The sequence below is a fragment of the Apteryx mantelli genome, chromosome 4, assembly GCF_036417845.1.
Source record: "Apteryx mantelli isolate bAptMan1 chromosome 4, bAptMan1.hap1, whole genome shotgun sequence".
Classification (NCBI taxonomy): domain Eukaryota; kingdom Metazoa; phylum Chordata; class Aves; order Apterygiformes; family Apterygidae; genus Apteryx; species Apteryx mantelli.
In genome coordinates, this window is record NC_089981.1 from 31,032,016 (window position 1) to 31,320,373 (window position 288,358).

General features: G+C 40.4%; 2 protein-coding genes across 9 annotated transcripts; both read left to right on the forward strand.

Annotated features, from left to right (window-relative positions):
- Positions 1-35,250: 35,250 nt before the first annotated feature.
- Positions 35,251-196,849, forward strand: TEAD1 (TEA domain transcription factor 1). 8 transcript variants are annotated; one of them, XR_010884084.1, is made up of 13 exons: positions 35,599-36,077; positions 148,075-148,139; positions 151,068-151,130; positions 161,261-161,395; positions 161,589-161,635; positions 162,539-162,600; positions 164,623-164,747; positions 177,481-177,654; positions 188,057-188,197; positions 189,755-189,907; positions 190,956-191,057; positions 195,036-195,094; positions 195,374-196,849. XR_010884084.1 is itself a non-coding variant. In XM_067296147.1 (12 exons), exons 5-12 carry the CDS (start codon positions 161,294-161,296, stop codon positions 191,067-191,069), a joined length of 918 nt encoding a protein of 305 aa, XP_067152248.1. In that variant the 5' UTR covers positions 35,251-35,334; positions 35,946-36,077; positions 148,075-148,139; positions 151,068-151,130; positions 161,261-161,293. The 8 variants fall into 8 exon arrangements, 7 of the variants coding, with proteins under 7 accessions (XP_067152248.1, XP_067152245.1, XP_067152244.1 ...); XM_067296147.1 differs by lacking the exons at positions 195,036-195,094; positions 195,374-196,849 and adding an exon at positions 35,251-35,334 and having other exon boundaries at positions 35,946-36,077; positions 190,956-191,069; XM_067296144.1 differs by having other exon boundaries at positions 195,036-196,849.
- A 40,089-nt stretch (positions 196,850-236,938) lies between these two features.
- Positions 236,939-238,273, forward strand: RASSF10 (Ras association domain family member 10). The gene has a single exon (XM_067295527.1). The coding sequence runs from the start codon at positions 236,939-236,941 to the stop codon at positions 238,271-238,273; it is 1,335 nt and encodes a 444-aa protein (XP_067151628.1).
- The last annotated feature ends 50,085 nt before the right edge of the window (positions 238,274-288,358 follow it).

Sequence of the window (288,358 nt, forward strand, 5' to 3'; positions counted from 1 at the left end):
ATATAAAGGAAAGAGGTTAGGAACAGTGAGACTGGGTTTTTGCTTGAACCTGAAAATACATATTCCTGTACTGTATGGGTATGACATTACCTGGAGATCCTGAAGTCTGTCAGACTCCATTTTCCATCTTTAAAAAACATAAAGCTGAGACAAAATGGTGAAATTCTTGTGCTGAAGTGCAATTTTGCAGAACCATACAACATTTCAACAAAATGCAAACCTTTACACAAATATCTGTCCTGTGGTAGGAATTCATGTAAACTAAAATCTGCTATAAAAACAAGAGTATCATATCTAAATATAAACCCGTGTGATAGTTTTAACACATGCACACTAAATGTAGTACATGCTGCCATGTAGGAGTGGGTCACTGCTTATATTTTTGACAGTACAGTTTTAACTAGCTATCAGATAAATACAAAAACTAACATACAGATTATATCTAATATTTATTGCTTTGGTATAGTATATTATAGAAATACAGAATAATACTATAGACAGTTTGCTCTTCAACACTCAGTGTAGGCCAGCAGTTTCCTTCAGGGAAGTGAAATGTTATCCTAGCTGGACCAAATTCTGCTGACACCTAGGATGCTTTTATTCTTGATACACAGCAGTGTGTATGAATGTACGTTTGAATGCAGAATTTGCCTCACTCTTTCTGTTAGGATAGAAGTTGTTTAAGTTTCAGGTCAATCTTGGTCTTATTTATAATTACTATAAATGTTATCAAAATCAATGGATTTAGCCCACATAAGATCTGAACAGTCACCTGGAGAGGCCTGTTTCTCCTCTGGCCACAGAGGCAGCCTCTGATCTTGAGGCTGCTCTCTTCGTGCTTTGGCTTGGTTCTTAAAGCCAGATGGCTTGAGTCCAGGCCACTGCCTTAAGATCCCATGATGATCTCTGGGTCTGACCCACCTAACCAATGTGCTTCTTTGTGGTGTTCTGTCTCATGGAGGCCCACAGGTTGTTGAGCCCACAGAAGACTGGCGGAATATTAGCCTGTCATGAAGGTCAAAAAGACAATAAACATTTCTGCCATCAGGGCATTATAAAACTGCCAGATGAACAGGGTTCTCTCTGCTTCTGTGATTTCTAATCCATCCATTTGCTATAGCAGCTGTGTGGTGACAACCTCTGGAGACAGGCATCCTCTGCCTGTTGACGGATCCCAGGAGATTGTCAACCACATGCAATTGTTTTTTTCAGAGGAGCTACAGATTTTTGTAGTACATCAAAAAAGAGATTGTCAAAATAGTTATCTAAAATCCTAGTATCTTAAGGTCAGCTCCTTTCAAATTTCTTTCCCAGCTCACTGGCGTTTAGTCACCATAAAGAACAGGCCCCAGGAAAAGGTGTCAAAGGAATCCTTGCATAATTTTACCTGAGACACACATATTGAGCCCATAACTGGTTTGCTCTATAGTTGAGAGGGAGTTATGGACTCACTAAGTCTGTTATTGAAAAGGATGACTGCAGAATACCTGGTTTTAGCCATTTCATGGTCTGTAGATATCTCCCTGTTTTAGGGGAAACAGCAGCCCTTGCAGCCACAAAGTTCAGACACTTGAGTGGACCAGCAAATGCTGGATAAGGTCCTAATCTACTTCTGTTGACTCTGGACCAAGTTGCTTGTTGGCATATCTCCATGTAAATCAATGGCATGACATCAACAGAGCGTTTGGTCCCTTCTGTTTTACAGAGCGTTACAGTATTTGGGTATAGTTTACATTCAGGCAAACTACGTTGACTGAGATAAATGCTACTTGGTTGACCTTTGTTCGTACGTGTTTTTGTGAACTATGTTTTTAAAGTCGTATTTCAGGCTAATTTAGCAAACACCTTATGCCAAGACAATGTTGTAAACCAGAATGGCTTCTAAAACTGATAGGTTTTATTTCATTAGAGAGAAAGATATATATTATATTTAATATACTATATATTAGCTTTAGGTCTACTTTTTATTATTCTTGTCCTATCAAAACAGTCTTCATGCATTGCCTGTGTGTTTGACAAGCACTCAAAAAAAGAACAGTGCCTTGGAGATCTCTTGCAAGATTTTCTTCACTGTTACCTAACGGACTTTTGTCATTTTACTATGAGAATTAGTGTGGGTTTCCTCTTTACAGTTAATGTACAGTTAAAGGCAGAAGAAATTCTTTGTAGAAACTTAAAAAAAAATACATTATTTTAAACTAATTTTAAGTGTCACACGAAAAAGTCTGTTACAAGCAGATAGTGACACTAAAATTATGCATACTTCAGCATCCACAGATTTTCCAAAGAGATTTGAGTCATTAAACATTTACTAGGGCTAATCTTTTGTATTTTGATGATATATTCTGTGTGCCTATTTCTATTTAAAATAGTAAGAGATTTTTTTCTGTTTAATATTACACACTGCAACACTTTAGTGTCATTTAAATATTTGATTCTAAATCTCAAGATCAAACTCATTAAAAACCAATGCACAATAAAGACTTGCAAAATTTGCTTAAAGTGTGTATCTGAAAATACTGGTTAATCAAAATTAAGCTGCCTTGCCTTCAGCTGCAGAGTTAATAGCTTTCACAAAATATATTTTATGTACTGTGTAAATAAGAGACACTCCATCACTGATTTTTTTCCTATGCTTTTTCCTGAAACCTTTGTTATGATCCACAATAAAACATGCACCTGAAAATCAACACTGTATGTTGTTGTTGGGCCAAATTATGACATGTTTGGCAAAAATTAGGAAGGCTGTATGGTTTTATGTTCTTGGAACTTCCAGACCTCTCTATGCATCTAACCCACTCTCAGTTACCTCCTTGTGGGTGTACTCAGTGTTTATTATTATTTTCTGTGGAGGCTGGTGACAGCTGAAAGTGGGTTGGCAAAAACAGCCATGTAAACATACACTTGAAATGATTAACAGCAGCGGGTCAGGAAAATGCTGTACCTAACTCAAAATGGCAAAGTGTACCTTCACTTTAATATTGTTGTGCTGAACATTTTCATGATGATTTTGCAGCTGGGTGTAGTACAATTTTCAACAGAATATTTTTGTTAAAATCTAACAAAAAGCTAGTGAAATGTTAAAATGGTTGAAATTAAACTCTTAATTACAAAAAACAACTGCATTTGGGAAGCTTTTGAGATCTAGTGTTATAAACTTATTTTTGTTATAATCCTTTAATGCAGGAGTTTCAATGCAGGACTTTGAACCAGTCAAAAGTATAGGCATCTAAAGTGCCACTGATCAACATTTTTAGCCACTGCATTACTGGAATGAATTGAGAAGCAAGCGTTTGATCTTTAGTTTCCTTGTACAGCTGAAACTACCAAGCAGAGCTGCCTAATCAACAGGGAACACTAAGGACAGGGGTGAGTTTTAGTGCCATTCTTCATTCCCAGTCCTGTGTATTACTCAGAGCTGGAAAAAAGTATCTCCATCTGCTTAGGATCCACAACCTTAAGCCCCACCGTGTGCGCTTACAGCTTTTGTCCCAAATAAGTAGACTTACTTTTCTTCAAACATTGCGGGAAGACAAAAAGGTGATGATCTGTCTGACTCAATTTCTCCGTCATTATTCACCCAGAAAGTGAAAGGTCTAGGTTTGATGCACTTCTGTGCCTGTGGGGATTGTTTTTTCTCCTTCTTAGAAGAGTCTCTTCACCTGCAATATGAATTTAAGGTGATAAGCTTTTTTAGTGTTGTTGGAGGGGCACTCTCTGCTTTCAAGCTGAAGTTGCACTTCTGTGCATAAAGTATTTCTACATTAACTGAAAGAGGGAGAACAAGAGCAGAAGAGGGAGCATAACTGATGGTTAGGTTGTTCTGAAGGTGGAAAAGGGTTGTCTGGAAGAATGTATGTTCTAGGCCTCCTCTAAGGCCAGTTTCTGTATTTTAATCTAATAAGGTGGTAAAATACAGAAGACTCTGAAAGAGGGACCAGAACCCACATCACTCTTGTTCAAGTGCAAGGTACCTGCTCAGCTTTGGTCACTCTTTCACTCCTATCTTCCAGGACTCAGCAGTTCCCTTCTGTGCAAAACAGCCTCAGGAGAAGGCATTCCTACCCTGCACAGCCTCTGTTAGGTTCTCATTTCCTCAGGCAAAGCACTGAGCCACTAGGGGCTGAGTGAGCTCACATGAGAAGGTGAGCACCACCTCAGCTGTGGGCTGTGTTCAAAGAAAATGGCAGCTGTCACTGCATTTTGTCTGTGAGATTAGCTGAGGTTTCTTGGGCTTTCTCTGAGCACAAGTATTGGACTGAATGCTAGTACACCTCATTTTTGGATCCCAATCAGATTAAAACTAGAACGACTAAGTCCTATTGAGACTGGATCAGTTCTGAACACATGCAGGCATAAAACGCTGGGGAATTTTCATATAAAAAGCAAGGGTGAAATCTAGGGTCCTTCAGGAGGGAGGTGGTGTTCCAACAGAGGTTTTCCAGGCTCACAACGTCGGTGCCTATATTCTGCATGAAGAGCTGAAGTCTGCCTTGGGCGCTGCTTTTCACGTGAGCTGGGGAGGGAAGACAGGAAGAGCATCTACTGCTTCCTGTCTGAGATCTCCACCTTTTGGCAGACTACGCAGTCTGTTTTCTACTTGGCTAAGTTTAATTTTATGAGGAATAAGCCTGGCAAAGTTCTTTAACTATTCCTCCCTCTCCTGGATATTTGCACTGTTCCAATTAGGTGAAAATTAATACTCAGCTAGCATGTTGGAGCTCTAAACTCTTCAGCTGTGACTAATCAGCACCATTCACTGCTTAGGACTTTTGATGCTGGAAGGAATGAGCAGTGCTGACTGTAGTCATGTCTCTGAAAGATTAGTCAATTGGATCACGTGCCAAATTTATAAGTGTTGTATTAGATGAACACATGAGGGCTATTAATTTATGTATGGGGCAAAAAAACCCTGTGACCAGAACTTTTTTTTTCTTACATAATCTTCCCTTATTTTTTTTGTTGGATACCAATACAGTGCTCTTAGGCAAGGAGGGGAGTATATATATTCCTACGCACAGTCTGAAACCTGCAAGGTGCTGAGGACTGTAGCCCCTATCCAGCAAAACACTGTATTAACTTTAAATATGTGAGAATAGTCCATGTGGTTTCTTTGAATCTGTTCTACCTAGAAATGGGTAAACATCCATATGGCCATGGGAAGCCTCAGTCACATTTACACTGGGGCCTGCATTGTGTTGTCTTCACATCCTAGCATGTCCCTGTATAATTACACCCACAAAACCATTACTTTTAGGGCCTACTTTCCTCAAAAGATCTCTTATAGTCGCTTTGTAAATTAGCTCATAAAAGATATATGCTTCTTGTCCACTCTTGTATTCATTAAGATTTTCACCTGCATGAGGGTTGAAAAGCAGGGATAATTTATGTCTTTTCTTGTGAGGCCCTTGGAGATCAGATAACTGAATCAACTGCAGAGTAGCAGAATGCTGCTGTCTGCTTTCAACCTTGGCACTAGCTTTTAGGCAGATATAACTCAGGTGTGCTTATTATTGCTGTTTGTTTCATATCCATGCCTACAGGGTCTGTTGCACTAGCAGCTCCTTGAATGCATGCTATGATAGAGCCCTTGTCTTGCAAGGCTCACAGTCTTACAGGAACGTGGGAGGGGGAAAGCTGCGAGTGAGCTTCTTTAACTTTACACAGATGATGGTAGGTATGAATTAGGACCCAGGTTCCCCTTTCTGTACCCTATCTGTGCCTTTCTTAATGTTGTGGTGCAAAATGGGGAGCTAGGAAGGTACTGATGAGGCTTGCGTGGAATGCCAGTCCCCAGGGGAAAAGGGCCCGGAGGAATTGCAAAGGCTGTTGGCCTAAAAGTTTACCACACTGCCTGTGGTAAAGATATCTGGGTGCTCAGCACCAAGCCACTGAAGCAAGTAAGCGTGTGGGTTTGTTAGGGTGCCTGGGGAGGAACTTTGCCCATTGAAGCCTGAAGAGGTGCAAGGTCACTGGCTGGGAGGATGTTGCCAGCTTTACAAGGTGGATGCATGTAATTTAGGCATTCATCTACATGGTAGTAGCTCAAACAATTTAGTGTGTGTATTGTTTTAATGAAGAGTGTTAAAGGTGTCAGTCCTGGATTTCCAAGCCTTCTGAACCTCCAGATCTTTCTGAACTGTTTGCAATGGCACTTGCCTAGACAGAAAGGACATAATTAGAGCAGACCTGGATTCTTAATTGCATAAAACCCTTCTATTTCTACTGTCTGAAACCAGCACTCAGTTCAAATAGTGTCATAACCTCTAGCTTCATTTTTTTCTGTGTTATCAGGACAAATTAACCCATTAGCTGCACAGACTCTATTGTGAGTCAGAGGTATATGACTCATAAGAATAGAACACATTTCTATTCTGGTTTTAATTAACTTGGCCTCTACCCAAATCCTCCTTACAAATGAAATATACTAGATTAGCTGAAGTCTACAATACATTTTTATGGATTGTACTAAACTTACATGTGTGTTTTTATGAGATAATGCTACCAAAAAAAAAAAAAAGATTCTGAAGAATACACTAACTTAAAAAATAAGAAACAAAAATTTGCCTTATTTGACAGACAGCTAAAATTTTAATAAGTCTATTAGTTTGTTTGCATTGTAAGCTAGAAAATAAACTATGAAAAAAAGAAGAAACACAGTTTTAACACACTGGGAAATCCCAGTCTTGATTCAAATGTGTGAAAAAATAAATTTGTAGTGGCTACATTTTCAGTAGAGGAGCCAAGAAGTGCAGTAGTAGATGGCATTTCTCTTTGTGCTTTTCATAATTTGGTGCCTGGGAACTTTTTTCTTTTTTTTTCCTTTTAGGACAAAATGAAAAATTGAATTGGTCAGGATCCCTATCACTGTTTTTAGGTGAGTTACAGTGGCTTTTCTTAATGAAGCAATACCAAACCCAAGTAAACTCCTCAAATATAAATTGCAGAGAGGATAATCTGAGCTACTACTGAGTTTAGCTTGTCAAAACAGAAGCAATACTAATTGTATTTAAGCAGGTAGTTAAAAAGAAGTGTTAAAAGGAAAAAATAACACACCTCTCTGACCCTCAAAGAAATCAAGGCCTGAATCTTATTTAACACTAAACTTCCTTTGTGTCATCATAGGGACCCTCAATGCAAATGAGAAGCAGGCATAGAGATACTTGGTGGAGCCTTCCCACAACAACACTATCTCTAAAGATTTAAACAAGCTCAGAATAAAAACAGAGTGTGGGGGGAAGAAAGAGAAATGTATCTTTGTGTGAATGCTTTATAATTTGCAACACGCTCATATAACAACATGAGGGTGGGCCAGCTGGCCGTAAAATAACCTAGAGAGATAAATTCATCAGGAGTATGCTCTGTGTGCCACTAACTGTCCTGTGACTAATAAGTTAGTTTTCTACTTTGGCGGATTATGTGGGCTCGTAGCATGAAGAGAAAAGCTGGAGGGAAAAGGTCAGGTTTTAAGAGGGACTTAGTTTGAGGAGCTCTGAAATGAAAACTTGCATGCGGACCACTACTTCCTAGACTCCACAGTCCTATGGCTTAATTCCAGTTGCTTAGAGCGCTTAATCAAGACCTGCCTTCAACTCTGCCTGCTGCCAGTTAGTCCCAATAGAGCCCTAACTGTCCTTTGCATTGCCTAAGTGGTGACATTAGACGCTTCCATCAAAGCAAAGAAATTAGAGGCACGTATCAGACTCAGCTTCATTTAGCCAGAGCTCTGTGTCCAGATTCAGCAATCTTCTGTCTTGGAGAGAGATTGTCCTCCTGTGCAAGCAAGATAGTTTGGCGGTGAATTTGCTGCAATTTGCGCTTCACAATCACTGTGGAAAGTTACTAAGTTGGTAGTAAGCAGATTTAGGGCACAGGCTACTGATATTTTGAAAAGTTATGCTGCTTTTTGGTTACATACATATTCCTCAGTTGAAAGTTTTGGGTGTTAATTCCTGAAATTCCACTGCTGATAACTAGACCTTGCCCTTCATTCTTCATTATCCACAGCAGATTTTCAGTGCCCATGTTACTTGAGGTTGGGTGATCAAAATTGCCCTGGATTCCTATTTTATGCTTGTAATAATGTCCACCCCTTGAACCAGAGGTCCTTTATATAGTCTGGAAAGTATTGTATGATCCACCAGGATGCAGAGCATAATGTGAATATAGGATAATTTGGGGCAAGTTTCTCTGAGTCAGCTCTGCCTCCTTTTGGAATTGTACCAGGAAACCTTCATCACGCCTCAGGATGTCCCTGTCACTGTGTGCTCTTAGCAACAGAGAAAAGATCCAGGGCTCTCCTTTGCTTTGTGGTTAAGGAAGTTATGTGAAGTTGTACTAGCAGAAGGGGGAAGGAGTTGAGTTGGTTGTACCCCGGTATGAGAAAGCAGATAGATCTTGCTGGGGCAGCACAATCCCAGCACCTTTAGTAATCTTTTTCCTAGTGCACGCATAACTAGTCTTCTGTGCACCTTCAGGAAAAAAGCTAAACTATCTTGTATTGCTGGGTCCTTTGAATGTACCTGGATTTTAAGAAAGTCTTGTGATCCTCCATTCTGTCCTCTAGTGTGACATGACCTCACCCAGTAATTTAGATATCAAGCCTGTAACTTCTGCTTCTGAGCCCTCTTCCCCGATGGTCCAGTTACCCAGACAGACAGGATAAAGAGTTAAACCATACTGAGTAACACCAGCAGAAAAATTCTTTATCAGGTCAGGCAAAATTTTCCATTAGGTGAATTCCCCTGATTAAAAAATCTTAGTATTTGTTCCAGGGAATCAAGACACACCTGTTATTTAAATGCAATTTCTCTTTTATTGCTGGCTTATTAAAATTTACCTTTTTCTATTTATCAGCATTTCTTAATTAACATAAAATTCCCAGGGTCTGGTACAATTCCACCACCCGCATATCCAGTGCTATCCTGTTCCTTTCTATTTAGACAACATATTGCTGGAGTATGCAGGATTATATTGCATGCCGCAATTCTTTTCAGAGAGGGTTGTGACACTTGGCCTTGATCTTGGCTTTCTCTAGCACAGAGCCCTGTAAGTATCCTATATTTATTTTTAACTTGTTGTGGGGAACAACAGAGGCTGTCTGACACTGTGCTCCCTTTTTCTTTACGCTGTAATTCTCAGGATGAAGCTCTTAGGAATTAGAGGGAGGAGCTCTTTGCCATTTGGAAAAAAAAAGTCTTACAATTTAATCAGAATACAGCTTTAGCAAACCAGCAAGTTCAATCAGCTAGTCCAATTATGGTGTGGGTTGAGCAAGTATCTGTTCAGGATTCCCTTGAGTTGCTTTTAGTTATGAAATAAAAATAAGAAATTAGGTCAGTTATACTCTGTTGACTTCTTCTAATCATAGAGCTTCTAAGAGCATATAGCAGTGTAGCTTTGCCTAAGTTAATATTTGGCATCTTACACTATGACTTGGATTTACCACCGCTTGAAAGCTGAATTGGGAATGCTGATTCCAAATGGCAAATTACATATGTGCTTGTCTCTGGACTGGTTTTAATGCTTGCAACACTGCAGACAAGTATGCTCAATCCAGTGCTAAAAGAGCCTCCCACCATTATCTAAGGACAAGAGAAACTCCTAGGTGCCTTGTCCCCTCCATTGGTTATCTCGTCCTTGACTGACTTTCCTGAAATCTCATGAGCCTTTCCAAAGGCTCACATTTTTCCTACCTACTTTAATCCTCCAGCAATGCCCAGCTCCCAAACCCTCCTCCATCTGATCAAACCTTATGACCTACCTTACCTTTTAGATGCCCCATCTCCTTGGTTAAGACAGTTGATCGACCCAACATCCAAGTTATCGAAATCATGCAGCTGAACTATCCCACCAAAAACCTATTTCCCAGCTGATCTTAAGGTCTTTGTCATTCCTGTTACTTTTCTCCAAGGAACATTAAAGACTTTGAATGATATCTTCATCTTGCTGCACACAACAGTTGATAGATCTTCTTATTTCTATCATCCACCTCTCATGCTCTGTGGACACACGCTTAAGACTGCCCCAGTCTTCCCTCGCTATAATTTTGAAAGGTAGGATTGAATGAGTGTGTATCCGTTTTTTTTGCCCCAATCCGGCACATCCTGCAATATAATCTGCAAAACCTTTTTCTTCTCCCCTAAGGATCATCCTAAGGAAAAACAGCCAAATTCTGACCCAGCAAATAGCCTGTGGCTGTTGCGTCATTCATGACTGGTCAAATATGTGTCTCTTCATCAAGAGTGCAATTTAGTGACTGTACAATATGGAGACTGTGACTGTGTTTCTCTGCCCAATTACACTGCAGAACAATATTAAGCCAAAGTGCTGGGAAAAGCTCAAAAGTGCCTGAGTTTGGATGCATCCCAAAGGGTTTGGTTTCTTGTGTGCACTTACAGAAGTCAGAAGAGAAAACAGCAAGACCTCTAAATGTGCTATTGTTCTTTCCCCTCCTTTTAATTTTCTGCTCCTGTCCTTTTAAATTGCTACAGTCTTTATTCACTCCTTAGTCCTCATTTCAGCCCTGAATTGCAGAAGCATACCGCTTTGCATACAGTGCCATGGAAGCAAATTGTTGAAAGCAGTCACATAATTGCAATTTGAAAATGGGATTTTGAGGAATTAACTTCTCATAGATTAGAGGCAAAAACCATGAAGTTGATGCATATTAAGGTACTAACCTTAATTTGCATGTACTGCAAAGTTAGAAAATGAAGAAGTTGCACTTCTCACAGGAAGCAGAGTTTCATCTCTGTGTCTCTCCATATGACCTACTGTTTTTTAAGCCCAGCTGAAATCAAGTGATAAAATCTGCTTCCTTATTATTAATGTTATGTGTTCCTGAGGGCAGCTTTATCCACTGATACCTCTCTGAAGCTTCCCCTCTTATGAAATCAAAGTGTATCTGTATTTCTGGCATTAAGTCCTCCCCACGCTGTGGAGTTGCTTTTCTGTAAATCATTGTTTTCATCCTCTCTAGCAAGTCATGTTCCCTTTCAAAGCTTTACACGCTGACTGACTCTTCATAATTAATTACAAGGTCAGTGATAGTCTTTTCTCGTCATCACTGGACTTGGGTCAGGCCCAGCTTCTAGAAAACAGGAATACTTGGTATTTTCTAATAAGCTGTTCTCTGAAGCAGGTAAATGATATGGTTTAGGTTACTAAAGAAGTCAGAAATCATAGTGTAATATACTAAATTTTATCTAAAGATGTAGTTTGCTAAATGTAAGTTAGATCTTAACATTGGAGAATGATTTGGATATTTAGGATACCATGAAAATAAATTCCAGAAACAAGATATAATCAGTTTACCTTTCTTGGCACTGTGTCTTGCTAAATGTAAAAATCCCATTTCATTTACTATATAATTATCTTCATGTTTTCTTGAATGAAAGCATAGCAAAGATCACATTTCTGGCACATTTGGAAGCAAAACAGTTAAATTGCTAACAAATAATGTTTTGTAGTTTGTATGAGAGCCAAGAAGATTAATGAAATGTTCATGAGAGAGTCTGGCAAGTGGCCACATTCCTATGGGAACATTGCTGCAGTGAGGTTTAACGGAGCATGAGGGACATTAAGAAACAAATGTGTGGGAGTTTTAGGGTGAACTGTAAATGATCAAGAATCTAGTAAAACTAGATATAGTGTGTTTTGTCTTTGAGCCTTTCCAGGGGATCTCTGTAATATTTCTTATCCTTATCTAAAGTCTGTGAGGAAGATGAGATAGTGCATCCTCCATGAATTCTTTTTTAAGAACAGCTGTCAAACACTTGAGCTCTACTGGCTTCTTTGAAAGTTACAGCAGATGTAAACTCATTAAACAAATGGCTACAAGAAATAAGTCTTTCAGTCTGACCAGTTTTTGTGTAGAAGTTCCTCAGTTTAATGCTTAGTCTGCCAGCCTGCCCAACTCTTGCATATGCCTTTAATTGCAAAAACCTGTGTTAATTTTATTCTTTTAGACAAGCCAAGGAAAAACTGCATTACTACAGCATGATTTCTTTTTCTGCTGTACAGCCACCTCCCCTTTCACAGCAATTGTCTTTGAATACATCCTTATGACCATAAGAATCCACTAACATGCTATATTTCAATTTAGATCAGTGAATTAGTGAATATTAAATTTAATTAAAGATAAGGACACAAACTAAGTTTCTCCTGTTTCAGAAGAAAAACTCCATATAGTAAGATTGCTAACAGCAGTCAAACACTTCTTTTTAGGGGCATACCGAAAGATAAATGGGACACGAAGCTATCAATTTCTGTAAGAGCAGGGCAGGCATTGAGAGATGTATGGATTTTTCAGTAAGCCTTCTAAAGGTTTTCCAAATTTTCTGAGAGTCATCAGTGATCATCATGAATGGCAAGTCTTGGCTATTAAATTGAAGGAAACCTATGTTCTTACTTACCTTTCCACTAGATGGCAATGGTACATGGTAGTTACGTGTATTTTAGTATAGGAAATCTTTTAAAAGGAGAATTTTATTAGAGGTTTGAATATCTCTTTAAATGAGAACAGCCGTACTATTAACATATGCTGTAACTCAGCTGTCTTAGCAGTCACTATCTCAAGTAGTAAAACTAATTTTCTTTCTTTGCATAACAAATACAATATCCAGATTTAGAAGGAATACAGATATGGATAATAAGCCTGTTCAAAGCAAATACAGCACTGTGATGACTAGGCTATTTAACACGCCAGAGTGTGTACTAAGCTTCTGCTTTCATGCTGGATGAGAGACTTTGCTGATATTAAAACCAAGAGACAAACCAATCCTTGGAGTCATTCATTGACTTCAGCAGAGTTACATTAGGAATGAATTTGGCTCAGAGCTTTTGGATTACAAAATAAAAAGAGTGCACATTACTGTGTGAGGAGGGGAGAGAAATACTCTTTCTGTAGTGAGTCAGAGCAACATCCAAAATGGGGCTCCTTTGTCAAAGCTGCAGCAAAATCAACTGGGGCATTACATACTAAAGAAGACAATGTCAGAGGATTGGGGGCAGGAGTGGAGGGGAAGCCAGCAATAAAGATTTTTTTTTAATTTATCTTAACAGTCTGAAGAGGGGCAGGGGCGGGGGGGAAGCCAGCAAAAAAGAATTTTTTAAATGTATCTCTTAACAGTCTGAAGAAATGTTTGTAGACATTCAGACAGTTGGGATATCAGAATCAGGCTATTTGTGACTTGGCATCCTGTGGAGTTTATTTGAGGCCTGTCTTTACTTTAGGATACACCATGGTAGAGCTGCTTTTTCCTAAACTGTGGCAGAGTATTGTGATGCAGATTAAACTGTTCTACTATAAGGTAACTCAGAGTGGTCCACCTGATACCACAGGACTTGCTTCTCAGTGGCTATGTAGAGAATGTGTGGACATTAAAACGTACAATGTCTTGATAAAACATTTGTCTTACGCTGATAGTGTACTTCTGGAAGTATACAGACTGGAAGTATTTTTGATAGATACTACCTACAGAACTTTCACATTTATTCTAGGACAAGCCAAGACCAAATTCAAAATACAAAAGTTTAACTTCCTCCTACCTTAAATGTTAAACCAGCAAGATTAATAACCAAACCTGCACTGCTAAATAGTGTTCTGTTCAGTAATTAAATAGTGTTTAATTACTGTTGTAACTTTATTTTGTACTATCAGCTCACCATATTATTATTCCTATTTAGATCTGTTTCTGGTTACAGCAGTGAACCAGCCGCTAACATTTTTATCAGTGAAATACTTTGAGAAGAGTTTGATTGGTTTAGTCCATCTGTTGGGATTGCTTGTGACCTCTGAAATGAAGTACGATACATTGTTTGAGGCATGGAACCAGGTGTCTGGAGATAAGATGATTTCTTTTCCTCACTCTGCCACTCTCCTTCCAGCATAAGAGTGGTTTACTTGGACTTGCAGTCAGATAACCAAAAGTCCACCTCATTGCCAACATTGAGCATTTCTTATTGTCTGGCTCCAGAGCTTAGCCAACAGGGAACTTGAAGCACTACAACTGTGATCAGCACTGGACTAAATGAATCTAAACTGCTGTCCCACATCCTCATGGGCTCTGTTGCCCACTGATATAGATAGGATTCAGGTGCCCAACTACTGTGAGGGATGAGGCCTTCATTCCTTCCTAGTCCTCTAGATTGTCCCTTTAGCATTTTTGTGGTTCAAACACTCCAAATGTCCACACTGTCTAACATTTACAAGATGTTCAGCAAAAATCTTGCCCTTTCAACACCTTCCCAAATGTGCCCACGTTAGTCTGGCTAGCACACACAGAGAACCCGGGTCTGCCAGCAGCATACACAGCAGTGCAGCCTAGCCTATGCCACAGCAGCCTCGCAACAGCAGAATACCTGTTAAGAGAGAGGGCAACTCTCACCCTCAGCACGGAGAAATTTGTCAGTGTGCGTTAAAGCAGCCTGTCATGCTCTTTGCAGCAGTGAGCTAAGAACTGTTCATGCGGTCCATGGTGAGTGTGCAACAACACAGAGCACAGCGTGTCACATTTCCATGGGTGCAGGCTCTTCCAGGGATGGCCCTGTGGGATGGTGTAAGTAACACAGGGCCTGAGGTATGCTCTTCTGCTCTCTGCAGGGGTGTCAGCAAAGGCCTTCCATAGCAGCCTCTTCGGGCCAGCTCTGATATTTTGGGGGAAAGTGAAACGCTGCCTTTGGATCTTCTAGACTTGGAATTAGCACAGATGGTGTACTGCACACATGCCCGTATCTCTTCAACTTGTGCAGTCTGTGAGGTCCTGGTTCCTCCCCAGCGTGCGCAAAGTTAGCTTGCTGGGCCAGGCATCTGGTGGGTACAGTGGCTACCAAAGCAGAAGAGTCACTCCATGACTGACATTAGCTTTGCAGGCAGCTAGTCCAGGGCTGGTCTTACTCCCTTTCCTCCTGCCCTGCACAGAGAAGCAGACAGGCCACTCCTAGAATCATAGCTACTGACTCCAACCCCAGACTGACTTACTCTTGATCTCTTTGGGCTTATCGTGAGATGGAGAGCGAGAGAGAGGCCCTCAGTGTCATGTGTTTCCCTAACACATGCTGCCAGGGTGTGAGGAATGAAACAACTGTGAGATATTGTTGGCTCTGAGAAGAATCTGGGACCTACTCCCTTCTCCATGGGATCAGTTGAATTGACCCTGGGAAGAACTAAGATGACTAACTAGTCACTGTAGTCTTTGCAGACCCCCATGGAAACATGGCTAAGAAATGGCCTTTGAGGCCTGCCTAGGAATATCTCTAAAGCCAGCTCTCCCATATGCTCAGCCTTTCTCTCCTCACTGCTCTTACAAAGCTCCAGTAAAACATGAGGAAAGTGAAGTGACTCTTCTGTAGGGCTTGTGGGATAAGTGTAGCATTGATGTCTGGCACCCCGCACTGTGATCACCCTGCAGATGTGGTCGCTGTTGTGCACTGCTGAAGAAAGGGAATAACTTCCTGTCCCTTCCTCTCTGTGGTCCCTGCTCTCACCTTCTCAGAGCCAGCACTTTGGTTCAGGAACAGGATCACTCTGAAGCTGTCACACTCTCTTTTGGCTAGTATGGTGGTTTCGGTTCTAAGAAAGAAAGCTGGACATAGAGTGCCTCTTTTGAAGGGTCAGGGAGGCTTACAGCATCCCAAAGGTCCCATCATTCTTTGCAGAAGCTTCATAGTTACAGCTGTATTAAATCAATCCCCACAACTGGTGAAAATTTGTGTTCACAGTTGGTGGACACAGCAACACCTCATACTCTGCTACATTTTTGAAGAATGAGGAGTTTTGCACAGCTCAGCTCTAGTCCAGGGGTCTTTGCAAAGGTCCTGGAATATTATCAAGCAGAATATTAGCTCAGAGAACATTCATGAGGATGGAGTTAAGGAAAGAGAAGCAAACAATAAAAACATATGATTAGGACCCAGTTTGCCCTAGAGGAGTGGACTTCATTAGCTGCTGGAATAGGCCCAAATGCTCTTGTCCGAGTGGAAGCTCTGGCTCTCGTCTAAGAATGATGTTGTTTTTATTTTATTTTATTTTATTTCATTTTTGCATCTATTGACTTGTGACAGCAAGTGAAAGATGTTGGCTGAGCACAAGGAAATGACAATGCCCATCATGTTATTCTGGCATTACTTAGATTGGTGCATATGATTCTATGTAGAGAAGACCGTTTTTCAGTATGTTGCTAATGAGTGGACAGTTAGGCAAAGAATCCATCTTTCTTCAGTAACTGAAGAGTGGAAGTTGTGCACCAAAACATGGTTTTCTTTCTTTTCTCTGTCAGCAAAAAACATTAATACCTTTTGCAGTATCTGTGTTCCCTTCTTAACTCTGCACATTACTCTAACATCCAGTTAGCACGGAGAGAATAATCCTTCAAGGCACTTAGATGGTGAGTCCTCCAGATGCCACTTCTGTCAGCTGCCAAAGGGTGAGTAGGGATAGCTCCTCAGTGCATTTAGAGTTGCAGCCTTCAGAATAAGTTGGCGGCAGTTTGGTGGCCTCGTGGCTCAGCCAGCCGTCTGGCTGTGTGTGTCCACAGTCCAGCACCTTCCAGCAGAGTGCAGCTGGTGGCAGCAGTCCTGAGCAACCGCAACACCCCTTTCTCCGTTTGCTCAAGAAATTCTTTTCAATTTGATCTTGTGCTCTTATGTAAAGCCTGTTTTTCTGAATCATGCCCTGACAGTTTTAAGTAGCAGACTACAAATGCACTCAAGAAGTCGACCATAGGAAATGCAATGGCCAGGCCATATTCTTGAGTGCATACAAAGAACACTAAATACAGTCTCCTGTATAAAAAAATCACTAATGCAAGTCAACATCATGTATTTTTAGGGCCTGAGTCATTATTTTGTATACATGTCAACAGCAACCCTGCTTTTGATTTAGTGAGGATTGTAGATTCATATCCTTGGTTTTGATTTTATCTTGTCTCAGTCTTACTGGAAATGGTTTCAAGGGTCAATACCTTAGTGTATTTATGATGTAACACACAGTGAAAATGTAGTACCACACACAGTGATAGTTCTTGGGTCTTGTTTTTTTTAACTTCATAGCTGAACAAACTATGGAAGTAAGCTTTCAGTGTTTGCCATGATTCAGGCACTTACTTTCTCTCTATTTACTTATGTGCATCTCTACAAATTCAGTAAGCTTAAGGAGGAAACTTAAAATAAAAGCTTTTAGAGGAATATTTATCTAAGTAATACTCCTCAGGAACCTGCTATATCTGGCCATAGTGTGGAGAAGGACAGGCACGAAACTTGTTCCATCTCCGTATCATCTGTTCCAGATCGTCTTCCTGTCATGTTACTCCCAGAAGTCGGAGCACAGGTATATTCCCCCACCCTCAACTGGTGCATAAGCAGAGCTTTTATTCAGTTCCCCCTAAATACTAGTCGGAGAAATCGTTCCAGGACAGGGTTACCCCCGAAGACTCCCACTTCACAGCAGGCCTTAGATAGTATAGTAATGAAGAGAGCAAAAGTTTGCCAGTGAGAGCGAATAGCAGGCTTGCTCCTGGTATGCATGAGGTCCACATCACTGCGGGAGGACTCATCGCAGCACCTCGCCAAGCTGGGCTCCAGTGCTGGTGTCTGCAGACCTGCTGCCATCTGCATTCAAACATCCAGCAGCACTACAGTCTGGTATTAATCACCGCTGTGAAGAAGAGGTGAGTGATACTTCTAAGCTAAGGTTTCCCGAAGTCATCTTTACTAATTAGCCATAAAAATGAATAAGAAATATGTTCTTTCCCTCAGAAGTTTCTAATCCCACTTGACTGAGCAGTCTTAAGCAATCCTATCAAAGAGAATGTATTTTTGAAACAGTCCTTGGGGCAGAATTAGAGCTTCAAGAATAAGAAATAATGAGGGATGCAGGGGGGAGAGGCTTTTTTATTTTTGGAACAAGTATTAAAGAAGAGCCTTTGCTCCTGAGTCAAGTTCCCATGCTTTTTCATTATGTTCTTTGGCTGAAGTGGTCTTTAGATAACAAATGTGTCAAGCTGTTCTGTCTCACTAAGTTAGAATTAGGTTATGTCTGCAGAAGAAAGTTTTGGAATAGCTGCAAAAACAATTACAATGCTGCTTGATTCACTGATGATGTTAATTGTAAATCCATATTAATCTGGGGCTGGGCAGGAGTTGCCAGAAGGATTCATTTTCTATGTACCATGACAGATGCTTGTCTCTCTCTGCTTTTTTCTGGTGCCTAAGACCGTAGATATCTCCAGTATTTTCTGAAATGATAAACAGTAGCCTTAAGCAAAGTTACAGTTGATAGGAAGGTTACAACGGCCTATATAAATCTCCTTACATGACTTCAGCTCTCATAAAAGTAGCTCATAATATTTTAATCATATTTTGGAAGCCCTTGAATATTAACGCATAGGAAATATTGTGCCAATAGCCAGTTTCTACTTAGGAAACCTTAAGAAGAGTAGTTGTTTGTTTCTCTTTTTGATATGATTCATAACAAGGAACAGCTATAAGATGCAATCTGGGAGAGAGGATCAAAATGAAAGATAAAACTCCATTTTAAATCAAAGGTGGAAATCTGTTCCTTCCAGTCTGATTCTGCTTCTCCTTTTATCTGTAAGAATTATCAAACCCTAAGTCTGTTGCTGATCTATGGATGGCTATTTGTGGGGGAAGAATTTCTTTGTCTGGGGCAGTGCATTTTTGAAAGTTTTCCAGATCTATATGCTGTAGTGTGCAACTGTCTAAAGCTGTTCAGGTGTTTACAAGTTGTCCTAGTGACGAGGAGCACATGAAAAAATGCAGCATGCAGCTCAATTTTGCCTCTTACAAATGATTTGGTGATTTGTCACATGATAATACCAACATATAAACAAGATTAAAGATGCAGAGGCATGGTGTGGGTTCCAGGTGAGGCATCTTCAGTGTGGATCACAGGTCACTGCTGTAAGTTGAATATGGCCACATTACCCAGGGGCTGATCCCCAGGTGAGTTATGCAGCTGCCCAACTGAATGGGGAGAGTGGGAATGATATACCATAATCCCACAGATTTCCTGCTCATAGGGAGTGGTGCTGAGATAGAAACAGCTGCTGAGAGAGTTCAGCAGAGTATAGAAACAAAGTGAAATGTCCCATGTCTGTAGCAAAGCCCACATGAAAAATCCAATGAATTTTAGTATCTCTTTACAAAATTACCAGTTCCACGGCTGTGGGACTGTGAGATCCATGGAGTCACTGATTTGTATGAATAAGTCAGTTCATATTCACAAATGTGTCCTTAGGCTCTCCACACACTCAGGAAGACCTTGCTATTTCAAAATTTGTTTAAATCACATTTTCTCCACAGCCATAAGGGCTAAAAAGTTGGAGGAGGGGAGTGGTTACTGAACAGCAAAGATGGGTGCAAATTCTTGTTGGAGAAGATGAATAGAGATCACAGATTTTCCAGGGTTTTCTCTAGATGGCACAAACAGAGGAATCCCTAAATTGTTTCTGTGACAGAGACTGCACAGCCCATGAAAGAGTCTTATTAAGTGTGCTCTCACCCAGCACATCTATGACTGCAATCACTGATACTAGTTACTTGGCACAGCAGCTGACAGTTCATTCATTACTTGGAGGTTTCTGTATTAATAAGTTACCCCCTAATTAGCTCCTGTGAAGGTGTTTCATGAAATCATAAAGTCATATTTTTATAACTTCTCCAGTATGAGATCTGCCCCACACTAGCCACAAAGGATCAAAATTTACCAGTTTGCTGAGCTATAGTTAGAAGATGACTGGAGATGGGAGAGGAAGATGTGAAGTGGTCTCTGTGCTTCTCAGTCCTAAAATTAAGGGCTGAACCAGCAGCAGCAGCAGCTAGGGCACTTAAGACTCTCAAGCATCCAGCTGGTTGATGGGGGACTGGAATGCATCCCTGCAGTGGAAAATGGCGTAAAGACCATTAATTGTGGTGACACTGTGTCCTCTGTGGTTTCCCCTGCTCAGATAAGAACCTCGTCTATGGAGTTCAAAGGATCTGACCCATGATTTCATTCAGTGGCTTATGTTTCCCTCTAGTTCTTCTTAAGGAAACCTAATGTGTTTTCTGTAACTAATCCAGGGAAAAACTGACCTTCCTCTTTTTTGCTGTGCTTCCTCATCCCTCTTTTGAATATCCAAGGGTAATAATGGACTATCTCTGCCATTCACTTGCTTTTGTTTTGGGTTGTTTAAATGAATTTCCAAGTCAGTGACCTTCTGCATCAGCAGTACCATCTGCTTGAGAGTGACATTTTCATCATCTTGGCAACCAAAGAACTAGAGTTACAGCCCTTTACACTGCCTGTAACTGTGCAGCAAAAAGAGCCTTCTGGAGCAGCAAAAAAAGGATAAAAAATCAGACTTTTACTTATTTTGTAAGTTGTCTCACTTCATGCCTACAGATGCAAGTACAGGGCACTATTGCTCAGTAGAAGCTGACCTTTCAGGTGAAATTCAGTTATCTGCGACCAGACCACTTAAATCAGACACTGCCTGACAGGGACTGCACGACTAACTTAATAGTGGTGTTAACTCAGGCATTTTGCATGAGCCATTTTCTTTAGAGTTAGTGGCCTGAATTTCAAGTTCAGGTAGGTCTGAAGTTGTCTAAAGGATCAATTCTGACATACCAGCTGGTTGTCCATATGAGAAATACGTGAAGCTTGGGCAGGTTCATTGTTAGGAAGGAACTCTTACCTCTGTAAAATGTATCCAAGTGTCAGCTTAAAGGTGCAAACCTTCTGGCTAGGTCTTTTCCTAGTCTCAGTCCCAACTTTCCAGGAAGTGCAGCTTTCTAATGCTTTTTGGTGAAAGGTCCTATATAAGCCAAGTACTTTGTATCTGAGTATTTCTGTAATGACTGACTTACACAGATGTAGTACTACTACAGCTAGGTCTCCATTGGTTAACACAGGTTTCCTGCTGTTACCTTATTTATTAAGATGGCTATTTCTTGAATTGAAATTTGAGATATCTATTAACATGTGATGAGCTGAACAGATGGCTATATATTTCCAACTTTGAAAATGTATTTTGTGCAGTCCATTCAGCTGTCCTGCCATCCAGAGAAGTCACGTAAAAAATGAAGATAAACTAAACTGTACCTACGACATTTATATTCTTTATTAAGTATTTATTTATAAGCATCTGAAGTGCAAATTTATATTGCCCTGGAAATTTGCTAACTTTCAAAATACTTCACACAATATTAATGATCATCCCAAGGCAAGAGAAAGCTGCAGATCAAATCTAATGACCAGCCTGTGGAGCAGCATTTAAAAAATTGGGATCTCTGTTTACAAAATGGCTTACACAAAATGATCAGATACAACCATTACATGGACAGTGGGTGGGAACAGTCATGTAACCACTAGTTCTTCATGTGGCCGGAGTATAAAGTCATGACAGGGAGTAAAGAGTCTGTACCTGCATCAAGTGCAACTTCTGACCTGGAGTTCAGCAGCACAGCCCAGAGCCACTTTTAAAGCCCCTGCTGTAGTTTCAACTGGAGGGAAAGAAGGGTCTGCTGGGGATTTGTGCTGGAAGGTGTGTGGTTAGGGGATGCAGAGACCCAGGAGGCTGGCCAGCATGACCTGAGCCTCTTGATGAGTGGAAGGAGTGTTGGTAGCTTTGCTGTGTGTGACGCCACGCTTGTAGTCATGCCAACTTGGTGCTTAGTATCACAGTCAATTTTTGTAACATTACTATGTTTTTATTATTTTTTATAACATCAAGTTTTATGGGGTTTCTGTTGACCAACTGCAATAATAACAACAACATAATAAAAAGACATGTTTGGTTAGTGAACAGAGCGCTGGTAAAGGTCCTGCGTTGGCAGCTGCAGGAACTGAAGCGCTCTGGTTACCTGGGAGCAGGTGTCTAAAGTCAGCAACTGGACAAGCTTCCCGAGCCTTGCCCACAGAGTGCACCTCAACCCATACCTCTACGCAGCATTGTTGAAAAGGAGGAGAGTACCCCTGTCCTACATGTGAGGGAAACTGAAACAAAAAGGGGTTAAACTATTTGTCTGAAGTCAGCCCTCTGTCTGGTCACAAAGCCAGGAATAAACCCCAGGTTTCTGCAGGTTCCACCACCATAGTTCACAGTGAGATTATCCGAGTTTTACCTGCTATCGACCACTAAGAAATGGACTAAGACATTTTTGTGTGCGATTTCAATAAGCTAGCCATGGTCACTCCTTGGGGAAAATGCACAGTGCAAAATTATGGACTGTAGAACTTTGTTAAAGCAGTCACTTACACTGCAGCTGTAACCAGGGGCTGCTTCATCGACTCAGGGGAAGGGAAACGCTCGCTCTAGTCCAATTCCTTTGGGGCTGTTGTCCACATCATGACTGTGACACTGCAAAAGGCTGACACTAACGCATGTGCAAACTGAAGTTTCTGCATCATTATTGAAACTTGGGAATAGGTCAGCACTTGCCCCATGGAAGTATCCGAGCTAGCAGGGGGTGGCTAGGCTTGTGTGAGTACCACGGGTGGCCCACCCACAGTAGCCAGACCACCCCATGGGCTAGCTAACCTGTGAAGCAACAGCTTTGTGCTACAGCAGCACAGCTGCTCTTGTTACCCCAGCCACACCGTTCAGCTCTTCTGCGTTTTAAGTTACAGCAAGGGCATTTCCATGCCTCTTCTATAGGGTACCATGAGGAAATGTGAACAACTTTTGTCTGAAACTGGCCACTTCTGTGAAGAGGGACAGGGGGGCAGTGGGTTAGCACTTTACCTGAACATTGGTTTTGGTTATAGATATTATGGCTGTGAAATCTGGACTTTCAATGGGAGGCTTCATGAAGGTCCTTTTTCAACAGTTGTTGCTGTGAAACAGATGGGGTCTACTCTGCTCAGAAACAAAGGTGACAGCCTCATTATAAAAGCAATGTCTTGAGAAAAAGCCAGCCTTCCATCTAGACAGAGTAGGACATGAGGCTGTTTTGGGGAACTTAGAGATGAGAGAGGGTAAGTTTTAGATGTGTTTTTAAAAAGCCCAGTAGTTGGGTGTCCTTAGAATCACAGTTCACAATTCAGCTGGACTGGACAGTTCAGGAGCAAGGAGGGGGTATGTCTTTACACTGTAGCAAATATAAAAGAAGTGAGCTTAACCAAATTACCAGTGATACCTTTTCTGTTTGCTTTTCTTTAATATGTCATTGGGAAACAGGCCAATTTCAGGAATGCAAGTTTTTTTAATTTTCACTACTACGGTGGGTAAACTGATAGCCTTTGCAAAAATATGGAGCAATGTTTTGGGGATAAAATTAGACCACACTGACTGGCACACAAAGAAATTGTCTCTTTAGAAAACATAGCCTTTAGAACTACAGAACTGCAAGGGATTTCAGATTGCTCAGTCTAACTTTGCACTTAGGCAGGGTCAAATACTCACAGATCACCCTGGCACATGCTCATCTTAACTTATTAAAAACTCCCAGTGAAGGAAGCTCCACCAGTCTCCCCAAGTGGTCTGTTCTGATGTCTCACCATTATATGTAACATAACATAATGTCTATGTAACATAACATAGCCTAACAGAGATTCAGAACATGCCTGTGTTATGCTTATAGTAGGGACAAGTTTATACTGCCATGACAATGTGAAGGACTGTTAAAGTGAGTTATAAATTAGGTTTACCTTAAACTTTAAGACCTTTTTATATTGCCAGAGCATTATAAAGAGCCCATTAATGTAAGTGAAAGTGAGGCTTCCAGTGTTGCTGACTATATTTCTAGAGCTGTAGATGAGGAAAACCCTGAAAGGCAATGATGATATTGGTTGCATAAAGAAAAGTAGATCATATACTCTATCTCTTCTCTGATAGCATTGCACAGTGCCAAAATTTGAATTGTCTGGAAGCAATAAAAAGAGTTGTACACTGATAACAAGAGAGGGTGCAAGATTTTGAAACCATCTATTGCATATTTTAACACCTATGCCATAGACTTTTGAGGTAATTTGATCATTTTTCTCCATAATTTCTGTATTCCATCTTCCTCAACATCTACAGAGAGCTTTCAGATACATCTATGTCACTGCCTTGTGTGGTGCATCCTGTACCCAGATGAAGCTGTACATGATACCCTGTCCCACAAGGTAAGCCTGCAACTCTGAACACCTGCATTTCTGCCTGCCCTCTCTTTTGTGGAAGACAGTACAGCTCTTTTCCATTTCTTTCCCTAGTTGAAATCACCTGTTGATCTCTAGACAGCTCCAGGCCTGCATCTTGCGCAGTTGCAGAGCAGCCCAGCAGCTTCTCCCCTCCTCCATGACCCCATAGGCTAGAAGCAGCTGGTCGGTCTGATCTGTGATCTATTAACCAGCTGCACTTGGCACACAGAGCTGTTGAGGAGTGGAGAGAGGCTGCAGGTGAGGGTGTGCTTCTGAGCGTAGCCCCCGGCTAAAAGAAAGGTATACTCTTCAGCTGCGGCACGCTGGTGGGTGGCCTCTGCTCTTGTGTGACCTCCATGCACTGTCTCACTCAGTGCAGCAGCAAAAGCACAGGGGTCTGAAAATCTGTTTTGTTGCATGATGTGCCATAATTGACAGGAAGTGTCTGGTCTTCTTCTAGAATGCCTATTTTTAAGGATGTTTTGTTGCTCTGTGAATTGAATAAACCAGTTATGCAATCTGCTTCAGGCCCCACCCTGCCTAACCCTGGCTAGTTAACCTGTAACAGATTGCAAAACTGGTTTGAGTCACACAGTGAAGAAAGAGCCTTAAATGTGTGTTTTTTTTGTAGTTTAACTCTTCTCCTTACCAATAACTTAAGCCATCAGTTGTTAATTGTGGTGCAACTGAAAAAAGCACAACGCATGTCACCCGGTCATTCCTTTCCTACATTTTAATGGCTCCTGTCAAAGTTTTGGAGATGAAAAGCTAGGTAGCAGGAGAAAAACTCTCTTCCCAGTACTGCAGTTTGGATGCCTAATTCATATTCTGCATGTAGGATTCACATGTATGCCATGAATAGCTCACACGTAACTGAGCTGCTATGACCATAGCTCAGCTGATATGTATTAACTTGCTAAGCTGCTGTAACTGGCTTGTGTGTCTGAGCCAATGCTGGATTGAAATGTAGGTAAATAGCTTACCCTCTGTTAACCTGGGAAGCAGAACATACCTATGTCTCAAATAAATATTTTTTACTTACTCTTTTCCACTGGTCTGAATTCACATGACACCTACAGGTTAGACAATAGTGCCCCTGGAGAAGAGAAAACAGACCAAAAAGGTATGGACAATGTTTTATACATGTAAGATGTTAATATATATATTGATAAAACATCTTGATCCCAAGCAAGCTTATATTCCCCATGACTCTGCTATAATGCATAGTCAGAGAGTGTATGTGAGCCTAGCGTACTGATTTAAAATGTAAAGTCAATGAATGCTCCTTTTAAGGAGATGCTCCTTCTTTGTCCCTACCAACCAGCATTAGAGCCATTCCCATTCCCTCTGGCCTGTTTTCAACCTTTAATTCTGTATTGAAAAGGGAGCAGAGTGAGCAGAATGTGTAAGGTGGAGCTACCTTAATGCCTAATTCCAGTCCAGACGCAGACAGCAAGTAAATTTTGCCTGGGCTACACAGAGGCCACACAATTGATGAATCCCACTTATCCGTTTGAGAACTTGTATTGCTGGCCATGCCCCTGGTCTCTTGGGAAGGAGCAATTGTGTGTCATTTCAGTTCCCACTTTGGAAGGTTGCATCCACTGATAGCTTGCCTGGAAGAGCTAGACCTGACCCACAGCTTTCTTGTGCAAGGAGCTCAGTAAAATGTAATGGATAGCTCTGGTGGAGAACCCACCACTCTGCAAGAGAGCCACCTCTGGCAGCCCTTCTCCCCAAGGCTTGCAGCGATGCATTCCTCTCAAGCAGAGAAGAATATTAATCCCAAGTTCCTTCTGTCCTGAGTGGATGCACCAAAGCTTATTTACTTTGCTACTACGGAAGGACAATGAATGGCAATGCCACTTTCTTCCCCTCATTGCTGTACCCATGCTCAGTAGAGGCAGCCACGGTCTGAACTGCAGGAGGAAGACACCTCCTGTTATGCCAGGTAAGGTGCCTTCATGCTGACAGAGGGGCAGATTTCAAGTTACCCTGCTTTCCTAAGAATGTCTTTTTTAGCTAGTTCTAAGCACCTCTAGCTGACCTGTGGTGAATTTTACTTCAGGTACCTAACTTTTCCTATGCGTTGTCCATTGCTTCTAACACCATGGCAAACCCGTAAGTCAGGAGCTGCAACACTGAATGTTGTTTTTTTTTAACCCTAAAAGTATCGGTGCTGGAGTCAGCTATGGGAAAAATATTTTTAAAAAGAAGGAAAGAAAAGAAAATATGATAAATAAAAGTTCTTGTGTTGCGTTTTTGTTAGGGTAATTTTTTGCACCAGCAGTACAACTCAAATGAATGGAGGGCTCATAGAGCCTTTGTCTGCTGAGGGGCTAACAGGTGATGTTGCATTAGCAGAGATCAGCCATGTACCACTGTTCTTTGCTAGTACAGACAAGATTAGATGAAGAACGCTGCCCAAGGAAGGGGTTACAGTCTTCTAATTTTGTCTAACTACTATCCAGTGTTTCTTCTTTACTTGCTTTCGGCAGTTAAAAGTGACTCAAAAGACTTCACTCGTCTGTAACTATATATGTAAGGCCATTATTATTAGTAAATCAAACTCCCTTTGTATGTGCTTGGAAGGAGTTTAACATTGCAGAATGCTCTACTGCAGCTAAGAATGCAGCCGCTCTAAGTTTCCGTTCTTTCCAGCAGTTGCTGGTATCAGTTCTGCAGTACCTCTATTTTACAAGCCATTTAATTACACTTACATTAAAAATTCACCCAAAACTTAGCTGGGGCCTGATATTCAGTGAACCTCAGTTCTTTACTCACAATGAATTTAGATGACTCTGTGACCTGAAAGCAAGTGAATAATTTAAGAAGCTGACTTTTAAAACTATTTATTCACAAATATTGGGGATGTAATATTTTAGGGTACAAATTTGTACCCATTTGTTTTTAGAGTATTTTGGAAGCTGACTTGTGGACAAACTAGAAACTTGACTCTTACACTGTATTGGAGACCAAAAAGTAAGAAGAACTAACGGAGCTGGGGAGAGGATTTTTACAGGTAAATAAGAAAGAAAAAAGAACTACTGGAGGGAAGTGTGGTAGATGGGTTTGCATTAGGAAAGTGTGATGTGCTAGAGTCATAAGGAGCAGTTAAAAAATTGGGTGGTACTGAGTTCTGGTGTTACCTTAGCTATTGCGATGATTGCTTTGACTTCCTTAACAATTTCCAGTTGATAAAGAGGAAGTACTAATGCTTAGGGCACAGGGGTGGTGTGAGGATCAACTGCCTAATGTTTATGAAGCGCTTTGAAGATGATAAATGTTAGGTAAATCAGGAAATGCTGACAGACATCATCCATCTGGGACTGATTATGAAAAATAACAAATTAACTAATTTCTTTGGGATTTAGAGGGTAAAAGAAACACATAAAACATACAAAGCTGTGCAGGTGATGGAGTAATTGCATTTGTGAGGTCACCTAAGACAAAATCACATGTGAAATGAGGTTAGGATACTCTGAGTTCATGATAAACATTTGTCCATTACGTCATCTCATTGTTTAACACACTTCTACCCAACTATTTAATGGCCATTTAGAGGACCTTGCCTGTCCCGCTTACCTGTGATTGTTTAATGGCCGTTTAGAGGACCTGTGATTCACATTTCCTTGCATGTCCCGCTTACCTGTGACAAGCACAGCGGGTACAATGCTTTGCCCTGCCTGTCCTGCTGTGCACAACCATCAGCAGTGCACCTTCCTGACCAGGTGACTCACAGTTGTCACCACCTTCCTTCTGCAAATACCTGCTAATTAAGACTATGCAGTTATTAAACTAGTGCATTTTCTTTTCCCCACCTGTGGGAGGTATTGCTCTTCCTGAGGGGTACCTATTTGAGGTGGTCCTCCATTCCCATGGACCCTTTCATGCACTGGCAATGCATCTTGCTGGCTCTCTGTGGGATGTAAAGCAGCATAGACCTATGAGCATAAAAAAACAGAACAAAAGGAGCATTTGCAGTCAGGATTAAGCTTCATAGCAGTCAGTCCATCCACTGGAGCTTGCAATGCTGCAAAATTCTGAATTTTAAGAGTGTTAAACTGTTGTTTTAATGTAAGTAACACTGTCAGTTCAACTACTGTTTGTCATTACTGGGACATGACAGAGAAAAAGCAGTGAGAGAAGAGACCATCTAATATTAAAATTAACAGTGAGAGTCAGATTCTGATCAGACTAGAAGAAAAACTAGCCCCTACATCTTCAGCTGAGTTTTCCTTTTCCTGTTTCCCAAACTGCCTTCCTAAATACAGGCTAGATGAAAAGTATTTGTGGTTTCCCTTGGGAAGGGGGAGGAAAGGTCGGGATTTACATGGTGATATTTACTACTAAAGATTCTCTAATGGCCATTCCAGAAACTTGATTCCGTAGTTCTCATCCTCATGAACTGAGTGCATCTAACTACTTACCCATGCAATATTATGATTTCCCAGCAGCTTCAGGTAATTTTTCCTTCTTTCATTACCCAGCGAACTGCAAATTATTCTTCATAATTTTCCTACTGAAAAGCTGCATAGGCCTGGCCTTCAAGCATTAGTTGCAATAAGGAATGCATTACCTCTCTTCAGATTTCCTGTTATACTAATTTGAGCATTCAAATAGTCAAGTTTAACAGGAAAGAGCAATATATGCTTCCAAGAGTCCTTTCCCACTGCCTCTCCTCTCCTCTCCCCTCCAAAAAAACTAGAAAGACTAAATCCTGCCAGGTTTGAAGCACCTTGCGTGCAGTGCCAAGCTCTTGCAGCTCCCCAGTTCTGCCCTCAGCAAACCCTGAGTTTTGAGGGGGCTGAACAAGTTTCTATATTATACCAGCAGAACGTGCACTGCAAAAATAATGAGGCAAGAGGAACTCAGGTACTTTTTGCAGGTCTCATTATGCCGACGACACAGAAGAAAGCGTGGCAAGAGGACATATCTCTTCTGACTCTTTCCTTTCTTGTCAACATCACCCTTAACACCTCTGCAGAGCTCAGGCTTTCTCACTTCAGGTTTCTCCCAATTTTCTTTACCATGTGTAATTCCACCTCCATTATCAATGAAGAAATGTAGAAATTAGTATAAAATATATTCTAGCTAGACCTTTGGTGTTCATTCTGTCCTACCTGCCTCAGTCGTATAGTGGATATCATTTCTACTGTGGATCAAGTTTGGTTTTGTATTTAGCAGGATGCCCACTGATACTTTGAACTCTGCATGGAGGAGGAGGATTAAACAATTCTTTGTCAGGGCCGCTTTGCTTTCCCCTCAGGTGCTGCCGCTCGTGGTTCTGTAGCTGTGGTAGCTGTTCCCGGTGTCTGGCCAGCAGTGTCCGCAGCACACGGCTGGCGGGGAGGCGGCACCACAGGAGCCCCAGCACAGCCCGGCCCGCAGCAGCGCCTCGCCCCCAGCCTGCACCCGTGGAAACTTGATTATGAACAGGCAGGTCCAAACGCCGTGCGAATTTGTGGCTTCTGCCATCTCAGGTAAGTCGATGGTGAAAGTGCAATTTGTCTTTCAGAGAAGGAGCTGCTAGCTCTGGTGAGGTTGCCTGGCACTTTCTGTGGTAAAAACTCTTCCATTTCTTTTGTCAAGATGGTATAAAGCCTGCTGTGTTTGCTGCTGCTCTCTGAAATCTGGCTGTTGAGTTATTTAAAGTCTTACCCGCTCAACAATGTGTTCCTTTCCACAGAAACAGTAACAGACAGGCACCCTTATGTTTCCTTCTCAATAACTGGAAAAGGCGTACTTGGAAATAATTCATTTTGGAAAGAAGAAAGCCTGGTCCCTCTTGCTGGAGAACTCACCTGTGGCATCCTTTCCGTGAGGTAAGTGAACACTTGTTAATGGCCTTGAACAGCAGGTCTCACTGACAATGTTGCTTTGAAGAGCTTGAAATATTCTTTGGATGCAGATTTTGAACATCATCCAAAGGAAGTGTAAAGGTATTTAGGTGTTCAAGATAAACACGAAGATGACTATTTTATTATTATTATTATTGTTATCATTCAGGTGTCTAGATAAAGTACTGAGATTTCTCAGAATATCTACTCCCTAAAAAAACATGGAAATCAAAGGAAATTAGGCACTTAGGTACTGAAGAAGATTAAAAACACCTCTGCCTATCTTCTAGCATCTAAATACCATTAGAAATTTTGGCCGAAGTGGAGAGGGGAATAAAATATGCTATTTACATATTAAGCAGTTTGAGAAGTGCTCAGAAATCAGAAATTTTGACAAATCCAGGAAAAGAGATTCTGCGGAATTTGAATAGGAATTTTTCCCCCTTTTTTCCCCACCAGACAATCACTGTAATGCTGCAAAATTTGTAGTGCAAAATATTTTAAAAAGCAACCACCCAAGTGGTTTTCACAGTAATTTGTTTCAGTCAGTGGTGCTAAGAATTATTGCTGTTGGTAGAAAGAATAGGCTGCTGTGCTTATATTGTTTGCTCTAAAGCAGGACAAGAGCCACACCATTTTGATGTTAGTGATTTCATCAATGGGAGAAATACACAGCCCTGGATTCTGGTCATGTAATTTTAGAAAGCTCTCAGTTCACCTTTAGAAATAAGCAACCAGAATTGTCTGAAATTATATATTTCCACACTCTGCCCTATTTTAACTCAGTTGGGCTCTGAGGCCATGGTTCATGTCCTGGCTTCCTCTTGACTCAATTATTGTAATTCATTATTAAACTGTTATTTGTTTTCATTCTTTACACTGTCTGCTGCTTTACAAAGCTCAGCAGCTAGATTTATAATATGGAGAGCTCTGTTCCATTACATTACAGCTTCCCTGTAGTATTTTTGTTGGCATGTTCAACAACATGTTGGTTTAGATATTTAATTCTTTGCTCAATATAGATTAACCCTAATCTACATACTGCTTTTAAGCATTTTCCAAAATTAGTGGTTTTCCTAGTCTGAACTGCAGTCCAAGTACAAAGTTTTAAAATAATTTCAGTGTTTGCAACCAAAATGCTGTATCCAAGCATTGTTGAAATTCGAGGTTCATTCCAAGTCCAGAATGGGCTCTGGATCTAAAGTTTGGAAAGTCCATCTTGTTTTCATCTGCCAGTAAACTACTCTAGGAATAAATAAACGATTCTGGTAACTCTGTATCTCTTGGAGACTTAAAAGCATCATCTATGTTTGGCTGGATGGAATGAGGCATGTAAGTAATTTGCCATATTGGCATAGCTAATGGCAATGGGGAAGGGGACTACAACTCTCTTAGACTTCCTGATGCCATGAGATCACTACTAAAAGTGATCGCATTAATGAAAATAAGAGTGGTTCTGTTATGTAAGCCACAATCCAGCCTCCATTTAAGCATACTCACACTTGCCTCCTTGCAAGTTGCAATAGGACTTGCACCCAAGAAACATTTTGCTGAAAAATACAAAAACTGATAGTACTAAAGACCTTTATTATCTAATTGTATATTCTTTTGTGTGTTCTTTCTATCCTTCCTTACCTTTTCCTTTCACTGTTAAGCTGATTCCATTTCCTTACTTCCATCTGCTATTTCTACTACTACTTATTTTTCTTCTTGTAAGCTACAGACTCTCTTGCACTCCTGACCGGTTTCTCCTCAGCTGTTCTTTCCTCCCCATTGGTTCCTTTCCTTCTGCAGGTTTCCCTTTCTCCATTTTTATCCTGTTTTTTCCTTTCCTTTTATTCCCCCCGCCTTCCTTCTATAGCCACAAACTCTCCCTTCTCTCCTCTTTTCTGTGTCGCGCCTCTTTCCCCAGTCTCCCTCCCTGAAGTACTTTTATTGGTATCCTTCTCTTGAATCTCATTCTTTCTCTGTCATAATATTCTTCCCCATATTCCACACTTGTATATCTCCTTTCTGGCTGAGATAAGCATTTGTCGCAAGGAAATGCCCCTGTCCAGGCTTGTCCCAATGTCCCTTTGTTTTCTTGAGCTTTTGTAATTCTCAGCGCACCTGTGTGCCTGAAGAAGCCATTCATCAATAAACACAGAGTAAGCAGTTCATTAGAGTAAGCTCTCTTTATACAAATGTGCCTCAAATATTCCTTCCTTCTGCAGCCATAGAACCTCCAAAGAAGTCACCCTTGAAGGAAGGAAGTGGCTGGGTTAACACACTGGATGATACTGCTGCTGCCCTTCCTCAGTCCTCACCTTGCTGCCAAAGCACGTAGACCTCTCTCTCCCCAGTACACATTCTTTTTTTCTGTTGGAAATTTCCTGGGGTTCCAGGTATGTATTTTTTGAAGTGGCTGCTGATGTGATATGATATATGATATGATATGATATGACTGCTACAGGGTATATCAGCCTCTAACAAGAAAGATCAGTACTTGTCAAGATTTCCCTCAGTTTTTAGAGGCTATTGCTTTTATCTAGAGCTCTCCGGGCTACAGGCCCGTGCTCAGCAAGTATCATGATATAGTCACCATATTAGTCTGCTGTCAATCTTGTCCTCAGTTCTTGTGCCTTAATTGGAATAGTTTCCTGGGACCAAAATATTGTCAGAACAGCATGGAGAAATGCACAGGCATCAGGTAAATTTAATTCTTCTTCTGGAAAGAGTTCTGGATGGCAAGGAACCTACTGAGCTGTGTCGGCAGATACAGGCAAACAGCTACCACCTGGCTTACGTTTGATTCAAGTTCATCCACAATCACAGGTATAGAAATGAAACCTTTTTTTTTTCTTTTCCATGAGGAGAGTATAATGCTGCAAATTTTCATTGCTTTCATTTGTGAGAGCTGCTGGAGGTAAAGAGTTTTCAAACTCTTTTTAGCCGTTGTCCAAAATTTTGCCATTCTCCTTCCATGTGTACATAGTTGTGATACCTTCTTGGACCTGCAGAGGCAAAAAAGCTGACAAAAAAGTCAGCATTCTTAGCACTTTCTCTGCAAGCCTCATGGGAAAAAAGATCTCATTCATTTAAACTGATTCCACATTTCTGTGCATGGAGTGCGCACAGTGGAATGAGTTTCATCTCCAGTGTAAGTCCAGCAACATATCATTGAAAACGTATGGTATGGGGATAGGGAGCAAAATTTTTTCCTATTTTTTCTGTTGCAGCCTTGGAAAAGTGTCAGTAAACTTTGGGTATACTCAAAAGTCTATGGCTTAGTACAGACATTTGCATACTGGTTGAATTTTACAAATTGTGCAGGCTCTTAGACACTTATTAGACAATATTATTAGAGCTGTTTGAGAAAAGGAGGAGGGGAAGAGAAAGCAAATTCTGTGTGCACGTGTGTGTGTGTGTGTAAGGGGGTTCCCTGTAGCCTGCTTTGGGAAAGAAATTTTTCACCCAGTGTGGAATGATGTTGGAAATTTTTTTTGAAATATGTTTGTTTTCCCATTCTCCCAACTTTTTGACCAACACATTCTCAAACTTCGGCTCTGCTTGATATTGTTCAATGCATGTGGTTTCTTTAGGGTTGGGTTTTAGTAGACTTTAGTAGACTTTAGTAGACTTTAGTAGACTTTAGTATCAGTAGTGCGATCTCCTGATTGGTGGGAACTTTGCATCTTCCTATCGCGCTGTCCAACATACACACTCTGTGCCTGGAGCACAAAGTTTAAAGCCAGTTGCAGCCTCTCTGTGAACTGCAGCATGAGCCTTAAGCGACTCACGTTTTCAGGAGGCTCCTGGGTCAGCCATGAGCTACAATGGTGGCTGTTATCAGCATGGCTGTCTTACGAGGTTGCTTGCTGGGAAAGCACCAAGAAGGGCACGTTTCCAGCATTTACTGAGAGAGATGCTTGGCATCTTTTCTGAATGTCGTACGCTAGTAATATACAGGCTATTTATTGTGAATTCCAGCAGCCCCCATCGAGGCATGTCGTGAGGTTACACATGATGTGAGCATGTTAATGCTGTCTGATGACACCAACATGTGGTGTTTCTGAGGTTGTAATGCAATTTTCCTTATGCTGCCTGACAGCTCCAAAAGTGGTAGCCCTGCTGGGTAAACTTTCAAAGGTGGATAGAAATGTATGTTTGCACATCAAAATAGGCAATTTATTTCACAAACAGGCACTGAGGTGTCCAGTTATCCATTTTGCTTATGCAAATACAAGTTTTCACGAGCACAACAGCTGTGCCTGCACTGCAATTACTTCCATAAGGTAGCTCAGATGATTGTTAACCAAAGGAGATGTGCACTGTAATGACACTCAGCGAGCATTTCTGGGGTAGGGGCTGCGCCCATTCGAGAAGGCTAAGGATACGCTCACAGCACTCGGGCTCACAGCTGGAGCGGTGCAAAACTTGTAGCATGAGATCTGAAGCTGGGGCTGGCCTTGTGGGAAAGGTGAAGGCTTGGATTTGGGGTGAAGCATGCAGGCTCCTCTGCTGCTCCTGGGCCAGTTGTGAGTTCAGGCCTGATGTGGGGTTTGATGAGAACAAACCCTCCTGCAAACACCCCACTTGCTCAGGGCCTCGGGGACTTGGGCTCTGGCAGGCCCTGGGGCAGCGTGGGAGGCGCAGTGGCCTCCTGGGCACAGGCTCGCCCTTCCTAGGGCCACCGGGGCAAGCGCAGGGCTCTGTGGAGCACCAGGGAGCCAGGGGGTGTTTGGAAGTGGTCGTTGCCCGGGGGCAGCAGCCTGCCTCCCCAGTCCCCTCTGTGCGGGGGCCAGCACCTGCAGCCCCATGGCAAACCACTGCAGCCCTACTGCAGCCCCAGACTGGTTGCAAACTCTTGCAGCGCGGTCGCAAACGGCGGCGGCCCGCTGCAAGCCCCGCCCCCGCGGGCGCCGCTCAGGTGTCCCCGGCCCCCCCGGCCGCCCCGGGCTCCCCTATGAGGTCAGCGCGGCGCGAGGCCCCGCCCGCCGCCCGCCCCGCCCCGCCCCGCCCGCCGCCCGCCGCGGCCGCAGGAGGCGCGGGCCGCGCTCCGCTCCGCCCCGCGGCGCCCGCTCCCGCCCGCTCCCGCGTTCATCTCATTCCTCCCCTCATTCCGCGCATTCCTCGCATCGCTGGCGCCGCGCAGCCCGGCCGGACCCGGCCCGCCCCGCGCCCCGCCGCGCCGCGCCGGCCGGGCAGCAGCGCGTCCCTGCGAGGGCTCGGGCCGCCGCGCGCCCCGCGATATAAATAGCGAAGCCGCAGATTAAAAATAAGCGCGGGGCTATAAATAGCCGCGCGGCCGGGGGGCGCCGGGCGAAGTTTGCCATTGGGCTGCGGCGCGCTGGCGGCGCCGGCGGAGGTGGGCAGCGCGGCGCGGAGGTGAGTGGGGCGCGGGCGGAGCGCGGCGCGGAGCGCGGGGGAGCGGGGCCGCCCGCGCCGCTCCGCGCCCCGCGGGGGGACGGGGTGGGGGGCGGCCCCGCGCCTCCCCGCGCGCCCCGCAGGTGCCCCGGGGGCGGCGGGGAGGGCGCGGGGCAGCGGCGGCGCCCTGGGAGCTTCGGCCGCGCCGGGTCTCGGCGGAGCCGCAACAGGCGGCGGCGGCCCCGCTCGGCGGTGCCCTGAGTCAGCGCGCGGCGCCCGGCGCGCTCACGGGCGCGCTCGCTCGCTCGCGCACACACACACACACACACACACACACACACACAGCTCGCACACACGCGCACTCGCACCGCTCTCTGACATTCTTCACATATTTTTTTTTTTTTCACGAAGACGGAAGAAGTTAGGAGCAGCCCCGAGCTCGCAAAATAAAATCACAGCAATAATAAATTAAAAAAAAAAATCCCCCGGCGCTGCGGGCTGCACAGCCGCTCGGTCCGCCTCGGGAGAGCTGTGCGGTGTAGCGCCCTGAGTTTCGTTTGCCTCTTCCCCTCCTATTTTACTCTAAAAGATGAAAGAAGGAATGTCCTTTTTTGCTGCTTCTTCTTCTCCAGAGCTGCTGCTGCTGGTTAATTGCACATTCAAGTGGAAAATTTTCGGGAGTCAGCAGAAACATTGTATCCAAAAAAGACAAAGTCGCAGTTACAACAACACCGAGGAGATTGTCCCTGGAAAACTTCCTTTCGGTAGGAACCATAGGGTTATTTATTTATCCGTAACGTTTTACAGAGATCTATTCCACAGATGTCCACAGCGCTGATGTCGAGGGCCGGTCGCAGCCTTTGTTCACAGAAGGAGCGTTTTTAAAGGAAGTACACTTCTAAGGGGGAGGGAAAAAGTTATACAGTACAGCTTTTGTAATGCAATTTAAACACCACTGTCCCCTCCAAACAACTAAACAAAAGTAATGAAGAGAAATAAAACGGGGAGGGGGAACCCACTCTCTTTTCACCACATATAAAAGTCCATGCTCCTACCTCTGTTGAATGTAATTGTGTGCATGATTTTGCTCCTCTTGAAATCTGTTTTAAGTTGAATGGTGTTACAGTATAAAAATATTTATGAAACAATGAAATACCAGCCACCCATGTTTCTCAGGAGAGTTGTTAACTTATTAGAAATAAGTGCCTGCCTTTGATACAAAGAAATGAAAAGTGACCTCCAGAAGTGCTGGAAAGTTAGGGAGCAGTTATGCTCTACGTCTTCTGAATGTAAATGGCTCCCAATATCTTTTCTTTTCTTTTCTTTTCTTTTCTTTTCTTTTCTTTTCTTTTCTTTTCTTTTCTTTTCTTTTCTTTTCTTTTCTTTTCTTTTCTTTTCTTTTCTTTTTAACCGTTCATTATTGAACGCCATCTGGGAAAGAAGGGCCAAGAAACATCAGATTGTACTGGCTTTTTCTGATGTAAAATCTTATATATAAGAAAAGTAAGCTGAAGGGGCAGAGCCTCAGGGAAAAAAGTACCCATACAGCTGTATTGCTGTCTAACAGAAGTGTATTTGCTTTCTCTTAATGCTGATAATGTTTGGAAACACAATATTGCTAGTTATCAATTTTATAGAGATATCTAACTAGATAATGGCAAAGTTTGGAGAAGATGAAATATTGTATTTAGTAGCTGAATGTTCAGTTATTATGCAGTGCATCTAGTATGGAAATCTCTGTGGGATTGCCCCTTATGGGAAAATTCATATAAATAACAAAGTACTGACTGCAATTGAATATGAAAACAAAAATGATTACAAAATGATTATAATTACATTAGGACTTAATTTAAAATTATGTACACACTTCATATATCCCTAGGTTGGGAATGTGTCTGTAATATATGAGGTATTCTATCTCTATAAATAGTTGGGGAATACCATTAAAGGGATATTGGATTGTATTAGTGGTAAGATGGTGCTATCAAAAACAGCACAGAAGTGGATATTAAATTACTTATTTGGGGGAGGAGGAGGGAAAGCTTGCATGTTTGTAAGTTTGTGTATATATACGTATACACACTTTATTTGGAATAGAAATACAGGAATTAATACAGGGAGTGCTCTTGGATCATGAGCTGAAGATTTTACACGTGGGTCACATTTTTAACTTGCATCTATTTAAAATCAGCTTTTTAAAATAATTTTGATTTAAAGGTAAACTTTTTTGAGATGCATCTATTTTTCACCTCTGTGGTAAAATGTGCCTTTTAACACTGCACTGATTTTGAATTAGGTCATAATATATTTTCTATACCAGTAGGGATAATTCTGCATTTTGTTTGATTCAGGTTTATATCAGCTGATCAAGCAGAAATTCTGGATGCAAATGATTTATCTCTGTTTTTCATCGTAGTAATCTAGAAATGCCTTTGAACAGTGCTTCACTGATAAACACATATTAGGAGTATTTTGAGCATCAATTTTAAATATGCTGTTTTGGTGAAGTAAATACTATTAGTTTTTACACCCTGAAGAGTGTAACAACAGCTCTTAAGATTCAAATTACTATTTTATATTCTGTATAGTTTCTCCGTCATAGTGCTGAGTGGGACGTACATGAGTAGTGAAGCAGAAAAAGATCTTGATTTGATATGAACCTTAGTAAAGACAGCCTCTGCTTAAAGGAGTTTAATTAAACAGCTAAAAAAGAACTATGTGAACTTAATTGTGAACTAGACCCGCTGTGAATTTCCAGCCGAGAAATGATAGTGTTGTAATGTGTGTGTATGTGTGAGTATGCATGTAGCACGTTTGATATAATTTGTAACTAGCATTTTTTTTGTTGTTGTTGTTGCTGGACAGTGTAGTGGTTTTGGATATTGTTAAAGTGGTTTTTAGGCTTTGTTCATGACTGAAAAAGTTAAGCTTAGTAAAGTCATATGCAGAGGAAGAAAGAACTCTTCCTTCTTTCTTTTTAAACTACCTCTGGATAAAATTGCTTACAATCTTTCAAGATATAGTATAGGGAGAAGTATAATACAGACTTCTGAAGCTACAGAGAAATTCAGGAGTAAGTAAAGCATCTTTTACTTAATAAAAAGTGATAGATAAAAATAGCTGTGTATTGCGATATAACTGTCAGCTTCCAATCTGTGAAGTAGGATGGTTACACGGTTGGAACAATTTCAGTAGAAATAATCTGATTTTATTGGAAGGTGCCTAAGGTTGTTTCCAAAACATGATCTTGCGTACAGTTTTGAACGTGTGTGTTTGTGAAAAAATTACCTTCAAACGTTACATTCTGAATGCATGACTTCTGACTATATATATATACACACACACGTGCGCGCATCACTTTTTAATATGTTATTTCTTCTTGGCATTAATATTAATGTTATATCTTTCCAGAGATAGTAAAAACTAGCACTGTCTTTCTGAAATGATTCCATTTATTTGGGGGGGAGGGGAAAGGTTTGTTAGATCAAATCCTTACTCAGGTTAAAGTGACGGGGATGACTCATGTGAATAAACATTTGCTGGATCAAATACTAAGATATTTACAGCATATGCTTTATATACACATTTAGTATGATATTTGATGTCTAAAAGAAGGAAATGGGCACTGTTCTGCATGCATCTTTTCTTAATAAAAGAATATCAAATTTGACACACTTAGGCTTTTTCGAATTTTTGTGAGGGGCTTATGTTCAGCTTTGCTCATAATCTGTGTCTGAAACTTGCAGGCAAATTTCTGTTAAAAGTTGACCGCTCATTCCATTTGTGCTCTTATCCACAGCATGTGCAGATTCAAGGTGAGGACTGACATGTGGGTGTTTTTTTGTTTGGTTGTTTTTTTTCCCCTCCTGGTATAAATTCAGCTTAATTCCATCAACTTCATACCGACCTATTCTGTAATTACATTGCTGTAATGAGGGTATAAATTGACCCTTTAAACATTATTTTAAAATGCCCAGTTCTTCAGAGGACCTATGTTCAGCGTGAGAGAAATAATAGTTACTTAGTTCTGGGATTTGAGATTTAATTACTATTTTGTCACTTTACAGCACCAATGCCATTAATGCCTGCCTCAGGTAGGAATGTTTTATATTCCTAAACTATGGTCATTTACTATTTAAAAAATGTAAGTGAGTCTCAACCAAATTTTAGAACCTAGAAGAGGTAAATTGTCTCCCTAATAGAAACTGCTGTTAGAGATTTCGTGGCAATGCATACAAGTACTGTATAACTTAAATTATGTCCTGTGATATATGAACAGATTAATGGCATTATTTATTGTGAAGCCAGCTGACTCTAGGCCACACTGAAGACACGTTTTTAGAAGAAAAATCTCTATAATAAATTCATACTTTATGGCCATATCTTGCCCTCTGTTCTTTCACAAAACTCCTTTTGACTTTAGCAAGTGGAACAAGGATGGAATAATATTTCCTGGAATAATTTTGTGTTTGGTTTTAATGATTGCTCATTTCCAAAACATAAGAGAGTGAAAAGTTGCAGACTTCAATCCTTTGAGGCACCAGCTTCAAATCTGTTCCTCAGATTTGTCATATTAAAATTCAACTAGAACTTTTCTGATTCAATACTCCGAACCTCTCTTGTTTTCTGTGTGAAATCCTGATCCCATTGAAATCGCCATGAGTTTTGCATTGTTATTAGTACACCCAAGATTTCACTCTCTGTGCTGATGCAGATTCAGCAACTTTGGTACTGTATCAGGTTATTAAAGTTCCCCCAGAATTATATTAATTTTAAAATACAGGGAGTGGAGGAGTGTATGGGGAGAGAAAGGAGAGGTTGCTAACAAGCCTATGTCAAAATCTGGTTCCTAACAACTAATTTGAGGTATCTTGCACAGGAAGCCTATGAATGTCTCGCAGAGCAACTCATCATGTGCTATATGCACTTATTTGTTAGATGAATTTTTGTCTGTGTGTGAAGAACGCTGTGAAAACCCGTTCTGCGTGTAAAGCATTTACAGAAGCTTGCCCAGTTGGTGCAGGACTAAAACCCCTTTAGCAGTCTTTCCAGCTTGTGTCCGGGTTCCTCAGAGGCAGCACATTTTATTTTGGCACCAGTCCAGTAAAAGGTATCACCTACAACTTTTCGTTCTTTGTCTTCTAGTCATTGTTTACTGGAACAATGCGATTACTACTTCCACATCCTGTTGTACGTTTCCACATGGCCTTCTTAGATTTCTAGTTCTTACTAGCTCTTCATTAAATATTTGAATCTGAGATAGTCTGTGTGGTAGCAGAAGCGTATGACTGCAAAATGCAAGTTTGTTTGCCAGTGGGTCAGAAGGTAGAATTTGGAATCTCAGTGTGCTGGGGGGGAAGGGAGGAAAGTTTAGGATTATGTGTAAAACTATTAAAATGCTATTGACTGGGAATCTAAAACAATGACGAGTGCTGTTGTTTTTACAGATACATAAACTGAAAACTGCTGCTAATGATGGGAAATGTTAATTATGTGAGAACATATTGAACTTATATTCTCTGGCATGAACTTTTTTAAATGCATCAACTGTGCTGCCTTTTATGCGCACAGCTTTCTAATTATCATAATTCAGTACAGCTCTGGCTTTTGGAAAGAGTTCAAGTGCAATCTCAACTTAACATGAAAGGAGTTTTTTTTTTTTTTTTTTTTTAAACGAGAATGTTCAAGAACAATTTGAAAAGATAATCTAAAAATGCTACATACTTAACTGGGTAAAAGTCAGAAAATAAATATGTTCCCATAACTGCCTATCAAAGCAGAACAGATTATTAGAACAGAAAGTTATCTATTTTTCTCATTATGTCTTTCACACTCCCACAAAACACAACTAAAAACACATTTTCATAATTGGATGCCGTAGACACATCTACTATATATCTATAGACAGTTGTTTTTATTTTGTCAGTTTTTGAAATGATAAATCAAGTGAGTGGATTACTATATTGCCATTAAAAGACTTTTTCTTGAACAGTACATAAGTAACAAAGATTTGTGTATTTAAAACAAAGTAAGCAAAACACTTTCATGGGGTTTTTTTGGTATTAACCAATTATGTCTCTGTCACATATTAAAGCTCCATTGTCAATCTTCCTTATCTATCAGTATTCACACCTTGCCTTCATAGTTTGAGGGACTGTAAATACCAATTCTTTTGAAAGTGTTCAAAAGTTGTTTTTTTTTTCTTTGTTTTTAATGAGGGGGAAAATAACTTTAATTTAACATATGCTTGAAATATCCTTTGACAGATTTTTGTTTGTTTTTGTATGTGATCGAATCATTAGTTTTCCCTTCTCCTACCACCCAAGGTCTAGCCGAAAAAGGATCAGAGATACGATTTTTTTTTTTATACTTGTCTTTTCCTTTACTGCAGTACATGCTACATTGCTAAAATGCAAAGAAAGCCCCAGTGAAACAAAATGACTTCATTTGAGCTGGCACTTAAGAGCAGAATTCACTTCCATAGTGCTGAAATAAAAGAAGCCAAGTGTTTTAAATAGCCACTCCCCTAGGCCAGAGTGTTTTTAGAAAAGCTCATTGTCTAGATTTGAGCTGTAGCAGTATGCCTGCCTCTGTTAAATCTCCCAAACCAGACAGCTCGATTTCTAAAGTTGACATCTGGTTTACTCTTTGTTCACCTGTTTAAAAAAAAATGCAAATAGATGAGTGCACTGTTGCCCTAGAGCTCTGCAAAAAAATAAAAATGCTGTTGACAGTTTGTCAAATAGTGCTTCCAGTCTAAGACTGCAGTAGCCTATTGTTATGCCAGCAACAGGCAACAGAAGTTGTGGCACCATATGGCTAGTATATGCTTCAGATAAGCTATCTGTTAATTTAGCTTATCAGTAGCGTTTTGATATGCTTCATGTTTGAATCACCAACCAGTATGGCCTTGAGTATTTTTGGTGCCAGATTATTCCTTAACATTATAGACATCACAGTTATTCCCTTGGTGGAATCTCTCTTCATTCATCCACCTCATGGTGCCCTGGAACAATGGTGCTTATTTTTGGAATTAGTTGGTAGATTTTTTACAGGGTTGTCTTTCTGTGAGGAGATTATAATTCAGGAATGACATTTTGGTTTTAAGGGGAGAAAATGTCAGAACAGACTTTGGAAGAAAAGGTAAATTCATAGAGGTTTAGAGGCTAAAAGCTTTTGTTGTGTGCATCTCAATCAAAAAATATTTATTGCTTGGAGATAAACATTTATTAATGGTAGAAAGGAAGGTTTTTTTTTTTCATATTTAACTTACAACTGCTGTGCCCATGCATACTTTTTTCCTAGGACTGTTTTGTGTCTTAAAATAAGAGGCAAAGCTCTGAAAACAATTTCATTTTCCACATCCCCTATTTTATCTTTACTATTTCAACAAAGCAGCCTCTAAAAAATTATGCATCCCTTCATCTCTGTCAGCTGATTTTTGAAGAATTTGTCATTCAAGATCAACTGAAAGCCTCTGAGAAGACTCAGTGGAAGTTCCTTCATCTTTTCTTTCTTTTTTTCTTTTCTTTTCTACTTCCTCTTCCCTTGGTCATAATCTGTTGTGTGGCAGGAAAAATCTCAAACATAAATAAAGTCTTGCATTCAGAGCTGCGCTGATGTCCTTAGGGTTGGATCTCGCATTGCTCCCTGACCCCCCTGTGCATTCCTCTCTGCCTTCTGCCCTTCGGGCGCTGGCTTGGCGCTGGCTTGCAGGGCACTGCATCTCCCTCTCCTGCTTTCCGGACCCTCGCTGTCCTCGCCTGTGCGTGTACTTGCTCCTGGGCAGCCCTTGACTAGGCACGCCTCCCTCCCGGTCAGGGAGGGGAGGTTGTTTCCCTCCATTCGCTGCCCACCTTGCCACTTCTTCCGCGCCCCTCTCTTCCCCTTGCTGACGCGTCCCTGCTGTCAGATCTTGTCGCCCATGCTCGCTGTGCTGTTCCCACTTCTTTCTGGCGGTGATTATTTGAAAGAATGCATTGATTGTTCTTATACAATGCCTTTGGGGTCCCTGGTGCCTAATGACCAAGTAGAGGGCCAGATTCTCTCTCAGAGAAGTTTGCAGTTGACTTCTAAATCTGTGCACTGATACCATTTTCCTAGTAATGAAAGGAGGTCAAAGAGAAGAAATTTTTTCCCATCCCTCTTGAATGTAGCAATGTGGCAGTTCAGAACAGTGTCCGTTCTGTAGCGCTCCACTGCAGTCCCTCCTGCTGCGGACAGAGTGGACTGAGAAGCATAGGCAGGGGCACAGTGTCAGCATGGCAGTGGGGCTGGTAGGGAATGAAGCATCAGGCTCCCACCCTGCCCACGTGTCCACATGGGTACCAGTGCCTGTCAAAAGTGGAAGTGCTCCCCTGTTGTGGCGTGACATCGAAGGCTGCTCACAGGGGTTTTCGTGTCTCTAATGGGACATGGTGTATTGGCATTATCAACTTAAAGCTGGTCTGGGGATCACTGGTTTGTTTTAAATTAAGATATAGAACACTGGTCCGTGGCGTGTCTTGCAGTTAGGTACAATTGGGTGAAAATATCCTCTGTCCTCTGTCTTAGTGCAGATTAGACCAGTGATCTCACTCTAGTTCATGTGTTGGGGAGGAAAGTAAGTGAAAAGGTGGGGAAGGGTAGGTATTTAGACTTCTGATTTTCTGTAAGGCGTTTGCACATCTTCCCTACAAGTTATTTCTATGTGCTTAAAGGTGAGAGGCAATTTTCAGTCCACTGACCTATCTAGTTATCACCCTTAATGTGTGTGTGGACATTTTGGACTGATGGGGCCATCAAAACATAGCAAATCTGTATTTTATTTAGTACAATAAGATGTCTTTCATATATTTGATTTTTGTGGTTAAACTTTAGAGCCTCTGAAGTTTTAGCTGATCTGGTATCTACTTGACTGGCCTTTCTCAGCATTTCACTGGTTCTGATTATTGTTTTGTGACAGTAAATCTGTGGCTCTGAATGATGTCTGTTTTGCTCATTAAATATACTATTATTTAGTTGTAGTAATTTGTTTCCTTGCTTCTTGGCATGTTTACTATGTGCTTATTGACCAGTTATAGTTAAGCATTTGAAGGGGCATATTTGAAAAATGTTTTTAAAATATACAGTGTCCTTTACCAATTCACTTTAGGTTTTAGTGTTAGTAGTATATTTTTGTTGGTGGAACAATGACCCATAAATAACTTGATCTCTCAGATCTCCAAAAACAATACAAAAAAGTCTGAAGGGTAATAAAATTGTCATAGTTCTGGGTTGCTTGGAAAATTAACTAATATTCTGGCCTCCGAGATGTTGGAAACAAATTAAAGAACCCTTTTTTAGGTAGCAGGCTGCTTTTAATGGTTCTTCTGTATTAAGGAAAGTACAGTATTGTAGGTTATTTATTTCTGGGCATGCAGTACAGGGTGAAGAGCTTGCAATTCAGCTAGCAATGCCTCTGTGCCCTGAGGTAAACTCTATTTCACAAAGGGAATTTTGATTATGGTCTACTGCTCTGTAGCATAGTGGAGGCTTCAAGAGGCAAGTGGTAAATGCTACCAAAGAAAAGCTGGATAGGAGCCACTGACGTCATCTAAGTAAATCTGCTGTAGGACTATAGCCATAAAATGACTGCCAGCCACTGAGCGCACTTTGGCCTTTTCTTGTCAACTGTTTTAACTGCTGTTTTTTTTTTTTTTTTCCAAGCAACATGCACTTTGTTTTCTTTTTTTGTGCTAGTTGTGCACATGGGGAAATATAGAAATGCTAACTTCATCCCCCCAACACTGTACATCATATGGGAGTGTCTGCAGATCGCAGTTCAAAAATTAAAAAGTAAACCAGTACTTTTCCGTACATGAGCCTAGCAGAATTAAGTTTCCATCTCAAGCTATTTTTTAGGTGCAAGAGCTTGGCAGTTCAAGTTACAGCATACTGATGAGATTTGTGTTGTGGGCAAAAAGCATTTTGATGCACTGGAGGGCATGCTTTCCTCTGGAAGAACTAAATGCATAAAAATGGCTGGTTGTGTATTCTGAATTAGCACAAAAATGCATGCATTTCTGAGTGCTTAAGATCCAGGGTGTTAGTCGTTGCTTTCAGATTGACCAGTGAAGCCCCAGTGACCCCTGAAACAGAACTTTTTTGTTGTTTCAAACATCCAAATGTATTGTTACCAGCTGATCTTTGATTATACATATTATACATAGTTAAATTGTGTGCATCAACAACAACAACTCTGGAATTTGTCCATTAAAATATAGCCGTAGATATTTGTGTACCTAAGGCTATACCTAAAAGTATGTTTGATATCCCACCTGTCCTCCACTTGAAGTTTAGATGTGTCAGGATTGTAACAAAGGTAACTGTTTTTTTTGCCAGTGGATTTTCAATTCATTGTTAACATTCACTTGAATTGAATTTCAGGAATTTTAACATACTTTTTTTTTTTTTTAAGCAGAGTGCATAGTAAAACATATTTATAATTATTAGCCAGTGTGTCCCTTGACAATATTTGTTTACTTGATTTATGTACTTTTTTACTTTAAAATAAAAATTAAGCATCACTCTGACTGTTTTTGAAGTTTGAGTCTTATGATCAGAAATATATTAAAACCAGTATCTATCCATGAATCATTAGATGAGTCAGTTCCTGAAACCACTACAAGCCTCACAGTTCTTGGCTACAACTAAAAGCAGGAAATCCAGGCTTCAATAACTTCCTTTCCCAGTACTGGCTATGGCAGTGTTAGTGGTTAGTATATGCTGCTTTTGTAAGCAATAGGAAGATGTATGTCTGAGGAACAAAGGCACTCAAGTCAATTTGCTGAAACTGTTTATAATTTGTGGTCTTGATTTGAATGTCAGGATATATTGGCATATACTACATTCTGTGCTGCAATACTTTTTCCAGCAGTGATATTCAGAATATGAAATAGAGGGAACACACTATGGCACAGTTCTTGGACAAACCCATCTCATCAGTTTACCAGAAAAGGGGAAGAGAGTTTTAGTGATATCATCAAACTGCTGAATAGTATTGGGAAAGAGAATTGAACACATAGGAGTAAATTTAAAATGTTTATTTAGCAGTTACTTTGTTTTATGCTTGTGCAACAAACTATTTTTATGCTGTTTCAGTGCTCCAAGAGGACTTGAAAAAAAAAACAACCCAAACTTGGAACATGTAAAATAAAAACACATGATTTGTTTTTCAGTCGCTTTTTTGTAGTGAAAACTGTTTGCCTCATCATAATCAAGGACACATTGATTGTCTCTATGTCAGTAAAGCATTGTTGGCTACAGAATCTGTCTCTTTAAATGCGGAGTGCCTGTACACTACAACATCTGTTCAAGAGGATGTACTATTTACCTTTTTGAGCTAATGGGGACAGATTCAGGTTTGGTACAATGTTGATCCTAATGTGTTTATGCCTGGAAAGTATTCGACTCTTTATGTTTTTATTAAATATTACAAAAGATCATTTGGTATCTTGTACATATTATTTGGTTAATTTAACTCTCTAATTAATTAGCAGCAGATAAAAGCCAAACCTACCTTCTTTAATTGTTCTTTTTGTTCTTTCCTCCAAAAAATTGTCTGTTCATAACAAACTGGGAACATGAGTATTGAGAGCAATAAATTAGTTAGTCACTGCATTAAAAAGCTACTTTTGACAGTGTTGATTAAACTGTATATGCAGTATTGATTAAAAACAAATACAGAGCTCTTCATTTAAACAGGCAAAATGGTTATTGCATATTAGGCAGCAATGTTTTTTGTATTAGATAATATGTGAAATCTCTTTATAAGCAAGCTACAGGCTGGATTGTTTCTTAGGTGGTGTAAATCAGTGTTGATAAATTGACCTCAGTGTAACTAATGGCCGTTTATAAGGTTGTGGAGTCCAATGGCTGACATGGTGATCGCATACTGATGTACAGTCTGGTCCTTCTTGAATTTTGTGTTTGTCAGGCAGTATGGGAGAGGGACTGAGCTGGGAAAACAGCAGGGGATCCACACCATCTTGAAGGCAGCTGAGTGCTGAGACCTGTTTTAATGTGGAGACCTATACCCTAAAAGAGACTTTTCCCATCTCCTCCCTCTGCCCATGGAACTCTATGTTGATGGGAAAAACCTGAAGAAGGTCAGCTCTTTGCTCAGACAGCGATACTGGAATTTTTGAGCGACAGTTTTCAGTTAGAGGGTGAGGTTGCCCTAGGGAAAGTGGAAAGACCGTTCTCTCATGGTTGGTAGGTTTGTGTCAATACTGTTTTCCTGGATGCTTTTCCAATGGCCCATGCCAGCTGCTCATTTTTGCCACAGTAGTGGCCTGTGTTGCCCTCAATGGCTAGTAGGGTCCATCCTGGGATAGGCCATTGGGTTTATTTTGGCAAAATGCAGCTGTGCTTGATGTGCTGCATCACAAGCTGCTCCGTCAGTGTGAAGGGATCAGGATTTCTCTTAGAATATTTAAGGGGATGCTATTGAGCTGTGAACATGCAGATAATGTTAAAAAAAAAAAAAAAAAAAAAAGTAAACAGGATAACTGGTCCATAACTGAAACTCTCAGTCTTTGATATTAAACTTCCCCAGGGCAAGATCCTTACCTTGAGAAAGGAGGCTCCCAGGAAGGCACGTATCTTTTCCTCCTTTCCTCTTGGCTAGTTTAACTGGTGCTTTGTTCACAGGTGTTGTGCTAGAGCACTGGCTGTTTGTGTACATAGGAGAAGCAGCCTAGCTCGTGTGTGTCCCGTCTGCTGTAGGGAGCCAGATGCTGAAGCTTTAGGGTTTGCAGTATTCAGCATCACACCACCTATTGTGGATTTGACTCACTGCATTGTAATTAACTTCTTGTAATAACAATAATTACAATAATTAACTTACTGAAATAACAAAGATGTTCTTCATGCAACTTCTGCATGTTGCTTTTGGGACAGAAATTTTCTTCTTTGTTGTTTTTTTTTTTTAAATGAAAAATTGAGCACTTTAGCAGCAGAGAATAGCAGTGAATTTGCACAGGATCAAAGCATGCGTAAAAGACATTGTTCATGTCTGTGACCATATGAAGTGCAATCTTCTATTAATTAACATTAAGCAACTGATTGTTTAAGAACAAAGAGAAAATCTTCAAGTGGAATAAGCATCTAAAAGTTTAAAGGCGGGTTATAGTCATGCTTGCTTTCATTTATTTCATTTGCAAAGAAAGGTAAATGATTTAATATTGTTTCCTAGTTGAACAGTCCTGAACATGGGAATTGTAATGTGTAAGATCTGGAGATATATTTTTAGCAAGTTCATACGCTTTAAGTGTGTATGAACTGAACATCTTTGTGTTGCTATCGATCTGAGAGGTGCCCTGTTGCTCTAATGTAGGTTTTGGTTTGGAATTAGAGGCTTGGGGCTTTGAATTGCTTGCTGTCTGTAGACCAAGTCATCAGTGGCTAGTGATTGATTCATTAATTAAAATCAATTTAAATGGATTTGTGAGCCTCATGTAACAGATTATCTTATTAACAGCATGAGAAAGGCAGTGTAATCTGCAAGGAATGTGTGGCTTTAGACAAAATGTAGCATGATTTTTACGGGAGAATTTTGTGAATTGCTGTTGCTCTAAGTGATCTATGCAAATGAAAGTGCCTTGCCTTAAATCCTACATTAAACAGACTCTTCCTGTTGAACATGTTTTTTGTTTTTTGTAAGACTTCTCCAAAGACTTAACTTTAATGTGTGTGTGCGTGTGTTTGTGTACATATTCATGGTCACGGAGACATGTTAAGTATTGCCCAGTGTCTGACACAATCTTATCTTTGAAGCTGCTGTTTTTTCTTGAACCTCTCCCTTGTTCTGTTAAAAAAAAAAAACAACAAAAAAACTCAACAACAAAAATCATTTTCTAAATTATTGAAAACAAAATGACAGAAAGAACATCTAATACTGTTTAATCTATGACCTGCCTGCTCAGCAATACTGTCTGGAGAAGATACTTGGGACAGCTGGAGCAGCCACGCGGACAGAGGGGAGTTCTGGCAGAAGTGTTGAAGAGATGGCAAGAAAAACCTTCCTGGCTGGGAGAAGGGAGGCTTGTCTTTCTTCTTTGCATTCATTTTATAACTTCTTTTTGCATAGAGATCTACAGTGAGCCATTCCAGGCAGTTATATGTATTATGTTCCTGTGAACAGGCATCAAGAATATCTGAGCCAAGGCCTCAGCAAAATCAATGGGAATTTTGAATCCAGTTTCAAACAGAGCAGGGCTGTTCCCTTGAAATCATAGGCTTGCCCACAACTTTTCAGTAATCTCATTAATGTGTGTACCCTCCAAAGTGATTTGCAACCCAGGCTTCTACAGTAAAGGAGATTTTAAATTGTGCATGCTTTGTTGTAGCATCTGTTCTTCACTTATTTCTTTCCTCCCTAGTTCGTGCTCTCTGTGCATTTGCAATTAGGGGGCAAACTGAATTAAATTATGAGCTCCCTTTCTGATTGCGCTGAAGCTAGTTTCACTTCAGATTTCCTCTGTAGTATTGCAGAAATTAAAGAATCTATAAAAACAGGCAGTAATAAATGGTTGCTATCAATCTAAAAATGTTAATGACCTTTTAAAATATGCAATACCATGACATTTATTGCCTCAGAGACATCATCCATTCAATGCACAGGTAATTCTTTAAAGCAAAATGTTGACAATGAGTTTTGTTTGTTAGATAATCCTAACTGTCATTGGCAGTACAGGTTACAAGTCTTTAAGCAAAAAAAAGTTTGAAACTGGATTGACACAGTAAAGCCAGTTTTAACTGGCCTTGGTGAAATTAAATGCATTGCTTGAACTTATACAAACGTGGTCTCTGCTAAGGTAGAAAGGTTTTTTGTTGCTTGAGGAAAATTGAATAAGGTGTTTGGGAGATGCGGTTCTAAAATAAGTGTAATACCTACTCATTTGACTTATAAGAATGCTCGGTAGTGAACATCATGTTTACTCCATAGTCTTCTCTTGATATTCTTTGGTTTCTGACTTTGGAGGAAGGGTGATTCACCTGACGATGTTGGTGGGCATGCTCCCTGCCCGCTGTCTTCTAATGGCTCCACTGAAGAGAGGAAACTTGGAGAAGGACTGAGAAGTGATGACAGTGAAACTGCCATAACAGCAGCTCGTGCAGTCCCTCAGTGACCATGGGCGCTTCCCCAAAAGCCCGCGCTGCCTTCCACCTGTGGCACCAGGGCCTTCCTTTCTCTGGGCCTGCAGGGCACATGCGTTCGTGTGGAAGTCTGCAGCTGTGGAGATGCTGGGTTGCCTGAACCTGGAGATGTGAAAGCTAGCATTGAAATCCTGGGTGTCACAAGTTTATTCATCCTGGACACAACTCTTGAATCTTCTCATATCCCTGTCTGTAAAATGGGAAGAGAGTTTTCTTATTGTGATGAACATTAGCTCTTATATTAGCATGCCAATTTGAAATGAGAGGACTCAGGCATTAATTATTTGTTTTGTAAACCCTTTGGTTTGGAAGGGAGCAAGGAGACTCCTAAACTTTGAAGAATTGTGCTGAGCGGTAACATTTCCTTTGAAATTAAATTAGAGAATAAGGCAACATATGTGCAGGATGTAGCCCCCTCGTAGTGGCGGACTTAGAGGTAACTCCAGAGTAGGAGTCCTGTGTCCTGACTGCTAGCCCGCTGCTCTAGTATTAAATAGGAAATGGAAAGTGCCTAGTTTTTTCCTTCAGCTACTTCATCTTACACTTCCAGTTCCTCAGCTGTACAACCACAATTTCAATTAATTGACTTTCTTCAGTTGAATTTCTACCATAGGGTTCTGGCTAAAAGGAAAAAGACATCGTTGGTGAATAGCTTTTAAATAGCGTACTGCATAACCCTGCCATTATGACTTCAGGGAATATTTTCCATTCCACATTTGTCTATAACGTGAATCTTAGTAACATTTGTCTTGTATTAAGGCTGCAAAGTTTTTTGTGTGTATGTTGCAAACCTTCTGAAATGGTTTTTATTCTTAAAAATTGTAAATAGTTCAGTTAGCTCAAATATCCCTTTTGTAAGCACTTGCTTTTTTATAAAAAGACATAGTTATGGGGCAGTGTTGTATGGAATGCAGTTGAGTTGTGCAGTAATAAAATTTCCATGGTGTTTTATATGAAGGTCAGTGGTATGCAATTAACTGCTGGACTGGTGATGGATGCTGAGTAGGAAGTGCTGCTGCCCTAGACACTAAATATAGTAATTAAGCTCAGGGGCTAGTATTAAAAGCATAGAAAATACATGACTTTGTCATTAACAGCAGATTTGTGATGATATTTGGTTTAACAATACTATATTAGATGTAAGCTCATGCTTTAATTTTATGCTTGCAATTTACAGTTTGCATGTTCAAGGAAGGCTGTTTGTTAGGAAGCTTGTCGGATGGGGTCTGAGTTTGATACTTAATTTATGTCCAGATTTTTGGTGCTTGCTAAGGCAGTCTTCCTAAAGAAAGCTTCTTAGTTGCCTGTGTACTCAGAGGAGAGAGCTGTGTGCCTCTTAAATCTTCCATAAGGAAATCCTGGCCATCTACCCTCTGTGCCTAAACACAGACGGAGGATGGAGTCTTCCTTGGCTGAATAGGGGAAAATAGGAGTTTACTTGGGTGGGTGGGGAATGGAGTCATTAGCTATGGAAATTCAGGTGCAGATCTGAGCACCCGTCACTCTCATGAATGCCTAGCTTACCTCTGCCAGTTGTATTCTGTAGTTACCCTTTCATGGCATAAAGGAAATATCGTTTATTACCCATCAAAGAAGAGGACAGAGCCTTGCTGCATAAGGAAGAACATGTATTCAAAAGGCCTCTGATTTAATGCCATCTGCAAACTCTCTGGTTTTTCAGATTTGGGAAGGTATTTCTGTTTTACTTAAAGTATTTAGAAAAATTGTATGAAGCAGCCATAATGTTAATGTTTGTTTTCCCCTTTTTACAACTACAGTCCTGTGAATGAAGCCTGCCAGATCCCATTGTACTCAATTCTGCTGCAGTCCAATAACGCTGACTTAGATAACTGGAGAGAATTTAAAATATACTGTGTGGTAGACTCCTGTGCTTGAAACTCTCGTAGTGCACTTGTTATGGTGTGATGCCAACAAGACATAGTTGCGAGGAGCACAGACTGAATATTCTGCTGGAGTAGACCAGACTGAACACAAAATGTCATAACTGTGAAGACTGGGGGGAAATCCTGGCTCCATAGAAGTCAAAGTCATAAACAAATGGAGTCTCTTCCACTTACATTTATACCTATATTCACAAAGAGTCTTTTAGAGCAGCCTCCACTCACTGGCAACCAGAGCATGGAAATTAAGGAAAATTCAGATTAATATTTGTCAAGATCAAGCCTCCCCCCCCACCCCCGTTTTAATCCCATAGATTTACTTGAACTCATAGCTCTCTTTAGACAGACTTCCAAAGATAGATAGTGCTTTTGTTTCTCCCCTGATTTTAAATGTGCCCATTTTGTGGGATGATCAGTTGATATTAATATAAAAAGGCCAGTCTGCCTTGGCTTAGTTCATCTTTGTAAGGATGACGGCTTGGAAAAGGAGAATGGTTCCCCATGGAATGCTATTGCTGTTGAAGGCATTAAAATCTGTTGTGATTCCCTGAGGCTAAGTGCTTTGGGAAATTATGAATTAACATTTCAACATAGGATGTGGAAGTGTTCATGGATGCTTCAGTGAAACAAAACCTTTTAAGTCAAGTTTTAGAATGTTTACCATTCCCCTTTTGGACTAAACATAATTAAGTTAATAAAATGCTGTAGATTTAGGATAAATAGAAAGTTTAAAAATATTTTCCAATATATGTCTACTAATTCTTACCAACTTCTTTTGAAAGTCATTGGATTAGAGCTCTTGTAATCTGGTGATTTTAATATGCATGAGTTGTTTTTACTACTTCTGGGAAGAAAGGCGATCATGCAAGTAAAGCACAAATCAGGAGACAGAGAGATTTATGTTCAGTTTCTGGGGCAGAGTCATGTGAGGAAGTTGGGGGAATTGTTCATTGCTCAGATTACTAATGTAGGGGAAGTTTGGGAAAAAGCAGGAATGATTTTGTCCAATCCACAGCATTGGGTGTGTGAGTTAATATTTGTGAAGTCCTTTTGATATACCTGCATATAAAGTGCTGTCAGTATAAATGATTGTCTCCGAGATGGAGATTTCCCTGCTTCCTTGCTTTACACAATTTTCCGTAATAGGCTTGGAGTGGTGAGATTCAGTGTAATTAAGTCTCATAATTAATTAATATGAAAAAGCCTACGCAAACACAGAATAAGCATTTCAGATTTCATGATTTCTTCCCTTCTGTAAAATTGAATTAATAATACCTTGTTACTTAATGTTGGAAGCAATAATTGGGTAATAGTTCAGAGTGTTTTATTATGAAAATTTATGTAAAGAACCATTTTTAGGCAGTGAAACTGATGCATAGGTGACAGTCTTTGCAGAAAAGTTGATGCTCCTCTGAAGTAACATGCTGAAACTGTTGTACCCCAGGACTAGAAGAAATACCAAATCAGTATTTAAGGCTACTCACAGAATGATCACAGCTTTTAGGGATATTCTTCTGAGGACTTAACTTGTCTTTTTTTCCTTTTAATTTAAACAACAGTTTAAAAAATGCTTACTTAGAGGTGTAACAACAGTGATTTAGATTTCCCATTACAATAACAGTCCCCAAACAGGCTAAACAATCATATACATTATTTAGGACATACAATCTCTGAGCATGTTTTATGACAAACTGCTAATAGACTGCTTTTATCATGTGCAACAGTTCTGGATCTCTAAGTATATGGCAAGTTACAGAGTCGAGGACCTCTTTCTGAGAATAACCTACCAGCAGCATTGCTTTCTCTTTGCATTTGTAAAATCGAGTACAGGTATTTGGCTGGACATTCACCCTAGCGGTTAGACGCTGAATGTAAACACAGGGCTGCCTGCAAATGTATCTGCAGCAGACTGTGCTCTCCTTAGTGGAGGAAAGATCACATGCAATGCTTGACCAGCAGTTTGGCAGATGTCCTGAGGCAAGCAAAAGGGGGAATGAGTCAAAAACTGAGAGCCCTTCCCAAAGAGCACCTTGATAATGAGCTGAGAGGTATTTATAGTGAAGGGTTCGACCTGTGAGAGTGCTACTTGCCCCGCCTGGATCCCTGTGAAAATGGGAAGGGGGTGGTGGGTTAGACTGTGGCCACTCCAGAAGAGGACTCCACTTAAGCACTTTCACAGCAGAAGTAAGTGGTGGGGACAGCAGTCTCTGGTGAGATGTGTTTCATTACAGCCACATTGTTAACATCAGGGAAGCAGCTGTCACTGTATTAACTTCTTCCATTTTGAGGGAAACTTTTTTCTCACTCCAAAGCATGGAATGAATGAATAATCCAAAATAACTAAGGAAATACTTTTGAAGACTGAGTTACAACCACGCAGGAGTGCATTCACTGCTTTGCCTCTCCCTGGGCCCTGCAGTGCCTGCTGGCACTGAGGACAGCAAGCGACCTTATGCAGGTCCTTGCTGTCTGGTGCTTTTCTGACAATAATGCTTGGACCAGGGATGGGACATCAGAAAGCTCATCCTAATTGCTGCCTGGAAAGGTAGAGAAAACCATGAAACTTGGCTGGAATGGTGGGAGCTGAAGCTTTCAGTGAAACAAGCAGTTGAAACCCTACCCAGACTGTACTTTTATCAGCTCTCTGGCTTGACTGTACCAGCTTTACAAAACTGAAGAATGACAGGGAATGAGCCCAGAGGAGGAAGGATGAACCTGAAGTAATTAGCCTTCCAACTGCTCAGCAAATAGTGTTTGTGACTGGCAGGAGACCAGGCCATCAATGCCACCAGTGAGGATCTGGTGAATGAAGTCTGCCTGTGAGTGGTCTATGGCAGCCTGGCCTGCATGGCTCTTGGAGGCCTTCCCTGCAGGATCAGCCATGGGACTGGTCAGACAGTGGTAAAGCTTTTCATTTAGCAACTCCTACAATTCCTGTAGTATTTTGAGTTAAGTGAAGTGGTGATACAGTTAGCTATTGCTAACTTCAATCAATAGAAACCTGCAGAACTAACTCAAAATGGGGAATGTAGGAAGGATACTTCAGAATATGCCTCCTGCAGATGTAGTACTATTGATATTTAGTGGGTATCAATGTCATTTTTGTAAATGCATCATCTCTATGGTAAAGTTTGGCAGAGAAACGCAGTATTCTCTTTTACTGTAAGCTACAGCCTTTTCCTCTGAGAGCTTATGAGAACTTTTTCATACTTATACATGTTTCCTCTCCTTGCTATAGCTCGTCTGCCAGTCTGACCCTCCCAAGGAAAGTAAGCTGGCTCTTTGGCTGTAGTTGTCAAATAGACAAGGGCATGTAATTAGAAAAAGAGCAGGCAAATTTAAGGTCTAAACCATTCTACAGAATTGGGTATGGTTCTGTATGATGCGAAAGGTAAGAATCTAAAGCCATGTTTGTGTGTCTCTGCATGACTGTAACAAAAGCAAGATAAATACACTGTCCTTTCTGTAAACTTCTAGGAGAATTTTAGAGTGAACTGTTGTTTGTAGTGAAGTAGTGGAAGCTGCTGTATAGTTAAATCTACAATTGAATTGCCATTGTATGTGAGATTCTTGCTGTGTTCCTCATAAAATTGCCCCAAAAGGAAATGATACTTATTCCAAAAGTGGAAGGCTTGGAATGATGCCTTGGTAACTTTTCTCTAGCAAACCTAAAGTGAAACTAGCTCACTTGGAAGATTTGAGGAGTTCACCTAATTTTTTTAGAGAGAGACAAACATAAAAGGGGTGGGGGAGATGATTACATACAGTTTTTTGTTTTCCCTAGCATATTTCCACTGCCCTACATGAAAGATTTTTTAAGATCACAGTAAAATTTGGAATGTACTTAATATTTAAATTAGGTCTGTTCCTATTCAATGTTGGCTTTGTTGAGTTTAATGCAGAAGTCAAATGACTATTGGAGACATAAGAAAAACAAATGCCTGGCACTTTTCCCTACAAGGCTGAATGTGAGTCAGTATCTCAGAAGGCTTCTCAATGGAAAGTGAGAAAATAATCTTAATAAAAGAAATTCAAATTATTCAGATGAACAGCTTTTAAAATAAGCACATAAATATAGTAGTTGCCACAATGAGAAACTTTTCCTAACAGTTTTGGCAGACCTTAACTTGAAAATAAAGACTGGGAGGTAATTACAATTATTATTACTACTACTACTATTATTATTATTATTATTACTACTACTACTGCTACTATTACTACTGTCATTTTTGTTTGTGCTGCACTAGCTTTAGAGGCCCAAATGAGCATCCAGAATCCACTGTTCCAGGCTCTGCTATGGTCTATTTTAAAGAGAGATTCCCAGCTCAGGAAAACTTCCTTTTTAAATGCACAAGCCAGGCAGAAGAGTGGATGAATAAGACAGAGACAGAAGATAGGATCTCCGGCAAGGGAAGTTAAGAGTCTTGCTCAAGTCCCACAGGAACTTCTGGCCAGGTGGGATGAGGTCTTACACTTCTGCAAGATCAAAATAAGGTATTGGTGTCTTCTTATAAAGATTATACTAGACTCCAATTAAATATATCTTCAGGAGGAGGTCATGGGACTTCAGGATACTTCATGATTTTTTTCTTCTGTTTCACTCCTCCCTTTTTTAATAATATCCACTGGTTTTTTTGTTTGTTTTTTTTTTTCCTGATAGAGTGCACCTCCCTCTCAATTTGTCGCACATCGTGGAGTGTGGAGGCGCAGTGTGCAGAACCAAAAGAGGAAATGTGCTGATTTTGGCAGTTCACCAAAATGACCTCATTTCTTTGCTATTGGAAGTTTGTGCACTTTTCTGGCAGGCAGCACAGTTGAAAATATGATTGCCTAGTTCATGACATGTCTTCATTGAAGAAAATGCTTGCCAGATATTTAAATGCGTTATTCAAATCCATTCCAGTAGTGGAACATACCTGATAGGCATAGGAAGCTGGATGACCTGGTCAGAGAGAACAAGAAGGGACACTCAGGTTTAGGGGACAGAGGGGACAGAGCAAACCCTCCACACTTTGGGGATGAGGCCTTGTGCTTTCAGTGCTCCACAGATGCATGTGGAGAGAAAAGAGCATAATGCAACACCTGTGCCCTTGCACCTGGGGCTCATTCACCATCTTTGCACTCACCAGGTTGGGGAAATGTTCCCTTGCCCCTCTGTGGTGCTAGGTCTGGTGGCAGAGTGGTCGGGTTGTTTGGGAGCCGTTGCCCAACGGGAAACTCTACAGGGAGTTGCCTGCCACTGGGGTGCTTCTCTCTCTCTCTGTCTCTCCCTCTCCCCAAGTGAGGCCTGAGTCCCTGGAAACTGGTGAGTGATGCAGATGTATCACTAAATGAGATTATTGTAGGATGCGCTTTGGCTTGCCCAGAGGCTCTGATGGGAATGAAACCTGCCAGTGTAAAAGGATGCAATGGCCTGTTAGACTGATTTTAAACTAGTCTACAAGAAAAATGGAGAGTATTTTGAATTGATGATGAAGATTCAGGTGAGAGTTAAATATTCATTTCTTTTATGTTAACTGTCCTGAAAAGGGTTAATTATTCCAGGCAGTAATCAAAATATGGATGGAAAAATAGCTATCTAGATGTGAACGTTGATTATGTGATATCAGAGGCATATGAATGTACATGTACATTATAGTCTTCTAGAAATATGTAATCTTCCCAGAAGAACCTGACTGCAAATCACAGAAATCTTCTTTTACTACTTCCCACCCCTCTTGAAAATGTTTTGGGTGTGCCTTGTGCATCAGAAAGAGATGAGATGGTCGTCTGAAGGTTTGGCGTTGAAGAGCGTAAGGGCCACTGAAATAGTTTGGCAAAGGAGTTGAGCAACGTGAAAGGCCTATTTCCTTCACCAGCTTAATTGAGCAAGAGCTTTCTTTTGCCCAGCATGATTGATTCTCTTTTTTGATTTATCTTGCAAGGTTACAATTTTTGGCAACCCACTAACTATTTTGATTACTTTTGGAGACTGAAAATAAAGTGACAAAAGCAAATCTGCTGCAAACCTGCAGATATATTGATGGACCGTTATCTTTCATGGAGCTCTTTATGGGTAGACTCCCAGAATCTACTTCAAATACTTGAGAACTTGTGCATCACACTGAATGAGTAGTCTATAATTAAATCCTATCAGGCTCTTTCATATAAAGACACTTGTAATAAGACATCACTGCTTTTGATATATGAAATTGCTGTGTCATGATATTTGTTTCACTGTAGATGCGAAGCTTTGAATTTCAAGAAGAGGTTCCTAAAGGTTAGTTAGGTTAGATGTTAGCTGTTCAGTCATACTATTTTAGATGTATCTGGAAATAAATAATAACCTCAACTAGGAACTCAAACATTTGAAATAACAAACATGCTCAAAACTGCTTTCAGGTTAACCAAGAGTGATCATAGATTTTTGAACAAAACAGAAGCACTGTATTTAAATAAGTAATTTATCATATTGCATACACCATATGATATGGCTATGTGATGTTTTTAAAAGAGAAAAATCAGATTATCTTTGACTGTCACCAGATGGTGTATAATGGGCAATAGAATTAAGGATTATGAAACATAACTTTCACTCCTAGGTAACCTGACTGAAAAAACCTTTGTGCCTTATAAAAACAAGATACTCGGGGACTGAGTGGATGGTGGAATTATTTTTTCCCTGCCAACAGAAATTCCCCTTGACCAGAAAACAAGTTTACACGTGTAGCTAGAGAAATGAGCATGTAATGCACTTAACAATCAAATGAAACTATTTCTACCTCACTCTTTATTGCTTTTCCTTTTAACATTAAAACAAAATAGCGATAAAAAAGGCTCTCTCCCTATTAATGTAAATAAATTGCATTAATTTCTGTAACTTTAACCTTGCTAGTGTTCTTCGTGATAACTAAACTCTAGAATGGGAAGAAATAAACTTAAAAAGATTATATTGTCCACTTAAAATGCAAGACCAAGCTGTTAATGATTTGGAAAAGACATGAGTAATGTGATTTACTCTCTGTTTACCTACCTGAGTTTTGTACTGCTGTAAATCCTTGATTTAACAGAACCACTTGTGAGGGCAGCATGAATCAGAGTCAATATTCCAGCAAGAGGGAAGTGCAATGGAATGGGCTGAGTGGGCCAACATTTCCACCTCCATCTCTGTTTCCATTCTCAAAGTGGCCAGGTGCTCATCTGTAGTCAGGAGAATCATCAGCAGTCAACAGTTTGAAATGTCAATGTCTGGATTTCAGTATCAACATCTGGTTCAGGTAGAGGGCAAAATTCCATACCTGTTTTACACCCACTGCTCGGCTAACTCCAGCTAAAGGGGTGCCGTAAATCTGACATTCAAGTTCACTGACGACAATGGAAAACTTTGATTTATGACTTTGTTTTCTGACAACCAGGAGGTCTAGGAATACATATATTTTTGAAATGCATGCAAATTTAGATTCTGAACAGACACATTTGGTCACCAGAGAAGAGGTACCTGCCCAGAGCACTGGCAGCACTGTTCCTTTAAATTGATGCATTCACATTAAAGGGAGACATTTAAATAATGCAAAGGGTAAACTAGCTTGAGTTATGTGTGGTTTTAGCTGGGTGACTCTTACTGCCTTTTATGGAAATCTCTCATCTATAGTCCTGTACAATTATCCCCAAGGGCAAGTATTAACCCCATAAAAGAAAGGATATCTGCAGTAACACATCAGACATTACATATCTGTGTGATGGCTGTGGTTGACTTCAGCTGAAGATGGTGCTTCATTAGAGCATAATGCCGGTAGCTGGATAACGGAAAGCTGGATTTCCTTTATTCATGAAAGAGAGAGGAATTCTCCAGGCAGAGTGACTAACCCATAGCACTAATTAAGCACTCGCATCATTCTGCAAATAATGAGGCACAGTTTTGTAAAGAAAAATAAAAAGAACCGTAGTGGCCTAATTTTTGAAGACTGCGAGCCTGATTGTACCTATTTGCCGAGGGAGCTCTGAAGGGGAATTTGGCCAGGTCCCTCTGCATTTGCTGTGGAGCAGGCAGCATACAGCCTCTGCCTGATGAATACAGACATAGAGATCCCAGAGCGCGTGGTCACCTCCCTGTTGCTGGTGCATTTACTGCTGCCACGTGGCTGCTGCGGCCCAGCCTGGCCGGAGCACTGGTGCTCCCGTCATGGCCACGAGGGTTTCACCCTTAGTCTGCGGACTGGCAGGGTGCTTTGAGGCTTATAGAAGGGGCAATACAGCTCAGTGGTTAATATAGCAAGCTTGTGAGAAAGTTGTTTATTGATTGAAGCACTGTGTAGGGAAGTGAGTTAGCATTGCATTATCTGATACGGGGCTGCTGTTCTCCTGAGGGCTAGCTGCCCATTGCCTGAGCTGCTAAACCTTCACTGTGTACATTAATCAGGTGATGTCACACGTTCAGGCCAGTCTGTCTGCACCAGCCTCAAAGCTTATTAAAATTAGTCTCTGAAAAGAATGCTTGCAATGGGAGTAGTGAGCTACATTTTTCTGCAAGAGGCACATTCACATCTCTTGGTCGTGTCACTCTACCCTCAGGACAAATGCTGGCCATTTCAAATGTATTTTGAAGCTTGTTTGGAAGCCACTGAGGTTATGTCCACATTTGGAATACCAGGTAACAGCTACTGAACTGATAGCAGCAGTGTGCTTTAGTGAGTTAGGAAAAGAGGAAAAATATTGTCTCCAATTTAAGATATGAAGTGAAACTTAAGGAGCAATGAAGCTGGAATGAAGCCCTAGCTGAAAGTTAGCCAGAACATCAAAGCCACAGTAATGCCCTGCTGCATCTAGGAGGGGATCTTAAATAACTGCATGACCTCTCGTTTGTCCAAAAAATGGAGGGTGAAATTCTGACCTTAAGGGAATTGTTGAGACTTCTGACAGGTGGGAGCTGCTAGCTCTTGGGTATTGGCTGTATTTAGCTTTTGGAAGTGCCTTGCTTTTTGCTCTGGTTTCTCCCAGCCTTGGGGTTAGAGGCTAGACAAGAAAAGCAGCAGTAACACAGATAGACTGCAGATCATTTTGAGTCCTGGTATTTTATATTAACTTGCTCTTTATTCTCATTTGTTAAGAAGCTGCTTTCCATGACAGATTGAACTCACTCTTTCTCTCTTCCTTTCTTTTTGTCTATCTTCTCTCTCCACAACTGTTTTTATTTTTCAGGCAATAAAAACAGACAGAAATATGTAATTACAAAAAAATTCTTTGAACTTATAAAATGCAGGTTGCTTAAATTATGCAGTAAAAGGATAAAGAAAATCACAGAGCAATTTTAACAAATTGCCCTTAACTGGATTGCACAAACAAACCTCTCATAAGAAATCTTAGAAAGGTGTGTTTGAGGATGTAATCTTAGCTTGTGGCTAAGTAGAGTTAAACTTGTTTTTCAAGTTGGTTGTGTATAACTTTCTCATGCTAAAGATTGTGAGCATTCCAGAAGGAAAACAGTTTGTCTGTACCATGAGTTTGATGGTGAATGTTGATTACTTCCAGTAATTCTGGCCCCTGATCCATGTACAGTACTTTATACAGTGACTTTCTTTTGATCTGTATTCTCATCAGCTCAGTTGTAAAATACGTGTGTATATATTTTTATAAAATAGCCTTGATGTTTGCAAGTAGTGCAGTTTTCATATGAACCTGAATATACTTTCCTAACTTGTCACATGCAAAACAATTTGGAAACTTTGCATGTGTGAAATACTGTCATACTAAAAATTCACTTTTTAGTAAACCTGTTGCTACCCCAGTCTTGGGTTCCAGAGACCTATAAAGTTTCTAAACAGTTTGTAGGATGGCCAACAGGTTTACTCCAACATTTATAATTTTTCTCCAGCAAATACTATTTTTGTTGGTGTTTATGTAGCATATGCAAAGTAATGTAAACGTTAGAAGAATTACAATATATTTATGTAAGAAAGCATGGTACCTGCAAAACCTTTCTGTATAAGATCCAAGTTGATGTACGTATGAGAACTGTTGATGTTCTATTACAGTTTAATTTGTTAATGAAACAAGATGGACTTAGCTCCTACTACACCTCTCTGGATGTTTGAGGCTAGGCACAATTAATTTATTTGTACTGTCTGTGTAGGCGTATGCCAACTAATGTAGTGTAAGAGCTTTTATCTTTATGCTCATAATGAAGAGGGGCAGGTTTTTGGCAACTAGACAAGGATTTTCTGATGACTCATCCTCTCTGGATTGTAAAACACTTTCTTGTAAAATCATAAAAGAAAAGTAGTTCCTAATAGAAGTGAGCTCAGCCAGAATAGTTCATATCCTTCATAATCAAGCTGTGAAGCAGAAAGAAGAAAGGCTTACCTGTGCTGTTTTATTTTAATTGTAAATGGAAATGGACCTCAGCTAAAAATAATTAACACTAGTTGAGAGAACATTGTCATATAAGCTATGAAAGTGCCTTTGGAGAAAATATGCTGTAGGTTGTGTTGTCAAGTACCTTAGTTTATGCCACATTTTCATTATATTGGTATTTTAAACATCTGCAACTGTTGGCAAAGCACTGGATTTCTAGTTAAGTTGGTGCAAGTCTCCTTTGGCAATAAGTTGCACCACTTGGTTCATACTGTTCGTCTCCTTGCTTAACTAGAGGTTCTGCTTAGATAGGAACAATTCTGGAGCCCAGGATTTGGTAGGAGCTGAGTGTGAGTAGCTGAGTAAAAAGCCAAGTGCATTTCAGTGTAAAATTTAGTATTGCTTTCCATTCAAATGAGACACTAGCTAATGCCAATATCAGGTAAACAGAGAATATGCTCCCAATTCCTGGAGAAAAAGTAGAAGCATGGGCTATTCTAGGAACGTAGTAGTAATAAAATAGTGTAATAAAATAGTAATAAAATAAATAAGGATAATTAGAATGTATGACTAATCTATTTAAGTCTGAAGAGTGAAATACTGCTTTTAATGAAAAATTATCATCATTTTACCTCATAGTTCCTGTCAGTGTTTTTATGCATGCACACTCCTGTAAACAAACACTCTCCCACTCACACTTTTGCTGTCTCCCTCTTGCTGGAAGAAACTGGAGCAGTAGAGGGATACCTATTAATGAACTCCCTCATTCCTTCTTTACTCTGTGTTACAATTCTTTTCCTGAATGACTTCTTGGGTAATGAAACTATGGCTCCCCCTTATTAAGGTGAGGTTTATGCAATCCAGAGTGGATTAATTTAAATCCTTGATTTTAATCACAATTTAAATCAAAAGCAGAGCACTTTGATTTAAATAATTAAGTGTAATCTTGTTTTGCATTTTTGCTTTCCAGTTATTTTCCTAAACAAAGGCTCAGTTTTACTGGTTAATATCATTTGCTAACCAGAGCTGGGTTTTGTACACATCTGTTTAGGGAGACACAATTGTGTACATTTTACCATATATTTATTCACATTCTAAATTTTTACATTTTTATTATGATAGAAAATGATGAATCGCATTTCTTAATAGAAATAATAGATTTTTTTCATCTCTTGTGATTCATATGTAGCAAAATTTGGTTGTCTGAATTCAATTAAAATACACAAAAGCAACATTTTAAAACTGTTTTAGTAGTTTAACTATGTTTGATGTACTGGCATATAAGGGAAAAATTATACTGAAGCATTTTATGCTTTTAAAACTGATTTTTACACAAAAATAATACCTATAGCTAATGAGTTGTACTGATTGTTTCTGGACTCCGTGTACTTCAAGTTTTTTGAACTACTTGAGTTTATTATTAGACATCCCAATTTTATCACAGATGGAAAGAGAAAAATCAACTTTCCTGCTTCCTGAATTCCTAATTATTTTCCTAAATTTCCATTAACTAATCATAAACAGAACTAGCTGAAAATGAAGAAAACCTCATTGCTGTACCTGCAGAAAAAGATACTGTTGAAAAAAAACAGGGTAAAGCTTCAACAAACTGTTTTAAATGCTTAGGCAGTGATAGCTATCCTTTCAATGGTTTAGCTTTCTCCAAAACATTAACAGATTGAATAGTGACATCCATACAACTTGACTATAATGTAAAGTCACATAATAATTTTAAACTTTAGAACAAGATAAAATGTAGTATAGGCTGTAACTTAGAAGGATTTTATTTAAAAAGCCCCAAAATGCACTTAATGGAAGCATTTGTATTTTAATAATAAATATCTAAACTATCTTTTTAATATAGGCCTTTATGGCCATGCTGAAACACTCCTCATCTGTCACTTAAAAATTAAGATCCTTGTTGATATATGTACCATCATAGCCAACTAACTTGTATATAATTTTTGTCAACAGATTGTGACTGTGCCAGTCAATCTTACTTTAATGTTTTGCTCATTTGAAGCATCATGGTCTGTATTCTTAAATTAGCACCAGAGAGTTGTAGGAGGAGTCACAGAACGAAAGATTAAAGGATTATATATTCTTAGTGACTATACTGGATCACATGAATTAGTGGGTCATAGCTACCACATAGATGTTAACACTTCCATTCACAGAATGAGAAGGGTGATTTCAGTATTTCAGGCAAACTATTTAAATTGTAAATTTGGATTCATTTTGCTCTGAATGAGAGAACAACAGTCAAATCTAGATAATATGCACTCCAAAACATTATTTAAGTGTTCTTTTTCACTGATTACTCATAAAAGACCTGTTAAGATGGCAAGTCTGTAGTATAACACTTGGGAACTGCAATATTTAGTATCACCAGGGATGTTGCATAGCAGAGATGGGAGCTTGCTCAGTTTAAGATGTCTGAATTTCCTTCTGTTTCTTTCCTAATTGTAGTTTTCTCTCTTCTGATAAGTGTAGCTAAGGAGTGGGAGGTTGATTCAATTTAATTCAGATTCATCTGGGTTCAGTCATGTTAGCTCTTAAAATGTGTCTCTAAAGGTTAACAGTCCTTTGGTATTTTCATATTTGATTTCTTACCTTGAAAGAACAACTTAGTGGCTTGCATGTCTAGGATGCTGAAGATAGCTGGTTGTTTTTTTCCATATCTACAAAGTGATATTATATCTGGATTCATATCTGTTCCTGGAAATTCTTAGGCTTAATGTTAAATTTCCATATGCTTAAAAGGGAGAGCTGTTAAATCCCAAGGTTTACATTCTGCTTCATCTCTGCACAACTTAATAGTCAGGGAAAGATCCGAAGTGCTGTCCGCCCCCATTTTGTATTCTGTTTCCCGTGCCACGCAGCCTGAAATAAAAGCCTAGAGTGGGATGGTGCGTAGGGGAGGCAGAGCCTGCCTTTGTGGCGGAGCGGTGGGACTCGTCCTGCCCATGAGCGGCAGCGGGTGGTCTGTGGCCTCTCTGGGGAGAGGGTGCCGTGGGCCTGGGCGATGTGCTTGCTATCCCCTGTGAGAGTGGCAGCTCCCCACATGGGGTGCGGGTGTCCTGCCCTGCCCCACACCCAGCCCAGCCCTGCCAGGCTCTGCCGGACCAAGCAAGGTGTCCTCACCGGGGTTGGCGCGCCGCAGGCTACGGAGCCAGGCCAGCAGCGCTTCCACCATTGATACTGCTCCGATCAGCCAGAAAGTCGAGTTTTACCACTGAAATGCCAGGTGGGACTTGATTCCCCAATACCTTTATCAGAGACAACTTGGGGCTTCATCCTGTAAAGGACTGCGTTTTGCAGTTTGTGAGTTTTGCGGCTATACATGACATCTGTGAAATACTTAGAATAGATTTTTACCTGTAAGGGAGTATTCTTTTAACTGGAAAAGAAAAGGGCAAATGAACCAAGTTTGGGGAACTTCTTTTTTTCCTCTCCCAGATGAGAGGATCTGGTTTCTTTTATGATGATTTTTTTAAAGTGGAATTCCAGCAGTGTTCTATAAGAAGACAAAATATTTCTGGAATGCAACACCTGCACAAAGAAAATGAATTACCACGTGCCAAAATCGTTCAGTAAATGCTGTATTGTGTGGGTAACTTGTCAAAAGTTTTGCAGCAAACTGTAAACATCTGCAAAACATTTGAAAATCTGGCCCTGACTTGGGGCTTCTTGAATTCTATGGCATTTGTAATAATTTACTGTTCCACAATATGTAATTATTTGTGTGCACCTTAGGACTAATTTTTTTGGCAAGAGTAGAAAAAGGTCTATTTTATTAAAGATGTAAGAATGACTAATATTCTTTACCTGCACACTTCCAGGATCCATGGGTTTATCTCTTACTTCTGGAATGCATTTACTTGTCCCTAGGCACTTGACTGTGCGGCATGGTTAGAAATGGAAAAGAAGGCAGCAAGGTGCAGTCCAAACTGTAGACATGTTACTTTTTTTCCCACTTTGGGAAACACTGGGAGGACTGAAGTCATTCAGCTAGCTTTGTTTAGCTGAGCTGAACTTTGAAAAAACACACCATGTGTGCTTTTAGTGAACTCTGGGCCTAATCCTAAATCTTTGGAGTTCAAAGACAGGTTAGGGTGTCCAAGAAGTGAATCATCGGGCTGTATGTCAGCATTGGCTATGGTGCCGCACAGGGCACGGTCTTGTCCATCATACTTGCGGCTGCAACTGCTCATGTGACTAAGGAAGGTTTCATGTAGGAATTTTAGCTTGTGCAGGTTCAGCAATGTGCAATGCAAAAAGCAAAAAAGAGCTGACTCTTTTTGTCTGGAGAGAACATGCAGATACTTGGTTTCATGACACAGTTCTAGGATCAGATTTCCAAAGCGTTCAGTACCTGCACTTGGTGCCAGATTTCTAAAGACCTCAGCTTCCTGGAAGGCACCTAAATAAGGGTCAGATTTTGAAAAGAGCTTAGCACCCAGCCTGCTTAGCTTTTCAGAAAATCTGGCACCAACTGTCGGTGCTGAACCTCTCTGGAAATTCAGGGAAGAATGCTGCCTTCCCACATGCCGCGCAGTGATAGTGCTATTCTCCTTAAAGGTTTTGCAAAACGTTGTTAAAAAGAACAAACTGCAAAAGCAAAAAAGAACCCCCCAACTCTGTTTTGCAGATCCTGTGGGGGAGGGTCCTTTCCCTTTTCAAAGATTCAGTTCAGGCATTGTCAAAAGAAATAAATAAAGCAACATCATTTAAAAGCTTTTCGAACAATAGTCTCTTCCACTTCCTTCTCTCATTGTAGAGCCCTGGGCCCAGCTTTTGTTTATTTTGTACTGCCAGCCTCATGGTGCCTGATTGGTTGGTGTCTGATTTCATTCCTGTGGGTGATGTCAAAAGCTGACCCAGAAGTTCTCGGCAAGTTTGCTTTTAGCTTTTAGTTGTTGTTTTTGTGCGTGTATCCGTATGCACAAGAGTACTTTTCAGTCCTAAGAGGATTCTGTTACAGGCTGAATATTATTCAGCTGCAAAACTAATAAGGAATAATATTTGTGTCAGGAACTGCACAACACTTGTTTCATACAAATACTAGGAATAACGAGCAGTTCAGGCCCTTTGAAATTATGGAGGTTGTAATTAACATTAATTATTGTTCTAGTAGTACTGTAAGATGAAAAAGGAACTTCAAAATCTGTATTTTATAAGACATAACTGAAAATCAGGATGATTAGGTGGAAAGACTGATTTCACATTCATGTGTAGGACTATTACCAATTTTCTTTTTATAGCTGTGCTAGATCTGTAACACTAATCCTTATTTAATATCATTTTTATCAGTTGTCAAACTGACAATTTAAATATTAGGCTCTCACAGAGGTGTGCATACCATTAACAATAATAGTGTTTCTTTTTAATAGAATAATAAGCAATGTTTAAGTTTTTGTCTGTTCTATCTGCAAACACTCCTATCTTTGCTAAACTTGTTTTCCATTTTACTGGCCTTAACACTTGGATATTTTTTCTTCAACAGCCTCTGATCCTCTCCTGTGTTTCTCTTTGTTAGATAAGTAAAAGATGAGCGTTACTTTATAAGGACATAGTTTCGTACCCTTGTCCTCTGTTACAGTACAGTGAAGTTGCTTGTATAAACACGAACAGTTTTGCTTACTTTTCAATTTATTCAAATGTCAATGCAAAGTTCTGGAGTAGTGCTCCCCTCCCCTGATTTCTTTTCTCCTCTTCATCTCCTCTCCTCTTCATCTTCTTCCCTCTAGGGAACTGTGTTGTGCAGCATCGCAGGCGCATGTACTAGGAGTGTGTAACTAGTTCCATAGGGAGGCTAAATTGATGCTTTTCAGTGCACAGGAAGGTGTGTTTAAGCTCTCCCATTACACAAAATACTATATTATGGCCTGGAAGGACATTATAAAATGTCCTTCTCTGCATATATATGCTTTTGGCAGAGATTTTTTTCTGTGTCAGATTCTATAGAAAATATTGTTGATCAGGGATTTATTTAAGGAATATGAAATGGCTCTCCAGCTTTTCCTTGCAATTCTGTATCCTGCAGCACAGCCCAGCCCTCATTTTCCTGCCCTTGGCCTTTGTTGAACTATCAAGGCAAACAGAATTCTTGCCATGATTTTCCTTGGAAGCTGGAAACTTAAGAGTGCAATTTGAATGTTTCAGAAACAGTCAAATATAAGGAAGAAGTGTGAGGCTCAAGTGCTTTTCACTTATGAATAACTCATTGCATAGATTTTAAGCATGTTATTTTAATGTCTGTATCTTCTGTTTATGGGAGATTTGTATTCACAGAGGATGACAATTATCCAATGAGCAGAAGGTCCGTCCAAGGCCCACTGAAGTGTGTGAGGGCTTTAACCTCAGAAGCTGGCCAGCTCATGGTACCGCTTAGTTTTGCTCAGTCTTCTGCTCAGCCATGAGTAGCTTGTGCGCAGCCCAGGGCTGGCTTGCTCCAGTGTCTGCAGGGCCCCGCTCCCAGCGTGGCTGCCCTGCTCGGCAGTCCAGGTGCTCTGTTGTTTTACAAGTGGCTGCTTTCAGAGACAGTCTCCTCCAGCTCCTTTGGCCAAAAGCAAACACTGCAATGCTAGAGTTACAAGTGACACAAGCTTTACAAAGAATTTGTTAGCTGATGGTGCCCCCAGCTCTGGTGGAAATATTAAGAAGGAAAATGATTTTATCTGCGTTCTAAATCTGTTTTAAATACTGTGCTTTTTATGATTTCCATATGATTCTTGGGGATTTTAACATCAAAAGACCCAGATTATCCTAATTGGTGTAAGAGGTTGGAAAGGTTTTCTTCGTGTTGGACTTTAAATAGGGTTCCTGCCTGGCTGCTCTTGCACTGGCTTAGTCCTTTTGTGACGTGAAAGCTAGCTGCAGTTAAGCAGATTCCCCCTTTTTTTGTTTAATACACTGAAATAACTATACTGTTAAGCATTAAAATGCAGAAGCATCGTGCATTTTTAAAGTTTCCAGAAATAGCCTACAATGCATTGCAGAAATTAGTGAAACCATACTTATAATGAAAAACATTCGGTAATGGACTTTGGATCAGTTAGTAGGCTAATTTACTGCCTGCCCTGTGTTTTCTCTCCTCTCCATAAACTATCACTTTCAGATAGGAACAGTGAGGATTTTTTGGAAACTTTTTTGAGGAGAGAGGAAAACCCCTTAGATTTAAAAGTGCAATAAATAGCTTTGTAAGGTCTCGCTCCTCATAATCACTTTCATCATTTAGGGAAAAAAAAAATCCCTTTTATCTCGAGGGTAGTTTTCCTACAGAGAAAGATCACGCCTGGGTCGCTGCTCCCGTACAATGGGCCTATCTTCAGTGCGCAGATGGCCTGGGGAGTCAGTACCTGGGCCCGAGCTCAGAGCGGGGCCCCGTGTGCGGGTGAGGGTTTCCTCAGCTAAACCCTACTGCCCCCCCGTGCCCCCTGCCTGTGTTTCTGTACCGGGCTCCGGAGATGTATGCTGCTCCCTGGTGTTCTTCATTGCCAAAACATCCCCCTCTTTTGAGCAGACCAGCATAGCCATGAAGGGGCCCAGATCCGGTGCTGGAGGCAACTCCTCCGGGACTGTGCAGTGCCACGGGGGCACCAGCTCCGGACGCTTCCTGCGGCGCTGCTCCAGGTGTCAAGGAACTTGCCCCTCCGTTGACAGGGCATGCTGTGGGGGCACCAGCTCCAGCTGTCGGAGAGCTTGCCCCTCCGTTGGCAGGGTATCCGGGGCAGCCAGGGAGCAACTATCAGCATCTTGCTTGCCTCTCCCTTTCTCAGTGTGAGTTTAAAAAAAGCACAGCTCAGGCATTAATCCACCCAGAAGTGGTCAAGGCTAAAAAGTGCACAAGAGCTTGAGTTACTGTGCAGTGAAGAATTTATCCAAACAACTCTGTTTTCCCATTGCTTTGCACCTTGAGTGATGACTTCCTACTCCTCTACAAAGTGGATTAGAAATCTTCCCTTGCTCTGATGGCTTGATATTATGACCATATCAGACACAGGTCCTAAGCATTAGGTTAGACCCACCTTAATTTCCATTACTTTCTGGTGAATCATTGAGTGAACTCTCAAGGTAAAAGTATGCTCTGCTGTTTCAGCAGTTACTGAGAGTCTGAGATACAGATTCATCCCCATTACGCCATTTTTACTCCTCTGAAACACTTTTTCAGGTGTTATTCCTGTTGCCAGCAGCATGAGAAAAGAACCAATGTATTCTTCCAATATCTTGCAGAAACATCATATCTCTGCTGGTGAAAATCTATCCCAGGTCTCGGTGGGTTGTATGCTCTGCCATAGTTCCTGGAGGCACTTTGAGTAAACCATGTGTAGCCTACTCTCTACTAGCAACATCTTGAAAAATTGGGCACTGCGAACCTGTTTTGGGGGCTGAAAGCATTGCTTCACATGCAATATATTTATTTGTGATTTTGCATAAAATTCGAAACAAAAAGAACAAAAAAGAAGATGGGGGGATGGGTCAAGTGAGCATCTAGATTCTCAGCGTTTAAATAACCACTTGCTTTGTTGTGCTTTTGCTTCTTTGCTATCTCTGTAAAACATTTACTTGTTTTGTTTTAATCACCCCCTTCACTGAATGTTTGCTTTGCACATGAAACAAAGCCATCCTTAGGATTGTAATGAAATCATTAGTTAGTGTTCATTTAAAAAGAGCAAAAAGCAAAATTAAGTTAAACATTAAAACATCAATCAAGAAAGAAAATAAGAGCATAGGTTCTAATCTGGGGAACTCGGTGCAAATCTTAAACAGAATCTGCAACATTCTCTGCCGGTTTCAACTGATTTTGGCTTCTGTGGCCACAGGTCTGAGGTCGCGGTGGCCTCCTGATGTGTCTAGCAAAAGACAGTTTTTATTATCCACATACTGTTCTTTTTACTTCTGATTGCCATCTCTTGGTGCAGGTTAGTGGACTATTCTTGCCGTTGTCTAGATGAAATATTTACTTGCATATTCAAAACTTGATTTCTCCTTCTCCCTCCCCCACAGGAAAGTAAATCCTTCAAAGGAAAAGAGTACCAGATACAAAAGGATAATTAATATAGCAGAAAAAGTAAACATAAAATAAAATAGAATCATACAGTACTTTGTGCAACAACCATCTTCAAGAATGGAAAAAAGAGTGGAGTGGAAAAGCAACTGGAATTTATGTGAAACTCTCAGTGGGCTCATAGACACAGATAAAGATTCAGTGCTAAATGCCTGGAAAGAACATTTCCTATTTTTTGCCCTAAGAATAGTTGTTTGCAGAAATTATGATATTAAAATTGTGGGAGAAAGACACTAATAGATGAGAAAGGCAAGATAGAGTGAATGAGGCCTAGCTGCTCAGATTTTGGAATGTTTTTTATAGAAAAGTTTTTCACTTAATAACAAAATGCTGTGCACATAGTTCCAGGTCCCTGGGAACGAAATCTTCATGTTTTAATTTGAGACAGAAAAGACGGACATGATTTCAGAAGTCTTAGTGAGCTTATAAAGTGTGCCTCGGAAAGTCCCTCATGCAAATCATTCATAATCATGCCGGTCCAATTGTAAAAGCCAAGCTCTCTGAAAATCAGAGCAACTTTATTGGAATAGGATGCAGAAATTAAATATTCTGTGCTCCACAGTGAATATGCAGTCACTGACAAGATTTGACATTTTCTTCACTTTGCGGTGTTAAACCAAACATCTTTTCCAGCTGTGCTCTGGTGTGTGAATGTGTGAATATATTTGTTTTTCCATTGTTCATTAATATTCCTGTGAAATCAGTCCACATATTAAGCAAAACCTTTATACATTGCCAACTCTGTGTGACTAGATAGCTATTTCCTGGGCTAAGTGGAGGTATGATGTGTCTGATACTAAAGCTATTTGTATGGGGTCTCGTCTGTGTCTTATGCTGACTTTCAAAAGCATTGTATTGTCTGTAGATTTCACCCTGAAACTGATAGAAGTGTTCGGGACTGACTCTGCCCGACCCATAAAGCCTAGGAGCAGGAACCCAGGGTCCAAATTTTTCCGTTATCCAGTTTATGCTCAGCCAGCCCTGACTCGCCACAGACAGTCATTTGTAAGCTGCATTATCTAAATAAGAAGAGAGAGCAGGCCAGGCATGTGCTGTTGCAAGCCAGGCTGCCCTTCCCCTACTTGGAGTATGCTGAAAGCCTGAGAAAGCCCCGGGGGAGGTTTTCTGCCAGCTCCTAACAGATGTAGTGGAGGGTGCAGGGCAACAAGAAGCCACTTGTGGCTTCCTTATTCTGCATCACCAGGTCCCAGAATGCAGCTCTGCTTTATGGTTGTGGTGCAAAATCCCTCTTAGCTCACAGTTTCTGAAGTGAAGTTTTACATAGCCCTAGAGATGAGCTGCACTGAGGTGAGCTGTCTTGAGTGTTACAGCAGAGGCAGGAAACACTTAGAAAATAGAGTTCGCAAATGCAGTGTGGGAGCTAGAAAACACTCTTCTTGTCTTTGAAATTTCATCCTTTGTTGCTGATTTGCTGCTCAACCACCTTTTAGTTTGGTGTTACCACCTCCCGTGTACACACTGCCCTCTCCTTTGACCTGCTAAAATATCTGAAAGCATTTGAAGGATAGCTTGAGTAAATTTACTGTAGTAAATCCTCAAGCCATTCTCAGATCTTCTGCTTTTGTTTTCTGCATCTGCTGTCTAACCCTGATGTTACCTAGGAGGAGGGAGCTATAATCCAAATTATTATTCTGCCTTTCAAGGATATAAGATTCATCCCCTCTGCCTGGCATCTAGGAGGGAGTGTAATCTTGAAGTTCAGCTGTCTCGTCATCAAAGTTCTTCTTTGGCTGATCATGGTGGTTTCTCTGAGGGAGGACTGTGCCTTTTTTTAGATAGTCAGAGACACTTAGTGTTTCTGCAGTCCCTGTACGTCATTCTTGCAAGTCTGATTGAAATGACAGGCCTTCTATTAAGGACTTTGCTTTGGAGGAGGGGGAAGTCTGAAATACAGTATGCTTTTCCACTGAGTTGTAATTATGTTTTTGTGGCTGCAGACTAAAGGTTGGAGAATTTCTGTAGGACATCAGGCACAGAGGCTATTTTTGACTAAATTGAATCTTAAAGGATTAATTGTCCAATTCCACTGTCAGCCAGTTTTTAATCTTTTTGACTAAATATCTGAGAGATTTTTTTCAATAGCAACATGGTTTTCTGACCCTTTTGTGCTGGAAACTGTATCCCCTGTTTGTGTTGTTATCCCAGAACAATAGTTTGCTTCCCAGTCTGGATTTCAAGGCCTGAGTGTCTGTAAACACCTACTATTTATGCACCTTGCAGGAAGATGGAGTACTTAGAGTGCGTGAACACCACCTTCTCCACTTGCATCTTCGGTGTAAGACGCAAGGCATAGGTGGACAAGTACTTCTGGAGTGATTTGCAGACCTTCCTGTGTGAGCCTTCACAAATTTGGCTGAGAATCTCAGAAAGTGAAAACAAGAAAGGATTTGGTCCCTGCTGTATCTGTAGCCAGCGTAGATGTGTTGTGGTGTACAAGCACTGTAAGGCTCCAGGCAAGAGAGGTCTCTCCTGGCAATACATGACATACAGCGCTCTCATTGCATAGGTAAGAGTTGGAGTAGCCTTAGGTGTCTTGGCTGTGGAAAGTGGGCAAAGGTAGTCTGGGGAGGCCTTGGAAATTAGGGAGCCAGACAGACCATTGCTCTTGTCTATGAGTTGTTTGTGAATTTACTAGTGAGAACAAAATGATTCTTAAGTCCAGGGTTCTTAGCGGATACAGTCATTCTCACAGTTTGGTGCAATAAATAACTCTTCTTCTACGTGGACCTAAGTGGGTGGTAGGCAGGTTGCTAGGTACTTCAAGCTTCCTAGAACAGCTGCATGTGCTTGTGGTAATCTGAACTTTACACACCCCTTTTCTGTAAAATGCTGGAAGTGGCACCTGTGATTCTGTATCTCACATTGACAAATTTAGTTCTTGACCTTGAGGGGCGATGAGTTCCCTGTGACACCAGTTTGCTTCAGTAGAACATGTGGCCCCCAGCATCTCTTGCACTCTTCACAAACAAGGGCAAGCAGAGGCCCTGATTCTTCACATGGTTCTGCATAAGAGGCTCTTCCAGGACCCCAAGAGGGCCTCAGTGAGCCTCTGGTCCTACAGGACAGTTTGCAGAGTCAAGGTCCAAGTTTTCTTGTAAAGCAGTAGGAAATACAGCAGATGAAGTCTCAGCTTGACATTTACTCTTTTACATCTAAAGCAAAGCTTGGAAGCCTGTGGTGATCTTCAGTACTGACATACGGCTTCCTAGAAGGCTGAATGCAGACATCTTGCTCCAGTCATCTCAGTGAGATGAGAGATTTGTGTTCACTATCGAGGAAGCGAGATTGAATGGCAGTCTAGGAGATAAAAGGGAGCACTGGTGGCTTGAAGTTACTGTTGGTCCTGTTTGATCTAGGCCCTCTTTTGCAGCTACAGCCACAAGGGCCTCTCTGTGTTGTAGCAGCCTGTTCCCTGAAGTTTGGATTTTCCACAGCAGACGTCCCCCCCACCCCACCCCAACCTGTTATCCCCAGCCCAGCCACCAGTATTTTGCTACATGACAGCTCATGAGGGGGGCCCTTGAATGGCAGTCTGCAGCTGTCTTACCGTCACAAAACAGGGGCCGGGATCTACGGACTGTGCCTCCACAGGAAGGACGTTTCAATGTGTGAAAATTAGATAAGGCCACAGCTTCCTGGCAGATGGCCAGTATAGCCCTCAGGTAGACAAACTTTATCAATTATGGCTTCAAAATCCTTCTTCAGGGAGATCTGTAAGTCACCTGTGACTTTATCACTTCCCAGCTGGATTAATATGAGGTTACGTAGACAGCCTATTTATGGTTGTCTTTGAATGACATCTAAAAATGTAAGAAAGTGCAAAATGCCTTCAGATTCTTGTACTGGGCTTACATATTAAGTACTCTGGTGAATAGGCATGGATTTAAATACATGCTTAAATGTAAGCATGAATGTAAGTGACTTATCTGAGCAGATCCAAATTGCCCGTTTGCTTCCTGCAAAATGTCTATACAGTTGATTACCTGTAAAGCCCTGAATCTTTTGGGACCTGGTTATCTTATCTCACCAGTGGCTGCTGTCACTGCAGTGTATAAGTTTGACTAGGATATACGTGTAGCCTAGCCTGTGGTACATGATTTATGTGTAGTTGTTTCTTTCTGGTTAAAAGTTGTTACCTGTTTGAGTTAAATTTCCTGATGAAAAACAGAAGAGCTCATAATGTTCACCTTCCATCTGCTGACATTTAGAATTAGACTGTAAACTCCTCAGAGCAAGAACTTGCTGTCCCTCTATGCCTACAGTGCCAAACGCACTGGGGTCTTGATATTAGTTGAGATGCCATTAATAATAAATAGAGAGTAAAAGGAGAATGTGTAAAAGCATTCAAACGTGTAGTGATGCTTTTAAGTATAATTGTTATCACTGCAAATCTCTGCGTGGTTGGCAGCTGGACTGCACTTCCAGAGTCCCTGTAATTGGAATTTGCACATTCTCCTGGTCTGTCAGAGCCTGCCTGTGATGTGTATTGTCTAGGGTACCTATAAAGAAAAACACAGAGGCAGGGCTACCCAGAAGTAAAGACAAGCCAGACAGTTTGCCTCCAGCTCCCTCTCCGAGAGATTTAAGAATGCCCTAGCTTATTACATTAGGATATGTCCCAAGGTTAAGTAACTTCTCAGTAATTAATACGTAAATACGGAGCTACAGTTTCATTCTCTTCTCTGCCTTTTTGAATCCCTGTGTAATCCTATGAGGAGGAAGCTATTCACAGGACTCGGAGCTGGGCTGAACAAGCCTTCCAAATTCAAGAATGCCATGTACCTGCACGCTGCATCGTCTTTACATCCGTACCGCCATGAAGCAGCCACATAAAGGCTGGAGCTGACAGTGGGCTCACTTGATTTTTTCCATATTTTACTTGCTAATTTGATTTAGTCAATCCTCAGCATTCATTTGTTCGTTGCTTTGTTTTGATCTGGTTTTGATTATTTATTTGGGTAGGTTCATATTTTGAATAATATTTGTGCTAGTAAGGTTCTCTGGTGCTAGTTTAGCAGCAGCAATACCAATTTTTAGAGTAGGGTATTTGGGGCTTGTGACTATATTTATGTAACTAAAGCAATTACTTAGGTTAGTAGTTACTAACTTAGGTTAACCTTAGCTTACGTGATTACTGCTATAAATAATACAGGTGGATTAAGTCAGTAAAATCTGTGAGAGAATCTCTACATGGTGGGTTATTGGCATTGTGTAATGATTACAGATGATGGAAGTTAAACTGAGAAATTCTTAACTTTTCTAAATTTGAGCCTCTACCATTCAGATAAGTTTTTCCCTTAGGTAAATTGTTCCCTTCCTTTCTGGGCATTGTATTCTTGCTGTGAGAATTCTTTAATTTCACGTTTCCAGAAAAATTGTGTTTTAGTCTGGATCAGCTGCAGGAAGAGGTGGAAAAATGCAAAGTGAGAGCAAGAATGATTTGGCAGGTACAGCTGTGAAACAGAAATAAATCAGTATGGCAGAAAGGTGAGTTAGGGAAAGAAAATGGAAGAGTTTGTTACTGTAAATCCACGTGGTTAGTAAATCCAACTATTGAATTGCAACTGTAGTGTCAGAAAATACTAATTACATTCCATTTTAAAAAGAAAAATGGATTAGTAAAACACAGCATGTAATACAACATCTTCCATGCATAAAAGAAAGAAAACCACTTTTGAGCTCTGACTACAAATGTATAACATTCTTCTTGATCTAAAACCTCATATGCTTATCTGCTATCCCATCTCTGTTTTGCAGTGATATTGAGCTGGGAAATGCTGTTTAAAAAGTAATTCAAATGTGAAAAATAAATGTCCTTGGATCTAAGTCATAATGTTTCTCTACCAAGAGCCAAACTTGTTTCTATCGTAATGTTCATCACAAATTTTTATTTTTATATTTTCAAATAAAATTTAAAAAATGTCATTTAAGGAAACCAACTACTAGTCTGAAGAAGAAAGCCAAAATACTTTCTTTTTTCTGGGTCATTTCCTGGCCCATTCACTTTGTGGGTCATTCTTTTTTCCCCTGGGTCACCCTCTCCCTCATTTAATAATAATAAAAAAAATACTGAAATTAACTACATTTTCCTAGGTTTTCCAAGCATTTTATTGGCAGTAAGTAGAAAAAGGCCTGCTTGGTTTTGAAGGCACTGGATCACAGCCTGACTGAGCTTCTCAGCGGTTCTAGAAGGGGATATTGCAAATGGGCAAAGTAAAGCATAGAAGGATGTAAATAATCACATAGAAAGTCAATGTCTTAAGTAGGAGAAGCATCAAGAGGACTCTGATCTTTTTGTTAAAGTGTTAGATTCACTGGAAACACCACTAGATATTTCAAGATGGATAGTCAGATCTCCCTGAGATATACCATTTTGACATCTGCTTACTGTGTAAGTCCAGAAATTCTTCTAGCTTAGAGTTCTACAGTTCAAGGACATAAAAGCTTGAGAAACTTGAATTTCAAAAATGTGGGTTTTTAATGGTGTTTTGTGGTAGTGAATTAAATTGTAATGTTTAAAATCTCAGCTATCAACATGAAACCACCCTTAGCCTCTAATTTGAAACATACTGGAGAAGCAATGCTGCAAGTGTTCAGTTTTCCCAATAATGAAAGCGTCCGTTGAGTTAACGGAACTTTTGTTTATAGCCAACGCTATGAAAAACAGAGGTAATTTAAAAAAGCAAATGTGATGTATTGTAATTTAAAAGTATCAATAATTAGAATCTATTTGTCTTTTTCTTAGCTTGTCAAAATATTTCCTTATAGAACTGAGTGCATGTAATAAATATTAACTTCGGATACAGATTTTGATAGTGTCTAGCCTTTAGATACTAGAAAATGTTGTGCTAGAAGCACTGTATTTATACCAGACAGGGAAAATATCAGTTTTAGCAAGGTGTTCTTGACCACTGTGGGCAATGATACTTTTGTTTTTCATAGAAAACCATTACTGGAATTGACTGGGTACACTCCTTCCCCCAGGGAATCTGTAGAATGAACTATATTGTCATATTTATTGCAAAATTAACTCCTAAAGATCCCAATTAGAATGGTAAAAGTGTATTGAAACATTGCAAAACTGTACCCTGTTCTCTTTCAGAGACCTTGCAATCTAACAAATAACATTGTTCCTGGGAAAGTATTTCTGCCCATGTTGGTCAGAGAAACCGAGCTGGATGCTGCAGTGCTTGGGCCATTTCAGGAGCAGTATGTCTAATGTATAGCTGACACAACTGCTTCAGGTCTTCTTGAACTTAATTGGAGTCTTCTCAAGAAAACATACCCTGAAATTAGTTACAGTAGACAGTTTACATCCCCCAGTGACAGCACAACAGGAGGTGAAAGGTCCCAAGTGAAGGGCATTCCATGCATTTCATTTCTGAGTCCCTCTTTTATGCTCTGCAGGTTCTTTCATTGTTTTGGACTTCCTCCTTTCTGCAATGTCTTCTGAAAATCCTGTCCTCTCTTATTTCCCTCCCCCCTTCCCCATGTGACAGGGATGGACATTAGTACCAGCTGTGAATGAGCAGACAGAAGTGAAAATTCCCAGCACAGACTACCTTGCTGGGTAGGGTCAGTATGACACTCACTTTCCAAGAAATAGCACCAGCTGTAGTGGCTATGCTGAGAGGTGACTCAGATGGGGAGCAGTCACAGGGGTCTTCTAAGTTTGGGCATAAATTTGCTTTCACACACCTGGTGAGGCCAGAGGAATCCTGGTACTGCTGCCCCAGCCTTGCCAGCAGGAATGCAGCCTGTATTAGGACAGCCTGTGGGGAAAGGCATGTGGGTCTGCTGGTGAAGTTGAAAATAAAAAGCGAGGTTTTGGGGCATGTAAGCTGATCTTCAGGCAGAGGGAGAGGCAGGTGATGATTGCCTACGAATGGTGAGCAGAGGGGAGGAAGGAGTGCTGTGGGAGATATGACAGTGGGCTGTAAAATTGGTATTTCTGTTGAATTCATGATCTTCAGAGTCCAGTAGAATTATGAGCTTTAGTTGCTAGACTTGGGCTTGTTGTTAGGGTTTTTATATCCGTTTTGTTTTCTGTCATCTGGACTATGCCATCTCTTCTTTAACTCTTGTCAGTGTCCAGTAAATTCACAATCTTAACGGTTGCCAGCAAAGTTATTTTTGTGGAAAATTGACACCTCCTGAAGCAGGATTAAACTACAGTGAACAAGGAGTTGAAATAGACAGGTAACATAAGTCAGAGCTTAAGGCAGAAATTGCTTCCTCAACAGGCAATAACTACAAGAGAAGTGCAGAGCAGCTACATAACTATTATATTGGGTTTTGAAAATGCCATAGTTGGTCATTGTAGGTTTTACTTAGTGTTTAGCAATTAAAGATTGCCACAGTGTGGGATTGTTCTAGTCTCTCAGCAAGAGAGTATTTTCTGCTCCCTTGTAGAAGATGCAAGTCCTGATGCATAAAAGCATTCATGCTTTTCAGGAGAATACAGTTTGAGATGTCAGAAATAAATTTTTCATTATGGACAAAATGCAGGCTATAGATTTGTCATTATCAGTACAAGACAGTCATACTGGCTAAGTAAAGCTGATACCAATGCTTTCACCACCTGTGGAAGAGTAGGTGTTGGAGGGAAGTGTGAAATGGAAGAAAGAAGTTGGAGCATAGAAGCACTGTATTAGTAGTGCTTATTTCCTTACATAAGAAGTTTCCTTTGTACTACATAGATAAACAATGCAGACTTAAAATTTAACTTGGCAGGTAATTTGCCTATAACACTATTACTAGCGGTTGGAAAACAAAACCAGTTAATGTGTTTATATCTGACAGCTACTGCACCTGGAAACAAAATTGTTACTTTGATTTTTCTCTATACACAAAAACATTAGGTGAGGTTTCTAGTATTGGCTTGTGACGAGGACAAGCCACTAGACATGTTGTGACTAGCCAACATGGACCCCAGCTCCTATCTGATCTCACGTGCTGGTTTCTCTCTTTTTATTTAGAGTCAGTGAGAACAAGGCTAGAAACCTGGGGTTAAACCCCAGCCCTGATGAAGGCTGTGGTGCTGTGGTTTCACCCCTTCGGTTTTTGTCTTGTGATTCTGTGTCCTATCACCAGAAAACCACAGCCTTCCCCAAAACGAGCCTCCTGGTACTGTCACTCCTCTACTTCCCGGCTTCTCCAGGGCTCATAGGCAGGGGCTTATTCCAGCCAAAACAATTGCTCCTGGAGATGTGGGAGCTTTGTGAAACTTGGTCTGATTATTCGTATCTACAAAATGGCTCTGTGTTGGCTGGATCAGAGCCCAGGGCTGTAGCTCAAGTAGTGACACTGAAGAAGGATAAAACCATTTTCTCTTGGTTCTGCCTGGTATCAGATCAGCTTGTTCAGGTGAGCATGAGGCATTTGCAATGTCCTGTCCTCTAAAAGTCAGATACAGGTAGCTGCTTTAAAGAGTTGTAGAGGTTATAGAGGATGTTGGCAGAGTTTCTTAATTTGTAAAATGACTTTGAACTAAAATTTCACTCTTTCAATGTATATGTCTTGAGAAAATACGCGTGTGTGCGTGTTGTGTATGTATGTTGCACTTACATAAAGGAGTGGTTGAATGACATCTCTGAAGCAGAGAGCAGGTAGACTTTAGGGATAAAAGGTGCTAGCTGCTGAATTTCAGGGGTATATTTGGCCCACTGGATGTTGTAGTTATTAGCTGCAAAACTTGCCATTCTTCTGCTTAATAAAATAAGGGCCCTTCTTCAGCTTGGTATAGGGAAAGGGTTAATCTTGTGGCTATTTCTTGTTTAAACAAATGCACCTGAGTAAATGAATGGACCTTTTACTTCACTGTGCCTTTTTTGTACCTTTTTAACAGAATACTTAAATCATTACATAAAATGTTTTTTATATAGACAAAAGTTTTATGTTACATATGAACTAGTCAGACGTTGGACCACCCTTCAAATAGCATTGGTTTCCCTTTCCTAACTGAACTTATATAAAGTTGTTCAAGCAGGTGGTTTTCTGTCCCTTTTCCCACCTCACTCAAAGCTGTAAGAGTGAACACTCATGTTTTTGCAGCCATTGTGGAAAATAATTTTTCATCCTGAAAACAAGTTTAAAAAGAAAAAAAGAGAGAAGTTTAAGATTGTAGTAGAAAACCAATTAGTCATTTGACAGGAATAAAATAACAAAGTTATGAGTCTGAAGGATTGGTGGTGGTTTTCAAAAGTGTATGTGACATGGGGACCACCAGAAAATTGGGGATGCTTAGGGAGTTGGGCGAAAAATTGGTTTCAGGGCTATGTCTAGACAGAGCAACTTGTTGCCAGGTCTGCCATAGGTATGAGCGATGGATCATATGCGGTCCTGGCAGGAAACTAATAACACACCAGAGATCAAGACTTACCTAATTCTAATATTTATAATACTTGGTATGTGGTATTAATAGTTCCAGTTTGGCTTTTGGGGTAAAAATTACCTAGTCATGCTCAGGGGTGCTGTGGGAAGGCAGTTGCAGCAAAATACAAAGAAGAGATTGTCTGTTTGCCCATATGAAAACCGTTGACTGCGTTTACATAATTCACATACTCCCAAGTAGATGAGACTGAAATAGTGGCAAAAACACTATTAAATACCCAAGATGGCTAGCTTCAAAAAAAGGCATTCAGGTCACTTGTGTCTGTATCCAGGTCCAGACTCCAAAGTGATAGTATGGAGGGGCTGGGAGAGATGAACACCTGTCTGAGCTGAAGGAATGCCAGTGCCTATTTTCCTGGGGCTGCTGGAACATAATTCAGAATTTGTGGAGTTGCTTGGTAGGCATGGTGCCTCTGTGAAGACTGAATCCCTGCTGCGCCTCCCTTAGGTGACAGATCTTAAGGCATTTGAGAGATACACAGTTGTTAAACTTAAGCAAGAATTGCATCTATTTTTGTAGCCTTTTCTCCAGTCTTGTTGCTAAAAAGCCCATTGTCCTAATGGATGCATATTCTAGTTTTTATTTTCTGTTTGCGTGTATTTAGTGTTGGCAGCAAGACAAATTATAGTGAACTGACAAATGCAGGCGCCACATGCATACCCAAGCAAAGCTGTGCCTGCAGGCTTCATCCTCAGGGACCTATCCTGTGGCCTCTATTTACAGGTCTTGTGTCTGGGGAGTGTTGTTTTTTTTTACAGAGCAGCAGCAAGTTGGTTTGGGGACTGGTATTACTGGTGCTGAAGAATTGTCTTCCAGCAGGCCCAAGCCACTTCACCTGTCCTAGGATTGTAACCCCCCTGGATCAGGGCAGACCCCTCTCATTACAGTGCACCTTCCTAAAAGCTGGTTAATTAGTGAAAGGGTGAAATATTAGTAATCCTCACTTCACAATATAGCAGGTCTTGCCATAGAAGAGTCACGGCTGGAATACAGCTGGGATAAGCATGTTATGGTGTTATGCTGGTAATAGAAGTTGTCATTGCCACCCATAAACGATCCTTTCAGATAGTGCTAGGTACATGTTCTGCTCCCGCTGCAGTGAGCAGCAGCTGGGTTGTTGTGCAGTCACCTTCTGCAGTTGCAGGAAGAATGGTTTCTCCTGAGAGCTGGTAAATATTTTATCCTTTCCTTTGCTGCATGTTGGTAATTAGCAAAAGCAAGTCAAACATGATGTTGTGTATTCTTCATGCCACTGAGTGCCAAGTCAAATTTAGAATCATCTTTGTTAGTTACTACCACAATGCAGTATTTGAGCTGGGTTGAATCCCAGGAACACCCTTATAATTGAAACCAGCTGGGAGTAAATGAGTGCTAGCACCTAGGACAAATGTGGCTACTTCAGCATCACATGAGGAAGGAATTGTTTCTCAGACAGCTGTGACCTTAATGACAAAGGGATTCACGACTGGTACGTTAAGATTCACCTATCTGGTGATAAGGTGGTAATTGGTGCCGATCATGGACCATGAGTAATACGTAGCCTCTACAAAGCACTTTGCACACCAGTCTGTTGGGCACTAGCTAGAATTTTTGGATGGTTTGAAGCTGTCACTGTTTGCAGAAGGAGTTCTGGTGAGCCAACAAAACTCTGATGATGCCATAGCTTGTGAGGCAGTCACAATCAATCCATTTGGTTCCTCGCTGAAAAGAAGAGTCATTTGAAATAATTGTATTAATCTGTGTGTAATTAAAACTAATGGAAAAGAAAAGTGGCTTGGAGTCAATGACTCAGCATCCTTACAATTATAATTACTTATTTAAAACTACAGCTTTGAGGGCAAAAATATATAGGCCCTCGGTGTTATGAAATATTCTTCTCAGTTGCATAAAGAGTGCAGAGAGAGGAAAGTTGTTTGCAGAGGGGAAAATTCCCATGTATTAATATAGACCTACTCTTTGCTGAGTAATCTGTTTCTATAAGTAAAAAAAGAGCAATTCAAGGAAAATGTATTGTTTCTTTTTAGAAATAGTTCATATAATCCTAGCTTCATATTTAGACCTATATGCTGTTTACTGTTGCAGATCTAACTAATGTTTTGTTCAGTAAGTTTCCTCATAGTTCATGTGTATCTTCATGGAAAAAAAATATTTTTAAGTGGGTGGAGTAAAGTATTACATTTGAAGGAAAGTATCACTTGATCAATGTTAAGATGTATTTTTGATATCTTGCACACTGGCATGCCATTGTCTGTCTTCCCTCTACCTTTATGCATAGTTTAAGTGCTGTAGCTGAAGGGAAGAAAGGAATGCCTCAGTTCACCCACTGAATAATGCACTCAGTTCAGAAAAAAACACTCTGCTGCTTTTCATGGATGCTCTGTAGCTGTAGATGAACCGATCATGTAATTCCTCCACAGATCTCGAAGAGAAATCTGAAGTAAGCAGCTTGCAGTCAGCGCACAGTTTGAATTCATAGTGAGAAATGGTAACTTAGACTAGTTCTGTTCTGCTAAGATTAATGTGTATGATAGGAAGTATATGGAAGCATCATTGTATGCAACTATTTGATGGCCAAAAAAGCACAGCGTCAGAATTTCTCCCTGAAGTGTTCATGCATTCAAAGAAAAACTCTCTTTATTTCATTTCAATGGCAAAAATGAATGGCTGAATTAGTCTGGCTGAGTTTTAAAGGAATACTTTATCCTAGAAACGGTCATCTTCTCTCTCCTGGTGCTCTATCTTCTTAGAGGGAATAATTGCTGATAAGTGGAACTTGTAACAAAAATGCAGTAAAGCCATTTTAAGCTAATGATTTCACCATTGGAAGCTCTGTAAATGATTTACATTTTTATTCTTAGTACTGTGTTATATCCCTTCCTCATAAAACTAAATTATATATAAAATTACTTAAATATTTCTCACTGAAATATATAGTATTTTGCTGAAAGTAATGCTATTTGAGCTCCTCAAAGAACTGAAGAAAATCCATAAATATTTGCATACTGCAGCTACAAAATCTGCAGTATGAATCTGTTTTTAAATAATGGTAACTTCCCCCCCCCCAAAAAAAAAAAAAAAGCTTGAGCATATTGCTTGTGAGTTGTTTAAATATTGCAGAGATATGTTTACTGGCAATATAGAAACTTTAGCTTGTTTTTTATTGGAAAAATTGGAATGTTTAACAAAAGCCCCCCTTTCAGTACTTAACAATGCCATACACTGCTTTAGATTGTTAAGAGAAGGCTCTTATCTAGCATTTTCCTGATGCTGCTGCTTAGTGAGAGTCAGAAGCAGTTCTCTGTATGCCATTGGGCATGTCATGACTTTTCTCCAGCTGGTTTCCTCATTCAGTAATAAATTGACCCATCATGGAGACTACAGATGAATTCTGTACTGATAGCGATAGCAGTACTGTTTTTGTTTTTGTGGGTTAAACTGACTCCTATTAGGAAAAACATAAAATTTTAGGAAAATTCAAACTTTCCACTCATTCGTATTTACTTTAATTGGTACAGAGAGAGCTTGAGAAATCTGGATGTAATTTGGGCACTCAGACGGCTCCATGGCGCTCAGGAAGAAGGAGAGCGAGGCAGCCAGTCACCAGGGATTGGGGTAGCCTGATCTCTCAAAATTCCCACAGAGGGTAGCAGAAGGAGAGGAAGCCTCTTCTTCTCAGCCCTCGAAGTTTGCTCTCTCTTCTCCTTCTGCCCATCTTAATGACCTGCTTCACACACGGCTTCTGCCAGGGATGTTTGGGCATCAAACTAGCCAGCAGTCATGTGAGGAAAAAAAATCAAGAAGGGGGAAACATAAAGCTCCACAAGCATCAGATGTAAGAAGGCTGATTTTAAGAAGCCTGGTTTCCTGTGGGTTTTTGCCATGTGATTGACTGTAAGCGCCAGCTGAAGCTGGCTCGTCACTGGGATGTCTATGAAGTGCCTTGGGCATCTGCATTATCCCATGTCTAGTGAAGTATATGCTCCTAAATGTCCTCTGTAGGGACATTTTACATTCTCATTGCTATTTGGCTGCCGACTTTCATGACATCCCCTAGTCCATTCCTCTGCCTCAAATAGGGTTACATATAACCACATAATTCCTGAGAAACGTTTGTGTCACCAGCTCCTAACAAGCAGTTAGCAGTGCAGTTCCCTAGCATCTCAGACTAATCAATTCTATTTAGGGACAGAACGTTCTTCCAAGTGCCTAACCTACGTTTTTCTTGCTGCAACTTAAATTCTTTACTACTTGTCCTATCCCTGGTAGAAACAGCAGAGAGTTTCTTCTCTGCTTCTTTGCTGTTACCTTTTCCTTATTTGAAATTGGTTATCACCTCATATCAGTCTTCTCTAAATTTAAACAAACCCAATTCCTTTCCTGGTAGGTCATGTTTTCTAGATCTGATAACTTTCTTCCTCTGGATTCTCTCCAACACTTTTTTCCTGAAGTGTTGGTGCTCCAGCTGTGGATTTATATCACTGAACAAAGCAGAAGGAAAATCCCATGGGCCTGTAACTTTTCAAGCCTTGAGAGAAAAGTTGACATCTGCAAATTTAGAATTAGCTGGTTTTCACTCATCTGCTCATTATTGTCTTGATGTTTATAAAAAGCTTGTTGGATTCCTGGTCCCATTGTTTTTCCAGAGCTGAAGTTAAGATGAAGTTGTTCACAAACTAAAAATAAGACATATTCTTAAAAGCATAATTAACCACTTCAACCCTTAAAGTCTTTTACCTCAAGCATTAAGAACTTTCTAAAAGATCTGTTTAATACCAAGAGTATTGGGCTAGTTGCAAGAATTATTTGGTAGACTTCTGCAGCCATTCATAACCAGAAGATCATCGTGTATAACTACACTGGTGCTTTCTAACCTGAAAATTCTTGAAGGTGCCGTTGCAGGTTATCTCAAAAATATTTGAATTTGATCTCCTTCAAGTTGGCAGAATTTAGAAGACTGGACAAACATGATCATTTTTTGTCAGACATCTCTCAGAAACAGTGTATGTTTTAAATCTTTCTAGTGTTCCTGTACCAGTACTTGCAGAGTATTAGACCTTTTCTAGTTTGGATGTTATATATATATAATATACATATGTGATATCTCAGTGAAAGCACCATTTAGCACCTGTACACTGAAATTCAAGAAAGTAAATCATTTGAACAAACAGAAAAAAAGTTCAGTTTTTGCAGGATGTTTTAAAATAAGATTCAGATCTGAAGATTCTTGAAAGACAATGTTTGCATGTTAGTTCATAGTACAACTATTGAAGGATATGAAACATATCTGGGCCTTAAATCTGCACTTGTCCTACATGCCTGTGAAGACCTATTGATCTCAGTTGTTGGTTTGTGAGCAGCAACTTTCTGGGCAAGTTCAGGTTTGCCTTGCTCATAAAGTAAAGGCATAAGAGAATGTTTTATTCAGACAAAGAAATAATTCTCTTGATAAGATGTTCCAGACTGCCATTTGGTTTTGATTAAATTCATTGGTTTTGATCAGCTCTGACAAAAGCTATCCTTGTTTCTCTAAGTTTTTAAAGTAACTTTTTAACCAAGCAAGCATAATGAAAATAAGTAATTTCTTGTATCTCATTAAGCTGTTTTGGATGGATGTTGTCTATAAAACTTATTTATAAAACTTAGTATTGTCCCTAACAGTTTCTCCACTGCTAAACGGAAAATGTGCTGTTTGAGGGAGGAACATATCTCTGTTGTGCATAGGAAAAGTGTCTTCATGGATATATGAGAACACTAACCACACTAAGAATTTACTCAACAGGAGAGCATAGAAAGCAACTGCAAGAAAGATATGGTCAGGTTTGCAACTAAAAGAACACGTGCATAGAAGGAGCTGTCTTGAAATATGTAAGAGGGAGAGATTGGTGTTAAAAGGAAAACTCTGTAAAGAGATCTCTTAAACTGCAGTAGTGTGTTTTAAACCATCTTAGAAGGTACAAAGAGGTCAGCTAAAATCTGTTTTTGTTGTTTTTTCTGGGCAGTATTGAGGAATTTTAATTTTATTAACAGAACGTACAAGGATGAAATTGGTTCTATAAGAATGAACATGATAAAAAGCAGATGTGGAACCCTTCAACTTGATGTGTGCAAGTGGATTTTCTTTATTCTTTCTATTTTTTTTTTAATTGCCTTCAGGAAATTAACTCTTCTTCCACTACAAGTTGGTATTTTCAGATTTGAAGTTTGCAAATATAGGGAGGGCATTTTTTAAATTTAAATTGGGCTGGAAGTCCAAATTTTTCACGTGAGATTTATAGTCCATTAGAAATGTGCAGCATAGCTCATCCATTGACAGCTTGTAGTATTTTTGATAATTATGTCAATCTCGGGCATAACAGCTCTGAAGTATTTCATCACAGTTGGGTCCTTAGAATTCAAACTAAGGACGAAGTGGAATTACCTTTTGATACATAGAGCTGAGCTGGAAGTCAGAGGGAGCCATTTAGTGGTTGTAATACAAGTTTTTTTTTGTTGGTTTTTTTTTTTGTTTTTGTTTTGTTTTTTGCTCCTCAGTCCTCTGGCTTGATCTGCAGTCTCAGCATTCACAAAAATGGAATCCACTAAAAGCTCCCTTTAGTATGAGAGTTTTTTTTCTAGCAGGTTGCTCCCCTCTCCTATCACACAGACATTTTGGAAGAAGTATATACTTATCTTACATTTTAGAGGCTGGTATAGTAGCTACTACAGCCTCAAAATGATATTCAAATAGGTAGAAAGGAATGGGAAGGGAGAGAGCACATTAGTGAAAATTCACCAGTAAACACAATGCAAGATCCAAAGTGAATACCAAGTAACATTAATTATTTTAGAGCCTCTCTGTTTTCCTCTTGTGTGCACTGTAATTATTATTTCAGTCTAATGTAATAATAAGGGTTGGTTTATAGGATGATAATAAGACTTGGGGCTATGACCCTGGCAGATTTTGTAAGCAGAGCATGGTTGGGCTGGAAAGAGAGATCCCTGTGGCTCAGCTGTACGTTGCAGGAAGTGGTGCCTGTGATCTGGGAGGAGAATGATTTCCTCTCTGAGGCACCTTTGAAGAACTGTCCCAGTAAACAATACTGCTCTGTGCTGTCTTCCAATGAAATGTTAAACTGTGATCTTGATCATGTGAGACCAATAAAATCTCCAGTAGTCCTTTTTCCCTGTGCTGTGGCAGTAAAACTGAAACCCTGCTAATTATCCCAGTCAACATTTAATTACCTCTCGTTTACCTAAAATTCCCCGTGTATTTGAAGGCTTAAGTGGAAATGATTATTTTCTTTTAGTTCTTTCCCGGTATTGTTGGGTGTATGTTCTTGTTAACTCTTGAGCCCAAGGTTCAAATCTGGTGAGGGTTGAATCAAGCCCATCATCCTTCTGGAAATTATGAAAAATTGTGTTTTGGTATTTTACAATTGTTTACCTCTCCCTCTTTGTGATGAGACTTTTTAAAAATTGTGGTACCTTTTGGATTGCTTGGACAATAAGTGGTGTATTTGACCAGACTTCCCACTCACTTATCCTTGGCATGTGGTGCCCTATGAATCCATCTGCTGCCTTATTATCAGTTATTAAAAGGTGTTCAAGACACTGAATAGCCTTGAGATTACCAGTGGGTAGGCACTAATATTTTCTGAAGTTGTGCTGAAATGTTAGGACTAAAGTGAAATTAAGAGATGCCTCCTTGTAAGAAAAGACATGCAAGTAAGGAAAATGAAGTTTTTGAGACTTCATTTCACATATACCGATCCAGGCTTCTGGAAATACTCCATAGCTACCCATAATACTCCATCTGTAGCCTCTGATAGACTGAATTACCAGGTTTTGGTTATCTCTGGGGATTGGTTAGCTCAGATGAAGGCTACTATAAATATTTCCTCTTTCAGGGAGTTCTGCAGCACAAAAAGGTGTTGCAACAGAGCTGTTACAGCCTCTGACTGCGGTGACTTCCCTTCTGTTTCCGTGGGATGAATGCCATTCTGCCACTTTTCACCTGTTATTTTAAAACGTACTGGGACCCCCCGAAAGGTGTATCAGAATTAGGACAGTCATCTGCGAAGATGGCTCAGTCCTCCTCTTCTGCATGTGGAAGGAACCTACTCCCATCTCACCCCATAGAATAAATAGGTTATAGTATATGGGAGTTTTGAGCGTTTAGTCGACTAACTGAATTTTTAAGTGTGTGACTCGTGCATGCATGTTTGAACACTCCCATCCATTTAGATCAGTTAGAGTCACCAAACTCCTTCTTTTCTCAAAATAAAACTGCATTGTGCCTAGACATGTTGAACCAAATCTGTTCCTGGTATTATTTCGCTGACTTCCCAAAGAATTACACTAGAGATGAATTTGGTCTGGTATGGCAGCTTTTTGGCCTGGAGCAAATCTTTATAGCAGAGTTGTATTTCCCTCAAAAATATAACAGGAACACTGACAGATCTGTAGCTCTGGTGGTGTAAGCAGGTGCAGCTATATTAAATTATTTCTTATTAAATTGATTCGGCAACTTGAAGCTTGTAATTTTTGTTCTGCTATAGTTCTGTGACAGAGACCTTTTAAAACAGACAAAATATGTATCTTTTTCATAATCCCTTTGGTATTATCATTTTAAAGATTTCAGTTTGTGTGTATCTCAGATTCTGATTGTGTTATTTATTTGTAAGATCTGAAAATTACAGGCTTTTGCAGTTAATCACATTGAGCTGTGTCATCACTAGTGTAATTCCATTTGCTCCACTGACATCTGTATGAATGTGAACAATAGTTTTTGCTTTTGTTTTTAGGCTTAAGTGGTTTTAGGCTCTGGTGGTCACTGATGGTGTAAATTGGTGTATTTCCATTCCAGTCAGTGGAAATATGTTGATTTGTCCCCCACCTGAGGATCTGGCTTGTTATTTTAAAGGTGCCAGTCTTAAGCCAGATAAGAATTGTCATGTGTTGCAGAGCTTTCCCCAGTCTTAAGACCCACTTTGACTATCTGTGAAAAAGAACCTGATGCTATATGGATTCATGTAGTTGCACCCAGAAAATAAGTGGAAAAGTCCCATTCTGACTACCTTATCCTCCCACCTCCACTGATTGGGGGTAGAACTGTTATTAATCTTTTATTTTTCCTGGATGTTTCCCATGGCTGCATTATTCCCATTACTGGTCAGCTGCTGTTAAGTTAATTTAGAATCAGAAATAGCCAGAGATGTTTACATCATGTCTTTAATGTCTTTTGGGGTTGTTTGTTTGTTTTGTAGGTTTATTTCCTTTAAGACTCCAGGCTTAGGCTTGGAGACCCCAGCCATCACCATTGAGCCCAGCAGCTGGAGCGGCAGCGAGAGCCCTGCCGAAGATATTGAAAGAATGAGTGATTCTGCAGATAAACCTATTGACAATGACGCAGAAGGTGTCTGGAGCCCTGACATTGAACAGAGCTTTCAGGAGGCTCTAGCTATCTATCCACCATGTGGCAGGAGGAAAATCATCTTATCAGATGAAGGCAAAATGTATGGTAAGTGGTGCACATTTAGCCTTTGGAAATAATTGTCCCAGTGAAAGCCATAAGCCCAGTTTGTTTTTAGACAAAATTTCTGGCTCTGATTTTGATAATAACGGAACAAACCTTGCAGAATTCTTTGAAGTTGAGGGAGCTCTGCTGGGCAGATGCATCGTGTGGGATGGTCTGGACCAGTCCCTTCACAACTGGCATTAGGGTGCAATGTGCAGGTGCAGAATTGTATCTTTAATGAATGCTATTATGTGGCTGAATGTGAATGCTTAAAAGAAGGGTTTAAATGTGTTGCTCCTTCAATATAAGAAGTACATTAAGGATTTTTATTTATTTTTCAATAAATGGTATAAGAGAGGAATGAGAATGAGAGGATGGGAATACCATCTGAGCGACCATGTGACAAAATACGTAATCTGAAATTGCAAAGTGATAAAGTTCTTGTCATGTTTGGGAGTCTCTCGATGAAAGATGCAAGTTAGGGGTGTGGGTTTTCTTTTTTCCTTCCCTTTCCTTTTCTCGGTGCAAACGGCTATAAATTAGGTGACGTGCTGTCAGCATCTCGTAAATACACGCTCCGTCTAGGAACACAGACACTAGTTTATATTATCCCAGCGCATTTTAGTTTTTGTCTTTCTAACTTATCCTCCCTCTCTCACTCCCAAGGCCTGTTGCTTTTTCTTCTTCCTGCTCGACACTCTCATGTGAACCCTGCTGACTCCGGTGGTCCCGCTTGGCGGGCGGCAGGTCGTCGCTGCCGCCTGCGTTGCCGCAGGCCGGCGGGCTGGTGCTCCCGCAGCCAAAGGCGAGCGGCAGCCTACACGGGGTGGCCTTGCTCCCGCGGCCCGGGGGAGCCAGCGCGGGGGCAGCCCCGCAGCCGCAGCGCGGCGCCCAGGACGAGCCGGACCCCGCGGCGGGAGGGGGCAGGCAGGCGCAGCCCCTGCGAGCAGATGGTGCCGCAGCTGCCACCAGCTGTGCCCCCCCGCGCCCCCGCATGAGGTAATGGAAACGGGGCTGTTTCTCCTCCCGGCGCTGGCGGGGGGGAGCTGCGTGCAGCCTGGCTCTGTCGCAGCCGGGCAGAAACGAAGCGTCCAGCCTGCGCTCCCAGCTGTCATGTGACCCCCGCAGCCAAACGAAACATGATGTCTGGAAAGAGGGAGTTGTGGTGAAGCATCTCAGCTGCCGCTGGCAGAAAGTTCCTAGGCCCTGGTTTCCTGCTTTGCTCCCCCCCCCCCCCTTCCTGCGCTGGGGAATATAATTTCTCTTGTCCTCTGCTTTCCGCCAGTTTCTGTCTCTTTTGATTGTGGGTCATTGCTGTTGTTGTTTTCCTTTGGAAAAGGGAGAAAAATTGTTCAGTTAGAAGGTTATGCTCTTTCTAGGAGGACATAAGTATGTATATGCAAACAAGTTTATTGTATATTTATGGTTGAGAGCTATACTTATGCTTGAACAGCCTCAGTAGCCAAAATAATGTTTGGCTGCAATTTTTTTAATCAGGATCCCTACACCCACAGTAAATCATCCCTGAAATCTGATTTGTGATATTTTAAAGCATTATTTGTGACATTGTGTAAATTAAAGAAATTAACATATTTATCCATGAAAGGTTTTCATTTTGATAATCACTGGTTTAAACAGTTCTCTAATCCTGAATATTAACATTTATTAAAATATATATGTAAAAACTGTCTACACAAATCAATTCCCAATTAATAATGCTAGCTAATAATACCATAAGCATATATGTGTATATCATATTCATGCTTATCCTAAAACAAATATTGGTAATTTTTAATCAAGAATGAGTTGTGTCTTTTATGCTGAAAGCTTGACTTAGTGTTGCCTTGACTATGAAGAAAAAATGTGTTAGGAAGTGCAGAATACTATATTAGTAGAATTTACATCCTGACTTTATAGTGGATGAACTCATGTTTTCATTCTTCAAGCTGAGTAACTGCTTTGTAGTGTTTGAGGATTTATTGAAACCATGCTAGGTTTCTGAGGACTTTATAATAGAGTCTTATGGCCCTGAGAGCATAATTGTTCTCCAAGGATTTTGAAATCAAAACAGTGTAAGTGTTTTAGATTCTGTGTGGCATAATGAAAATAATTTAATGCCTTTTAGTGGCATACCAAGTTTATTTCACTTACAAGAGAGACATTGCAATATCTGTAGGCTTCCACAGTGCAGGGGGATATTGTAATGTGTCAGTAATTCATGAGCCATGTAAGACAAAAGGTCAAGAGAGCAGCATTTCATTTTCTGACTGAGATTAGCTTTAGATATAGGCACTAGAACAAATATGATCTTTACAGGAGCAAATATAATGATCACTCTGGGTGGATTAAGTTAAGCAATGGTACTTTTTTATTTTTTGAGAGAGACTTTGAGAAGGGCAGAGATTTTGCTTGAAGAAACATTTTAAGCCTCTGCCCTTGATTTAATGAGAGCTTTGCAACGTTCATTTAGGCAGAAACCAGAATTTCTTTGTGGCGATCTAAAATGGTCCTTTGAAGTGACATCTCCAAAGTTGGCTGTGTTTGGCTTCCCTGACTTTTCTCTTGGTGGGACTTTGAGGATTGCCCAAGCAGGATGGGGCTCCTTAAAATCTCCAAGGCATTTGTGGGGCAGGGAGGGACTGTGGCGCAGGTCAGGCGGTGCCGCAGGGCTGTGGCAGAGCCACCCTGGCAGTGCTGGGGATGTCCGTCCCCCCCAGGGCACACCAAAACACCTCAGCTGTTCCCCTGCATCTGTGCTTTCCCGTGCAGGACTGGGGAGGGTGGGGGGGTGCCTCGTCTCCTTCCCTTGCCTTCCCAGAAAAGTGACTTACTGCACCAGGTGAGAAGGAAAGAAGCCTTTGGATGGAGAGATGGCTGGGCTGTGCGTGGGGAGGGCGCAGGGGATGTCCTGGCTGCATGTGGCCTTGGGCACCTGGCCCTCCCCGGGTTGCTGATGGCCCATGGGCAAAGTGCGGCCATGGGGCAAAGTTGTGTCCCATGTGAGGCTGCAGGGGTTGCTGGCCTCTGCTGGGCCTGACACCAGTACAGGGCTATGGCTCCTGAAAAAAAGCCTGTAAAAAATAAAGCACAAACAAGCAAAACAAACAAACAAAAAACAACAACCCCCCCCACCACCAAAACAAAGACTTAATGAAATCTGTGTTTTTAAATTTATAGGAAATGATTGGGTAAAAAACAAAGATGCTTCTTTTGTCTAGGAAGGGTCAAATTCCAGGAATCTTGGTCTGGGAATTCTTGAGAGAAAGGGAGTTTGCAGTAAAGCCAGATTACTAGTGATAAGGTTTCTGCAGGAAAGCAGTACCTAGTATTTTGTTTTTACCCCTTTAGGTACACATGTGCATGTGTGGTTGTGATGGTCTTACAGTTTTGGGATTGCTTACTACTGCAGTATTGACAAGCAGTAAAAATAAAATAAATAAATATAAAAGCTTGAACCAGAGTAGAGGAACTGATGCTCTGCTCCTTTGAGGAAGCAATTGAGCAAAGCTCAAGGAAGAGAGAATCCACTCTTAGATCCAGCAAGATCATTAATAATTTCTTTTCATGTCTTACTGTATCAAAAGAAATATTGATAAAATGCAGATATAATGCACCAATATGAAGTGAGGCACCCTATAATTTATTTCTCCTCACAGAGATCAATTGTGATGAATTTCTCTGTCTATCCAGCACATAGTAAAACTCTAGCCCATTAGAGGGCATTGGCTGTCCTGTATTTGTACTTAGTTCAAATTGTTGGTCTTTTACTGCTGACAGTTTAGTTACTTGTAGCAATTCCTGTGAACTCACTTATTGGCAGGATATTTGCCTGTGCTTGTCTTTGCTCCTGGAAGAGTATTTTGGAAAAGATTAGAAGAATGAAAGCTAAATGCAGCCCTACTTTTAGCCCTGGTGTAACACTGAAATCACTGGAGTTACCACAGGAATGGATTTGGCCCACTGTGTGTGTTTTCACCTTTTTTGAAATTTATACTAAATCTATTCCAAGAGGTAACTTTGACATTGTCCCCAGAGCTGTGCTAAAGTAACTTAAACTTGCTAGTAAGTGTAATAATGCCTGCGGACTTGTTGCAATCAGTATTGCTTACTTAGCCTCAAGGTAGCAAAGATGGCTTTTGCCTTTAAAACAGGGAAATAGTTTGATCTTAATTTTTTGGAGACCTGTAAACAGTTCTTCAATTGTGAATCAAATTAGTCATCATGATTTGCATTAATTCACAACTACAAAACAAAACTACTTAAAAAGGTATTAGTGATTATTTTAAAAGAAAGTTTCATAGCCCATTTAGTTGTGTTACAAAAATAAATAGGCAGTATTTAAAATGAGAAGGTACACAGTGGCCCTTCAGAGTGGTTATAATCATTTGTTAGGTCATGCATAAAATCTCTTGGCCTAAGTTACTGCGATAGTAAAGGAAAAATGATACTTTCATTAAAAAAAAAATTCTGCTCAAATGATAGAATTTTTGCACGATGAGTAAAAGTAGTCTTCATTTCCAAAGCACCTTCTATAAATTGAATATTAAAATTGAACTTTGAACTGGTACATCAGCAAAAAAAGAATTGTGTCTGTAGGGCTTATGTGAATCTGTAGTTCGCTAGTACTATTAGGTGTCTTTCTGGGTTTCTATTAGGAAACTAACTAGCTTTATGAAGAATAAGGTAACATGTTATAAATTATTTTTACTATTGCTTTTAATTTTAAAAGTTCTGTGCAAGTTACTTCGTCTGTAAAGACATCAGTACCTTATAGTTTCCACAGTATTAAATATATTTGAATGGAAATAAGGTATTTGGAGTGATGAAATACCAGATGTGAAGTATCAGGTTGCATGTTTATTCATCTGTTATTGCAATCATCGTACAAAGATACGGGTTTTTTTGGTTGTTTTTTTTTTTGTTTTTTTTTTTTTTTGGTCTCACAGCAACATACACAAAATGCACCAGAGCTAGAACACCTATTATGGAAGTTACTATTGAGGTTACTTAGATTGTAAACAAATCTGTCTAGAAACATTCTTGCAATGCTGAGATTGTGCGCTGTGTTACCTCATCATGCTGTGCATGCATGAAGGCAGGTGGCAAGCCTGTGCTGAGCAATCTGATCAGGGTGGAGAAAATGAAGGTCCAAAGATACAACATCTGTCTGAAAAGTTACTGCTTAAATTACTCAGATTCTGAACATATCTGCCTATAAACATTTTTGCAATCTGGTGATGTTCTTGCAACATCATCATGCTATGCTTGCAAGAAGGCGGTCTGCACATGTGAGCTGAGCAATGGACACGGCTGTCATTAGAAATGAAGGATGTCAGGCTAATGTGTAGTCTAGTATTTCTAGAATATGGGAGAACAGGATTTCATTTTTCTGTTTGGGCTTTCAAGAGCAAATTATTAACAGTTTGGGACAAAGTGATAGATTCTTGAAAAATGGAGAATCTGTTTTTCCCTCTGCTGCAAGCAGCCATCCTCAAGGGAAAACTTAAGTGGGACTGTAAGAGCCCTGTGTGATAAGGGTATCAGCTCCTACCTGGGGAGCAGCCAGGCAAGAGCAGGCTGTGGGAAGCACCACATCTAAAAATGTGAGTAATGTTGTGCAAGGTCATGCGTGGCACAGTGATCAAGTACTCCTTTTGGCTATGTTGGGCCAGGAGAATGATGTATTCCAAAGGAAATCAGAATAAGGTATACTAGGAAATTTTGCACCAAAAAGAGCAAGTGCTTTGGAAGTGCTTTGTAGCACTGTCCTTTTTTTTTTTGTCCTCTCTATACCAAGTATCTTCTCTTCAGTCATCCATGTAGAGGAGGACTTACAAAGTTCTTTATAGCCTGTTTATGGGAAGCAATGTCAAGTAAACTGCCTGGCTGCTATGCAAATTTTCCAGTGTTTTAGTAGCTACCCTTGTATAGAGGACTACTAGAACCACTAGGTTTTGCCTGGAACTAAGTGGAAGCCACAGGAACAGGTTCAAATCAGGCATTTGACCACTTAAGAGTTGTTTAGTGGCTGTTTCTGTTCAAATGACCATACTAAATAGAGTAAGAGGATGTTTTTCCTTTATGACATAGTTCCTTTAGTAAAACCCATGTTTAGAAATGACACATACTAGAATGAGAGCACCAAAGTGAAGCAACCTCACTGGAACATCCATGATACATTTAGGAGATCGTTTAGTATGATTTATATGAGTTCATTTTCCTTCCAGCGCTGATTTCACAAGTTGAGCTTGTGATGCTGTAGTTGCAAAGACACAGTCTGCAGCCTTAAGAAATAGGGTTGTCACAGCAGGAGGTAGTTGAAACAGCCTTGATCGGACTGATCTAGTGTGTTAGAGTTGGTTGCTCAGTACTGAGAGTTCAGAAGAGTTGAAAAGCCTGCATGTAGAAAACAAAAAATACTCATTTATTCAGTCTGATTCCTTGAAGAACTAGGATCCATCAGAAGCAAATCAGGTGATGTCTTTCTGGTTCAGACAACCTGGGACAACTGAGTCAGTCAAATAAGGCCCCCTCTCTCTTAGGGGTTGTGATGGGCTGTTTTGTTTGTATTCATTTTAATGAGACCAATATGAGGTTATGGTAGAAGTGTCTCCTGTTTTACCAGCTTCAAATACCAGCTGAAATATCTCACATGATCATAGCAGAATCCCACTGACCATATCCTCAGTAAGGTTCATATGAGGACGTGGAAAGTGAGTTGTATTCACGTTAGACACCAGTGCCCTAGGCATCCTTATGGAAGCAGAAGAAATAGAGAAATGTAGAAACTATTGTTTTAGATGGATAGAAACTTGGACAGCACATACAGCACCTTAAAAGATGAGGTACCAGGAAAAAATTGGTCAAAAATTAGCCCCTCCACCACCAATATGGCTTGCACCAGTAACCAGGAGCTGCTGGAATTACTGACTCCCAGCAGCTGTTCAAGTGATGTGTGCTGGGACTGGGAGGTGAGTGGTGAAAGCCACCACTTCCACCATGTGGGCAGGAGATTTCATCCAATGTTTTCCCTCCTGCCCGTGGATTTGCTTAGTGAAGGTGAGATCACAAATAACACTACCAGGATCAAGGGACAGTGGAAACACAAAGGCTTTTTACAGCACCTTTGGTCATCTGGGGTTGTGCAGTCTCCTAGAGAAGTGGGCTTATATCCCACCCCATGCCTCCCAAGAGTGAGGCTGGGCTAATTGTTAGAGAGCAAATGCTGTGACTGTGACATGATTCTTGCATGATTCCCTGAGGGCTATGTTACTCAAAATTAATACGTATCTTAACTGTGTCTTACAGGGATTTCCTCAGAGACGCACACATGACTTCTTTGTGATGCCCTTGAAAAGCTGTAGCCATATCATTGTATGAATATTTTCCTATCCTACAAACAGTTTGATGTGGAACACTTAGTCTGCGACATCAGAGAGAAACCCTTCAGAGTCTCGGTTTCCACATGATTTTAGTCTGACCATATAGTTTAAGAAATTGGACGTGTTACTGGATTAACAGTTTACAGACTTTCAGTAGAAGTAATGAGTTGGCTAGCATAAGATGCTTCCTTTGAAGCTTTTATTATTGTTGTTTTTGTTATAAGCATACGCAAATTTTTGCATTGGCTGAACAAAGGACGTGTTTTTGCAAGCAAAAATAACATGAATTAGGGAAAAGGGGGAGAGAGATGAACATAGATGTGCTAATTCTATGTCATGAATGCTCTTTTAAACAAAGGGAAGTGGCACAGCTTGGCTCAGACCCATTGCAAAAGGCACAACAGTGTGTCCCAAATTCACAGGAAAATTGAAAGTCTGAGAGAGTATTGTGCCCCAAGGGAGTTGCTAGGGATGTCAATCAAATACCATTAGAATTTTACCTACAGAGGACTCCAGTATGCACTCTAAATAGAAATCATGGTCCACGCTTGCATTCTCTAGTGTGACAACTCAGTGTCACTATCGCAACTGTTTAATTAGAGCCTTTCCACAACAGCCATCTCCAACTAGGTCAAGCCTCCTGAGAATTTCCCTGGATTCAGGCAGATTTTATCCTTTTATTGGGATCTCCTTGCAATGATTATGCTTCTAGCTCATCAAGAGCAAAAAAAGAGAAATCCAGATATCAGTCTCTCTTGCACCCACACAATCTTCTAGAATTTAGGAACTCTGCACAGAATTTAAGTTAGCACAAAAGCTGGCCTACCTTTTTAAGGGGACTCTGCTTGCCAGAGGTTACTCTGTGTACGAGCCACCAAAACAGATCAGAAGAAGATCCTGATCCTTGTTTGGCTGCACTCTTTGGAAAGAATAGATGGGGCCCCAAATAAACGATGATGGAATTGGCTTGGGCTGAATCTTGGTTTATATGCCACCCTTTGCAAACGTATCATAGGCTTGATGTCTGATAGTTCTGGAAAGAGCAGCATAGAATATATGACTGTAGGTGTTAGAAAGCATATTCTAGTAATCTGTGTGGAAGCAGGTGAGCTGGTTTATACTAAATTTGCAGATAAGGAACCAAATGCTTTTTAAGTATGCCTAATCATTGCAGCAAAGCTGGAACATTTCAAGCTTATTTGCCTGTAGCTGTTTCACTTTTGCTTGCTTATATCTTAATGTCAGCTGGTATTTGGTTAGCATGGAAAAGAAAAACATTACCTAAATAGAAAACGTAACTTAAATTGTCTTTTATTTCATACTAGCAATGCCAGTGAGTAGAGAACACTGATTGAAAAAAGCATCTCTAGCCATTTGGATTCTGCATCACAGTTTTACCTCTGAACTAATAGGTAACTCTCCTATCCTAGCTATACGGGAAAAAAATACTAATCTGAATGGTTCCAATTCTGTTTGACAGGGGACAGCAGGCTTACTGTTGTTTATGGATATCGTCGACAACTGTAGATAGTAGTAAAATAATTTTCCACAGTAAAAATAGGTTTTTGAATCATTTTAACAGATGTCTTTATGTGATTTGGCAACTTTACCATTTAATTCTCTTTTGAACAAGAATTGCATTTTCATTTGTTCTGTTCTTCCTTGGATAGTCTGTTGACAATAAATTTTTTAGTACAACTAATGGAGAAATACATGCTTACCAATAGATACATATATATGTACACACATACATGTGTGCATATGTGTGTGTGTGTGAATAAAATTTGTCCCCTTCCTGGCCAATTAAAATGTATTTAAATGACCTCGGCAAGTGCTACACAATGAATTGGCTACCACCTGGCTGGAACCTGGCCGCCTTTGTTTGGGTGACCAAAGGCAACCCATGGTGAGAGGTACCTGTAAAGAAATATTCTGATTCATGTTCCTAGTAGTTATTTAGAGAGATGAGTTACGTAGGCATATACTGTGTGTTATGTATTTAGACTGCATGGTGTATTTTTTAGCCATAGGACGTCTAGTCGCCAAAGCTTGTGAAAGTGCTGAGGAGAATTATGTAAGGGACAGCCCAGGGAGGAGCCACGCTCAGACTTTTCCAATCTGCAAGGCAGTGATAGAAGACTTATTGGGGCTATACAACAGGCTTGCCGGAGAAGTGTCGTTAGCGGATGGGACAGTTCAGAAAACCCTTTAGCCTGGCCTGTCTGCCTGGAAGACTCTTTTGATCTCTTTCAGCCCACATTTGATAGCGGTTGTCCTGAGTTACAGCCTCCCACTGACCTCTGCAAGCGGGAAATTCACAGGAGCTAGTGTGCGCTGGGTGGACTCTGGCCTGTGGAGGTAGCAGAGTGGGAGTTATAAGGGAAATAAAAGGAAAGATACTTTTGAGCTGGAAACACTGAGCAGAGATGAAATTAGGTAAAAAGCAATGAAAAACACTTCTATTAAAATTATGAAATGAGAAGCTTTACAAGCTGCCTTCACCCCAATGAAGAAAAAGGGTATAGAGAGATTAAATAATTTGTGCAGTGTCATCAGGAGTTTTAGAGAAGAGCTGGGATTTGAGCCCTTTCCTCCCCTCCCAGTGCCATCTATGTTTTCATGATTAAGGGGCCTCTTTCACAGTTTATCCAGTGATCCTTGGGGAGCCTAGGGCAACTGTGGCAAAACCATGGTTCCTATACCACGTCCTGTGCACTGGAAGAACAGGCTGCATCCTCTTAAAAGTACAATCTCTCCATAACTTGACTGCAGGATGCTTTGCACCTCTAATAAGGGAATTGGCTAAATGCCATTTTATTATTATAGACATTTGTAGTAGTTTCTTGAAACCAAATAAGAAAAGGTACTTGTAGTGCTATATACTGCATAGAAATAATGGACAGCTGTAAAGACTCTAAATTCTATATGGAGAAGAGAGAGAGGGAAAGTGGATGGGAAAGTGAGGCAATATTTAGCCCTATGTTGATCCTCCATGAGATGATGTGTAATGTGTACCTTTCATAGAATAATATAGAGGCTGGTGAAAATAAGATGATTTAACTTCTTCATAACATCATTTTTCAAGGAACAGAAAGGTATGTAGTCTATCCAGAGACGTAATCTAAGAGGTCTTTACTCTGTGCCAAGGTAAAATTCTGCTATTTAATTACTGATTTAGAAAATATCCTGGGCTCAATTTCCTCCTCAGCTACACTATTATAAATCTAATGGAGTTGTTAAAGATTTATGGCAGTGTAACTGAAGGCAGAATTGGGTCCCTTATATTTAAAACTTAGTTTGCCACATAAGTAATAATTTCTACTTTCTAGGCAAGAGTTTAAGAATCTTGCAGACCTCTGGTTCTGTAAAAGAAATATGAACTACAGTAATGTAGGTGAGTGAGTAATGCTCGAAGGGATGTCTAGGGGCAATATGAATTGGCTGGTGTGGAAAATCCATGTGCAATTCAGATTTAGTATCTGTTTGCAGATGCCCCGTAATTTAAAATGTCAAAAAAAAAAAAAAAAAAGCTTAGGCCCTCATGTAGTAAATTAATACACTACTTGCTTGTTCAGTGTGCAACAAGCTTTGCTGAAGTAATAGCCTCATATGAGTGTGAACTCATCCCATTCCCCTTGACAGGGAGTTAACTTCAAAATGATTGTGATTCTTTAAATCCTAGCAGTATCTAAATCATCAAAAAATCCCCTTTTTGATTTTATTTAAATTATATATTTAATAACTTAAGAAGGAAAAATGTTGCCTTATTTATCCAAACCTTAAGAAATCTCATGTTAGCACAGACGTATTTTATCCATTGGCTTTTCAGCTTTAATGGAAGGGACTTTCTAATAAGCAGCTGGCTCTCTCTTTCTTTTCTCAGCTTTCACTTAGGAAACAGGTCAACGTTTTAAGTCCTCTTCAAGCGCCTCCCAGCACCATGCTGCTGCCAGGGCTGCTGGCTCTGGGGCCAGCTCAGGTCGGGGTGCAGCTGGGGCTAGGAGCGCTGTTGGCCGCACAGTTTGGTGCGTCTAAGGCACAAAATGGCCCAGTGTCTCTGTAGGCGAGTGAAGCTAATCCGTTTTACTTTGCCCTGAGGTGGACCAAGGGCACTCACAGTGTCAGCTACGAGGGCGGTAACCTGTAGCTGACGGCTAATGATGAAGAGCGAGGGGGGACCTGTTCTAGCTCAGTCCGTGAGGCTGCTCGGTTGGGTCTGAGCTAACACCCTGTCCCTTAGGTGAGCGCAAGGCTAGCGTGCCCCTGCTCAGTTCCCTCAGTTACCACACAGTAACTCTTCAAGCTAGAACTGCACAATTATGGATCTGTACGTTATGTTACTTTTGAAAATTTTACCTTTTCTCTGTAAGGTACTGTAGGCCTACAGAGCATATCATAGAAATAATAAAGAATCATAATTCATGTCTATCCCAAAATATAAGCCCTTTATAATAATGCAGATCAACAACTTTTCAGAGTAGCTATCCCAAAGTATAAACCCTTCAAGATAATGTCGATCAACAACTTCTCAGAATAACCCATTTTAATGTAAATACATACTGTAGGCCCCACATCTATTTCTGCAAGCCTCATTTAGGAAGGAACTGGAGAATTAATTATTCTGAGCATTGTAAGCTAATCAGTTTAAGACACAAGAGAGAATAATAGATTGGGGATGTTATATTGTCTTAAAAGTGTTTTTTTCAATGGCATTTTTATTAGCTGCAAAAGCAGTAACTCTCAACCGAAATCATTAAAAAGTTTAATATAATCCTGACTTGATGCATTAATTCATGATACCCGTGACTTCTATGTATGGATTTTGTTTGTTTTTTTTTAAATACTGATAGATCATTAATTAACAGAAAATTAATTCAGATTTAAATGAATAAACCACTCTGTCATTTCTTGAGGTATTTTGCAACCTAAGCAAAGGCTCAGGTATTCCAGATATGATAGAGGTGCAGATTGCATAAGGCGTTATGCATTGCTCACTCTAAGATACAGAGTCCTGTCTGCCCTTAAACCCTTTGTTCTCTTGGCTGAATGCAGTTAATTAGCAACTGTCTCCATAGCAACTGCCTCATAGTCCAAAAACACTGTCTCGTTTTTGCAGTTTAGCTTATCACACTGTTTACCTGAAGGGCTTTTCACTGCGTTGAGTCTCATTTGAGTTGGCCGCATGCCTGCTCACGGAAGTGAATTGTCAAGATAGAAAAACACCATGGCAGCAAGATGCTGAACAGGGCCCTGTGTGTGAAAGCAAAAACATTTAAAAAGTTCTGTGGAAACAAAAGTTGAAGTTTGCAATGAGTTACATCCAGTTTTAAAGCATGTGACTTGACAGAAATACTGCGCATTTTAAAATACAGTTTCACTGACAGGCTTTTTCTGCAACATTTTGCAGTGTAGCCCACTCAGTGTTGCCTTGCTGGTAACATGCCCCCAAGCCCACGGGCTTCCTCATTGCAGACCTTCCCTCCAGTTCTGCGTGGAAACTTGCCTCCCTTTAAAGTAGCGCCATTTCAGAAAGCTTTAGCTTATGCATTAAGGCGGCTGAGCTTTGTATTAGTCAGCTACATTGAACATTGCAGCCTTATTTGTTTTCCTTTGTATTAACATAATTACAAGGGAAATCCATGAGTGTTGTTTCCATATGATTAATTAGGAAGGAAAGTAGAAGAACTAACCTGGTCATATAAATCAAAGTACTAGGGAGATTTAGGCTTATTTGTATTAGCTATTGAAATAGTGTTAAAATATGTTATCATGTATTCATATGACTCAGTAATGATAGGCATGAATTTGTGCTAATATGACTTTAAGTATGTCAGCCTATACTGACGATCAAATTTGAAGTTTATACAGAGCTGTGTCCACATATATACGCCTATATAGAGGCTTACTTGAAAATATGAGTGTGTGTCATTTAAGTAATAGTTAAAACTTAATGGAATTCTGATTTAACATTTATATCTAGCCTGAAATCTGAGTGCTCCTGGCATGAGAGGCCATGTGAGAAGGGTAGTACATGTGTGTATATATATATATATATGTGTGTGTGTACTACTTTTTTTTTTTTTTTATGGACTTTTTGCTCATTCAAGGTTTTTTTTTTTTTTTTTTTTTTCCCTTTGGAGGCATTATGATGGATGAGAGGCTGATTTAGACTGGGGTAGAGCTTATTTTAATATATACAGAGTGGGAGTCAACTGTTATTAAGCTGTTCCAGGTTCTCGCTATGCTGTCTTCCCTTTTCCGCTGACAGTTTCAGCCAACAAAGGTCATCCTCCTTTTTAGCCCCAAATGGCATGTGGGGCTGCTGCATATTGATAAACAGGCTTCATTTGATATGATGTGTTTGAAGCAATCTTTCCATACCTTTGAGAAGGTGTTTTGGGCTCTTTCAGGATAAAAAGCAGTATGCGTGCAAACCCTGACAATATTACTGGTATTCCTATAGAGCTTTTGGTTGACAGAGGATTATTCTCTGTTCATGTTAATGTCTCTGTTCATGTCTCGCTCATACTATTTCACATTCACTATCATTATTACTAGTATTTGAATTATAGCAGTACTGAAAGTCTGTAGTCAGGATAAAGGTTCCATTGTAGTAGGTCTTGTGCACACAAGACGAGACAATCTTGGCTCCGGCTGTTTACAGCCTGTTTTAAGACCAGTAGCATAAGTGGGTTAATCATGTGAAAGCAGAGAGGGAAAGAAAATGCTAAAATTATAGAAAATCCATGGTTGCATAGAATAGCTGTACATTTAGGTAGCTTCAAGACATTCAACATTTGTTATATTTGTAACTCTAGAATATAAATAAAATGATTTCCTTTTTCCCCAGCGGGCAGTCTGGCCTGATCATCTCAAATGCACGGGGAACTGCAGCTCCCTTCAGGCCTCGCAGCTGAAGAGTGTTGAGAAAGTTGAGGGATTCACGGGTGGGATGAAGGAGTGAGTAGAGTAACTGGTGGAGGCAAAAGGGTAGGCAAAGCTGGCAACATGAGAGCTGCTGAAGAGTAGAACAATTCAAAATGATAAATAGCCTCACTGTTTATCAGTAGCAAGCTGTCTACACCGTTCAGTCTATGGTGGGTCATTACACGAGTTTGTTTCCAATGCTGTTTGACTTGGTAACTGACTTAGTGGAAACAATCAGATACTTGAAGGCAATCCCCAAGTAATTCCAAATGTTTAAGATTGTTTGGTCACATTCACAGGTCTTACACAAACTTGCTTTGAATGGAAACCACAGAGAGTGACCAAACTGTCAGGATATTTTCCGACTTTTAAAAAGACATGTAGTGTTGTCAGCACCTTTGAATCTATGGCTCAGTTCTCCTGAAGCCAGACTTTCTAGGTATCTGTAGGGATCCAGAAATGGAAAACTCTAATGGCCTGAAAACACCTGCTAGAACTTGACATTATTTAATTAGCTTAAAGTAGAGCTTGGCAGATGGCAAAACAGTGGAAAGAACCTCCCTCTTTAAAAATATGGGCCACATCCTCAGCTTGTATGAACTGGCAGAGCTCCACTGAAGTAGATGTTCAGCTTCTGTCAATTAGTTGGGAAGAGAGAAACTTTTGAAAACAGAAGAAATAATTTATGTGGCCATATAAACTATCAAGCGTGTTCAGGTACAGAAATTATTTTTAACATTTTAAGACTGGGTTTCAAAGTAACTGTATCCTTTTAACAGTCTTGTTTCTGTTGATGTGCAACTTGGAGAAAGAATTTAACTCACTTTCCCAGAGCTGCATTAACTCCACAGGGTTTACAGGAGTGAAACATTCTGTATGCTGGTTTTTTCAAGTCATTCATTTTTGAAAGTAAGACATCAGTAATATATTCTAGTAAAGCCAGTCTCTAAAGTTGTTCAGATTCACCTATTACATGATAACCATTACCATCCTCAACAAAGGTGGGTTTTTTTGTTTGTTTGTTTGTTTTAGAAATAGAGAAATCTTTGATTGAAAGTTGTGAGCACACCTAAATCTTTTCCAGGGAAAATTCTTGCTCAGCTGAAAGCTCCCATATGTTTAGAAGCTGTTGCATTTTTACATTTTAATGTTTCTCATTAGTTGTCTATTTTTTGTTTTTGTTTTTTGTTTTTAATTGTAAAGATTAAAAACAAAGCTGACTACTCACTTACCCCATTGCTTGGTATCGACCTGATAGATTCATTAAATCTATTAAAAAAAAAAAAACAGATTAGAATTGGAAGTGAATTGAACTTGTTGAATTGTTTACAATCTGCTTTCAGACTGGCTTTTCTGTACCTGCTCATTTTTCTTTGAATTAAAGCATCCATGTAATTTAAGAAGATACTGCAGGTTAGCCCCATGCTATAGCATACTGTAAAGCTTCGAAGTACACTGACTCCAAGCTGCAGATTAAGTGCAGAAACAGAAACATTAAGAAGTAAAAACAACTTTAAATAAAACAATAAGAGGGATTTAAAATATCGTTACAGGTTGCTAAACTTGGGTCATGCAAACAGTTGCGTAGGGTGGATGTTGAACAATGTATGGGCAGTCCATAGCAGTTCCCACCACTGGGGCAACGAGGTAATTTAGACCAGTAGCCAGAGGACTAGAAAGTGGGAGCGAAATCGTGGCTGCAGGTGCTGGTGGCAAGCCACCCTGCGTGGTGGCGGCGCGAGGCTGAGCCCCCAAGCTGCCCTCCCATCGGCGTGGTGCTGGGGCACAGGTGAGTTGGGTGCTGGCACCGCCATCCTTGGCACTGAAGCTGAGAGCACAGATCTCCATGCACATGCTGCAGATGTCCAAAGCCCCACTGCTTGGGTTAGGGACCTCCTCCCTGGCTCTTCACGTGACTGGGGTTTGCCTCGCAAGCTGTGGTGATTCATGCTCCAGTCATCTCTGGAATCGCTGCCCCCTCCCACCACGTGGCCCACCTTTGCCCTCTAGAAGTTATTTTGTCAATAGAAGACGTGCAAAGAAGTGGTGCATCCAGTCCACTGTTCAGGAGCTAGCGAAAGCGCTGGTAACCTCTGGCAAAAGACTGATGTGGGCAGCTGCGGGCAGTGACTGCCTAGCCTGTGCCAGCATTTGTCTCCCAAACGGCCAGGTGAGGGGCCTCTCTGCTGTGGGAGCCGAGGGGAAAATGCAGAGCACCTCTCCGCTCTCGTGCATGGCACAGCGCTCGCTGAGAGCAGAATCCAACCCTGTGCTTAGTGGGCAAAGTCAACCCAGATTTTCCTCTGTCTTCACCATCAAGGAACATTCATATATCCCCTATTAATGAGTTACAAACCTTAGCAAATGCCTGGAGAGTGCTATTAAGTGGGTGGAGGACTCTGCTATTTATGAAACCATCTATTAAAACTAATGGGTTTTGCTTATGCTGCCTGTGAATTAGGGAAGTTCTGGAGAGTTCATGGGAGTGAGAATGTATGCAAGCTAGAAAACAGGCATGTGGCATTTTTGTGATAAGAGTAATATGACGTGTTGGCCTATAGTATTTCTGTTATTGAAACATCTAAATTACCTGAAAATTCACGATTAAATGAGTAGACTTACAATACAGTATGTAATTTCAGGTCTCATTATTTTTACAGCACTAGACTTCATAGCATGCAGTATGAAATACTCCGCAATTGTCAAATTGCTTGTGAGAACTGGAAGTTGTACTGGGCAATCAAAAGAATTGATGGGCTGGCTACCACAGGCAAAACTTGATTTCTAAACTTGTTTAGATTAAGCTATAAAAGATAACCTAAGGTCGTACATATAAAGCCTAATAAGCGCTTTCTTCAAAGAAAATGGTTTTGCAGGTTGTTAAGAAGAATGATGCTAAAATACAGAACAAAATTCTCTGGACAAAAAATGTTATACCAGGTTACACATAAAAGGCCAGATTCACCAGTGCAGCTCCACTGGAGTTTGAACAGCACAGATGAGGTGAGATTTTGGCCTGAAAATCAGCTCCTCTGGGAAACTGCATCATGAAAAATCTGGCCCATGGCCTTTGCAGTTGGGAGAGTGCTGCAAGGATTTTCTTGCATATAGTCTTACTATTCCATTTTGGGATATCACAAGCCAGGATTTCACATTGTACTAAAACTTGGCAGTTGAGTTATTTTATTTCATGTTCTGCATGTAAGTAAAAGACCACTTTCTGGCAAAACTGTGTGGCCGTGGAAGGTTGAACTGAGGCCACAGATTATTTTTTATGGTATTCCCTCCAAATTAGGGTTGAATGTGTCAGGATGCTGCATGAGAAACCCGGCCTGCTTTACACAATTTGCCAAATGATCCCATTGTCTGCATAGCTGCTGCTCTGTCTGAGCTCCCTTCAGGCAGCTGGGCTTAAACACCTGTGTACATCCATGTTTTAGTATGAATACCCCTGAAGAACCCATAGAATATCAGTAACTTTTTGAAAATGTAGGCCTAAATACATTTCTTGCCACAGGCAGAATTCCTTAAAATATAATTTAAAATTTGTATTTAGAGCTCTGTTACACTACTTTAATATAAACCCACGGTTTATAATAAATAGGTTTCTGTGTGTGGCTGTATGCATCTGACCATTTTGTGTGTGTGTGTTTTAACATAATGGGTTTTATTAGGAGCTCTGGGAGAAATCGGGAGGAAAAGACATGTGACCAGTGAGTTTATTTACAGTATTTCCCTCTTGATTCATAATCCAAGATACCAAAGTCTATGATGGGTCAGAAAGATTGAGAGGGGAGGCTGAAATGCAGGCAGTGTGGTGAGACAGAAAGAGAATTCCCAGGTCTGTAAATGTGAGCTAGGGACATGAGGAGCTGCTATCTGGGGAGAGAAATTAATCATTAAAGCCCAGGAGGAGAGACATAGTTGCTTCCATCTGGGTTCCCTGCACTGATGCTAAGGCCTCGCTTAGAGTGAAACTCAAACCTACATGCAGAAACAGAGCAAGCACGTATACCATTTAGGACCAGTCCAGTTTAAACTCGTATTACCAGTATCTCTTTAAGTGCCTGAGTTCCATTTTCCAGCGTGGACAGCTTCACAGATTTCTGAGTCATCAGTGGGATTTTAGGCTTTGTGCTAGCTTCCCATAAGGCATTCAAAGGGTAGATTTTGCCCTTTCAGAACAACATTATTCTGTTCAGCTTCCAAAGCTCTTCGCAGATACTTGTGACCTCAGCTTTGCAATATGCCTGTACAGAACCGAGCATTGTAACCTGTTCGACGTTCAGAGCGTCTGCAGAATACAAGGGGAGCAACTTAATGCTTCAGGTCACAGTAAAAATCTGTGATGTTGTTGAACGTAAAAACAGAAGTCAAAATGCTCAAACCTGGAAGCTTCAATCTAAGCCCTTAAATCCATATGCAAGCTACATAAAAATGACAAGCTAGATAAAAGTGACCCAACTTGCACCTTATTACTTCTGTTTTAACCTCAAGGCCTGTTGCTTTTATATTCCACCACCACAGGCCTATATCCCTTGCTTGCCAGCTCTCAGCGCCCCTAAGGTTATGTCAGGTGAGTGTTGCTATAAAATCTGTCAAGTGCCGACAAATGGAAGCTGTGGGAGGAGTATGCTGAATCAAGGCATCTCAAGCAGGGCTGCTCACACCCTCTCTGTGCCAAGTGTCTTTGGGCTGCCTGGTGCCCTGGAGGTTGCTAGCTGGACATCCACGCCAGCTGTGGCTGGGAACATCAGTGCTCGCTGCAACTTCAGCAAGTTAACCACCGGTGGTGTGTATTGCAGCTGAGTGCAGCAGGCTCAGTGGCAGCTGACAGGTCACATCTCTCGTCTGCATCCATTGAGGAGCACGGACAAAGACTTCTTGAGTTGGATAGCAGAGTTTTAGCAAAGTAGTCAGGCTAGGTTAAACAGGAACAGCTGCTCTTGTCAGCTGTGGCACATAGGAACGAATTGAAAGAATCCATGGCTGAATAGAGGAGCAAAATCAGGAAATGGGGAATTGGAGAGAGAAACTTCAGAAATTGAGATAAATTTGGATTTTGGCTTTAGTTCTATGCTGTAAATAGAAAATGAAATGGGTGCAAGAGAAATGTAAAGCATTTGGAGCTTAAACAATGGAAATTCGGTGTTAGTATTCTTGACTCTAGGTAGGTACTAAGCAGAGAGAAGGAAAAATGTCGATAGTACTCAGAGTTTACTGGGTAATGAAAAGTAAGTGTGTTTGTAAGCAGTGGAGTCCTTTACATATGGAAAAAAAAAACCATAAAAAGCTGTATTTTCATGCACTGTATTTCTTAACACTTTAAGTCACAGTAAAAAGTTGTAATAAAGCCAGGTACAAGCCCAGAGGGCAAAATGTTCAAAACTGATTGCCTAAATTTAGACCTCTAAATCCATAAACAGGTAACAAATAAAAGGGACCTGCCCAACAGAGACACTCACAGCCAGTTACTGTGCTGCCTCAGTCCCTGGAGTTTTACACATGCCAGCTGCATATAGGGATTTAACTGAGGGCACTTTGCGTTCCAAAGAGCCAGCCCAACCCTCCCCAGGAAATCAAGCCAGGCATGTACTCAAATGCTTTGCTGAACTGCAGCCTCTCAAAGTTAAATGCTGCTCGTGACATCCTTGTTCCATCAAAATCTACTGAATTCGAACGGGGTTTCTTCTCTATGTGTAAAAATTGAGTGAAGTTTTGGCATATGCTTGGAAAGGCGAAAGAAGGTAGGGGCTTGTTTTTGTCACTGAGAGTGGTGGAAGCTCGTCAGCGTGTTCAGTAGGATGTGGGCTTCTGTGGTTGCTCCAGCAGCTGCTCAAACCAACGCAAAAGCTTCTCTTGACTTCCAAGGGCATGAAGTGCTGTCCTCATATGGAGTTTTTTATTACTTATAATGATATATTCTTTACTGTTATGTGTACTAAAGTAGTGTGTAAGAAACACCAAGTAGAAAGCTCCAAAGTGTACAATCCGGGTTTATACAGCTGAATTGTCTTTCAAATGGCAATAGTGCAGGGAGGGCACCGGGACTCGGTGCTGCAGTCCTTGCTCAAACAAGACTTTTGTTTCCTGTGAGCAGCAGAAGGCTTGAAACGAATAAAGGAATTTTAGGTCATCTCAGTAAAGGAAAGCAAGTGACTTTATTAGAGCTGAAACGTTTGTTTAAAGATAATAGGTTTATATGATTACTTTGTTGCATTTTTTTTTCTAAAGTCCCTCAACTGTAGTTCCTATAATTATGACTCTGAACTTCAGTCAAGTTATTTTTGAATAGCTGCTCCCAAAGAAAATAAGTCTATCGCAGCTCGTGATGTTGACGAGTGTTCTATCACTTTGCACATTTTTATTAAGCAGTGGGTTGAAAGGCAGTATAATTTGAAAGGCCTGTCATATCTTTGATACATGCTTTCTAACATTGCTGTATTTTGCCCAGTTATGACAGAACCCATTAGAATGACATATATTTCAGCTGTCGTCAGTTTGGATCTGCATACACTCCAGGAAAAAAGTGTTTCCTCTCCTAAAGGAAAAGACCTGTTCTGTAGGAGGGGAAGTCCCTTCAGTACGGCAGTATAGGCTTTGGGCAGGGCGTCACATATGACAGGCCCCGACAGGATTTTTTTTTAATTTTTATTTTTGCATAGCCGTGGCAGAAGGAGGAGGCAATTTGCCAATTGTGGACCTTCTGCAGTGTATTTATTTATTTATCTATTTATCTATCACAGTGTTTCTGCTCTTGGATTTGGAATGTAAGGCTACTCAATATAAATAATAATCAGACAGGTATGTAATAGGTTCCTTAATGTTAACATTCAGTTTAATGCAGCATTTTGTGAATCATTTCCATAGTTTCTTTACTAAGGAAAATTCATATAGTAGGTTTCTTTTGGCAAATATAGAAGCTGACTGAACTTAAATAATGAGCATTATTTGAGAGTCTTCCACCAGCTGTTAAGACCCTCTGTTGCGTCTACTATTGTGTAAAAATTATAATGGTAGCTAAAAGAGCCTTATTTTCCTCTCTAAATTATTAATTTCAAAATTGTTAATAACATTTATTAGACACTTTTGGAGGAACGCAGACAGGAGCTCCAGTGCTTTTCCTCTATATAGTCAATTTCTTAGGGTAAAGAGCTTTTTGCGTGACAAGAAATCTGATGCACTTCAGAAAGACTTACAAATAAAACTAGGACAAGTTTAAAATCTAAAACTAATTATTGTCAGAAACTAGATTTAATAAATGAAACTGATTGATTAAAAACATAAAATGGAATTTGTCCCTTTAGGTATATCAAAAAAATACAGTGTGAAATGCCATCATAACTAGAGTTGACAGTAAAGTCAGCTTTGGATCAGACATCACAACGCTTGAAGTAAAACAGAGATATTACTCTGACTAATTTTGCGTTGTAATAATTATTTAATGCTCACAATGAAGCCTTGTCCTTAGGGTTTTATGCTTTAGCTGTTTCTTACCCACGCCTTGTAGTTATTAGCTACAGACAAAGCTGCCATTTGTCGAAATGACATAATGTATATCAGTGTGTGTCAATGAACAACATCAAAAATAGGCATTTTCTGGTATAATACATTAACTGTATGAAATCTGGAACAGTTTCCTCTTCATGTTTGGAAATTTCATTTAGTGGGGCATATACCATAAATAGATTTCTTTAAACAGCTATGGCTGTCATTTCAAACTTTTAACAAATCTTAATTTTTGGAGGAGAAGTGAAATTCCACCATATGTGTTCTTGTCATATGGTTTCAATTAATTGTAAGATTTTTCTTTTCATATTTAGCACACTTATTTCATCCTATTAATCAGCAGGCTCTCTGGAATGGTTGTCTTGTTTTTATTAAACTACTGAAAACATGCATCTCCTGTATTGCTGTATGAAAGATTTTGCTTGTTGCTTTGTAATTTGCTTTTAGATACCTTTCACAAATCTGTAGTGAAAGGCTTAATGCAGTATTGAAACTGAGTTTTGCATGGTGGTTGTTTTTTGTTGTAAGGGCTGTAGGATTAGATCTAAACATTGCATGCATCCTGGTAATTGTGTGAATGGAGAAAATGTCAAGACTGCTCACAATAAATCTGAGATAATTCAGAAGTCCTAATATTCAAATTAGACATTTATAGTACTCCAGTACCAGAGTAGCACTTCAGGTGCGAGCTGGGGATCTGAACTTTTTATGGTCAAGGTAGCTTAGGTCTGAATAATTTCTGAAAGATTGAAGTCGAGGTCAGTATCTTTCCTTTCTGAGGGTGGGAGAGGCCAGGTACTAACACATGTTAAAATTATCCAGTAATAGTGATGAGAAAATCAGGTGCCCACGTGAAATAAAGTCCTGGGCTGTATCCTGCCTGGTAAGTCCTCATTCGTGGAAAAGAGCCAGGTGCTCCCATAGTGTAAATCAGCGTGATTCTCCCTGGTATCCACGGGACGGTGCCTGTTGACACCACATGAGGATGCAACATCATTTTTCTTCAAACCCCTTCTGGTTGTATTTCTTGACATATACTTAGATATCATGTAACTGCCGGCAATGTCTAATATTGTATTGAATATCAAAAAGCTTCTCCATCTCAGATGGCAACTGAGGCTGAACTAGAGTAGTGTGAAATTGTCCTTAGGCTGTGGCGAGCTGTGTGTATGGATGCAATTTGTACATGCAGAACAAATACTTATGACCTTTTCCATACTGACTTGTAATTATAAAAGCTATGTGACTCAGGAAGTTTAGCATTGTGTTTAGCTAACATTTAATAACTGAATTGTAGAAGACTGAGTAAAAGAAGAACATAGTTTGAGGAATATCTTCTTTTCACAAAGATATGTAAAGTAATGCTAATATGGAAAGAAAAAAAAAGGAGGAGAAAGGTGCCATAGTGGTGCAATGATTTATTTTTCTAGCATTATTATTAAACAAAATTAGCTCAGTAAACTAGATTTCAAAGAGGAAAATCCACAGATGTTATTTGAAAAGACTAGTCTTAAGGACATAAATGTTGCATGTTTTTGTGAAGTTCACAAAAGCAATTCATCCACTGGTATCTTCCCTGGGAATTATCTGTCTGCATGTTCTATTTTAAATGTATCTGTATACTCATATCACACTCGCTATTTTTCATGTATCACCATGGATGTTAGTCCTTAATTTTAACCATACAATTTTTGCATCAGATTAGCTATTCTTAACTAATTATAAGGGTCTCTGTACTACTTTTCCGCACAAGACACTCCTAATGGGAATGGTTACTCTGACAGATTGTCATTAATCTGTCAATAATGAGATTTTTCTATTTTATGCTTAGATGTAAGCTCTTTGGCGAAAGGATCATCTCTTTGCTCTGTATTTGTGCAGTGCTTAGCACAGTGGGGTTTTGGTCCATCATGGGGCCCCCAGGTCCCTCTGTCATATGTAACAGTGATATAAATAATCATAGAAAAACAAATCAGTGAGCTGAAATGATTTTTTTTTTCCTTGAGCTACAGCTGATCGCTGGCACATAATGGCATGACTGGGCCTTGTGAAATGCAAGTCCAGTCACTATGGAAGAGCGTGAACAAAACGCAGCCAGCTCTGTGACACCAACCAGCAGCGCTGGAAGCAAAGTTATTTTCAGGGCTGTGATGGTGTTGGTTGACTCTCTTTTCCCTAGCATGCCAGGAGAGTTCATAACATTTGCACAGATTTTTCTGGCTCGCTGACCCATGCCAGGAAAGGCAGTGGCTCGGAGGGAGGCAGCTGTTCCCCAGCTACTCCGCAGCCCCCGCTCCCCCCAGGCAGGCGCGTGGCCGGCCGCTACGTGCTGGAAAGCTGATAACGGTGTGGCCTCCCACAGCCCTCAGAACGTGAGGATGTCTATTAAAGAGCAAACAATGCAGTGCATTTAAACAGGTTCAGGCCCCCACTTCTGAGTTTTAAAATGAGCTGGTTGTCTCGTACAGCAGCTCTTCACAGAGCTGTGACTTCGGCCCAGCCTGGGGGCAAAACGCGTTTGGTAGACATGAGAGGTCCTAAGATCTCTCATCAAAATGGGGATTTACTCATCAAAAGTGAAGGGGGAGTTGACAGTCAGGGCTAGGTAGCCATTAACAGCCAGCATTATGTCATGTCTATTCTACTGCTGCCAGGACAGGTTGCTGTGAGAAAATACCTTCAAGTTCAGCAAAGTCAAAAAACAACAACAACAAAAAAAAAACAGTTGGGCTCATTTGCAACCACTGTGAAAAATGTATTTGCTTTAAATTACCCAAAGATTAAAAGCGCTGATAATGGAAGAAATCTTACCTATGGCACTTGCAGTTAACAAAAGTTCAGCCAGCGATTAAACTGCTAAAGAGGGAGGAGAGCACAGATTGCATTTCAAAGGAAAATTCAAGCAATGCATTAACAATTATTAATGTATGTTCTTGTTAAAATAATCATATTTATTATGGTCTAGCCTAGAGAAAACCAGCAAAAATGGAACCCTTGTTCTGGAGACTGTAGAAGCAGACACTGTAGGTGGTCCCTGGTCTGGAGACCTGCAGTCTAAATAGTCATAGATGGAGCTGGAGAATAGCAGCAGCCCTGTTAAGGAAAGGATGGCAAGAAACACAGTTAGTTTGCATCAGCTTGACAAGGCCCTGGATATTATCTGCTGCCCAGTTCACCTTCCAGTGTTTGCTATAGATATGCGAGGACTTCTGTATGATCCTGTTTTAAAAAAAGAAAAAGAAAAAAAAAAAGAAAAGCCTGATGTGAAGAGTGGAGAGCTCTTGATTTATTGCTAGTATTGGCTTTCAGAGTCATACTGGAGGCCAGGGATGGGAGATGGGATAAAGTGATTGCCATTGTAGTGTATGCCACGAGCTTGCTTCCCTACTGCTTTGCCATAAGAACAGAAGAATTTTACACCCACTTGCACAGATATAAATGTCACCCATGATTCAAAGCAGCAGTTGTTTAGTTGCCACTCAAATATTTTTAATTGTGTTCTGCTTATTTTAATCTCTATTCTACCTGGATGCCTGTGTCAATGACTGTTCACATACTTGTAGTAAAGAGTTACAAATTTCATTAATAAGTGATACCAATCCAATTTTAGCCTGATATTTGGATCCGCTATCTAGTTAGGGCCCAGTTTCACTCTGCCAGGTTGAGGTTTCCCCGCTCTCCCCCAGCCTCCATCCCAACTGACGTGGCTACGCCGCCAGAGCACCAAAGCGCGGGCTGTGCTAATCTGGAGGCCTTGAGGGCCTGTCAGTGCCACACAGCAAAGACAAATGCCCACAAGGGAGAGCTGCTCGTGGCAGGGCGCGCTTCCTACGGCCCTGCAGGCGTTTTGGGTGCACTGTGAGTTTGGGGCCAGGTACCCAGGTAGCGACAATACTTAGAGCAGCCGTGCAGAAGCCGCATAGTGAGCTCTCATCAGACCTGCAGGAGGAATAAAGACCAGTCACCCAAGCTGCGAGGGAAAGCTGTGGCCGAGGAAATCCTCGCCTTTGTTCTGCTCTGCTGAGGAGCAGAGGAGGAGCTGCCTTTACCTGCAGAGCCCAGAGCTGTGCTGCCTGGAATTGCATGAGAGGCAGGAGGAAGCTCTTGCATCCTTCCCACCTGGTGAGGAGGGGAGAAAAACCAACTCTGCAGCTTCTACTTTTTCCTTTGTGCTGTGATTGCGCTATCGATAGCCAAGGCCCCTTATCCTGCCTCTGTCTTCTCTGAATTACAGTTCAGCCTGCTGTAATTATTAAAAATTAAACAAGCCTGTAACTGCGTAAGAGCTTTAAATCCCCTAAAAGACAAGGAAATAGCCACTGCATACCACCAAATATAGTTTCTTCTGTTTGCCTATCCTGGTGGCAGATAGAAATCATCATTTGTGGGTCACTCTGACACAGATCCCTTAATGCAAGTGCTACATTACATTGACAAGCAAGTCAACAATAATATTAGTAATAAATGAGGAATTAAATTCCTAGTCATTCATCCCTCTGAGTTTCCCAGTGTGTCTCTTGTGTTTTTCTTGTTTTGTTCCTAAGCATTTTGAAGCAAGAAGTGTCTTTATTTTGTGTCTTGTGGCGTGATCCTAACCCATTAAAATGGGTGACAGTACTGCTGTTGACTTTGGTTAGCAATTAGTGTAGAAAAGAGCACATGGTGTGATTCAGAAATTAATAATAACCATATATTCTAATTTTAAAGAGAGGGTATAAAATTGAACTTTCCTACTGAACAGATTTTAATTCAGATTGTTTTTTGCAACAGTTTTTCCAACAAAACAGATTAAAAAATTAATTTGTGGTCAATTGGAATACTTTTACTTTTCTGGACCAAGACCAGTGGTGAGGGAGTCACCATTGCTAAGCAACAATAAAAGATGATATTTTGTCCACATGAAGAAAACTCTAAATGTGAGTGCTCCAAAGCAGAACTGAGGATTTGGGCTGCTAATTTTAATGGAAGATGTGGCTAGATCCTCCTCCTTATTTCAGATATCACAGCCTAAATATTTAAATTGTTTTGCTGGTGTTTTCTGTTGATATACATAGACTGGAGCTTTTTGTTTGTTTGTTTGCTTCAGATTACAGCAGTAGCTTAGTTCCAGTACATACTGGAAAATTGCTTATTGGACTCTCCTGATCAGAAATCACTGATTATGGGATATTATCTGTGCTGCTTTTATGATGAAGATTATTAAAGGCTGAACTGAAACCACAGCCTCATTCCTTTCAGAATTAATGCTCAGAACAGACCTGTCTTTTTCCTGAAAGGTTAGTGTTCAGTGCACTAATTCTTTGTTTCTGTCCTGCCAAACATATTGTTCACAGAACTGCACTGACGGCCTGAGCACTTCTAATTTTACTGCCTCTATATCCAAACTGAATCCGCAGTACCTTGTAGCTACAGCTGGTACAGATTGCATACAATCAATTATGGAACATTAAGTATTACAAGTATAACAAAGCAAGAAAGGGCAGGGGAGACCTCAATACGGCGCTCTCTCATGGCACATGCTAACAATTAAACATGCATTAGATCTTTCTGGAAGGTCAAGGGGATGCTCAGTTCTGCGGCAAGGCCCCAGGGCACATGCCCATGGGGACAGGAGAAGGCCCCTTTCTCCTAGCTGACCACAGGGAGCGTGGGCTGGCGGCTCTTGCCCTTTGCACCTCTGGCTTGGCTTGCTGGGAGCAGCCTGGCCGTGATTCACCTCTCGCCATCCTCGGTGTTGCATAGTAGCACATGAGGATAACTCTGTCCCCCAGTCCCTAAAGGCAATTCTGGTGGTGGCATTTAATTAATTGTCATTTGGGATGGCTAATTCGGTATGGGATGTGTCTGTGTTCTCATTGATTTGAAATATCATCCCTATTTATGGATTGATTGTAGTGAGAGTGTGCTCAGAGTAAAGCATCCCTAGTTGCAATACCACGTGGCTCCCTGGGGTGGGGAGGCTTGACAGCCCTTTCTACTCCATGCAGTACTCTGGAGATGGTCTAAAGGGAGTTCAAGCGCAACTGAGCACCTTCACCTATTTTCTCTTCTCATGCCTCTGGGACAGACAGGACAGAATAACTCTGCAGGAGTAATCCCACTGATTTTAGTATGTAAAGTTAAGTAATACAAAAAAAAATTGCAGGAATTAGTTCTGAATACCACCAAGTTGGTAAGACTAGATCTGTAGGTGCAAAATGGAACTGCAAAATGAAATAGCTGGATTGTTAATGAAAACAAGTCACACATAAGTATCTGGTGGGAGGGACTTTTCTGGACTTAGCTGCAAACCATAGAGTGGAAGGAAGCAGATTTTCTTTGAAGAAGGTGCAGTGGTGATCCTGGGAAATAGGGATCTTTCTTAAGTACTACACCACTGTAGCATGTGAGATGTGAAGGAAGATTAGGTATTTATGTGGATAATAAGAGCAAGTAACTATGCTAGAGGAAGTAAACATTTTATAAGGAATATAAACTTACATTCTTCTGGTTACAAACTAGGAATAAGCTTCTCCTGTAGGCAAGTTATTCTGTCATGTTTGTTGAACCTTATTTGGAACATCTAAAACTGATAACTGGCATTACATAACAGAAACGTAACATTAAACTGAGTGAACTACTGATTGAGCCAGGATAGCAATACTTACGTTTCCATGGGACTACATGATATCAAATGCTAAAATGTTTCCATGTTCCTCCATCTTAGAGTTTTGCGGATTTTGTTTGGATTGTTTTCTTTCACCAGATTCTCTCTCAGTATAACTTTTTCTTTGTGGCTTCCCTAGAGCTACTGACAAGTCTAGATCTCCCAAAATAAATATTTATAATGTTTAGGTATGTAAATTTTAAGTATCATATTTATTCTCTTCACCCTTTCTTCCAAGGAGTTGTTAGACCATTTGCTTTTCCACAACATATGGACTCAATTGTATTGTTTTCTACAACTCTAGCATTTACCTTTGCATAGCATACTAGATTTCTGCCCTTCATGGGCTGTAGTGAATTCTATATCTTTCTCTTGAATCCATCTAAATGCCTTTGCTAAATTACTGATAACTCTATGTGTCTTCTAGGTTTTAGTACTGATGTTGCAGTGAGGTCAGCATAACATTTTCCCCGTAGGTCATGGCTTGTTCACCAGTGTGGAAATTTATGAATTGCTGCAATTGTGATGTCAGTTAGCAATAAATTCAAGCAAATGTGAACTTTTCAGCTGGTATAGAATATTCTTTCAAATAGAATTTATCCTATGTCTGATCTACAAAGTTAGGCAGAACTAGTTAGTAGCAATGAAATGAGTAAACCCTTAAGGAATATTGGCGTTGTCTTTCATCCAGTGATTCCATCTTCGTGAATGATCCTTTGCAACAGTAGTTGCCAGCCTTCCATTATGAGGCACCTCACTCAAGTTATCACTCAGGTTTATAACGTTTTGTTTACACACAATTGCTGATCATGTAACCTGGTCACTCTGTTCTTGCTTTAATTGACTTTACTGACCATTTCTTAAAGCTACTCCAGGTTCTTAATGAGTCATTAAGTATTTCACATAGTTTGGTTACCGTGTGAAATCAGTTGGTGTTTGTTAGAGTTTGCCCTAAATATACAAGCGTGCCCTGTCTTACAGGGTTTTGGCCATATTCTGCGTGCTGTGTTCTAGGGGCTCCTGTGGTTCATAGCTTTACCTCCATATTGAGACGCATCCTTACGAGCATGCTTTAATCTCTCTAGTGCTTCAGGTCCAAAACAGTGAACCACATTTGAGCATATGTGTGTGAATTTATAGCATGGGAAATGATCATCAGATTATGTCTAAGTGGTTTTGAATATATACAGAAAATTCCTGGGCACTTAGTCGTACTGTACAGGACAGTTTGAGTCAAACTTGTTTTGTCCCCACAGCTCCTGTTTGGCTGTTTGTTAAAACACTGAACAGCAGTGTTACTCAGCCTGTGGTCTGTGGATGTTCAGAGGTCTGTAAGACATCAAAAGATATTTTTGAGAGGACTGTGCATTCAAAAACTAAAAAAATCCAATCCATGCAAATGTTCCCATATTTGCAAGTAAGCAAAAAAATGGGAGGAAATAAAATTGGCAAGTGACTATTTGATTTTTAGCCTAAATTTTATTAGATAGAAATGAGAATCTTTGTAGCAGCACTGCACAAAATGACTCTTAGATTTTTTTTCCAAGAAGTCAAGCTTTTCCTCAGTGCTGAAAGACTGAGGAAGATTGCTCTGTCTTGAAACCAGTGCGGCCTTAAATACTACACGCAGTTCTGTTCCATCCATTTCAAAAAGGAAAAGAGCTGACCTGGAAAAGGTTCAAAGAGGATAATAAGGAGGATCAAAGACCTTCTCTACATACAGCTTTAGTACAAGGAATGAGTAAGACTGTAAGTAGACTGTACCTCTTCAGTCCAAAGAGGTGACTCAAGGGGGATATGGTAGAAGTCTGTAGAGTGAGTCGCACAGAGAAGGTGAATGAGGACCAGCTGTTCACTGCTTCTTGTGTAGTGATTTAAACTCTGAGGTGAGAGGGTCAAAACAAACAAAAGGAGATGACTCCCCATGCAAGATCTAGGTCAGCTAAGGAAATCCTTGTAAGGTACAGTGGATGCTAAATGATTACGCAGGGTCAAAAAGCAAATGGACAGGAGAAAAATCCCACGTTATACCCAGAGACATCACTTCTGGCTCAGGAAACTGTTCAGCTGCAAGTTATTTGAAGATGGGAGTACCCTGGCGAGTTGTCCCCACGTATGCCTGCTTCTGCTCTCGGGGCAAGATGCTGGCATAGCTGGGCCTTGACTCAGACCCAGTCCTAGCCGGCTTGCACCCCTGTGAATTTACTGCTCTTCAGCTTGTTTCTCTTTTATAATCCTGTGTTCCCTTTGTTGTTTCACTCCTGATCCTCCAGCTATTTTGCCTTTCCTCAGGATCCTCGTGCTTCTCACTGCGTTTCTTCCAGCCCAGACCTCTTCTGTTTGTTAGAGATTAGACAGGGTGATGCTGGGGCACATTCTCTATCCTTGCAGTCTGAGGAGTGTTTTAGAGGAAATTCATTTTCCAAAGAGAAGCAGCACACAGTATAGATGTCAACAGGGCTCTGGCAATGCTTGAATTGCTTTGATTTGCCTGCCCCTACATGTGCCAAAATTTATTTAAAAAGAGGAAAATATTGGTTATATTAACAGGCACAGCTGTCAGGCTATTCTTATTTCTCTCTGCTGTGCCTTTTGCCTGCCCACTGCATCTACCTGTTGTCTCTGGTTTTCTATACTAAGCAAACTCTTTGAGGACTATGTTTTTAAATGGCCAGTACCATGAAATTGAAACCTTAAAATACTGTAAATATTGCAAATAATAATATTGTAGCTATGTAATTATAATGTGCTACTAATTCCTGATAAAAACACTTTTGTGTCAACTTGAGAGTGTGCTGTGATTATGTATTGCATAAATATTATGGTATGAGAGCAATTCATTTTGCAACTGCTGCGTCATCAGGAGCTTTTAAGATGTTTCCAATAAAAGGAAATACGACCATGAAACAAGCTGGCAATTACTCTATATGCTAATTTTTGCTTTTTAGTTACAGTAGACTGGCTGCAGTATTGATCTTAGCATTTACAAACCACTTCTTTGGGCTCAATTTTGACTTTTTGGCCCACAATACTGTCAGTTCCATTCATGCGAATGGTAGCATGGGCCATGAAGACAGAATTACCAGAGGCTAGGAGGAGAGATGCCTTGTACTGCATGGTCTGCTGATATGTTACCTGGCCAGAGCATTACAAGTATGATTGTATTGCAGTACTTTAAGCCTCACCATTGCAAAAAAAGAGAATTGGTTGATACAGCAAAGAGAAAGGAAGCCAGAGCAGGCTGGTGATGCAGAGTCCCATCACCAACCGCCCTCCCATCATGAAGAGTTGCACGGTGGACATCACGCAGAGCAGGATGGACACTACAGTGTACAGCTCAGCAGAGAAAAGAAAATGGTGGCTAAGTTATGTTGTTGGAGTGTCTCAGGAAACATGTTCCTTAAGTCTCCACTACAGTTCTGTTACAGTAAGCTGAGCAATTATGGTCCAGAGCAGGAGCTATTTTTTGAGATTTCACCTATGTTTCTTTATGCAGAAGTTCACTTTTGCCCCCACAGCTTCATAAATAGGCTTTTGAGGACTGGCCTGCTGCATTCCTGGTGCGGGACAGACCGTGGGACTGGTCTGAAAGGAGCTGTCGCCTCCTCGGACGGTCGGCTGCTGTGCAGCCGAGACTCAGCATGATAAGACCAGCCTTAGCAAATCAAAGATCTGCAGGGAACATCTCTGCAAAATACAATCATAAAAATTTGCTGTAATGTGGGGTTTGGAAGACATACTTGTCTAGTTTATCTTACTTTGCACCCAACACTGGCTCTCACAGCAGCTGAGAGGTGGCAAAATTTCATCTGTCTTGAAAATTAGAATGTGCTTTGCTAGTGACTTGCAATTGATCCGATTAGCTAAATACATTTAGGATTTATAATTAAATTTGAAAAGCCATGTTCTTCAGCGAATGATATTGCACCTATTATTATGGATTTTTCCCAGGGATTTAATTTATGCAAAGTTCAGTTTAAAGAAGTCACTTCTTCTGTGTAAACATAGAGTCTGCAAGAGTCTGAAAGTGGTTAGACATATTTCTATGAATGAGTCTTGAGAGACAGCATCACTGCCTTAGACAGATAGATTTGTAATGGATTTAACTGATTTACTCTGATCTAATATAGAAATGTAACATTTATTATGCTAAGCCTACATCATGTAGCCCGCATACATCTGTCTTACAGAACATCACCAACGTGATGCAACAATTCAATATCTTTGTCAGCATCATGGAAAAATTTGCAAAACATATTTTAAATGTGACACTGCCTTGTGGATAAAATAAGTATTAACCAGCATTTGTATACGGAGTGTGTTTGTTCAGCACATCTGCTTGAACAAAAATATGCGGGGTTCAGGATCAATTGTGCAGGAATATAAGTCTTAATAAAATCTTAATTGATTTTAATTCTGCATAGGTGTTTACCTCAAAACACTTTCTGTTGTTTAAGCAGAGTTTAGCATGCACTAGGTCCCATTTTAGCCTTGAATGCTAGATTTGAATTGTAAATAATTAGAGATATGTTTTTACAACTATCCTAAATAAATGTATGGCATAAAATTCATTACAAAGTGATTGTATTTAGTTACGATGATTTTCATGGTGCTGGTGTCCTTTCTGGAGTGATGATCAGTCAGAATTGTTGTGGCCCACCATTTTGGCTAATAGCAACACCATATGCAAACAAAACATTGACAGAACATGGTAAAATACTGTTCTCTACAGTACAATGGGGGAGAAATCTTAGCTGCGCAAAGAGTGTATAGAGTTGTGGTTCTGCTTTTCAAAGCACATAATTCTGGAAAAAAAGATTTAAGTCTTTTTACTTGAGTTTATGCTTTTACCTGGCATAAATATACTGGTGGCATGATAGAAACCCCACTAATAATAATAATAAATGACAAATAATAGAATGTGTGTAGCAACAGAATCAAAAATCTTACCTTTAGATTATTTTCTTTGCAAATATTCTTTTGTGTGTTCATAAAGAGACCTATCTGCTGGTTGTAGTGATTAAGTGAGTTGATCTTTCAGTTCACATGCAGAGCTGAGGGGGTGATCTCGTCACCCTCTCTCAAGACATAGTTGAGAACTGGTGTGCTTCTCACACTCCTGTTTTGGAAAGAAATCCTTCTTCCTGTATTTTCTCTCCCATGGGCTCATTATTCTATAAGCGCCTTAATATGCTGTTGTTGTAGCAAGATCAAGATGGATCATGTTGATATCAGAGGAGCTCAAAACAAATCAGTTTGCAAGACTGACTGAAAAGGAAATAAAAGTGTTGCTACAGTTGATCTGGGTCATCAAGAAGTTACAGTCATAAAATTATGTAGTAGATGGCTCTCCTCTTTGGCTGCTGGAAACTTTCCTGTAGATCCTTCATCAGAGTTTCCCTCCAGCCTGGTGGGTTTTACTGGGTCAGAACCAGAAGGTCTGTGAAATAAATCAAGCTGTGAAATAAATTAGCCAGAGGAAAGGCACCAGGCAGTAGTATATTAGCTTTAGTCTAAAAGTGTTTACTTTGTTTTCTCCTGTTGTTGGCAGACTGTGTAAACCCCTGCTTAGAGACTGTTACGGAGGAAGTTACAGAATCTAATTTCGAGATGGAACAAAAATGTCCCTTTGTAAGGATCAAAAGCTGTTCCTGGGCACAGGAAGAGCAGGCGTTTTGGAAGATATGTTAGCTGATGGGGGACGATAGACCAGCCTCCTTCCATACTATCTCTGTAACTGCATAGATGGTTGAGACAATGTTAACAATAATTGAACTTAAAGCTGGTTCGCTATTCCACTGCCAATATATCCTACTGCTGGACTTACTTGTACTTAAATTATGCATTCTTTGTACGATGGCGTCTGGCGTGAACAATTGTCGCACTTGTTCTGTGACCAGCGCATTGTTCGGCAGCAGAGTCTTTTAATGTAGTCAGCTGAGCTGTATGTTCATACTGTTCTTTAGGCACTTTATTTTACAGTTGTGCATACAGAAGACGATTGAATCAATTAGCTTCTTGTCTTGTGAACAGGGCACAGCTTTCCAGCAGAGCTGCAAGGGTGTGTCTGGGAGTGAGACAAGCTGTAGATTTCTCTTGGGCAGTGTGTGGGCTGGTTTCAAGTTACTCCATATTTTATTGTCTCCTATTTACTGAACCTTGGTTTCAAATGATCGTGCTTGTTAGCCGTACTTCTTAAAGGTATAGGTTCTTTGTGTTCCCTTGCATCCAATACATGCTGAATGCTCTGTAAAGTCACTACCTGGGGGTGTGTAAAAGGAGCCAAAAACGCAGTTACTGATACGCAATGCATAGAGAGAAGCATTAGGCAAGAGAAAATCCATTGGCTGCATACCTTAAATTAGAGGGCTTATCTTCCCTGCGTTATTTTTCAAAGAATAAAAATATCATTACTATAATGAGTTCTTTCTCTTATTTTTTAATTAATAGGGACCAGTTTAGTAAGAAGTATTGCAGTGTTTTGCATTCTCAAAGTTTTATCATACCTGTCTTACACTGATAGCATATCTGTGTACTTTGGATCCAATGCTCTATGGTGTGGAGCACCCCTCATATTTTGCTAGATGTATACAGAGAATAAGGTCTTCTTGAAAAATGTACTGTGTACATTGGGCAGAGCTGCATTGAATTAGACATTGATAATAGACTCCCTGGGCCAAATCTGAAACAGTGAAATCAGTTTTGGTGAATTTTTTATTTCTTTTGACTCAGCACCCTGGTTTTCCAGAGAAAAGGCTGAGGAAGAAGAAATAATTCCTACTTTATCTGCAGCAACTAATGTAAAGCTTTAAAGGGTTTGTGGTTTCTTGAAGTTCAAGTGCTCTTTATTATTTTCACCTGTGTCAGTGCAGGCTGCAACTACTATTTAAAAACAGCAGCCATAGAGGTGTCACTAATAACTTTCTGTAGCAGGGAATTCACAGGCTGACCATATGCTGAGTAAGAGATCATTTCCCTGCTCTGGTGTTGAGAATGCTCTGAGATCCTTTGGATGAAAGGCACTCCAATCAGAGGTAGCGTTTTTCCATTATCACAATTAATAACATTATCTTATTGTTATCTTCACAATTAAAGAACAGCCAACAAAGATCATTAAAAATAATATTTCTATCTCTGATAAGTTGTGAAAGGGGAACTACATTTATGTCTTCACTTGTCTGTGAAGGTTGCCCGTGAGTTAAAGTCCAAAATCCTGAAGACAATACAAAGAATTCCTTTTACCACCCAAACATACAGAGATGTGTATTGATGAATATGTTTGAATCATAGGTACTTTCTTTAGGCATACATGTTTCAAAACTGTATTTTGTAACATTTCCTCTCTTTAAATTAACCATCAGATTTTCTTTTCGTTCTCCTAATAAAACACTTCTAGTTTTATAACCTGAAAAATGAAGGCACATATTTCTGATCTGTTTGAAATAATAGGCTTAAAGAGTTGAGTGTACATCATGGAAATAGCTTTCCCTGTCATCACCTGTTTTTTCCAGATAAAATAATGTCACTTGCCAATGCTAAGTTTAAAATTTTATGCTTCCACATCTCAGAGATTCAGCTGTGCCTTTTCTAAGGTGTCTTTTTAAGAATATGTTTCCCTAACTCATATTTAAGTGTGTTACTCTAAATCTCACCTGATTATCAGGGTAGTTGAAGACTTCATTTTATGAAACAATAATAAAATGTAAAGTCAGAGTTTGATACCTTTATGTTAGAACTACAGAATGTGATGCCAACTCTTTGAGCCCTACTACATGTGGTTTTAAACACAGCAGTACTAAATGGAATCAATTTGTAAGGTCGCTTTTTTTTCTTTAATGTTTAATTGGTAAGGAATCACTTAATGATTCTAAGATTCTTCCATATGAAACAGAATAAAAGTGAAGTTGTACGAAAGATGTCAAGCTGCATTCCTGGTGAGAGACTTTCCTAAAGCGATCAAGGTTTTTTCTGCTTCTTGAACTAATCATTAATAACTATGCTGTTGTCACAGCTCAAAAACTTTCCTATTGACACTTCAATCATTTCTAAAGATCTTGAACGTTCAGCATGTATTAAAGTAACCTTTTGCACTCTATTAAAATTTAAGAACTGCTAGATTTTTAGTGAATGCCCAAGCAACTGGATCATGAAAGCATTACCTTGTGCCAAGGGCATGATGCAGAGCACTGATTCCTTTTTAACAAATAATAAGAAGTTTGACTTTTCATTTACACATTCTGCCAATTGCTAACAAGTTTCCATCTTGTTCAAACACTAGATTGATTCTAAGAAATTGAAAATATTGATTTAACCCTCTGCCTGATTTGTGCTGTGGGCACCTGCTAGTACAGTCTTAGCACATTACAATTGCTTGGCCGTAATTCCTCAGGGGACCACTAATAACTACCACATTTGTCTTTTCATCTTCTGAAATTATGCTAGCAGTTGTCCAAGTCAATTGTGATTCATTTGATACTGCTCTCCTTCAAGACATATTGCAACCAAATAGACTTGCTCACCAGTAATATATCTGATGACATAGTTAGTTCTAGTTAATTGACAGAATGATTCAGGCTTTTATGGATGGCATTAATTGGTCCCTGGTGTCCATGCAATAATTGACCAGACAGTGTAGGCTACATTAGCTTCTCATCCAGTCAGAATAGTGGTAAGATGAGGTAAATGTGGTACAAATGATAAAATGGCTATATTTTAAATCAAACATTTATAAACTGTAGAAGTGGGAGCTTGTGGCATCAAGAGGGTCTGAATAATGGGAATACATAAATGTCCACATTCAAGGGTTGTGTTTTCTTCCCCCTCCCCCCCCCCAATTAACACATGTGGTAAGTCACATTTAGATGCCTTAATGGACTCTTTTTGAGTCGTGGTTTAATGTGTAAAGTAAAGTAGATGGAAGGGCGGCCGGTGCTTACATGGTACAATTTTAAGCCTGATATTAAGCACTCGAAGGAAGTTAAAGGTGGGACAGCTTCTTGCATTTATAGTAGGTACCTTATTAATTTTTTTTTTCCTCAAAGAGAAAAAGGAGATGACATGTTGAAGTATTTTGGAGTATTCAGAATGCAAAACAGCAGGCATAGACTGAATAAAAAGTGTAATTTGGTAGGAAAAGCGAGATAAACAAGAAACATGCTGTCAATACAACACTGCCTGGCCCCAGCCTTTCTTGAAGAAGCAGCATCTAATAATTTATCACCTCCTCCTTTTCTTACTCCCTGTTTTGCTTACAGAAAAACAGTAAGGCAAGGAGGACCTTCTGGGTGTGGCTCTTAAACTAGCAGATTCAGAGGAGTGTAACTAAAGAGTTGAAGTGAGTAACAGTGCTTGGTGCAGTGGAATTTTTGAGTTTGGGCTACCTGAGGGATATTTGAGTTACAAGCTGATTGCATGGTTTATGTTGTGCTCATCACTTGGGGCTCTCTTATGGGCATAGGTTTTCAGGTCATACAGGAAAAAAATAATAAACATACATCAACTGGGAAAAAAGGGAATTGGATCGTTAAGTCTCATCCTCCTGCTAATGGAAGGTTACTCCCCTCAGTATATTTTCTAATGCATTGCCCAATTTAATTTTTAGTGCCTCAGCATGGGCTTTCTTTGGAGCTTAATTTAATTCTTTAGGAATTTTCTTGCCTAATATTCAAACTTTTCTTTGTTAAAGTCATCCCACTTTGTGTATATTCTTATGTGTCAGGTTAAAAAAAATCTCTTTTCCCTTCCTTTCTGTCTTTTTGCAACTCAAATGTCTTCCTCCACAATGAAGACTCTGCAGAGCACTTACCTCCTCCCGCGCAGCAGCCCCCGCTCCTTCTGTGATGTTCTCCTCGCCTCCATTATCAGCCCCTTTCCTTCCCACAGGCAGGGGGTAGGTCCTGTTGCATGCTCCCCCTGTAAATGTAATGTACTGTCGGAGCTGGCCCACAAACCTCTCCACATACAAGATCCACCATCCTCTAGATTACAGCCTTCTGAAGCACAGAAGAAGCACTTTTGCCATGACTTACAGGAAATGAGAATGTCAATACAAGTAGGTTGAACTGCCTAGGGAATAGCCTCTACATGTAATACAGAGATTACTGCAGTAACAGAGAATGCCAGCCATCATCATCTTTGATCACTTTATGCACTTGTTACCCCCCTTTTCACTACCCTATCCCTTCTTTTTAAATCTTTCTGAATTGGGAAGTTGTCACACCATAGATCATACATTCCTGCAGTGACTAGTTCTTAGAGGGTACTGCCAGAAACAAACAATAAAATCAGTTGTTGCCCTGCTTTAATTTTTATGAGTTGTTGAATGTCCTGAACTCCCACTGATTCCAGTTTGCCAGTGGGAATTGAGGGCATTCAGAGATTGGTGGGAAGCTCGGTCTTTACACCATGTACATGCTGATTGCAATGTCTCCACTTCATTGCAACTTCTTCATAGATCAATCTTTCCAATCTACTAGTAATTTACTGCTCTTCCAGATGCCTTCAGCATGCTGGTATTTGTTTTGGAACTGAATCCTGCATTTGTGCTGCAGGTTGGGTAGGGTGATGAAGAAAAAAAGGAAAATTTTGTCCAAAGAAAGTCTTTTGGAAATGTGTCCATTTCTTGTGAATGGATTACAGACTAAACTACAGTTGGATGAGGCTCTTCTTAGATCAAACAATGTATTTTCTTTGTCACTGAAAAAAGTGTTGAGTGTTTGTACTTGAGATCTGTTCCTACATGGCTCAGTAGGTATTTCTGCCTTACTGGATGTAAGAATATAATGTCCTTTGGTTGATTTAGAGTAATCTTCCTGGGAATACAAGAGGTCTTATATGTCTGTATGGCACTTTAACATATGATCCTTCAAAATACTTTTTTTTTTCAAAAGGATATTATTTTTGGATAAAGAGCCCTGCCCACTGGTTAGGTCAAATTTAATGTAATCTGGTTTTGGATGTATTGGATTTTATATTGTAAACAGCAATGCTGAACTTTCAGGCCAATGATTTTTACTGAGATATTCTCTGTCCCCGACAGTCAATGCTAGATGGTTTTGCTTCCTCCAGTTTAGGAAAAAGAAATGAAATTTATCTGTAAGAAAACAGGGTTGGTTTTTGTTTTGCTTTTTTTTTTTGAAGTTCATCTTACTTTATGACAGCAACTAAGAAAACCTTTCTATTTCAAATCAAATTCTTTATTATTTACACACCTTAAAATGCTATTGAGGATGACTTCTATGTAACCTCTCAATTCCTGAGGAACAGGACTGACCTCAAGGGGCTTAAGTATAGGGACTAAGTAGAATCCTAAATTATATAATTTGCATTTGGTTTAAGCTTCCCAAATTCAAATACAATATTAAGAGTTAATATAGCTTAGTTGATACAATCTACTCATTCCTAAAGCCAGATAAATACTTATTTAAAGTTATAAGGCCAATGATTTCACTATTTCAACCTCTTCATCCATAAGCATTTTGACATGGTAAAATATTAATCATACCTACTTAATCCTAAAGTATTTTAAACCCAAGTATAGTAAGATGCATATACTGAGTACTTGAACCATCAGCTATATAAAAGACCAGATGCAGGAACTGGGATTGAATTGACTATTTTTGTCCACTAATGTCTCCAACATAACGAGTTTTAATGTAGAATCTTATCTCCTCCGCTCAAACACAGCCATGAAACTACAAGTTTACAAGAGAGAATATCTCTTCATCCATTTTGGGTTTTATTGTTCTTTTCGTGTGATCTTTGCTGCTTTTTACTACAAGAATAGAGAATCTAGATGACAAACTTAGCCGAGACAAGTTTTCTTCACCCACAGTTTGCCATCATGTTCAAATGTCATAAGCAGCGGGATTTTAAATTCAAATGTGAATACAGCGGTGAAACAGGACTCTCTCTCTTGAACTTTCATTTCTCAACAGCTCCAGAGCAGTCCACAAGTCTCTGTGGAAAAAGAGAGGTCTATACAGAGAGAGGAAAAGATATGGTTACACAGTTGAGATGCAAGATTTTTAGGTAGAGGAACTCTTCTTTTTTTATTTATTTATTAGACCAACGTTGGTTAGCAGCACCCTTCATAGAAAGTGTCAGTATATTTGACCTTAGCTCCCTAAAGAAAAGAAGTTGCAGACAGTAATGCTCTGTTTCTTTCAGTTATCCCCAGCAACTTCCATAAATCCTTTGCTCACTGTTAACCAAACTGGAGACAGATGTGATGGTTTTATGGAAAAGTGTTGTTAAGTTTTTTGAAAGCCTGAAAGTGGGTAGAAGGAAGGGAGGACCTATTAATACCTTGCTGAGAGAAAGGCTGGATGTAGCCCATAGGAGGCATTGGGATATGCAAAAGCTCATTGTCAGGACCCAGGACTGCAGGAAACCCAGCTTCAGTGAGTCTGCTGCTTGCAGGAACACGTTTGAACCTGCCATTGGCAGCAATGCAAGGACAGTTCTTCGTGTGAGGGATAACATTAGCTGGGGGGAAGGTCGGCGGAGGATGGGGGTCTTCCTCTTTTCGGGAAATGTGATGACCCAGCAGAAGCATTTTTGAGTGAGAGACCTCGATCCTGTAACGGCATTCTCCTGCGCCGTTCTAGCACAGTGTATATACATATATCACAAAGTGCCTGGCCAGTGGACATAGATAAGTAAGACTAAATTCTCTCTCATGTGAATATCTGACTATTTAGATATCTCTCTTAATAGACAGGGAGGATCCCTTGTAAGTCTTACTTGGGAAGGTACAGAGGACGAACTGAGAACTGACTGAGAAGTATCTCTGGAGATTCACTTTCTCAGGCACATGAGTCAAAGTATTTTCAGTGCAAATAATTCAGAAATAAAAGTACGTGAATTAAGTTTTTGAGCTACTGAGGCTATTTAGCTCGTAGTCACCCTTGAAAGACTTTACTTATGCACGTAGAAATGTCTGACATTGTAACTTTTTTATCTGGAGAATAAAAAGGAGTCCTTTGATCAGATTAGAATGGGAAAAGATGCAAACAAAATCCTATCATAGTGGCAGATGTTACAACAGAAAATAAATACTGGAATGGAAAGATCTGAATTACTGAATTTCAAAAACTTTTATAAATTGGCTTGCATTTTAGTTGATACCTTTAATTAATTCAATGGAAATCAAAAGATGAAGGAGAAACCAGAGTGATTGTTTTCAAAGCACTGTAATGACACACTTTTGTTTTCAATGTATTAACTCTGTTTTTAACAAGACGGGAGTATCAAGTACTGACAGGTGCAGTAGGCACTCTGGATGAGTTTCTGTAGCTAGAAGAAGCTGCTGTGAAGACTCAGGCTGTTCAGTTTCAATAACGATGATACAACAAGGCAATGATTTGCCCTATCTAGATTGAAAAGGTGTTTGGCCATATTGATTTGTCTTAAGTTTGCATTGGTTGTTATCTGTTTCATCAAACCTGCGTGCTCTGCACCGTGAGTCTGCAGCTGTTGCTGTATCAGAGATGCAGTTCCTTCTCTTCTGAAGTATTAATATGGATCAGGAGAGGTTCTGAGGGGCTGTATTTGTTATTCGGATCTGTGTTTCATTTAGAAAATCCTGTAGCATAACTGCAAGCCATGTGTCTGATGTGACTAAGAAAACACAGTTTTAGGGATTTAGTTTTCATCCAAATGCTATAATGCTTCTAAGAGTGTCCTTTTGATATCTGAGGCTTATGTTGCATATACCCTCTATGAGAGGACCATGAGAAAGATATGAAGACACAGAAACTATTTCTTGAGATGATGGACAAAAGCTTACATGATAAAACCAGCATGTAATAATTTCTGTGGCCACTGCTGTGGTTCCCATGAAACTCTCCCCAGCCTTCGTTCTGCTATGCATGCGGCACAAATGGGTGCAACTTTCTGGCTCTCCCAAAGTTTTACTTGATAAAATTGGGGACTAAGTTCTCCAGTTGCAAGGAGAGATGCCAGCATTTCCCTGTTTCCTTAATAGATTTTCTGTTTCGTTGTGCTTTTTAAGCAAATCTGTTTTTCTTGCTCCCACTCAAGATCTTGTTGCTGCTGTTCTTACAGATTTGAGACAGAAGGGAGAGCTTTGCTTTGGACTCAACATCTCCCATTTAGCTTTCATCTTCAGCAAGACATTCAGGTTAACATCATTTACCAAAACACCTGCTTTGAGACTGTGACTTTCACTGTATGTAAATAAAAATCAGTGGGGAAAATACAGCATCAGCTTTCTGATGCTTACACCTCTGTCTTTCTGCATCATTGTCCTGGATCTTCATGTAAATTTTGTTTCCTTTTTTAACAACAAATCCATTTTGGAACAAAATCTCACTCTCTTGCATAAGATTTTCTAGCTTTTTTTCTCCTACTATTCTCCTAGTAAGAGTTGGAAAGGTCATTAATTGCAAGGCATCCTTTGGCACCTATTCCCACTTGAAAGCCTCATGCCTGAGGCTTTGTGCTTCATGCTTGTAAAAACTGTCATGAAGGTGGTCTTTGCCTTTGAATGTCCCTTTGTCATGGGTCTGCTATCTCTTCTAATTCACTGCTATATGTAAGGTCAGTCTCCTGTGCAGGAAATGGTCTCTGCTGTTCAGTGATGTTCATACAGTGGGGCAGGTCCTTAACTGCGGTGTTCTGGGGCAGCAAGTTGTATTGACAGGTACATGAGAATATTTATTTATTTATTTATTTATGTAATCTTCTGTGTTCCTTTTAAATTTCTGTTTTCCCATTTATAGCTGTTTGGAGAAATGTTGTGGTAGTAATTCTTCCATTCCTTTGACTGACTTTCCAAAAGTGAAGTGTTACTGTTCGGCAGAACGATTTTTTTTCACTAACGCTGTGCAGCATGCAATAGGGACACATCCTGAAGTATTACTGTTGACATCAGTAAGATCAGTATTAGGCCCCTGGGGAGTGCTGCAATACAGTCTCCTATGTGGCTTAAAAAGAAAAGAAAGGAAAAGACTGAATCTCTTAAGCCTAGGCAGCGGGACCACACGTGTTTTAATGATAGATACTTTTTAAAGTTTGTTTGCATTTGGGTGCTAATGTATTTTAGTATAGTTGGGGAAATGAGAAACTTCACACATGGCATCTGGAAATCCTTGTGGCTCACTGCCCTCCTTGACAGCAATAATGTGGCTATAAATTTCCCCCCACAGAAAACGCATAACTGCATCAGCAGTACCAGAAACAACCTTTCATTTTCTTTTAAATGAATATGTCTCAGCTTTTTAATAGCTTCGTATAAACATTTGTGAGCCTCTGAGGTAACTAAGTATATTTTTACATCTCGTTCTTATCTCCTATGGAAAATCAGTCTATGGCTCAATTTAGTGTCTGGAGGGGTGAGTACTGATATATTCATATGCACCTCGCAAAAGATGAAAGGGATGTTACTCTTTGCAAGCACTCTTGCAAAGTCTCTGCAGTGCTAATTTAATCTCTTCATGCATATATTACCATAATTCTGCCCAGTAGTAGGTGGAATTTCTTTGACTGACCTGTGGACCATTTGCTTATGACTTTCAACAGCTATACTATAAGTATACATTATACAAACTAACTATACATTATTTAACACTTTAATAACCTTTTTCATTTGTCAGTCTCAGCTGCTCACTGGTGAAGCTCAGTATCCCTTCCTCGCTTTGCACTACAGTTTTCTGTATGTCAAGATTCACTCAGCAGACCACTGGCCAAGTAAGAGTAAGATGCAGGAGCCTTGTCCAGAGCTTTGCTCATTAGGAAATAGTGCCTGCAAAATAAAAGCATTGCACCCAGTTGTGTTTAAAATGCACATTCCTTGCTTTACAAAGTCTGGGCCCAAAGACTTGAAGCAGGTGAAATGAACAGTCTGGGATCTAAGTGCCAGATTGCCCTCTGAGCTGTGCAAGTTTTCAGAGCGAAGGGGGAGCAGGACACCCCCAAGCTGTGGGACAGCCTGGGCATCCATTAGGGCAGGCAGGCAGGGTATGGTGCTGGGTGGAAGAGCAGTGATCTCTAAAGCTGGACTAATACGGGATGGAGAGTTATCCTAGAAACAACTGAGGAAGTAGAAGGATCAGTATTGTTTATCCTCACTCTTTAAGGTAAATAACTGATTTTGAGAAAAGGAGAGATCACCCTGAAGGGGGTGGGGGGGAGAGCGAAAAAACGCATAAAGAGCCATCGTTCAAGGAAAAAAACATCATTTTATGTGCCAGAGACTACAGGTTACCATATCAGCAGATTAGACAAAACAGACAATAAGGTCACATGATTAAACTAAGAGCTTGATAGGGGTGGAAATCTGTAAGTGGCATAAATAACCGTTGAATGCAGTTCCGGATCTCTGTGTATTTAGCTTTCCTTCATTGCTGAATGAGGTTGTCACGCTCACAGTTGCTGCCGATGTAAGTGTCGTGGTCCTAGCGATCTCAAATATGGTTACAGCACTGGGACATCCCCTCTCCTGTCCTTGTCCTAATGCCAACCGCGGGCCCACAGCCCCCAGTGAGGCACATCTGAGCTCTGAAGTGAAATCCTTCGGCTCCTCTTGAAATGTCAGTTGTTGCTGTCAGGACTGTAAGTCACTGGCTGCTGGAGCTGTTTAGTGTGATCTCTGTGCTGAAGAGAAGGCAAGTGGAGGGGACACATACCAGGTAGAAAGTGGGACTGATGTTTTGTGTAACTTTTTCACTGCATGAGATTGGGAGAAAAATCACAACCTAGAAGGATTGTTATACTCATTTAACTAGCACCTTTCTTTTATTGTAAATAATGACTTACTATCTTCTTCATTTTGCAGATAAAACTGTATTTGCCTGCATTCTAATGCATTTTGGGGATGCACTAGGCAAAATTTCCTTCTGATTCTCCAGAGTATACCTGCAAATTTTGAAAGGCACAAATGGGTATTTTCCATGATAATAAAATCAGCAATGCACTATTTACACTTCTTGGAACATACCCTGGACTGCTTCAGTTGCTGGAGGCCTTGGAGTCCAGGGAGAAGGAGAGGGAGGAAGGGCCAGGCAGGCATTTTTCAGTCTGATGAGTAGATTACGAGGAACATTTTCAAATTTAAACAACATGTATTATGATGTGTTATTATTTGATTACTCAACTCTTCATTGCTGTGTCTCATGGCTATGTTTCAAAATAAGCAGCGGCATCTTCAGTTCTGTAACAGCTTGTCATGTTTTGATACCTGAGTTAATAATGACATTAAGGTTTCTTCTTCTCCCTTGGGGCTGATGTCCTGGGAATCCTTCAAAAGTATAGGGATATTGTGCTTCTGCTCATTTGAGCTCAAATGTCAAATTGACCCTTTTAAGATCAGGAAGGAGGCAGGAATGGAGGAGTAATCTGGACAGGTTCATATCATACCTGGGAGTGCAGACAAGCCCAGCTGTTCTTTCTTTAGGCTAAAAAGAGTTAAATTATTCACAATTTTAAGTTTTGAGTCTGGGTTTGCAAGAAATGAGTTACCCTCAAGCTCAAGTATGTTGTGGGTCTCTCTTGTGGGTTCATAAATTGGAGCAAAATATTTATTGTACTGTAGCTAGAACTACATTGTTAGCTGTAAAATCTCCACAAAATGTTACTTTGTGCTTGTGAAATAACTTGGATACCAAGGTTAGTGTTGGATGTATCCCAAGCTCTTTCATATGTTGGTCAAATGTTTCTCCACTTGGCCTATCCGCTGTCAGAACCTGTCATCTAAGACAAACTGATTCCAAATATCCTGGATATAATGCAAATTTAAATACCTCTTTGCACCTGCTGTGAAAGCATCTTAACTGCATGGGACACAGGCACCAAATAATTCATAAGCTAAATAAACAATTTTTGCAGAGCTGCAGGAAATGCCAGTGCAGAGTCTGTGGTGCTGAAAATGAAGGCAGCTAGCATCGTCATCTCTCCTATGCAGATGAATTCCCACCCGCCCTGGGTGCCGTATGATGGGACTCCAGTCCTCAGCTTTGGGGCCTAAAATTGACCTGCCCTAGAGAACCTCTGAATTTGGCCAGAATCCCAATCACTGAGCAGGAGAAGTGACCTGCTGTCTTAAAATCTCATTATAGTAAATGCTGTGTTGAGAAATCATGTCACAGCTTTTCCAGTTTGTAATGGCATCAGTGGAAGAAATTTACCTCCTTAATGCCTCAGCTTTGTTCTCTATTAATACTACTATAGTGCAATGGGGAATATATCATGGACTGCAGTCCACTATTAAAAGGGGAGAGAAGTTCAAAAACAGATTTGACAGTACACTGACATGTTTTTAAAAATTTACTGGATTTTCTGGAAGGTGTGAATTGGATACATGAGCCTTTCAGAGAGAGGGAACTCCATTATTTTTACAACTACATACTTTTGTTTAACACGCAAATCTTAATTCTTCTCTGCAGGAGTGAGGGGAGACTCTGAGTGGATGTTTCTAGAGCTTCCACAGGTATTTTCATTGTTGTATGTTCTGACTTGGTCATAAAGATTTCTTCCAAAGTGATATTGTAGGAACAATATAATGCCACTCTGTAAAGCGAGTCTTTCATTATGGTATTTTGTGCCATAATTTCTGAGTCTTTTAAGTACCATCTCTCTGTGCAATATAAATCTAGTCAAAAGAAACGCACACGCAATATTTCAAGGATCCGCCTTTTACAGTTCTTGAGGAACAGGCTCATATTTAGAACCCCAGTGAAGCATCAATACACAATTTAAAGTAACTTTGGGGTTTTTTTTGATCATTTCTACTTCTTTCTGAATTCAAAACTTTTTTTTGGCACATGCAGTTTATAAACATGTAAACACTAAGATATACATACAGTGTAAAGGTGTTTTAAAACACTAGTTGTGTAAAATAATATTTTAATATTAAATATGAGGGGGAAAAATAAACTTGTATTAGTAGTTAAAACGGTTTTCTTATAGAGTAAATAATAAAAATCAAACCGGCATCCAAAATTCCACCTATGCAAATGGCTATCACTTAAACAATCCTAATTCCTTTAAGAATGGACTTCATTTTTCCTAGGAGAACAAACAGAAATGAAGCCACCTACTGAGAAATTCTATTTTGCTAATTTTTATCTTTTATGATGCAAATCGTGGTTTTAATCCCCTTAACTCATCCATCATGCATGACAGGTCAGCCAGCCTATTGTCTGTGTATTTGAAGGATTTCTGTCCAAATCAGACTTTTTGTCAATAGTGTTGGGCAAAAGTCTTCTTGTTTCTGAACCATTCACGTCACTGAGAAATTGGAACTACTTTGGAAAATAACATAGTAATCACATATGCACAGGAAAGTCACAAACATTCTTTGCAACTAGCTTACTACGACTTCCTCTCCTAGCAGGAAAAAAAAGGGAGTCAGATTAAGGACATCTAGGTTTTTATATAATCCACTAAACATCTGTAGCTGATCCAGATAGATGGCAAAGGTCAAGTTTGGGGATTTTTTTTCGTATGGTGATTTCTTTGTATATTCTGAAGCCTGAAAATTGCTGTTTGTTTTAAAATGCATTTTTGGTTGCAATAAAATACAGTTTATAGTAAGCAGAAAACTGTGTAATTACAAGGCAGCAAAAAATTTCCATGTATTTTTGTAACATTTAAATTTTAATTAAACGGGGCTTAGAGTAAATTATAAAACCTTCTTTTGTTGAGACAACTGACACTGACAAAATATTAATTAATGAATTGATATTCAGAGAGGCTGAAGCCTCTCTGGATCATTCTTCTCTCTCTTTGAAATATGTTCTGTCTGTATTTTTAAAAACTCGGAAGAATAAAATTAATAAACAATGCTTATATGGAATATTTCCCAGTGTGAAGACCTGCCAAGCAGAATCCAATGCATTGCATTAGTGTCACTGAAGATTTTTGAACCAGATGTGTATATGGGTCTTTTGTTGTTTTCTTTAAAACTGAGGCTGGGATAAAAACCAAAAGGTTAAGACTTTAACATTTATCATTCCCTGCTACTATTAGGTCATTTCCCTTTTGCTGTATGAATTAAGTTGTGGTATTGCTTCAATCTGGGATCAGTTTGTTGTTGTTGTTTTTTAATACCATGCACTACAAGTTCTTTTCCTTGGGAGTATCATTATGATATAACTTCACTGCGTCATTGTAATTGTTCGCTCATTAGCATCCAAAAGGATTATTTCGGTTATTTTGTTTCTTGGATCTTTTCTTTTTCCCTGTCCTCTTGGGCAACCCAGTTACAGTACACTTTGCAAGCAGTTAATATGTGTATAATAATACTTAAGTGGCTTATTGTAATCATGTGTGTGTGCACGTGCGTGTGTGTTGCCCTGCGCCACAGGACCCAGCGCACCAGCAAGCAGCCCCGCAGGCAGGTGCCGGTGCCAGGTGGGTGCGAGCCTGGGTGTCACTGCTACAACGCAAGTGAAAAAGCAGCTCCTGGTTCTTCTGCGTCGGGCAGCGGGAGTTACCCTCTGCCTGATGCTACCGAACCTGAGTGATCTCACCGATTTTCCGATTCTGTCCATCTGTCCAATTCCCTCCTCTTAAAGCATTACATATATTTATAGTGCTGGTAATTAAAAAAGAAAAAGAGTGTGTGGGGGGCGGGGGGGAATCAAGGGAATGTTTGCATTGGCTCATTTGGCAATTAAAAATACACAAGTGAAAAAATTGCCATGAACTTGCCCAAAGGGCTATAATAAATAACATCCTGCATAACTAGTACATAAAGTGTGCACTATGGTTTTGAATGAAATAACTGTGTTTGTTTTTAGGGTTGCTGGACTTTTTTTTTTTTCAGATCCTTAACAGTTGGAATACAAATAGGCTTATGTTTCTGTAATTGTGGTAAACATTTTTAAAATCACCGTTTGATTAACTGTAAATATTACCAGTTCAGAGGTTAAATGCTGTTGTTGAAGTCATTCAGGGGAATCCAGCAGAAGTGTAAATATGGCAGAAAAAGCTAAACAATATGGCAAAGGAATATTTGCTGACTTAAAGAGTGCAGGATCAACACCAATATTTTTCCAGTGATGCTAAACCTCTTGTAACTGCTAAATTGGATTTGTAGTTGAATGAAGTATCAGCTGCTGTTGGACAAGCCCATAAAGGCAGGATGGCTGGCCTTTTGTAGGCAGGGCTTAAAGGACGATTGATATGTTTTAGCACTTTTGGGATTATTGTGATTAGGAGGAAGCCATTCTGAATGATAGAGAAAAGGGTGTAAAAAACACAGTCCACAGCTGGTAAGCAGCATGTGTTTGCTATAAGGAGAGGTCACGACTAGTTGATCCTGCTGGTTCTGGCATTGATTGACAGTTAAGAAAACTTGATATTATGAAGCAGACTTTTTTTTTTTTTTAATGATGCTTCAGTTGTGTAAGGCCAAAATATTTTCAAAATCTGGAACACTCACAGGTTGCAAGCTAAATGCTAAATGTTCAGAGATGTCACTGCAAATAGGAGTTGTTAAAATATCATCTAGAAATTAGCATTTGATCCGGATTTGTAAGCACGCTAAATAGGCCCTACAGAATTAGCTTTGTTGTTTCTGTATTTGCCTTTTTCATACAAGTTAGTCTGAACTAAAATGCTCCTTGTCACACAGTTGAAAATTTATGCTAAGTATGTGGAAATTTCAGGTTTGCTGAACTTGTTAACTATTATGCCTCTGGTATATCTAAGGTATTTAGTGAGGAATAATATGTGTAAAGCAAATTTTACCTTCTGGAAAACAGTTTTATATTTATTAAGCACCTGCCCCAGAAAACATGTAGGCTATTTCATTTTATCTCCTCTACCCACTTGGAAACATAGCTTGTTTAGTTTATGGCTTTTTTTTTTTTTGACCCCTTTTTTTTAAGCAACCATCTGAAAGCTCGCAAATGCACATTTAAATAGTTGGATCTCTGACTCTTTTTAGTGGGGCTGTACCTCTTTCAAAATTTGAGCTTAGCATACCACACAGGAAAGAACACAAGCTTGCCAACTCCTGCTGAGCGTTTTTTCAAGCCTGTGAAAAGAATGAATTATTCAGCAGTAAGCATGCTTACAGCTGGCCATTTGGGAGCTTTGATGTGCGAATCAGGCGGTTGCATGAATGCCCTTATTGTCATGTTATGTGTACACAGTGTGTGAATTATTGAAAATAGTGAGGCCTGAGCCTCATCTGGTAGAGATTACAGTGCAGGCATGCTGGGTGAAGGTCTGTAATTGAAAATCCCCAGATGCTGTTTATTTGGCCTGTGTCACATGACCTTCTGCAGAAAGCTTGTCTGAACAAAATGCTGCCCGCGCGGGAAGCGCCCAGCCCCCACCCGCGCCCGCCCCGGACGCACCATGCCGGCGACTTAAACACCTGCCCGTAATATTTTTAAAAGCTTAAATTAGATTTGCCTATAACGTTTAAATAGAGGATGCCTTACTTAGGGGTTTAAACTGCTTAGCCAGTTGTTGACTTACAGAGCTCTTTTATCTACAAGAGGCTTTTTGTTAGCTAATTTGGCTTTAAAGTGTCTTCAGAAAGCGTCGCTGGCGAGTTTTAGGCCAGCCTGATATTCTGCTGACAAAATGGAGCAGAAAACTTCCCGGAGGCAGCCCGCAACGGGCCAGCTACCCCTCGACGGGCTGAGCGCAGCCGCCTGCCTGGAAAGCGCCTGCCATGATGCTCTGGTGGAGGAAAAGGTTAAAATCGTCCTCTCCTCCGCCGACGGTCCCCGTGGACAGACCCCCACGAGCCGGGGTGGGATTTGGAGCTGGCCGTGCTGAATAGCAAGACAAAGAGACTAAGCGCTGCTCGCTGCGCTCGCATGGGTCATCCCACTAAAGCATGGGGGAGCGCTTGCCTAAGGTGCTGCAAATTCATCGGCAGGCTCTTAATCAAACAAAATTCCCCCTGGCTATCAAATTTGGCTTACAGGCGAACGCTCGGCACTTTGTGATAATCAGCTCGTCTTGGCAGCTTCAAGCTGAGGGGACTAGAAATTGAGTTTACCAAAACCAGCTGAAAAGCTTTGCCGTGGTGGAATATGGGCACGAATGTGCCTTGGTAGATAAAATGTTTGTTTTGTGAGAAGTTTAGCAAGCAGGTCTGTATCCAGACCTTGTGCTAAGTATATGAAATACCTTTTCAAGCCACAGTCTCGTGGACTTTGGAGAAATTCATAGTATATCATTATTTAAAAAAATAGGTTTTCTACTTAGTCATTACTTGATTTTTTGTTGAATATGAAAACTTTTTAAAATTAGCTGCTTATTTTCAAATTATTGAATGATTTAATTTCCCATACTTATCTATTTTTATCCCATTCGGATGGTGCTTATTACTGGGAGCTTTGAGTGCAGTGGTTTAATTTGTGTTATTAACACTCTAAATAAAGACACCAGCATGCCGTGCCGGCCGGGAGCCCTGGAGAGAAACTTTCTTGCTGCAGCATTTGCTGGAGCTGGTTTATTTAGGGTGGTACTTCTTGGGGATGGGGTAGCAGTACTGGACTGAGCTTGGGAAAGCAGACAGAGGTGTTTGGCCCTGCAGCTGCGGGGCATTCAGCAGCATGAGCACAAGCCTGGTGCGGAGGGCTGATTTTTCACCCTGACCAGAGAGTCCAAGGTTTAGGTACCAAGTAAAGCCTCGCTGGTAAAGCCCTGTACCTTTTTCTACCTGAACTCCCTTTTAGCTACTTTCTGCCATGATTAAAAAAGATGTTTCTTTGCTTAAAATGCATCTTCCACAGCATCTGTCAAGGGAGAAATATATTTTGCTATTTAACTCACAGTACAGAAGGGCATGACAGATAAAAGCCTGAATTTAAAAGAAACAGACAAAAATAAGCCTATATAAAATATTTTCTGTGGTCCTATTCTGATCCTTTCAAGATCCCTAGAAGGATTCCTGTGCTGCGAAGATGTTTTATCTGACTGGGCACTTCCCCAAAACTCTCTCTTTGATACCTGAACTAAAACATTCAAAGTCGGGGACTGTCACAGCAGATGACAAGAAGAAGGAGGTGAACATGTACAGTTCATAAACCTGACCTCTTCTTTTCTGCCAGGCAATTTCCCAGGTATATATGACAGGGAAAAAGAGTGAGGGCATGTATGTGGAAAATATTTCCACGGCTGAGCTGTTCTTAGAGGAAAACAGATATGTTCATTGATGGCCATTATTCACCCTAAGATTTCTAAAGGGCAGTGTAAGAGGTTCCTTGAGCTTCCTTTTGTTTCAAGTTCTTCTCATTCCCAAAAAGAGGACAGTGTCTTTTTAGGATTATTCTGCCTTCCTTTCTTTAAAATTCTCTCTTTGTCTTGGTCATCTGGAGATGCGTTGTTTTTTGTTAGTATCTGTCAGAGCTGGTAAAGAAGAGCATCATAAAGTCTGTAAACATTACCTTGGGGAGGTCTATTTTGTTCACGTTAGGCGATACTTATGTTTGTGTTTATGGCGTTTTGGTAGTCTAAGAAAGACATTAAGGCTTTTCAGATCATTCTGGATAGGCAGAGGCTATTTACTGAGCCTCATATCACTTGCTCTGGTTAAACCTGGTGCATATTTCTTTACTGTGTTGAAAACATGGTGGTTAGGAAAAAGTAAGGCTGTTGCCTTGGTCTCTGCATAGTTCCTTATAGAGCTCCACCTTCCTGTCGGTGAGCTTCAATTATCCCACCGTGGTGACTCTTCTCAAGCCGGACTTCACCTGAAGTGAAAGTGAGCACTTTGCAGAACCACCATCTAGTTAGTCATACCCCTGCCGGGCTAGATGGCGGCTGGAGAAATCCCCTCTTAATTCACGCCAAAGCACTTCACGTATGGACTGGGACTAAACTGGCGACAGCACTTGGCTGGTATTTTGAATAATACAAACTAGACATTCGTTGCTTGGTGTTTTTTATAAAGCTGCTTTTCCTGTCAAGTGGCTACATGGGAATCTGAGCTTTCCTTTAAAAATAGTTTTCTAGCTCTCTTGACTGGGAAGAAAACTGTGAAACTGTGAACAGATGTAACTCTTCCTTGCTCAGCTACAGCTGTGATCTCAGAGGACTGCCTTAATGGGCATGGGCTGGCAGGAGTGGCCTGTGCTGTGACCATATATCAGAAACATCTTCAGTGCAGACCAAGGCACAAGAGACGCCAAGGTGTTCTTTACATCACCATATGGATTCATTGACCTTGCAGAGTCACCAGCTGCTGATAAGGACAACCTGACAACCTTTTTTACACCAGAGACTGTTCTGTTTTTTTAATTTCTGCATCTACTTAAAGAGCTGTAAAGAAGGTTCTTCCTACGGAGGGTCATTCTCTAATTCGAGCACAATGTGCATTTAAAAAAATGAAGATGTTCATATCACCTACCATACAGTGAGCGTATGAGCACAGTTTCAGCCCTGGTCTGTCTATATGGTGAGCTCTGAAACCTACTGGATCCCAGCGTGCTCCTGTGTTTGCATTCCTGATTGCCACGACATTAAGGCTCCCTGCCTGCAGGCAATGAAATGTGTCCTCCTGATTTTCTTTTTATTTTTAAGCACCTCCTTACTCTCTGCAAGCCTCATACTCACTAAAGAGACAGTGCAGAGGCATAAAATACAAGCCCTACAAGCCGCTGCCAAATGGTTTTGGAAAACCCAAAGCACCTTTAATATGACGTGCTGCTGTTGTATGCCTTTTCCCTCTTTCTTCTCATTGCTGTGGCCTCTCCCTCAGTGTTTTCCCCCAAATTGTATGATATTTTTCCATTGTAGAAATGTTCCATTTAATGCTAATGAAGAGTAGTGTGGTGTTGTAGCAGCTCCATTTTTGGCCCCACCTAGCACCTGCAAGTGAATTTGCAGTCCTGTCACTGTGAGGTAGCTGCCATGATTGCATGAGGATATAGGAGGACAGCCACAGAAAGGAAAGTTCCTTCTCCATATTGGACATTAGCACTCAGAATCAGTCCAAACCAGTCTCATCCTTGAATATTTAAGTAAAGGCAATGTAGCTATTATATAATACAAGTTGTCTGTACTGAGTTGTTGGTCCTAGAAGTGCGGCTGTTCCTGCTTTTGGAAAGATTTGTTGTTATGGGTGAAGCGATGTTTAAAGTCTCTCCAGTTTTCTTCTACTTTTTCTATTTAAAGTGAACTGTTTGGATGATGATAAAGAAAATTTAAGAATACAGAGATACGGAAACTGAACATCGCAATAGTTTCACTCCATGAATACGAAGGCACTTGTAGGTCACTGAAAACTGCAAGTACCTTCTTGGAACAGCACACTGCAAAACTGCTTTCTGGCCTAATGACAAGGTCTTTGCATGAAATTAGGTAACTAGCTGCTCCCTTTGCATGTGGAAACCCCTCATTTATGTGCAGAAATGTTGGTTGTTTGTGAAACTGTTTGTTCATACAAAATTTACCTCTTGAAGTTTGCCCTGAAGAGACCTGTTCAATAGTTATAAACCTCACATCATGATTACAGTTGCCTGTTCCAGAGAAGCCTGGCATAAGGTCCAGACCAAAACAAAAAGGGAATCAGAGAAACTGTAGCTCTACTCCAAAGAACATTGGTATTTCATATTCTAGTACTCATTTAGCAAACAAACTATCCAAGAGAAAGGAGCACTCTGCTGCTGGCAGTGAGACATTTTATGCTAAGGGTGTAAAATAAGGTTCAGAGAGGAAGACAGAAGGAAAAAGGAAACTGAAAGTCTAGTTTAACTAATTGTGTTCAATGTTCCACTCAAGAAAATAGGCATGCTCCTTTAAAACTTCCCTGTCTCTCCCCCACAACATCAAACTGATGGAGTTTGAGCCCCTGGCTGATGTAATAGCTTTCTGCACTCCCCAGCTATGCCCTCATCCACTTTAAAATAACTTGGTGGGTGACAAGATATTTTCTTAACCTCCCCTCCCCTGCTACTGAATCATTTTTCTCATTTTTTACACATGGGTTGCTTCTCCCTTGTGCTGAATGCAAATAAGTCCATAACTTAAGACTTGTTGAACAAGTATATTTAAGTTATTACAACTCATGGAGAAGAAACATACTATACAGTGAAAATAACAGTTTTATGTGGTGCCCTGTTTATCTCCCACATCAGCAAAATTTAGGAAGGAAATTATTTGGAGAGAAAATGTTAGTGTGTATTAAGTAGCATAATGTGTGACTGAAGAAGAGTCAAATAGCCATTTTGGAAACTTGAAAATACTGCACATTTCCAAGAGAAATAGAGTAAATAACAAACCGCCGTGTTTATCAGTCCCACTGCAGCAGAGAGCTCAGGCATCGCAGTGCAACCACTCTTGTGCTGAAGTTAAGGATGTGATTAGTAAGCTGTGGAAGACAGAGAGCTTCCTGGTAAAGAGGAGAGATTTTGTGGTCCTCCTTGTAAAATTCAAACTCTGAGCAAAGCTGACATGCAGCTGTTAACCTCTGGGCAGTTGGAGGTTCAGCTTGGACAGCACCCCATCTTCCCAAGATGAGCCACCCTTCCAATGGCTCTCCATGTGGACCTGGATTGAAAATGTTGGTCTGGTGGAGTCAGAAGCAAAAGCGGAGAAACCCAGACCTAGTGTCGCCCTCCCTCCAGCCGCGGGGAACCCTCCTTCCAGCCGTTTAGGACCTTGGCCACAACCGCTGGCTTGGGACCTGCCTTGCTGCTGTTCTCCCCTCCTCCAGCAAACACAGCTGCTGGATTTAAATTGGAGAATACTTTAGTCATCTGTGCACAGTTTATGTGGCAGATACAATGTCTGTTAAGGAGAGGAAAGAGCAATATTGATGAATAATGAGAAATATTGATGAATAGTTTGTAAAGTGGAGTATGTGTAAAAAGAATGTCTCATATGCACAGAGCTCATATTTTTAAATGTCATATTTTGATGGTACTTATGGATGTGGTGCTGCTCGCCCCTTATCATGAATTTTTCTTTGTTTCAGGTAGGAATGAATTGATAGCGAGATACATCAAACTTAGAACAGGGAAGACACGGACCAGGAAGCAGGTAAAATAACCCAATGGGGAAGTATGCATGTCAGTGAATGACAAAACATGGCATTTTTGGCTGCAGTGGCTGTCTGTGCTTCAGCTCTGATGAGATGATGTATTGACTTCACTGTTATGATTAAATATGTGCTTTTTAGAAAATATTTAAAACTGATTTTTGTGTTGTGCATCATTTCAGTGACAGTTTGAGATGCATTTTTTATTAACCTACGTGTACATGAAGCTATCATCCCCCTTATTTGGAAAAAAAAAAAAAAAAGATGTTTCAGAAGTCAAAGCAGAAAATAAAGCATTGTGCCTTATCTTTCTAGAAGGACAACTCTATAATGTAATGATAATTTTGAGGTGGTGAATAATGAAACTTCTACATGTCCAGCCAATTTACCTATATAATAAAGGTTATGATCCTTGAATATGAGAGGTAAATAAGTAACAAGTATCTAGCAGGACTGATTGTAATCATGCTGTCAGCTCATGGGTAGTACTTGCTACAGGATGAAATAACAATAATAAAAAATCCCCATAAGAGCCTTCAGGCTCCTAGTCTGTGACCATGGTAAGATTTCATTCATCAAAGAGGCAGAATAAACCTCTAACTAGTCTTAAGTCTTTCTCAGATGATTATCGCATAACCATTAACTTCTCTCGTATGACTAAATCCCTTAATTTATAATATCCACAGTGATCAGCAGTCCCACAGAAGACACACTCTGTCTTGGTGTAGTTTATGTTGTGGTTACTAAACTGTTGCGCTGTTCCGAGTTGCTTTGTGAAGCACAGAGCCCCCTTGCTTTCTCTAACGTTACATGCTCAATCCCAGTTCTCCCCATCTCCACGTGGGATGAAGGGAAGGCAAAGGCTTGCATGTGACACATGTTTGGTAACATGGAGGAAGGTGGTGCTGAGTCAGCATAAACAGGTGGCCTGCTGCCAGTGCTCATGTTTAAAGCACTTCGAATTGGGTGATATTTTGCCCTGGGTGATGTCCTTTGTCTATTAGGAAGAAAACCTATGTACAAGGGATGAAAAAAAAGCCATGAGAAGGGAGAGAAACTGCAGCATATAGAGAAGGAACAAACAATTGGCAAAGAAATCTAAAACTAAAGAAGATCCAAGTTCTGCCCTTTTATGCTTATATGAGCTCCGTTGGTTTGGGGTTACACTGGTGATCTTAAAACTGCATCAGGAGTCAAAATGCCGACTGTACGGGCTAGATCCTTGGCCAGCGTATACTGGCAGAGATGCAGTGAAACCAAGAGGGCTGTGATGACTTACATGTGGTGATGTTCTGGCTCTGTACTTGTGCATCCATCTATAACGTTTCGTAAATCACTTTTGACTGAGTGTTTAGAAAAGTTTGATTCTTATTACTTTAGAAATTCTGCTGAGCAATTAAACATTACAATTGTGCTCCTTGTGTAACCTTTAACACCACTAATATCCCACTGAAAGCGTGTCAAAACTTGGTCTACATGTTTGACTATAAAACTGCTTAGTAAGCAATAGTATAACTCTGAATTACTGCAAGCTAGTTCCTGAGCTGCTTCACGAAGAATTCTCTGAAGATGGCCTTCAGAGACTGTGTTCATTTATGTATCACTATATGCTTCCCACTAAAAATACAGGGTGTTTTGATACTACTGTCATGGAATAGGCTTTAAAAAGGGAGGAAATAAAGCTTTGGTTCCTCTTTTCTTTTGCTTGTCTTATTTCCCAGACAGGAATTGTAACTAACTTGAATATGTGCAGCACCTGGTACAGTATGCCCTAGGTCAAGTAAGAATAAGAGAGATCTCTCCTTAGCAGTTTTTATCGCTGTGGTTTTTAAACATTCACGTCAAGGTCTGCAGGATGCTGCGCAGTACTGTGCTATGCTGAACTGCACAATTTAAAGCCTCATCATCCATATTGTGAATTTCGGTACATGCTGGAGTAAACAAGAAGTGACTCGGGCCCAGATCCTTCACTGCACAGGCAACAATTTTGATTAATAATATTGGTCCAGTGCAGGGCTGGGTTTACACAGATTTTGTACTGAAATGTAATATGTAATGATAACGGGCCAAACCTGGACATTGCCCATGTTGACATCAAGGTACTGGTCCCCACCTACATGAGTGTTTTATGGGCAAATTTGATACTCAGATTACAGAGAAAGCCAGCATAGGTTCCTCTTCTGAGACCTATATTGTGCCAGTATTTTATCGTTCATTCCAGAGTTTAGAGCATTTTGGTGAGGTCAAAACACAGCCTGAGGCTCCTTGTTGGAGCTGTAGAACACAACAAATAAAGGATAAAATTTCGTGATGCTGAGTTGAGCGAAGTGTCAAGTGGCAGAAATGATCAGGGTCTGGCCCGGCATGCCCTGCAGCCCTGGGCAGCTCTGTGTTGCCCTCGCTCAGGCAAGTAATCCCGTCGGAGCCCCATGTGCGGGAGCGGCGCTTGGCTGTGGATGGGGCTGTGACAGGAAGCGTGCAGTCTGCGCCCACTTGTCAACAGGGTCTTCTCTCTTGTAGCCGAATGCGTAATTTAGTGGGTGAAACTTTTTTTCCCCTTAGTAAGTCACTGCAGTGATGACCTGTATTGTTAAGCCTTGGGGCTAAGAGCTTGGTATCTGGCTGGGAATGTGGTATCTTTAACAGCAGAGCTTACTGAAGATGCAAATAACTTACCCCCTTCAGAAAAAAAGTTATTTTTTAAAAAATAGATATTTTAAATTTGATTTGCTTTTTGTTTTTCTTTTGTTTGTTTTTTTTATAAATCTGAACAATGTAGGTGTCTAGTCACATACAGGTCTTAGCAAGAAAGAAAGTTCGGGAAATTCAAGCCGCCATTAAGGTACGTTTGGCTTGCCCAGTTGTAGGGGGCTTTTCATCTCCATGGTTACAGGCTTTTCCTTTGTTTCCTCCCTTCCCCTACCCTGCAGGTGTCTAGTCACATTCAGGTTCTTGCCAGAAGGAAATCTCGTGATTTTCATTCCAAGCTGAAGGTATGCGCTTTTCTGCTTTTGGGCTTGTGGTTGCTATGCATTTCACTTCCTGTTTTCCATGGTGATCGGTGAATGCCTGGTGCTGTGATTCTTGTAACCTAGTTTTCTTGCATGTGGTAGCTGTTTACATTTCTTTGTGTTTAATCTCTGATTTCTGCACTAGCATCCACCTTAAAAAGATTATTTTAACACTGTCCAAATGCAACGTGAACTACTCTTTGTAACAACTCAGCACCTAAACCTGATTTTTTTAACCCAGTAGGGTTTTTTAACAGTTGAGTGCTAGACTGTTAGTGCATTTAAATACACAGGGGCTTTGTGCAGTTGTATAGGCACTTTTTCTTTTTCCAGAGGGGTAATTGAGGTAGTTCTTTTCTGTTCCAAAATGTTTTTTTGTCTGTGCTTTTGAAATGCTATCAAAAATACTTAAAATAGATTGTTTATTCTAAGTGCCAGACAGCACAGTTTATCAAGATTGCTCTAACTATAAGGTGTTTCTAGAGTACAATCTAATATCACCTTAAGTGAAATACTATTTTCAAGATTCCCTGAAAATTTATTTTTTAAAGTAAAATATTGACATTTAATCTTTGGAGAGCCTCAGTCAGAATCCTGTCCAGGGAATATTAAGTATGTTTGCTTAATCTGACTTGATGAATTGTATAGGTCCCCATTTTCCCTGGTTTCCATAAAATATATTCTAAGGCTAAAAAGAAACTCTTGGAAACATTTATAGGGGTTTCTTGGTTTGCTTGCTTTTTCACATTTTCCAGTGGAGATCTTGGGACTCTTTTTGTTTTGCTTTTACATTACTCAAAAAGTGGAAGAGGGAGCTTTACCGTTTTGTTGCTGATTTTCTTTTAAAGAAAAAGCAAAGGAACTTGTAAATCTTTTACTTCCCTCCTTTTTTTCTTTTTGTTGATTTTTTTTTTCTCAGATGAGAATAAATCACGTTTTTGTTCTAGCTGAAAAGCAAAATGTTTCAGAAAGTAATTTCACAATACTAAGTGGTGAGCTCTGTGGATGCTTACCACAATCCTGGAACTGCAACATATAAATAACAGACTGGCTTTATAACAGGCTTTCTTGACAGAAGCATTTGGTTTTTAGTCCGCAGTGGGCAGCATGCTGGCAAGCTTGTATGGCTGTTGGTGGCTGGCTTTTTAGCTGCACTGGCTGAGCAGTTGGGGTTCATAAAGAACAACTAAGACAACTTAAACATACTGCTTTTTAACCGAGGGTGCAATAATACAGAGATATGTAGCATTTTAAGCTTAAATTGTCAATCCTTGATGCCTAAAATTAAATATGTAAATAGATGGCCTTACTTTCAGAAGTGCTCAACACCAGCAGATCTCAGGGATTTTATAGGAATGGTGAGTGCTCAGGGCCACAAAAATCAGGAAACATATTTAGATGCCAAAATACAGACTGAGGAGCCTAACAAAAGTATTGGCTTTAATATTCTAAAACATTTCCCTTTCTGAATACCCTAAATAACTTAAAACTAAGAAGACACTTTTTAAAACAAAAAATATTCTTTATTACTGCACCTGTTGTCTGATTTTTATTGAAGCTTTCCAAAGAAGAAGAAGCTAGCTCAACCCTAGTAATATTTAAGTCCTCTAGCCTAGGTAATATTTGCAGTAAATAGAGATCCAGAGGGTTTTCTGATTTTAAGGAGTTACCTGAAGAAGGAGAAATCTATTAGGGCAGCAAAATATTTTGTAAGGGTTTCTGAACTTGTTGCCCCTTCACATCCATCAGCACGTTGCAGCTCCACCAGAGCTACATAAAAAGCAGAGGAGGCCTGAAAATTCAGCCACAGTTGTGGTGCTGAGAATTTACTGATTTGCGAAGAATCTCATGCCTGCGTGTCCCTGCTGTTCTGCAGAAGACATTTGCTTCAGCGCAAGGATGGAGAACCCTTCTGTAAAAAGGGAAGTTTACCAGCCTCTGAATTTGCCACGAGCCCTGGGATCGAGGTGGCACAATCCCTCTTGCTCTCCCACTTCTCTGCAGGGATTGCAAGCGGCAAAAGTTGCCCAGCCGTTCCCCAGCCAGCCCCACCTTGAGTGATGCTGATGGGCAAGCCCTGCATCTGCCCAGCCCCTGGGGTGTCATTAAGTGTGCCCTCAATTTTGTTCGGGACCCAGTGACACAATCCCACCCCTTCTGCAGGGCCCTGGGCCTCAGGAGGGCCTGAAAATTTGCAGGGGAGCCAAGAAGGCTCTCCCCATCACTCGTTGGCTTCTTGTCATACTTGGTCTTAATGAATGAGATCCTACAGCTTGACTTGTGTGCTGTTTGCACAGATCCCTTCCAGAGCAGGTGCTGCTCTCCCAGACTTTTTTCTCCCCAAATGGAAGAGATGAAATTTTGATGAAAGAAGTTGCCATAAGGATGCTAACTCTATAAGGAAGGGAGCTTTTACTTTATCTGACTGACCATGGTGCTGTAATTACTCACTTGCAAGTGGGAGGAACTGCTTGTTTTGAACCTGAGAAGGAATCTCACTCCCCCAGACAATTTGTTAGCGGCATTGCCAGTACTTTTCTTCTTATTCCTGTATTGAAACATCTGTATTTCCCAGTATACTTTGAAAACTGCTTGAGAAAAACATCACTGATTTGAAATGAAGACAAGCTGAATATATTTTGTCATCCAGGAACGCCCATTGTTTCAGCGAGGACCGCTTTAGCAGCAATCTGGAAAGTCCCATTGATCTCTTCAGGAAGATTATGCACTCTATTTCTTCTTCTTGAGCAGGTGGTGCCTGCATTTTGCTGTGAAGGGATAATCACTTCAAGCTTCGTTTCTTCAGATTAGCATTAGGGAACAGGTGGAAACTGACTGTGAGTATTTGAAGTAACAAAGGATTGCTAGCTCGCTGCATTAGTACTTGCATTACGCAGCACTACTTCTTACTCTTGGCCAATCCTGCAGCTTTAACAATGAGCTAGTACTTGCAATTACTTTGTAAAACATGTGATTGGTGGCATTCAGGAGACCAATTACTACTTAAAATAATACATGCCTCCAATGTCAAGTTTCCTAACTACAGTGTGAGGTGAAAGCACACTATGGAAGAAATCCAAAGATCCTTCTTGCCAGTCCATAATTATGAGTTCAGTCAGATCTGGCCTGAGGCAGTCTTCATCTCCTGTGTTTCTTCCTCTTGCCACAAAAGTATTCCCTCAGCACACCTCCTGCATGTATGTGTGGTAGGTTATTACAGAGAAGCTGGTCGTTCGCTGTGTTGCAGTGCTGCTGTAGCTGAACTGGTGGCTGGCAGGGACCTGAGGCTTGCGGGGTTTGGCGTGGAGGCACTCCTCCCCCCGCTGACATCCAGTCCACTGCTAGTAGTGGTCTCTGTATTATCATTTTTTATTGATCTTTCAGGATGTGGCTGATCTGTCCCATTGACCTCCGTTCCTGGTCTCTTTACCTTGACGCAGGGTATAACAAATAACTTTTGTTCCTGAGACACCTTGTGGGTTTATTTCAAACCCAGAGATCTTCCTGCCTAGCCTCTGTCTGAACCGTGCTCATGACAAGGAGAGTACTTGGCATACCTGCTGAGGAATCTGAGGCATTCATTCTCTTGCTTATCTTCTGCAGAAATCCAAATGGATGGACAGGTTTCAGAGCTATCCTTACCCAAGGCACTGGATACAGTATTACTGAAGCTTACCTAATAGACTGAATTCTTACCTGCTTTCTGTAAAGTCTTTTTGGTACAGCAGAGTTCCTTTTCTTCAATAACAGATACCAACAGTCACTTGGATTGATGAATCCTTAGCCTGCAAGAAGGAGAATTTTTACCTGTGCTATTGCTACATTTCAGGACCACCAATACAGAATGTCCCATCAGCCCTTCCAGGGATGTTAAACATTTTAATTTCTTTTACTACGGGAAAACAGTTTTTAGAGATTTTGTCTTACTTGTCTGAGATTATTAAAATCTTTCTGAGGTTGGAGAAATTTCATCTCATGAAAGAGCTAAGAGAGGTTGGAATAAAGGAGTCCTTAGAGATGGATCTGAGAGGCAGTTCCTCTTTGTGACATTTCCTCTCACTCAGAGACTGGAGGAGGAAAAGCAGAATTTTTACTTTCTGATGTTGTTTTTCCACCTCAAATGTACCAGTCCATAGCGTCAGGTTGCAGCATTTCCCACCTTTGCACTGACAGGGAGCCAAAATTACCTCTGTTTATTCAGGAAAAAAGGTGCATTGGAAGTTGTGCCTAAATAGAGAGTAAAGGTCTTCACAGCAGCATATACGTCTATCTTAGACTTTCATTTTAGATATTTTTTCATAGTGCAAGATTAATTAGACAGACACAAAAAGAAACATTAAAATGCCTACGGTTCATGTATTACATGTTTTAAAATCCATTATTCTACATTCTGCATTGAGGGATAAAAAGAAAATATTGTTGTCAATTATAGAATGCTAAAGATAGCTCTATACTTTTTAAATGAACAATGATAAAAGCCTTGAAAAATTCCCTTTGATGTGAATGGAGTCTTCAGCATTTTGAAATACAATAAGATGGATTAATTGCTACTCATTAGGCAGCAAGTTGGGACAGCTTTGAATGCGCATTCTCTTCTTGGCATTAGCTATTGCCTGGCTGAAATAGCCAGCTTTTGTATTTACTCCTGTCTTCTCTAATAATAAGCAAATTGGAGATCAGGGCTAGAAACACTGAAGTGCTCTCTATCTTTTGTCCAGAACAATTGTATATTTTCATGATTTGTTTATCTTTTTTGAGCTACAGCTAATTATTGCAAAGGTTATTTGAATCAATACAAGATCTGAGCAGAAATAACATCTGCAAAATTGCTTATTGGGAAACTATTTTATGTTAGCGTTACTGTAATTTTGTGAGCAAATTGTTGTTTCCTCTCTTATGTCATATTTTATTCCTTACCAGAAAGTTTCATATTTGAAATATTGGTACAGGTTTTGGGGTTTCTTGAATTAATATTGTATTCTGTTGTACTTAATCTTTCATACTGTCTTAGATTTTTTTTTCCAAAGTCATAGATAACATGGTATTCAAAGCCTCATTTACCATTTTAGGATAACAGTTTTTATTTTTTTGCTGTAGAACTAGTTTGAACTGATTCATTGAATTATTCTACTGTTTATGTTGGATTAAAAGAAAGTCAAGCACAAATCCTCTTGTGCTTGTGATGTAGAAGTCTTGTTTCACATGGGGCTTTTATGGATACTGTGATTTATAATTGGATGATACTGGGGAATTTTTCTTATCTAATTTAACTGTGTATTTTGTATCCCAAAACTAACGGGTGAAAAGTAGAACTCAAGGGCCTGATTCATTAAAAGTTACATCCTTGCATTAGAGTCTTAGAGCTTACCCCTTATGAAAACCAAATGTTTGCAACTGCAGTCAGAGATAGTCAGCTAAAACATGGAACAGATCCCGATCTCCATTACAATGATGACATTTTAGAGAGTCAGTAGAACTAGTCCACATTTCCACTGATAGCACTCTTAATCCGGCTCAGCAATACTACTAATTATGTAGCAAAGCATAGAAGACTTTTATAAGGAGAGAGGAAGACAGCAGTTTAAAAGTGAAGTCTGTTACTTACTACAGTGTCATTCCTGGGCGGCAGCAATCCTGTCAGAGCTCATAAATTAAGTAGGGTCAAGCCAGGTCAGTGCCAGATGGGACATATCCAAGAAATACCTAAAGCTCCGTCAGGAGTTAATGATTCGGTAGGAGATACTGTTCCCCCAGGCCTCTGCCGGACCTCAGCGTGGTGCGCTGCAGCACTGCATATTCTGGGCCAAATTTTTATTTTACTTACATCAGTATAAACCTCATTGAGCTGAAAGGATTTATTCCAGATTTACACAGCAGCATGAGTGAGTGCAAAATCAAACCCTTTACGTCTTGGACAAGATAGGAAATCAAAGTCTTAACTATTTGCAGTTGTTAAAAATCCCACAACATTCCCATTCAGAGTAGGGGTGTTAACCCATTTGTCCTGGCCAAATTCCAACCTGGGTAATTACTATAATCTGCCTGTTTAAATTACCCCTGCCGTTTTAATTGGATATATTACTTCTCTTGCTGACTAAACTGTGATGTAATACCATTGTGTGTTATTAATCAGTTACTAAGTTTCATCCCAGAAGTGGCTGCATTGCAGTGATAGGTGGAAAGCCTCATTCCCTCCTGGTTACATGCACTCTCCATTCGAGCTTTAAAAAGTACATATATTTGTTTTTTTAAGTGACAGACAAGGTCATATTTCAATTTAAATAAACAACTTTTAAGTGTGGTTTTCCCATTTCTTTTTGAAGACTGGCATGTCTGCCTGATTATAGAAGTACAGGCCACCACCTTGCAGCTCTCCAAAACTTTCTTGGAGCTAAAACACTTTGTACCAATGGACGTCAGGACCTCTTATATGTTTGTATTTGATTTTGAATTTGATTTCTTTTGTGTTTGAATGTGAAATTACAGTAACTTTGGGGGGGGGGACTATTCTTCTGACTATGCAGAGGTTCCTAAGCCTACAAAAGGTGGAACTTCCCCTTGATGTGTGTTAGCCAGAGCCTGCTAACATGCAATGGAGCTGGCAGATTTGCGACTTACTGGGAAACTTTATAGGAGTCCTTGAAATTCCTCAAGACTGTAGCCGTATCACAAGGGCTGCATTTCTGAGCTGTCATCCTATGCATTTTTGCTGTCTCTCCATCCTCCTGAAAATGTCCAAGAGGATGAAATGAATGGCCACCACAAAACGCAGGACGTTCTGGGGCGAAAGGCACCAAATGGCAAGAGGCAAGGGGCATCCCTTCTTGTCTCATGAAACGGCAGGTGTTACCTCCTGCCAACAATCCCTGTTGCTGCTCCTGAAATTAAGCAGTGTCAGGCTTATTGCTAATGGAGGGCAGCAGACCCTCCAAGACAGTTTCAAAGTTCCTGCTCCTGTGAACAAACAGGAAGCGTAAGTCTTGAAGGAAGTGTAAGTCTTTACAAATTTCTATTCAGTTCATCTGTCAGGGTGGGATTTACGTGGCATAACTGTTGCCAGGTAGAAGTTGGGTGTCTAGGCTCCTATTCTAATCTTTGGGCAGAGATAGCAACCTCCAGAAAGTAATGCCTTCCAGTTGCTTTAGATGTCTATTTAGGAAGAGGTAAATTGTCTCCTGGAGGTGCTTCTTCACTGACAATAGTGTGAGGTTAGACATCTGCCTTAGACTGGAGCCACTTACATGGCTGAAGCGAGGCGAGATGAACCACATCGTAGGTATATAATTTGCCCTGGGCTCAAGCAGCTCCCAGAAACGGACTTTTATGTCACTAGCAAAGCCTTTACTTTTAAATTCTTCTGTAGTTTAGATCCACCAAATAATAAGCCCATTATAGCAGCAGAACAGTATGGGTTTGGGAACTTGAGGAGAGCACAAGAATTAGCTGCGTTTTTGTGTGCTGCCACTGACACAGCTGGCTGGCTGTAGTGACGAGGCGGTGCTGGAGATGAGGCTGTGATGCGGCAAAATGTTCTGCAGAATAACAAGGTAATCCCAAAAGCAGATTAGCTGGGGAGGTTACTAGGACCCAGAGGCACATGTACAGGGCATCTCTCAAATCACACATTTCACACACAGGATACTGATCCCCTGTATGTTTGTTTTTGTTATGATTTAGCTGACTGGGTGCAAGACTTGTATGGTTTGGCATTTCCAAGCCAGCTAGCCTAACAAAAAATAAGGAAAAGGGGACAGAAAGGCCTGGTGGAGCCACTATCTTCATAGTGCGTGCCAAAGCCAAAGAGACCACAGGTACTGCTTGAGGAATCTCCTTATTTTCATGCGTTTTCACGATACCTTCATCATGAAAACGCATGAAAATAAGGAGATTCCTCAAGCAAGTCCTTTTTACTGTGCAGGAGGATGGAGAAGTTGGCTTTCTGGAGAGCTGCATGGATCTCAGGAGACAGCAACTTGTTTTCACCCACTGTAGCACATTTTAGCCCTGCCAGCTGCAGGCATCAGAAAGCAGCCAGTAAAACATCCCATCCTTGACCCCTCCTAGCACCCCTTCCTGCCTTGTCAGCCTGTAGGTGTCAGTGCCAGCAGCAGGAAGAGTCATGAGCTGACTTCCAGCTCTTATCAATTAAAATGTTCATAGTTATAAGGGAAAGCTACAACTTGATAAAACAACCAAGTTTTGTTCACCCAAATGCTAGTGGACAGCATGTTCCCCCCCTTCTGTCCATGGCGCAGTGGTAGGGTAGAAGCTGCCGTGCAGATGTATTGTCAGGTGAACTTAGGTAGTCCCTTGCTTTGGAAAGGGCAGAAAGCACGGTCCTGCACTGCTCCCCACCTCCCTTTTCTCCCTGGCAGCGTGACTTTTGTAGGAGCCGTGTTGCGCGCGGCCCCTTCCCTGGGGGCTGTACAGGAGGAAGCGCAGATGAGTCCGCAGATGTTACTGCTGCTACTAGAAGCGCTGCACCTGACTGAATTTCTGCCTTGAATCCTGCAAGGTGCGGAGGGGGGACACTGCTGGGAACAGCTGCTCCCCTGCTCCACCCGCTGCTCTCCTGAGTGAGCGGATGCCCGGCTGCAGCTCCCAGCAAAGCCTGCAGAGGCTCCTTTTAAAGCTTGGGGAAACAAGTTCAGCAACAATCCTCTTCATTTGATATCTGCAGCTTTCACACATGGAGATGGGGGTTGTTTTCCCCAGTGTTTTGGTTTTCTTTTTCTTTTTTTTTTCTTTCTTTTAATGAATCAGTCCCTAGGTGAAAATGAGGCATTTGTTTAAACCTGATATTTAATGTTGAGCAAACTGCTCTTCCTTTGTTTCTTATTATTCTGTTCATATTTTGCTAAAAATCTGCTATTCTACACAAGCATTTTAATAAACTGTTTGTTGTTGTATCCAGGTAACAAGCATGGTAAGTATTTTAACTAAACCAAGTATTATGTACCTTAGCTGTGCTTGGCAGAATTTTTGGCTAGCTTTTTCTGTACTTTCAGCCTGTGCTGTTTCTAAAGGAGCTATTCAAAGGAAGAAACTGCTCACCTATAGTACTACTACATACAAGCTTTAGGGGGAGCATATGTGCAGAGTCATATACCATATATAAGAGCATGCATCTCTTGCCAGCATGCTTGCTACTTTGCTTGTAAAGTAAAACCAGAAAAACAAAAAAAATCCTTGCCTAATATTGCTTGTGTTCCTTCCTTCTAAGTCATGTACCTAAATATTAGCACTTACTCATACAGTACTGGAGATGAGGAACCCTTCTTGACCAAATAGTAACAGTCTACTATTTACTTATTTTATCTGACCTAAAATATCCACGTAGTTAATTCTGTTGCATTAGAGACTTTCTTTTTCTATTCTGTGATCATACACAATTGGCAGTGACTAGGACTTCAAGTGCTGCGTTAATACAAGTAATCAGTCATAAACCGTCTTTTCTTAAACTTGTTTCTATATACTTGAAAACAGCAGAGATTTTATGGCTAATTGTGTTCTTTGGGAACACTAAAAATTAGTAAAATACCACAACTGGAAGTTTAAAATGTCATTTATGTTTTTGTGATCCAACTTATAAAGTACTTGTTGTGAAACAGAATTTGAAATGTTTCTAAACTTGTAAGCATGAAGAAAAATCTGTCATTGTTCACAAGTCAGTTGCAGTTCTGTGTTCTCATTTTAAAGTGTAATATTAAAGGCAAACTTCTCTTAGATCAAAATGATAGAGCTCAAATCTCAGTGATCCCTGTCCTGCAGGCAGAGCCTTAGCAGCAGACCATTTTCAGTTGAGCCTGATATAAAATCAGCAGAATTTGCCCATGTAAATAAGTGGGCAGCAGTTTGCCCTCCCAGAGCCTCCTGCGAGCTGGGAGAGCAGACTGAGAGTTCAGGTCTGCCACGCATGTCTGAGAGGAGGTTTTGCCTTGAGGTAGTTTGAGTGTTAGCCTCTGTGCTGTATTTTTTTCCTGCATGGTTTGCTATTTTTGCATTTTCTGTGTGGCTTTTTAAGTTTTTAGTTATGTGCTTGTAGCTGCAATTATTTAACATCATTTGTTGTGCCAAATGTTTTAAGACTCCATGTAATTGTCATGTTAAAGGATCAGACAGCAAAGGACAAAGCACTCCAGCACATGGCAGCAATGTCATCAGCTCAGATAGTCTCAGCTACTGCTATTCACAACAAGTTGGGCCTGCCAGGAATTCCCCGTCCTACGTTTCCTGGGGCACCTGGGGTAAGTTGTTAGCTGAGTCCCCCCCCAAAATCCCTGTGTTTTCTAAAAATGGTCAGTAGAAAACTAAGGCTGAGTGAATGGATTAATGCTTTCATTTGTGTTTGCAAGAGGAATCATACGTGTTCAGAAATATCCCAAACCTTTCAACAAAGAAAACAATTGTGGGTCTGTTTGTTTGTTTTTCCTCTTTCAGTTTTGGCCGGGCATGATCCAAACGGGGCAGCCTGGATCCTCGCAAGAGTAAGTCTGAAAAATAGAATGTCCTTCTATATGCACTGTGGGGCTGGCTTGTGGAGTTTGCTGCCTGAGGATAAATTTTGCCTGAGGCAAAAATTTACAAATCTTTCTAAAAAGAAGGAAAAGATAACTGTATGGAAAGAAAGAGTCTTTACAGCGAAGTGAACTCGTGTTCAAAAAGTTAGAAGGGATCCCAGACCTCAAATCTGATGCTGAACACCTAATGGTAACACGCTTTTTTCTCCCATGGTAAGATGGAGCGATAATGCAAGGGAAGCGTCTGATTAGGTTTTGCCTGTGAATAAGTTTCCAGGACAAGCCCTGTTTAAATATATGAGTGATACTAGAGGAAAAGGGAACTTTTTTCCTGCAGGGCAGAGGAAGACCACTTGAGGCCTCTTTGTGTTCACCGAGGGTCACCAGTCCTCGGCACCTCGATACCCACAGCACCATGTGGGGAAGGAAGTCTTTGCCCTTCCTTCAGGCATTTTTAGCCCTGCAGTGGTCTCCGGTCCAGCAACATCTCCCTGCCTTATTTTTCAAATTCTCCCCACCTTATTCCCTTTAGGTCAGTGGGAGTCTTTGTGGCCCTGCAGTTCACTGTTGTTTGGATTAATAGGGAGTCAGAGCAATCTTGTGTAAAGCGGGTCAAGGCATGTCCCGCAATGGTTTCCTCGTACGTAGCTGACCGCTGGCAAGCTCCGGGCTTAAAGATGTTTAGTGCAATTCTCATGCCCCCTTCTCTCTGTTATCTCTTTATTGCCTGTCTTTTAAATACGGGGTGTAAGGAGGCAATATATTTGTGGGTAATGGTCATTAACTATGTATTTTCTTATACTATGTGACTCTAATGGAATAAGCTATGAGTGGCGTGGTATATGATTTTTGTATAACTATTTATTCCAGTGTAAAGCCATTCGTTCAGCAGGCCTATCCTATACAGCCATCGGTCACAGCTCCCATTTCAGGTAATTCTTCAGTTTATGGTCTCCTTTAAAAAGACTTGAATTGTGTACTGAATGTGATGTTTTAATTCCTGAGGTGGACAGAGCCACTACTCTGTATCTAATGTCTCCTGTATCCAACCCAAAACTTGTCCCTACCAAAAAGCAGTGTAAAAGTATCTGATTATATATGAGGGAAAATCACTGGGGTTCCTTTTTAGTTTTAGGTAGGAAACACTAATATATGTGTGAAGAATTGTGATATGTGATCTCCAGTCACCGTTTCATATCATAGGAAAACAGCTTGTAAAAAATAAAATGAATAATAGGATGCATGTTTGTATTTTAATAGCTAAATCTTGCTTCCATCTCTAATGAGAATAAGCCTCAGTTTATTTTAAATGGTGGCTGAAACTGTTCCAAAAGCATTTATGTTTAGTCTTAAGTATAAAACATCTCTGTGAATCTGGTTGTTGATAACTCTCCCCTCTTGAAGGTCCCTGCTGTGCCTAGTACCACTTTGATAGATACCTAATGTTTATTCTGACTTCTCTTGCTTGAATTGATCAAGCCTTTTCCTTGGCTACTTCCCTACTCCTTTTCCCAACTTTGTTTCATTGCTAATTTCAGGGAAGATCATTATTTCTTTGTAGATGGCAACTAACTTAACATCTCCATCACCAAACTACACCATGCTTCTGATTGTTTAACCTGCTGTTTTCTGGCTCTTAACCATTTTTGTTGGTTTTTTTTATAACTTCCTGCTATGTTATGCTAAAGCAAAGGCTATGTCTCTGTGTCCCTGATTTTTTCTTTTTTCTTGATCTTCCTAATGTTGTTCTTTGAAGTCAAGACATCTTGATCATCTTCACCTTTTTCTTCCATAATTTCTTTCAAAATATGATTATTAGGATTTCTAAAACAGTCAAAAACCATTTGTGTGTTTTTACTTCATTAGAATTCCTGTTCATGTTTAGGCAGGCAAGTTTTGACTGTTGTAATTCCCTGTTCCATACAAGCCTCAAACCTTCATTGCCTAAATTTGAGGTTTGGAGTCATGTACTGAACTCCCATTATGAGATAAAAATACACAATTCCTTTGACCTCTCACTTGGGCTCAACCCAACTCAGGATTATCTTGCTTTTCTAACCCCTGATGCCTCACCCCTACCTTACTTGTGCCTGCTTCTCTCCTGAGATCTGTCACTGCCTTCCAGTTGCTGTCTTTCTCCTCTTCCTTTACTATTTTGTTTCCTTCTCATCTAATTTTCCACAATGGGGAGCAAGAGATAGTGTTTATTCTTTCTCTTGAGGTGAATTAGAGTTGGTGGTTAACATCCCTTCTCTCTCTAGATCATGTCATTCCCTCTTTATTATCAATTTAAAAGCTTTTTTTTTCTCTTTAGGGTATGATTCAGCTCTCTACAGTAATTATTTATTATTATCTGTAATACAATGATGCCTAAAAGCTCCAAAAGAAGTCAAAGCCCCAATGTGCAAATACATAGTAAGAGACAGTCCCTGCCTTGAAAAGCTTATACTCTAAATATGAAAGAAGAATTGAGAGTGGCAGAAGAAATAGGCAAAAAGAGAGGTGATTTACTTGTAACATGTGGCACATTAGTAGCCAGAAATGGAAGCCCGTTCTCTTGACTCCCAAGGCAGTAATATCTTCTCTGTATCTTGCTGCCTGTTTCCAAGAAAGGGTCAGCTGTAAGTCTGTGTGAAGTCTCTATAAAATTCTATAATCTAATATATAATTTAAACAAAAATTCTGCAGTGACTTATGACCACAAGGAAGCAAAGAAGTAGATCTTTTATTTGCACTGTTCTTAGCTCATCCAAATTCCTTCTTACTGGGTTGGGACCTTTTTTCTACATGTTATTTTGTGTTTTTCCCATTTTAACTCATTCTGAATTTATAATTTGCTAAAACTAATATCAATGATCAAAGGCAACATGAGTGATTCCCAGTTATATTTAATCTAGAAAATGTAAATGTAGAAACTATCAACAACTTCATGAAAATAATTCCTTCTGTTTTAGGATTTGAGCCTACATCAGCTCCAGCTCCCTCAGTCCCTGCTTGGCAGGGTCGATCGATTGGCACAACCAAGCTCAGACTGGTGGAATTTTCAGCTTTCCTTGAACAGCAGCGGGATCCCGAATCAGTAAGTGTTACCCTTCATGTCCGCTAATTTTCTGCTTTTTCCATTGCTCCCCACTCTCTTGCGTATACTTTCCAGGGTTAAATTTGGATGGAATACATGTGGTATTTCTATGTTCACTACTGCTCAGTGTAATTTTCTTCCTTTTGTGCTCTGTTTTTTCCCTTTTGCTGAAGTGAGAGGCAGTAATGCTGGCCTCTCTGAAAGCAAGCATGGTTCACGATGCCACATCCCCTCACTGTTGACCTAGTTTAGCAGTAGTACCAAATTGCATCATATTTTTCACAATGATTCAATGAAGTTCTTTAAGTTAAAACTTAATTTGTTTCATAACAGAAACAGCAGTAAGGGCTTGCATAAAAATTATTCGTGTTCTTGGGCACCGTTTTAAACTCTGACCTTTGGGATTTGCTGTAGGTATCAGGGATAGTCCATTTTGGTTCATGCCTTCCAAACATGCAAGCACGTACCATTTCTCTGTATCTTTTCTTTTTTTGGTGGTGGTAGGGAAGGATACAAACAATTAAACAAATGTGTCTTTTTATTGCACACAACTTGAGGATAACCCACCCCTTTCCCAATGTGATTATAAATTTGAACAAGTTGAGGTTAGTTACCTAAATGTCCAATCATTGCGTCTTCCAATCCAAGGTTTGGATTTTTTTTTTTTTTTTTTTTTTTGCGGGGGGGGGGGAGAGTTTTGGTTCTGTTCAGACTGAAAAAAACTTCAGTCTGGATATTGTACCTTCAGGGAAACTTATGAAGTTGGCTGTAATATTTTATTTACTCCATTTAGCCTTGAACTTTGATATTAATCATCGTGTATTTACCCTGGACATTTGTTAGCAGCGTAGTACTGTTTCTACTGCGTCACAAAAAGTCAAAAAAAGCTACTTTCAGCTTGAACCTGAGAATTTTTACTGAGATAATTTCTGGAAAGCAAATACTGTTACGAATGGGTGATACAGACAGGCCTTTCTTGTTCAGATTTCTGGTAAAATGCAGTAGCTTGGAGCAGAGAAAAGCTATCACATGCTATTTATAATTCAGTATTGGAAACCATAGTATTTATGGGCTCTGGCCAGGGGTGTTATCCAGGGAGTGTTTACCCTGCATAATGGAGATCAGAGACATAGCCCAGAAACCTTACAACAGAGGAATCCTTCTGGCAGAGAAACATCACAATGAAAATATAGTATATCTCAGCTATTCGTATACTAAATATGTGGCCATGTGTTGGGTTGCTAAATGTTGCATATTGCCAGGTTGAATTAACTTTGAGGGAAGAGGTGTTTGGCAACGCTTATCTCACTAATTACATGGCTGTTGATATTGTACGGGCTTCATGCAGCCACCTGCCATGCTGGTCACATCCCCAGGACCCTGATTTCCAGAGTCTCCCTTTGCAGTCCTGGCTCTGGCTCTGGCTGGACGTTTTTGAGGCAGACTGCCACCCCAGTCACACATAAGCTGAGTGACTTGCTTGAGGTTCAGTGGTCCTACTCCCACTCTGTGTTTATTCTAACAGTTTTCTAGCTTCACCTATTGTGTAAGAATTACCGTATCGAGGGAGTACCCCCGTAAGGATTACAGAACCCATAGCGCAAGGGCTTCCCCATAGTCTCTGGTCCTTAGCGCAGTGGGCATGTGCACAATAGTTTCTCAGGTCGCTTATACATCATGCATGACTCATACATGTGTTTTCTTCCCCTGAGCGGGCAGCACCATCCCTGACTCACTCCCAGACCTCCCTGTGCTCCCCAGTGGCACACCACTGGTGCAAGCAGCAGCCACGCTATCATGGGCATTATCAGCAGAAGCACAAGCAGTACTCCCACCCCCCTTCCCCCGGCCTGCCAGCACTATCTTAGTGCCATCTAGACTAAGTCACAGCTAGAATACTTTCTCCACCCCCAACCACAGGTTCATCCAAACAGTAGTTTGTATTTCTGATCCAGAAAGGCAACACCCAAGTTTTCTCCTCAGGCGGCCTTATAGATACGCAGCTTTAGAGCCGCTGGTTCAGTGACCCCATGTAATGTGTCCTGCTGATTTATGGGCTCTGCCATATACGGGTTGCTGCACACAGGGAAGTTACATGTGTGCCTTGAGGTTATCGGGAAAACAGCATGTGATCATGTAACGCTCAGCATTATTGTGTTGTGTGTGAATGAAGTGGCAGTTAAGTGTATTTTGATTTACTGTTTTGCCAGCACCTAACTATACCACCTAGTTATCCTTTTTGCATAGGTTTTTATAATGCAACCTCATCTGCAAAACCCATGGGTTTATACAGCGTAGGGCTTCTGTGTATCTGCATGCGTTTATACAAAAGAGAGTGAACGAAGCAGTTCAGTGGCTAAGTAACTTTTATGTCTGTCCTTCGAAGTGAAATCTCTCAAACCACATGTGCTTTCACCACATAGTGTGTGATGGCCAGTCACACCACTGGTATCCATGATATAAAACTAGCTGAGGGAAGGGAGCAGATTTGCAACATGGCTGACTGACTGAAAATGACTAAAAGATGCTGCTTTGGCAACTGAAGGCAGCTAAGGTCCCACGTTCTGAGTATTCCCCCTCTGACGTGCAGTGGCTCGGCTTGGAGCCTGCTGTACTCAGATGCGATGTGTGGGCCTAAGGCTCAGGAGACGTGCTGGGGCTCTCATTTTTCAGGCAGGTGCAGACTCTCTGGGGAATGCAACACATCCACTTCTGTTGCAAAGAAAGAATGGAGAGCTGAATAGAAACATGGTTACGCAGGACAGCCATGTAAATACTGTAAAGCCTTTTTTGGAATAAACTAATATTTTCTGGAATTCCTGAGGTGCACAGTGAGGCCCACAGGAGCCTGTCCTAGCTTGCAAATGTGCTGCTGAAAAACCCACCTTTTAAGTGCAATGCATTTATGCTAGAGGTTTACTAGAGAGGCAAGAGTGTGAAACTACCCATACTTATTTTTTAAAAACCTAGTTACTTACATGCTGGAATGTTGCAAAAATAAGGCACAAAGAAAAGTAAATTCCCTATCATGTATCAATCCCAGGTGTGAGGCGGGGATGGGGTACAGCCAGGGGATTGCGCTGCTAAAAGCTGGCAGCTGCACCCCAAACGGCAGGCGTTTCCCCTCTCCTGCCTGGGAGAGGAGAGTGAGGAGAGAGGAAAGCGGTGGGGAGCGGGCAGGACTCAGCCAGGCAGGTAGGACACGTTGTGCGTGCTACAGGCGGTTCAGGGCTAAATCAGAGTGCCGATCTCGCTCCCTGATGGCAGTTCCCTATAGCACCTTCTTCAAATTCACTCTGTAGCTGTGGTAAATACACAGGAGCTGGTGACCATTTGTTATTTCCTGGCGTCTGGATACCCCATGTTTTTTCTTTCCAATTTGATTGTTTAGATCAAATTGTGTAAGTTTGATTATTTGGGTGTGATCCTAAACAAGGGCATAGAAATAAACCCAAGACTGTGTGGCTGCTTCCCATGGCTAAATACGGAAGCGTCTTTGCTTGAGGGGTGGGCAGAGGCTTTGGAGCCCGGCTGTCTGCGCAGGTGCTGCCTCTAGTGGGGCACCTGCCCTTCGGCCACCTCTGACTTCCCTCAACGACTTTTCCAGCTGCCGCCAAATCCACTCCTCGGTGATACCAGCCTACCCCCAGCCTCACTTAGCACTGTTTCAGAAAACACAAATTCTGCCTATGGTTTTATACATCTCTCTTTGTGTTAGCACAACATCTTATTGCAGATACAGTTTGCATGGTATAGAAAGGATTTTTTTAAATTCCTTTTTAAATACCAAAATCAGCAAGCAAGGCAAGATGAGTGTTCTGTGCAATGTGCATATTAAGTCATGTACTGTGGTTGCAATTTATCCTGTACTCCTTTGTGCCTTTGCTGACCTTATAAATGAATATACATATAAGCTTCTAAATAAGAATCTTGTAAGAGTTTGCACACATCTTCTGCAAGAGATAGATATATGTTCATGATGCTTTTGACTTTTCACAGAAAATGTCACGAGTATCATTTTGATGGAATGCATTTCCAACATTTATTTTTAAAAAGGCAACCTTCTCTCCCCCTTCCCCCCACAAAAAACAAAACCAGGCTAGAAAGCCTCATAGTAGTGGGGGCAAATAAAGCAATTCTACTTTAAAATGGAACGTGGAAGTTTATTGAAAAAGGATTATTTGATGTGGCACCTGGGGCCAGGACTCGATGACCCTAGGAGGCCCCTTGCAGTCTATATTCCTGTACAGCAATTAGAAATTTAGGTCTGTCTGCCCATGCTGACTCCCAGCGACTTGAATGGGGCTGTGCATGGGCATAAAGGTCCACCTACAGAGAATTCATTGTAGGAGTGGGGCATTAAGCATTTCTGGGGTTCTTCCAATGGCAATTGGAGTTTAAAAGTACAAAAGCCCCTCAATGTCAGGCAGTTATGTTAATTTAGAGTGGGCATTCTGGTGGGTCGGAAATGTGCTCAGTAGAGTCCTGTCACTTGTTGAGGGCTGTTGACTTTTTTTCCCTTGCCTAGTCACAAAATTGTTAGATTTACAAAAGAAAAAGTTATAGAAAGGAAACAAAAAGCAAGCTTCACTGTAACTCTGTATGGCAGAAGATAGTCTGGAAGACATAAGATGCCAAAGTTAGTTGCAACATCTTGGAATAGTGATTCTGTATTTAAGGATGAGCAAAATTTCTCCTCCTTTTACATGAAAATCAATGCAATTTCAAATGTCAAGCTCTATATTCCTTGTATGGCACTTCGTGCTCAAATACAGTTCCTAAATGGTGCACAGAATCTGCCCTCATACATCCAAACACCAGAGTTCTTTTTAGTTACCTTTAATTACTGCCAACCCTGTGTAACTATATTCTCACTACATTAACAAATTTATTTGCCAATCTGTTGCTTTCAAGAGAGGATTTATTTAATGGGGGGGCTTTCCATTTTCACTGTAGTGGCTCTGTGGAAGTTCAGGGCAAATGCTTAAACCAAATAATCCCATGTTCCCCAACAAATATAAACTGAGTACGCAAGCAGATTAGAAGAGATCTAAACAATTGTCCGTTACACAAATAGCTATAAAATTCAAAGGCTCTAACATTGAAATGATAATAATTCCAAGTTCTCCTAAATATATTCAAGCCTGCTTCCCAGCAAGGAAAAAAATATCACCACCCAACAAAAAAAGCCCTTTCTTCTGTCCCTCTTCAAGGTTTCTCACTCTTGCTGCTGCATTCATTTCAACAGCAAGCACTTCAGACCGCTTTACATCTAAAATGTCTTAGCACTATAAAGAACGTGCCTGATTGATAGGCATTTTTGGTATTAACCCACCTATCCAAACTGTCAGATTGTGTTAGGTCCAAATTTCAAAATGCATTTTAAAAAGTGGTGAAGAAATAAAATATTCTTTATGTTTTAATTCAGGTTTTATTGTTGTTGTAAAAGGGCTTTGTGAGCCCAGAGAGAATTGTGCCTGAGAACCAGAAAGTGAAAGCAATTGCGAAAGGGCCATAAAAACAGCCTGCCATCATTAGCCAAATGCAGTAAAATTTACCAAAGTTAATCAAACCACCTAAGTGATGAAAAATAAATGAGATCTTCTCAAAAAAACCCACTCCGTCTTTGAACAATTTGCATTGTTAAAAGCATTGTTTATCCTTTCTGTATTCCCTATAAACAGTATAAAAAGTAGTTCAGCATTTTAGTCACAAAGAAGTGCTTGTTTAGCATATTTGTTATGTGAAAAGAAGAGGAAGTAAAGCCACATTTAGGTGAATATGTCTTGCTGTGGTAGACTCGGGATTTTAGGTCGTTTTAATCTAAAATCAGACAAAGTTTAACAAAAGGTAGGAGTCATGTCGTTTGCAGTGCCTGGGGAGCTCTGCACTGGCACTGGGAAGTGCATGTTAGATTCTGAAAAATGTTCATATCCAGGTGTCTCTAGTTAAAACTGCCAAGAACCCACTTTGAGGGGGTTTAGTATGGATTCAGGCTCCAGCCTTGAGAGCAGCGCATCAGAGCAGCCCTCTGCGCTCGCTCCATCCCCACGGGGCCCTGGGGAGAGCAGCGGGCGTCTGGGCCAGCTCTGAACCCTGCTGAAGCGCCAGGGCACTGGTGCTTCGAGCGAGGGCCCCGGGCTGAAAACGTGGTGCAGCGGGTAGAGCAACAGAGCATGATTTATTCCGTGAAGTTGGCCCACACTAAGTGCTGCGAACAGCTGCAAAGGCTGCCTGGATCTTGCCACACACGTGCTTGCTTGGTGTTGCCTTCACACACGCTCTCTCCCTTTTCTCAAAATTCATCACTGCTGTTGAAAAATCCCCAGCAAAATAGTAAGTGCTATTTTTGCATGACTAAACAAAAATCCAACCCCCAAGTAGTGTTGTTAGCTCCCTCTGCCGGCCTCCCAGCCGCAGGTGGCTGGGGAGCTGTACGCGCACAGCTCTGCCAAGGTCTTAGCTGGTCCCCCGGCAAAGCCCAGGAAATGAAAATAACCACAAGAGCTTTAGCTACATTGGCTCCTGCAGGGCAGCAGGTCTGGCAAGGAATACATGAAAGCAGGAGGGAGGGAACGAGGGAGCGAGCACAGTTGCACCCCATGGTGCCAAGGGCTAATGCCGGGAGCGGGCTGCGGAGCCCTCTGCGTTAGGGGCAGGGAGGCCCGTGCTGGGGCGGATGCGGCGCTGTGGCAGGAGCGATCTGTGAGACAGCCAGCCTGGGCAGCTAGCGGGGCCACCAGTTTGCCTGCTTACCCCACCTAGCCTGGCTCGGAGAGGTAGCTCTTCTTGCTGTTAAATTACAGTTGTCAGGGGAGCGCTGCTGGGATTAGCGGTGCTTCCCTGCACAGCTGTAAAGTAGCTGGCGGGGGCCAGTTGAGAGGGCCCCGGCTCAGGGTGCGGTGGAAGCGGTGGCTGGCTGCAGGGGGGAGGCCCCCTGCCGCCCCTGAGGCTGCAGAGCGCTTTGCCCTTCCCTGCCGAGAGGGCCCGGGGCGAGGACACCGGCTCAGGCCTGGGAGAAGGGGGCACAGCAGGGCCTGCAGAGCACAGCAGCACGGTGGGCAATGACTGCGCCTTCCCCCGCGCGCTCCAGCATCCCTCTGCCCTGCCCGTGCCATGAACGGGGGGCTGGCACCCTCAGGCCCGGCTCTCAATTTGGCCTTGGCCTGCAAGGTCGTGGTTGGTGCCTTGCTGCGAGTCCTTCCAGGGGATTCAGTCCCTGTTTCACCACAGTCTCCTGCCTGTTTCTCCCCCTACCCCCACCCCCACCCCAAAATCGCCCAGAATAGCAGTTGGGCTGCAAAGTCAAGCTTTCAGAAGAAGTTAGGAAATGTCCTCATGTGTTTGCTCTGTGATGCAGTCCTTAATTACATACTTGCATATTTATTTTTTCCTGCTTCATTCAGTGCATGTAGATGGCCCTTGATTGATGAGCAGCTATTCAGTAGTTTGTTTTCTTCTGCTGTTGAAATGTGTGGCCCCATGCCCTGTTTACTGTGCACTGTCTAAACTCTCCTCCAAACAGAATTATTAATTTCCCCCACTTGCATTTCACATATGTATTAATGCATCCATTTTTTCAATGAAAGGGCATTATTACTCACATTTTACAAACCAAGAAATTCAGGTGCAAAGAAATGAATGGGCCATTGATTTTTGAGGGTCCCCTTTGAGTTGTTATAAGCCTGATTTTTCAAAATACTTAGCATTATTGAGAGCTTCATATATTCAGGCATAATTTTCCCATCTGAGCATTCAGCACTTCTGGATTTGGGACCCAAGGTCTCAAATCAGGCAGAGCAGAGTTGAAGGATGCGTCATCACTGTTGCAGTACATAATGATGACAACATTGGCAGAGAAGCTTGCCCAGCTGGCAAGTCCCAGGTTCACACTGGGACTCCCATGGCAGTGGCTGGGAAGTACTGGGCAAGACTGATCTGCTTCAGCCAGAGACTGCCATGCCTCTTCTGCAGCTTCTGCTCCTCCTTGACCTACCTCCCAGTTTCTGCAGCCGTGAAGTGGCTGAAGGTCTCCTTTTACTGCTCCTTCCTGATTCAGTCCCCGAGCAGATCCGGGCAGGAGATGAATGGGCAGAGGTCCTTGACAAACCAGGGAGACTTAAGCGGTTGTATGGTAACACGCATGCACAAAAAAGTCGAATTAACTTTTTACGTGGAAGTGTTAAACAACCTTAATAACAGGAATTGCTACAGACTCCGGTTATAGCATTAACATGTTATAACTCCTGATCTGTTTCAGTGGAGGGCAAAAGCAACTGGAATGAAATATTCAGTTACTAGTATTTTGGTAGAAATAAGACAAATTGTTGGCAGAGCAAGTTATTTTTGTACATCAGCAGGAAATTAAAGTGTGTCAGATTTATAAGATATAGTGAGACAGCAGAGCTGAGGCTGGGTAGGTTACAGGTTGCAGTTGCATACAGACAGCTGATATATTAGTGCTTGTTTTTTAATCAGTCCATCCCACTTGGTTCCCTTTTCCTCCAGAAGTGCAGTCACTACCCTAACACTTTAAAATGATGGATTAGACCGATCTGGGAGGTACAGTGGGAATCACTGCACAGTGCATGTCTTCAGAAGCCAGGCACTTGAGCAGTGCTGTTTTCTCTCCCTTGTTTCAGGCAAAATTCAGGTTTGGCCCTAGCCTTGCACTTGCCCTTTCCATCTGAGCTGCGTGTTAGCCCCTGGTGAATGCTGGTACAGAATATCCGGTCCAAACGCAGAGGCTCTCCCTCCGTCTCAGGGCAGTTAGCAGACATGCAACAGAGCCTTTTTAGTGTACTTCTCCTTTGGATGGTGGGATTTTTGGGGGCACACAAGACAACGATCATTTCAAGTTGCCAGCTTCTGATGATGGCATTTTCTTATAGGGATTTGTTGCTGCAAGTAAAGATATAGATGGCCTCACCCTCGCGTTTGTTATACTTGAAATTTGCAGGAACCTGCAGATCTCAGGAAGTAGCCTCGCTAGCAAGGTATTTTTAATAGGCCAAGCGGGGCAGCGGCCCATGCTGTGCGGAGCAGGTGTGGCACAGAGGAAGGTGGGAGCGGGCCGGCGGCTCCGCTGCAGGTGCACCTCCTCCGGCTCGGCCACCAGGCCCGTTCGCGCCCAGCACGGCTCAGCCCAGCCTGTGCCCTGGCTCCAAGAGTGCCGGAAAGTTAGCTGCGCGGCAACCAGCACCTTGGCCACTGCCATCTAATAAAAAACTTGGTCTTGTACAGGATAGTTTGCCAAGCTGGAGATCTGGTGTTAACTTCATCGGTGTGGAGAAGCACAGGGATGCAGCAGGGAGAACGGCAGCGGTTTGCGACCCTGCGTGTCAGGGACCGGAAAGGCCATGAATATAAGCTGCCTTAGAATATCAGCACAAAATTTGTGAGGAGCTGTTATGAATATATATGCTAGCTGATAAAACAAATGTAGGTGATTTGTCTTTGTTCTGCTCCAGCTTAAATGCTAGCATCCCCTGCCATTGGCAATTTGTCTTGGTTCTTTTAAATTCCTAAGTGGATTATAATTTTTCTCATGGTACTATTTGACAACAGTCATTTTTCATGGCTTTACTGCATTCTTCAGATAGTTAGAATTTTTTAAGGAAAGGAGCTCAGTAAGAGGCAGCCATCTCCAGGGCATGTCACATAAATGCAGATGCTGAAGAACAAGTAGCTGAGAATGTTCTGCATACATTTTAATGTAGTTTTTATTCTCAGAAAATACAGGATTTGACCTATGGTGGTTTACAGCATCTAAAGCATGCTATTGCTCCCATGCCAGATGCAAATCCCTTAAATACTGTGGCAAGAGTAAATTCCTCAGTGCCTAATGTATCTCAATGACTCTGGAATACTCAGTCTAAATTAACAGTGAATTCTGACTATAATGAGGATGTTTTTAAGCTTTTCAGGCAATAATGAGCTCAAAAATATAGGCGTGCAGCTTAGCTTTGTTGCTTTTATCTATACATACAGTTTTGTCATGAAGCGTGTTTATATAAAAACTATGGGAACATTTCAGTATCCATTTATCCTGCTCCCAATATTTATTACATTATCATTTATTAGTTTGTAGAAATATGCCATATCTAATTAGATTAGTAATGATTCTACTTAGTATAGGAATTACAGCAACATAAGGAGAAAATAATGACACGCTGCAATATCAAAATAAACATTTCCGTCCGAAGAATGTTGTCAGGTGATGTCATACCATCTGTCCTACTGTACCCTGTTGGAAATTTTGCTGCAGCAGCATCTGGTACTTTGGCAAGCTCTGCAGACAACTGTAATAGCTTTACAGCTGCCTTTAACTTTACTTTTATATTTAAGCAGCATAAAGACTTCCTGATCTGCTCCATGTTCCTAAAACACGATTTAACTGAAGTTTGAATTCTGAGCAATTTGTACATTTTCCTGGTTTGTGAAATAAGGTGCAACGCGTGAATTTGTCTTGGGAATTTGCTCTCACCAAACTCTTAAAATACAGCTCTCCCTCCTCCTTCACTCTGCAGTGACCTTTGGGCCCAGGGAAGAGACCCCCTTTGGAGGGAAGATGTTTCCTAGGCATAGGAGAACCTGAGATCTCAGTTCTATTCCAATAAAAATGTGGTTATTTATTTGTATGAACTGAAACAACTCCAGCAGGAAAGAATGAGAGAAAAGAACCCCAGAATAAATGATAACCTGGTAGCTAATGGGGGGGATGTTTTCTGAAGCCCTTGCTCTGACACAGGAAGAGCAGAGCGCTGCTTTGGAGCATCACCAGTCCCTGGGGACAACACAACTGCTGGGCACTTCTAGGCAGGATATGGGAGTGTTGGGGAAAGGAAAAGGTTTCAATTTAATTTTTCAGAATTTTTTAAATTTTTTAAGTGCTTACCTCCAAGAGGGGAATTCTCATCATTCTCCTTGATAAATAGAGATGTCTGCATGACTGCAAACAGGCTTCTGTCTATGGCCCCGTTAGGTGACTCAGCCCAGGCACCCTGCATCTCACTCCTGGCTAGCTGCAAGACCTAACATGAGCAGGTTTCTGAGAATCACTGTCTTGGGCTCCTGGCAGTTCCTAGGAAGCTAGGAAGCCTATGCAGTTCACTTAGATAAGGTTTTCAGAAGGCTCCAAGGAAAAACTGTGTAACTGCTGCTCACATATTATACGAATTGAGCTTAAGACTTTTTTGCGCAAACATTGTATCAAAGTGTTAAACTTTCCTTCTTTCAGAAGAATTAAAAAAAAAAACTGTGAAGAATAGAGAACATCATACATACACTCATTTTTGGCCACGTACACAGATGAGCGTTCTCTGATCCTAAATTCAGATTTCACTGTGCTAGATGTTTTTAAATAGATTTCAATTTAATTTCCTAAGTACAGAAATCTAGCCAGTCCATTCTTTCTTCCCCAGAGTTTTGGACATCTGTTAGGGAAGACTCCACTTACACCAAAGGAAGGCTCTGAGTGGGTGTCCAATTAATTTAGATCTGTCATTTCAATTTGTTCATTCTGCAGGTATATTGTAAACAAAATAGCTTAAACAAGGTCTGCTTTGGGGTTTTAAATATTTTATTTGTGCTTACCAGTTGGGAATTGCCCTTATATACAGCATCTGTTCAATATGACTGGGTTTTCTATGTTCATTGACTGCATATCAGTTTTCCTTTAATTGAGATGATTGATAGTAAAATGTTTTGTGATCTGCATCGTTAAAAACCCAAATGTTTAAGCATGCCACTATCAAGCTCCTTCTGTCTGCCCACATGATGCTGTGAGCTGCTGACTGACTAGCGGAAGTTCTCTGCAGTTTGCCCTTACATTGTAATTTTAGGTGCTGAAAGGTGCTCTCGTCTTGGAGAAACGGCAGCCCATAAAAGACCACATTGAACTTGGTAGGGGGCTGCCATGGACTTCCCTGGGCCTTGGATTTCACCCCAGAAAGGAAAGGGATTGCTTAGGTGATTCCAGTGATTATAATTAGGTGTGATGGGATGAAGTTAAGAAATAGAGAAACTGAAGCTGAACACATTTTGGCAGAGATGGTCATCAGTGAAACTAGCTCCCAAGGGAATTGGTAAAAATTTGTTTCTTTAATATTACATGGGTCAAAACATTGGAGGACATGCAGTAAAGAACACTCCTATAGTAACAGCAACACAGAGTAAATGAATTCTAGCTATTGCAATTCTAGGGATTAAAGGAAAATCCATTCCATCTCTTGTAGTTAAGTGGCATTAGCATATATGCTAGAGTGGGTTGTTTTTTTTTAAACAGGAAGTGTATGGGTGCAGGGTCTTTGGCACTGGCAGAAATTCAGACTCTGAGGATAAGGGACATTTAAAGGCATGGTTTAAAGAGGCAGAAATAGGCTTTCCTCTTGACCATATTGATCTTCTTATGTTCTGCAAAGGGCTCTTCAGCACCTTGCTGCCACTGGGTCTTTGAGTGTAAATTAATCTCTTGAAGATGACCGTATTTTGTGGTTTGCAGTGGGAACACTGGTTTTATGATGTTGACCCTTGTTCACAAGGGGCTATGCCACAATCACTGAAGTTGTTCGTGAAACTCACGGTACAGATAATCATGGTCCCAGGAGTAATGTGCGAGTCGTTTAATCCGTCAAAGCAGGCTACCCTCAGCAGGAACACACAGACCTATGGCTTAATAAACTTCTGCTCTTTCTGTACAGCACTGATTTTCCTGTTTTTTTTTTCCTTGCAGTACAATAAACACCTCTTCGTACACATTGGACATGCTAACCATTCTTACAGTGACCCATTGCTTGAATCGGTGGACATTCGTCAGATTTATGACAAATTTCCTGAAAAGAAGGGCGGTCTAAAGGAATTGTTTGGGAAGGGGCCACAAAACGCTTTCTTCCTCGTAAAATTCTGGGTGAGTAAGATGTGAGATGTAGAAACTCTCTTTCAGTAAGGCCTATGTTTAGTATTTAGCATCCTTTAGCGTACTCATGGATATGTCTTCTTGCGTCGTTTAAAAGTGCAAAGCTGTATATCCTTCAAGCAGTACGCTAGCCCAAAGCCACTCTTGCTGACAGTTTCATGCCAAGTCTGTATTGCAGACAACATCCAAGGGCAGACGCGTGCCAGAGCTGCCTTTTACACAGCTGCTTGTCAGGAGCAAACAGGTAATGGGAGTCCTTGTTTGTAAATGGTGAACTGCCATCTAGCGGTCTGAGGAAAAACAGGAGAAGTCGCTTAAATGGAGAATTTTAAGTATTTTTTTGTGTTTCAAATGTTCGACCCTTGCTGAATGCAAATAATACAAATATCAGTCCTGACATCAGCCCACGTTTACACAGCAGGTACCAAGTTATATTTGAACCGCATGGTCTGTAGTAAGATTGCGAGCTTGGGAGGGTTCCAGGATTTTCCTTAACAGTTTTGGTTGCTGGAACACATCTGCTTTCCCCTTGCCTGTTTGGTAGCCAGCTATGTGACTGTGCTCCAAAAGTTAAACCTGCTCATATGAGTTGTGAAAAAAAATTGAGTGGAAGGCTGAGATGTTGAAAAATATGGTGATCTAGTTTTGATGAATTTCATTACTACATCGGGTCTCCTTTGTTGCATTTATAAAACCTCAAGTTGGTGATACTATAGGTTCATCCGAAAGGACCATCAAATCTCCTGGCTAGATCTTATGCTTACAGTGATGCTTTTTCTACTCATGCATTTGGGTTTCATCCCAACAGTTATCATCTGAATATTTTAAATGTTTTTCCAATACTTGTCTTTCAAAGCCACAATGAAAGGGGCATATTCAGGGTCTAATTACAGAAAAGGTTGATCTGGAATTACTGCTTATTATTAGGTTTTCTGGTGTTTGTCATTTTCAATTAAAGTTTACCTGCTTGGCCCAAAATACTCTCCATCTTTTACATATCCCAGACTTTGTGTCTTACCAAAAGCTTCTGTAGCACCAGATATGGGAAGAAAGAATGAAGGAGACTCTTTTCTTCAAATTTGTGTTTAGAAGGGATAAACCACTGAGCAGGAGCAGTGCTAGACTGCAGAAGAAATCCACTGGAAAATTCCTAGGGCTTAAAACTGGGAATGGGAGTTGTAGACCAAACATGTGAGGGCTGGCTGAGCAAAGAGGCCAGGAACAGGAGGTAGCAGAGAACTGCAAACAGAAGGCAGATAGGAACAGAGTCAGAAAGAGGGAGGGCGAATTTGGGATGAGGAGCCTGTGGCGGAACGTAGGGATGAAGGCACACAGTAGGGAGAGTATGCGAGAGGTGGGACTGGGACAAGCATAAGGGCAGAAGAAATCTAGCTGTGGAGGAATACAGCTTAGAGGTAAGGGTCTGTGACCACTAAGTACATTTCCTTGTAAACCTTAGGCTTGAACTCTAGGACCCTCATCTCACCAATGTACCTTGCGTAGTAAGTATTTGTGAAACCCACTAGCAAAATGAACATCACTTTACCCGCTTGTTCTTAATTCACACAGAGAATGCCTACACAGCAGCAGCAATTAGTGCGATGGTCATTGACGTATGTGTATGTTCTGCTTTTTCTGCATGTGGAAACTGATTTTCAGATGTGCTGAAAGATGTAGCATCAAAGATGTATCTAAAGCCAGTAGAGATCTTCTTTGGAACATTAAGGTCTGTGTTATACTCATGACTTTGAAAACTTAATTACCAGGCTTCTCTGATTGATCCCCTACAAGCAGTGCACACCTTTAACCCTCTCATCTCAGTTCCCCATCTGTAACACGGGTATGATAACCATCCCTTCACCTCAGGTGGTCATTGAGAAAACAAACTCAATGAAATTTGTAAAAAGTCAAGATAAGGCCAGGAAGAAAACCTTTATAAAAATAGTAATTCTATGTTCAGCGTGGGTTTTGAGTAGTGCGCAGGAGCCAAGGACTGGACCACACTGATGAAGACAAAGAGAAATATTGAATAGCTGTTCAATGGGTGAGTGTGCAGTCATGTAACTAAAAAGACTAGCATAATGCCGTTCCACAGTCAGGATGCATAAAGCTGTGTAAACAACTTAAATACAACATCTCCTAACTTCACTGTGCCTTGCAGACTTAATGGTCTTTTAATGCAATTTTGTGTCTGCGATAACTGAGAGATTAAAAAACATATAGTGCTAACATCCTTCTGAATTAGACATTAAAAATGGTGGTGAAAATGCCTTCCTGAGCCATGACCTTGTAGTAGGTTAGCAGATTTTCTCTCTCATAGGTTGAGCAAAGGCAGAGGGAGGGTGCCAGGGGCAATGTTGTGTGTGTAAGAAGAGTCATGATGAATGCGCCTCTAAGAATAAACTTCACACCATTGCCCCCCAGCTAGAAACATATATATAGGGAAAGCAGAAGATGGCTGTGTTATGACAATTAGATCCTAAATTGTCAGCTCACTGTCCTTTACTTAATTTTTTTCACACTAATAGGACATTTCTTCAGAGAGAGAGAGAAAAAAAAAAAAGGCACTGTTGCCATTTTTATGGAGAGCCTTTAGAAACTGTTCTAAAACAGTCATACATTACCAGTGTAAAGCTAGCAAAGGTTGTTGACTGCCTTTTTGACGTCTTTAGAAACTTTGGGTTTATTCATGTAAAAACAGACTAGATTTTGTAGTCTTGTTCTTTTCTTTTAAATTCAGTTTCTGCTTCTGAATCAGTATACATTCTCTATCTCCACCTACTCTAAAATAACAACTTTTCCCAGGTTCTGTCCATGTAGTATGATTCTTGCTTATTTACAATAGTCTCTCTCACCCTTTGTTTAGCTATTTCCCATTTTCCATTGTTTCTGTTGTCTTCTACCTTATCTTCTTCATTATCATGTAACCACCAATAGTTTGCTCAGCACTATAACCTACTGAGTATACCTGAGCAGTTAGTGTCCAGTGACAGTCCAGGTTTTGCTGCAATGGGATTGTAACATGAGTAAAAGAGGAATACCAATTTGTGTTGGGCAAAGGAGTACAGGTGAGAAAGCACTGCAAGGAGAATCAACAAAAGAAAACCAGCGGCTATGAACAAGAGGAGTAGAAGGAAACCACAGCAGAAATGCAGGCAGGTGCTGCAGCATGTGGCACCCTGAAAGTGAAGGTGAGAATTTGATGCCAGAAGTGATGGCAAGACGGTAAAAGGATTTAAAGAAAAGTTGGCATGTCCCTGTAGGCGGCAAAAAGGATATTTCATTTAGTCATTAAATCTAGTGCTAAAAGGAAGGATGGGGAACAGGAAGCCCAGAGAGGAGCATTCACACTGAGAATGACTAGGGCAGCAAGCAGCTTAGCGCTGGTAGTTGGAGAGAATATTCCTCTTGCTCTTTCCCATTTAGGTTTACTTGAGGCTTCTCAGCAGAATCGCTTCCTCTTGGTTTTCCCTGTGATAACGTTGTAAGATTTGATTACAAAAAAAGGGGGAAGGCAGGGTCTGAAATGTTGCAAGAAGACATTTGGTAACTGGAGTTGACTTTGCAAAGCATTACAGGTATTGAGTACACAGCAATGTGTTGTTTTGCTTTGCAGACGTTTATTGGTTCATATGGATTTTATCTCCTGTGAAATGCAGCCTGATGCTGTGTATAGATAAGCTTCTGGCCTCAATCCTGGTGACACATCTGGATGTCACACTTCCTGGCCTCTTCCTACCTATCTGTGCAGGAGGTGTAAAAGAAAAAGTCTCTTCTTGCCACCCCCCCCCCCCCCCCCCACACACACACACCTCCCACCCCTGCTTTCCCAGCAATCTGTGCCTCCTCTGGCTCTCTTTTCTCCTGCATGAAGTGCAAGGTACAGCTGTCTCCTTTACTCTACCTGCCTTCTGAATCCAGTATCTCTCAGCCCCATTGCCAATAAATAAATACCTTCATTTTGACTCTACCCTTATTATAACATACATTTGACTCTGGCAAGGGAACTGCTCTAGGAAGGCAAAATTGTGACTGTATCTCCTTTTTCTAGCCCTGTCTTTGCCATTTTTAAAACTTACTCCTGCCTAGTACTAGTTAATCTAGCAACCAATTTTTACTGTAAGAAAGATCACCTTTAACATTAATTCATCAGTGCAGACATGATTCTAACACAGTCTAGACCAAATTTGTCTGTTTTAGCTAATTATTTCTCTCGCGTGTTTTGCCTTGATCTTTGATTGTGAATTTTGAGACAAGGATTCTCTTTTTGCATAACTTCTTTACATAACAGTCTGTATTCGCACAGTGGGCTCCGAGCCTCTGTTGGGATCCTTAGTACTGGCGTCATAGAACTGTCAATAATTTAGCTGTATATTATGTATCCAGCACCTACAAAAGCTCTGTGCCAAGTCTGAACTCTGACTTCTGCTGCTGCTACAGGAACAGGCATGGGAAGCAAATAAATCTGAAAGGAGGAGGGATGTTTTCTAACTAACTAGTGACACAGGAAAAAAACAGTTGATATAAACTAATATTGGGCTTTCTGGCTTTCTACTGATCTGATCCACTGGCTTAATTTTAAATGTTTGCAATAGCTTGAAATATTCTTCAAACTGATGAAAGCTTAGTCAGAGCTCAGTGCAACTCTGAAACAGAGACCAAAACTCATCTGAAGATGCGTGGATGATATTAATTGATGTTTAAAATGAATGCCTCCATTTGCAGGAATCTGCAATGCAAACTAGGAGTTTTAGAAAGTAATGCGTATTATAATTAGGGCAAGCGTTTAAAGATGCTTTGAAGTCCTAAACATTTTTGAAATTCAAATGTGGAATGGAAATAAAGGAATCTACACAATAAAGGGACATTAAATTATGTCCCCCCAAATTTCACTGTTTTATAGATGTAAATATATGCCATAATTAGTGGTAAGTAACATGAGGAGGATGGTTAAGTTTATTCCTATTCTTATTCAAAACAGCTGTGGCATGAAAAATAATTCTCCTTCTCTTTGTGATACACTGGAACAAACAATTTACCCATGTAATCAGTGTTCAGAAATGGCTTGTGCCTGTGGTCTCCTCCCACCCCCCCCTTCTGAATTTATCCCCATGTGCCTACAGCAGTCTTAAAAGGTGCATCAATTCTTTGTGCTCTTCAGTCATGCACACGCACAATTGTGGCTACTGCCTTTTTTTTTTTTCTATTTTTATGTGTAATTTATATTACACAATATAGAATCTTGGTTTCCTCCCCCCCCCCCCCCCCAACACGCACGCACGCACACGCAAACGCCTGCCAGCTTTGACTGGCAAATGATCTGCAATTCACAAACGGGCTCTGTAATGTGAATGGATCTATGGCCAGCATGCAAATGTATGCAAAACAAATTAGATATGGACGAAAGCAGGCGTCCATTTTCTTCCCCTCTGCCCCCCCAGCCCCCTGAACCCTGTCAGCACAGGGAACTCGTGCGGTGCTTGAGGCGGCCGCAGTCCCAAATTGCTGCTGGGGCATGAGTGCTGCAGAATCGCTAATGAGTCAAGGGGCAGAGCAGCTGGGCCGGCAGAGCAGCTTGGCCTGTCCATCACAGGCCTAACCATGTGGCAGTCCTGCAAGCAATTCCAAAGCTGCAGCGTAACGATCGGTGCACTGTGCCAGCGATCCAGATGCTCCCGTTGGAAAAAATTGCTTCACAATTTGGAATCTCTGCTCTTTGATCACTCTTTGGAGAGGAGGAGGGGAGGCATGATGTGGTCAGATGAGTAACACACCTCCCTGCAGTCAGCAGTAGTTAAAAACCTGTATGTTGTTAACAAATGACCTTATGTGCTTAATGTTAACTACTGAGTGCTAGTGTAAATTATCCTGGCCCTCCCCAAATCCCACGCTGTTTCCCACAGGTGCTGTTTTCCTTCTAAGTAGCAGGAAGAATTTAGGCCCTTCTTTGCAATTTTTGCTAGTGTTGCTTTTTTGTTAACCCAAGCTGTTACAACACAAGCAGGCTCCCCTGTGTGTCCCCCTGCCACCCGTACCCTGCTGCCTCTAACATGGAGACTGAGAGCACTTGTGCCCCCCCGCCGCTTTGTTCGGTTTTGGTGCTCGCTCTGGCACACTGGCAGAGGCTTCTTCATGCATCATGTCAAACACTTGATATTCTTAATATGGAACATTTTCAGTGCTACACATTGACAAGCTATGCTGTATTAATGAATTAATCACCTGAGAAAGGGTGCCAGAAAGCTGAGCGGCTCCCCCTTCTCCAAATGCATTCAGCTCATATATAGCTCAGCTCCTAGAAATGAAGCAAGGCTAGAGTTTTACTTCTGAAATCCCTCCCCACACATAAAAAAATGTAATTCCATTTGTGTTTTATAGGTTTGGGTTTTTTTCCTAGATTGTACTGATCTTGTATTTTAAAATTCAATGAGAAAATGGACTGTTGCGCATCAAATGTGATCATGTCATCATTTGAAAAGTTATTTATCTGTATATGCTACAGTAGTGCCTACCAACCTTCATTCCTGGAGCTATGGATCAGAGCATAGTTGTACTAGAAGCTGTATGCACAGAAGGAAAAAATGGTTTCCAGCCCAGTGAGGCTTAACACTCTACATCTAAAATGAGAGAGAACAGATAGATACAGACAGATGGAGAGTATCAAGGAAATAATGAGACAGAGTTGCTTAGTGTGAGAGACCGCAAGCACAGCACACCAGAAGCTTGATGTTGTCATTTTTTCAAAGAGCTCAGCGAAAAAGAAAATTGTAAGTAGAGGGTTAACTAAGGTTAGTAAGATAAATTCATAGATTTCAATTTTTGGAATTATTATATTTATCTAGTCTTGCTTCTTGTGTAATACAAGCAGTGAACCTCTTGCATACAGACAATAAGCCTACTTGAACTGGAGCATTCCTGTTGGTTAGATATTAAACTTGGCTGAAAAAGACCCCAAGTGGTGGGGACTCTACCACGTTTCAAAATTATTCCTGCATTTCATTATCATCAGAGTTATCAGCTTCTACCTTGTTTCTCCTTTAGCTCTGGCCTAGCTTTAGCTTTCTTTTACATCCTTTCCTGCGAGATTTAATCTATCAGAAGACTCTTCTCCATGTAGCAACTTGCAGGCTATGACAAAGTCGTGGAAAAACTTCCCTTGGAAAAACTAAGTAGGTGGAGTTTCATTAGTCATTCACTACAAAGGATGTTTTCCAGACCTGAAATCATTCTTGTAACTCTTTTCTGAACCCCTTCCAATTTTCCAACATCGTTTCTAAAGTGTAGACACAAAAACTGGAGTCAATATTGTAGCAACAGGCCTGCTAAAATGGAATACAGAGGTACACATCACCTTATTCCTGCTCAAATTTGCAGCTACAACTCTCGTAGCCACAGAAGTGCCTATTTATAGTGCAGCCCCATTTTTTGGTAGAGTCATTATCTTTCAGGAAGAAAAAAGCCCCCAAATTCTGTGACCCACTTTAGTTCTAGAGATACAGCTTTGCCTTCAGCTGTGTTTGAATGAATCCCTTACTATGTAAGCCACAGCAATATATTTTACAAGTCTTTCATCATCATCATTTATCATTTGCCCAAAATTTTGTATTTTACCATAAATGATTTTCTTTCTTTCCTTAAGAGGGGTTTTCAACATGGAACAAATCTGTTCAATTCCTGATTAAGACAACTTCCTCCACGTGACAGATACGCACTTCTTCATGGTGTTCATGTACTCAGCCTTCAATGAAAGAATTTGAACCCAGGTTGAGGGACAAAGTTTATTTTGGTGTGGAAGAACAGACAACATTCTTGCACTATTAGGAGAGGTGTTGGTCACACATTCATTTAAGAGTATTTGCTGTTGCCAACGTTTATGATTTTTATGATGTCCATGTTATAATTTTAGGAGGAGTCTTAAAGCTTCAGCTCTCAGCAGTTTGCAGTTAGTTGACCCTAAAAATTCTTGTTTAGGCAAAAAAAAACAAAAACAAAAAAACCCACAACTGTTTCCTTCATTGAAAACACCTTTTTTGTACCCCGGACTCAAAAAAAATCAAAGAGCAAATAGAAATAATTCATACCTGTTTTGCCAGCAGGGGCTTTTTGCAACATTTCTTAAGAGTACTCAAATCATGACAGTTGAGTGATAATTTCAAGTGTTCCTCATTCAAACATCAGGGCTCCAGCCTGTGTCTTTTGTGTACACAGGGCTCCCGTTGATTTCAGCAAGAGTTGGAAGAGCTGCAGGAGTGCTCAACAGGGCGCCAGATGGCCACGTGTGTTAATTTTCCGGATTAAAAGTGTCGCATATTGACAACTGAATTTTTTCAGTGGGCTTCAAAATCAGAAAGCAGCAGATACAAAATTATTCCTTTTTTTTTTTTTTTTAATCTCTAAACTGTTGTTTTTGCAGCTTGAAGTGAAAGGTCTATGCAGCTGACCCTTTTGACAATATGAAATTGTAAGGAGCATTTTAGTAATGATTTCTTAATTTATTTTGCCCTTATCTGAAAGAGAAAATACTTTGACAATAAAACTGTAATTGTGGTAGCAGCAGAAATAACCAATTTTAAAGAGATTATTACTATCATTCACAACAATATAGTTGTTTTATCAGAAATACCTATTCTTCAGAAATTCCGCTGGAGCAGCTGTGGCATGGCTGATGGCTGCTACTGTTTTTCAAGTTCAGATGTAATTGCAAACTGGCTGTGATGGCAAATTGCTTATTTGCTATTAGTGCAGAACGATTTCTTACAGGTCACTGTGAACACACTGCTTTAAATGTACATTAAACATTAACTATTGACCTCATGCAAAACGTGCAAGAAACAAGGTGTAATAGCAATAGGATTTCTTTCTGTTATGCAAAATATGCGACTACAGGACTGTTTGCGTTACTGTGTGTAAGCCTCAGGAGACTTTTCCACTGATTAATTTACCAAAGCCAGCCTGAAGTAATATCAGACCTATGACTTCTCCATACCACAGACTAGCTCAGTGTGTGCTATTCTCAGCATATTGCCTGAAAACATAGTGCTACAAAAATGGGTTGTAGACACTAAGTAGAATTAATGAGTTGTTGCCTAGGTAAAAATTAAATAGTAGTTACAAATGACCTGATATACAGTGAAATCAGGATTATAAATGTTCCACAATAGCTATTAAATAAGCATACCTGTAAACTGGGCTTTAAAAAAGTCTCCATGTAAAAAAGATATTTGTGAAAATTTCTTGTTATGTTACATCTCTGTATTAGCAATAAGAACAAACAGAGCTAGAATTGCAAATGAAACACCTGCTAAGATGCATTTCCCTGTTAAAATGCTCATCTAAAAGTAAAGAATTCAGATGATTCTTGGATATTACATTACAGTAGTTGATCCGTTATTTCCACAAAAAAAGGAAAATCTTGCCAGAGTTAATGCCAAAGTCAAAAAATCCAGCTGTGGATAGCCATTAGACCAGCTATATCCATATCAGAGCTCTTTTAATTGAGGGCTTTTGAAAATGGATTCATGATTACAAGGAACTCGGTGGCAGAAAAGCTTCACTGCTGCTGCAGGCCTGGGGAGGCAGAATTCAGCCTGCAACCTGTGTTGTTGCTTTGCAACCAAACAAATCACGCTGTGCTCAGGACTTGGATTTGGATATAAATAATTAAAGGTAGCACTGTACCTCACTCAGTCCAGCAAATCTTAATCTGTGGTGCCAGGTATCAAAGGCAGCTGGATTCAGACTGTGAAGAACTATTCAAAAAAATGGAATACTTTCCAAAATATTTTACTGGTCCAGTAGGCCCCAGCTCAGTAAGCACACAGCTAATGTGAAGCCTGTGAGTTGTGTCATAAGCTTAGTGAAGTTAGACTATTTTGCTGAATCAGGGCCATATGGCTTAACAGTCTTTTATCAGTGATTGATTCCTGTCGCACAGCTGTCTTCCTTTGTAGTGATGATTTCATTGTTTTCAGAAAGAAAAAGAAGAAAATGAAATATGGGCCCCTCAGGAGCAGGGTGGCTCTGTTCTATTCAAGGTATCAGGGCAACTTCCCTCTAGAGGAGTCGATGCTGGAGGCAAATAATCATTCCCTTCCCTCCAGTGAGTTCATCATCTATCTGCCAGGCAGGAACTCCACATGTAGCAAAGACAAATAGTGTGTTGCCTTTTGTTGCTTCAAGTTTGAAGAAACTGTCACTTCCCTAAAATTTTTACTGCAACATTAATGCAGGTATTTTCTTTGAGACTTTTTCCACTGCCATTGCTACCACTATAAAACTCCCTCTCTCTTCCTCTGCGTTATTTCTGAAAAGACTGGTGAGCTAATTACAACTTATCCCACTGACAGTCAAATGAAAAATACAATCTTCAACATCTGTTATCTTTTCCCAACAGGCTGATTTAAACTGCAACATTCAAGATGATACAGGAGCGTTTTATGGAGTCACTAGTCAGTATGAGAGCTCAGAAAATATGACAATCACCTGTTCCACCAAAGTCTGCTCATTTGGAAAGCAAGTAGTAGAAAAAGTAGAGGTGAGTGTTGTGATCAGTTCGAGTCCCTCTGTTAACTCTGGACTGGGCACTTCTGCTGCACCAGTGGCACTGTGAAATGGATAGTGATTCTCTGGTTCCCTTTGATTTTACTTAGGCTCTCATCTCTTTACTTTGCTCTTAGCTGTCTTTTCCTTCCCTCCTGTAATCCTTCCTGAAGGAATATTTTCCTTCCCAGCAGCATTTGGGTTAGTTTTAAGTCACCGTGTGTCTGGTGACCCTACTGACAGTAAAATGCTGGCTACCTGTTGCTTTAGAGCCCCACTTCCATGCTTCTGCTGGCAACCCCTGTTAGCAGAGGCACCTACCTTCCGGGGAGCCTGCAGCTTCCTCCAACACCTGGCAGAACGGTGCTGAAGCAAAAATGCTTTGCTTTCATTTCCAGTCATTTGGCTAGCCATGTAGCCTGTCTGGAACCATACTAAGGTGGTAAACTACCCCCTATCATCTAAACTTCTTTTAACATTTTAAAGAAAGATATGGATGGTGTGCTCTGTTTCTTTTCTCCCCACACTCATTTTATGCACAGAAATGCACACTTTCCACAGTTGCCAGCAGCTTTTGGATACAAAGATGTGTATTTTTTAACATACAAGGGCCTTTTTTTTTTGAGCCTTTTTGCTCTTAGCCCAGAACTGTATGAATTGGAATGTGCTGTGTATGAACTGGAATATGTGATACTGCAGCTATTACACTTGTCCTTTGTGTAATGAGCCCCACACCCACATGTGTTATCTGTAGCACAGTTTTTGTACAGGCACTTTTAGCCTACAGCTGTACATTAAGTATTTGTAGATGTCTTGGTCACTTTGCATATCCTCCTTATAGTAAACATAGTTCTTGTGCACTGTGACCATAAAAAAGTTTTCCATTGTTTTCATTATTCCAAGCTTAGATAAAGCCAAGAAATCCCACAAGCTACTGAGGAGATCATCTGAGCAATTGGTATCTGGACAGCAGAAGTCCAGGAAATCACACCCTTCTCCTCCTTCAGTCCTTGTGAGCCACTGCAGTCTAGACCAGTCTAGGTTTCTTCCAACTGTAGTCTTTCATCTTTCTGTAATTTATAAATTGCCTATAATAATATAGCATATATAGCTGCGTTTATATATGCACACACACACTCACACAAATATATAAGCTTATTTCTGCTGTCTCCTCTGCAGCCAGTTCCCTTGAAACTACTAATCTTATCACTAACTTTTCAACTTAATTCATTGTTACTTGATTTGAACTTACCTTTGCATAATCCTCACCTTCGCAGTTTTTTAATCACAAACTAGAAAACAAGTAGTGATATTATACCTTTTGACAAATAAAGGCTTTTGAATTTTTAGCAAGGCACTGTATAGGTTAGGCAGGGAGTTAGTAGGTAGGGGTGAGTGGGGGGCGTGTTCCTAAGTAAGGCTACAGAAGGAGACCTGTCAGGGCTTCAGACCTGCTTTCTCTTTGTTCTGTCTACACAAAGAAAGAAAACTGCCAGATTTAGCATTCCCTAAAATCATTCTAAAGTGTCTTAGTCTAAATATTTTTTTTCAGACTGAATATGCAAGGTTTGAGAATGGCCGATTTGTGTACAGAATAAACCGCTCTCCAATGTGTGAATATATGATCAACTTCATACACAAGCTGAAGCATTTACCAGAGAAATACATGATGAACAGTGTGTTGGAAAATTTTACAATTTTATTGGTATGGAATCTTTTATTTTCTACTTCTAAAATACGCTCAGGCTTTACATGGCTTGCTTAACTCACAATATTTAGAAGCAGTTTCTGAATCCCTTAGTCACACTACTTACTAAAAATATCATACCAGTGACTTCACAGTAATATTCTTGGAATTACGCACTATAGAAACTAAGGATGAAAAGGATAAAGCTGGGTGAGAACACAAACAAATGTCTGTGTTACTTTCCAGAAATTCAGCTTACTTCTCTTATTTTTTTTTTAATGCAAGTCTCTGGTGTGTGTAGCGAGCCTAAGGCAGTAACTTTGAACCATCCAATCCATCATCTAATGAGTTCTGAGTGAAATGCCACTTATAATACTGCAAACGTCAGTGGTGTTAATTAGTTCTTGGGCCAGGGAAAGCATGCAGTAATGGAGACGATACACCCAGCAGGTGATCTAAAGCATGAAGAATGGTCCACACAGTAGCGTTTAAGCCAATTTCATCCAGCTATCCAGCTTTTTCACTCTGGCTTTGCTGTGGCACCCAGCCAAATGCTTACAGCCTTAAGATGCTGCTGCCACCATAGCATTCGGGCAGGCGTAAGGTTTGGAGGCAGAGGGAGGTGGTAGGGCAGGGAGCAGGGAGCACTGCAGTACGTGTGGGAAGGGGCTGCAGGCAGCTCAGCTGCCCTGGGGCACACGACCGCAAGGTGACAAGGCAGCACTGGCTGCCCTTTGCTGAGGCAGGGCTCAACTCTTGTGTAGTTTGAGGCCCACGGTGCCTGTGGCCACGCTCCCATGGCTCCTGGTCAAACAAGCAGGGTGGGACAGACCGTAGTGCGCCCAGCTGGGAGCTACTGCCCCAGAGCCGAGCCACAGAGCGCACCCTGCGAGTGCACAGTCACGGAGGGCACAGTTGCCCTTAAATTGCCACAGAGAGAGAGAATGAGAGAGAGAGATCATTTCAAACAGCCACACCTAAACATTGCCTAAATTAAACCAGTCATTTCTTGCTTTGCTCTGGTAGTTTGTAATATGCTGTCTACCTTTTCCTTCCCCTCAAATAGGTGGTAACAAACAGGGATACACAAGAAACCCTACTCTGCATGGCTTGTGTATTTGAAGTGTCGAACAGTGAACATGGAGCACAGCATCATATCTACAGGCTTGTAAAAGACTGAGCAGTTATTTATATATACACTTCATTTCACTTCTTTATCAAAACACAGACTGTAAACCTCAACACTAAGTGGCAGTGCCTCTGGCCCAACTTTCACCCACATTTTTCTAAATCCTGTTTTAGTGAAGTCATTTTTAATGTGTTCATATATAATTGTAGCTGTGAAATTCTGGTACAGTTGTAAAAATTATTTCTAAAACTAAGTGTTCTTCAAATTTGTAAACCACAGTTCTTTGGGAAGACTGTATTTAAGAACCTAATGCCTCTGTCTGTGGAGGCCTATTTTTAATTCTGATAGAAAAATGTATGACAGAGCATTTGCCATGGGGAAAAACTGACAGCATTTATAAGAATTTATTTTGTTTTTTTTCCCAACATAAAATACTTGTTTTACGATGCAAGTGAAATTGAAATGAATCTTTAGCTATAACTGTAAATGAGTACACAAAGTTAATAATCTTTATAGAATTATCTTTGTAACTAATTAGGGTGGAAGATATGGATGAATGTAATTCACTAAATTATTTTTTAAAATGAAACATTTTTCTGTTTGAAACCAAATGAAAAATATAGCCTTAAGAAATGCCTGATAGAAGCAGACAGGTCCTAAAATTAGGCAAATTTTGTATTTTTTTCTCAATGCTAAAACTAATCTTCTAATCCATTAAACGTTCAAACAGATATTGCAGAGAAAGAAAACATCATCCCTTATCCCTAACATAGCTAGTGTATTTTAAAAGAATATAAATTGTATTGTACTAATATGAAAATTTGATTATTTAATGAAAAAGATGGTTCATTTTGCAATAAGTAGGTAAATACTGAAGATTTAGACTCGCATTATATGTAGTCTTGTGTGCGCAGTTATATTTTATATGGACAATTATGTTTTCTAATGAGTGAAAAACTTGCAACTCTGAAATTAACAAATGAATGGCAACAACCGACATTGTGACAGCACTGTAACATGTAAGCTGAAAGCAAACCACAAACGTGTTCGAGAGAAGAATGCATATGCCTCTGAAAGGATCAACGGCTCTAATATCTCTGAGATGCTAGAAAGTCACACCCAACATCAGGCAAAAACAATTGGAAAGTGGAAGGTTTTTTTTCCTCCTTTTCCTCTTTATTCATGGTGCTCTTACACCTTGCCTGAGTTCTCTCCAGTTCTTGCAAAGCTGACACGCTTGGTACTGGCGAAGGCCTTCTAGGGCTACATATTTGTATCACGTGGGGTCTGATGTCTTTTTGTATGCAGATGTGGTAGTATTCATCCTTCTGATAAATCAGGAGGACTCCAGGAACTGAAGCACAGCTGGAGATATTTTAATACTGTAAGGACTCAAAATGTGGATGTGGGTGTGAGTGAATCTGAGGTACGCATATGTGAGCTAAGTATTCTCATTCTTCCTGGCTAGGCCAGTTAGTGTTACTCAGCTTCTCTCCTTCCGCTGTACACGCAGCACTGGCCTGTCAATTCCCCAAGCACCAGTTGTCTAAACAGGTGTTCAGCCAGCAGCGCGTTCTCATGCAAAACATTTGTCTGAAAGGATTGCGGACCACTTGGCCAACCAAGACACGTTAAAGATCAGTCATGAGATATCCACAAAGAGTGTTCTTGGGAGGGTCTCTTGCAGTCGTGAATCAAAGAAGTTAACATTTGGCGGATGCCCTCCTTATTGCCCTTTACCAATATGCGCCCATGCGCAATTAAAGTCTAGAATTCACTCCCAGGCAGTGTTGTAGACGTCAAAAAAGTCCATCTTAATTTTTGGGATGCTGTATTTCTACATAGTCCCCTGTGTTAGAATTGCCTATTGTTGAATTATCTAGATTAGAATATTTCCTAGCAGAGGTAGAGGGTTGCTGTATGGCTGCATCAGATCATGTTAATGCTTAACACTGGTAAGAACTCACATTTAGAGGAAGATACAAACAGCTACAAGGGGAAGGGAGACCACTTAAATTCTTTAGCCTGCCTCCGATCTAAGTCTAGTAGGTGGATGATTGCTGTGATGTCTAGCTGTTATTTGTTTGTGGATATTAGGGCTGATGATCTTTCAGTTTATATTCTGTGAACTCAAAAAACAGAAAAATATGTCCATGGTAAGGTCTCTTTTAACACTCATTTTTAACACTAACAATCACATCAGGAAAAGCACTGCATTGTAACAGCCTAACGGTAGCCCTTTATTCTAAGCACTTGGTGTTACCAGTCAAAAACTACTTTTTTTTGTTTTATTTCTTTCTAAAGTTGTCTTTTATTTAGGGTTTGAATTGTGGTTTTGGTGTTTTTTTTTTTTTTTTTATAACAAGCAAACTTTTTAAGGCATATAAAGAATGTAGGTCAATTTGCAAAACCAGGTACAGTTTTTTTAACAGAATCTGGCACACTACGTATGTCATAACTATAGGGTATAAAAAGTCACAATGTTTATTGGTGTTCACATATGTAATATTAGGAAAACTACTTCCATCGTCTTTTCTTTACACTTTTGTAAATGATCCATACCCTGTATATGTTAATTCTTAAAAGCCTTAAATCTTTCAAATGTTCAGTGTGGGGTGTATAGTCCAACAGGCTGCCTGTAAACTGTGAGCTCTTTTGTAAGCTGGAAGAATTTAGCTTGTTACTGTTACTTTTTAGGAACCTTTTAATTGAGAGCTGCCAAAGCATTACAATATGCAGTGCCTTAGCATTATATTAGAAGTATCTTTAGCCTCTTAACATAAATTTTATATCTTGTTTTATTAATTGGTTCCATTTTTAAAATACATGTATTTTTCCCATAGAAAAGCTCTTTGACTGCTTGGTCTAAACCAACCTTCAGTACAAGTCAGTCCCATTACTACGCAGTTAAATGTCTATACCAAAAGGAAAGGTTACAGATTCATAGTTTTCCGTGAAAAGTGAATTGTATTAATAATGCTGCCTTTTTAAATTTCATGACCAAATAATTAACTAATTGTGACTCTTCTGCACTCTAGCATGAAAGTGCCTTTGGTTTGAAATTCCAGCTTAGAAAAGTGCTGCCATAATAATGACAATTTGTAGAGAGACCAAAAATACTTAGTTATCACCGTAATGCCTTTGGTTTATTGGAATAAGTTGAAACTACAGGCCTCCATTCACAAAAGAGCACCATTTATAGCAATGTAGTTTTGCTAATGATGAAACTGCAAAATGCTGGAGAATAATCTACTGTTTGCCATTTCTGACAGCATTGCAAACCAGCAACTGATGTGTTTATGATATAAAAATGAAAATGATTCACATTTATATTCTCTTCATCTGCTTGTGCATCTGCATAATGTGAGATCCATATACTGCAGATTTTCAGACAGTGGACAAATGTGACTTTATTGTTCTCCTCTAATAATATTTCATTATCTGTGAAGATTTTTTTGTTTATATAAAGTTTTGTTTACAAAGTCATGCATGCTGAAAATCAGATGCATAAAATTTAAGGTGAAAACGGAGAACAGACGATAATTAGGGTAAATGCAATTGTGTGTTTTTAATAAGTACTGAAATGTTAAGTGTGAGCATTGCAGATAAAGGTGCTGTTAGAGAAACTCTGGTCAGCACTATTCAAAACACAGGGTTGTTTTGTTTTGGTTTTCTCCCAGGTGATACCTCGGTAGAAGAAAGTTAGCTCCTCTTAAAAATGTGTCTGTATTTGAAACCTTCTGTGAACGGGGGCCATACTCAATACTACAACTAAAAATGATGGGAAGAGGAGCAAGATTTTAAGAAAAAGATGTTAGAAAGAACAAATATCAGCAAAACCAAAAGCTGTCAGAGGGATTATATAGTTGTGAATACGATTTTAACTTGATTTTTAAAGTATTTGATGAAAACTAAGTTTAACTTTTTATATAGAGAAATATTGTGACACTGTGTGGTAAATATTGTGATAATTCAAGTTCCCTGTCTCTAAAATATTATTTTTGTTATTCCTTCAAGGTCTAAATCTCACGTACTTCTATCACACAAGTAATCCCATTGAACTCAATGAGATTGAGGTAGGGCAAAGACGATTTCGCCCCACAAGTAGAGCATGTATTTTCAATTAATATGAAACATTTCAACTGTTCTAGTCAATATTTGTGATAAACTATACTTCTGTCTAACTAAAATATTAAAATAAGTATAATGGTACCATTTGGGGCTGTTAAAAATTACTACTAACAAATGTAGTTTTACTTACTTGAATTCCAAAATCATTTATATAGGTACTGCACCACTATTTTGAAGGAATCACAGATATAATGCTTGTTTCTCACTTTCCCTTTCTACTGCAGCTACAGCTCATCAAGTTTGGCAGTAGCTTCTTCCATTACAAACTCCACGGTTTAGGCTTTTTTTAATAATGAAGGGTGTACATTAACGTTGAATGTAAGTAACCGGCCAGTTCAAGGCAGATACAACATTTGACCTGCTAATCTGTATCTATTTATTTTTTCACTGCAATGCCTAGGGCATACTTGCTTTCTGAAGCAGTCCCCTTATAGTTTTCCTGGATTCCTCATACTGAGAAGTGTTTTGTCTACTCTTTACTTGACCCATACTGATACATATAGTAGCCGGCCACAGAGCGCACATGATAAGAGTCCAGTTTTGTACCTTTCTCAGGATGATCTCTCCGCCCCCCGCCCCCGTCTTTCATAACAAGACATTTAGCCCCCTAAAAAAATATTGAGGCTGGATAATTTCAAAGTACAAAGTGTTTTCACTTTGTAGATCTTCATCTTTTAACTTTTCAGGTCAGTCTTGCTGAGATCATGTAATTTAGTTTTAGTGTATAAATTAAATCTTAAATGCACTCAGTTGACAAAAAGGAGATGGATCCCTGTTACCTCCTTACAAAATATGTGTTTTTGTTTTTGTTTTGTTTTGTTTTATGGGCCTCTGATTCAGGCTCATGACTGCAGACAAAAAATACAATATGTGCCTGAAAAAAAAAGACAAAAGAATTTTATAACATTAAAAACCTGAATAGCCTTTAATTCTTCAGTACATTTTATGTAAAACAGGTTGGGTTTTTGTTTTGTTTGGGGTTTTTTTGCCATGTGCATTTGTTCACATTTGTAAATGACTTAATGGAATTCTCACTTTATGTTTATTTGTGTAATGTGTATAAAATGGGTTTGTGACTTAAGCATATTCATATATGGTCAGTGGTTACTTTAATTTTGTACTGCTGCTGGTAACTTTTGATGTAGAACTTGCCTTTTGATGATAAAGTACCTCTAGGTTAGACAGGAGGGAAGGCTCTTTCTTTGAAAAAAAGTGAGTGTTCTCCAATGTTTTCTTAACATATTTGCAGAAGCTTTCAAAAGGAGTTTCAGTCAAACCTCTTGGCAGTACAGTATTCTTGTATTTGTTATTGTCTGTGTGTAGGTACTGGTACCTTATTTTGTTTAAAATGTTTTAAGTAAGTGTTGGCTTTAAAGTGAATTTATCTTTAGTATGATAGTAATATGAAAATTATAGGTTTTGTGTGCAGAGAATTTTTTTATAAAGTGCTTTGTAAAAAAAAAAAATGTATTCTAGCTTTCGCGGTACATATGTGTGATAACTTTAATATCCATGACAGTTAAGTGCAATTATTTCATCACTCTAAAAATGCTATTTTTGTGTCGGTTACTGCAGGTGTTTTCATGTCTTTGCAAAGTGACACATTTTGATGCCTTCTTGATAAAGTGGTAGAATTTTTGTAGCTTTCTAGAAACTTTGTATTCATACGGTATCGATTGAAAATAAAGAAAATGAAAGTGTTTTGTGCATTTATCTTAAACTCCTACATCAATCTCTTAAATGTTGGGTGCAACTTTCAAAAAATATTTTCCAAAATATCACAAGGCCAGATTTACAGAAATATCTGGCTACCTAAAGATGCAGAAGGACATGTAGCAAGATTTACAAAAACCTGTAGTGATGGCATTCTCTGCTGGCACATCTGGAAGCCATGTTCAGCAATAAGTCCAAGCACATTCTAGCATTAAACGAGCAAGCAAAGGTAACTATCTCTAGCTTCTGTGTCTTCCTAAAGAAACAGTGTTTTGTTAATAAATACCATTTAAGCCATACTTTTTAAATGGGAAAAGCCACCCATTCCCCTTTATTCCAAAAGCAGAAATAATCTATTCAAAATGTTATGTAATAAATGGATATCAAATACATCACTAACATGACAACAAGAACTGACTGAGGAACATGATAGTTATCTGAGGTTGAGGTGTTTCTTTCAACAGATACTGAGCTCAGCCAGAGCTGAAGTCCTAAAAACATTACCTTTTTCAAGAGACTGATTCCTTGTTTATCTTATTACAAGCACATCCCCCCAGCTAGCAGCTCTACATGATATGAGGAGAGGATGGAATGGGAATAACTTGCTGCTGCATTTATGAAGTGAAACCAGCTACCTATGGAAAAAAAAAGAAAGGAACAAAAAAGAGTAAGAGGGATATCCTGGATCAGCTGAAGTCAATGGAAACATGACCAGGACTTAGCAGATAAAAATCATACGTCTGGCTCATTCTTCTGCTTCAAAAGAAGAACAGTGGGTTTTGAATAAACCACACGCCTCTTCCCACAAATTCCAATTTTCCTTTGGGTGGCAGATGTTCCACTGCCATTTTAAAAATACCACCAGAGCACCCCCACCACGTGCAAGATGAATGGGTTGCAAACAAGGCAAACAGACATGGTCTGCTTTGACCTTTTTTTCTCTTGTTTCCCATTAAGTATATGGTGTCAGCACTTTGAAGTGGGGTTGCTGTGTCAGCAACAACCTGCTTCTTAATTAACCTTCTGCTTCTTAATTAATTTAGGTTAAAACCCATAAATCTTCCACCTTGGGGAAAATGCCATGCAGCATTTCAGGCTGGGAGTCCCAATGTAATGTCACTTCATCAGTTCATCAACCTGCCTTCAGCAGAAGCAACAGCCTCTCCTTAACTAAGTGCAGGCTGGTTTATGTGAATGCGGCAGCATGGCTGAGGGACAAAGAAGAAAGTCCAGTACTCCATACCATTGTATGAAATGTTGAATGATGAGCTCTAAGGGGGTCTATGGAATTTTCTACCACAGATATATATATATTTTTTAAGTAACATGCAGCCTATTTTACTCTACAAATACAGAACACATTTAATGCTCACAAAACTGAGCGTAAGAGGGCAGTTCAGGGCTATGCAGTGTGTTAGCAGATGTCTATAGTTTCCTCACACAGCTCTGGCTGTTCACCTCAACCCTGACCTTTAGCAGACTTACTATTATTGTCCGAAGCCCTTTCAGCAGAAACAGCCAAACAATCTGTCACACCACACAGTGGTAACTCAGCAATGTTTGTAAATAATTACCTACCTTGTAGAGAGTTGTGACACTTAATTGGTTAATGGTTGTAAACTGCTGTATGATTGCTGTTGTTTAGAGAGAGCTGGAGATGTACTGGAGCCACTAGAGACCTAGTGAGGGTGAGACGGGCAGGAGGGAAGCAGTGGAGGGACAGTGAGGGTACTAGGAGTAGAGGGAAAAGGAAAATCATAGAAACCTAGAGTGCAAGTGACCGACTAAATGAGGAGCAAGATGTTGCTTTTCAGAGAAAATGAAAAGTTGAGGAAAGGAGAAAATAATAAGAATGAAAAGGATAAAGATGGTTTGAAGACCAACCAAAAAAAAAAAAGAAATTAGAAAACTGGCCCTTCCCAATATTAAAGTATTCTCTTTAACCTTAAGGGAAAAGGGCTGGCAAAGCTACCATAGGCCTCCACTACACTGGTGTTTTTGTGTGACTCAGTAGGGAAGGGGAAGAGCAAGCAAGCCCAAAAAATCTCACCAGCAAAGCAGCCTATACCCTCTCTGGTAGATGAAGAGGCATTTGCTTGGTTTCAACTGGAAAAAGAGACAGCGAGCAAGGAAAAGCAGTATCTTGCAGACTATCTGAAGAAAAATCAGCTGAGCAAAGACACTTGAGTGCTAGACACTGATCTCAATTTAGCCAGCAGGGGTGATTTTTCAAGCCCTCTTCCTTCCACAAAGGCATACAAGTTTGAGTGCATGTGTGCACAGACACACCCACCCACCCACCCACCCTTCCATTACAGGTTTAGGGTAATGAATTAAAAAAAAAGAGGTTGCTCACCATGCCTCTACCCTATCCTAGAGGTGAGAGCACAAGAATGTAACCTTGATTTTATTAAATTGGAGCAGAAAGCCAAATGAAAAAATATCTGCACAAGTCTGCCTCAAAATGTCTTTAACAGCTGTTAGAGATGTCTATATACTGGGAGCAGTTTTAGAGCTTTAAGTCTAATAGGTTCCCCCTTGTTTCTCTACCTCTAGTAAAGTCAATGTGCCAGTAAGGATGTTGGTCGGGGCAATCAGAGCAATGCAGAAGCTGTGATTAATATGCACACATGCCTTTTCATGCTTCTCATTTACACAGTTCAATGAAGGGGTTAGTTCACTACTCGCTCTGAGGTAAAAGTCTTACCCTGCAATGCACATTAATGCTTTGCTTTATGGACCTCCAACAAAAGGAGAATATGCCAGTAGTTTTCAGAGACCTATTCTGTTTGAACAGAGCACTGAGCTGTGCAGTCCGTTTTGTCAGTAGGTTAAAAAACCACAGACTGATTATTTTCTTCCTGCCCCAAGCATGCACATTTATTAGGCATATTTAAAGTTCCTTCTCTATTTTTTTTGGCAGAGCCTAAAGAATAAGTATTTTTTTCCAGACTTTTAAAAATTCCTTTCTGCTAAGATCATATGTTCTCTACAGCATTATCAGAGAATTTTTTTCCAAGATACTTGTCTTTTCTTATCCTTTCACCTGTGATGTTGGACTCATAGTGAACATTATACTTGGCAAAATGTGCAAGACCAGCATTCAGAATTATAAGTGTTCCTTTGGTACGCTATGAGAATGCTTCCTTTTTTGATGCAGCCTTACAATTATTAAGGGGGAGAGGAAAGGAATACCTGTCGACTTCCTGATATTCAACTTTTCCATTAAACTGAAGCCACATATGACAAATTCAGGCAAAAAAGTATTAGAATCAACTACACAGATGTTACAGCATTCTAAAATACAGATAATTTGATAGCTTCATTGTAAAATATATGTATTGGTTTTACCATGTCTATATTGTATTTTTATAGGCTTTAAACTAAGCTTTATCATCAGAACGCCATGATGGGGGGAAACTCGACAGTTCACATCACCTTCACAGTTTACAGCAATAATTTGGAGGACAGCACGTTAGTCTCAGCAGAGTTTCAATTCCCCTATCTCTGCCAGTAATCTCCTGTTTTGAGGGAGGTGGCAGTGAGTAGTGTTTGGGACGTGCCTGGAGACTCCCAAGCGACAGGCTCTGGATAAGCATGGAGGAGCCTGTAGATGTGGTGTAGTAACAAGCAAACTCCCAAACTCAGAAGATGAGCTGCCATTTGCAGGCACAGGCAGATAGTTCAGCCTTCCTGCACAGTAACATCCATGTTTCCCAGCCAACAGAAGGACACAATTTATTGTGTAGACACTGAACTAACACATGAGCAGCGGGATCAAGATCTAAGAGACTCCTTTTTTCCAGAATTTTTCTCTGACTGTCCCCTTCTCTGAAAGGCTATTACAGATCACTTGAGTGTAGTATCATCAGACTTGCAATTCCTATCCATGCTGAATGAGGAACCACAGGGCATGCAGAACACTCAAACAACTATGCTGAGAAGTTAGTGCACGATTAGGCTTTCTGGGATGTGTCTGTGAAATGCATAAGAAAGCTATGGATGCAGCGGCAGACAGATTTACTGATAGGAAAGATCTGGGAGGAGGTAGAGAGTTCAAGATCAGGGCTGACTACAGGTTCACTGTGAGAAAGGCAGATGGAAGGTCAGAGGAGAGCAAGGAGATAAAAAAGATGGAATCAGAGCAGCACAAGACGGGCCTGTGAAGTAGTCTGTCAACCCCAGCAACCTGCTCTTCCTTACTAGAAGAGTATATGGTAGTAGAAAGCAGTGCAATGCATCTGCATCTGGAAAATGGGGAATAGGGAAGCAGCGAGACTAGTATCTCTCCAAACACACACTCATGGCTGAAAAAAACAGCATGTCATCTGGAGCTCATGGCTGCCTTGTTCACAAGACAGACAAGTATTTATGCATAAGGGATGGTCATGATTACAAAGGAAATCAATGGATTCTGATACCTGCGCAATATAACTTTGACAGAAATTTGTGCTGTGTGTATGGTTTGTTACCCTCATAGTCGGTCCCCAAATGACAGACATGCAACTCTCTGTAATGGGGGGAGGGCTCAAGTTTCTTTAACAATCAGAAAAAGAAGAGGTTTGTATAATATTTAAGCATTCTCTTCAAAGTTTAAACACAAAGATCCTGTTCAGCCATTAGCAAAATGGCTAATGTTCAGCAAAGGAGCTGAAGAATAGCAGTAAGCTAGGACTGTGGGCTTTGAGTATGGGCTGCTCTGTGCTACTAAACACTAAGAAACAGCCTCAGTGCTCAGAGCGTGCGTGGCCCCACATTTCGGCCCCACAACGTACAGGAAATACCAGGCACACAGACAGACACAGGTCACCCACAGTAACAGGCAAAACAATAGAAACTTCTCTGCCCCCAAGTGAACAAATAAGCTTGAAAGTCTGACAAAGACAACCCAAAATGTCTCAGAAAGAAACATTCATTATTACTGCCTTTCATTACAAAGCTGTATCAAGCCCTGCAATAGCTGGATTTAAGCCTCCATATAATAATGAAGTCAATCTTTGTGCTTATACACAGAACCACCTTGTGGTCTGAATGTCTGACAAAGTCCCTCAGTCAAAAGCCCACGAGGCTCATGCATGTTCCAGATTTTCTCCTCAGACCCCCGATTACAGTGACCCAGCTCTTTGGGGATGCTCAAGAGAAGAATATGGACCTATGACAACAGCTAGACCTTGAAGGGTTCTGGTGCCCGCTGCTGCAAAACAGTCTATTGTAGAGCATGGTGTTACACTGAGTCTTATCAGGCTTTGCTGTAGTCATTTCATGACTGCAGCATGTCTCAATCTGTTTACCTGCAAGTACTAGGTATAATCAGGTTAGATAAGACAATTGCCACAGTACGTAACCTTTGGACTTTGGCTTGAGGCTTCTACTTTCCCTTCTGGAGAGAGCGCATTATATTTCATTGTCTATTTTATTTCTTTCTCCTTTATTACAGTTGTGTTCAGTACCCTACACAGATTGATTTTCCTGGAGGCACAAACAATCAGATAGAATCTAGAGGATGTTTAAATAAAGAGAATCATTTTAAATGGTCTTTGAATTAATAAATACATATAAAGATAAATAGGAAACATAGAGATATGTAGGACATACAGGTAGTACAAACAAAACACGACCTGTCTATCGATGTACTGTCTTTATACGTGCACGTAATGGTGCGCTCAATGCTAAGATATGCTCAAAAGCAATAGGCCTCTGTTCCTTTACCTCTCTGGATGAATTTGTGATCCCAGCTGGGACACAGGAAATTTTCCATGATCTCAAGTGAGTGAAGGATGGCTCCCTGGATAATATATTGTTCCAAGTAGGAACAGTTTATCCTAAAAGAATACCTAAAGGTACAGTCTAGATTCTTGACTAACTGAATCTAAGTTGACAAAATATGCACTTCCAATGTAGCCCCTAGTAATCAGCACAGGAGAAAGGAACTACCAATTTAAAGATGCTGGTGACTTGTGGGGAGGCAAGTTAACAAAATCACCTCCCCTTTCATCCCTCCCTCCCCTCATCTTCCTGCCTGACCTTCCTTTGATCTCCTATAAATCTTGAAGGTTTTCTCCCTTCTGCTTTCTTCATCTCTATTCAGAAAGAACAGCTGCAGGATTCATCATAAATAACTATATGAACATCAGCTCATTCTGAGCTTCCTTTAGAAATGGGCTGAACCCCTCTTGCCTAATTAACACAGTATGGAGTGGGACTCTCAGCACAAGGTAAGCAGGATTTGGTGAGACATTTGGTTTATTTTTTTCTCAGCCCTCTCTAGTACACATTCTGAATACATAATGTAGAAATTTATCCATCAACATCAACATAAATTAGACACAGTTAAAGTTGGAAAGATTTGATCCACCTAAACAACCACTATAAAAAATACCTGTTCCTCCTCCTCCCCTTTCTCACTATGTCTGCTTTAGCAGCACAGTTCAGTACTATGGAATAGCTCACATGTATCACCTTAGACTAAACATATTTTTAGGGAACTACGAACTTATAGACAAACATAGTACATCAACTTTTCCATAATCTTCCAAAGCTCTTGCTCATACCCGCAGCATGCTACCTGTCACTTTCAGTGGCTAAACATCAATTAAACGTTAGCCCAAATCCCTGCTGAACAGAAGGAAAACTGTACCAGTTAACATAATGTATTGGCTTCTTGTCTTCTGCTGAGACAGCAAAGACAGGTAAAGTGCTTGCTTTCAGTTTTTCTCAACATCATTGCCAATACAGTAATGCCATGTATTCTGTTGGCTTAGGGCCACAGAGTCTACCATCTGGCCCATGTGATACCCTATGTTACACGGCACCTAACATAATGGAGGGCCTGTCACTCCTGGAGGCCTCTATGTATCTCTGTTGTAGTACAAACAGTAACGTGAAGCTCCAAATTACTTCCAGCCTTGCTACCAACTACTGTTGACGGTAAGTCACTGGAGGAGACAAACTTTTGATTTTATTCAGTCAAGCTATCCTCATATCCCTCTGAAAAAGATTAAGGCCAAGTGTTGCAGAATACTGATCTTGCAAGAGATGCTCAATGACTTTGCCAGCTCAGGAATACAACTGTGCTGTGTGATACATTCGCAAGAAATAGTGTAAAAGCTGAGTAAGGCACCTCAATTGAATTATACAGTTCAAGGGAAACTGAGACTACTAAGCATATAGAAACCATCTGACTTTCCACAGAAAAGTTATTACTCAAAAGGTTTTTGTGCTTACCAAATAATCTGATCTCTAGTTACTGCAGAATGGTTTTCTTTCTCTCTTTGAACTGAATTTCAATATGTCCTTGCATGAAGAACATAGTGAAGTACATGCCTACGGCAAGTGCTGTTTAAAGCACTGTCCTCTATTTCTAGAGACATTTCCAGGAAATGCGATACTGTGGTATAAAACACCTCTAGCTTTATCACAGACTCCCTCATCTGCGTCACTTCTTGCTCAGGGGATGACACTTGGATAGAAGAGGATTTAAGACAAATACAGTCCAGCAGAATCTCATTGTTTATCATCTATGCAGATAACAAGCTGTGCCTTACACTGGAAGGTAGACATGACAGGGCCTGTAACGTGGAGCCAGTAGGTAACACTTTAGGAGAACTGTGAGGCACAAATCCAAACACCAATTCCCTCATCTGCCAAAGGTGTGTCTTTAAACAGGCAAAGATAAACACTGAAGAGACAGATCCCACTGTTGGTGTCAATGCTGTAGAAATATAATTGTTTAAGTTACACAACAATAGCTGACAGCAGGATTCATCTTTCTGTTCAAAAATCACAGTCTCAGTGAAATGGGACATTCAAAAACAGTGGTCAGGCACATAGCTCATTTTTAGGGTGGCTTAGTGACTCACTGTGGGTATTTCATGTGAAGCCTGAACATAGTCTTACAAGCAAAACATAAAATTACACTTTTGTCTCTTTCTGAGGTGTCCTCCAGGCAGGGCCCCTTTTGTTATGCACCCTCCCAGTTAACTGTTGGCTAGATACTGAAAGATTTCCAGGTCTAGTGGTACTGGGCCATTCAAGAAAGGATATAAGCATACGTGGAGAAGCTTGTGTAAGAGGCCAGACTCTTATTAATATCTCTTAGTTACATGTGTGAGATCTCTCTGCTGCTCCACCCTGAGGCCCAGGGAGGCATCACTATTTTTCCAGCTCTGCCTTCACTGAACAACTCAGCTAATAGCATCAGATGAAGCAGTGATTTTCTGATGTTTGGCCAAGCCGTTAACATTGTCATTCCAGCACATTTTAACAAGTACAGACAGGTCTGGGCATTAGTCATATTTCTACAGGCAGGTTTTTTTTTCTTTTCCTCTGTCTTTTTCTTTTCTATCTTATCCTTTTTTACTGGGCTTCAAAGTCATCAATAGAAACAGATGTGTGAATGTTATAAAATTATATTGCTAAATTAGGGCTTTTTTTCTGACTTTATTCAAGTTCTATGTCAAAGACACTAAAGGCTTGCAGGAGGGCCAACTGTTCTGTGTTGAAAGAAGTTATAATAAAGAATCACAGGTTGTGAATCAAGCACCCAGGCTTAGGGCATACCTAAATTAAAACTGCCCTCCCAGCCTTAATTTAATTTCTTTGTACATACATGTTATTCTACAGTGTTCAATCTCCAAATTGAGGCTAGTGTTTTTAGTGGGACATCTGCCTCATCAGGCACTGTATGCAGAGCTTTTCGGTACTTTGGCACATCTTCACTAGTCAAAATGAGGCCCCAGCATCATGTGTACTGGAGATGGAGTTGGTCACTCCTGCGATAACCTTAATGGCATTTGAATCCTTTAGAAGCATGGATTTAATTTCCTGAGATTCCTCTGAGTGTGAGTCTGGCCTGCAGTCCCCAACAATGCTGAAGCCAGTCAAAGGTTTGTTTCAGTTTGTTTCAAAGCACTAAAGCTACATAAAGAGTTTCTGAGGAAACTCTTGTGGTGAGCTCTATTTCTTAGCAAATTATCAGACCACCTTGCCTAAATCAGCTGTTTGTGTAAGAAGTGCTTGAAGCAACATAAGAATGTATCCCGTTTCTTCCCTTTTTGCAAGACAGACTGACTCTCAGTTTGGGCTGTGCTCATTATGCATGAAGCAAATGCAAACAATACCATTAAGGAATTGTAATGATCAGTTATGGACAATAGAGCTGTGAAGGTTGTTACCAGCACCAAAGTAATTTTTGTTATGCGACTGATCCCTGTCGAGCAGCCCAGGCCACGGTACAGAACTGCTGCTGTACGGCTCTGCGACAGCAGCTGACAACACGCCTCCAAACCAGAATGCATGTCACTGACTACAATCCGCCTGCTCCTTTGGGGCCCAACAGGCTGCATCAAACGTGACAGCAGGGCTCCCACTCTGCGGAGCAACAGATTGCAAGGCATCCAGCGATAACAGGGTTACTCTTATGTGGCAAAATGTGCTACGATACAAATTCGAGTGCTTGCTGCAGTATGGCAAAACAGATTGCATAGCATTAGCACTGGTGACAACAGGGCACTCATTGTGTAGGACAACAAGTCACATATGAGAATGTGCAAATGTGATTGGTTGGGCATATTTAACATATGCATAGCAGAGTGACATATGGCAATTGGTGACTTTCCTATCACAGATGCTGCAAGGCTTTGTTTTGATACAGTGCATGGTGCAGATCCAGTACATCTTTTCCCCCTTTGCCAGGGGAGCAGTTACAGTGCCAGAAGCACTTTCACCCACCTCCAGGCACCACGGATTCCTAGTGCTGTGAATATTTTTAGCTGTGTTGTCTAGTCTTTCTATTACCGAAATCCTACCCAGCAGCCAAAGCCTGTGGCATGCTGAGAAATTAATACATTTAACTTAAAAACACGGCTGAGATGGATTCCTACTTCAATTCCTTGTGCACTTTGCATTTGGGTTTCTATTTACTTTTATAATAAAAAAAAACCAATCTATTTGTAGAAGCACTTACTTTTTCATTAGAATTTTTGTTTTCAATAGTTTCTCTCTATTAACGATATAAATAGATAACTTGATTACAATAAATAGTGACAAATAGATTATTTTTCCAACTCTGTTAAGCGAAGTTTAAATGCAGGTGAATTTTCTGTCTCTGAAAATGGACAATGCAAAATTATGTTTTCCTGGCCATGGGACAGACACAAAATGGAAAAGAGGTTCTATCAGCCTGCTTATGTACTTAAAATAGTGAGAAAGATTTTGAAGGTGTGAGAGGAAATTTGTTTCTCCCAATGGTTCAGTCTCACCCTCTCTCATGCTGCAGCAACCAGAGTGGATTGTAGCTGTGTTCACTCGTGCAGGACCCTGAGACAGCACAGTCTGATAACTACAGCATCACACTAGGGCTAAGATACTGAGATCTACTCTCATCTCTGCTACCGGCTATCTGTGTGACCATTGACAAATCACTTAAGTTCAACATGCCTCATAATGAAGACAGTTATATTCACCTCAGCGCATGGCTTTGCGATTGTCTGCTGGTGGCAGACTGGAAGAAGAGGTAGGGGCTGACCTCACAACACTGGATCATCTAACATGGGCCACAACAGACTCATCAGATAGTAACAACTTCTGCACTCCTTGCAGTCTGAGGACCCAGGAGTCAGTCTTGGCATCTTACTCTCTATTCCTTTCATTATCAGTCTTCGCTCACTTGCCTGTTTATATGTTTCCAGGGTGAAGAGAAAACCAAATCAGCACAGATTTAAAACACTTTCTATACACAGAGCCAGGGGCCCAGCAATCAAAGCCTGATGACAACTAAGAGCTACCTCCTGCAATGGGATGGGAGTTGATACAGACTCTGTCCTTCCCAGATTTCTGCTTGACTAGACCACAAAATGCAGAATCAGACTACAACATGGAGGGGGCAGCTGCCACCATCTCCCACAGATGAGCAGCTTGAGAGCTGCCCAGCTGAGAGCAGTTTTCCTCCCTTTGTGCTCCTTTTGCTTTTTAAGAGCCAGTCAAGGAAACGTATTGCTTCAAACTGGCACTATGGAGTAGCCATACTCCAAGTCAAGGGGTGTAGTATGCACTGCTACTAACACACTTCAGGAGCAAGAGGTAAAGCTGACAGCACCCTCAGTATAACTGGCTTTACAACTGCAAATCTCTGCTGCACCCACGCTGCCCGGAGATAACCAGGGAACTGTTGGCTTCTGGATTCTTGAAGTAATTTGCTACTCTGGTCCTCAGTGGAGTTGCTGTATTTCCATGCAAAAATATGAGCACGTGTACAGTAAATCTGACTAGTTCTGACTGCATCCTATTTACCCTGCAAGCACCAACCATCTGTGCAGCAACTGTCCAAAAAGTCCAGGCTGCATCAGACTCTCTGGGCCTGTACTGCAGTGCTGGTCTACACATTTGCAGTGCTCAGCCAACAACTCTGGCTGACTAGCTGATCACTCAAAACTACTGCTTCACCTGTGCTGTTGTGAAGAAATCCCAGATAAAATAGTCTCAGTCCTCAAATTTGGCCTGGAAAAATGTCTAGGTGGGGAACAAAATACATATGTGGGGAAAACTGGATTTTCATCAGTCCTGTTTCTATAGAAGTGAAGGCAACCTGAAGAGATCACACTAACTGACAGGGAAAGGGCATAAGAAGGAAGAGTTTTACCTTGAGACTAGCTCCTTCTGCAGCCTGATTTTCAGCACCCAGCACACGCACATCTTTTTAGACAAACATTTGTTTAAGTGCCACTCACGGCTGTAAAAACCTTCTGGAAATGGATGGAGTCAGTCTGGCAAATCTGTGCTCCCCATGCTCATCAGGTTATTAGCTCATCTTAGGCTTTCCAATATCATAGGGATGGTGGATTATTACACCAGTGATTCAGACTGAAAAGTAGTCAGCCATTCAATTTTAAAAGCTGTCACTGGAACAAATGCCACATTAAAAGTTGCTGATAACATGGTAAATAAGAAGTTAATTTCTGAATTTCCTGAGTTAACTGACAGCAGAATTTGGCCCCCACACATGGACCATGCAAACTCTCTGCAACTCTTCTCATTTGTTCCCTCCAGCAAGTCAAGGTCATTCCTGGTATTTCTCCAGTGAGGCGATATGACAGTTAAATCTGGCTGCCTCTGCAAAGCTGCAGAGTTATCCCCGCCGTGGCAGGTCCTACATTTCGTGGCCCCACAATGACACCTAGCGGCTTTCCGAGGGGCACTGGGCAGGCAGCAAGAGCTGCTCTCACCCGGCTTTGGCACACATTTCCCATGTGCTCCTTTGACCACTTCAGCGATGGGCATGCACTAAACATGGAGAAACACAAACATGGGATGTCGTAGCATAACTTCTAAAAGAAGTAGGCGGTGATGCCAAGGTTCTCCCCTCACCATTTTCAAGGTTAGAAGGCGCACTGCCTATCTCTGCTGCTTGCTTTCCTCACTGCTCTATGTTGTAACAACATATAAAACAATTTGTCAAGATCAGCAATGAAATTGCCATCACTGGCAATGTTTAAATTGCAATTGGAAGCTTATCTAAAAACTATGTTCTCATTGACGTACAGGGTGAGTATGAAGCAGGCATTAAGCCAGGGAAATTCCACATTTTATATTATACAGGAAATCAGATTAGATAATCACAGTGGATCCTTCAGGGCTTAAATCTGCGAATCTGCTGGAAAGTTAATAGCATCTCTATTTCCCCTCAAGAGAGTAAAAACCTCCCTGCATGACAGAAAGAGTTGTTTTTCAGTGCTCAGTATCCTTTATTATACATAATGCAAAATCAAGAACACTAATAGACAGAAAGAAAATGACCCAAGGTAGACATGACACCATACCCACTGGCCACCTGCCTCAGTTCTCACCTGCCTGGCAACAGTGATAAATTACACTGCTATGTTAGAGAGTTAACAAACTCCCTAGAAGAGCAGGAGTTGCGCTCCATCAACTGGGTAAACAGGTAGGAGCCATCTCCCAGTGTCATTGCTTTTTCTGCCCCCAAAGTCACTGCAGCAGCACCATGTATGATAAGCATAAACTGCAGTCAATACTTTTGATTGGGTTAGTGTAAGCCATTTGCTGAGCCAGCAGGCAGAAAGCACCATAGAGTAACATTGTGCTGCTAAATCTGTGATGCATCAATGCATAATGGAGCTCATAGCTGCAGGCATTGCCAAGGCAGACTCTGACTTTACCATGGTTTCACTGAAAACAGATGAATGCAGTACTGTCAACTTCAACCAGCCAGAAAACGTCACGCACCCAAAAATCATGCAACACAATTAAAAAACAAAGCAAAACACACCATTTCAAGGAATTTTGCTTTTACCTTTTGGTGTGCCCAGTCCACTGTATTCAAGACGATGGAAAACATCACTTTTATATTTATAATCATAAGACTTCTACAATTCACACAATCCACCAGGTCTGGCTTTTAGGCCAACACAAAATATTAAGCCATATCATAAAACTGTGGGAACTGTCAGCACTGAATGGAGTGCATGTTTACAGAGACAAATAACCCCACACAGGCAGACAAAGTGCCTCTTCTGAGCCCTAGACCCAGCACTGAGAGCCAGACTAAGTATTAGCCCAGAGCAGTAGTCAAAGTATAGCATGTCAATGCAACCAGTAGAGCTACTTTGCTAAAAGCATTTAAAAGGAGATGATAGCACATTTACTTGACTGCGTGAAGAGATTGCAGAAAGTTCATGGCTCATACATGCATACAATGCAGAGTGCTTATTTTTCCAGCTTCTTTGTTCTCTTCAAGATTTCTGTCTGGCTCTCCAACAGCCACTCCTGGAGACTGGAGGGATGGATCATTATTATATATAGAAACCATTATATATAGAACTGTTAGCTGGCTAAGAGTTAGAAAAAAAAATGAATAATTGTCTGTTTCCCAATGTGCAAGGCACAGTCTTCCTAGTGAAAAGGATGCATCATGTCTTACACAAAGGAACAACTACCTGGTAGCATAAACTGCTTGTTTGCTTTAGAAAAATAAGATCTAAACTGCTAAAATGCAAAGACTAGTCCTGAACACACATTATCTCTTTATTTGCTGCTATTTACCAGCATAGCAAATTGGCTTAGCAACCACACCTCATTCTCTCACATAGTTCTCCTCTCACAAACATTTCAACTGCAGATGCTCTCATTAAAGTTAGGTGAAAATGCACTGCTTCAGTGCCTCCCACTGAGGGAAAAACTCATTAACAACATTGTGACAACAATAATTTGCACAGACTACCTTTTCCAGGCACAGAGGAAATGGAGGAAGGCTGACCAAAGAGTAAGGTAAACTCTTATCCTGGGGTAACCACTGGCTAGAGTCTGAGCCAAACTTGGCCACCAAGTTACAAACAGGTACAAGCAAAATCAAAGTAGTCTTGCCCAAGTTTGGCAGTCAAATATTGAAAATGGGCATTTGGGAGACCCAGTATAGACCCACTATGTTGCAACAACTTGCTAGTAGATCCCATTCTCTTATAGTCTACTCTCAAATGGCAGCTGGCAGAAGGCCAGACCATCTGGAGAAATTGTTCATGATGTTATGTGACATGGAAAAGCAAAGCAAACAGCCAGACAAAATATTAGCCTGCTTTCATGCTAATCCTCATTTGTTTTCCCTTTTGTCTCTTGCAGAGCTGCATATGAGCCTCTGAAAACTTAGGGACAAATCTTCAAGTGTGGCTCTCCCAGACTGGCCATCTCTGGCTACAGGTGGTCAGATGGGGATTCTCAGCCACCTGGTTTCACTGCTTGATTTGCTCCAAGGACAAGTCCATCTGCTGGCTTCGGTGGCCAGCCTTCGCCTGCCATGACTGTTTCTTCTCTGGCATACAGAATATGCTAGCCTAGGCTTGTAGAGCGCTTGCAAATCTTCAGATAGTGGGCTACCATTCAGCTTCTGCCATACAGCAGGAGGTATGTAACTGATATTTTTGAATATGGTAATTAGACTTCTTGGATGTCCAAACACTGTGTATACAGAGGACTGAGAAGTTGTGTGGTCCAAGCAGCTTAACTGCATATCTTCGACAATAATAACTAGCCATAGTCACTATCAACAGCCTTGGCCCTTCTCACAGATTGATAAACTCCGCATGGGAAAATACCTGCAATGTTCCTAGTGTTCACTTCCAGCTTCCCATTCCTACTTCTGTTACCTCTCCCTTTCCTCCCAGCTATCACCATTCTATATAACACAAAAGAGAAGACTAATACATCACAAGCCTACATGCACTACTGTCTAGACTGAAAGGTGTTGCTAGAAGTTTAAAAAGCATGTGAATAGGCAGTGTGAATACAAAAAAGCACAACCTAATATTGTGAAGAAGTAATTCACCACTTCAATGCTTTTGCATAATTTCCATAGAATTAAGGTATCATCACAGGTAAGTGTCTTACCATGTAGATGGCAGAATTCAAAATGGTTTATGCTAGAAGATTGGTTTTTGAAGAAAACATTCTGTTCATGAAGTACTTGAAGCAAATCACACGGGCTTTTGTCCCTCCCTGTTCACAGGTAAGCACATGATTAAACTGCTGTTTAACAGTGAGCTGATCAGTGACCTGTCAATACTTTGGAGGATGCCCATGAAATAGAGGAGAATTTATACCCAGAAGAAATAAGGCATCAGTTCCTTGTTATTTTCCTTGCTTCTTTTTTATTCTACCAGACTCATTCTTTGACACTTAAGCATCCTCTATTGCTTGCAATCCTGTTGAAGGGATCCTTTTGTCCTGCCAACAGTTTATCTTCATGCAGACAGAGCAATATACCACCTTCCACAGAGTAAGTATGCTTATTCTCCTAAGCATACCAGTAATTATTTTGCGATTTTAACATAGACATAGGCTGAAATAAAACCATTCAGTTTGGACTTTTAATCTGGATCACTGCTTGACTCCTCTCAAGAATGGGCTAAATCTAGACATGGATACAAGAATCCAAATAAACTTACATTTGGGTCTGAAGTTTGATATTTCAATTTCAGGTGTGTTTTGATTTGGACCTTTCATGCGCTCCAGAAGGAAACTGAGCTGCTGGCTGAGAACTATCTCCAAATCAAAACAAAAGAACTAAACAATCCCCTGAATAAGCTTTGTGAGTGAATCCTAAGTGTGTTTGTAAGAACTGCTCTGCTGTTTGTAGCCCTGACTTCCAGTGAACCACCACCAAGTATGATTACAAGGATTTTTTCCCCTCATAATCTGACATAAGAAAGCACTACAAAACAGCCAAAGGATTCATCAAGTAAACTTTTATTTCCAAATCAGTTATGTTTCCTGCCAGGTCCTACTAAACCAATATAGAGCTGACAGAGTAGAGCAATGGTCTACAGAAAAGAGACTCAGCACTTGAATAAAAATTGCAAAAGAGCTTCAAAAGAAGAAACAAGGAACAGCAGGGCATCAATCTCGTCTTTCCCCAGTGCTTCTTTGCTTCTCCTTAATTTATTAACACTATCATCTCCTTCTGTACTCTTAAAGCTCAGCTGTGACGTGAGACAGGTTCAGCAGTAATGTCAGTCCAGTGAACTAAACTAAACAGTTCTAGCAGGATTGGCCTAAGGCCACTGATTTCAATGGGAGCTGCTGGATGCTCAGCATGACTGACAGTTAGGCTCTTTGTGTATCAAAAATCAGAATAATTTTGTTCCATCTGGCATTTTTCATGATGCCCACTGTGCCCAATATTGTAATCGCAACACCTCACTTCAAAAATCACCCCTAAATTAAAGGCATAAAAAATTAACAAGCACTTGAACAAGTAAAATAGCAACAACCTATTCTTGTATACTCCAGTTCTTGGGTAATCCCCTCAAGACTCCTTAAACAATCCTACTTGTTCAGGGAGTGGATACCCCAACAAAGCTCTTTGAGATGCTTCATGTTTTAGTAACTACAGAAAATGTAGGTGGGCATCAAACTGCTAAACTCTTTTTTAGGCCTTTTCTAGATCTCAAGATGTAAGATTTATTGAAGAGCAAACAAGTTAATCTCACTGTCTCAACAGTGGCTAACAGCAGATGGAAAAGAGAGTGGAGCAAGCATATCGTGCTTTTTCCCTGATAAACTCTTCCAGCTTTCAGAAATACACAGGGTAATAGTTTCCTGAGCTAGAGAGGGTAACATTTGTGTTTAATAGCTTTTGGTGAGCTTACTTCCAGGACCATGACCAGTCTGAATCCAGGTGGGTTTTCAGTATCAACAACAGCCTATAGGAACAAGATCCACAGCCTAACTACATTGTATATGAAGAAGTATCTCTTCATTTGTTTCTGACTTGTCACCTAATAACATCACTCACATACCCCATTTCTTAAACTACGAGAAATGGCTACTGATGTCTTCCTAGTCACATTCTCTATTACACACACATTTTTTATACTTTTCTATCTTATTCAGCTGTCTTTTTCTAAGCTTATAGTCCTCATATACTTTAGTCACACTCAACACAGAAGCTGGTCTATATCTTTTATCACCCTACCTGCCCTTCTCTTTACCTTTTCTAGCTCTACTGTATTTCTTTGGAATTGTAATCATGACAATGACCCAGTGTTAGAGGCCCGCTGCCAGATTTATTTCTGCAAATGCCTTTGAGTGCTTCTGAAAGTAACTCTCTGAATGCAAACAGTAAATGATTTAGCAAATCTCTGCAATATTAAGTTTCCATAAGCATTTTCTGAAGCATGAGGACCTCCTCCTCATACCACATACAAACTGAGAGAGCCTTGTATAAGCATCAGGTCCCAAGAATGTATAAATAAAAGCATAGATGTTAATGTTGAAATGAGCTTATTGTGGGCTCAGTGTCTTATTGTATATGAGTACTGTACAATGCAGTGAGCACTGAAGAGTGCTTGTTGCATAAACAGTGTACTGTCATATATGCGAAGTTAGCCTTTTTATTAGTTAGTTCTGAATTATTAACAAGAGCTCTGCCAAGGTAAGTGTGTGGTTAAAAAATTGCAGATTGAAGATGTTTCCAAGTTACAAGGAAAATACAGAAAATTCAGAAAGATAGAAAAAGGGGAAGAATCTGGAAAGACAAAATGGTCTCCAGATGGAGGATGGGGGAATGCCAAAAGTCTTGAAGACTTTTTATTTTAATCCCAATTCCCTAAACATTGGATGTTGTTTATGACACAAAATTGCTTGTATTGTTTGTATGTTACTGCCTGATTTCTAAAGCGATGAAACAAGCTGTGGAAGCCACAGCAGGGTTCCCTTTTAAACATTAAATCAATGCACTACATCTGTTGAAATCCTGGAGAGCCCAAGGCAGCAATGCCAAATTCCAGAGTCTGTACTCAGCAGGAGCTGTGTGGTAAATGTCTGCATTTAGGTTCAAAGTTTGGCTTATTAGCTGTCATCCTCTGAAAACTCTTTGGAGGCTCTTCAGTCAAAGTGCTAGAACTAAGAGTTCTCCCCTCCAACATTTCTGATACAGCGGAGGCTGTGAAAGCCTTGAATCGTACAGGCGAGGACAGTAGGGAAATTCAACTGGGCCCCTTGGTTACTTCAGGACTTGATGAAGGCATGATACCAAGATGGTGTTTTAATGTGTTTTCAGAGACAAGTTTTCTACCTTTTTCTCTGTGCTGAAAATAAGTAGTTCTCTGAGCTGACCAAAATGAACTGACACAAAAAACTTTACAGGAGTTGCAAAGTCATGAAAAGCTCCCAACACCCATATACAGATACTCCTAATGCGGAAAGAGGAAAGAGGAAAGAAGATAACCAGAGATAGTGAAGAGATCCAATAACAAGAACCAAAAACCTACAGTATTCACAACAGCTATATGTTACATTTTCAACAGAAAGTATAAACCTTTGGAAAAACATACCAAGATTTATAATAGATTTTGCCTTATTAACAATTTTTAAATCAAAATTGGTTGTGTTTTTTAACACAGATGCCCTAGTTCAAACAAATTAAGATGGCGCATGATCTGCTTTGCATGAGAAGGTGAAATCTGTCATCAGAATCATCCCTTCTGGCCTTATCTACGAATACAGCCTTTTTCATTACCTGGGTTAGTTTTGAACCCTCCTTTCCAAATCCTAGTATGTTTTTCAGACATAAACAAAGTTAGTCTCCTCCAAATTTTCATCTCAAACCATTGAGATTTTGCTCAAAAAAAGCCCCAAGCCATTAATTTCTGCCAACATGCACCTCTTAAGGAAGAAAATTGCTTTTCAAAACAATGTAGAGGTTAGAAGAAGTATCTCTGACAAAAAATAACACTTTCGGGGAGGGCATCCCTTTAATCCTCCCATTAGTCTCATTCAACTAATCCAGCTAGTTAATCTCTTCCCTAATTTATTCTGGATCGCCCAACTGAATCAATCCTACTGGTTTGATTTCTCATTTGGACTGTAATAGGATAGAAGATTGTACCATAAGAAAGTCAAGTATCTCTCTGGTTGTCTGTGTCTCAAGAGAAGGGGGAAAAAAGGTTATTTGCCCAGATAATCTGGGAAGCCTATCAGCTAATCAGCAAATCATGAAAGGAAAGAGAGAGCTGGTAAGAAGTAGAAAGGCTGTGAGGTGGCAAGTGGGACAGCAGAGCAGAGGCTGCTTGTGTGAAGGGCCCAGATGTCTCCTCTCTCAGGGGCCCCAACTCGTACCATGAAGGAAGGTAAAAGCAGGAGCTCCAAAATCCAGAGCAGGTTTAATAACTGCCTGGTTCTGCTGTCCTGGCTGCCTAAATCACTTCTGAAAGGTCCTGATGATACAGAAATGTGGACAGCCTCTTAAGCATTTTTTGCTGGCTGGATCTTTTTGGATAAAGGGATAAAAGGATCACCTCCCTCATGGCCTTTCACACCTACATATAGGAAACTGCTGAAGGAACAACTGAAATCCCCCCTTCCCTTCTCAGCCTCGGCCCTGCTCCAGACATTACATGGGACACTGAGCACTGCCCCTCAGGAGGCACAGCCAGAGCACAACTGCTGCTGCTGCGTTTGACCTTCTTCAAGTGGGAAAAGGCCACACTCCAGACACTCTTGGGTTTTGTAACAAGATTTACAAGAAGACCAGTCACGCATTTGGTCACTGTTGTCCTGAAGGCTTAAATGACACAAGATCACCCCACTGCCAAACCTCTGATAACTAGATCCCAAGAAAACTTTTAATTAACATATTGGCACTGCATGGCACGTGTGAGGCAGGGTATCCTATTTATTTCAGTCTTGACACTGACTTTCTGGCCTCGAACTGTACAGGTCACAACCATAATGTGGTAGCTGGCTGCCCACATTTCAAATGTCCAAATGCTTCCTAACATATAGGAAGTGTCGTGCAAAAATAACACGGCATTACTGGGATTGAAAGTTGGGATTTTCCAAGTGTTTTTAGGCAGAGCTGTTTGAAGAAAGTTTAAGGCAAACGTTGGAAAAATAAAAAAGTTGGATTGTTTGACTTTGATGGGAAAAAAACATCTGAAATATTCCAGTTGGGAAATATTTCTGTCACATCTCAGAGCCACTGTTCTCCTACCATCTTCCTTAAACTGTACTACCCAATTGATTTACATTTCCCACAATGCACTAGTCTCCTCCTCACAGCGCTGGGAAGCAGTTGCATCACAGGCATCACTAGCTATGACATACTGCTGCTGACATCATTTTAGCACAGAGAGCAGGAAACAGGAACCCCAACTCCAGCTCTGTTAATGTACAAAGTCAGAATATACACACACACGGAATATTTTTCTTTTAGGATAGTCAGATCTTTTATGACAAAACTGACAGTTTTTTCAAAGAAAGAAGTTATCATGCAGATTTAATTTGGCAATGCAAAATTTCTACTGAAAAAATGGAGAGAGGAAATCCACACTGATGTGTAGGGGTACCAACTTAGCTGTGATGAAACTGCATTTGCTGTAAGACAGAACTTAAGTCATTCACCTGCATGGAATTACAGTTGCCTTCATGAAGAATTTGGTTCTCAAGTTAACATTTCACTGCCTTAAGTTTATGGTTTTATGTAAAACAGAACTTAATCCAATTCTACTTCCTATAGTTTAATTTATTCAGCATGATCAAATACATACTGCATAATTAAAATACACAGACATACATGGCATTATACTGTACAGTTCTTACTAACCTTTTATGTTCTACATCTTGGTATTCTTATCTATTATGATGTTTGTATTTAAAGGGAGTCCAGGAACAAGCACCAAAATGAAACCACTAAGATGCTAGGCTGGTACCTGGAGGCCATACCTTCAGTTACTTCTTCTTCTGCTGGTCATCCTGTCATTTGCTATTATTTGGAATCAAAAGCAAAAATATGACTGCTTTGAAATGTGAAGTTCTGCCTTTGTACCACCTGACATAGATAAATAAAGAAATTATGCACATGTGTACTTCACATAGGAGTATTTGTTTTGAGGACAAGATGTATTCAAAGTATGAAAGTCTTTCCAAAGCAAGTGGCCTAAGCGACCAAATCAATCTAACAGAAGAAAACACCGGTCTTCTACGAGATGCCTCCATGTACATGTTAACTGATGTATTTTCAAGGTTTTAAAATATGCACACTCTTAAGGGCAGCTGTAACTTCCAAAACTCATGCTGAAGTCCCTTGCTTCTTTGTCACTAACAGGAGAGAGCTGGCCCTCCAGGGCTGTGCTTATTAGACATTTTTCTAGTGACATATGCCACCGAGCCAATGGGAAATTGCACTCAGTCTTGTAACTATTGTTCCTTGAATACCAAGAAAAGGGTGAGTGGCTTTTTTGGCAGAGCAGTTTTGTAAACCTGTGTTGCAAATATTTTGACTGCTCAGTCTCTCCAGCTCCAGTATTGTGAAGGGTCGGGAGACTGCTCTGTGTGTGCAAATGTCTGGGCAGGAAGAGAGGAGAAAGCACTGGGAATAGCAGAAAAATTAGATTGCTCACCAGTAATAGGGATTAATTAGTTAATGCTTATAAAGCGCTTTGAAGATGAAAAGGAGGTACAGGAGCCTAAGGTACAGGAACCTAAATACTATTAAGTAATTGAAGCTCTCTAAGTTGAGGGATCACGGAATAACAGCAGGGATTTTTGTTGTCTGTGTTGTATCTGACTACTAACCTTACTCAGCTTATATCTGACCATTTGTGAAATAGTCACGAAAAAACACCCAACAGAAAAACCAACAAAACCAGTAAATCAGAACAGCTGGTAACAGCATGGGCACAACAGAGTCGGAGTTCTGCCTCAAATGCAAAGCTCTTTCTAGTCAAATATATTCTGAAATACACAGGAAATAAACACTCATGCACCAGGGGATGAAATTCTGACATCACACTAATGTCAGTTCCTAAAAACTCCATCAGTCCCCAAATTATAGCACTCTGAATCCCACTGGGATATTTGCTAAAGCAATTATCAGCACTGCAGTACGTGCTACAGAGTAATAAAGCAAATGCAGCATCAGTAATCCTTGCAATTACTTCAGACACTTGTAAAATATCAAGTAAAACATAGAGCCAGATTTTACAAATCATCTAGCAAAGACTGCAGCTCTGAACAATAAACAATGTGCACTTGTGAAGAAATCTTCTTGCACAAACTTTACAAACTTTTACTGGGATTACAATATTAGTGGACCCAAGGGGAAGACAGGTCCGGTGTTTTGGAGATTCTATTAAGGCATCTGCTACAGCAGCTCTCTGTCCTACACGATTCAAACTGGCTCAGACATAAACAGTCACAAGATGGAAAATTTGCAGAAGTTCTATAAACGAAGGATAATGATCAGCAGAAAAATGGCGGAGGAGATGAGAGAGTCTAATGGAGCACTGCAGGGATTGCTTGGAGCCAATGTACTATTCAAGTCCTATTTAATTCTTCAATATTCATTTTAAATGGGATTTGAATGGTGTCCAGCCACTGTACATGGGTGAATTTCACCTGGAAGTATTCATTACATGGATACAAGATAACCTAATAGCTTTTCCAGTCAGGAGGTTTTCTCTTAACTATTCCTAATATGTTTTTCTGGTGATTTGAAATGTAGTTCTCAACATATACTTGTTCAAGCGGCAGCATTATTCAATTGCTCTGCCATATAACTTTATTTAGCTGAATAGTCTAACTGAAGTTAATGGATTACTCACCTAATCAGTAATAAAAAGGCCATTCCTCAAGTGCTGGATAACAGAGCCACCAGTTTCTAAATACTCTTAAGAATCTACTGGGGACTAATACTTGAGAGTACAACTCTCTTGCTTAACAGGGTACAGCCCTCCACTATGTGTGTGTAATAGAATGAAAGACACATGCACCATGAAATCCGGGGGTAGGGTAGAGAGAAAGAGAAGTATGAGCACATGCTTGTGCAACTGGAACTGCTGCAGGGTAGGTACCCAAAACCTGATAGTGACAGGGCAGTAACATCAGCAATCCAAGACAGTGCTAGCTCCAAGCAGAAATCATATATACATAATGGCTTCTGTTTTCACTTCTTATAGGATAGCTGTTAACTGGCATTTCCTCCATCCAGCGGAAGAATCAAAACTAGGTAATGAGAACAACTGATGCTATCTTTAGTCAGTCCATTTCAACAGAGATAACAGCTACGATCATAGTTGTCTATCTAACAAATAGCAACAGGTTTCCATAATCAAGGCACAAAATAAATCCTTACTTTCAGGCCTTCTCTTTTCCAGCATATGGGCAGATTTTTTTTTCATACTCAAGCACTGAAAATGAAGCCAAAGACACAGCATTTCAAAAAGATTTGGGGAATTTGGCAGACTTTGTTGCTGCATCATGTTACACAGATGTACAGACTTCTCTTTCCTTGAAGAGGTATGTCCTCTTAGAAAAGTGTTTCCTGGGAGAAAAATGTCACATTGGTAAAGTATTTTTCCATTGTTTTTGAATAACTTATGAATTGTTGTAAAGATTCAGATTTATAATAGTTTTATATTTATCAAAATATAAAGAGGGCATTCTGTATTCTGGCTACGTAGAAGCAGGCAAAATGAAAACCACGGCAAACCTGAGCACAACATGCAGCGTTTTTAAATAGGCAGGTGACTTTTCTGCTGGACAATTTGGTAAGATTTCGAGGAGACTGACTGTTCCTCAACAAAAGTGAGAGCCACGCAAAAGCATTGGCTAAAACACTAATTGGTGCACTAATACATGGGTCAGATGGGCTAACAGATCAAAGCCCCAATTCCGATTCACACAAAACCGCGTTTGCTGCTGAAGGCTGCATGTACAAATCCAACAGCTTCTAACGGCTGCTTAAGCAATGCCAAATTTTGTTCAGGAAAATCCCAGACAAATCTAAATTGCATTTCCGACCGCTAGAGGGGACGTTAAACGTTCCCGTCCCTCGCAAGGCGCCACAAAAGGTCCGCGTATAATTACGCACCCCTCTCGCAGACACGCCTCGGCAGCCCAAACGCTCGCCTGCTCCCGCCCCGCGGGGCGACCGCGGCCCCGCTGCGCACGCGCCGCCTCCCCCGCCGGGCAGCCCAACGGCCGCCCAACGGTCGGCCAACGGCCAGCGCCGCCAACCGCAGGGCGGCGCCAGAGACCAGGGAGCCTGCGGGGCGGGCAGCGTTTGGCAGCGGGGCTCCTGCTGAGAGCGGAGCTGCGATGCACGAGGCCGCAGTAGCGGCCGGCTCGGGCGGTGTGCACGCATGCACGCAGGCCACACCGGTCACCAGAAAACACATTTTAAGGCACTCGGCAATTGCGCTGACAGGCTTCTGCCATGCTCACGGCAGCTTGCCCAGGGCTTTACAGCTTTCGTTCCCTGTTAGAGATCATAAAGCAGGAGATAGCACCAGAGCCAGTGACCACACAGAGACTGACAGTTAAATGCAATCACACTATTACGAGCAAGTAGCCACAAAACTGGGAACAAAATGTGGGAGGAATCTGGAGTTAGAGACTGCGTTCGTCCGGTGATCCTCAGCGGGCACTGCTGAGAAAATCAGCATTGGGAGGATAGTGACTGAGACAGAGCTCGGGGGGCACCACACAGCACGTTTCCTGGGAAGGCAGTCCTTTACCCCTCTGCAAGGAATACATTTCACCAAGCTAGTGAAATTCTGTCTGAGCAGAAAAGGTCAGAAATACCTTTTGGTTTGTGGTGTTAGAAGCGCCCAGAAAACAGGACAGAACCAGAGCTGATGTGTACCGTCACAGGGAGGAGACGTGCTGACGCCACCCATGCTGGTGTGGTGCTACTGGCTTGCCCGAGGCCAGACTGGGGACAACTAGAAAATTAGTGGGAGTGAGACACATTTGGAGCCATTCCAGTATAATCTGTGATGAGCAATTCAAAACATTTTATATCCTTTGAAACACAGATTTAAAATTTTTGATGTGTTAATTCCATGCTATGTGCAGCAGGAGGATTATGGATCTGACCCAAACCCCGCTAGACACCCAGTGACTATCTGGGCTTTGGAGCGAGCTCAGTGAGAAGTCAGTGTCATTTCCAAGTTGTGGAGTGGCACCATGCATTCCAACACTGTGTAAATTCATGTTGACACCTAAAATTAAATGGATCGCTTCCTATTTTTAACCTATAGTAAGCCAATACGAAAATCAATAAAACAGCAGCAGCAGGACAGGCATTTTGAAGAGGGAGCTGAACAATGCAAAGGAGAGTAAGGTGGGAAGAAGGCACCAAGCCAAGTAGAGTGCAAGGAAGGGGGGAAAATCCTTCTCCCACTCCCTAAACCTCTAGTAGGAGGTGAAAGGAGATCCCATTACTTCACTGTGGGACTAAATCTTAGCCCAAGCAGTAAGAACAGTTGTCCAAATCAGAGGGAACTCTAACGATGAAAAAAACAGAAAAGTTACTTCTACACAAAATAAAGCAGCAGCAGAGATACCGATAGAAAGCAAAATAAGAAAATCAGTAGTGGGGTTCTCTTCTGGGGAGAGAGGATCTGTAGTTACATTCCACATTTTATGGCTAGGCACATACTTCAGAAAATGCAACTGGAAAGGTCAAATAGATCAGGCAGAAGTAGTTAGACGAGGTATCCAACTAGCAGTGCATACACCCAGCTCAGTAAAAGATCACAACTGCAACTCCCCAAAAGGAATAACGTTATTAGCAATATCCCTTTCTCTCCCAAATTTCTTTTCCTTTGTTTTTTTTGTTGACTCTTCACTTTTCTTTTGAGATTATATCAAAATCACAAGAGTCACATTGTGCTGAGCAGACAGCAAACTGTTCATTCCCTGAATGCCCATCTCCTTCACACAGAACTCTCTAAGCTCTGTCATGTTGCTCTCGATACAGCCAAATCTCTGACCTGAACCTCCCCTGCTGTATCCTGAGACAAGCCCAAAGTAGAGCACATTGCTAAGTACACGCAAGTAAAAGAAGCAGAGGGAGTTTCCCAGAACTGAAAAATAAGGCAGGATAGCAATCACACTCTCCCCCTTTTCTCTCACTTGATTATCAATCACTGCTGCTCCCTGCTATTGATTCTCTAGAAAGGTTTCCACCAACTTAGGGAAAATAAAGAGGACCGAAGCTTTACAGTGCTTTAAGAATGGCCACTGTCCCACAGATTTACACAATACAAGACAAATGAGATTTTGGTAGGAAGTACTGAATATCAGTAAGATCAGAATTGACTTGGCTGAAAGCTGGGACTACCTGAAAACTTCTCAGGCACTTGATCGCCAAAACATGCCAAATGAGCGCAGAAGACAAGGGTATCAAATAGTGGGCTAGAGCTGTTTGGTCTGCAACAGACATCAGCTCAACAGATACTGAACCTTGAGATTTTGCAGAGCAAACAGCAGAGTCACCACAAAAAAGGGGATTTTTTTCTCAATTACTTTTGATAGGAAGCAATGATGAATGAAAACACACAGTAACATCTTTGTCCAGATTCCAGTGGTCTGCTGGTCTCACTGGGCCATACTTTTTATAGACAGTAACAGGGCTCCTTCTCCATGACTCTCTCATCACATAACCTCTGCTCCCCACCACTTATGACCACAGCCTCCTATGCGCTATTTTCCTTATTTTCTTACTTCACACCTCATGCTACATACCAAGATCCTCACACCTCTCACTTCACCTGCTCTTCCAAGCCAGGAATCCTTTCCTCTGAAAATTCATGTTGTACACCTTGTTCCCTGTCCCTTAAGCTCCTTCATCTCCCAGCTACCCCAGGCCACTCATACACTATGTTCTCACCTGGAAATGCAGATCCTAGTATTGTCTTGGATACTGCAGACCATGAAAGCTATGAAATGCTTCCTCACATGAGAACAAATTAGTACATGTCAGCTGCTCTTAAGTAATTCAAGGTGGCTAATCCCTCTGTGAAAGAGGTGTAAACTTGGATTTGCCACAGAAGAACACATGGATAGGTATAATGGCACAGTGGGTCTGCCATAACTTGAGAAAGAACATTGATGGCTTTTTGGCCCAGTGACTCCCCTGATGTTTAGAGGCCACTGCTTAGCCTGCTTGTGCCTAAGACTGGACTGGTCTGCTGAACTTAGCTGAAGCTTTCTGCCAGCCCATACATTGTGAACCCTGACTGCAGAACACAGGGTTGAGTTTGGTGTCCTTCAGGGCTATAGTTGGACAACTCTGCTTTTCAGGCCATTGTATTTTCTGCTGAAGGAGTAAAGCTCACTTTTACATGAGACTACACTTCCTCAGGAACTTGTCCGATTCCCACCAGAATAAAAGATCATACAAACCTCACCATATTCTTGCTTCAGGTATGACATGTATTTCTTCCATATACCTCCTCTAATCTAAAAGCAGAGGAATGTGAATATATTGTTTTTAAAGTCTACACAAGCACCGCACTATCCACACACCTGAGATAAATTTGAAAACAAGGTACATGTGATGGGTTCATACCAGCAGTTGAAGGCACTGGGAAGGCAGCATGGCAAAGACAGAAATCTAAGTAAAAAAAGGGCATGTTTTAGTGTGTTTGAAAACCTAGTTATTACTAGCTAACGTGAAGGAACAAGATAGAGGCTCTATCCACTTTGGCTTTCAGCACCTCCTTGACTGAGGAAAGGAAAAGAAAATATATAAAAGATCTCCTAAGCCTCTTCTGAGCCAAAGTACCACTGCTAAGAGTATTTTAAACTAAACTGCCATTTGTTTTATGATTTGTCATATCTGCAATTTTGTCTATTTTCAGTAGATATAAAATGTTGATGACATCCCATTTCTTAGCAAAACAGCAAAACTGAGACTGTAAGCAGCTGCATCATACAGGCATATTTCTGATACATTTTTTACCTTGACTACAGCCTATCAGAACCACCTGTAGGACTTAATCATATCTGCATTCTCCAACCCAGTGGGAGAGTGCTCACCAGCCCATTCACACAGTTACAGCATCCGTTTTTTAACTGACAGGAAAACACTGTAATCACATGGGCAGAATCTCTTAAGAATCTGCCTTTCAAATAGTGGGGAGCTTCTTGCTCTCTGAAGGAGTGTAAACTTTGGTGAAAGGGAAATGATTGAGGAGATCCCTGGGTTTGAAATTGCTTCTTGCCTCCACTTTGTCCCTCAGTACTACTGAGGCAGTCACTAAATCTGCATCTACTTTCCAGTCCCTGAAATCTGTAAATCAACTAAAACCTCCCTTGACCTTAGTGGGAGGTTTGCGTGATTAAAGCCAGCAGAAGAGAGACAGGAATGAAAAATCACAAGAGCCTTTCTTTCTAAAAGAAAAAAAAGTATTTCCAGCAATGAGAAATCTTTTATGTTCCCAAGGGCAAACTTTGAAAGCAAAATAACTGTTACACACATATATCCTATTATTTGTTAACAGGTTTCACACAAGTAACTTACTCAAATCACTTTGAAAACATTTCCTTTAATATAGGACCACAGGAGATAGATTAAAAGCATGCAAGTCTCTTGCTGAATGCCAGAGGCTCTGGAACACTGCACTCAGCACTTTGTAAAATTATCTCCCTTCAAAAGAATTTTCTACTATACTGATTGAAAAGGAAAAGAGAGGCAGGAGCCAAGTAATGCTAGTGAGAATTTGAGTCATTTCCATCGCACATCTATATTCATCCTGCATCCTGCTCACACCACCCTCCACTCATCAAACAAACTCAGGTTTCAAACGCAGCTGGCCACACCTGGCTGCCTGCTGGACAACTGCAACACATCAGCTACAGAAGATGCTACAGCACCATGGAAATAGGCCACAAAACAGTAACAGGCTCCACAGGAAGAGTTGCAGTAGCCAGCGCCTCATCAGCAGCTGGCTGTCACCAGTGTGACATGTTGTGACTGGCTGTCACCAGTGTGTTGTGACGGGAAGTGATGTAATGAGGGGAGCAGCAGTGAAGGTGATGGCAGCCACTGGCTTCAGGGCACAGAGCCAGCCCTCTGGGCCCTGGACTGGGGCTGCCAGCTCGACACAAACTTCCTGACTCAGACAAATCCACCACCTAAAGGCTGATTTTCAAGGCACAGGGGAGACTTAGGAGTCCAAAGCCAATACATTTTCAGACTTTCCTGATCTGTTTCTGCAGCCTAGCTCTCCCTCTGTAAAATGGGATTGTAATTTCTATACTCACCCAGCACATTTAGGCAGTCCCTGTCCTGAGGGTATAAATATCTAACTACGTGCCTACACAGCAGCCAGCTTGACAGGACCCTGGCCTTAGCTGTGACCTTTCTAGAGCTCTATTTACCTGAAGGCCTCCAATCTGCCATTTGGAAACCACAATTAGCCCTATGAATAAAGAACACTATATACAACAGAAAGTCTAGGGAGATTACTCAACAGATTCTGCACTCACAGGTTTTATTCCAATCTTTGGTTTAAAAGTTTTCATGTAAATACACTTTTTATAAAAGCTGAATCCTGGCTTTCATATAACCGCCATTAAAGCCAGGGACAGCTTTGTGGATATCCAGACATTTCTATTACACTGATCACTGTATTAAATCAGGGCACCAAGCTGCAGGTAGGCTCCGCTTCTCAGGATTTAGTCCAGTATATTTTAAGAGCCTTGCCATCAAACATCGTGATACAAGATCTCAGCTTCCTTTCAACTTTAAGTCAAAAGGCTTCATATAACTAACCTGGGATGCAATGTGAGTAAGTATGTATTCTAATAAAGGAAAGATGAGACCTGAACCTCTCCTAGGCTATGAAGAGTGGAGAATTGTGCCATATAGCTCTGAGCATCTCCAGCTCCCCTTGAAGCCTATGGCAGCAATCCAAGATCTCTCTGGATCAAGTCCTCACTCATTCAGAAGGCAATTCTCCTGGGATTTTCAGTGAGGTCTTTGTTTCACTTCTGACTTCTGACAGTGCTTTCATCCTACTAGTGCTGGAGCTTCCACAAATTAGTGGGGCTTCCCTTCCTGTCCTCTTTCTCTTTAATCTTTTTTTAAGAATCAAAAACCCACACCTTTTATATTTTTTGGTTAAATTTTCCTTGTTTAATTAATTATTTTGCTTTCTTATATTTTATGTAACACCTTTTGAAGTACAGAGTAGAGGGGCTACTCATTTGGAGCTAAACCATGCATAGCAGGGGCCAAGAAGCATGTTAGGAGACTGGATATACAAAACATGGACCAGTAAGCTACTTGACAAGTCTGAGGCCCTTCTATGACTACTACACTGAATACTGGCAGATACCTTAGGAAAAACAAACTTCAAAGTGTCCCCAGTGCTAAAACAGCAACACTTTTGCAGGGGGTGATTCAGAGTGGAAGAAAAGTCATGTACTTTTCACACTCAAAAGCTGCCCTTCCTTCCTGATGTCTGCATTGAGAAACACTGTCAAAAACAATGAATGATGCTGGTACAAGCAGGGTAGAGATGAAGTGGAGGAGTAAAGGACTGAAAATAGTAGGAGATTTGTCATAACAACGTGGGATTTAAAATCTGTTTAAAGACTTTTTTCAGTTCAAATAATCTCAATTTATACAGTGTCCTCTACTCAAAAACAAGTAGCTCATGAAGTTCTAGAGTTTAAAGCCCATTTTATTATGAAAAATGAAATCAAGTTAAGTTATCTTCTTAAAACAAAGTACATAGGATTCAGAGGCTGTCACAAGTTAGAACAACAAGGAACTGTAAGTAATATAGCTTCAAAAAGGTGTCTGGACCAAATCTCAGGCTGGTGTAAGTCAGCATAGCTTTGAGAAGTTTATTGACTTTAATCTACCAAAAATCAGATTTATGATGAATATTCCTAGTAGAGGAAACAGATTAACTATTTTTCTGTATTTTAAAAAACACTCAAATGATCACCATGAGCTTCATCTTCATATAAAGTAATTATAGATACTATAGATTCTATATCTATAAAGTAATTATAGACACTATCAATACTATAGATTCATAGATATATTACTATGTATATATATAGTAATATATACAATTATAGGTATTACTATAAAGTAATTATAGATACTGTAGATACTACAGATTCATATATAATAATTATAGGTAAGTCTCACTTACTAAATGTAAAATACATATGCTCCATTACAACAGTAGTCTTTTTGGTTGGTAAATATGAAATCATTAAAAAATAATGACTCTTCAGTCATTAATGACTAAACAACAGAAAACACTGTAAATGTGGCCTGCTGGTGTTATTTTTGCCACTAAGTAGTCAGCCTTTGACACCTGACTTGACAAGCACACAGTGGAAAGTGCATGCAAGGCATCCAAAGCAATCAGCTGCCAGCAGAGCCTACACCCACCCCAGTGCCCCATAAGACTCCCTGAGGATTGTTTCTAAACTGAAGGGTAAGACTGGAGGCTCTTTTCAATAACAAGAGAATTACAATGCAGCAGCCCACTGAAGCACAAGGAGGTGATGATGGATGGAGTATCATTCTTTCTTGAGTGACAAGTAAATGAAGCAGATACAATCTGACTTTTTATAGAGTTGTCAATTTGTAAGCTAACCTGAAAAATCTCTTGTGTGAAAAGCACAGCGTTATGTAGAAGTGCAGGGACATTAATAATCTGTCATTTTGCTTGCTGCATGTAGCACCTGCAAGGGTCTGAGAGGATTTAGGTCTTCCAAAAACTTGATTGCCATTACCCAGATACAGTCCCCATTTCTACCAGGATCATTCACTACATTTTACAGTGCTGTGTCAAATCTCACTTTTATCAGTGTTTCCGCCACTTCCTTTAAAACCAAACTCCCCAAGCTGACAGATCCTACTGATTTTCTCGACGCATCCCTTGAACTTTTCTTTTCTTATTTTCCTCACAATACTCTTGCTGTTGACTCTCTGTTGCTTTTGGTATTATTTAATGCTTATGGCTTAGCTAGGGATCATGTTATCTCATTTAGCTGAGGAAAAGCAAAAAGCAAAAAGATCTTTTTCACAGCAACATTAACAAGCGCTATACAATTCAGATGTCACCTACAGTGTTATTTCTCAGCCCTGTGCTGGGTCATCCTGAATAGGACTGAGCACTTCCTCAGACCCCACTGTCTTCCCGGGACTCTCAGGAATACCATGCATCACAGAATTACACACCCTGTTTTCCTGTTGCATGTGCCCAACTCCAGGGCTTTTTCCATATTACTTTAGCTTAGGTTCTTTCTCACATTGCATATTATCACTCAGATATTTCCACAAGCATAAGTAAAGTTGCCATTTCATTTTATTTTCTGCTAGTGGAATCTATCCAGGACATATCTGCTCAAGGAAAAGAGCAGCATCATTGAAATCATCTTGATTTCTAAAGAGACCTCTGGCCTCTGGGCATCATCCAGCTGCCACTGCTAATGTCAGAATGGGGTTGGGGTCTATGTGAATATACAGAGACTATGTCCAGCCTCATATTTAGATTCTCTTTAAGTCCCTTTGCATTATTTTTTATTCAAGTAATTTGTAAAAACTCCTTCTTTATTCATTTAGAAATTTAACTTACTTGAACAACTCAAAAAGGCTTGGTTCAAGCTAGGCTAGTATTATGAAGATCTACCAAAAATACTAATGACAAAAAGTTTAGAAATGGGCCAAGGACACAAACATGTTGAGATAATAATACAAAAATTCAGGGTATGCTCTCTGCAAAGTTCTGCAAAGAGGAAGATCACAACTGGACAGAATGAGGCTGAAGAATGTAATAATCTCACAAACAACCTTAATGCAGTACAGATTTGATTATACTTGAAAAGTAAATTATACTTTTTACATATGGATTTATAGCCACATATTCTAAACCCTTATCTGAATATAAATCTATGCTATGAACACTGAAATTAACCATTTGCCCTACAAACAGGACAAAAAACCTGTTAAGTGTATTTATATGACAGACTTCAAAATCAAATCGTTTCATAGTAATATTGGAAATACTGAAAGTTGTATTCATTCCAACATTAGACATTCCTTTATTCTCCTAGTGATATGTCAAAACTTACAACTGTGATAATACAAGCTGATTTTACCATCTCTCACTTCAGCATGGTTTCCAACACTTTTAGTAAGCTCCCCTGCAGTGTATTTCACTGGAGAAAAGGATGTCACTGCATCTAAACGTAAGAGAGATCCATACACAATAGTACAAACAATACTTGTTTTTGCACACAAAAATTCTCACAAATTTCTGAGTGCATGTGTTTGTAGTTTGGTACAATGAGAATACATGCCTCATAGTCACAGACAGAAATGGATGTCACTAACTGTTCTCCAGCTCGAATAATATATAATTAAATTCAAATCCTATCTTTGTACCTGGAAGAATTTCATTACAAAAATGTACTGCATACAGTATACCTGTGAGCACATGCGAGTTGGAGCTGCTTGCCAAAATGCAATGCCAAGTTTGATCTGTGCCTCTTTCCTCATGGCAGCTATGTTGAAGAACCAAATTACATTGCCAGTGTAAAAACAGATATTAGCTTCATGCTAACAAACAGGTTTCCAGCTATCAGCACTCAAGGGCCAACTCCAAACAAAACCTGTCAGAGTTTTGTCATTAAACCCAGCAGAGAGAGAGCAGTTCCTTTATCTGCCCAGTACAGAAAAACCAACAGGAGAACTTTTGACTAACCGTCACCCCAGTTAAGGCCAGAAAGGTCAGGTTTCTTCCATACATATAAAACTGGCCTGCACAAGAGGTCATCTGAGTGTGTATATAGGAAACTCTGCATCATCTGTGTTATTGAGACCACAATGCTTATTACTTCAAAAAGAAGAGAAGGCACATTCTAGTGGATATTTGTGAGTTACTAGGGGGAAAAAAAAATCAGCAAAAATATTTTGGCCCTAAAGTAGTTAAAAGTATTTCTGATAAATCCAAATAAGATAATGAATAAACTAGTACTGAACTTAATGGTGAAAAATGAAAAACTTATCACCCAGAGAGTCTAAGATATTTTCTCAAGGGATTAGTGAACTGCTTAATGTAAAAGCAAAGAAGCTGCAAGTGGGAAATAATTAAAACTGCCATATTTGCACTGAGTATGGCAGCTGAAGGAAGGGATGTCATTATACCTAAACTTTCATTCATTTTTTGATCAATGAAGACTAAGTATTCAAGTTAAGACTAAGCTATTTGAGTAGTACTAGGTCGTTTTCAAGTATATCCAACATTTTTTGGAAAAGAGCGTGTATAGCCATCATTTGAGTCAGATCCTTCTCATGTTCTCCCCAAAAGCATACTAATGCATCTCCCCTGACTTCATTAGAATCAGAGCTTTGTACATCTATTATGCACACTACAAGGAAAAAGATTTTTATTCTTTTAATCATTTTGTTCCTCTTCTTCTCTGTCTATGCTAATTAGCATTTAGTAAGAAAAGAAAATCTGAAATGTAAGGTGTAAAGGCAGAGGGATTTCTTTCCATCCTAAGAGTCATAGGCACATAACTAACAAAAGCAAGTGGTTAAGGATTTGACTCAAAGATTAGAAGTTGGAAGTCAGTGGTTCTTAGTACTAATCTTCCCTGTGCCCCTAACCTGCTGTATGACACTGGTTAAGCCTTCAAGGCAGGGATGGTCTCTTCCCATATATTTATATTACATCTAACACATCAAGACTTCCAAACTCTGCTGTACTATAAATATATGTCATCATAATTTTATTTAATGGTAGTCTACAGACATACCTGCATTTTCAAAGCATTGCAGAGGGATCTACCCATGCAGCCCCTACTGATTTCACTGGAAGACAGTTCCTTCCCAACATACCAGCTTGTAGTTTGGGTGTGTGTACAAGACAGACAGACAGACAGAAAGACAGACAGAAGGCTGGATAAAGTAATCTAAGCAATGTAATCCAGCATCAGCAGCTATTACTCCAACAGACCACACCAGAGTCTCCTGAAAAGAATCACACAAGCATGTAAGTATCCTAAAGGATGCTAAGTAAAGAGCTCCTGTGTGACATATATGTAAACTGTATTCATTACCTAAACTGTATTGGTTACATATCAGCACTCAGAAGCAAGAAAGTTCACATCAGATACAAGAAACTGAAAAAAACAGTTCAAGAGTTCATTAGTTTTCTTAAAAGTCATCTTTAGCAAAAGTGCTAGTTTCTTCAGTGAAAAATCTGAAAGAAGCTCTCTCTTATATCTCAACTGTTCACACACAATTTCAAAAGAAAATCCAAACTAGGCCTACAAACTGTTTTGACTAAAGTCTGAATATTCCTGCTAATTAACACAGTTGTTCAAGCACTTCATTTCATGTATGCTAACTAGGGGTGATTTGGTTATTCACAATATGATTTGGTTATTCAGCTTTATACTTTCAGAAACAACTAGGTACAAAAGAAAAAAAAGCATCCATGAGAAATGTAAGCTCAAGTAGCCTCTTCACACACCTGTAAACATAGGCAAGCATTGCAAAAGTCTGTACTAGATTTTATTAACAGTCAAATTACGTCTTAGGACTTTACAGATGTTGAGACAAAACACCACAAAGCAACAGGTATAAGAGACCAACAGCTAAACCTCACAGAATAAGATTAAGAGGAGCATGGGAAGGGCAGCGCGGAAAAGCAGCACTGCTGTTCAGGATCACAACAAAGAGTAATAACTTCACCAGACAGTGATGGCTCAATAGATTACCAGTTGCAGCCTGCCTTTACTCATCTCACTTAGACTGTATTCTTTTGAACTGTAACCTCAGGAAAAACAAGTAAATTGTCCTGAGTGTGATCTAAAAACTAAAAGCAATTTCACTGTGGAAAAAAAAGAAAAACACCCTGAATCTGAATCTCTAGATTTTTTCCATATAAATGCTTTTGAAAGAAATTAATTACATGCCTCACATAGAGTTTTTTAATGTTTCTTCCTCCTATATGCAACATCAATGATAAATGCAGAAAATGCATTTTTATTTATTTTGTATTCCAACTATTCAAGATAAGGACTAGCACCATTTGTTTTTTATTTCTTAAAAATATCAGGGCTGAAATTTCGTTGTGGCCGCTCAGCTCAAAAAAAGAAACTGAGACCTCACTGCCCAAGCCTATAATGGGATCTGATGTTCTTATCACAAAACACTGTTGGTAATTTACTTACATACTTCAAAGAAAAGGAAGGAAGAGAAAGAACTTCATGTGAAATGCCAGAATATAGCTGATTTCTGATCACCCTGCCTTATAATTCTGTAGCAGGTGAAAATAAACCAGTCTATACCTGGGCTAGGAATTTTCAATGCAGTGTTAAAAGTTAAGTTCAGAAATCTCCTTATTGGGGTTAGGATATCATCCTTGTACATGTAAAGGGTATCATCAGCTTTGAATTTTAGCAGTTAATAAAACAAAGAATACATGCCACACAGTGATACACCTTAAGTGCTCTATATAGCATTTTGTCAAGTAAGTTTACACTTCAGAAGCAGAGCCTGCTGGCAGTTGTGCATTGATACACTTGTATACAAATAGCATCTGGATGGCAGATCATGTCTGTTGGCTTTCAAGCTTTCAGCTGTGGAGGATGCTAGTTTCAGAAATTACAGAAGACCTCATATCACTGCTCAGTGTGAGAGAGGAGTCAAGAGAGCGACAGCTGCCTTTTCCTCCAATATGATTTTTTAATGAGACTGCCTCTCTGCATGTTACACTCTTCAGGCCTGTAGATGCTAGACTGTCCACTGAAGGAGGAGGAGATGGTCTGGAGTAGCCTTTATACCACTGCTTTCCAGTGCCCCACTGGAGATCTAGAATATATTGTCTGCTGAGCTTGCTCTGTCATTTTATCACTGACTGTAGTTATAGAACTAATGCATACTTGCTCATCTCCCTGTCTCATGGAATAATTAAAAGAAGGAGAGAAAGAGAGGAAGAAGGCAGAGGACTGGACAGTCAAGTTGGGTGACTAATGACACTGGAGTAGAGAAACTTGATTTGCTTCCTGACACTGCTACTACCTTGCTATATAACCTTAGGCAAGACACTTGACTCCTTTATGCCACAGCAATCTTATCTGTAAAAATGGGTAATAACACTACCCTCCTCTGTAGGATGCTTTGAGATCTTTGGATGAAAAGCAAAGGGTTGCCTGCATTCAGTTGCTTTTTGGATTCACTGCAGGGCCTGCACTTTGCTTCAGATAGGTGCTTAGAGAGCTTAAGCTCTCAAACTTTTGCAGCTTTGGTGACATTATCCTGAGTTTGCAGATAGCCTGAAACAAAACTCCTGAGGGTTAAACTTGAAATCTAACACTGCAAATTTGTAATACCAACTTTTTAACCACAGATTATACAAGCACTCATCTGACAGGCTTATCCTACAGAAGTCAACCATTTCTCTCAATCTTACTACCTCCAACCAAATTGCCAGCACCTTCATTCTCTCTCTGGTAGTGCTGCCTTGGGGGCTCCACTGAGGAGGCAGAGCCAGTTTTCCATACACAGAGATGTGGCCAGTGGAAGATGGAACGATCACCTCTCAATTTCATTTCACAAAGCTAGGCTTGGATGCTGGATAGATACAGGCAGTCAGACAAGTCGGAGCTGCTTGACCTGTGGGGAGCAAAGGATGTCTCTTCACATCACACCCTGCTCTTCCTGTACTATCCCTTGCCAGAACTGAGAAGCTTAAGTAGCTTCAGACATTCCCATAGGAAACACATGTAAAACAAGATCAAAACAAAATGAGAAAGGCAAGAAGTCACTGGTGAAGGAGTCAGACAGTTTCTCCCTGCCACGTTAACTCTTTCTCTTGCTGCACACAATCCTGCAGCAGACAACAAGGAATGGTCTTTCTTTCCATGTTTCAAGCAGCCTGATGAGAGGAACGAGGCTTTCCTTTTCCAGTTCCCCTGCAGTTTTTTCACCTTGAGCCTTTCAGAGGAAAAACAGAATTGTACAGTCCTGTTTCGCATCCCCTTCCTTTTCAACACGCTATCACTTTGGGGCAGTGGGAGCTCTCAGGTTTGTCCCAGGGTGGCTATGACCCCTTCATCAAGGCCATTCAGTTCTCTTACAGGACTTCCATTGCCGGGGTCCAGCTCCCTCAGCCCTGGAGTGAATGGAGCTTTCAGGCACAACTGACACATGACTCGCAGAGCAAAAAGACTGCACACCTCAGGAATAACCTTCCATCAGCAAACATTTCTCTCTATACAAAGTGTAAAGATCTGACACATCATGAAAGAAAACAACTAACCCCTAAAATTAGCAGCTACAGACTTTATCATCTGGCAAATATATGTAACTTTAATGTAAGGTGACTGGGGTCAGGAAGCAAAACTCAGTCTGTTACCAACACTCCTGTCTTGTATGCCCTTATTGCAACATGCAGTGGTGACCTCGGTTTAGAATCCTCTAATCTAGAACAATAAAGGAAAATTAGCAACAGGCACATGATCCGCGTGATCTTCAGCTCCAGGAATGCTGGAATTTGGTGGTCTCTCAGCCCACTTCCTCACTGGACGGGAGTCTGCAGGGCAGAAACCACCACCATCATTAGCAGCCTTATACAGTCGGAGCAAAAGGCAGACTATCTTTCCCGGGGCTATTCCTTCCAGGCAAACTAGGAAAAAGCTGGGGCAGTAGCTGCCCACACTGAACCTGTGTCCTAGAGGTGAAAGGAGAGTGGTAGCCTACAGAATCATTAGCCCACTATTTTTGCATGCCCTAAATTCAGGATTTTAAACTCTAGAATTACAGTAGTTAGGCTAGACTACCAAAACCTTGTTCTGTTCCAGTAATTGGGTAGGAACTGTATCCACCCCAAAATCCTCTCCACACAACATACTTACCAATTCTATCGGCTCTAAAAAATCTCCAGAACGTACAGATCAACCTTCAGGTCTTAGAAAGTTTTCCCCCTTTACCCATTATAATACTTTCTATTGTATAGAACAGAATTGGTCCATGAATCCCTGCAACGCATCACGACATGAAAATCAATGCCACAACCCTGCACTTTACTACAACTTTTACATCTCCTCATTGCAGTCCACACTTGGAGGCTGATCCTGTTCCCATCAAAGTAAACAGCAAGCTCCCATTAAAATCTGGCTCAGCTAGAATTTTAATAACCCTTAGACATTCCTGTCCTTTGCATATTTCATCTGCAAAGTGCTTTACAAACATGAATTTCCTAATTACAGGCTGATGATTTACTAAAACTGGAAATTCCTCACTAGTTCTGGCTTTCACTTTGAAGACCCAGGGCTCGCTCTTATCCCTCGGCAGTTTGGAAGATCCCTCGACACCGCTCGTTTGCAACAGAGGGAGAGCAGAAAGCAAGCCAGACAGAGGAGCCTTCACGTTGCCGCGCCGGCGGATTTCGGCGCGGAGGGCCGCCGCCGGGGCGTGAGCCGCGGGGGGCGCCCACGTGGTGGGAGAGGAAAACCCGGCGGCGGCGGCTGCCCGCGGCAGAGCGCCGGGCGCCGCACCGCAGCTGGCAGAGCGCAGCGGAGCGCCGGGCCGGGGCGGCCCCTCCGCGCGGCGCGGCGCGGCGCGGGGCAGGAAGGGGTGGAGCGGCCGGCGCGCCGCGGGCGGGCGGGCATCCCGGCCGTGCTGAAGCCGCGCTGGCGGCAGGCGCAGCCGGCGCCGAGCCGCCGCTGAGCGCTCCCATGGAGCAGCTGCCCGGCCAGCCCTGAGCCGGCGGCCCCGGCCGCCCGCAGCACCCCCGATGGAGCCGGAGGAGCGGAAGATCTCGGTGTGGATCTGCCAGGAGGAGAAGCTGATCTCCGGGCTGTCCCGACGGACCACCTGCTCGGACGTGGTGCGGGTGCTACTGGACGACAGCCACCACCGGCGGCAGCGGCCGGCGCTGCCCGAGCCCGGCGGCGGGATGCTCTCGGGGCCGCCGCACTCCTACTGCATCGTGGAGAAGTGGCGCGGTTTCGAGCGGATCCTGCCCAACAAGACGAAGATCCTGCGGCTGTGGGTGGCGTGGGGGGACGAGCAGGACAACGTGCGCTTCGTGCTGGTGCGCAGCGAGGCCTCGCTGCCCAACGCGGGGCCGCGCAGCGCCGAGGCGCGGGTGGTGCCCAGCAAGGAGCGCCCCGGCCACGGCCTGGGGGCTGCCCGCGCCAGCCTGGCGCTCACGCAGGAGAGGCAGCGGCGGGTGGTGCGGAAAGCCTTCCGCAAGCTGGCCAAGATCAACAAGAAGCGGCAGCAGCCGCTGGCCCGGGAGGCCTCGTCGGCGGAGAGGATGGAGACGCTGGTGCACCTGGTGCTCTCGCAGGACCACACCATCCGGCAGCAGATCCAGCGGCTCCGCGAGCTGGACCACGAGATCGACAGGTACGAGGCCAAGATCCACCTGGACCGCATGAAGCGGCACGGCGTCAACTACGTGCAGGACACCTACCTGGTGGGGGCCGGCGGCGCGGAGCCGGAGCCGGGCGGGGAGGCCGCCGCCGGCCGCCCCGAGGAGGACTACGCCAGGAAGTGCGAGGAGGTGCTGCGGCTGCAGGAGCAGCGGGCGCAGCAGGAGGAGCTGCTCGAGCACCTGGCCGCCGAGATCCAGGAGGAGCTCAACGAGCGCTGGATGAAGCGGCGGCGGGAAGAGCTGGCGCTGGCCGCGGGGCCCGGCCTGGCCGAGACGGACTGCGACACCACGGAGCTGAGCGGCGGCGGCGAGGGCGAGCTGCACCTGGAGCACGAGCGGGTGAAGACCCAGCTGAGCACCAGCCTCTACATCGGGCTCAAGCTGAGCACGGACTTAGAGGCGATCAAGACCGACTTGGATTGCACACAGCGGGCGTGGGAGGACAGGGAGCGGGAGTTGCAGCGCCTGCTGGAGACGCTGGGCACCCTGGACGTGGCGGAGGCGGCGGCGGAGCCGCGCGGGGCGGCGGGCGCGGGGCGGGCGGCGGCGGGCAGCGCGGCCGGCTGGGTGGAGCAGGCGCGGGCGCTGCGCAAGGACCGCGCCGACAACGACGAGGACTCGGACACGGGGCTGAGCTCCATGCACAGCCAGGACTCCGACTCGGTGCCCGTCTGCGAGTCCCTCGTCTAGCGCCGCGGCTCCCGCCGGGCACGGGGGCGAGCGGGGGCGGCGGGGCAGGCCGCAGCCAGGCTGCCGGCCGAGAGGCGGCTCTGCGGCCGCACGGGGGGGCGGCGGGGGGGCGCTCCGCTCGGGAAAACTCCCGCTGCGGAAGGCGGTCGCAAAGAGGAGACCTTTCCTTTGCAGCTCTTAAGTTTAAACTTGTTCTAACTAGTCATCCGCAGAGGCAGCGTTTAGGCTCGCTCGTTGGTACTTTTATCTAGGGAAAGAAAGACGCAGACTGCTTGTGTTTCATTCACTTCTGGGATTACTTGCTCCTTAAAAGGCCTGCCACTTATTTCGCTCTGAAGCCTTTCTTGCTGGACCTTTAACTCCTATGGTTCCCCACATTATACACACCGCAGCACAGGCTACTGCGCATAATCTCTTTGAGAGTAAAATGTCAGGGCGCACATTCTGCAGGGCAATCCAAGTTATCTCCTTAACAGTCTGGCAGTATTGCCAAGTCAGCTGGTGGGTTACAGCAGCTGTCATTTACAAATACACCCCACTCCTCTACAGGCCTCAAAAGTCACTGACACTGAAGTTGCTCATCATTTAAAAACTACTAAGGAAATGAGGTGTCAATACTACTGAAACTAATACTGGCATGTCCTAATGCGTAAGATTTTGGAATGTACTGCTGTTGTTTTTGGCAACAAAAACAGATGATAAATCACTTAAACCAAACTAAATCAAAATACAAATTAATATATTGTATTAATCAGCTCTGCATGGTGCTTTTTCTTATGCATAGATGAGTGCTTTGTTTAAAGGTATACTAAGAAATGTATTAATATCAGTGTACGTTTGACATATAAGAAAGTAATTAGCAGAGCCTGTAGGTACAGAGCCTTCAAGTACATTTTTTCACCAGGCCAGCTGATATTTGGCTGAGCTTAGTCATAGATAAAGTACCAAGTCAGCTTGGAGTACCATTTTTAATAATACAGTTCGGATCAGGCCAGGAGATACAATGATAAAAGTATGACTCAAGCCCTAGCTGTACTACAGCTTAATCTTTTCAGTTATTCCAGTAAAAAGTGTACAGTATCATCTGTAACATGCATTTCACTTAACTGCCAAATCTTCCTCTGCAGCTTAACTTCTACAGAAAATATATGATCTGCTCTTACAATAAGAGTTGTTAATGATTTTTTGTATTTCAGAATAATTCCAGAAACAGTTTAAGCCGTGAGAGACCTGAGAATGTTTGGTCAGGTCTGACTAACGTGAACTTTTTAGAACTTCTGAGAATATTATTTATGTAAGGCTATTTATGAAAATTTTCATCTAATGATAAGTATAAAAAGGGATACATCAACAGAAAACCTCACAGCAGCATCACCTGAAGACTGGGGTCCCACTCTTTAATGATGTTCTTACTCGTAGAAATTTGATTGGATAACAGAAAAATAGACTCTGCAAACAGTTTAAAAACAATCAAAGAAATATCATCCATGTGCTTGCTGAGGCTGTAAAGTTCCCCAAATGCTATCATTCTTGATAAATGTTATTCCATGAATGGGTCTCAATTACAACAAATGGTGGTTTATTTTAAATGATCTGATTCTGTAATTGTATTTTTCATATTTTAGTCAACCTCGGAAAATATTTAAGAACCTATTTTTAGAGCTAATAAAACTCTTAAGACTGAGTGTTCCTGATTTAGAGTGATTAAAAAAATAACAGGTGTGGGATTCTATTGTCTGTTATCCTGTGGTGTCATTTACCCTCCTGCCAAGTGAGTAGAAAGATGCACCAAATCAGACTTCTCCAGTCTATCTCATGACAGCATTGTCTGCTCACTTTCTAATGGCGTAAATGGCTCCCCAAGGTGCATACGTACTCCTCATACCTAGTCATTGCAGATGTAGTATAGTGGCATTTAGAAGTGTTGGCACACATCCATTAGGAATTTCACCTCACTGCAATTAAAAACATTTATATGGAAGTAGAGCTGAAGTTTCTGGGGAGGGAGAACAAGGGGAGGGAAGGAGGGGTGTCACATTGTTGCACTGCGTTATTTTAACCAGTGCAGATGTAATGGGTGGGTGATGCAAGTATCTGGTGATAGCTTAATATAAGCAATAAACTTACAATTGCTTTACGTAAGTTCTCCCATTAGCCACGCCAAGCAAATAAAAAGCAAGCACATTACAGAAATAAGCTGTAACAGGCCATGAATCATTATGCTATTGATATCACCAGGTGTTTTGTGAAGCATGAGGTGAAGGAACTAAAGCCAGGAGTCCAAAGTTGAGGCGCAAAGTCTCTCTCATCATCCTTGTCTTAAACGGTCAAAATCACTTTAGTTCTAGTTCACTGAGGGACATGACCGTTGGCCATCGTGCAGTCTATACCCTTGGCCTCTCAGTACCCCAGGTACGATACAGTAGATCATGACCTGACTGATTTAGGAGCCCCTGTCCCATGAGCACAGGGTGAGAACACTGCAGATAGCACTGCAGTCACAAAGTTTTGGTGGTGGCTGCAGTTACTTCCTACAAGCGCATATTTGAATGTGCTCATATACTGTACACACAGATTTGGGCACATTTACTTGATATTTAAACAGTTATAAATGCAACTGCAATGAGTTCAATTTTTGTTGCCACACGCACACTGAATTTAAACATCTTCACAAATCCCTATCTCTCCCAGGCCATTATTAAAACCTTAGTATAGAAGAGGAAATCACTGTTTGCATTGGACCAGGTCTTCTCCCTTCCCATTCTCTTCTAGACTTGTACATCCTTAGTTAGGTGATAAAGACAAGCCACAGGATGCTTGGCTTTGACTAAGAACCTGGCCCTAGGTTTTTTTGCCTGGCACATAGCTGCAGTTAGGAGGGCTGATTCAAAATCAGAGGTAGAAGGGCAGGATTTTATCTCCTTTACATTTATAAGAGAACAGAAAAGAGAGAGCAGCAGAGGGGGGGGGGAAAAAAAGCCAACATGATGATAGAGTTCTACCTTCTAGCACTACCAAGTCAGAACCCAAAGCTCTGGGACCTACACCTGTATTTCCCCCCCCCCCCTTTTTTATACCATACTCCAGACAATCCAGTCCAGTCTTAATTTTCATTTCATCCTAGAGCTAGACAAGCAGATATAAGTAATCATGAATAAAATAAAAACACCATTATAAACTATTTAAGATAAATCGGCATACAGCACTGCATTGCCCTATTTATTCAATACCCTATCTGCTTCCCAAACCAACCGTCAAGAACCAAGGCCAGCAGGCTTTTCTCAGGCACAGCACCTAGAGAATCAACGGGAGTTTTGTCCCAGAGACACAATCAGAGTAGAATCAGGCTTTTGTTGCAGGCACCCTTTAAACAAGCCTAGTCAAGCACTACTCCTCAAGTCCTGCCAGCACGCTGCCCCCAGCCACATTTTTCTCGCCCTACATGGCACTTTCTTTTGTACCTGTACAAGAGTTTATGGGACCAAATGGTGAACCAGATCGTAACAAAATCTGGTGGGCTTTCACTTAGGTGGGATTCCTGATATGGCTGAGTGCACAGCCACACAAACACTTGTGCCATGGCAAGGTAGGGTGATAAAAATGACAAGCTGAAGGCACCTGGAATGGTAGAATTGCTTCTTTCAGCAATGGATGCTGTCTTATGACAACATACATGTTGGCAAAAGTATAGTTCAGACTGTAAATATCCCCTCACCCACAATCTGAAGAGAAGGCTTCCGGTGGAAGACTAAGGTTAGGAGCTGTAGCTTCACTGACATCAGTTACACTCACTGGTATTAGACCTGACATGGGTCAAGTAGTCCAGCTTTTAACCTTGCCTTTGTTTCAGAAATCCACTATCAAGCACTGTTATCAGAATGAAGATTCCATGTCAAGCTCAGTATATTTCTAGTCCTCATCACACGAGAGACCTGCCAGATTGAATAAAAACTTTGTAGGTATATCATTTGAAGTCTTAAATGATGGGGAGGAGGAAAAATAAATTTAGTGTAATGAACACCACTGAAATATAAAGTGAATGACCTATTATTGCCATTTATTCTAAAGCAGCATGTAGCCAGCCAGCTCAGACTCTGGTTGACTTACAGTGACAGATCCTTTTCCAAAGGTCCTGCAAGCTTTGTTTCAGACACGATATAATAGAAGGAGGGAAGCAAGTAAGTGGGTGCGAGCGAAGAAAAACATGTCATCAAGTTTTATTATTGATTGCTTGCGTGAAACATTTTTCAGTTTTACTTAAAAAATACTTTGTGTGCCTATGTCTGAAGAGAAGCGCACACAGACCTTTCCCCCGCCAGGTAAATTCTACACTAGTTTGAGCTTTTTTCCCCCCTTTCATTCGCACTGAGCTGGGACTGTAGTTCAATACATGAAAAGAGCAGCACAGGCCATGAAATGAAATAACAGGTCTGGTGAGCTATGCAGGTTACTGAGTTGAAATACAAGCCATTGTGGATTGTTGGAAGCAGTCATCCTTTGAAGTTACTTGATATTATTGCTCCTGAGCTGGCATAAAAAGTCTAAAGAAATGAGCATTGCAAAGTGCAGGGAGTTTACACAAATGTTACTTCTTTTATACAAACTCCCATTGCTAAATGAACTTGGAGGCTTAACAAAAAGGGAAAATTAAATAAACTCAAAGCAAAATTGGGCTCCACATACAAATTAGCCAAATATCTTCAAGAAGAAATGTCAACTAATACTCTTAAAACATACTACTTGCATAATTTAATACACTACTTGTGTAAATGCATCAGAGCAGAACATTCCAGGCAGGGCAGATTCTCACATTCTTTCACATGCTGAAGAACATGACTGAGTTGGCCATTGATTTCTTGGAAAGAACAGTACTAACTATACCAGAATACTAGTACATTTCCTTAAATTATAAATTCTGCAAGCTTTACACATTGCCTATATGTCAGTTCATTTACACTTTAAACTTTTGTTTGGGGAACATTAAAATCCTCCTTCCTCTGTTTTAAAAATGATCCTGAAACACACTGATGTTCCCTCAAAAGTATAATTTCCTTCCCAATACTTTCTGTTCTCCTTCCTTCCAACCTACTCCATCCCCCCCATCAGCATCTGCTCTGCATTTCATGAATAGTCTGATGCAAGCTGGTGGGACTTCACAGGTTCAATATTACTATCTTAGTTTGTAAGAAACCTGAAGAAAGGAAGTTTCTTTCCATGTTTTGACAAAAACTCATCATCTGTGTAGTAGGTGGGAATCACAGCAGTAATTTTATAGCTTTTTATTTAATGTCATGTTCTCACCTGTTGTCATATGCCACTGCTGCTCAAGCCCCCACCCCTCTTGGGGTTTTTTTGATTTTTTTTTTTTTTTTTTTAAAGTATGTCAGAAGTTACCTTCTGAATTCTCCCCTTCTCCTAATTTGAGAGGCAAATAGTGCCTCACATGAGGGGAGGCTATACTCTGGAGGGGGAATGTTATTGTGGAGGACTGGAGTAAGAAGATACAGTTTCTATTCCCAGCTCTACTAATAGCTTGAGTAATGAAGGGTATCTTCTTTCCCTTGGCGCATAAGCTTTTGATGAAGATATTTACTGTGTGAGTGTATGCCATCTGGCTGAAGGAGGCCTAATTACTTAAGGCCTTTTAGGCACCGTTACAATTAAAAGGTAAAATAATTTCAGTCTTCTGTGCTTCAGTTCCCCTAACTTTGAAGCGTGCGTGCGTGTGTGTAATACTTCCCTTTTCAGAATAATTTGAAATTGTCTTTCCCATACAACAGCTCAGTGTAACCACTGCAATGTGACTTTAGAATACAATCTGGCTTAGGACTTTCTAGAGTTTACTGAAGGGGGAAAAAAAAATGGAAAAAGAAAAGGAAAAGGAAAAAAAAAAATCACCTGTGACTCAGAAAGAGCTTCTACTTATTGGAAACATACTGTCAAGAGCTTACTCCACTAAAATTAACCTGTCTTAATTATGTGATTATTTGGCCTATTACCTCTAAAAGAAATATTGTTCATCAGTCAAATTGTGCTTGTAAGCAGGTCTTTGGAAAATGCGTTAAAAGCCTTAAGGAGAAATATTTAATCCCTGTTTCAATTTAATATAATCCCCTTACTTTAATCTCCTATAGTGTATTTTTTACATGTAATCAGGCTATTAGGTTATGCATTTAATAATCCACATAGCCTAATAAATTGTCTTCTTTTTCATTCCACTGAATCTCCTCTTGGTAGATGTACCTTGAAAAGGGAGAAAATGTGACTTTGGAAATGGAGAGGCACGAGTCGCCTTTTGAAGATGTTGGTGCTTGTTCTTCCTACCACTAATACAGATTTAACTGATAATTTCTAGCTCTTCTGTATTTTCCTTTCTTTCAGAGTTGTTCTTCACTTTCTTACAGTAGTAAATAAGGTATATCCATAATTCCACTACAGGTCTCCTCTTCTGTAGGACCGGATGGATGGCTCAAGCACCACCAGCAAGTTAAAGGATTAAAGTCAGGATTGTCATCTTTATACAATCCTGTCCCTGCACAACTTCCATCTCCTACTTCACCACCCCTTTGGTCTCAAAAATATTACACTGAGCAGACAATAGAGGGTCAGGTGTCTACTCAAATACTACCATCCTGCAACGAAAGAAACAGTACACAGCTCCAGGTGTCCTCTATCTGTGACACACAGAACCACACTTGGAGCTGTGACACAGTCACAAAAATGAACTAATTAGAAATGTGTAATATCTCTCCTAGACTACTATAAAGAGGCAGATTTGAGGCCAATATATTGTAAAGTAACTTATTCTTAGCCCTTACAGGGAAAACTGATGATCTTGAGCAGGTGATACCAATGTGAAATAGAATAATCTGATCAGCAGATTATTTTGAATCCATTTTTACATATTTACTGAGTTCAGGGTGCAGATTTTTAAAAACATATCCCCTGCTCCCTACCTGTCAGGTATATAGCTAAGTAAGAGAACAGCATTCTGGCTCAGTGGAACTTACAGACCAGTCAGGGTAGTAAACAGCACATAGCGTGCTACTTTCTCTCCTGGTGGGAAATGAAATCCTACCTTGCTCTCTGCACTACCGAAATGAATTGGGATGGAAAGGACAAAAGAGCAGAGAATGAAATCAGGTTCGAAGAGAAGGAACTGAGCATGGGAAATAAAAACAAGAGAGCAAAGAGCTGAAGGGAATGAACACAGAAAGAACACAGAAAACAACAAGAAGACTGGACAACAGGAAAGTAACAGGCAGCATGAATCATCTCCTGCATTGTAACAAGGAGATAAAACTCAGTTTGTGACAACCACCACATAGCTGCACTTCCAACTGTTTCACTGCAACCGTCTAACAAACATCACAGCCTGGGAGGGACAGGAATCAGTGTCATAGTATCTGCACAGCATATTAACACTGTAGCCTGGTGAATGAGAAAAAGAAAAAGAGATCAGTGAGAATCTTAGGATTTTCCTGAGGGTCTCTTAACTCAGATATAAAAACCAGTGACTGCACAATTTGCAATAGGATATCATGCTGGGTATTTAAGGATGAAGTGTCATGCTCAAGGTTTTTGTTCATTTGTTTTTTTGCATTTAGCTCCTACTTCATAAGTATGAAAAAATGAGTGTTTCTCTACATGATGAATTTATATCATTAGGGGTTCACCATAACATATTCCTTTCAGAGAATGTTAAATCTTCACCAGTTTTATGCTGCTGCTGCGAGTGTTTATTTCAATGTTGTGCCAGAAACAGTGACAACAGAGTAAACATGGTATTTAGCTTTTCCAGTCTCCTCCTCTCAATTTAATATGCAAGTTTAAGGTAAAAGCAAATCCAGAACTATTACTCCAGTTTAGACAAACTAGTTTGCAAAACATATGCAATGGAATTTCTAAGTATGTTTTTACAAACCAGTTTGTATAAAACAAATCAACTGAGCCAAATTTAAATTTCAGTTGTTTAAAGTCTGTTATCATATGTCACTGAAGTGATTCACATATAAACCACTTAATCTAGTTAATGAGCACAATTACCATGTGTTGGGAATAGTAATTGGACCTGTACTTACACTCGTTTCTGCATTTCACCTTCATAACCACCTCCCTAATTACTGACTCCTATGGCTTTCAGATGCCTAGAGGAATAGTCTACCTTTACAGAATGTTTATTTCATTCTCGACTTCTCTCTTACTGCCCTCCTCTCCCTAATATTTCCCCCCCAAAAATTTTAAAGCCTTCCCCCCCCCCCCAATGATTAGTAATTGGGCTTCACCTGTCCAAACAACAGGGGTGAAAGATATCTACCTGTTCAGAAGTCATCTGCCACACACTTTGAACTCAAGACTTGCAACTCAGGCTAAGTCACAGTCATTCCAGCTAAGTTTTTTTTCCACACCAGTATTTTGGGATCTCTTTTATTTATGGAACTGGAGAACAGATATTTTTCTAGTCCAAAGGCAGGTAACCAGACCATCAGCTGATGTAAAAGGGCACTGCTCCACAATCTGAGCCAGGATGTTGACATTTCTTTATGGAAGACAACAAGTTTAAGTTAGAGACCTTGACGAAGTACCCAGTTAAACCAGTGATCAGTTGGTCTAATGTTTTCAGCTAGGACTAAATAATATCATTCTTATTAGCATTTGTATAGCAATAGCACTACGCAAAATCAAATCCTATTTTACTAGGTATTTTTACAAGACACAGGACAAGGCAGTCCCTGCTTTAACAAGACCACAGAACAGATATTCAACCCAGACATCAATTGAGAAGACAGACACAGGTGTTGCAGTGACCTGACTTAGGTGCACAGTAAGCTAGTAAGAAAGGCAGGAACAGAAGCCAACTCTCCTGATTTCCAATCTATTTTCTTCTCTACCAGACCCACACTTCCAGCCTGTGATGTGGTATAGACAAAAAATGAGGTATAAATTCATCTCCACCCCTTAATGCCATGGGAGCCATATAAGGTGTGGAGACTTTTTCAAGTTATTGAAAAAATATGGGAGGTCAGGAGTACAAGGAAAGCACTGTACTAGACATTTTATAACCATGTTTCATAGCAGTCTCAGGCCTATAATTTTGTACCGTGAGAGTTTATGGTTTGAGGAAGATTTTTGATTCATTTGAATGTTAGTGGCATAACCAGCTATTACTGTAAATCCAGTTTCATTCTCCATCTTCTGGATATCTGGATGTTCTCTCTGCAACCAGGAGAACCACACACACTGTAAATATTTGTCTGTGAGCAAGTTTTCCAACTCTTCAATATCGTTAGCAATATATACTTAGCAAATCTATAGTTCAGAGATTCTTTTAATAAAAGTGATGCTTGTGTTTCACTAAGGGCCTCAGAAGCTCTGTGATTCATCTTTTTCTCTATGTACTACTGTTATGTAATTATGTTATATACTACCATGTACCTGCGCAAAGTCATGCATCTGGAGAGTTATCTCAGATTTGCTATGAAGGTCCAGACTGTGTCATTAGTGACATCAACAAATTTTCAGTAGCTCCATGGAAACACAAACAGAATTTGGGCATAACATTTGGGATACCTCTCAGAATATCAGAACATAAGGATAATTTTTGAAATAATCATCATATTGCTCATCAAAAAAGCCAAATCAGTGCACCAAAACATGTCTCATAGTGATCAGTGAATTGTCACATGATGTGCATCAGAGAACAGAGCTGTTTGGGAAAATTCAGACAAGACTGTTGTATTTTAATTTGCCAATTCATCAAAAGCAAAGCACTTCATGAAGACTGACTCTGCCATAGGCAGCCCAAGCAGTGAGCAGGTACCACTCCACAGTCTGCCTGGCTTCCTCTCCCTTGAGCTCTCCGGCTGTTGCTGTTGTCTGGGATGTGGCTGCCAATGCAAAAGTCTCCCTCTCTCCTCCACCTGTGCCTGGCAAGTTCTGCTGCAGAGGAGACCCAGATTCCAATGGTTATGACATCTAAGACAAGATTATTTCCTTCAGACTATTGCCAGTAAAACCATTTGACCTAAGCTCAATCCTGAGGTTCTCCGCTTCACTCAAAAATAAACAAACAAACACTGTATTTGTAAGCTACCAAAGGGCACTGTTCTAGAGACCTGTACTGCCAGAATAGGCTTTATTACACAGATGTTCAATACCAAGAAAGACTGCATCTTGCAGTAGGGCTCAAAAGGAACAACTCCAGACATTTTATCATACATCTTTTGATCTGTCTAGATGAAAGCCCTAATTATTATGTAATGCAGATGAACAGTATAGCTAGTTCTGTTGTCTAGGAAGCCTAGGAAGTGATTAGTGCTGCACAAGCTCCAAACAGCTCAGTCCCTCACCAAAACCTTATATGTGGGAGGGTAGCCATGAGACGCAGTATATAATCAGCCTGAGAAATTTCCATTTTTATTCAAATCTCTAATGAACAAAATGATATCAAAAGACAAGAATGGAAAGTACCAAATCCTGCATCTAAGTCATCAAGTACTTTGGATTTTGAATTATGAGCTTTAATGGGAACAGCCCTGAATAGTTATTTACTAGATGGAAGCATGCAACTAATGGAAACCATATAAGAAAATGGTGCAAGTGGAACTTGATTATTACATTTCACACAGCTTTATATTCAGTATACAACGTGCATATGCCCTTTTCCTACTCTTTTGCTTTTTAGATCGTCTCCCCTCTTATAGCAGTCAGAGACGCTAAGTAAAACAGATTACATTTATGTAAATAAAAATCATCATTTTTTGTCATCACACTTACAAACAAACCAATAGCTGCAATTTTCATAACAAGCCACCTTTCAAAATATGTAAAAACAGTGTCTTTGCAAAATCCTTTTCAAAAACTGAGTGCAAACGAGATATATGTATTTGAATGCTGATTAATTGAACATGATCATTTATATAATTATACATATCAATCATGATGTAGTCAATTTATGAATAAAACCAAAATCCTCCTCAGAATCATGAGCAGTTGAGATCATACAATGAAAAAAGGCCTTATTTCTATCCTTAGCTTTAAAGCTGGCAGGTAATCAAGGCTTCTCTAGAGAAAGTAAAGAAACTGCATGTTAATGTACATTTCGTATTGAAAAAAGAGGCTTCAGAAGTATCTCCCAATTCCCAATAAATGATTCCAATAGTGTAGTCTTTGCAAAAAAATCAGAGCTAGCATTCATAAGCTACTCAAATAAATACAAGATGACTAGGTTTAATTTAACTTTTCTTCCTGGTCCCATATTTAAAGTATGCATGTGATTTAGACATCGGTAGATAAAAGTATGTCAAGTGAAGGACAAATGCAAATTAAAATTACTGAGGAGAAAAATTAAGTTAATTTCAGTGCGGAATGTTTGTAAGCAGTATGTAATCAGTCTTCGGTTTAAATGACTTAAATAATCTATTATTATGTTCACTGGTAAATCGAGCCTAAACATGTGCAAGTGCAAAAGCTAAAAGAATCCAGCTACCTTCACTATTCAAATATAAACAACTTTTAGTGCATTAACATTGGCCAAAAATATATATTTTTTATGGGTTCTTTTTTAAACCCTTAAGGGTTTAAGAGCACTTGAACAATCCACTGCATGTTTTGCTAAGAGGAATAAGGGTCACATTCCAGCCCAAGGAACAAATGTTAAAATTTCCCTGACATCCAGGAGTGTCATACATTCATAGCTGAGTGCAGTTTATCCATAAACAAATATAAGCCTACAACAAGACGTTCTCCAGTGCTGTTAAGAAGTCTGTTGCTCATTCATCACACACCCACTTCTCAGCTTCTTTTCAGCAAAGAGCATTCTCCTCTATATCCCCCCTTTCTGAAGCAATTACTCATTTCAAAAAAATAATAAAACAGTAGTCCCCAAGCAACTGCATTCAAACATCTTTCTTGATGCTAAGCAAACACCATGCCATTTGGAGTATCGTGCCTAAACTTGGCCCCGTTTCTGAAAAAGGATCAGCTCAAGCCAGCCAGTCTGGCAGGACTGACAGTCCTCAACTTCAAATCAAACACCATCTCCACCCCAGAATATGCCTGCAGGGGCTTCCTTTGCAAGATTTGCTGAGGGGAGAGAGGGTGTGGATAAAACACTGAAAACCACCTCTGGACTTAGAAACCCAAGTCCCACTTTAAGAAGTGGGATTAAGTGTCATTGACTTCCAGTGAGACCTGCCCTCCAAAGCTCATTGCTTTTGAAAATCGTATGTGAAAGCGGTCTAAAATCACTTAGACTCTTTTTGAAAATTGCAGCCCTGCTACATAATTCAAATGTTACGCCTTTGGTAAAGTTTGGTAAAGAAGGGAAACATATTGTTTTAGACCAGGAGAAATCTTTTGCATAGGGAGTTTTTGCAGTTTCATACACTGAAACATGTCTTTGAGTTACCACTCGCGGCTTTCTTGTGGTTCTAAAGAGCACATCTGGAGGTGTTCTGGGGCAGTGTTTTAGGACTGGAACTTAATTAATAAGCAATCTATTAAATATGGGATTCACCATATGCTTCATTTAAAGTACTCTGCTTCTCAATACAGTTCTAGGTGTTTTCCCTCTAGAAGTGCAAATCATTCCTATTCCCATGGAGTTTTGTGGTATGCTACTGACTGTTCATTTCTGTTAAAAAAGTACCATGCCCTCACCAAAACCTATTTTGCTGATAAAGAAATTTGCTGTGTGTCCAGTTCTTATCAAAATACGGACCGAGGAAAAACATGGGCATATTGAGATCCTTCCTAAGTCTTACCTTTCTAGGTCACAGTGATATAAAGGTAGGAAGTGAATTAAGCCAGCATCGAACCCACTGAATTGTCTTTAAGATGCTCATATTCATAATGCTGTAGCATTCACTGTGCTGAGCATACACTTCTCATTCCTAGATCTGCCCAGTTCTACAGATTAACTGGGCAAGATAATCACTAAGACTTATTGTAAAAGCCTAGGTTTCCACAAATTCAACTGCCTTAGTTGATGCTCAACTAATACCAAATTTGCAGAAAGGAAAAAAAAACCCAAAGTCCCAGCTCCTGACCTCTCTCTAGCAAATGCTCCCACACCTAATTAACTTCTACAGAAGGAAATCCAAGTTAGCAGTTGGCGCTGCCAAAGGCTTAAGATTAGTTCTAATACTCCGCCAGGATGTGAAGAATATGAGACTTATCCAGAGGCAATTGGAAGAAACAACACTGCTCACAGGTGCCCAGTGCTGACCAATAGAAGGGTCCACACTCTGCACTGGAGAGTGGATCAAGGGGGAGCTCTCATGAGTAGTGGATCCAAGAATAAAGTTTCAACAGACTAATATAGGCTGTTGTTGAGCTGTTTAATCCAGTCTTTCCCTACTGGCATACACATATCAAGTACAATTTCACTGAATAAAAAAAATTCATCAGTTTAACTGTAATATGAGCTGGTCCAAACTCATAGCTAAGATTCATAGTTCAAATACTGGGGAAGGGAGTTAATTACCATGAATTTATTATTTTGTACTATAGATTGACTCGGCTAAAGAGTTAGAACCCGTAACTCTGTCAGCTTCAAGGGATTTAATATCCATGACTATGAGGAAAGACACACCCATACAAAGAGCGAACTTGAGTGGTAGTCTGGCTTTGGAGAATCATGTCAGAGTGTGTCATCTTTTCCTCTACCATCACTCTTATCCACTCTTTAATACATGACATAAAAGGAGAAGCAGAGATGCATATGCAGACTCCTACAAAGCGTTACACTGATAGTTTCAAGGTGCATAGGACTGAAAAAGCATGAAAATAAATGTTTATAGAAAGCCTTGACATTAATCTTATGCTGGTAAAGTGATCTAGAGAGAATACATCTACTTGGATCTATGTAAGCAAGGCACTGATATAAATCTCCCATTTTTTCTATCCTTTGGCAAAGGGCAAGAGAAGGATCTCATGCATGACTATTGGGCGGACTTTTAGCCAAAACTGATTACTAGAAACATGAAATACCACCTTAGCCCAGTAAATATTTCATGGAAAAAAAAAAAGCCAAAATTTTACATTAGTTAAAAGAGGCAACATCATATCAGCATATTCATACATGAAAACCTAGTCAATTTTGTATATATAGAAAATTCATACATCCTCATCTTCAGCACGAGCTGTAAATATTTATAGCCTGAAACAAACATTCAGGGAGTGTCCAGACTAGCTCTTATGAACAGCAAACAATTAACTCAAGGAAAAGCTATATTGCAGACATGTCTGAATACAGACTGTGTTTCATTCAATTTCACAGCTGAAAGAAGAACTAATGTTGAATGGAGAAATTACTTTCTTCTGGGAAGCAAGCAAAAGAGTTATTGTTTGGAAGAAAAGCAGTGAGAGAAGAAAAGAGTTTGAATAGCAATGAGATCTGCGGTAAAGCAGAAGTGGTCACCAGCAGATTGTGGAATTTACTGCATTCTTCCTACAGAACCACAGGACAGAATTAAAGGACAGAAATGGGAAAGAGAAGCACTACAGAATGGGATTTTCTGCAGCAGACTTTTAGTGTACTTCAAACTATTCCTTATTAGGCACTTCATCAGCTGATTATCCTAATGCTTGAAAAAAGCTCTGGCTTCTCTGACAAAGGAGAACTGCCGCCAACTAGCATCTAACATGGCCTGCCCAAGGACTTTGCCTCCTCTCCTACCAGCATGGACCAGCTGAAGGACCAGCCACTTCATCATAAATATATTACACTGACAGTTACTCTGCTCAGCTTGTTTCAGTAGCAAAGTTGAAGCAAGACACAGAGGAACTACACAGAAATTAGGCATGTTGTTTCTGAACACGGTTCTTTATGTTGCTGCACAGAATGATGCAGCTGAACCATCTTAATCTATTGCTTTTTAAGGTGTTCTTAATTGTCAGACACTGGAGCCAACATATATCAAACATTCATATAAGAGCCACATGAGCAATTAAAAAAAAAAAAGAATGTGAACCACCCAGTCTGGTAAAATTCTGTATGTTACAGTTGCAAGAACAGACTTCATGAACCTGTTGGCAAAGAAAGCAAGATGGATATGAGTTGTGTAAACGTTATAGTTGTATTTCTGAAAAATTTATTCCACATGTCAGCTGTGAACAATTTGCAGTGTCAAATACTGCATTTCCTTATGCAGATCATGATATATTTTACTTCAGAGCATATTTAAGATCTGCTAAATTTGGAATAACATGGCTAGTTAACAGTGTTAAATTTCCAGCAAAAATGTCTTTAAATGCAGGAATTAAACCAACAAATTTAAAATACCATAGAACAATAATCTGTCAAAGAAAAATAATTTCTGAAGACATCACCCAGGAGAACTGTCTCTTCATATAACGTATTTCTATGTCATTCTAGGTTTTTAAAGCAATGCTTAGATTTCCATTTGCAGAGGTTATGACTAATGGTTCTACACATTTAATGCACTGTTTCTTCTCTTGTAAATGCAGTGCCTTGGCAAGGGCTCTTATGAGGCAAACAAAAATGTATTAATCTATATATAAATCATCCCCTGTGCTGCAGACAATTTAGTTATGTTTTAGGAGTCGTGAGAATTACTACAAGATATAGTCTATATTTAACAACTCAATCCGCTCATTCAGTATCCATGCCAGCAGTGATAACATCTGTTGTCTTCGTGTGGCCACATATTCTCCACACAATTACATTCATCCACTTCTCACTCTCCACTACTTTTCATATTCTCTTCCTTCTTTCTCCTTTGCCCCCTGCTTCAGATCTTGCTCCCTTCGTGCAAGGCAGTCCCCTCAATAGGCCTCTTTGCACCAACTCCACCAGTGCCAGCGGCCCCCAAGCGGGAGGAAGCTATGGAAGAAGGCAGTTGGCCCAATGGGAAGGGGAGCCAGGGCGGGCAGGACCTCCTTCCCCCGACACGCCAGGTTTCTCCAGGAGCCCAAGGCCTTAGAACAGCACAGTCTGGCAGTGCAAGCCCTACAGCGATAACTGGGCCCAAGATTTTTCCTTCTGAATAGAGACTCTCACTAGGAGACTTCATATTTATAGGAATCTATTCATTATTCACTCAGATGCTTTTTAGCTCCACTTTGTTGCTATTAAATTAGGAACAGAACTGTGTAACTGAGCAATTTACCAGGCACTTGAGCTACACACCTGAAGCAGTGCTATCTGCAACTTAGTCTCATGACCTGACTCCTACAAGAGTTGAGAAAGAAACCACAGGAAACTATGACAATGATATATTACATCTTAGTGAGCATTATCTCAAATAATTACCTCAAAAAATTATCTTGGGAATAGCAAGGGTTAGGAGTTTTATTGAATCTTCTAACAATTTCAGATGTTCAGATTATTGTATTAGCCAAAAATATATTTAATTATTTTTCCTGTTCTGTAAAATTGTGATCCTTTCTTTCATATGATGAACAAGAGTGGATTACTGTAACACAGGATACAAAGGAAACACTTAGCAATCATGAAGTTTCAGCTAAAAAAAGAACTCAATAGCAAAGTGCTGTCGTTGGCACTACTCCCAGTCAATCTCTAGGATACATTCAAGGTAGAATGTCTGGTCCATAAAACTGATCCATAATTCTAACTTAGTTTGATTTCAACACAGAAGCATAAAATTAAATATTTCTGTAGTACAACGAAAAGTGGCCAGTGACTGGATATATTCTCGACTCTGGAACTTGCTTGCTTCCTTCATTTAACAGAACCTGAATTGATATCTTTGGGGCATACTATTTGTTGTAATGAAAAGTGGAGAAGTGAAAAAACACATGGACTCAGAAACAGGTTGTGAGAGTTAGAAACTCTTCACAGTATTCTAGCAACTTGTTTTGAAAAGACATCACATCCCTTTTCCACACTTGAGAGTACTGTACCAGTAAACTCAGCTCCGGGAAAAGGATAAGGAGGACAAGCCTCTTCCTTCATCCTGTTTTCTATAAAAGCAAGCCCTGCCTTTCTCCTCCCTGAGCATATGAATGAAATCAGTCTGTGACCATTAGGCAAGATGTGTGAGACAGTAAGTTTGCATACCAGCTACTTTAGTTGCTTTATGCCAGACACACTTTGATTTTATGATCAAAACATAATTTCATTTTGAACATTTGCATCTATGCTATACACCTAGAGTTCTAATCCTTAATACAGCCTATGCTTGTAGGACTGCATGGATCCCTGCTGAGTTTTACAGCAGTTCTTAGTAGAGCGACAGAAGCAACTATGAGAAAAACTAGAGAAGATACAAGAGCTCCTCTTATTAAATAATTTATTGTATTACTCTGCATCCCCATATCTCAGAGAAAGAGACTGGGATCCATCCTCACAGACCCAGCAGCAAATTAGATATTTGACTTTTATGAAAAATATGTGGCTCTTACCAATACAAATCAGAGTTTTCCATAATTAATTGCTAACTTCTGTTTTTAAGATGATGGTTGTGAAGGAAGATAATCCCTATTTATGTAGCTCTGGTATATTTAATACTTTCAATACAAACAAAAATAGAACATTGTTAGGGTATCATTAACATTAGACATCCAAACTACTTGCCAGAGAAAGTTTACTGTATTCCTTTTCTTTCTGAAAAAGCTTCAATTTGAAATTTGTCAGTACATATGAAATTTCAAATAACTTACTGTTTGCATACCACTCTTAGATCTCCAGATGAAAAGCTTAATAAGCACATAATATCAGCCAGAATAGCTGTAATATGTATAGTGAATTAAATATCATGGTTTTGCAAATTGTACTGGCATTAATTTTCATCCAGTGTCCCATCCAAAGCATGTGTTGAGACAATATATTAACTTTGTGATCAGAACAACAAAGCCTAGATGCCTTTTCTTTCTCATACTGGCATTAATTAGCCTTAGACTGTAGGACGGCATTTGAAAAAGGAGCATAGAGTAAGCAAAGCTACATTCTTAGACATATAAATATGCCAAGACTCAAAAGGCTTTGCATAGGTGCTTCCCAAGAAAACCTTTATCTTTTGAAGCTTCAGAATAATAATAATAAAAAAAAAGAAGTTCCATTTGTTTCACATCCTTTTCAATGCAAAGAAGCTGCTTGAAAGACCCCAGCAATATTGTGCTGCTGGTAAACAGCGAATTGAAACTACTCTCTGCCTTTTCCCACTGGTTGTGCCCAGCTGCCATGCTGCATTTCCTCACCGAGGCCTTGAACCTCAGACTGGCACCCTGCTTGCTCAGCCTGGCTTCCGCCACTGCCTCTGCTACAGCTGGACACAGTCAGCCTGCAGCAAGGCTCTTGCTCACAAGCCAGCCTCTGGGGCTCGCCAAGGACTGCGGAGAGAAGGGAAAGGGCAGGGTGCTTTTGCGAGGACCTCATGTGCAGGTGCAACTTCACCAGGAAGGGTGGAGATGGCTGCCACCCAGGAGCAGCCTATAGCATAGAGACCAACTCCAAAAGGAGGTGGGAGAAGCGGGTTTGGATCCCCTTAGGCAAAGGAGGGACCTAAACCAGGGTAACCTGCTTTCTAGATGAGTCTTCAAAGCTGGGATTGCTCCTCCTCTCCCACTCACACCCAGAGGTGTGGTTTACACACCCCTCACTCAGGGCTCCCTAATGGCTTTCCTGAGGGCTGTGCACACGGTGCTGTCTCAGTCAAATACACTACAGAGGGATCTTCCTGCACGAGTCTGCAACTCACTTTTCCCTTCATAAGCCTATTCTTTGTGCCTCAGTTCCCCTCCGTGAAAAGGCAATAGCACTTTGCTAACTCATAGAACTGTTGTGAAGATATATCCATTAGAACCTAGGCTGGTAGAGCCTGAAATCAGATAGTATTTGTAACACTGACATATCGAAGGGACACAAAACTCCTGAATGCCCATGCAGGTAATTGAATTCAGTCACACACAACTCGGGGGGGGGGGGGGGGGCGCCGCGGCAGGAAGAAAAGCATCTCTCCAGTTACTTTGAGGTTTCTGGGAGCATCTCTGAGGGCACTGAATTGCACAGGCTGATTATTCTCTATCAATAAGTTTTGCTGAATGTAAAATTAACGCAGTTAGTTAGTGTAAATTCAGTGTTACCTTAACTGTAATCTGTTCAAGCAATATGACTACAATGAGGAAGTCCATAAGCTGCTTCAAACAAGAAAGTGTTCTGCTTACAACAGACAAGCTTTCATTTGGCCTGTACCGTATTTCATTTTCTCCAATTAGTTTTGTTTTTGAAAAATTCCGGTGAAGGATTAAAGCCGTCTAATGCACTCTGTGCTTATACTTTAGCTCAGCTTCACAGCCGTAATAAAATGTATTTAGTTTCAGACATCCAAGAAATTTGAATTTTTTAAGCTTTTAAAAAGTTCAGAAATATATTTTACTCAAACTTATTTTAATTTAGTAATACCATGAATTCCACATAACTGCTCTAATACTTCCTGGTACTAATCTGTTCCCACTGAAGTCAATGGTAAAATTTTTGGTGTTTTCACCGAGTACAGGGTTGGGCCCATAAGAGTACAAAAAGATACCCCAAAAATCACATTCTGAAAAAGAACAGAATGTAAGTCTCATTCTCAATATAACCTGATTTCTCATAGTAGTAAGTAGCAGCCTTTCCTTTCAAGGACTTTTATTGTGGAAGTTAGTAAGGTTTTTTATACAATTTTTAGTACTTTTTTTTTTTTTTAATGCCCACAAACAAGTACATTAACAGGTTCAAAAGACTTGTCTTAGAATGACAGTCAGTAGATGAACTCTCTAGCAAGCTGCTTTTTTGCTATGCTTAAAAAAAATAGGAAGGAAAGAGAAAACAGATTTGAAGTGCAAGAGTTTAGTGTCTTGTACAAGTTGACAAAGGAAAAGGGGAGAATCCCTTTGCTCCCACCCAGAGAACAGATACTCCACTGTTCCTGTTTGGTGACTGTCCACAGCTTGTCCTCAGCCCTTTCACTGGGAATGGAACAGTACTGTAATCTTACCATCTGACATGGCACAAGGACAAGATGATTCTGAATAGAGGAACAGTGGAAAGTATTTAAAACAGAACCATCCTTTCAATTACTACAATAAAACAGGTAGAGAGACACAGAAATGTCTTGCAAAGAGCACTAACTTGACATTCAATCCCTAGAACAATCTGTGTTAATAAAGGAGCAGTGTAATGAAGATCAACTTCCAGTATTTCACGTTCAATAACAGTAGTACAAGCTTGTTCATAAAAATTACTTTTAGAATAGATCTGAATTGTTCAATGGAACAATTTTTTCTCAGTTTCATTTTAAAAGCTTGTGAAACCAGGAACACGACATAGCTCACTCATCTAGGAGAGAAACCAACACTGTTTTGTCATGGTGTGCTTGATTTTATCTTGCTTTCAAACTGCTTTGATTCATTATGTATCATTGAACATTAATTACAAAGCTTTTTAGATATTACAAATCCAGATTTAACCTACCCACTCTTCCAAAATACAGCAAATTGTATGCAATAACTGCAAAATATAAAGCAAATCTTTCAAAACACTACTAAGCACTATGCTCCCTTTCACAAGAGGAAAAGAATTCACATACGTGTACAGATTCACTACAGTTTGTGTGCATAAAGCCATTTGTGCTCCATATAACACACCTCCTTTTATTCGCAAGCTTTGGCATACAAACACCACACAAAGACAATGTCAGGGAAAAGAAAGGTGCATGATATCCTGAAGGGACGAGACCAAAGCATTCTCCATACAAGCTCTCCTCTGAACCTGAAGGAGGCATTTATGTGTATGGACATCATTATTACAAAAATACTTATTTGTAATGCCTCATAAATCATTGACACTGCCTACAAACACACTGAAGTGCAGTATTTCAAGTTAGCCTATGGCAGATCACTCTCAAATAATATCTCCTGCTTGTAACTATGTATTTTCTCTACTTAAGACACTAGAGGAGAAAAGAAACCTTTTAAAAAGTGGAGGATACAAGTAGTTAATGAGGTTTGGTTCTGGTCTAGTTTCTTGCATAAGCAGCAAGCTGCTAATAAGATGCACAGAATGAAGAACAAAGATGCATGTCTCCTGCAGTAATTTAAGATCAGCAGACACTGTCCCAGACTCCTTACTGGATCCTTAGGCTTCCTCCAATCACTCAATCTGTGTTGTCATTTTCATTTCTCTGTAACCACCCGTTCCTTCTCTGTATTGAGTGAATCCCTTCTCCTACAGGAATTGGACACGCTCCCACAAAATCATTTCCCAAGCCAGTTAAAAAACCCTTATTCCAACTGTTTACATCTGCAGCAGTAACAGGTAAGAAATCTATGTTCTTCCAATTAAAGCACTCTATACTAAGGAAAAAAGACAATATCCTAGAAAATAGAAAGCAAACTTCACTTGAATCATTTATGCTTTCTTCTAGAAAAGTGTTGCGAGTAAACTGATAGTGCAGTACAACACAGCATGATGTTCAAACTATGTGAGATTCAAGAAGAAAAGAATAAAGATTCTGTAGGGGGTCAATGAAGTTCCCAACAGCTTAAGGCAGGGGCAAGGATGTTTCATAGTTTAAGGAAGGACATCTGGCACATGGGTACATTCTCAGGGAAAAAACGGATACTTTTAAGGTATGTTGTTTCTCAGGTCCAAAAAAGAAATAGCAAAGAGGGCAGCTGACCAGAAGCCAGGGAAACATTCTCCAAGAGCATCCCCAAATTTCAGTAAGAACTTCTTAACCTCTCCCAAGATAAACTCCATCAGCGCTGCGTAGTCTCTCCCCTGCCATGTCTAGAGGAGCAAGAGAACATTCAGCCCTATATCTTTCACCCAAAACTTATTTTTAATGTTATGGCATGCAGCAGAAAGCAAAAAAGTGCTTCCATCTTGAGAGGAAGAAAACCAGATACATGCTAATATATTTTGGTACAATGTATGGACATTAGAAAAAAAAGTGACAGACAACATTTTAGCTTGGAACTCCTGCAGATTCTACAGATAAACAGGAGACAGACGGCTGTAGCTGGAACAAAAGAAACTGGGAAAAACAAAAGGAATAAGAGGGAGAAGGCCAAGATACATACAAAATAAACAAAAAGCCTGTTTGTTACATGCAAAGTAGGAATACAAGCTGTGAAACGTTAGTTCTGCAAATTTTGCCAGGTCTGGTAGAAGTATTCTATTTGCAAAATTAAAAAAAAAAGTTATGTCTTTTTTTAATTATTAAAGAATTTACACACTGAAATTGACTGATAAGAAATTTCTTGTTAATAAATTATTGTTGGGGGAGAAACCACCTACTTTTAACCCTTTGGGCATAGTGAGATGTACAACATAACAGTCTGATGAAAGGGGTCTTTGTAAAATCACACTACATATATTGTTCTTCAGCTGCCCTATTATAAAAGAACCACTTTAAACTGAGTGCCTCTAGGCATACCAGGAACATGACATTAATAGATTTGATGGTGGAAGAATCACACAGATAAAGTCTGCCTTAGCTATTTTTTTTTATGAAAAATGTCCCAAATTCTTGGTTGGGATTAAAGGGAAATAGCGATGGAGATGTCACAGTCAGAGATGTCACGAAGGTCATGACTATGTGAAATGAAATAGGAAATCATTTAATTAGACCATGACTCATTTTAATTGCTGTAAGATGTTTTCATAGACTGCTCCAAAGCATTTTGCTTAAATGCTCAAAGAATAAACATTTCCTATAGGTATAATAATTTTTGAATTTGAACAACTGTAAAGGAGACAAAGTCCTCATTTGTTTAATGAGCCACTTCTGAGAAACAATAATAAAACTAGAAGTAGTGGATGATTTTGAAATTTTAACCTTGCTGATTCAGTATGAAGTCTCATGAATTTGGAGGTATATGGAAAAAGTCAATAAGCAAGCAAACCAAGAAACACTTGCAAACACCTTAAGAACTGAAAATGAGATATGAAAGACCACCACTCTGAAAGTGTTCTCCCAAGTTTGCTAAATTTGGCACTCTCTTTGATATCACTCAGATACAAATGGAAATAGATTAAATATAGCAGTTGAAAACTGCATCAACAACTGGTAACAAAAACAAGCCAGGAAATGCCCCGTTCCAGTGAACTATAAATGGGTTCTGGATGCTACTACTGAGTGATTTGTATTATTGGATGATTCTGGTATTTTAATATTGTTGAATAGAACATTAAGTGACTCTCATGAATACAGAGGTACATCAAAAGGTCAGTGTGAAACTGGAAACTTTGCATTTTGGACACTAACAGCATTTACCATATAATTTAGGTATCCTTAGTAACAACTACAACTATTTTTACACACTGAAGAATATTCTTTAACATTGATTGAAAAGCTATCAGAGAAGCTTCATGTTCCCAGCAACTTCAATGATCATTAGTTAAAAGTTCATTAGCACAACACACAGCATTTTTAAATTAATACTTGCTAAAATGATACCTTTGTGGGCAGCTCTGAGACTCTGAATTCATCACACTACTGCGGTTGGCGCACCATTGTTTAGCTATGGTATACAAGGGATGGACACACAAACATGAGTGAAAGCCCTCCACTGACAGGCTAGCCATGAATAACTGAAGAGAATGAATAGCACATTTGTTGTAGATCAGTGAGGATTTCATAAACAGTAGCATGAAGGACTTGTTGATTCTACAAAAGGAAGGTCACAATGTGTCACAAATCATCATCCACAAGCAAACATTAGTTTAAAAGCATACTTCAGACTCTAATCAATGTTTCTGTAGCAGAATAATACATTCGCTCTACCTCTTTGCTGGTAACTAAGAGCTTTGTTTCACATTCTGTAATTTGTGGGCTCAAGTGCTGAAGAGAGAAGTTCTTGCAAACCTTTGCATGCAGCTCACTAATGAACCGGCACAGAGATTCTTTCTAATATAATAAAGGATTACTGGCAGCAGCCTAGATAACTTGACAATGGGATTTGGAAGAAATGGAAAAATCTCCGCCACAAATGCTTAAAAAGTATACACAGTAAGAATATGAATCAATAATAAACCAACACATGCTGTTTGAAAAGGTATATCTCTTTACCTTATGCATCCTATGAAAGTACAATTCAAGTCTTGTTTAAAGCTCAGTAGATCAATGTTAAAACCAGTCATATTTAATGACACATCAGAATGGCAGAAGATGAAGTGAATGATAAAACCTGTGTAGGTCCTGTAAGTCTTTCATAGTTCAGAGAGCTTTTCTGGTAACATTTCAAAGAGCAGCTATGCGAACAAGCGTCTTCCCTGCTGTATCTCTAGAGCGGGCAGGTGCAAACAGCCCTACCATGGAAGGGCGGGCTAAGGAAATGAATTGAACTGCAGAGGAGCAGAATATCCTGGTGTAAAGAGCAGATTTGTACTTTTTTTCCACAGGGCATCTAGATGCCCCTGCAGCCTGCTTTCGGTCCAACATTACTAACCTCTGAATCACGCTAACCTGTGAAGGCACGTCTGCCTGGTTTATGCTTGCTGGTAAGGGGAGAACAGCAGCAGATACAGCATCATCTCTCCTCCCTACTTTATCAAGAAAATATTTTTGATATCAGTGAGACAGCCAGCTGAAGGAGAGGGGGTTATCTGATTTATTCCTGTGTGTGCTCATGTAGCTAGGGGATGATATCTACCTCATAACACTACCATTCATATTTCAGAATACATTATGGTACATTAGTATCAGTAATATCACATGGATATACTGCTCCAAGATAGTTCTCAGTATCTTGGGTCCTGTTCACAGATGATCATCAAATGCATTCCTGCCCGAAGGTCTTTGGAAAAATCATAAGTGATTCTTCTCAGTTCCTCTCAGCACAAGAATGACAGCATATTCCACCAGCACTGGATATTTCAACCCCTTTTTGTTACTGGGAGCAGAGGGACAGGGAGGTACCTAAAATTATTCTTTAGAGACTCCCTTGGGCAGCTTTGGAGGCTGTAGGAAGTGCAGATGTTCCGGACACCGTATGCTTCCTAAGGAGACGACAAGGGCATGAGACCCAGCCGGAGATTTAAAAGAGACCAAAAACTGGTTTCCTCTTGTGACCCCTCCCCTCAGGTACTTAGGGTGGCTTCTAGGAAGTTGCCAGACAGAACAGCCAACCCTCACTCCTACATAGTGCCTTCAGAGTACGTTTTTATCATTTTAACAGTACTTGCATATCAAAAAGATTGCTTTTAAGATATATGTAGTCCTATCTCACACTGCTTCTAATGCCATGAACACCACCCAGCTAACAAGCCCTGCATCTTTACATAAAGGAGAAATGAGAACTGCAGGAGTATTTGTTTGTTAGGGCCTTCCTGGGTTGTCATAACTATGCCAATTTCTGCCAGTAACAGAGATGTTTTCATGCTACAATACAGGTGTGCTGTCAGGCAAAACTGCCAGTTTTACAAGGCGATGGCGAGTCTAGTTTTAGAAAGGCTAGACTTGAAATCATAGTGTCAGTCAAAATTAAAAGAGAGAGTTATTTTTAAAATAGGTTCATACCTCTGAGAATGTGAAGGGTCTATTAATTTGTTCCATCCAACCGGGGGGGACAGAAGGATTGCTGGCTAGCTCGGACAGTTCTTCAGGCCACACTGTGTTTTCCCTACTGCAATTCAAGATATCTGAAGCAGTGATAGAGGTCACACACTAAGTCTCTAATCTAATATACCTCACTGCAAAAGGATTCTTATTCCTAACTCCACCTCTTCACACCCGAGTAAAGAAGTCCTCTGTGTTTACTCAGAATATAAGTTTTTCTGTGAATAGATTCAAATCACACCCTTAACTGGATAAATTTTTGAACAATTTTTTTAATATCACTAACTTGGGTTTATTAAAATGGAAATACTTAAAACAACAACTTTTTTGGCTTTCAGTACTCTCACCACTTACTTTTATACTTCATTCAGTTTAGACAATGAGACAAGCATTTTCATTTTCCTGCTACCATCTATTAGATGACCAAAGCTACAAAGCACTAACATTTGCAACATATTTTACAAAACACTCCAAAACATTTCTGGCTTCATGAAAAATTCATAAAAATACTATCAACATTAAAGTCAGGGAAAACAAAGAACACACATGCAAAATACTGTAAATTCTGAAGCCTAGAATACATTCTCAAGACATGTGGATAATATTTCAAAGTCAATAAGATCCAGTGATGCCAAAGCCTGCTATAGCAAGGGTGGTTTGCAACACAATCACATGCACACATATTTGTGGAGAGGATGGCAAACAGGTCTTCCATTTTTCGGAAGAGGCTTTGATGTTTTCCTTCCCCACAGGCTGACTCCAAGGGCCTCCATGGTGCTCTCGCAGGACAGCCACGGGACAGCCCTTCCTAACAGAGTGTGGACACAGCAGCAGGAGGCGAAGCCGCTGTCTGCCTGTTCTTCAAAAGTTGTGAAGCTACAAAAGGTCATTAGAGATGCACTGAGGCGGCTTTCACACATTCTTTTGTCTTTTTTTCCCTTAAAAATCATGTAATGAGATAATGAAACCTGCACACTCGCAGGGGCAGAAGCCCAGTGACATTATTTTGTAAGTGGGCCTCTAATGCTTAAATGGAGGACACGGAACGACATACCACTGTGTGACCAGCTGCAAAACCTTCATTTTCTTCTGAATCAGAGTTTTAAAATGTCACATGATTCTAGTCTTAACACATTTTAAGACCAGAACAGTCAGTACTTGATAATGCCTCCTCAGTTTACTTCTTTCAACATAAATTCAAGCAAAGTAAACTTTAAACAGTCAGCATTTATTATCCTGTCTTTACTCCTTGCAGCTTCTTAGGAATTAAGACATTGAAGGAATTCTTATCCATAAGACCCACAACAACAACTAGGTTAATTACAATTCTGTGTGAGTGGCATCCTCCAGCCGCACTGAAATCATTAAAAGAGAAATATAGCTCAGCTGTAATAGATGACCTACAAAAAAATGCCTATGGCCACTTGGGGGGGGGGGATTTGCTCTTAGCCTCTAACTGCTCAGCCCTAGAATCTTCAAAAGTAATGGTGGAAGAAGGAACCTGTATGTGTCTGTGGAGCAACTCATCCTTAGAGTTCAACCATGGGATACTTGTGCTTATTTCCTTTTTAAGGATGATCCTCATAGCCTTCCAAGTCAATCCAGTCAGACTTAAGCTCTTCAAGGCTTCCAGCAGAGAAACTCAGTCAGACAGACTTGGGGGCATCTGAATAAGCTCTTGCAACATCTCCAAGTATTTCTGGTACACTTATGAAGTGATATGTGGTATCATTTGTTAATTTGCTCTTTCAAGTGGTTATTTAAAATAAAGTGTTTTGACTCCATTTGGTCCAGCTGAGACCAGAGTCATACCAACAGTAGCTTATTCCATATTCAAAAAAGTCAAAATTTCACTGCCAAAATGTGTACAAGCCTAATTTCAGTCAGAATGAAAACACCAGCTGCTTAACTCCTAAAACATAAAGAAGGGGAAAGAGATTGTTTAAAAACTAGGAGCTCTGCCAAGTTTCCTCCACAGTCCTCTAGCAGTTCACAGCAACATAGCTCAGATTTGATACATCATTGATTCAAAGAAAGGATGCTAGGGAAACCAGCTGAAACAATTTTAACAGTCAAATGTTTGGTTTCTGGTAACAAAGGTAGGTCAGAGACTCAAACCAATTTGTCTCTTGGAGGCAAAGCACCCTTTCCTTGAAGCATATGAAATATTTTCCATAGCTTTTAGTTGAAGCATATGCAAGTCATTTAAAACATACAGTCTTGTAAGGAGGATCCCTATATATGGTGGAAGTAGAAAAGATAAAAACAGTATGATTTCATCTGTGAAGATCAAGTGCCAGACACTGTGGAAGCAGGACAAACAAAGAAATGCAAACAATCGATTATCTGCAGTTCTTTAGGCTACTTTGAAGTGTTAGACAACTAAAGCAGCAGCATGGCTGAAGAAAAGCAGTTTCACATCTCTTTCAGAACTGTGACATCCCTTATAGATGTCAATATTCCTGGCTTGGTCTTGGCTGTTCTGTTGTTGAAGTTTGTATTGTCTTTGTAGGAGTACGTTACGCTTACTAGAGAACAGAGCCCTGCTCTAGAATCCTTAAGGCAGCGTAAAGCCTTGTCACTTATGTCTGGATAGATTTTGTTCCTTTCAAATAGGAAACCTGAATCTGTGTTGGCATTTTACTTGCTGCAGTAATAAATACAATGCTTGTTATTGGATGTGAGGAAACATCTCAAATCCTTAATATTCCCTGTTTTTGCTCTTAGCTAAAGATGCCAAAGAAGTTGAGGTCTGCCAAAGGCATTTTTGGAGGGGTTTAAGAGAGTCATATTAAAACACAGGCATTACATCTGGAATATCTTCATGCAGAAAGATACTAGTCAGCTACATGGGTTTTTCTGCACTGCTTCAGCTTGGCCCTCCCTCCATTGAAAGAGAGGGATGACAAAGATGTGATAGAGAAACATCCCTATTAGGACCAGAGCGGGTACATATTAGGACCTGAGGTCATCAAGCCCCATTCCATGGAAAACAGGTGCTTAGATTTAGGATCCAAGTCCCTGGACTTACAGCCACATTGATTCTGTTGGAACACAGCACAAAATAGAAGATGATGAAAATCTTCAGTCTTGTGATCTAATGGAGTAAGTATGCCTGCTGGAAGCCAAGCGTGGTGAGAGGTGGGTGGCCACTGGCACCACAGGCACTGCTGGGGGGCGGCGCGGGTGGCTCTGGGGTGGTGGCAGTCCCAGGCTTCTGGGCAAGCAAATACACCACCATCAGCTGGAGCAGGACTCCCTGCTGTTGATAAGGGCAGTGTGCAGCTTGGCTGTTGACTCAGTGTTTGAGAGTTTGCAGGAGGATTTTTCAGATTTCTTCCCCCACCGGTTTATGAACTACCAACTTTTGTACTCCAAGATTGTTTAGGAGCTACCTTACCAAACGGTCTAAGTACCCAAGAAGGGATTCATACTTCTTCTCCAAGTAAGCATAGATGAGGTTCTCTTCTCCTTTGAGAAGGTAAAAATCCTATCTTTCAAGCATACATTTTGAGGTAGGGGCTACTGACCTTCCAAGCAATCCAGAAATAGAAATTGCAAATATTTTCTTTCAGATATCTTTTTTCAAAGTAATATACTTTTCCAGATATACTTTACCTTCATCAACTCTGGGCAAAACATCCTAGCAGAAAAGGCAACATTTGAAATCTTGATATGTCAGCTCTAACAGAGTGTCAAAGAAAACACCCTGGGGCTCCAAGAAAAATGAAATTCCTTCCCATTTAGAAAAAAACAAAAGTTTTTTTCTTTTGTACATTAATTAACGAAGTCCATAGATTATTTACATGTAAACAACTGTAGCAAGAACAATTTCAGCTTCAGGCAATGTGGAATGATTCAACTGGCAACAGTGGCCAGGAGAAGAAACAGAGGGTGGAGTATCACTGCCCCCCCCCACCAGTGCAGTAGAGCCAAGGGCGGGCAGGGCTGCTGCCCCTGCAAGGGCTACTCCAAGAGCCTCCAGCTTAGAGGCGGTCACCGCCACTATTACACCAAGCAGTAGACTATAAATGTGCAAACATACTCAGAGATGGACTCCTGGTTGTAAAGAAAACTGCACCTAACCTGCTAGAGGAGAAGCCATTACCCTTACCAGAGAGAATACCAGGTGTCTCAGGGAAAGAAGGGATGCAGCCTAGAGATAATTGCATTGTCTTGCCTATCTTTATATTAGAAGGGCAGAATTAGTACAATATACTACATTAACAGTTTAAGAAAGTCTGCTTTGAGTAAATAATTAGCTGCTGTTTTCCTACTCTTCAAAACAACATCATAGCTATCACAATGGTTATGCATGATCTGAACAAGAGGAACACCAGTCTCAACCTGGTCAAAAAGTAAAGCAAAGCTCCCCCCTCTAATATTTAACCAGTTGTCCAGCACTGTAAGAGAATCTTAGATAATATTTAGAAAATAATAATTTATAACACTTGTTATACATAAAATAATAATTGTATGTATAATAATTTAAGTTACATGAAATGAAGTACCCAGTCTCTGTGTTAACTCCAGCCTACCATATCATCCTCTTGCTATTTTATTAGTCAATAGTAATTTATCTTGGGCAGTTTGGTAAAGATTATTTAATAAAATTAACTACTACTTGTTGAAAATCACCAGTACTTCTGCAGTGCAGAATTTCTGGTCTGTTACTTCAATGGTTATTTAAACAGTGCAGGGGTGCACCCAGGAACAGATATTCTTACATGGTTTAATATTGTATTTGCGTTACATCTGCTTGGAATCTCAAATTATCTTTCAGCATTGAAAAAAACTATAATTGTAAAGACTTGATAGGTGCCTTCACTATTGAAAAAAGGACTGAATGCTTCACCTGTGCTGGTGCTTTTTCAAGCTGCCATGACATCCTTCCTCACTATTACAAGGATGCCTGCCAGCCCCCAGCTAGTCTCCTGTTTCACTTAAAATACCAGGTAGGAAAGGGGAGCTTTGTTTGTGTCATCGAAGATCTGGAAAACTTTTTTGGAAGAGTAGTCACACACACACACACCCCGTGCCCACCTTTGTGTGGGAGAAACATGCTGCTCTAATGTCCCAAAAATCAAAAGCATAGAGATGTCACACACAACATCCAAATTATACTATTAATGTTAGGGCTCTAAGCAGGGGTAGAAGAAAGCCCACCGGAGAAGCAGAGCAAAGGGTAAAGCAGAGGTCCCAGCAGGAGCATCAGAGATTTTGCTTCAGAGCCCTGCCAAACCCCACCTCTCAAAGGATGCTCCTCTTAACAGCAGTCACCAGTAGCACTCTTTCTTATCCTTTAGGTATTGTCAGATCATTTGAAGAACTGCAGTTAGTCTAGCTAATTTAGACAGGGCAATATAAAGATCCCTGACAATTGTGCTAGGCAACAGGAGTTTACAAAACACTCACCTCTCTCAGTATTTGCTTTTTCTGGCATCCCTGCTTTCATCTTTCTCTTCCTGTCCCTGCTCTGGAACACCTCAGTGCCAATAGAAAAACTGTCCTTAAAAAGATAAACAAAAACAGAAAATAAAACAACTTGATTCTTGCAAACACACTTGCAGTTTTATCAGCCTATTGCCCGCAGCACCTTGTTATCTTATCCGTATTTTGTCAGTTCATCTTAGATTTTAAAACTCCTCAAGGAAAAAACAATATACTTTGTCTTGCATTTACTCAAAATAATGTACTGTGCCTCCTTAAGTGCCTATAGTGGCTTGGCCACTAATGGAAGCTGTAGCTTCCTGTTGTCACAGATGTAACAGAGCTCAATCCTTCTAAATCCAAATTGCTTTCAATTGCTAGACATGGGGCAAATACAGCTATTACAAGTGATAGCCTATACAGAAGCTAGACTTCCTGTGAAATTAAAACTTTAATGGTTTGGAGCCCTATTTTATAGGGCAATCAGCAACATGCTTTTCTCATTAACTAAGCAAACGGAGAGAATAATGGAGAATACATGTCTTACAATCACTTTTTAATAATCTGTATTGCACCAGCAACCCTTCTCACATGCACATAACATTTATATTCAGCACAGACCAAATAAGTTTAATCCACTCTGCTATGTAATGACTTTGCTTTCCTCTTATTTTATGCTCTGATCAAAGCAATGTCTAAATGACCATTTAGTTAAATGTACTTTTCTGCCTTAGAGGAATACTTTATGGAGAAGAAAAAAAAAAACTTTATGGAGGAAAATAATATATATATTTGACAGATTTTTGTGTTTGGAGTTTAAAAAAAACAAAAAACCCAACCAACCAACCAGAAAAAAAATACATATTTTTCTAGTAGGTCTGTTGCATTGTGTTAAAACTACCCTCCCTTAACTTATGCCCCAAGCTGGATTCACCACTTCAGCAATATTTTCAGGTACAGAAAGTCAGTCTTGTAATTCAAATCTCTCTGAATACAAAACCTCAAAAGAACATTTTCTCCACATCCCCATCCGAACACCGATTTGCTTTCCTTCCAGTCTGTCAGTCTGTGCTTCTGACAAACATATGCCCCAATTCATTTGTTAGTGCTCCCAAGATGATGAGCAAAATGATAGAAAATTATTATGTAACTCATGTTACTTAATTTATGTATAAGTAACAAATATTTTGCCTAAGGGGGAAAATTAGGTAAAATTTGCAAAAATCTGTGCTCATACCACACCTTTAATTCATTGCTGTCACAAGCTCTTTGATTTAGACTTGCTTTATTCTAAACCAGCTGTAAATAGACAAAAAATACTTAACATTATCCCAAAGCTTTATAGTAATAATAATGCAATGAATGTACAGATGCATAACTTATTTCATTTTTTAAAACTGTAAATTAAACACTACTCCAGCCTTTGAAAATCAAAAATATCTGCTCCTGATACAGCAAAATAATGCAGGATCTTTCACTTCATAACTGTGCTGGAGGAATTAGTAAGACTTTGTAGTGTACGTGAATAATTATGTATCTTTTTCAAACTTTTATAGCATCTCTCCTCTGAGAATCCCAAGTGAATCACATGCCTGCTAATTAAGGCTCCTGGCCCCTTTCTGCACTCAGCATTTTATCCAGTCTGAACGGGCAAAAAACCAGCAGAGGTTTTGCGGCTTGCCCAGGATCACAGCGCAAGCTCGTGGCCAGGCCACTGCTTGGGCTCCCCTGCTCTGACCACAGGGCCGCACACCCGCCTCGCCCCGCTCACAGCACTGAAACAGGCCTTTCATAAAGCTGTATCGGCAGGATAAGCTTGTGGCTCCTCTATGCAAAGAGCACCACAGCCTAGGAGAACTGCAGAGCTTCAGTGAATCCTCCCTCTCACATCTACACAGTCACTGGGATTTTTAGCCTGTTTGCATCACTGTTAAAGCAGCAGCAATTGAAAACTGACTTTTCCACCTGGATTTTTCCACTACTGTATTAACACACAATCAATGATAGAAACTCCAGAGGAAAATAGTGAGCTGCTTGGGTATTTTTCTGCAGTTTATTTTACACAAGTTACTTTGTCCAACTTCGATTTTAGCATTTCTCCTACAGTGCTTCTGAATTTGCTTTGCCTTTTGCTTGCACGGGTGTTTCAAAACAGCAGTAAAAAGGCAGGATTATTTTAAAATTAGGAACTTATTTTAAAACCAAATAAATGTGTAGGGAGCCAGAGGTAGTAGTCAGAGAACACATGTTGCTAGCAACATCAGTTGTTTAACACCATAGGCTAGGTCACTTAAACATTTCAGTGCTTCTGGTTTTTGATGAATAAAGTGAAAATAACATTTATCCAAAGAATATATAGTTAGTATGCTACAAAAGGTTAGAGTTCATCAGTGGTCTGGAAATCCTATTATGCGTGGCTTGATGAAATTGCAGAATATTACGTTACTGGTAAACTTTAAGGTCATTTTTTTCCCCTCTCTACAGAGGGTCTATACTAGGCATCATTTAAATCCTACTTAAGACATTAAAATCCCACTTAAATACTATTTTAATGACAAATAAACCTCCTGTGGGTCTTTCAAACCAGGCTGAATTTGATCTGTAGCTCTGAGCAGCATATCATAACAAACCCATCACAATTCTTCTATACTTGCCCTATCAGTACAGAATACAAAATGCACAGTGAGCGAAAATACCTGTGATTCCCACAACTATTACTTCAGTCTCTGTCCAGACACCTAGGCAATCTGGTTATTTCCAGTCTGCTTCAGCACATTCATCCAATAAAGGAAAATCCAGGCCAGAAAGTACGGGGAACTCAGCCTCCAAAGACAGTGTCCTGACAGGACATTCTCCTAAGGGAAGCTGTAAGATCGACTGTTACTTTGAGGGAAACGCATTCAGTTCCTAAGATAATTTTTTCTCATTACAACGGGTTTCATGCGCAAAGAAAGGTGTGAGCATTCACAACAAAATAGTTGTCATGTTGGTTCACCCAGTCCCTAAGCTTCTGGTATTTAATTATGATTTTTCATAAAGTAAGGCTAAGCAAGGACCAACAAGAATCCTACTGGGCCAGATTTGTACACAGCTGGTAGCAAATACATTCAACCATAGTAAAATGTTTTAGTTAATTGAATAATAAAATATGCCATTAAGCGAGTTCCTATTTTAAGTTAATAGTTATGAAATAAGTACACAGATGCTCTTTCTTCTTGTTTTGCTGTTGAGACATTAGAAAGCTAAGTGCAAAAAGGTGGTTATAATTTGCAGTAATTTCAGTCTCATATTGACACAAAGCGTGGAGTCTATTTTAAATTCATTATGTGAGGGTTAAATTTAAGTTGCCTGTGAAAAGTAATCTGTTCTTAGGTATTCATGCAGAGGCTGTGGGTCAGTTCTGCTTTTAATATAACTAGCCTACTCCTGCTATATAATAAATCTTACGTAAACAAACCTAGCCAGTAGGATTAAAGGATAAATGTAACTAATGCTTAGATCCAGACTGTATGAAGAATGAGAGAAAAAAAGCCAAAGCAAAACAAAAACAAAAGAGGCACCAAGCACACCCACTGCTTCTAATTTTCCAACTTGTCCAAAATGTATCATTTTCTTTCTAAAAACCGACTAGTCTCTAAATTCACTTCAGCTGATTTTGAACTTGTTCTGTTTTTTCATTATTGCCTAACAGGAATGCTTTTGTAAAAGAAAGCCATACAGAGGAAGAATATTAACTGTAAATGGATTACTATGAGAATTTGTGATTTTACAGCTTCTGCATTCAAGACTGTCTGCAAGGAAAGTCATTCTGACATTTGATGAGCTCAAAGAAATGACCAATTTCATTTCAAGGCACTTGGAAAACATATGTATGCTGTTTTGTATAATTCTACTCTTCTGACAGAAAATATTATTTCAGATTGTGTTAGAGCATTCAGTTTAGGAAGTCCTTTAACATTTAGAAATGGTAAACTAAAAAAAGAGTGAGAAATTCTAAAGCCAGAGAAGTACATAGAAGAGTTAAGTGAGCAAAACAGTAATTTTAACTGTTTTCATTCCATAGAGGTTGAAATTATCACAGAGAAAAATTTTTCTTAAAGAACATGTTGGTAGTTCATATATCCCAAATATGAAATCACCAGAATTGTCACTAAGTTAGTATTTTATTCAGACTTCACTAGATTTTATAATAACTATTCATAAGTCTAAATAAGAGTGACAGATTTTAGTCTATAATTTGTGATTATAGAATTATATTTGACTATAACATAGGTTGACTATCTCATTGCCAAAAGTTTGTCTGTTTATCCTAATGTGAGGTGCTTTTGTCACTTGTGTCCATTTGAATTCGTCTTCTCAAAGTAGTGAGAGTAACTTAGGGACAGCAGTTAAGTTACAGAGCTGCTGAGAAACCTGCCTTACACAGGTTTCGCAAGGAAAATTAAATCATTCTATGACCACTTAAAAAAACAAAACAAAAAAACAAAAAAACAAAGATGGTGTCCAATTTCCTCAATTATCAGTTTATGGAGCCCATATTTTTCCATACTTTGACAAACACCAGGAAGCATGTTCTGGAGGTCTATACAGACATAAGTTATTATTTGAAAAGAACTAAGTTTTTTTTAAAGAAGCTACCTAGACTATTTGTGACCTCCAGGGGAAAAGATGATGCTGAATCAACCTCAGCTTCAAAATAAATAAATGAATAAATAAAATCTTTCCAAAGCATTCTAGGGACAAGCCAAAGCCCCAGGACCAAAAAATAATAATAATAATAATAATAATAATAATAAAAAAAAAAATCACAGGGCTCTTCCAACCAGGACAGTGCTATCTTCCATAGACTGCCTTCCAAATACTTCCTAAGAGAAAATTTGCAAATTCAAATGAAGTTTTTACTTTATTCCCTAAACTCTCAGAGTAGTATTTATGTACACACACACACACACACACATATATATTTTCACAGCCCAATCTCAAGTGACTTTTACCACTGACCAAAAAATTTTTCAACACCTATCCCAGATCTGATCTGATGTACCAGTTCTGGAAAAGCATTTTTCTCAGGAGAGTAATAAAATAAGAAAAAAAAATGCAGTAATAGGACTGTGACTTTAAATGGGAATCACAGGTACAGTGTAAAATGTTGCATCTGCAGACTCACACTGACATTAACTTCGCTTTCCTTTGAATTCCTTCTGATATTGACTCTAGTGCAAAGCAAGTTGGGAGCAGGTTTTTCTTCATATTCTCTCCAAGAAGATTGGATCCAAGTCCAGAATGCACGTACATTTATTGAAATTACTGCTGTGAAGACACCCCAAACCTACAAGGCCCAGTGCACGAGAATGGGTCTGCAGGGAGAACCAGCTCTCCCATGACTCCACACCTTACATACAGTGTGAAGTCACCAATTACCAGGAAGCAAGCTAATTTACAGAGCACTATCTACTTCACATCATCCATCTTTAAAAGCATGTCATTTGTTTGATTATAACTCATTCACTTGATGTGAGAAAAATAACTGTTACCAAAGACTGACAGTCACTTCAGACATGCAAAACACATCTCTCTGCCAGAAATATCCAAGAGACATAGCATGAATACAGCTGGAAATACAACAAAGAATTCAAAGATAATTCCCATTAAAATATGTTTTATTACATGCCATAGCAGTCACTACCATGGTAAAATACCCTTTCAGTATCATAAAAACTCTCTTCTCTTTTTACTCAGAGAGCAATGTCCAACTTGGATGGTACAGTGTGGAAACAGAACCAATAGACAAAAGGGTACTCTTATCTTCTTGCTATTAATTACTCCCTTACCCAAATTCTCAAGGTTTTGGAAGTGTTCAATAAATAGCAGGGTTTTTATTTAAGTTCACTTTGCTTCTATAAATCAAATAACACACCGTTCATTTTAACGTCAACAGATAAAAGCACTTTTGTCCATGGGATACAAATGATAAGATAGTGCAAGTATAGGAAAGTGCTTCCTCTTGTTGTACTTGTTACATTTACTTTTAATAGTAAATGTAGTCAGTGCCCTAACAGAAAACATGTATTTTTCTTTAATGTAATTATTACAGCATAAAAACCTGACTTCCACAGTGAGAAGCTGTTGATATTTGTCTCCAATGACTGGATACAATCATGCTTCTGTGTACCTGTCTCTTTCCTCCTGCACTTTTGAGATTTTTTTGCCCTGCCATTCAAAGTAATGCTGAATTACACCAAACGCTTTTACGAACCTCTTCTTTGAAGAGCTCTCTTTTTCTGTGGTTCTTGTTACATGTAGTTCAAATGACAACAAAAAAGAAACCTCCCCAAGAGATTGTCTTGCATGGTTTCCTTATACACTTAGAAAGGTTCCTTATACACGATTGCTTAGAAGTGCAAGAAACCATATTGATTACAGCTTACCAGAGACTAATGAAATACCCTGCATTGAAAGTCTTACATACTGTATAGAGACAAGGTTACTGACCTGTAACTAGTATTCTCAGGGAATGTTATATCTACAGTTCAGCACAATTGGAGCTATGCATTGCCCAGCTCAATTCAAACCAGCTGAAATTTCAAGCAGTGTGACATGCTTTAATTGTGCTCATCTAAATGATAAGGTTAATTTTTTTTTTTTTTTTTTTTTATTTCAATAGATCCTGAGCACACTTCGAGTTGTTCCTCCTTTCCCTAACCATCTGCCTCACACAAAACGTTCAAGATAAGCCAGAAGAAAAGGAGAGAATGGATCTGTGAAAGCAACCTACTGCAGTAACTCAGCTTCAAGGCTGGTAACTTGGCGTTTGCCATCTTCAGCTGTCTGAATATAATGCCACAAAAGACCTATTCCACAACAAATGAAGAGGAGCAACTAGTACTTGTAGAAAAGACAAAGCTGCTTTGCCAAGGACGATGGCTGATTGTATCTAGATAAGAAAACCACCAAAAGTCATTGGCTGAACTCTGCTTACGGAATGTGTATTTCTGAAAAAAGAATAAGACAAATTTTTAGGTGTTATCTCACTCACAGCTCATTATATAAAGCCAAAATTAGGTAGATCAGCTTTGAATGTATTTGAAATCTATTATGAAAGTATTCCTTCCCCTGCTTCCCTTTTACCTATTAGCTTCTTGTTTCCTCCAAAGCAAGTAAATACAAAATTTGCAAAGAAATTTTACGAATGAGGACTTTTCATACCCATCTCACTCATGACAAACTAAGGAAAAAAATAATTGTCAACACCACAGATGCAAGGGAAATTCTGAAGTGACTTCAGCTTTATGACTGAGGTTGAAAGAGCACCATGTTCTAATTATGAGATTAGATTCTGGAAATTACTAAACTTCTGGAATTACTAAAGCCTGATACTGCACCTTACAACTGATGCAGGTATGTGTGTGCTATGTGATATTCACACACAGCACAGACACTTCCTTGAATAGGCCAAAGCAACATCCAATATTTTGTTCACAATGGAACTAAGCTCCTTCAATTGGAAAAAAAGCATTACTGGGAGGTGAAGTTAAGTAGTTCTTTAAAAGAAAAAAAATCTACAGGAAAATATATATTCTCTCTCCTACAAATCCTAAAAAGATGCAGTAATAGCAAAAGTTACTTCAAAATATCTATGATCAAAATGAAGTGATAATCAAGGACTATAGCCAACAGTCATAAGTTGAAGCCATTTATGCATCAATGTTCATTTACATGTCTACAGTGGTTTAGAGCACAACAGAAACCTGGTATTTATATTAATATTATACTGTTTTCTCAACTGTCAGGGGAGTAAAACATATGCTTTCTCCTCAACATTAATGACCCTTTAACAGCCACGTAAAGATACGCAGTAAGTTTTTGTGGTAGCAGAGAGAGAGTGCACAATAAATAACTTTAATTAAATACATTCAGTCACAAGTGTGAAATTATCCCAGTATTCAGTTTCTCACAGGTAATGCTCTCATATATGTAAAAACAATCCCAGAACTGAGGACAAGCTAAAACACTTACTTTCCCCCTTCTAATTTTCTCTAACAACCTTTCAGACAAGGTCTCCCCACATTTCCACAGTAGCTGGATCTGCTTTCCTTCAAACAAGTTTCTACTGGTAAAGCTTTCACAGGCAAGAGCACCTCTGTCAAGGCCTGAAAGGGGCAGGAAACCTTTCCGAAAAGCCCTTATAACTCCATGAAGGTCCTGTATTGTATCACTTGTGTAACCTTTGCTGTGCACACAAATAGGCCTCATATCACTATATCCATAAACATCACCATAAAACTCAAGGTTCTTTGCTAAAGGACAACAGTAAGGTTTTTGTAACTGCCTCCATTAACATTTAGCTTGTAAACAGTAACCAATTCAAATGCAAAATATTGGCACTTTTTTTTTTTTTTGAAACTAGCAAGCTCTTGGCACACTGCAATTTATGAAAAATGCAGAGCAAATCAAGTATGAGATCAAACCAAATAATTCTTCCAAAGAGAAATGAATCATTGAAAAACCTCACAGTAGAAAAAAAAATCTAGTGCAACACCTTTTCATAAGAGATAACAACTGAGCTTTAATAGTGTTACAAAGTCCTGCAAAAAGAAATGCTAATTCCTCCCAAGAAGTAAGCAGGCAAAGTAAGTAACTGTATGTTGAAGTAGTAAACATATTTGCTTAAAGGCAACATGAGCTGAAAAAGGAGGATGGGGGTAACTGCCAAGAAAAATACTATCAACTACTGAAAAATAACTAAAATTTAAATGTGTCACCTTCTGTGTCCTCCTTAATATTTATTAACAAATAGTAGCAGCAGTGATTTAAAATGTAATCAACTGAATTTAGCTATTTTCTTCTTAGTGCTACAGTTTCTACATTTACATCGTAAAGTCCTTATCTACTATACAGTTTGTGCTACTCTGTCCACAAATATGGTGTAGAGCCATTGGTGGGGCGATTCAACAGTTCTGCCAGGTTTTTTTTTCATAAATTGACAGTTTGGAAGTGCCACATCTCATCCAAGTGCAACTTGTCACAACATGCTCCTGACACATGCAGGATATGTGATTAAGGTAGCTTTAAACAGAAGCAGGATGCCATGCTTCATTTACAAAAGAGTAAGGGAAAAATATTCTCTGAAGTATCTTGGAAGATTTCTATGTCTAACTTTACACTGTGATGAGTGTGCTTGACCATACACAAAATTGAAAGCAAAACAAATTTAACTTTTTTGAAGAGCTGTGGAAGATTTTTTGCAGTGTTTTTTTTTAGGTCCTCATACATTTGACTTGATCTTTTCCTCAAGTATAGATAGATGCATACAAACAGACCCGTTTCCTGAAAAGCCTTCCAAAAGTGGGCCAGTTAAAAAGAACTTGCATAAGCCCAAGGGAAACTACAGGTAACAATGGGAAATTATAGCTGGTCATTCATGCCATAACAAAAACAGATATTAAAACTGTCAGCCCAAAATAATGACTAACCCTTTTAGTGGAATATCCTACAGCAACATCTATGAAATCTTGCCACACGGAGACATCCCTACCGGGGCCAGGAGTGTACGGCGCTGTCTACAGACCCAGGAGGTTGCATGCTGTGTTTTATTGTACTGGCACTGACTGCAAGGCTGAATGTACGCTCCGGGGAAAAAGGTACGAGGCTGTTTGTCCCAAACCAGCGTTCCTCTGCTCAGCCGCTGAAGAAAAGGAAAGGCAAGAGAGCTGTTCCCACACACCAGCAGCGTAATTCTGTGCTGGACTGAAAGTTCATTCAGTTTTCCCACTCATTCGGCTCCTACTACTCTCAGGTGCAATATTCATGTCATGTAACGTTAGCAGTGAAATAATCACTGCCTCTAAGGAAGCAGCAAGGTCAGTAACTCACTTCACATAGACCAGTGAGCATCCACCACGTACTAGCAGCATCTCGAGGCTGCAAAACTGCAGCAGGGCCTGGGAGCGGGGCCAGCCTGCTCCGTGAGCAGCTCCCACCGTTGGAAAGGGAAAGGGCAACCAGGATGAGCAAGCTGCAGAGGACGGGAAGGGCTGGGCAGCAAACATTGCTTCTGGGGTGCCTCTGCCCCCACAACAGCAGTTGCCTCTGCCTATATACATGGACCTCCTCTGGAAAAAGCTAGCTTTTCGAGGCCCTGACACAGGCAAAAGGCAGCAGGGCCATAGCTCTTTGGCTGTTCCAGCAGTCCACTTCTCTGAACAACTGTTGCTTGGGCAAAGGCAAAGTGGACGCCCTTTCATATCATAACCATTTGAAGTTATCACAAAAGAGAACCAGGCTACAGATGTTACTGATCTCCTGAACACGTCCAGGTCCTTGTGACCTGAATGGTATACTCTATCCCCTTTTACATGGTATACTCTATATCTTTTCTGAGACTTTAATATAGATATTTTTACAGGAAATAGAAATAGACTCTATAATACAAATGCCCCCCCCTTGAGAATTCTGCATTATTTTAGCAACACTTCTAATGCATGAAATTAGAAACAGAGGAATGACACAAAGGAAAAGGAGACCTGGGGGAGAATAAGTTGGGCAAAAAGACTTAGAGGAAAAAAGATAAAACACGAGAAAACAACAGTTGGTGAAAGAAGGCAGGAAAGGCAATAGAAATGAAGAACAAAAGAGACAAGCGCAGGTCAAAGGAGAGTATGAATTAAAAAATGCACTGTACTACAAACAACTCCTGGCCAGTCTGTGAAAATGAAAGTCACGTATGTGCCTGCATCATCCCAATGACAAAATCAACTTACTTTCCAAAGCTATTAAAGAAAGTAAAACTTGACCAAGTGCTTTTTTCTTTCTTTTTTCAAATTTTGACCCGTTTCCATCAATCTGAAACAGCATATTTACATTCTGTTTACAGCAACATAAGATTGTTTGTGAAGTTCAGTTTTAGAAACAAACTAGGTTGAATTTTTAGTAAGCTGCTAAAACTGCATTTCTTCCTTACAGTGGCAATCTCTTTATGGGGCCCATGCAGCAAGGAGGACTGACAGTACATAAATACTACTACCCATGCCTAAAAACAACATCCTAAGAGACGGATAGGATAGTATTCTGTTAGTTGTTCATGGTGTTCTTACAATGGCCCAAGAGCTTCCCACTAAGTACAGAATCTACCTGTACAATTGGTGGGTCTTTTTAAGAAAGGTGTTCAACGGGCTAAAAAGTACGTATTGTCATCACCATCTCCATACAGACCTAGCTCTTGAAACCCAAGACACTTATCTTTTTCTTAGCAGTCATGAAAGCCAGTATTTTATGTCAACAAGTGCAACCATGAGACCAGCCACGTACTGAGCTATCACCATTCAAACTGGTACACAAGATAAAACTAATTGCATAGGAACAAAATAGGGAAGGAGGAGTTTACAAAGGATTTGAAAGAACACTGCTAATTATTTGCATAAGCACTAAAAACTTACTTAAAAAAAAGTCTTCTTTCACCTTGTCAAAAACAAAGAAACAAACAAAACATTGCTCTTTTGAAGTTGTACTAATGTTACTTACAGTATTAGTGTGACATTGCCCAGTGGTTAGTATGTAACAACCACAAAGCAATGCAACAGAGGTAAAAGCAATCTGTGCACAAAGCAAAACTTAAATACAGTAGCTAAAACAGTAAGTTGCATAATTAAAATTAAAATGTTGAGACATGAATCCCATTACAACTTTCTTTTTTTTCCACACCATTCTTCTTCAAGAGGAAACATTTATTCTAATCACCAGAGAGCTTCCAGCATTAAGACTTTGGCCATCATTATAACTTAAGTCTTTTTGACTTATTTTATAACATCAGTGGTATTCCAACATAAACATGAAATGCAATAAATGGCAAGGATAATCTCTCCACAAAACATACAAACTAATCCTTGTCTCTATAATTGCTTTACTGCAAAATGAAAAACATGTACGAAGAGTACAAGTGAATTAAATGATCCAAGAGGTCCCTACTGAAATTAATATAGAAATTCTGGATAACAAATCCAGTTAAGTAAAACAAAATTTTCACTTTTGTCACAAAACTTAATTTGAAAAGTGTGAGACTCCCCCCACCCCTTAATCCATTTCAAAACTAACATTTTATGTCACAGAAATGTTTATCTGTATTATCAAAAAGACAAAAGAATGCAACTGTTATGTGTAATAAATACATACGATTTTGGCTAAACCATTTTCAAGTCTCTTTAAAGATTTCTTTCTTCTAAACATATTCCACTGCAAAGGAAGTTAGAAAAACTGTAGGAAACCTATTATTACTACCTCTAAGGCTAGCTCATTGAAAAGCTATTAACTACTCAAAGCAAAACCTTTCTGACTGATCTTGCACGCTCTGTGCTTGCCAGCGTCTGGTTCCGAAGTCCAGAACATCGTAATTTCTTCCAACTCCCACTGTCTGCAGCGAGTGTGGTGGATGCTCAGCCTTGCCTAAAAACCCTCAGTATCAGACAAGACTCAAGCAAAGAGACCTGGTGCAGCATCCTCTGCACTTGTGTTTCCATGGCTGCACTGGTATTTGAATCAAATTTACATTTATTCCAACATGCTTTTGTCAAATAAACGTCAATCAAGTATGCTCAAACTTTCTAAGTAGAAAACACTTCAGCATAAGATATTCTTTATAGCATTTCAGTTTGCCTATGTGCCCTCCATAAAGTTTTAGGTGAAGCATTATGAAATAATCTCTAGACTACTAGACATGCTTCACTTATTAGGGGAACGGGCTACTGGTGCTGAAAAGTTTCAATAGCTTTGCAATGGTTAGCAGCAAAACTCCACTGTGGAGAGCACTAGGAGATGAAAGAGCATTCAAGGAGACAAGTGTAGATACTGAAATGTTTACAGAGAAGAAAGTGTACTATTATAGAAGGACAAAACAAAATGAGAGAAGAGCAGATTTTAAATGGAAACTGTTAGCTACCAGAACATGTTATTCCCTGTATAACAGGTATCATTTTCTCTTGTCAGCTACTTGTCAGCTAGAGTAAATGTGTTCTAGATGATTATCAAATTAACTACTTAGATCTACAGCAGCTCTGAATATAATTTAAAAAAATATATATGACAGTGCTAGAATAGTTTTGGAAATATTGTGCAAATTAAGAGTTACTCAGTTTGCAGCTGAGTACCAACTATGTAAGGTAATTCCTGAACACTGAGGAAAAAAATAGTCCCCGCTCTGAAAAGAAGCTGGTTCCATCATACACAGATGATGAAAACAGTGGAACAATTCAGTCCTTACCTTTTATACTGGCCTTGCCGTGCAGCTAGAGCCCGATTTTGCAGCCAACATTCACATAACAAATTCCATGATGGTATCTGAATTGCTTATGGAGTAAGTGCTACTCTAAATTGTGATTCTGCAAATTTGGCATTGAACATAGATAGACCATGTACATGTTTTATGCAGTGAGTCTTCTTCCCAAGAATACGAGGATTTAACAGACACTGAATCCTGGTATCAGCATTTTGTATTAAAAATCTTAGCGCAAAACAGTGACAATGCTAATCATCTCTAGTTAAGGATACAGAAAGTGTCAAGTTTCCAACTTTACAGATAATTGCTGTTGCTGTCCATTTATCTTTGAGGTCAGAATATCTCACTTATTTTATTATTCCCCAAAGATATTACACTTGGCACATGACCATACTACAGTGCAAATTTCCCTACGTACTGGATTGCACCACTACAATTCATCATTGAGTAATAATTCTTTATAAACAAATAGCTGGATAGACTCCAATAAAAACTGTGTAAAATGCTAAACTGCAAACATTTTAGTCTTGCAGACTGGTATGGGATGTTTGACTCCTGTCCTAGGCCTCTCTGTCTTCAGTATGCACACTACAACCAGTTTTCCTGTTAGTATATGTCATGTTTATCATCACTATTGTTAAAAAACAACAAAAACAAAAAACCCACAATGACAACAACAAAAACTACTCTTATCAATATCTGCCAACTTACCAGGAACTAACAAAGCAGTAAGACTACTTTAAATTTTCTTAGCTATAGCCCTAAGTATTCTGCAAATCCACATATCCTGAATTTATCCTAATATTCTCTCCAGCTGAACATGTGTTTCCAATCTGAATTTCCACCAAAAAATTTTTTTCTTTACAGCCGTAAAATAATCTTTTCTCACTGGAAGATGCCAGTAGCTGAGATATTCTGTTTTTAAGAATGAAGACACTCTGAGAAAGTGAATTGGCTCAGTCAACTCAGTAACTGAGTGAACTAAACTATCAAATACTTCCCCAATACATTCACTTTCTTATACCACTTCAATGTGCATCCTGCCTCAGCCAGAAGAAATACCAGATTCTTTAATATTCAAACTTAACAAACCTTTATAGTATTCTCCAGAGAGAATGAATATTTATCATACTTGAAAAATTGCAAGCTCTGCAAACATCCCTGGCAGTGCCAAACACTGCGATGGCTGGGTGAGGGACAGTAGGTCTGGCAGTTTACCTGCCCCTGAGTCTGGCAGACAAAAAAGTCTGAAGAAGAAAAGCGTTTTGTGTTTTGGGAGTATTTTTGTTACAGATTTGCAGGGGGGAAGGAGTCAAGGAATCTTTGGGAGGATTTTTTTTGTTAAACATATCTTTATTTATTCTGGTAAACTAAGATGAATCACTGAAGTATGTCACATAAGCTCTAAAATGCTTGCTTCAGCCCCTTCTCCTCTTTCTTTTTAGTGCATGTCTCTAGAGGCAACAGGCAAAAAAGAATGAACTGTGCAACAGTGTCATGCCTTAACATGCTTCTTCGTATTTTACGGTTTTAACTGTTAGTCCTCTAACCTGCGTTTTAAAACCAGCCTTTTCTGTGCCAAACCAAGAAGGAAAGAAGAAATAGTACAGCTATACAAAGCTATTTTGCATTTTTTCCCTATGTATTCAGCATTTATAGTATAAACCATTTCAGAAAGCTGAACTCATTTTCAAAATCTATTCAGGAATTTTAAGAGATTCTGCTTTATTGAAGAAAATAATAGGGAACATAGATTTCTAAGTATCTCAATTACTTAAAGTCTAGATTCTTAAATCACGTAGGACAAAATTTACAAAAATACTTTGCTCCTGTTTCATAAGTGAACAGTCACAGATGCAAGAGAAAAATAAGTACCAAACTCTTCGCTGCCTTAGTTCATTTAAGAGAAAGATGAGCTTTTCTGAACATAATGAGAATCTAAGCAAGAATAGTCAATGTGTTATCATGGTCAGATTCAAAATTAAATATCCCCGAGTTCTGTCCACAATCTTTTTCTCCATTAACTTGCATTTCTTGCATTCAAATAAACCTAACTTCCCTGACAGCTTTCATGGAGAAACTTCAAAATTTTGTCTCCTCTTAAAATGGTTCACCCTCAGACAATCTCTCAGGGCAGGATTCTCTCATTTAGCTTTAACCATCCAATCCAAATTAGTTACCTCGGCTCTAACGCAGAGAGCTAGGCTCCTTCAGATGACATCAACCTAGCTGTCCAGACAAAGAGGACGTTTAACAAAAGTCAGAGTTTTCCTACACTGAAGCCTTGAAGATCTCCAAGATGAGAAAGTTTCCAAAGCTGGCAGAAGATGCTGCTAAATGCTGAAAATATGCCTTGATATTTGGATGAAGGGACTTGCCAGACAACTGATAGCAAATGAAACTGTACTGTGTGACCTCCTTAGTCAATCTTGGTGATAGCATAAGTCGGTCAGAGATGGCCATTCAAAGATTAGTACGAACAACCTGCTCTTAATTCAAGTGAGCCCTAACAGTGTACAAAGGATGTAATTTCCCCCCGCCCAGGGTTATATATTTATAAGCCTACAGCAACTGGAGCTTATTAGCCTCATTGTCATTACCAAAGAAATGACATGAGTTGAGGACCCTCAAACAAGAAACCTACAAGGCCTTATCTTTTGTAGGAAGAAAAACAAAACAAAACTATGTTCTGGCTACCTATAGTTTGCATGGCAAACTGCCAGCCCTATATAGTCACATCAAGCTACCTAAAACAGGATAATGCGTTCCTTCTTAAAGTTACTTCATGTCAAGAGAATATTTACACAAATAATTAAGGAAGGTCAAATGATATTCCAGATAGCCTTAACAAACAGCCAAGGAGGCGTCTAGCACAGCAGAATCCATTCCCTGTTTATACATTTGAAACAAATGCAAAGAAGCATCATACTTAACTGTGCAAAGCAAGAATAAAACTTTTACATATTTCTCAAAAAAACCAACATTTTGCTTGGACACAGTATCCAGGATTTTTTGGGGATTTATAGGCATCAAGGCATGATGTCACCAACAGTCTTCTAGTTATGGCAATGTCTTTGTAAATGCTCATTAGGTAGGTTTTGTCAATGGATTAAGAAACAATCCAGCTGCCAAGAGCAAAATAAACTTCAGAGCATCAGCATATAGAGAAGGTGACTAAGTACCGTATGTCAGCACATTGTTTGGTGACATGGAAGGGGTATGCATATAAAAAAAACACAGGTGCAGAAGAAGATGCACCTTTTTTTCTTTTTTTGAGTAATACGATCAGCTAGTGTCAGAGTTGAGCATATGCCAGACAAGTTAAACCAGCCGGGAGCTAATCTGAGATACAGGCCAAGTTTTGCAGAATATTCTTATAGAAGATTTGCGTTCATGAATTGGCATTGTTTCACTCATCACGTGGTGATGTTGACTTTTTTGAGAACTCATGGTTTTGGCTTGTGCTGAATGAAACGGTATTCCACCCAGTCAGTTTGATTATTACAAATCCCAACTTGTTCTTCTTTATTTAAACCAGTGAGAGAACACTTTACTACATTTTCCAGAATACATAACATGAAAAATTAGTGCAGAATTTCAAGCTTAAGTAGGTGAAAAAGAGGCATTACTCAACACACTAATAGTTAGCATTGAAAATTTTTATGGAACTCTATGATTTTTTTTTTAAATTCATTGCATATTAACTTGCAGATTTGAAATGAAAAATGCCCTTAGAAAAGATAAGCACCAATAACTGTGCAAGTGTGAATTTGGGAAGTGCCTGCTCATTCTCTTATACCAAAGCACTAATTTGCAAACATAAGGGAAGATTTTTCCTAGAACATGATACCCAGCATTAGTAGCCCTTACACTCCCTGCTCTCCAGGCTGGGCAGGTCTCCAATGCAATTCCAGCTCTGAAAGCCCTCATCCTAATCCCAAAGCAGAGTACAGTGCCTGCCAGGTCCAAATGTGTGTTGAGATACAGCCCTGTCCTGAGCCAAGCCCCCATTCCCACTCCCCAAGCTGAGCAGGCAGCTCCGTTAAGCAGGTGCACAACTGATGGGGAAGCGAAGAGCAACGCATCTGTGCAAACAGGTAACAAACCTTTAATCTGCACTGACCACCAAGGAATAAATTCTGAAGTTATACCGCAAATCAAGTTTCCAGTGAAAACATGCCTTGAAAACACACCGACAGCAGTGGTTACAAAGTCTCTCTCTACATTTTTGCAAGTTTTTAACTACTCCCGGGTTGTAAATTGAGAATTCAGGCAAAGCACCAATGAGAAATAAGACGCAATGGATATATACAAATGAATGGCAAAACACCCGATGATGGATGACAGAAAAATCTTTATCAGACAACTTCCTCCAGCCCCCAAGAGTTGACTGAGCCATATTGCTCCTTTACTGCTGCCAGTGCGGAAAAGGGCTAGAGGTGTGTCCTGTGATCCCAAATCTACACTTTCATAAATGATGGGGTCAATTCCTTTGCTCTTATTCACATTGATCACCACTCTTATTCTTCCAGGAATTATTTGTAAACTGAAGAGGACAAAAGAATTAGAAAGTCACTAGATCACACAGACACAAAAGCTACTTTACAAAATGTGATTCATCTATGAGCTGATAAATCCAGAACAAGGATTTTTGCCTCGAAAACAGCTCAGACAATAGCTTTGGTAATTATTGTCTTTCATGTGGAAGTGAACTCTAAAAACTAAACAACAATGTAAAAATTAAGTATTCCGCTATAGATAAGATCTGACTAGAGGCAGGTTGGTTAGTTCCTCACTATAATTTTTTTCTGTTTAACTAAACCAGCCAAAACCCTCTTAGTGTTTCCACAGTTATGTTTCAGGCTCTTATCAGCATAGCAGTGCTCCAAAATAAATCACACTACTAATCATCATAGTTACGCTAGGAAAACTTCCTGTTGTAGATATACAATTAATCAGATCAGCATTTCTATCCAATCTACAACAAATGGTATTTCATGTGTGGTTACCCTGAGCAGTGCAGCACTGGCAAATACCCACAAAGCAGTGTCAAATAAGGTAGTGCTAAAACATCTGCATCAACACGGTGCTCTGCCCCAACTAGTCTGCCCTGCTGAGACCATCTCTCTCTATAGGATGTTCAATAGGAAATATTTTTCGGAAAGGGAGTTTGAACATGGGATTTAACAGGGTTTTAAACAGACCACTACTATGAAACAGGTCTCGGAAACAGAGCAGGGTTAGTGGGGATAGGTGAACTCAGTCTCCTTTGTATCTTTTTAAGGTCTTTTTCCTTCCACAGTAAAATAAGGTTTCATTTATAACACTGAATAATATTTTCTTACAATATAAGTCACTGGGGTTTGTTTGCCTTAATAAGTTTGATCTTGGACTAACAATATTCAGCACTATGACCTTCCAAAAGTGCATATATTTCTGAGGAGATTTGATTTTGTTTGCTGAGTGATACCCAACTGTAAAAAATACGCTGTTTCTGCAAAGTAGATTTGGTCTCTAGGACTTAACAAGAAACAATTGTTCAGATCACAAATTCCAGTAAGGAAGAAATCATAAACAATGCAGAAAGTCCAAAATAAACAAATTCTAAGAGCTAAATACACACACTAGTTTCTCAACATAATTGCAAGCACACTAACAATTGTTATGTTCTCTTGCTGGCAGAATACACAGTAATCTTTTCGTGTGACTGTTGAAACTTGCTCTGCAATTCTGTGCCAGAAACAGAAACATGGTAATGACATTGAACAGGTAATTAGTAACTATTAAAACAGTATACAAAGTAGGGCGTTGTCAAGGTGCTAGCATCTGGCTAAACCACCTGGAGGGATTTGGCTTCCTAAC

What these genes read in the sequence shown, in the direction of transcription:
- RASSF10 (XM_067295527.1), top strand. Translation starts at nt 236,939, where the DNA reads ATGGAGCCGGAGGAGCGGAAGATCTCGGTGTGGATCTGCCAGGAGGAG.
- TEAD1 (XM_067296143.1), top strand. Translation starts at nt 35,903, where the DNA reads ATGAAAGAAGGAATGTCCTTTTTTGCTGCTTCTTCTTCTCCAGAGCTG. An exon ending in AGACACGGACCAGGAAGCAG is followed by an intron (nt 148,140 to 150,916) that starts GTAAAATAACCC and finishes TGAACAATGTAG; the next exon opens with GTGTCTAGTCACATACAGGT. An exon ending in CAGCCTGGATCCTCGCAAGA is followed by an intron (nt 161,636 to 162,538) that starts GTAAGTCTGAAA and finishes TATTTATTCCAG; the next exon opens with TGTAAAGCCATTCGTTCAGC.